The following is a 264,804-nucleotide window of genomic DNA, read 5'->3' on the forward strand; positions in this document are numbered from 1 at the left end:
CTTTGGGATGGCTATGGGATAGAGAAGCAGTTTACCTCTCCTCCATATCTCCATTCACCTGCTTGTGCAATGGTGGAGTGGTCAATATTATGGGACTTCCTCCAGTTTCCGAAAAAACATCAGATCCATGTGCCTCATGGTTTGGCCTTCCCCTGGTGCTGCAACCCCAATAGTCAGATTTGGCGGGGGAAAGAAAAAATTTATACTAGGACTGTGGAGATAGAGAGAAGCCAGGGAGTATGCTGGCAGTGCATTATTTGGTTGTGGTAACAGCATGGTAACAGGGAGTCCTGAGTGTGAAGCAGGACATTTGACAGATCAAATCCCAAGAAAATCCTCAGGCAAAGGCCATGGGTTGGATTCACATTTGCTGTGAGCTGCTGCAGTTTTTCTGATTTGCATGCCAGTAAAAGCCAAGTGAGCGAGCTTTTGCTGAAGTGCTGATCCACCCTGGTGAAGTCTTGATAGATGGGTTCTCTGTGCATGTGTGATATTTTAAATACATACTTGGACTTAGCTGCCTCTGCTTGCACAGAAGGTGGCTCACACATTCTCTCCATTGATTTTTTTCTACCAAATCCAAGTCCCTTCTGGAACTGTTTCTTTGGTGTAATGAAACCAAGCCATAACCCCAGGCCAGACAGCTCCTTCACCAGATGTTGAGGGGCTACTTCCAAGGAGTTGTAGGGGCTGCTGTCCCATCCCTTGCTTCATGGTAAGCTGCAGGAGCCTGTCTTCTATTGAACCATCTTTGCAGCTTCTATGACAAGGAATGTCTGTGCAGGTCCCACGTGGGGCAGATAATTGCATGTGGTTCCCCAATACAACACCAGTGGGCAATAAAGAAGAAGGTGACTTTTTTCCCAATCTGTCAAAAACCAAGTCTCCAAGGAATATACAATTACACCATTTCTTTTTCTAATTTCAAAAAATATTTATACACATAGGCACTCCACTGACTTCTGCTTAAAATTAAGGATATATGTATCTGAAGGCTATTTAGGTTGTAAACCATCCATCACAGGAGACTAGTGCCATATCCTTCACTTAAATTACCGTATGGCCATGCTTCTAACTAAGAATACACATTTTTGAGATTTTTCTAGCAAAATTCAAGGCATTTTACCGTGAAGAGGCACTAACAGACAGTTTGCTGGGTACACACCAAATACGAACAACCTGAATCCTAGTCCTGAGGGTACACTAATGTGGTTTGCTGTATGGTAAACAGGTCTTATAAATCACCTTCATGCACTGGCACTTAATTGTCAATGTGTTCCTTTTAAATCAGGACACTTAGGAAAAACAGAAAAGGAGACATTGCTTCCTGGCACTGGTATGTTTTGAAAGGACTGAGGTGTTTGTATTTTGACTGGTGTGTGAAATTGTTCCTGCTGTAGTCCAAGGCAATTCATGGGACAAGAAAGTCAAGTCTAGAAGCTGGGCTACTAGGGCTGCTCTCTGATTTCTCTTGCAGTTCAGCTGAGTATCAAGAAGTCTTGCTTAATACAACATCTCAAAAAAAATCATGTAACTCTGCAGCATAACTGAACAAAGCAATTCTCCAACCGAAGACCCATATACAAATAAGAAAGATGAAGCGGTGATGCAGGAAAAAAGGCATTGGCAAATATTGATGAGTTTCAGTTCTTCTGATACTGTTATTACACCAGATGACAAAAGGCTATTACCACCTCTCATGATAGAAAACAGAGGGAAAAATGCTATCCCCAGTGAAAAACTCCATATATTTGAAAAGAGTTACAATATATTGTGTTACTTAGAAAAACTCTAGAGGCATATCCCAATTCCCCTCATAGATCTGTCACTGTTATAGCCCTACAGATTTATGGGAACCAAAGAAAAAGTCACTGTGGTCCACAGAGCCCTCTCCAGATTAACAGCTCTGTTGCCAATGCTTGTTCAACAGGATAGGATCCTCCCTTTATACGCTACATGCATTGACTTATGAGTGAGGAACATTACTTGGTGAAGGATTGTTATTGTACCAGTTTATGAAGCTTAGTCTCCTTGTGATATTTAAGTTAATGATCTAAAACCATCTATTCAGGTGGGACCCTACATAGAGTTTTTTGCTCTGGAAAAAAGTCCCATTAATTTAAGTTCTTCAACTGCTTTACGATCTCAGGCAATATGTTTCTACCATTTAAGAACAGTTGACCATCACCAGAAAATTACAGTCTCTTTTTCCCATAGCAAGCATTCTGATTACCGGAACTTCACAACCTGTAAACATTTTTCAGTCTTAAAAAAATGCCAGCCCCAGCCGGGCATTTCTAATACAGCAATACTGCAAAATACAGTACTGCAATACAATTGTATAGAAACATGTAAAATCTTTCTGCTTTTACAGGAAACTGTGTAATTATGTCAGAGACGCTGTACGTTTCTAGGCATCCATTGAGTGTGCATTCAGGCATTTACTACACCTGTTAAACTGCCAAGAAATAAAGATCTTCTGTAATAAAGACCACTTGGGGTTCAGCTTGCACTTTTTAATCTCAGGTTTGCCATGGACTGAAAGCAAGGAGATGATCAGGTACTTCGCTTCTGCTGAAGCATGGTATTTCAGTGTGGTAAGTGGCTGCATGCTGTGCCATTAGACTATATGCTCGTACACAGGCTGGATCTTGCAAATAAGATGAGATAAGCATGTGGGCATAATAGAGCCAGAGTTAACCTGGCCAGAAAGCTGGCAGTAGTGGCAATAGCACAGCAGGAAGCACTTTGGCATGAGACAGATGCTGCATAGCAAACCCTCCAGTGGCCCCGCATCACTGTGCCTTCACTGCTCTTACATGCTCTCACCTTCAGCCCAGACATAAGCCTACCAGAACTGTGAATCACGGAGACATACTGTGTTTTGAACAAATTTAATTTCCCCAGTTATATTCAATGGGATCATGCTTAATACCCTTTGCGGTGTGTCTAACCTTACAGTGACTCCTGCCTCTAATAAAGCTGGGACTTTTTTCTTTCTTTCTTTTTTTCTCCTTATTTTTTTTTCTTTAAGGTTTTCAGATAAGGATTCCATTCAGGTTTAATATTACAGTTATTGTGGATTTAAATGAACACTATCTGTGTTACTTACACATCACATTGCCTTCCTCGATGATGCGAGATTCACAATTTAATTTCTTATTGCAAATGCATAGCTTTTGTTACTTAGAAGCTAATACATGCTTGTGCTTTAATAATACTTGGAAATAAGGAAAATGTAATTACAAAGGGTATGCTCCCCATTAACTTGTTTGTACACTGGAATACGTCCGGTCTTAGCTGTAACTCCATATTAGTTTTTCCAATGAACTGAAGAGCGAGAGAGAAGCGAGCACACGGCGACAATTCCAGCCTGAGCTTCAGGAAGGGATTAGCCTTTAATCCCCAAAGACAAAGATACAGTACCAGCCCCGCTGTTTGAGGTACTCAGTTTCTCGGTGTTCAGACACTCTCTGTCACTCAGTGGTAGCAGCAGGTGCCTCCCTCAGTTCAGCGTATCTGGGCTCACATGTTACAGGAACAGGGGAAAGGAGCAATGCTTAAATAGGGGTTAGCTGTGACTCCAGTTAGTACGACCTAGCATGCGTGCTACTTCAGAGACATTTATGTGGCAATGTAGATGGGTCACTCCTGGGAAACCACCACCTTTCTCATGAGCTGGGGCAATATAGCCTTACAAAACTGCAGAATCTGCTTGGCAAGAAATGTAAATTTTGCCACCTGAACCTTTGAAGCAGGATCTTTGGGGCATGCAAGACAATGATGGATGTCCCTCTCTTCTGCTAAAGACGCCTGTGACAAGAGAGCAGAGTTGCTTTCTCGCTGTTCTCTTGCCTTTCAAATGTTAAAACAAGTAGGGTCATAACAGCAGAAGGTAGCAAGGCTACTGGCAACCCCACGAACTTTCCTAAATATGGAAACAACCTCGGTGAGAGAAGCGGCAGAACAGCGTGCGCCTGCTAATGGCTTCCCTCTTTGAGAAGTGAACATTCACGCATCCGCTGTAAATCCCAGCAGGCCAGAGCTAGAAGAAGGGGTCATATAGATTTTTCTACACTTAATAAATTCCTTAGGGCCCTAAGCAGATGGACTGTGTCAGAAACAGGCAGTTTTAGGTACACTTATGACTCTGAAGCAATCAAGACATCATCCAAGTAAACAAGCACTTTCACTCCTAGAGACCTTAGGAAATGAATAACTCATCCCATAACCATGGCTATTCTTGGAGCAGTGCACAGGCCAAACACCCTTGCATATTGCTGATGTGTAGCATCTGTCTGCAAAGACTTTCAAAGCTCCTTTAAGTGGCTTGAATGCAGGAGGGTCAAGATGCTAAATGAGGTTTTACCTAAAATCTATCTATGGCAGAAAAGGTCCATTTCTGAGTTGTGACTTGCATGTTTGAACACTGCCATGTACAATCTATCTGTAGTCGCAAAGCAGCTCAACGAGTCAACACATATTGTGTACAGCAAACAGGAAGAGTTTAGTGTGATGAAGCTATGTTAATTCACTACCAAAGAGCAAATCCCTTTGACATGTAACACCGTGTTACATTTCTCTACATTTTCTATAACATGGATTAAGTTCAGATGTGAATTCCAGATTTTCAAACCGGTCAAGAACAGATTGCTCTAACTCCAAAACTGGTAATTATAGTGGAAAAATCATCAAAGAATAACCAAGGGGAACACTTCTACATACATAGATTAACAAGATTAACAGGATATATTCACATGGGCTTATCTATAAAAAACTCACACACTAGACTAATGACAATATAATTTCAACTTCTCTGTGAGACTTCTTTGTCACTTTGTACCAAACCTGAAAACAGGTCCTCACTTCATGTCTTTGTTTGCAACAAGTTTTACCATTGTGACTCCTGACTCCATATTTGACTTCTTTTTGTGACAGGGTAAGAAAAAGTTTGTTATTTTTATCAGTAGTAATATAGCATATGTGGCAGAACTGTACCATCAAGGTACACCCTTATCCTTCTTTCCTGGTGTGCTTGCTACTCATGTAGTCATGCAGAGACTAGTTTTGTATAAATGGAGTTTCATGTACACTTCTACAATGTGCAAACTAGCCAACTGTTCGTTTGAACTAGCGTGTATTTGCTGAAAGAGAAGTAGCACCTGACCCAAAGATGCGCTCTACTGAAAAAAATACCTAAAAAGCCTGAAAAATATAATACTACGTTTTTTAAGGTTAAGATATATTTTGATTGGCTGAATCTAATCTTAAATGTATATACAGTAACCTGAAATTTAGCATAGCCTCACTTACATTAATGAAGATATGCTAGTTACCGTAAATTGTGAATCCACCCCGAAAAAGTCTGAACTTGAAAAAGCAGTAAATGACCTTTTAAAGCTGGAATGTGAGTGTGAAAATGAAATTGATTTTGTATAGGAGAATAAATACACATTTAGCAGCTTAACTTTATGCATCTGGGTTTGTGAATTTTGGCCTTAGGCTACAACAGCACAAGATGAGCAGTTTCTCCTTGAAATGCTGAAAGTACATGATTATAAAATCCAATAGGTCTGTATTAGCTTTGCGTTTTTCTCTCTTTCCTCAGCTTCTCGAAAACTCTCACTGGTATGGTAAGAGATACACAAATTGGCATATGGCAGTCATTCGCTAGAATCAATTGCAAGAAATCTTATGCTAGAAAACAATTTAAGTAATCCTGAAGAATTATGAGCTACCTGAGTCACTCTTTTGAAAGGCATACTCCACTCTCACTAAGTGACTGAAATAGGCACTAGCCTAAATAGTTAGCAATTTTTTTTAAGGAAAGTCAGCTATTACTATATTGTTTACTTAATTCAGAGTTCTTAGGGATAGTCTCCTAAACATGATAGTTAACACTTTTTAGCTAGATTAAACTTGTCTTATGCTATCAATTGGATAACTTTCAGCTGTTCCATGATTCTTTTGTGTCTGTCACTTACAAAATATTTCAGCATACGAATCTGCAAAGCGTTTTCTGAGGAAATACTTTCTGTCACAAATTAAAATATTTCAGTATGCAGGCATGACTCCTGTCTCATCTCATCTCATGGTTGCTCTGCATGGGCTTTTTCTCTTGCCCCACATAGCCACTCTTTGGGATTTTTGCTGATTTCTTAAGTATCTAATTTTCTACCTGCACAGTAGGAAGCTGGAGTGAGTCTTAACACTGAAGACACTTAAGGATTGAAGCAACTATGAAGTTCTACTGTTCTGCAGTGTAGATGCTCTAAAGGATAAAAATCTGAAAACACCGGAGGCACAGTGGAGTCTTGTGAACAGTGCTGCTGGAAAATATTTCCCATTTCCAGAGCATAGTCCTTTCCATTGTGTTAAAACTATGTTCTCTCCCTAAATACGTAACAAGGAAATGCAGTTGACTGTTTATGGGATACACTGAGTTATTATTGACAATAATGACTAAACTTGTAGTTAGTGCTGGGTTGTGTACAGCTTCTTTTTCATCTACAACCACTGTACATCTATCTTTTTATTACAGACATAGACCTCATTGCATTACACAGAAAAGACATGATCAGTTCTGGTGATAGAGGAAATGTAGATTTTTCTTTAAAATTATTTTCAGGTCATTATTTCCTTTCTGAAGTTAATATGAAACTGCTGAAGAATTCCCAGATTCCTTATAGTTAGTCTTAATAAAAGATCTATTCTACTTCTGTAGGGCTTTTACATTAATAATTAAGACAAATGCAATTGTAAGTCCCCTAGAAGGAACACTTGTCAAATAGTTTATTATTATCTATTCTGAAGCTTTCAGTTGAATCCAATTAATATTGCTGTGTGAGAGTGGAGGACCTTCAGCTGATGCTTTTCAAATTCATCAAAAATCGTAATGAATACTTGTATCCATATTATGTCTAAGCCAAGTCCATCTTTCTGAAATGAAGGAGGATAGGAACTTTGCCAGTCATAAAAAGACACGTTTTACATTTAAGTTGTTAATCCTGTGCTATCATTCATTGCATGTAATTGGTTTCTTAATTGCATCTCCTCAGAAATCTGATCTGTTCAAAGTTCAGCAACCTCTGGCTGGTCAGACCAGCACAGTATAATTTCCAGTTAAATGTGTTTGCCTTTTCCAGGTGTTATCAGGATTTCAGTAATGAACTCATTGAGACGCACCCATTAAAGAGTAACTAAGAGAACAATGGGATGGTTCATTTTGTGGAGCATTTCTCATGCTTAAGGGAAACCAGTGCCACTTCATTTGCAATAATTAAATTTTATTAACTTAGAATAGTAGTTTTCAAAGTCTTTTTCAGCCTTCCAGTGGGGATGTACATCCCTGTATAGAGAACAGGCAGGCTGGCAGCCGGCTGGATTTCCTTAGCTAATTTTTGAGAATCATTGTGTCTGTTTCCTCTACACATCAGAGATATGCCTGTTGAAATCCATTGAGTTGTCAAGTAAATGAAGAAGGCAGGATGTCTGATTAGAAATTCTGGAAGGAAGGAGGATGATACAATGGCCAATGAATTTATTTCAGGTTAATTGTTCTGCTGCAGGACTGTACCCAAGTTAGCAAACCCCAAATTTTTGAGCATGTGTAGAGATATAGCTGCAAAGAAATGAAGGCATTTCAATGCCTTGAAAAACTGTCCATCTGTGCAGTTGCACATTCTGCATAGAAAAATAACTCATCCCGTTTCAAGAAGAGAAGGAAAGAGATAAACTTGGTATGAACATAAATGCATGAAACTTACAGAAGATACATTGATAAGCTTCAGTTCATGAATGTGGTATAGATTTAGAATCATAGAATTGCCTAGGTTGCAAGGGATCTTTCAGATCATTGAGTCCAACCATCAACATAACACTGACAAGAACCATCACTAAACCATGTCGCTAAACACCATAGCTACAAATTTACTTTGGTACCTTGCTTGACATGAAGTCAAATCTGCCAGTGGAAAGTACTGACTCTTGTATCCAGCTATTACTAGCTCACCCAGTCACTTGAGTGTCATCTTTGTAAGCTTTGACACTTCCTTGATAAGTTTAAACAATCATGAGATTGTTTAAAATGACACTAAACCATATTCCATTTAGAACAGTAGCTTAGACTTTGTATGACTTCAGATTTCTGTATACTTCTCAAGCAAACAACTTTTCCAGTTTTAGTAATTGTGAATGCTATTTGGGTGTTTTATGCTTATGTTACACAGTACTTACATTTTGCATGTATAGTTGTTGAGTTTAACTCAGAAAGCAGCACTGAGTGACCAGTGTTTCCGTACTGTTAAAGTGCAGATACATATACACGTGTAGATATGTCTAAATGTGTAGGTCTGTTATAGACACCTGTAATTTTTAAATTTTGTGAGGATGGGCCCTTGGTTCATCATCTGGCCACTAAGTTGCTGGATGCGATCAAAGGAGCTGAAATGTGACAGTAAAATTGATGTGACTTTGGAGGAACGATGGGGACAGAGGAAGAAGATTGCGTGAGGAAGATCAATGCAGGGTAAAATGATTTATACGTCACTTTGGTTTCAAAGTAAACACAACCACATGGCCTCCTTTAATAGGCACTGTTTTCCTCATCAAAATGTGTCTTTTCTATGTGTAATATTTGTGTGTTTCATTACTATGATTTATAGCAGAGTTTTCTTTCCTGCTGCACTTCTACATCAACAGGCAATTCCTCATCAGCAAAGTGCGGATCTATCATTTTAATGCAGAGGAAAAGCAGCATCTTGCAGAATCGGTGAATGAGGATTTTGAGGGGAGTACCTCAGCTGAGCTACAAAACAGGCACTTCAGGGAGCAGTTACTTGCAACTCAATTAAAGGTAAGTTGGTAGCTTTGAAAACATGCTCTTCGATCACAGAAGGAGCACTAGATGAAAGCAAAAAGTTGAGGAGCCACTTAAGCAACCTCTCTGACGTTTCCGTGAGTGACCTCAAACCTTGCTAAAACTGAAACCGGAGGCCTTTTCCCAGCTCAGGGCCAAGCTGGGACATGCCTCCCCCAGAGCAGAGGCACAGTCACCTCTTTGAAAGTCAGAAATGGGACTGGAAGAACATACAGTGTCTGTTCAACCACGATATGGAAAACGATAGCAGGTCTATAATTACAGTTTTCTGGACTGCTGCAAGTTTGGAGAAAGTCTCCATGGGACAGCATTTTGCAGAGCTAGCTAGAAGACCTTTTCTTCTATGGCGTGCAATGTATTTTGTAAGTTATTAATTAGTTTTCCTAATTCTGTCAATTTCATCTCTCAAAATATTGTAGTATTCTTACTTCCTATGTGTCAGTAACAAATTAACTTTTGACAGGACTACAAAAAACATTATAAGACTGTTCAAACAGGTCTGTTTTTCTTATTTCCATAATGAAATGTAATTCTAACAATTGCATCAAGGTACTTCTTTTATTGCTCTTTTTATACTTCTCTCGACTAATAGTAAGATAAAGTGTACATATTTGGACCAATTATGTTTTTGAAAGCATCATTCCACTCCTATTTCTGTCACTCCTTCCCCTAGAAAGCATTAAATATAACCTCTGGATATCTCAATGATTCAAAGGAAAATTGTGAAGTCTGAATGCAAAATTTCACAGGTAAGTTTTAGTGTTTGGTATTCTCCCACACTTTAGCAAGTCATGTTTCCTTATAAGAACAGCCCTACAAAAATATGTTGGCAAATTATCGTAAAATTAATACAAATATAGAAATTACATACTTTTTTGCATTTTATTCACAAAAAAAGAAAAGTAAAACCAAGCAGATCTGCAATATTACTAAAAAAAAATTAAAAAATTTTCTTACAGAAAATGTAACACGTGGCAGGGAGTAGAAGACTTTTGTGGAACAAATCAAACTTGTACTAGGACAGATTTTCTTTTAGAAGCTCTTGGGTGTGAAAAGATTGGTAGATATTCTGATTTGTGGTTTAGTGAACAGTGAGAGATCTCAATACTAAGCAAAGTAGTAAAACAAGAAGGGATTCTTAGTGAGATCTTGAGTTAAAGAAGTGTTAAAGCCCATGCTGTTGTACCAAGGTGTTCTTAGCCAAAGTTCCTAAGTAAACAGTTACTTACATATTCTCACTGTGTTTGCCTATCGCTAAGTATCCTCCCCTCCCTGGCCCAAAGGCTTTTAATCTACTGTCCAATTTCAGTCAAACTTGATGAGTACAGACAATAGAACAATTTGGAGTAACATGACAAGAATCATGCTTCATTATTTCCCTTGCTTACAGGATGATTTGTGAATCGTTGACAAGAAAATTAGGAATCTGCTTTTCACTCCAGCCAGGCTGGCCAGCACTTTATGTCACTCAATTTATCTGATATCAGCCTTTGCTCCTGATGCAACACAGTAAATCCCACTTTTGCTCAGTTTAGCATCCTATGTAGCCACCTAACCCAACCTAAATATCTTCCCATTGAGTTTGCTTTACGTCTGTGTTGTACAGGTGCAAATGACTACCCAGAATTCACAAGAGCACCAGGCGAAATGAATGGATATCAAAGATGCACAGCATCATAGTTTAAAGAACATCATTCATTCAACATCCATTTAAATCATGAATGTGCAAATGTATACAATACACTTCCATTTCACTGAAGTCCTGCAAAAATTCTGGCTTTGAATAAGAATTAAAAGTGGCAGTTTTTAAATCTTCTCCACATCATGTTAGTAGTGGTACTCTGAAACAATAGTTAAGATTTCTATCAAGTTCAGTGACACTGACAGGGGATATTAACGTGCTAAAAAACTACTGTCAGGGTAGGAAGGACTGCTGAGGTGGCTACAAAAGAGGTCTAGTTTTGTATAATCCAAGAGGCTTCGGTGGACAATGAACGACCTCCCATCAGTTCCCTGGAGCAGAGCTGAACTTCTTGGCTTTCCAACATTGTGCTGACACTTTCTGGATAGAATTTTAGCAACGAATTCCATAAAAATAATGCTACTTATCTTACTATTGGAAATGGTTATCTAGCTATATAGCCTGTGTAAAAATAGAACCTTGAAGTGTTCAAAATCAAGAATCAACATGTAAATTACTGAAAGATGGGTCTGGTATTCTTCTGAAACTTCATCTGGGACTCCTTGTCTTCGACCAGAGAGGTCAAAGCCTCTTTTAAGCCTGCAGGATAGAACTCTGTGCATTTTTTCAAATTTTATTTCTAGGCCAGCCCAACTGAAAAACTGGAAAATCATAAAAGCAGACCTTCTCCTGCAATGTTCAGCCCAGCACAGGGTTGTAAAAATAAGTAAACACAAGGAATTGTAGAAGTCTGAACGTCACGAGTCCTGTAGAAATCATTTTAGCTGGCAATACTGAAGAAGTACTTTTGTGACATTGCCAATGCTTACCAAGCAAGTGGGGTTTTTTCAGTGTTGTTTTTTTTTGAATATGAAATGCTTTTTAATAGGCCATTGCCGGTAAGCCTCTCAGACACATTCTGTCCTTGTGCGCCTGCAGCAAGACTATGAGCTTAACATCAAAGAGTGTAAGTGTGTTGTGGCTGCTTTTTGTCTATAATGGAGGGCTGGTTGTGAGACAGGGGATCTGTGAACCTTGGAAAGTTTAGTGAATGCAGCAATAGAAGTTCTGCCAAACCATTTGCAACTTGATTGGCCCTCTTCTTCTTTCCCCTCCTAAAGCTTAAATATCGAAGAATTTAGAAACTCCACAGGCAGATCTGTGCCAAAGGTAAGAATGTCAGATTTTGTCCAAATGCCAAGGTCTGGGGTTAATATGTTGGTTTCTATGCCACTGAACAAAGCTGCCATGGTGAGACTCTCTTCATCCAGAGTGGCCTTGACCCTGCCTACATCCTGTTCAGAGGAGTCAGACTTCTCCTACTGCCTGGTGTTTGTGGGGAGAGAAAGGGAAAGAAGAAGGAAATATGGAATACTGTTAAATATAAAGAAGGTCAAAGTAGTTCCATCTCACCTGGATGATTAAACACAGAATATGGATGTATCTAATAGAGGCCATCACTGCTACCACTACCACTTCTTTTTATTTCCAGGCTCAAGATCAGCATTTGGTGGCTAAACCATGTGAAATCATTTCTAGGTACAGCACAGCTGTGCAAGCCTGTTTGTTGCTCTGAAGAGCTTTCATTCCTCAACTCCTGGTTTCTGATATATACTCATCCACTCAAAGTACCAGCAATGTTATAGAGATTCTGGATTTAGGAAGGGCACCAAATAGCAGGAACAGTTGAGTTTCTGTGACAAAAATTAAATTGTTTTCATGGAAATGCATTCAGACAGAAGGCAAAAATAGGGGTATCACTGTGTCTTACTGTCCTGTGAATATTCTTGAGAGACAAATGGCAACATGGCTTAGAAAGAACTTTTCAGTAGTAACAGATAAATCAATCTCTATTTAGACAGGAAGTACTTTAAGAGTTTAGTTCAGGATTTAAACAGCAAAAGATTTCTGTTGTTCTTACTTTGGCTGCATCTCATTTCCCAAATGCTTGTTCATGTAGCTTTGATTCAATTGATCTCCATGACCACTTCTCATTGCCACTCTATTTTAATCTTTCAGCAATTGAAGGGTACCTAAATATGGAAGGATTTTCTCATGCATGCAAGGGAATAGTCATTCATTTGTACTAATTTTTCATGATCTGTCCTTTCAATATCAGAAGCTTAGTAAAAAAAAATAGCTCAGTGCAGCCTGATGCCAGCAAAACTGCACCTGGTTTTGCTTTGGATTCTTGTGCTTTGATGAAGAAGGAAAGAACAGAATTATTATGCACTCCATCTCTGGTTAGATAGATGACGAAGGCTTAAAATAGTCTGCCAGTCAAAGAAGTGGCTACTGGACCAAGGCTGCAGGAATAGGTTATGGATGTGGATCAGATGGAGTAATAAACATAACATCAAAGTTGTTTCTCCTAGGATGTTAAGATTAAGACATTTACAAGGGTTTAGTGATTCTACACAGTTTAGGCCATCAGTGGCTGAAACTTGGACTCCCACCAGGAATAAATTTCATCAAATATCTAGAAAATTCAGCAGTTTCAAGTGATGTTTCAAGTCGTGAAAAACCTTGCCTTTGTAATTCTGTGGTTAAAATAATGTTGTGGCTTGCTTTTAAAATAATTTAAGGTTCTCCTGTTCATACTTCAACACTTCAATATTCACTGAAGGGTTCATGTGAAAGTGATTGTCTAAGACCACCTTCCAGGTTTTTCTTCTGTAATGTGGCATGTAATCAGACCTTCATAAGTAAGAAGTCAATTGTTAAAACTGTGAGACAATACAAAGATACTCTCCAGAAAACCTATACAAATTACCTATATGGCTTTTGTGGTGATGCATGACACAATATTAATAAATATGGAGACTTTAAAATGCTGGGGGTTTAAGAGAAATCAAACCTACAAACCTCCAACTTTGCCCAAGTCTTCAAAATAACTAAATTTGGCTACAAAAATGTGCTCCTGGAAAAAAAATATAAACCAATCATAATTAATTCACAAGTGTAAACAAGTTGTGCTATATTGTTTTGATAGTATTTGCCTCGGATAATCCTCATATGGCTCCAGTGCCTCTTTGTTTTTCCAAGTTGAACTCTGGCAATCAAAATAGACTGTACAGTCTCACCTCAGAAAGGTAAATGGTAACAGGCTGAGAAAGAAGCAACAGACACAGTTCACCCTTCAGGACAAGTCAGTATCTAGGCACACTTTTTGTGGACATCAAGAAGATGTGATCACACACCTCAGGCCTAATTTAACAGCATGCCATAGAAATCTGTCTGAAGTACGACTGCGGCAAATTCACACTGCGTTAGGCAGACTGACTAGACAACTGTTGAAGACATCCTTCCAGGTCAAAGTTTGTCTATTTGGTTATTAGAGAAGATCAGAGGAATCTTCACAAAGCGTTTTTAATGTAATCATAGTTACAAGCTGTGCTTTTGGCTCAAGTAACTCATTAATGGCATGAAAAGGAACAGCGAGCCAGCTCGTCTTTGAGGAAATTATGTGGTAATGATAAGCTGCCTAATCCTTCAGGAGAACAGTCCATTTTGCAGAACAGATAATTTCCACGTAGTTGAAAGAACACCATGAAAGCCCCTTAAATACTGGCAGCTGACTACCGCACAGAGGGATGGGTTTTTGCTCTGTGTTTGCCAGCCAGACTAGGCTATCAGCCTAATAACTCTCTCAGTGCCTTATAACAGCTCTATGTAGACCCATTCAGAGCCCTTGATCACACCAGAAAGAGAATAAAGAGCCCTCCATACTCATGCAAGGAGGAAAGAAACCAAAGCATCTGCTTCTGTGAAAGCAAATCTATATAGCTGCTAAAAACACTTTACAGCAGCATCAGTGATGACATGAATACCAGAAGTTTGAATACCATTTCTCATCCCGATGCTCTTTTTCATTAGTCAGCGATGGAATAGCGTCATGTAAGCTGCAGCTGTTTTGGGTCTAGGGAGGGAGTAGATAGCTGTCAAAATGCTGAAGTTCAGGGTGGGCCAAAAATCTCAGAAAAAAGTGACACTCATTTGAAGCTGCTGAGAAACTTGGTTTGTTGTAATCCAGCCACACGTAACTAGTGTTCATAGTGTTCATAACTAGGTTTATAGTTCAGTTGTGGAAGGTGCATATATAAAAATATTGATAATGAGGAGTAAACCAGCTTCATCCAAAACTGGGGTTTCCCTTCCAGGCAAGGCAAGATGGAGCAGTAAAAGAGAAACACCTCTTTGAAGACTGCAGAGGAAAAAGGAAACTGTAACATAACCCTCCACAACTTCCCATGCATCCAGGTGGCTGCACTGCCAAAGTGCATGGAGAGCACAAGCTGGAGCTCTTTAAAGATCTGTGGTATGTCCGTATCCAATCCCTATGAAGTGATCTGGGAGCAAAAGGGTTGGGAAACGCTAGACTAACCCGCAAGTGAAGTTCAGTACTACAAGAAGGAAAAAGCATTGACCCTCATGTCATATTTTTTTTGTAGTCTTACATTGTTTGATGGACTTGGTAAAGGATAATAGGGTCTCATCTGGTTTACCAAGGAAGAAAATATGGTGTGTACTACTGTGACTGAACTCATGCCAGGCAGAGTTCCGACAGGGAGCGACTTTTACTGATCTTCTCCCAGATTTGTGCAGTTACACTCAGGCAATGCACACTATTCCCCCTGCCAAAGCTTTCACCCCTCCCAGCATGCCTCAGCCAGGCAAGGAGCCTGTCCTCCCTGTCCTGGCTACTCAGAGGTGTACAGTCAGTTGTGACTGAACAGATAAAAAAATCTTACCTCCTACCTCTTACAAAAATATGGTATCTTACAGAACTGTATGGACAGTTTTTTCCAGTTACTTTATATCTTCTTGGATTACCTGATTTACTTGTGCGTTGCTCCATTTCTCACCATGCCTCTGTGGCTGTAAGGAAAGGCTGATGTTCACAGGCACCACAGTGAGCACAAGTGAGCAGTGGTGACTGGGTACACTAATACTCCAATTTCAGACAACAGCCAATAACATTATTGGCTGCACCAATGCCCTAATGACAAAAAAAAAAAAGGCCAGGCAGAAGCCATGCAAAGATGATAAGTGCTCCAGTAGTTTATTCCATAATTGAGAGGTTTCTAGGCCATTCTACACCATGAAAACGCAAACAGTCCATGAGTTCAGATCTAAGTTCGCAAATGAGTGCTACGTACATTTGTGTAGCATTTGCACCAACAAATCCATCGTGCATGATGAGCAAACACGGACGTGTAAATGAGCTATTGTTTGTCACGACCAGACTGAAAAAATCTCCTTGCAGCAAAGGCAGTAATACAGACGTGGGCACTACTGTAGAGAGGACTTAGACTTGCTGATAAAACTCTAAAATTAAATGTTAATTAAGCTGTAGTACACAATAGTTGTATTTCAGGTGATGACAGCTGCCTATTCTTTACTGTTCAGGCTGGATTGATGAAAACAAGTGATTGGGATGAACAGTGAAGAGCAGAAACCTGGCCTTGTGCTACACTATGTAGTGCAACAGGTCACACAATTTCACACAGAGTGATACTGAGGACAGCTTAGCATCAGCTAAACTTATTTAAGCTTTCCTGCATCTAATCTAAGGATGAATGTCAAAAAACAGCAGGAAAACAGTTGGCATTATTTGCCACCAACCAACCAGTTTCCTGGTGGGTTGTGGTTTTGACATTCTATTCTATTCTATTCTATTCTATTCTATTCTATTCTATTCTATTCTATTCTATTCTATTCTATTCTATTCTTTTCTTTTCTTTTCTTTTCTTTTCTTTTCTTACAGTCAATATAACATTTTGTGAAAAAAAAAATAAAAATCTGAAAATCTCATATGAATGACCCCGTAGAAGTTTCTGTTACACCTTCACTGATCAGATGTCTTATGTCCTGGATGGTAGGAGAGATATAATTTTCTGTAGGTGGTGTGCAAGAGGTGTAAAAGTATACGTGCAGCATCCCAGGGGCCAGTGTGAGATTGCGTATCTCCCCTGTGGCGCAGGGACAGAAAACCCAGCGAGGCCGGGTTTGGGAAAAGGTTTTAAAAGTCTTTTTGGTGAAGGGAAGACCCTGTGTGCATTGACCTGGAAAAGGTGAGCCAGAGAAGTACCCTGGTGTCACTACTGTGTTGGGGAAGTTGTTGCTATTGGTGCTGTACCTCCAGCAAAACCAGTGTTGTCACAGGAATGAGGTCATGGGGTTAGGTTTGAAGAACTGGACCTTGCACCTCACATCTCTTTGCAGTGCATGACCGTGATGGCAACTGTCCAGAAAAGGACTGGTGAAGGATGGGAAAGAAGCTATGAGATCATCGATTCTCAGAGGAAAAGCCTCCTGACCATGACACTTAGCACTGTGGACTAGGACTGGGCAAGACACCTCTTTAGTTTAAGGCCCCAGTTTATGATTGCCAAATCTGTATTGCCTTTTTTTTTTTTTTTTGTATATTTAGCCTTTCCGTCTTTACTGTCTCTAAGCAGCAAAAATGATGTGGACCGCTGTTCAGATTAGGAGGATTATATACAAGTCCCATTGGCAGCCTTTTGAATTTGGAAAGCATCCATAATGGAATTAAACAGATGATGAATATTTAAGCAGCAACAGAAATGCAAGAAGGAGGGTTCTTAATGGATGTTTTCCAAATGACTCTCTGGGATTTTCTTGATTTTCTTACTGATGTTGCAAATTCTCTGTGAATGTACCGCTTGCTACAGAACTCAGTTTTTCCATGACACAGAAAAGTAAGTGGCATTGCTGACAAATAAAACTAAACCACTCTGACGTGTGCATGGGCTCCATCTGCATACATGTTGTATAAAGTACTAGAATTTAAATGTAACATAGTACATTTTAATCTGCTGTTTATAGATCCCAGTGGGGGTTTTGTATGTAGTTCACTCCCGGTAATTTAAATTAGACAGGAGACCAACTGTAGTTTTCTTTTGTATTGTGCCTGTTTTAACTCATAATTGAGAATAAAACAAACTAACATGACTATATTCAAAGAACTGAGTTGTGGGATCAAAGAGAGATCATGGAAACAATACTTACCTGGTAGGATTATCTGCAAGGTTCAATACAGTGCAAGAGTAAACTTCATTAGATCTAAAGCATGAGCCCAAAGCACTTTTCCCAGAATGATGATAGATTTTGTGGCAGCTCACCGTGGCAGTTATAAGCCAATATCATAGCTGGAACAACTTTGTATCTAAAAAAGCAAAAAAACCCCAACCCAGGTCTTATTTTTTTTTTTTTTGAACTGGCCATGTTCTCTCAATATCACTTGTGCTCCTAGACAATAAGAGTTTTCTGGAAGACCTATTACTAAACATTTTCTTAAAATGTGTTTCTGAGTAAGAAAGGTTTTCTCTGACTAGAATGACTTAGAGCAACCATCTAAAAATTATTTAAGAACAAATGCAGCAGAACTGGACAACCATTTCTGAGGCAAATTATCTCTCATTCTGGTCTTCCTGAGGTGTACTCAGTTGTTTGTCTTCCCAGGCTGTTAAAATATAGTAGTTATGATAAAAAAATATACCAGAGGAGTGATCAAATGACAAAATGGTGAAATGATCAAAGTTAATTGCAAAGAAAGAACAAAGAAGAGACTGGAAGTAAACATAATTAAGATTAGCTTTGTTGAAGTAATTTCATTATAGTTCATGTAGCTTTTTTTGTCAATAATTGAAGCCATTTAGAGATTTTTCTCTGTCACTTCTGGAAAGTCAAATGAAGGGAACAGAATCTCTTGACCAACCCAAGATTTTTGGGACCAATTCTGTAGGGTGGAAAAACGAAAAGCTGGCAGGAGGAATTTTATCACAAATGATAATTCTAAATTGAAAAAACCACCAAATGGCCTATGAATACATCAGATATCTTTCCACAAGAAGGAATGCAAATCAAAACCAAGAACTAATAGCTGTGCAAATCAATGGGAAAGGACTGAATTTGAGGAATGGCAATTCAGTAGGCACTGACTAGTGAACTTCCCCATGCTAACGAAGCGTGTAAGAGCTACCTGTTTGACTATTCCAGAATCAGAGAATCAGCTGGTTTTAGGGGGGAAAGTCTACAGGATAGTGTGGTGCTGATTGGCAGTAAAATGACATCCAGGAGGCCAAATCAAAGACCTATGTAATAAGTAGTATATTTTGAGTCCAAAGCACCTTGTAAATCTGGAATGACTGATTTGAGAATCAATAATTCTTTTCTATAATCACTTCAGTTACATAGAATAATTACGAACTATTACTTCTGAAGGAAGATAAAAAAAACATCAAAAACAATTAAAGGAGTGAAAGAAACAAGCAGTGCAGAAAATCTGCCATTCTTATGTATTTATTAGTTATGTAAGTGTTCAGGGAATACTTGCTATTAGTTATTACATGCTGATCTTTCTTCCCAGTTACATTTTGCAACATGTTTTGTTTTTAGGGGAAATCAGAGACTGAATTTCAAATGGGAACAAATCTGCAACAAGATGTTATTGAACCAGAAATGAAGCTTTTTTAACAGGAATTTCTTGAAGAGGCACTTCTATAAATTGTAAAGCCCTAGTTGGAGACATGAATACCAAATGAGATAAAAATTTCTGGCAGAATGACCAGGCAGCAGAATTATTATCCCATCCCTTCAATACCTGTAGTTTAAGACCACTGAACAAAGGATGAAGGCTTAAATGATTCAAGACATGAGAAACTATGTGAATTTTTAATACAGAATGTTTAATATGTTCTGTCTCATGCTTCACGCCCTTTTGATAAACTCAAGATTTCTCCATTTTGCAATGAAATCAGCAATGGGTTGTGTGTCAAGACTTCTGCACGGAGCACTGAGAAAAAAAAAATCACAGAGGGCATGAGGTAATAATGCACACACAGAGTGAAGAGTTCAGTAAAATTTGATTGGTGAGGGGTTCATTGTGGGCCTGGGAGATGGTTTCAGCTTGCAGACTGTTTTGTTTGTTCTTTCTATGTGTGTTTTTCCCCCTTGATTTTCAGAACCTGAAATTGAGTCCTCCTCTGCACCCTTGTAAGTCCCGATGCTTCCACAAAGCTCAGCAGAGTTAGGGGTGCAAGGAGGAAGCAGACATGTAAATGTCATCTCATTTCATTCCTCCTATAACTTACAATTGGGTATAACTTATATACATAGCTCCTTTCGTCTTTCCACATTTCAGAAAACATTTGCCTGACAATTTGAAGACACATGGAAAGAGAGTCTTTTTCTTTTGCTAGAGGTGTACTCAGGTGCAAATCTGAAACTCCAGCTGCAAGTCACAGCCAATTACTGTAATGGGGTAGATTCAGTGGGACTCCCACAAGGGCTTACTTCAGAGAATGATGCAGAAAGCCCTTGCACGCTCATATGTAGGAGAATTGAAGCTACATAACATAACAATACAATTACACTTTGTAACTTTGGTTTTATATGCCTTCTGGAAGTCATTCCCCATCTCTGTTATTATAGTATAAATATTTCCTGCTGCTTCCATAAATATTCAGCTCCCTTTTTACCTTTGCTAATATCTTAATGTTAACGTTCATGTCACAGACTCCTAAATTTGAAGTAAAAATTTAATCTGAATTATGTTTCAGAGAGGGGTATATATTTTTTTTTTCCCCAAGAAATCAGCAGATTTTTAGGAGCTTAAGTTCTAATTGCATAGTCATTTATTATTACCTTTATGCAAAACAGGTAGCATTTATGTTAGTAAAGGTAGTGATATTGATATCTGAGAAGACACAGTTTGACACGCATTTTATACTAAGTGAATTTTAGCAAAACAAATATACCAGACTAAATTATGCATTCACTTTCCTTCACAGAGAATTAGCACTAGAGGGGATGAATAAAAATTAACTATTAAGTAAAATTACCAAGGTTTTTGGGTGAAAAAATATCAGTCATAGAAGAAAAAAAACAATCTTAGCTCACGAGTTTGTTTTGAGAATTTATCAATGGGAGCAGCGTTGCCAACAGCAAGCATTAAAGAAACATGAACCAAGCCCCAAAAGCTGTATGTTTCTGAGTCAATCTCACATCAGTCCTGAAAGGTGGTTATCGCAGAGTGTATGAATATTTTAATGTATGCTGCATACTAGTTCTACATAGCCAGAGGACCAGGCCAGCAAAATCCATCAAGTTTACCACAGGGGCTGATGTGGACTTCTCTGTCTCACAAACAGTCTTTCTGTTTCTTCTCTCATTTTGGAAAAACTGAACAGCATCTTCTCTTCAGTGCTGTCTCATTACCTAAACAAAGCAGTGAGAAAAAGACTAGTGTTAGCCCATTCTGCAGAAACTATTTGCAGTTTTAACACCTTCCCTTACTTGCATTTGGATCTCATCAACAGTTGCCAGACCCTGCAACACCTCTGTTAGGAGGAGAAAGGAGTGTTTGCTCTTGGAAAAGAGTGGAATGAAGGCACTTGATGAAAACAAAGTACAGAAAATAATGAATAGGAAGAGGAAGATCATTTAATTTTGAGCTGCTGCTCCCCTCAACTTGTAATGCAAGAGAATATTTTAAGTTATTTAAAGGTAGCAAACTGCAAAATTATGTCAAAAGAGTTCTTTTTCATTTACTATGTCATCAGACTGTGAAACTCACTGTCCAAAAAGTTATTAAAGATCAGAGCATACCAAGATTAAAAAAATTCTAAAACATTATATTTGATCTATTGTGGCAAATCTTATGTACTATATACCCCATATGATATTTCTCTTTCCTCAGTCATTCACTTGCGTTGCCCTAAAAACACCAGAAAAAGGGTGTTCAAGTGGGCATCTGGTACCAGATTTTGTTGTATCTACTGACATCTTCATGAACTTTACTTCTGGAGACAGAATTTCTTTGTAACAGTCTGGAGTTAGCTTTTACTTGCCCAGAAAATCCCATATTGCAGAATTTGTAAAAACTTGTAGGTCTTCTGTGGATCTTCATATACTACATTACCTGCCATTTACGCAGCGTTTGTTGCAGAAGGATATACGTATTTAAATAATACTTCATTTTGAAGTCCCTGACAAAATGTTTCTTTCCTCTGTCACAGTCTGAAAATAAGGCTTCTTTGGAATATGGATTAAATAGCATTTTAATCTTCCTGTACAACCAGCTGTGTGCAGAGAGGCACTAATGCAGTAATAGAATCTTAAATTCAGTTAAGAATTTTACTACATTCCTAGAGAGACTTAAAATAAACGTGTCAGATACAGAATAAAAGATTTATGGGAGGATTCCCTGGCAGAATTGTGTAAAGCTGAGCACACAACAAAAGGAAGAAATCTTAAAGGCAAATCATAATTGAAGGGTAGTTTCTCCACCAAGTATTCAGACGCTAGGAATTTGAAAGATTGGTGGATATACAGTCTTCTTTCCCAACACCTTCAACAAAGAGAGATGATTTTTTTAGAGCACCAAAATGCATGACTCCTCTTTTCCAATGAGTTTGGGTCCACTGTCACTATGCACCTTCCATTCCTCTCAATCTCCATCCCATATTTCCTGACATCCAGGCGGATATCCCAGTGCCTGCAAGGCCTACTCCTGCTCTGCTGCTTTCCACTGCTAAGTAATATCCTGAACTAAGTCATATCCTTTAACAGCCAGCTGTGAAGCATGAAGAATGTGTCAATGCTGGTTTCAGGCTGTACACCTGCTGGAAGATCAGTGTGCTAACCTTACCCTGCAGCTTTTGCTGTAGATAACACACACAAATTTTTCTTCTCCACATAGCCACCCATTTTCTCGTGGTCTGTTGGGGCTCTTTCTCCGCTATTTTTTCATGCCTTGGCCAACTGAAATGTACATAACAACAGTTTGCAAGTTTTCAGGGAGCTGTCAGACCAATCTAATCATATCTGCTTTGTCTATATAGGAAAGTAGTCTGTAACATGAAAGTAAGAATTAAAGGATCAGAAGGCATTAGGATTGAATCAGAAGGAAATTTGACGGAAGCCGATTCTCAGTAGCCTCATGCTATTTATTGTGTAATTGTGTCTTTAACTTTATGCAATTTTCCTCAGACCTCTGGCTAGTCTAATCATAAGTTTCTGCAACTTTTCTGATTTTAATAGGTCTTTTTTGAATGCAAATAATCTGAATTGGATACCATATTCTAGGTGTTATTTGGTATAATGGCTTGAATATTGCACTCCATCTGCTGGAATTACCCTCTCTTCTTCCATTATTGCTTAAAAGCACATCCACCACTGGTTGTGAATGAGATTGCAGGAAAAGATTAAAAAGTATGTATGCTGTATGATGTAGTGATCTTTTGTCTCGACAAGAGAGCTATCACTAGTATAGGCCTGGGTACATTAAGGCCAACATTCTTTTATGTACATGGAGCAAAACAGCCTCTGCTCAAATTAGGCAAAGACAGTGACAACAGAATTCTTGCAAAATGCATCAAATACCACCAAAATCACAAATCTAAATGAATATCAAGAGCACTTTGTAGTGTACAATATACTTGTATGCAAGATGAGGAAAAGTTTCTGTCTCATTTTTAGGTAAGGGGAAGATGCAGAGAGACATAAATGCACTGACCCAGCCTCAGGCTTCAAGCCCACCTGCACAGGAGGGAGATGTTCTGTCCCAGTAGTTGCATAACCGCACTGGACTCCCTTTCCATTTCAACTTTTACACAAATCCAAAACAGAGACTACACTGCAAAAATCTTGACCACTGATGAAGCAGAACAGCACAGTATTTGTATAACGTTCTCCTCTTTGTTAAAAAAAGGTATTTGCAGCTAGCTATTTATTAAAAAAAAAAAAGGTACAGGTTAAGAATAAGTGCTGGGAGAAAACAGCATTTAGAGAGATCTGTTTATCAGTCCATATATCTTAATTAATATTTCTATATGAATGCTTTTGAAAAAACATCTTCGTCTTTTGCATATCATCCAATTTCATGTCAACATTCATTTTTTCCATCCAAGGTTGACCGATCCTGCTGTAATTTTCTTCAGAGCAAACAAACTGTGATTTACCAATATCCGTTGTATTCAAACAGCCAGATTCCTCCTCTGAAAAGGGAAGAAAAAGGTATGGTACCACACCAGTACAGATGATAGACATTTGTAGCATAAAATATTAATGATATAAAATCTAGTTTTTTTTCAGCTGTTTGCGCAGCCACTAGATCAGACTCACACTAAAATAAATGAGAGAGACTAGGGTTTTAAATGTACTTAGTTTGCCCTGCTTACTGCTACCCAGGACAGTCTGAATTTCCTTGAGAATCACTGATGACTTCTTTAGTAAATTTTGACTCCAGTGTTTATCAAAATACTCGAGACTGAAAAACGTAACAAGAAAGATCCATCAAGGCTAGAACTGCTGAATTCAAAGCAACATTAATTTACAAGTGTGGCTTTCGCTGTTCGGAAATACTGCCCATGTAGCAGTCATCAGTTTTATTGGGACACAGCGATGGCTAAAACAAAGATTACAGAGCAGGACTACCACAAACCAGCTGCTAACAAGACAGAAGCAGTCCACAATTAGTGTTATTTCTACATCTAGTGAAAAATCAAAGAATGATTTTTTATACTTTTGCCAGCCACCCTTTTTTCCCCTTAGATATATCATCTTCAGTCAGCCCTATATAGCATTCTGTGTGCAAATAATCCAGAGTAGAAAGAAGACAGTTTTCTTAAAGGATTTTCTTTTCTTCCTGTAATTGTTTTTAACAGGACTTGAATCAAAGGTCAGTCTCTGAAGTGTGAACAAGAAGTTCTCTTTACACATCTGTGCCTGAACTTGTGACCAAAAAGATTCAGGGATATCTAAAGCCTTGTAAAGGATGTCAGTTTGCCTTGATGAGAACATGCTTGAGTCCCCATGCTTAAATGCGAAGCTTCCTGCTTGTGCCCATGCAATACCCTGACTCACAGCCATGCTGGCTGACACAGATCCATAGCTACAAGGGCTAAACAGGAAGGTTTGCCCAACCATGCCAAAGGTCAAGTTGGGAAGGAGCTGTTAGCAACAAAGATCAGATGGGCTTGATCAGCAGACGGTCATCTCAAATGCGTCTGTGTCAATTGGACACTCCTCTGCCAGCTCAGCGATCACAATACTTTGATGACCTTGTGGTGGCAATGTGTGACCATGCAATCCTCCTTCCAAGCATGATAATGCAATCTCCTCCTGTGGACAACTCCCAGTACGGCATGAGCCTGCTCTGGGTGGGATTCCCAAGGTAATGGCTCTCTGGAACCTCTTTTCTGTTCAGTAGAAGAAGCCATCTGCTGCTCCATCTGCCGCTCCCCTGACTCAGCCCAGGACTAACACCAATCTTTTATTCTCCACCGGTGCTGCCCCAAACAGAGCTTCTGTGTTAAAAGCCCCTTTTTATTAACACAGGCAAATCTTAACAGGCTCCATAAGAACCAACGTAGGCTTTTCATGTCTGGGGTCTGCACGTAACAACCACAGAGAGAGAGAAAGAAGTAGAAGGAAAGAAGAAAGGAAGGGAAGCAAGCGAGTCCAAACCCAACACCAGGAACTGTGCCTCCACTCAGCAGCAAATTTAAGGACAGGCACACTTTCTGTGTGCACACTGTGAAGCACACTTTCTCACACACATGCACGCTCCCTCACACTCTTTCTCTTTTCCTAACGCCATCGGAGACATCTATCCTCAGTCAGCCATCCTTGCTTTAAATTTCTTTAAATTGGAATATGATAATCTTCCAGATTCTGGGGAACCCCCTTGTCAGAGTAATTCCTGGGGATACAGCCCCCATTTGATGAATGGAGGGTTGCTCAATTAGCAAAGGACTGACCAAAGTTAGGGTTCTGTGTTCGTAGTAGAAATCCTGTTTTACTAACAACTCGCTTCAAGGAACCTTAAAGCAAAACCTGTATGCTTATACATTCATGTTCCTACATCTTATTTTCTGTCAAAATAGACTGTGAATTTATGAACGTTATAATCTCTGTATGTGTGTCTATTTGGGAATTTGGACTCTAGCCTACGCGCTTGCTACCTTCAGCCTCAAGTATCTCACATGTATAGGCACCATTTGATCTAATTTCTCCAAATCACTTTTAGTTTTCCAATTTCTTTGAGTGTACATGTGGCTCTTTGTCACACACGTGTAATTTTGCCCTACGTGTAACTCATGGATTAATTTAGTTGTACTGGTGTGCTTACACTTGGAAGAGAAGAAGAAGAAAACCCCACCACTGTCACGGGTAGCAAAGAATATCTTTTCTTTGTTTAAGAAGATTGTGGGGGAAGGGAAGGAATTGTCATCGCCATAAGTATCACTGCTGAAGCAGTCAATGAAGTTTATGTAGACAAGACTTGGGTTAGTAAGACTCCTAGCTGACTGGTTAAGAATCAGGGTAAGTGTACATAAAATAGACTTCGGTACTCTGATGCTCTTTTCTAGATGATTTTAAAAGATACCTCAGGGCAGAAAAAAACCCCTGTCTCTATATTGTCGATTTTAATATACTCTTTATCCAGAGTTTTTATGGGGTTTTAATATACTCTTTATCCAGAATTGGGCAGCCCAGCTAAGTACTTTTACTACCACGGGGAATCTTTGCTGTTCTTCTTCTGTAGGGGCGCAAAAAGAAGTTCTTAATAGAAACCCCAGAAATAGTTACTTCCCCCCTATTTGAGAAAAGAAAATACTCCTATTTTAACCATCCTTCTCAAAAGATTTTTCTGACCCCTTAAAAGGAAAAGGGCTCCCTTTTCAATGTTCTTACTCATTGTAAGCTTTCTTCTCTCCTACCCATAGAAAATCCTTCAGAGTTATGGGGCAATTTCAGTCACTGTCTGGCCCAGAGACACAGTTTATGCTTCATGAATTTCACTTAAATTCAGCTGATGAACATCCCATTTTGTAGTGTGAACACAGACAAAGCCGCCTTTATGCCAAAAGTACTTCTGATTCCCTCCTGCAATCTCTGTCCTCTGTTTAGATGGAAAAGCTGTCTTTTTTCCGGTTAGCAGGGGCTGAACCAGACCAGCGCAGCCCAGTGAAGCACCCCAGCCCTGAACCTGTGCGAAGGTGCACACGATATCTTCTGCAATCCTCTGCATAATGCTTCTCGTCATTACATCCCCAGAGCCTAAGTAAATTTGCCCAAACACAGATTCACAGAGTGTAAATAATATTTGTTGCATTGTGCACACAGTTTGTTATCTTTGCTGCTACATTTCTAAAGAGCAAAAGAGTCAAGATTTCAGTCTCTGTTTGAACTGCCTGGTAAAGACATTCTGCAGTTCCTAAATGGCAAATCCAGACTCTGAATTTATTTTATGGGTTGCAGGTTTTCCTACTTCATCATATCAGAGAAGAAAGACAGTGTCTAGGTGAGAGATACAGATTCAGAACTACTGTTGGGTATTCGTTCTAAAGGATAATGTTAGACAAACCTCTCAGAAAAAGCAAAGTGACTAATCAAATTGTAAATGGTATATACAGGAGGGAGAATGTTATCAGCACTTGATCTGAGATAATCTCTGCCCACGCAGCCTCAGAATATTACTAATCAGACCAAATGCAAAAGGAAGGCCTTCATATCTGTCAGGCGGCTGTCCCTGGACAGCTTATAAGTGCCTTGCAGTTAACAGGCAATCACTCATTGTCTAGCCCTGATCATTATCTCAAATACTTCAGAAATTATAGAATGATTAAAACAGTGAAAAATCTCATCACTCATTGCATTGACTCCCACATGTCTAATTCTTACATCTACCTCTGAAAGCCTGCGTGTTACATTTCCCTTGCTCTGGTTAGTATTTCTCCTGTTGGATTTTCTCATGGCTTTGCTTTCATCATTTTTCATAGGCTAGTAACACTCTTTCTAAAGTGACAAAAAAGGGCGTCCTTTGCAGGCAGTCATCATGCCTGCTGCTGTTGCATGCGCTACCCAGAATTTTCAGTAGCCAATAGTTCATTCTGTTTTTCAGCAATTAAGTGGCTGATGCTATAGTCCCAATTGTAAGAGCTTTTTAATCTGGAAAATGAAGAACAAAATACATGGCACCAAGCAGCTGAATTTAATGTGGAATTAAGAACCAGTTTATATAAACTCCTACTCATGCAGTTATTGTGCTTTCAGAGGCAGAAAAATATTATTACATCACCTTTGTCTACTGTTGGACTGTCTGCTGCATTTTATACTTTTTCTATGACTTCTTCCAATTGCGTAAAAAGCAGAATTTCCTTAAACACAGACATACTGTTTTTTATGTGATGCATTTGTGCAGATAGTTCCCTTCCAGCCTAAAAGAAATGGGAATTGCTCCACAGGTTTCTTCCATTTCAGTCCTTCTTCAGGGCCTTCATTATTTCTTCTAATACATCTAGGTTAGAAGCCTAATACTAGAGTGAAAATGCTTGGCCATAGCATGTGAAATGGAATGGGAACAAATACATAATTTGAGTTCAGATATATTACAAAAAATGTGCTTTTTGGGGGAAAGACAAGATAACTTTGTCCTAGCAGACGTTATGATAGATCACGTATTCTCAGTCTACAATACCGTATAATTAAACCTATGATTAGTGCTGTATGCTAATTTGACAACAATGAGATCATTGGCTTGGCCTGATCTGTAAAAGTCTTCTACGACCAACCGCAGCACTAGCACTTGTAGCACCAGCAACATCCTTAGGACTATGTGATTCATATTCATCCTTGATCCAGGCTGCTGGTATGACTCTTCCGTATATACTTGTAGCAAAAAACCAAATCAACACAGGTAAGAAGGGGCCATCTAACAGAACAGTAATTATATTTTTCCAACAGAGCCGATCACCATCTGCAAGGTCTTACGGCCATTGCTGAGGACTGTAACTCAATGGGAACTACCGCAGGCAAGCAGTACCGGCCCAAATCCTCAAGTCTACAGGCCAGCAGAGTCCTCACTGGCAATGTCTCTTCCAAAGTGAGATAAGTACCTTGTGGTATCGAGGAAAAACTAAACAAACTAGTAATAATAATATGGGGGGTGGGGGGTGGGGAAGGGGATGGGAGAAACTTGGATTTCTACACTTGGATTTCTCCAGATGTTCTGACTAGGTGAGTCATCTGCTCTGCAGCATCTGCTAGCAGGCAAGCAAAATAAAATCCCACAAGCTGATAACAGCAGTGAAATTTAATACTTTTACTAATGTAATTCTTTAATAGATGTGATGTATTTCATGTTCTTAATGTTAAAAGTTTTAGACAATCACCTCGTTGAATGAATTATTTTATCTCTGTAACAGCAGTTATTCCAACAGATAAAGCTATGAACACCAGTGGTACACAAAATAAATGTTCCAGTGTGATATGCAAGATGGACATGTATTCAGCCATGATCTCTACCAGTGTTGTTTCTGTAGTCCAGCTGATGTAATTTAGATCAGCACTTACTGTTATTAAATCCATTGTAGATTGAAAGGTCAACATCAAAATCTTATGAATGTGCAAGCATTGAGATTGCCTAACTTAAGTACAATCATATGTCTTTGAAGGTCTAAACCAAGTTTTTGCACTAAAATGAACTGAGATTAGACACCCAAATATTTGTAGGTGAAAGATAAGGCTTTAAAGACCTGTCTTAAAAATACTGTGTGTACCATGAAACCTATGAGAAAAGTTGTAACAGAAAAAAAATAGTCATGACAACTAAACCTGCATTTTTGTATAGTGATTATATTAGAGCCTCAAAAGCCTCATAATTACGCTGTAACTCTTAGCACAGAAACATTTGACAAAGGCATCTTCTAAAGTGAAATACGGTAATCAGGAAAAAAACCGCCTAAGACTTGAAGATGGTAAAAAGTAGAATTTAAAGATAAAATTACTCTTTGGAATAAAAGGCGCTGGCAAAATCATTAACGTTTCATAATTAATTTTTTTCAAGTTACATTGTATATATTTTCATTTAGTCTCAACAGATGCGCAGCATGAAATTTCAGCTGCACGCATGTGTCCACTGAGTTTGGAGACACTATTCACAAAAAGAAGTTGCCTGAGATTGTGAAGCCTGTACTCTTCAAAATGAACAGTTTACACTAATCCTGGAATTGTGTTTGGGAACAGTGTCAGACAGACAGCGTTTGGCTGCCACTTACTACCAAACATTAGTTACTTGCAAATAGGCCTGCTGATTGCAGAACAGGAAAGGAAGGGACCATGTGATGAAACAGGTCCCAAACCTCCCGACTCAAAATACCAGAGTTGTTGATTTTTGCAGGATGAGGTTAAACAAGTGACTTACTATGGTCTATAGCCTTTTTCCGGGGTCTGAGACGTGTTAATTACACAGCCTCAGAAAATTAAAAGTTCATCGTTTGTAACCCTTTAGATAAGGTACATATCAGTATCAGCTGTGATCAGCATTCCAAACCCAAATGAATATTCTTTCAGAACAGAACTGGTAGAACTGAATCTTTATGGTTTTTACTAGACTAATATATACATGGAAACTTAAAGGACTTTCATGTCTGAAAGCTTGTCTTTTTTTCCCATTGATGCCAATTGCTCAAATAAAAGATTTTATCTTCCATGGGAAACCTCCTCATGGAGAACCACAAATTATTCCTGTATTTGGAGTAAACCAAAGCACAGCAAATAAAAAGAAGTGAAGAAATAGTTCAGCCCACAGCAAATTAATCTGCAGTTTTGGGAGGGATGTTCCAGAATATCTTCTGCCATTTTTACAGCAGACATGCATTCCCTTTACCAAGATTTGAATGGAGCTCATAAACAGAAAGAATGGAACACCAAATATTGTGTAATTTATACAATATTTTCAAACTTTGCTGCATGCATGTTTGTAGGGATTATTTGTTTCCCTGAAAAGAAGCAAATGATATTTTACTACTGAAGCTGAGGACGACATCTTCTGCACTGTAAAGCAGAGAAGCCTGGAGAAGACAAGAGGATTAGGCTGGATCCTTTCCCAAATCTCTATCATGTATTACTGTATTTTTAAAGACCTACTCTCTTTTCTTTCTTCTGTTAAAGTGTTACGTTTATATGACTCCTTTGTTTGCAAGCAGAGTCAGTAAAAAAGTGTGTTCCATATAGATGCATTAAAGACACTCTTTGGGTCAGTGCAATTCAAGTTTACCGTATGCCCTCTTTCCTACCTGCTTTGTACTTTGTAAACCACAGCCGTTCCTCCTGTCTCTAATGTAAAATAGATCATGAGATCCTGATTAGCCTCTTTCTATACGAGGAGGCAACATGCTGTATCATTATCTGAATGTTTAAACATTGACAATGCAGCTCTGATCAGGAGCAACAGGCAAGGTTTGTCAAAAAAATTGATGGTGCATTTTATTCTTGGTTTTCTGCCTGTAATGGCTTTAAGTTTGGAAGTCGTTAAATTTGGAAGAATGTATTAACCTGGGTGAACATTCAAAGCCAATAAATGAAAACTATGCATATATATCATGTTTCAGTTGATGTTCAATCAATGATATAGTCCTAGCAATGTTCTAGCAGTGATATACTTCAGGTTATAGGAACTGTCTCATGCATTAGAAAAAGCAATGTTTCTTGTATAAAATTCTCTTCTTACTGTCCTATGGTCCGTTTCCATTATATCATATTACCTGGACTCTGAATTTTAGGGGAAGTACAGGATAGAAACTTTGCCATGTGATGACATCTCCATAAATAGTCTATCTTATTTTCCTTTTAGATAAGATTGAATTAGTTCTTTTCTATCCTGCAAGAAGGAAGAAACATGCTTAAATTGCTTTACAGAACTGGGCTGTGAAATTTTAAAACAAACCCAGTGTTAGAAAGACACTACAGAATTGCCTACTATTTGCGTGTATATTGATAGATATATGTATTACTGCTTTGTATTGAATTGATCACTCAATTTCTCAAATAATCAAAGGATGCATTCAAAATTTTGGGATTGACATACATTTTGACTGCAAACTATCTGAGATTTAATTTATGAAGTATGTCCCCTTTACATACTTACGTACTTCCATGGCTAGATTAACTAGACTAGTAAATAGTTTTTAAGTGCTGATGAGGGAGAGGATTAGTTCATAAGCAGGGCTTATATATTTCTATAAATAACTAGGAGATAATGTTATATTATTTCTGAAAGCACTTCTTTCAAATTATGCCAATTGATTATACTTATTTTATGAACTTCTGGAAAAATGTACAATCCATTTTTTTTTCCCTCAGGGATGTGTGTAAGATATATGTCAAGGAAAAAATTGCTAATTTACAGATGAAACAATGCATTTAATATTTTGGCAGTTGTATCCTCCTTATGCCCTTATCTTCAAGCCTTACACTAGCTCAGTGGCAGATAGTTTATTTACTGATATTGACGTTGAGCTGACAGTAATTTTTCTATTATGTAGAACCCTGCACTTATTTGGAGAGTTCTCCATTACTGCCTTCATTATTGATCCATTACTGCAGAGACAAAAAGCAGAGCACATTGTACCAGGCCCTGTGCAAGGATATTACTGCAACATCAGCACTCATTGCTGTGCAAAGTGGCATCTTGAATATCATTCTGCAGCAAACATATTTGATTTCAAACTCACTTTATGACCTTGACTTCCTTGTCTCTTTCCTCTGTAACCTTCCCTCTCCTTTAACTGGTCCCAGTTCTTTCTTGAAACTTTTATTTTTCAGTCTTTTAAAACTCAATATTCTCGGTTTCCTGCAACAAGATAATTCAGTGTGTCTCTGGGGCCAAGGGAACTACAGTTGAAATATCCAGTGCCCAGACCCTAGGGGAGGAGAAAAAGGCAAGGAAGTTGAGGATTTGGCCGGGATATGTCATCATGTTACCATTCTTCTCAGCACATCCCTGGGAGAGATCATTGTAAGAAAAGCACACCTTTGCTTGAAAAATGAACATAACTGGATGTGCCTAAATAAAAAAAAACAGAATGTGGAAATGACATCTGTAGACCTGTCTTCCAGAAACTTCCTTTAAAAATGCTTAAATCTCCTCTCTATTATTATCTGAGACAGCTGCCAAGATTTTCTATCCAGACTGAATTTCTCTTTCTGGTGTAACTCACACTGGTGCTCTGAACTAAAGTAGGAGCCTGAATAAATTTCTGTGGCTTCCTCCCACACACAGATTTGACTAACTTACAGATACATGTTGAGTCTTACGTTCTCTTCACTGTGATTCTCATCTCCAGTAGCAGCATACAACTTTGATTCCTCAGGAATGAAATTTACCAAGATACTTAAACATTGCTTTCTATGCACAGCTTAAATAGCCAATAAAAAGTATCTTTCAAAAGATATAATTTTGCAAAGCATTAAACACTACTTCCCAGGATAATTTTTCAAGAGTCTGATTAATGTTTCCTATTATTTACTGTATCTTCAAAACTGAATATTTTCAGGAGTTTCTAAACCGTAATTTTGCCTCTGCGTATAGGAGATTATACGTGATGGGTCTAATGCTTATACACGTGTAAATCAGGAGTCACCCTGCAGCTGTGACTGTTACAGTAGCTCTACCTGTCATCCATTTTTTCTCTCAGCACACAGGCAAGCTTTTATTCTTGGGGCGACGTGCAGCTTGGACCTATAACAAACCCGCAGCATGCAGAAGCAGCGCTGGGAAGTATCGAAGGAGGCATGAAAAAGAAAATTGGTTTAGTTCCTTTGAGTTGTGTTTATAAAGCTGTACTTTGAGACAGAGGCTTTTGGATGTTGGCACTGCTTTGCCATCTGCATCATTTAGAGAGTGGTGCATAGCAGTTGGCACTCAATACACCCAGAATCCATCTTGTAGTTTCCTCAGCTGTATTCATGTCAGAAAAGGAAGCAGTATTTTAAAAAAGAGGAATAGGAGCATAAATCTGATGTTCTTGCTACACTGGCATCAGTTCATTGATCTCCCCGTAAATCATAATTCACTGGAGGAAAAGTATGTCACGGGGAGCTCTTTCCAAATTTTAATTTTTTGCCTCTTTAATAAACATATCCAAGTTGCACATACCTAAGGAGACTGTCTCTGGAAAGATAAATATTTAATTTATGTTCAATTTTATCTTCTCTTTGACATATTGCCATGTAACTGAAAGTGATTTGTTTCCAGTCAGAAATGGATTATCTGGAGAAGAAAGTGGAGTATGTTTTGTGGGAATACAGTGACACATTATTAAAGTGACATGTTTAGTTTGGACCATGACTAAAATAGTTTGGCATGCAGATGTTTCTGGGTATAAAAAAGTAAACTTATCATGGGCTTGGGCACATGTGACAGTTTAGAGAATTGTTATTTTTCTTAGAAGGGAATGCATTGCACTGTACAGTCTGTTAGGTTCTGTATTAATATCGCCATTTATTCGTTCTTTTGTTAATTAAAGTGGTTAGAAACTGAGCCAGCTACTTGGCATATTTCTTTCTCTTGGAATACAAAAGCCTGTGAAAATCTTATTGCCTGTGCTATTCAGAAGGTCAGAGAAATTGGTCAAAGAAACTTCCTTTGATCCATACATCAGCTCATCAGATTCCATGTAAAGAAACTATGGTGCTAACTTACACTAGATGACGATCTCACCCTATAAGTGTGTAGGTTAGCAGGATAAGGTTTTTAATATGTGAATAAGGCATTAGAGAAGAAGATCTGAGAAGAAGGGATTATTGTCTACCTTTCAGGGAGCACAACTGAATGGCGTGAATAGTGCATGTCATTCTACAAAATAAAATGCACAAGCTTTTCCAAGAAAAACACATTCATATAACTCAGAGGATTGAAATTACTATAATTAATGATCAGTAAAACATCTGTGGTGAATTTCAGCATCCCAGAAGTGCCTGCAAGATCAATGATCATTGCAATTACAGAGAAGACATCAGCCTAGAAAGTCTTCTTCCTGAAAGCTTTGTGGAAATGGTTTAGATTTTTGAAACCTGAGTGTTATTTTCCAACTCAGCGATTCTTCTAACTTTGAGAGTTTGAATCATGAACAAGCTCAGTCCTGCATGGGTGTGTGGAGTGCTGTTTGTGGCACAAGGAGGGCTTATAGGTTTATTTGGTAAACAGGTTTTCAGACTCCTTTCACAAAGAATTGTTAAGGGTTAAAATCTGATGCGTTCTGAGTTCCTCTTACAAGATCGTAACAGAAATGTTTTAAAAGAAAACTTTTAACTTTCCCATGAGGAGTTTCTCTCTTCAGTCTCCAGGTCTTGCTTTCTAAGGCACTTGGCTGCCACACTATATGGCAATGTCCATGTACATACCTGCATGTTAGTCTAGCTCAGCAGGGTGCACAGGGAGACCATGGCAAAGCAGGAGGCTGAATTATTTTTTGTAGATATCCTTTGACAAGATAAAGCTGCATCTACTGATTTAGAGTGGTTACAGAGAAAGAATATTTATCTCCTTTAACAAAGCAATCAGTTGAAGGGCTCTATGCACATACTTATGTTAATGTTAGTGACTACTGGGAAAGGCTACTGAGGAATTTTTGCTTCATACAGCCACAGTGTGCCTTGGATCTGCTCTAAGAACATTGGACTCCTACAGAAATCAACAGAGAATAAACAATAGCCTTAACTACCCAGTGGACCTAATTTGGGCAACTTGTTCCAAAAGTGACATGTTTTGTATCTTTAAACCATAGCATAGAGCTCAGTGAAATCATGAGAAGCTTCAGAAACCACTCCTTCTTTTTCATTAGTGTAAGTTTCTTGTTCAGCATAAGAAGAAAGTAGAAGTTATTTTCAGAAAAAAAAAAAAAAAAGAAAAAAAAAACCCGAAAGACCTGAAAACTACGGGTCAGTCTGCTGTACAGAATAATTGCTTGAAACAGTCCCACAAATTTATGGTGTGGTTTCACTGGATCATTTTTATGCCTTTCACTACACAAATATTTATGAATGACTTTTTTAATGGAAAAGAGGGATCGAAGAATGAATAAAACACAGTCTTGAAATTCTCATAACCTTAAATTCCTCAGATTAGGAAGAACAAATGTAGGCTCTGAGATTATGAACTAAGAAATCATTCCAGAGGTTCCTCATAATAGTAGTAAATATACAGGCATGTGCTTCACAGTAGTTGAAGGCCAACTCTAGGCAATTGAACCCTTTTGGCCATTGATGAATTTAATAATACATCATTTTGGTTTAGTGCATCCAGGACAGGGTCTTTAAGGATGTTCACATGTAGTGCCTTCACTACTGTCTTTCCTAATGACAGCAATAGGTCTAGGTTTATTACTTTAGCTAGTAAAATGCTTTCTCTGGTCTCTGTTAAGAAGCCAAAGCCTCCACAAATGAAGTTTAGTGAGAGCACCACAAAATCTTTATCTACACAGAATCGAAAGGCCCTGTCCTCAAAAGAATAAAAGTTCACAGATTCACATTTACACAGAAACTGTATAAGGATTTTCCAAGTATGGTTTAAAGCTTCTTCCATATTTTTGAACCAGATTTCTTCAGCAGAGTCATTTTGTGCTTTCTACTTGTGGCAGCTGGAAGCTAGCTTGCCTACTGGCTTTGCCAGGAGCCTAGGCAGACTTTCTCATAAGAATAGGAGTTATCCCAGTTCACGGACGCCCCTCCAGGAGAGAAACAATCAGATCAGTCATGATTTACATCTGTGTTTACTAGACAGGACCTGGTGCGGTCTTCAAACGAGGGAAAAGAAATAGTTCATTCAGCCTTGGGAGTGCTCTCCCAAAGTAATCCTTTGGTTTACACCCTGCTGCGGGTGGATAAGGTACAATTTACTTTATAATCCCAAATGTGTGAAACTATGAAGTTACTAGTGTTTCCTATTCCATTAGATTTATAGGTATACCACCAACCATACCAGAAAGGAACACAAAAACTAGACTGGATTGAACTTACCCATGGAGGATCCCACCAGCCATCCCCATGCTCCGTCAGACCTCACTGCTGCTCATAGACGTGGTTATGAAAACCTCTCGTGAGATCAGCTCAACTTCCCCAAGACAGGTAGTCACCATGGAATTGGACTGGACTCCGTCCTAGTGACTGCAGGTCAACACCTACTGGGATGTTCCAGCTCCTTCTCATGTAGCCATGGCCCCTTCTCTACATGAGAGATGCCCTTACATGGACCCTCCCATTTACATTCAATCCTGTCCATCCATCTGTCTTTTTATCATAGCTGGTCAAGTCTGCTGGGACCTTCAGTCAGCTATACCTAAACTGGCTCCTGTATGGAACAGTACTATGGAGACCAAAAGACTTTTAAGTGAAAATACTATCATGTGGAAGCGGTATTATTAGAATGTAAGCTAGGATTCACAACTTCTTAACTGGATAAAAGTCTAGCTGATGTGGTGTGACAGACTAGGACTAGCAGGGATTCACATGTATCTCTTTTTGAACTTGCTGTGTCCCTTCAGAAGAAATTACTTGCTTTTAGGCTTGGTGCCAGCCTGCTCAGAGGCTTTCTGGCTAGCAGAAAACTGCTCAGTCCTTTCCACAGCCTAGAAATTGCTTTTTCCTTCCCCTCTGAGACCTGCTTACTTCCTCCTGCTCTCAGCAGTTTCCCTGTGTGCACCACAACCCCCCACCAACATGCAATTTTTCCTGATTTTTCCTGCTTCACGGCCCTTTCCCACAAGCAAGTTTGTTTCCTCTCCAGGGTACTCCCACACTGTCTGAAAGAAACGTAGGAGAAGTGAGAACTTAACAAAAACACACCCAAACTCCACATTCTTTATGTTGTACTCTTAACCACAGTTGAAATCTAGATGTAAGTCTTTATTTGGTCATTTTCCTTTTAAAACCAGACTTTGTTCCTCTGTATCTCCAACACTCTCTTCACATGTGAAAAAGGAAACCAACTTTCCTCACTGCATTTAATCCCTTGTCCAAGAGCATTTCTGTAGGTGGCACATAAGTTTTAACAATGCACTTTCCTGGTTGGCAAGCGAAGAAGAATTTGATCTACCTTCATTTACAGTGTTAGATAAATACTTTTATGCAGGCTTTCAAAAACATTCTGTTCTCTTAACAGCTCCCTCTGTCAAACAATTCACAGGCGGTAAATAAAAATCTCCACATTGTCACGCAGCTGACATTTCAGCTGACTTTTACATCTGCCACATTATGTTCTCCTCTGTCTAACTATGATGTTCACATCACTGTTAAACTGAATGATTAGCTAGTGCAATGGATGCTACTTGTTTTAGAGATACGTGACTTCTCCAGAGAAGCAGGAGGTAGTCTCAGCTCTGGCACTACACCACAACTGCTGTATGAAACAGCCACAAAGCACCAGTTGTTTGCATCTAGGATACCTTTTCCTTGATGTAGGATTATGATTCTTTGCTAAACTAAATTACTTACAAATTTGGAATAAGTTGTTTTTATTTGCCTTTAAGCAGAATTTACTGTAGACCCCACTGATGTGCTTCATACAGTATTTAGCCATTCAAAGAAATAAATTCAGACTGAAAGTCAAGCATCATGCATTTTGACAAGGAATGATGCTGGTCATGTTCAAAACAAATGAGGATAATTAAGTTCAGTGACAAGACTGTGAAGAGCCAGGAGTTTTCCTATCACTGAGAAATGGAGACATCTGCCAGGTGCCACTGAGGAAAGTGATATGACAGCAGCTTCCACTGACCATACCAGATGACTGAGAAAAACTGCTTCAAGCAAGCATTGCAAGTCTTATGCCAGAAGCAATGTGTCTGCTGACAGAAAAACAAGAATATTAAAATCAGAATTAGTAGTTTAGGCACAGAAGAACCCAATACCTGTAAAACAAACCAAGCTCAAGAACATCTGGCTTACTTTCTAGCTCCCATGTTGCTGTCAGTTTCTCTTTAAACATCCTATATTTCTGAGTAACTTTTTAAAAAAGGGAGGGAGTAAGTAAAGGCTGAGTAAAAACACTCAGCTGACAGACTTGCATATGGAAAGCTTTCTTGATTCTGTCATGAGCAAGGAGAGCATTGATGGCTGCTGGGCTTGTAACCACCAGCAAATCCCATGTAATATGAGGTACAGTCTAATACTGAGAGGGTCCAACCAGTCCAGCACTGTCATGGCTTCATTGCATCAGTCGACAGGCTACCCAAACACGGCACCTGTGTTTTAAAGCTTTCCTTTTCCTGTGGTGCAAAAGACAATAGAATTGGAGAGAGATTATGGGACCACTCTTGCACTGAGAAGGCAGCTTTGATGCATGACATTCTAGGTATGTGATTTTAGTACCTGTGTTAGGTATTGAATCCTATGTGGTTTGAAAATAAATACATTTAAAAAATAATTAATTTTTAGCACTAGAAGTGGGTCAGGCAAGCACTAATTGAAGTTTCTGAAAAGCATGTTTTCTCTGCTCCTCACAGCAGGTCAATGCTGTTGATGGTAACTGTGAGAAAGAGAAAGCTCAGATTACACAGGTGTCACCATACACTTCCTTTCACAGTTGTGATTTTAATATGTTTAAATATTACCTTGAAATACCACCTTCTTTGCTTAATTGTGAAATTAATAGTTGCACCAAAACCAGCAGAACCACTGGTTGTTTTGTTTTGTGTTGTTGCCCCTACACAATCTGTAAACAGAGTCTTTGCAGATTATAACCAGATTTCTCATCATATCTGTTTACTTGTGCTGCATTTGTCGAGGTCCAAGGTTTATCTGCAGCAAGGGCTGTACAAACATACAAGAAAGCGTGGACTCAAAGGTAATACTCTAGCAAAAAGGAAGAGAGCACAGAAATGCCTTTTTTACCTCTTAAGCGTAAGGTGCATCCCAGTAGATATGCACCTTTGTTTTTTTGATCATGTTTCAAACTGAAGCCAAAGCAACACACTCTTGAAGGCACTGGTGAATAAGTATGGATTTTATTTGTGTTTGAAATTAGGCATGCTCTTAAGCCCTGTACTACACACTAAAGCCCATTATCTCTTATAGTTCCTCAATTATCTGTGTGTTACAAGTCTTTACAACTAAGGTCACGTCTGCTGGTGCTGGACACAGCAAGGACTTGACTGTCAGAGTGCAAATTGAGCAGAGCTGCATCTCCAACCCTGTCGTGGCTGTCCAGACCATTACAGGTCATCTCAGAAGCCGTTGCCTGTGCATTAGATATTGCAGTTTCCAGCAACATGTTTACTGCCTGGTACCACCCTTTGAAGGTAAAGAAATGATATTTCTGCTTGTGAAAATTTCTGAAATTATTTCAAATTCTGCGGCACCTTCATGTTCAGCAAGAGACACTCTACTCCCTTGCAAGGCATTCACCATGAAGACTTCAACTTCCTATCTCTCCTTCTTCACCTCACGTTATCCTCTGCAGCACCAAACTGAGTGTTTAGGAGTGCCTCTGATCAAATACTGAGAGCTTTTTCTCTTTTGCTTGCTCTCTCCCATCTGTGTTTACCTTAAACATAGTGTAATGTCAAAGCTCTCTCATATCCTGATAAACATTGAGATTTTATGCAAAAAGATGATGATTTCTTCCAATTCTCTGCAGAAAGCATACTTTTCCCCAAATTGTGTGGAAAAATGCATTTTAGATTTTTTAGATGTTTGCTCACTAAAGTCTCGTGCCTCAGCTGGGTGCCCCCAGTTTAACAGCCTTCTCCTTTTTTTAATGAAAACTTTCCATTAAATTTCTCTCAAGGATATTTTGTAAAGGCCTGTTTTCATATTGTGCTCCTCTTTTAGTGAGATTTTTGAACACCAGCACTTCCACTCAGATCTCTTCGTGGGTCACCTTAATATTATCTGATATATAATGCAGGTGGAAAGGCAATGGGGGAGATTTTTGAAATAAACTTTTCTGAATAAACATTTGGAAGAATTGCTTCTACTCCTCCTCATCCGTTCTGTGGTATTTTGTACTATTGGGTTGTACAATAAAAAGTTCTAAGCAGGGCTGAAATGGGCACCCTGAAATGTTGGCTCCTGGTTGTCTTGGACATGTCATGTTTCTGTTGGCAGGTGGGTAAAGGCTGCAGAAAAGGGCTGGTGCCTGTGCTCCTCCAGAGCTGAGCTGCCTCTGACCCTTGGACAGATGGAGCTAGGGAATCTATGGCATGAGTTAGACTCATTTGTAGACTCAGTTGTCCCCTTGGGTTTACAATTCCTGTGGATAAAGCCTATTGCATAGCAGGCTGTAAACCACTGCTCCATCTGGTTACACTCAACTGGCTGTTGGGGGCTTGTGTTTGCAACTTGCTTCTTCTAGGAGCCCAGAAGTCTGGAGGTGCTATCTAGACAGACATGGGCCAGGGTGTAACCACGTAGGAGGATACACTTAATTATTTTCCCAGATTATGGCTTTTTTTTTTCTAGCTGATGCCATTATTCCTATCTCTAGGAAAAATCACTTTTGCTGAATTGCTGCCAATTACAGTTAACTACCAGTTAATATTTTAATCACTGCAACACTATTCATTCTACCCAGAGCATCTCACTCAACATTTGCTTAGACTATTATGATGTCTTAGCACCCAACAGACACTTTAATTTATTGAAAGCTTTCCTCTGCCCTCAACCAAATTGCAGTTTTTCTTTCCTCTTATCTATGTTAGTTATTATAATGCATTTTGCACTGAAAGGTCTTTTTTCTTGTGTGGGGGTGTTTTTTTCTTAATTCAACTAAACACACAATCATGCTATCACTTATAAGTATCTTGAATCAAAACTTTTACCAAACTGCAGTGCAGCAATTATGCAAATAAGTGGACTGAACAATTTTAGCATTACAAAATTAGCATACTGTATTTAAGAATAAATAAAAAGTTATAATGGATTTTAAATATTTATGATAAGTTGTTTATCACAGAAAATCAGCACAGCATCAATTTTGTGTATTTCCTCTCCTAATTTTCTCTTGACTTCCAGCATGCTGTTATGACTAAGAGACTTGAGACGTGATCCTCAGTTGGTTTAAATTAGAGGAAGCCTACTGATTTTTATGAAGCTATGTGGATTTACATCAGTCACAAGTCTGCACCTCTTCTACAGTAGGCTATGAGAAAGCCTGACAGTAGCCTGGACTTCATGGAATAGATTGTGCTTATTCTTTTACTTAAATGCCTTTTTTTTGACTTACATCTTGTCAGGTTGCATGTGGGGATAAATTAGCGTTTCGCATTTTTTTGCACTGTGGAGCCATATAGAGAAATCTCTGCTCCACTAAGTCCTAGCCCTTCTCTGGTAGGCTTGCCTTAACATGCCCCCTGACTTTCTCAGGCCTCCTCTCTGTTACACTGGGAGAAGACCCACAAAGCAAACCTTCTGACTTGCAACCACACCAAGGCCTTCGGTTCCTGCTTAAATCACGTCTAAGGCTTAAAAAATATGTTAATTTGCAATCATTAGCCCACAAACTCTAGCTCTTGGATCAGGCCCTCTCAACACCACTCAAACAGCTGCTCAGCTGAAAAAGAAGCATAAATTCAGCATGTCATAGAATCACAGAATGTGTTGGGCTGGAAGGGACATTTAAAGTCCCACCCCTGCCCCTGCAGTCCAGCCCCCCTGCAGTAAGCAGCGACATCTTCAACTAGATCAGGTTGCTCAGAGCCTCATCAAGCCTGGCCTTGGATGTCCCCAGGGATGGGGCCTCCACCACCTCTCTGGGCAACCTGTGCCAGTGTCTCACCACCCTCAGTGTAAAGAACTTCTTCCTAATGTCTAATCTAAACCTACCCTGCTCAAGTTTAAAGCCATTGCCCCTCGTCCTATCACTACGTGCCCTTGCAAACAGCCCCTCCCCAGCTTTCCTGTAGGCCCCCTTCAGGTACTGGAAGGCTGCTATAAGGTCTCCCTGGAGCCTTCTCTTCTCCAGACCGAACAACTACAACTCTCTCAGCCTGTCTTCGTAGGAGAGGTGCTCCAGCCCTCTGATCATCTTCATGGCCCTCCTTTGGGCCTGCTCCAACAGGTCCATGTCCTTCTTGTGCTGAGGGCTCCAGAGCTGGACGCAGTACTCCAGGTGGGGTCTCACGAGAGCAAAGTAGAGGGGAAGAATCACCTCTCTTGACTTGCTGGCCACCCTGGAAGACACTTTCAGGTAATCTCATCCTGGAGGTCACTATATGTTCTTTGCTTGCCACTCCAGCAGATGAGGTTATGAGTTGCTGTGAGGCATGGCTGTGATGTGGGCTAGACAGGTGAACACAGCCTGCCCCATTCAGGATGAAGGCAACTAATGTGTACTCTGATCAACTTTAAAAGTAAATGGCTAGCTAGAAGAGAATAATTGTGCCATTGTGCATACACTGCATATTTCTGGATAATTTAGAATTTTCCACTTTTTAAGTGAAAGTGTCAGAGAGAAAATCAGTGCTATATTCTGAGCTAGAAATTATATAAAAGGCAGGTGTTCTCCATATTTTGCTACTCTTAAGAAAGTCTAAACCATTTATTCCAAAGAGAAGCAGCTATGATTTACAGCCCCCCGCAAGCATTCGGAGCTCTTGGGGGTGTTTTTCCAGAAGGTATTAAATTAGCTATTCTGCCCCCCTGTGACTGAGTTTTCCATTTTTCCCTGTGCTCCATTAGTGCCTAAACAGACTATGAAGGCAGGGCTCACTTGGAAAGCAATAATTTTTAGTTAAACTTAAAAAGTAGCCCCAAGATGCAATGCAGAAAGCAACAGGCTGGGACATGGGAGCCTTGCTTGATGGGAGCATGGAGACTTGTTTTTATGCCTTGTTCTCCCATACGCAGTAGGGAACACAATACTTGCTGTGGTAAGTGTGGTGAGTTGGCCCCAGCTGAAACCATGTGAAGCTTTAAACAGGGCTTTGCATCAGGCCTTTCTTAGGCAATTTTCTGGAAAACACTTGGCGATAACCACTGCTCTTCTCTCCCTTTCTCTGGCTCTTGCTTTGGATATTTCATCTCTTTGGCTCTGAATCTTGTTTCTAGTCAATTAGCTGATTTTATAGTTTTCAGTTCAGGCTAATATTTATGAACAACCCTGCTCGGTTCTTCTTTAGACTCCAGATAATTTAATTTTGAGCAGGAGTCAGGCAAGAGCTCAGCTTGGATCCCTAGGGAGGGTGGCGGTGTTCATGATGAGATGTTCATGAAATGATCAGAGAGGAGTGATTGAATTATACAGAGATTGGGAAGGTTGTTCCCAATGTAATTTCCCACCTCTGTGTTTCCTGATAATCATGGAGTGAACCAGTGGCAAACAGCTCTGCCTGAACTCTGGTCTAATATCCATACCTCTGTTGTAGCCAGTTTGTTTGTTATACATCTGTGGTCTGGACAGTAATGGAGGCTGATGACACGTTATAAAAAAAGGTTTTAGTGAGACTGTAGGAAAGATGAGCAACAATGTGCCCATACAGTGACTGACCCAACCACCAATAGCAGCACAGGATCATAAGTGATGCTGTAGCTCTGGCAGACTACCAGGGACACTTGGTGTCCAGGTCATCTGGGAGCAGCAGCCAAGTGTGCAAATGCCTTTTGAATGTGGGTAAGAGTTGTACCACCCCTTGACTCCACTGGTGGTAGTGTGATTTGAGAGAATTGTACCTTACATAGAAGGTGGGCAGCATCCTACCTATGCTGCCGATGTTGGTCATGGTGCAGGGTGTCAACACTTATTAATTTTAAGCGAGAATATTCAGCGTGGGACCGTAAATAATTACCATTTTCATTTTATTTTTATGTCTACAGTCTTAAGAAAATTACAGGTTTTAACATTTCAGAGAGGTGCAAGGCTGTATTTAATTTTTCACTCTTTCCTGGTGGTGTCATTCACCTGGGAGTCAGGCAGAAGCTTTGTTTACACAGAAATACACAGAACTGGATTTTGGTCCCAGAAAGATAGATTTCTGATTGAAATTGCTGTCTATTTTTTAAGTAAAAATGAAAGTCTCCTATCACCTCCTGGGAACTTAACATGAGCTACTTGACTAAGAATACTTTCTTTTTTTGTTTATATTCCTAAAAATACAATAAAAAGAGACATAAGATATCATCAAACTGCTGGAGAGGAACAACTGCTACACACCTTTTAAAACAAGGAAAATATCTTGTTAATGTTCAAATGATTTCATGCACATATATACTGACTGTGCTTTTGTCTATATACTTAGCAGCCTGGGCTTGCAGATGCCACAGTAGACCTAAAGTTTCAGGTACAAGTGCAACCCTCTTTTAACGCTACTTGTGATGATCTCAGACAAAACAATCTTTCAGCCTCATCATTCATCTCAACCATAAGGGATTATCTTTTCTTCTTCTTACCTTCTTTCATTGTTTCCTGTTTCTTTCTTCTTTTAAGCTTCAGCCCTTTTTGAGCTATGGAATTAGGAAAAAAATGCGCTTTTCCCACAGGTCCCATTTAAAAATATTAGCCTTGTATAATTAATAAGTGACAGACACTAGAAACTTGGCTATGGGAAAGCAAGTCAGAGTTGAAGTTTAAGAAGACTGATGTAGTTTTCCACAGAGTTAGGTTATCCGGAATGCAAGTAATCATACATGCACCCAAGGGCGTGTTTTATTTCAGTGGAAAAGTTGTTGGGCATACTGCAAAACATATTTCTGGCTGTTCTAGAGCAGCTTTGGACCATGAAATAGCTGCAAAGGCTTACAAACTGCTGTTTTTTTCAGAAACATGTTTGTCCTATTTTTCACTACCTGAAGGAGACATAGTCCAGGAATTATATGTAACATTAAGATTGCTCCCATCATAGCTACTAAATTTAGGAAGGATTAATAAAAATGCCAGTACTTTTACTCAATTATATAAATAAGCTTTTTTCTAAGATTTATTCCTCCCTCCATTATTAGGTATAATCTTCAGTATATCACTATGATGCTGTTATTAATGGCTACATTTACAAAATCTCTATACAATTTTCTACCTGCAGTGTTGCTGACAAAAGTATTGAATCTTGGATGAAGGGGGAAAATCAGTTGCTCAGCTGATGAAATCTTCACCCACAATATATCCACAGCAGACCGGCGAAACCAAATCTTATTCTTTGGAAAGGACATTAGACTAAACATAATGTCAAATGATGTGCTTGTGCATTAGAAAATTCTATGATAGCTACTTGGACCCTATTTGCAAGAACAGCAAGCCTGACAATACTGTTATACAGACTAACCAAAAAATTGAGTGAAGTTCTCTGCTCAGAGGAGAGTAGAAAATAGGACCGAGAGAAATGGAGCACAAGGTTATTTAGTTCTGATTTATGTCGCTATAACTTAAAACGTGTTGACTAGAAATGAGGGGGAATGTCTGGATCCTCTGATTTCTATGTATGTACGGTTCTTTCTAAGACATTCTCCAATACATAGGCTATGTATTAATGTAAAGTCCTGTGGAAAAAAATAGAATGCACACATATATTAAATGCTGTACTCATTCATATAAGAGGTCAGCACAAGAGTCAACAGCAAAATGTTTTTTGACAGAGGTTATACTGTTTTTCAGCCTGATCACTCAGATAGGGCTTGGATTTCCTACTGCTGCTCTTTTAAGGTGAAAATGGCACCTTCTGAAGAAACTATAACAAGTGGAAAGTGCTCCTTGTGGTTTATACTCTGTGTAAAATCTGTCTCAACCATCCTAACCCCACCATGCAGCCTGAGCCTGCTCAGAGCAAACTGTGGGCATCAGAGAGACTGTAGATAGGAGATAGCAAGTCACAATGTGCTAGAACAGCATTCTGTATGCAGAGGCATCCAACCACTCTTCCCTTTCCCTCTATCATTGCCTTGTATTCCAATAATATCTAGGATCTTCGCACGATGACCTACAGCAGCAATAACTTAGTTCCGTGAAGTTTCTGCAGCACATCCCTGTCTTTCTCATCTCTTTGGGTCTAGACAGCTGTGGTGAGGTAGAAGAACAACACATAGCAAGGAGAGGATTTTGATAAACTTGCTGTAATCCCCTAGGGTCAGCCCAGGACTCTGGTATCTTTCTGCCTGCCAGCATCACCAGTAGTCACAGCAGTTGCCACTGCCTCTCCTGGGTCCATCTCTTTACCTGCCATGTAGCTCACCTCTCCTCTCCTCTGGTGAGTGCTGACAGCTGTGCTGGGAACCCCAGGGCCATAGTCTACAGGTTCACAATATTGTGTGTCAGGTAGAGGGACAGATATCCAGAAACCTTATACTACATCTAGCACAAGATGGACTAAGGTAAAAATAAAAATGCAAGTCGTTGATTCATGACATCCAAACAGGCAACACAATTGCAGATATTTATAAAATTCACAACGGGAGTACTGTAAGTCTTTTAGCAAGAGCCCTCTGAGGGCTCACGTTTGGTCTAGACCTTGGCTTCTTGGTGACTCAACACCAGCCTTGAAACTTCACAGACTTGCAGAAACAGGGCAAGAGCAGCAGGGCACCAGGGAACTGCACGTCCGTGGCTCATGTCTCCATCTGTCACCTACCATAGGTCGAACCTGTGAATGAACAGGATGAACAGGCTGAGTGGGTGCTTCCAGTGCTAATACCAGCAAATTTTGAAAATGAGATTAATCACCTTAGCTGAAAGAGGACTCGGGAAATTGCCATATAGTCATACTAATGTAGCTATTATGAAAGTAAAGCCACCTATCCTAGAAGAAACTGCTTGGGTACATGTTTAGACTTTTGGAACTCTTTCCCATGGGTATTGCAATTAAAAATCTGCCTGAACAACTGAATTCTTGTGAGGCATTACACAGCTAAAGAGAGATAGATGATTAGATTTGATGTGAGAGATAAGAGTCTTCTCAAGTCTTTTTTTTTTCTCTCTTGTTGCACTGCTAATCTGGGTGCTGTAATAAACAGATAAGATGCTGCCCTACAGTGTGATCTGCTAGGGGTGTGGGAGTGCAGAAGAGGGCTTTGTGGCTATTGTTTTATTTCCTTTCTGGAACTCATTTGATTTCTTAACCCACTCTGGAAAAATCTGATTGTGCATTTCATAAATTACCATGCTTATGCAGGATCTATCTCTAACATTTTCTGCCTGTCTGTCTTCGGTTTGTTTGTTTATAGGAAAACAGAGGGTACAAAGGAAAGAAAACATCAAGAGGTCTCAAAGTTCTTGCACAGAGAAGACAGAAACAACAGCTCAGTTAGTTACTTCCTGACCCAAAATGTTGTGCTAAGACAACATGATGTAGCCTCCGAAACACATTTTTGAGAGCACCACACGTGCTACACATGACACTGAAAGGAAGATGGAATGACAGTCAAGCTGTCATTTTCATATTTTCAGTGGTATGACTTGATGTGTAAATTCCTTGGCAAGGAATATTACCTCACCTTCCTCTAACCTCCACTACAAATGTATTCTGAAGGAGATGCTGCCAAAAGCTGCCAAAAGGAGCATCTTCTTAATTTCTTTTGTGATCAAAGCAAACTCCAGAAGTAAAACGAAACAAACTAAAAAAATCCATCAATACTCTAAAAAGATCAGAAGTATGATTATATTACCAACAGTTTGATCCATTTGACACTTAGATACATTTATGGTCTTTGTGTCCATAAGGCCATGGCGACTTCTGGCAAAGCAGTGATGACATGAAGTGTTTGGAAGAATGCTGTGCCTTACCTACTCACAAGTGCAGAGCCCTGGAGGCAGGTTGGATGGTACAGATGTGCAGATTGACAAAGACCTGCTGTCCTTGATGCCTGTGACCTTGCTCTGGAGTTCCTGGTTGTTTCATGGTCCAGGGAAACTGAAAGAAGTCAGACTCCTCCGAGAAGCAAATGGACATACCAACTTGCCTGTGGCACAGTGACCATCATCTCATTGTTTTCAGGGAAAACAATCAAACTGCAGTAGATATTTCAGAAGCTGAAGCAGTGCAAATACTTTTTATTTGTTTGTTTAAAATTATCCTAATTTAAAAGCGGATTAAGTGATACATATCCAACCAGGCAGTGCTGTTTTTATGGATGAGAAAAAGGTAACTGCCTGTGGAGAAAGCTGAGCAAGTGGTGTGCTCTTCAGCCGCAAGACTATAAGCACTGAACCTTAAGGTATGCACATTCACAACGTTAAAGCCCAAGGTACTATCCTAAACTAATAAAGATGTAAAGTGCCACTTGTGACTACAGTTCATTGTACTGAAATAGGATGGTGCCCAGAAATGAGAGGAGAAACTTGTAATGAGTGAATCTTTAAGGGCTGTTCAGGTAAATAAAAATGATCTTATACTGATTCGATCATAACACCATGAAAAACAGCCCTGTTCTTGGATTATTTTTTTTTTCTTTTTTTTTGTTGTTATCTGGCTCAAGCATGGAAAAATGACAAGATGATTTGAGAGCTTTTTTCTCCATATCCTTTCTAAAATCTACCTGGAATCTATTCCAAATGACTACAGTGTACAGGAACCTAACCATCCTGGTACTAAGAATGGAAGGAAGACTTCTAGATTAGTTGCTACACACAGCTTTAGCAAGATTTTGAACTGAAATTTCTGTCCTGCCCTTTTTATGTGCGAGACCGATATATGCAAATGCTGTTCCCAGATTCAATTTATAGCATTCACAGTCTTCTTAAGTGCTTGAATTTAATTTCAAAATTTGGTATTGTCTGTTAACATTTAAATTGCTGTGTATGAACATTAGTTCTAGGCAGCAACTAAATCTCACTGTTACAATTATACTCAAGCCTTGTACGTTGTATGTACTTACATTTGACATTCACTCAATTGAATTTCTTGCTGACTGGAGACGAGTGAACTTTTTCTTATAGTCAATGGTATCACAAAGTCCCAAAGACAGGCTTGTGGAGCTCTGGTCTGTGTTCCCTGTGCTAATTATGCATTCATGGCACAACACGTACAAGCTTCAAAGGCGTATGTGGTGAATATGTAATAACAATTTTATTAGATTTACTAACGCTCGCCACAAACAGCTCTTACTAATGCAAGAGAGCGAGTGGGAGTTCTGCATGCCATGTGCTCATTATTTAATAAGCAGGTTGTACAGTGCACAAACTCTGAATATTAATGGATTTCTAAATATAAAGATCACATTCTTTTGAAATACAACATACAGATACAATAATGCCAAGGATAAAACTGCAAAAAGTCACAGAAAGGAATCAGCATGACAGGAAGTGAGACTGGTATTGGTGAAGGGTGATTTGCAGTGGGTGATGGGAGTGTACCAAAGTACCAGCAGGAAACAGAATGCAAGAGTTTGGCTGGGACAAATGAGTACCATAGGAAGGAGCGTTTGGGATGGGGGAAGGATAGTGGTGGGAGCAATGGCAATGACATAGATTAACACTGCAGACACAACTCACACAAAGCTGAGAAGTGGTGCACAGCTGCTTCTCTCCTAAATTGTATACAGAGGGTGAGTGAGGTACAGTCATTGTAAATTGCCTTGCCACATGTCATAGCATCCTGAGACAGGCTGAAGTATTCTTTTCTGTATGCAGCATCTTAGATGGTGCATTCAGGGTGCAATGTGGTGCTCTTCTCACCAAAAGTGAGTACTTTCTCATAAAAAAAAGAATAAATGACCAAAACAAACAAAAAACAACAAGAAAAAGACTAATGATCTTTCAAAAGAGAGACTGATTTCCTGATTTTGAGCTAGTGATTTACAAGCATTTCCCTGATGCCAAAGAAGTTTAAAAATTAAATTACGCCAAGTTAGTCCCATATAAAAGCAATATGGATGGGATTGGGAGGTTTTGGTAGGCTCCATCTAGAAGAAGAGTTGTGTCTGTTGTGAGGAAAACCAGCCACACATCTAGGCGGGAAGACAATTCTGTTAAGGACTCAAAAGGACTATAGAGATAAAACTGTTAGTGCCTTCTTTTGATGTAGAGTGTGTTTATACCTCAAAATGTACAAACAAGAAGAGTATTGCCTCATAATTTTTCTGTAAAGTTCATTCGGGGAGGACACAGCAGCATCAAAACTTATCAGACACAGGAAAAGATGAAAATTATAGAACAAAACACCAATAAAGAAGAACCTCCTGCATAAACTCTGTTTCTGTTCAGGATAAGAAAGGCCTGGCTGAGTTTAGAGATGTCCCCTCAAGGATGCAAGCTGTCACTAAAAGCGACAGTTAAGAAATCCAATAGACCACTTCCTTAACATGGATTTAAGCAGTAACAGAGAACTGTTGCAATATTGCTGTAGCACGCAGTACTGTTTCTGGTATTAAAAATGTATCCATAAGCCCCTGATCTTTTAAACAACAGATTCTCTTTTCTGGCAGAAAAAATGTGTATAATCTCAAGTGGAGCAGCAGGGTGAATATTTGCAGGCCATAATGGCTTTAACTGTGTTACCTATGTGCTGGATGCAGGGGCCTTTTTAGTTTCCGTTGTTTCTAGCTGAGGAGTCAAAAAATTATTTTCATTTAGCTAGAAGAAAAACCCCACCAGCTTCGAAGAGGTTTGTGATGCATATAGACCAAAGATGGATGCAGTTACTTGGCAACCTCCAGCACGCTCATAGCAGCAACAGGATGTATTTCTTACAACACCTGAAAAGTCAAACCCTTGTTCTGGGGCACAGAACACTTTGCTTTGGTTGTTCTCACTCCAGTTGGCCTTAGTGCTCCAACCTGCTCTGGGCCTTAGTGCTGTAAAAGCCTGTGTGGTCCATTTTTGAGAACATCTTTGTCCTTTACCTTCATAAAAACACAGAGCCACAATTCCTTTCTCTTGGCCCAAGGGTATCACTTCTCAGAAGTCCATCTCTACAGGTATTATTGAGCCAGTAATCCTGTCTTCAGTGCATAAAGAGATTTTACAAGAGCTATTAAAAGAGTGTTAGTCTTAACTGGCTAGCATAGGAAACACACTGATCCCAGACACAAAATGAGAACTTTTATTTGGCTTCATAAACATCCTGGAGCTCTCATTGCATCACAGGCTTGAGGATATCAGGGTGGACCTGGAAAAGGGCTGCAAAGACGTTGCACTGGAGGTCATCCACTGGAGCCCTGGGCACCGTCCCTGCCATCCCCTGTTCCACCAGGACTGGTGTGTGCTGTGGAGAGGGTGGCAGGGATGCCATGGGGTGATGAAGCCGTGGGTATCTAGGTGTCCAGGAGCTCTTCCTGACTGGCTGCCAGCAGCTGATGGCTCTGCGGCAGTCACGTTGATGTACTCTAAAGTCATTTTCTGCTCACACTGAGAACTTGATGGACTGGACAGGGCCCTCCCTGAGGGGTCAGTCTGGTTTCCTACTGGCCCACCTTATCATGCTGCAAGTGTGCCCTGTGGTGCCCAGCTGCCTGAACCAGGCAAGGCCGGGGAAACACAGGTGACAGCTCTGGAGACGGGCACGAAAAGCTGCCACCAGCAGCCCGCCAAGCAGGACCCAACACCAGCCAAAGCCTCGCTTGATTCTCCAGGCCTTACACACATGCTTGGCAGGAGTCCAGGCACAAACCAGGCTGGGCCAGACTCTGCCAGTGCCTAGGGATGAATATTGAGCCTGGCGTGGCCATGCCAGTGGTACTCACACTGGCAGAACTCTGGCCGCACCAGCACTCCTGCCTCTACACACTCCTCTGGGGCCTCCTGCCATGACCCTTTCCACTCCCTCCCCGAATTTTTTATCTTCTGCTCAGCATTGACATTCTACACTGGTCACCACGGACTTGGCTATGTTGTCCCAGATCCCCATCAGGTCACTCTGGGATCTTCTTCCTTTTGGTAAGAGATTTTGCTGTTAGAAATCACTCTGTAGCTGTCAAATGCAGCTGTCCCAAGGCTTGTCTCTGCCTCAGGTGCTCCTGCTTGTTGTCCATACCCCCTAGCAGCCCTCCTCATACGTTGGTTGCCATGGCCAAAGACAGACATTGGAGAGAAACCAGAGGAGACCAGAAGTGGAAAAAAAGAAAAAAAGGGAAAAAAGGAAGACCTGTGGAAACAATACAGTATCAAGCTGTGTGGTGTGGTTGACACACTGGAGGGAAGGGATGCCATCCAGAGGGATCTGGACAGGCTTGAGAGGTGGGCCCATGCAAACCTCATGAAGTTCAACAAGGCCAAGTGCGAGGTCCTACACCTTGGTCAGGGCAATCTCAAGCACAAATACAAGCTGGGCAGAGAATGGATTGAGAGCAGCCCTACAGAGAATGACTTGGGGGTGTTGGTTGATGAGAAGCTCAACATGAGCCAGTAATGTGCATTTGCAGCACAGAAAGCCAACCACATCCCGGGATGCATCAAAAGAAGAGTGGCCAGCAGGCTGAGGGAGGTGATTCTGCCCCTCTACTCTACTCTCATGAGACTCCACCTGGAGTACTGTGTCCAGCTCTGGAGCCCTCAGCACAAGAAGGACATGGACCTGTTGAAACAGGTCCAGAGGAGGACCACTAGGCTGGAGCACCTCTCTTATGAAGAAAGACTGAGAGCCCTGGGGTTAGTCAGCCTGGATAAGGCTTCAGGGAGAAGTTATAGGGGCCTTTCAGTACCTAAAGGGGGCCTACAGGAAAGATGGGGAGGGACTCTTTATCAGGGAGCGTAGGACAAGGGGTAATGGTTTTAAACTGAAAGAGGGTAGATTTACATTAGGTAATAGGAAGAAATTCTTTACTGTGGGGGTGGTGAGACACTGGAACAGGTTGCCCAGAGAAGTTGTGGATGCCCCATCCCTGGAGGTGTTCAAGGCCAGGGGGCTTTGAGCAACCTGATCTAGTGGGAAGTGTCCCTGCCCATGGCAGGGGGGTTGGAAGTAGGTGATCTTTAAGGTCCCTTCCAACTCTGTGTTATGATTCTAAGTGTCGGTATGTAGATAGAAAGGGACTGGCTGCCGGCAGAGGGCACATCTGTCCCCAAAGCAGAGAAAAGTTTCTCCCCTCTCTGGCGGTCGATGTGCCCCCTCTTTCCCAATGGTGACCAGCAAACAAAGGGGTGGACAGTGGGGAAAGGGCTGGCAGCATGGCGGAGACCAGTTAAAGGTGCCTGGATCAGCAGCTCCTCAGCACCCAGATCCCTTCTCCCTGCCCTTGCCTGGGGACAAGGCACTGGGACAAATCCTTACACTTGATTGTCCTGGGGCTGGATGGGGACAGTACATGCTGAACTTACCAGTCAAACACTGGTTAGAAAGTGTGGGGAAAGGGCAGAATGGGAGAAGACACTGACACCGCAAGTCTATCCTAGTTGGGGTACAATAGATTTATACCTACAGGAAATGCAACCTCATTGGAATGTTAAAGAAAACCTTTTAATCCTTATAATCGATACACTTACTGGAACACTATGCATACTTCCAAAACTATAGCAGAGGACCAGAATTACAGCCTCAAACTTTTGCCTTAAAAAACACAAGTGAAACTGTAATGGATTTTTATCTTTATTTTTTCTTCTTTTTTTTTTTAAAGGAAAGTAATTTATTTTTGTGCCTCAACAGATGAAATTTATAACTTTGTTTCTGATAGACAGTTGAAACATAGAAATCAATTACAACAATGTGCTTTCGAGCTTTTATTTCTTCTTTTAAGTAACTGACAATTCGGAAGGACACAGACAATAGGGCTGTAGCAGAACAGTGTTACAATTAAAATCGATTTCTATGAAAAACAATTACAATAGCTGTTGAAAATCCAGGAAGGGTTGATCTTTTGATCAGAACAGGCTCCATTTTAAGAAAGTATTTGTTACGAAATGAGGTGATTTGTAGCTTTCCTTTTTGAACAAGGAGAGAGGAGAATCCTTGTGTTAAGACAGGATCTGGAGGGAGCATTTTATCACACTGAGAAAATAATTTTCCCATCAACAAGGACATCACTTATCCATCTTTCTGAGTTTTCATTCTTACAGCATAAAAGCCCCTAGAGCAAAATGCCTGTGGTTTCTTTAATGCATACCCTCCTCGTGTTTTCAGTGGTTTGGGTTTCTGCTTCAGCATGTTAAGCCATAAAGGACAAACTGATCTCTCATATGCCTTTTTAAGCGCAGCTCTCTAAGATGGCATATACGTTCAGCAAGTACTCCCTTCAGTTCTTATTGACTTCAACACACGCCTTCCAGTGTCTTGAGCTGATGGTGGTCTTCAATGGAAAAATGGACGTACGCTGGTTAATCTTGTTCCCAGGGACCAGTTATTTTTAATCGTGCCAGATAGGCCCATACCTCAGAAATAGTTCCCAGTCACTGCTGGATATGAGGCAGTAACTGGCCATTAACTATCAAATGTGCTTCAGTGACATTCACAGCAAATTCTTCTGGCTTCAGTGCTAAAGCAGAAGCTGGGAATGGGGCAGATCCAAGTGTTTGGCTCATGTATAAGGAAAACAATTTTGATTAAAAAATGAAGAGAAGGTTGGCCATGATTCAGCATTGTGGCAAATGGAGTAAACAGAGTGTCAGGACAAATTCCCTATGATAAACATTGGCAGCAGAAATTTCAAAAGTGGATACTTGTTACTTTATCTATTAAAGAGTTGGAGAACCTGTGGGAATGTTAGCGTTCTTTCAATAAACTTCGATCAAAGAGTAGAAAACTATGGGACCTATTTTTGGTAGTCTTGTAGAAGGACCAAATGCAAGAGTTTTTGTAGTAGTAGTAGTAGTAGTAGTAGTAGTAGTAGTAGTAGTAGTAGTAGTAGTCTGAGTGCTTGGTGTGACACTTGACAACCTGACAATTGATGTGTGGTTTGCATTCATTTTGGCATCTCTCATCTATAATCAAAGGCAAAGCGACAAGTCTTCATAGATTCCTTGGGAGATGAATCATAGTTTTCAAGCATTGCAAACCCACTAATTAAATGAGGCATTAAAAGGTCCTTTCATGCAATATACCACTGAATTGCAAAAAAAGACAGTCTAGTTGGTGTGCATCTTTCATGACAATTTTCTTTCATGTACTTTCACTCCTCTGCCAGAGCATCTGTTCTACAGCTGTTGGGAATGCTGACTACAGGGCAGACTACGGCTGTCACCATGATGCCATCATCTTCTGGAGCACTTTGGGCAGTAGGGGTTGTTTCTTAAAAAAAGGTTTTGTTTGTCTGATAACAATGCCTATTACAGCATACAAACCTACATACAAAATTATCATTCTTCATGCAGGCATGGCCGAACCGTAACTCCTTGGCTTTATAATCCTCAGGAAAATGGCAGAATCTTCCTTTTGCAGGTTAAATATTGGTATTGTATTCTCCAGAGAGTTAGAGGCCCAGGGGTTTTGATTACAGCTCAGAAATCCTGAGTTCCAGCCTTTTATTTGCATTAACTGCCGACAGCTCTGCCTTCCCCAAGTCAGGCAATGCTGATCTGATATCCTTTAGCAAAATGTGACAGCCAACCAAACTCACGAAAGCCAACACAAGATTCCGTAAGGCCCATTAAAATGCAAGCTTTTGTATAAGTCAGAGGGCTGTATTGCCTCCAACCCCTTCGTGTGGCATGCCTGTTCTCTGTGTAAAAGCTAAGTATTATCTGCAATGCATTAGAACTGATGCACCACACAGATGCACCAAAGGTTGGTAGCTTAAGACGAGATGTTGTTTGGTTTTAGTGATAGCAATACTTTACATAATGGATGTAATCTATTAGTCTTTGTACATACAGTAAAGATCTCTCATAGCAAAAGTAATAGATTAAATTTATTATCATTGTCTTCCTATAATAAAATAAGTGTGCTCTCCATCACTTGTGCTTTTGAGTTATACAAATAGCAAAGTTACTGGAAAATAGCTCAGAAAAATATAACTTCCACTTAGGGACTGATGAGGTAAATAAGATTTTCCAGCTGGTGATTGCAGCTTTAACTAGCTGAATGTATCCCCTAGCCACTAACTAATAAACCAATTCCTGCAAACCCAAATAATTTAAAAGACAAGGTGCTAATTACCGGTGTCATATGTTTTTTTAATGCAAGTTTTAATTTCTTTTCTTCTCTACTATCCAACCAATTTTACTAACTTCTTACTATATTATGTTTCCCCTTGATTACTAAGGTTGAAACTTATCCTTCCAAGAACAGAGGCAAAATAAGAATATCTATGGAGAATCTGCTATATCTAGGAAAGAAGGAATTTATACCAAATCCCCCAGCCTGCTGCCAAGTCTATAGACGGCAAGGACAGGTCCTTTGCAATAACTCTGTGTTTCTTAATCCAGTAGTTTCATATTTATTTGTGATTTCCCAGCATGAATTACCAGCCTCTCCCCCTGTTGAACAAAAGAAGACGAAATTCAAAGATGAATAAAGCCCTTTTTTTATAGCATGTCATCTACGGCTGTGTGCGGGAAGGTTTTATGAGGCAGAAAATTCACTGTGAGCATTCCCCCATGTGAGAATAACTCAGTCTCTGTGAATTGAGTTAGTAATTGGTAAATAGTATGATTTCCCATTTCCCACTATCTTTTCTAAATACAAAAATGTTAAACCCAGGTATTTCTTAAAATATACTTTGGATATCAAGATTTGTTTATTTAAAGGTTACTGTGATATCCAACATAGGGTTACTAATTGTGAGGCAAATCTTCTATAGTGGATCTGTAAATGTATAAATATTCTCAAAAAATTATGAAAGCGACTGTGCTCTAGAAAATTTTCGATGCTTTTTATAAGCTGAAGTGGTGTTTGTCTGTGAAGAGTTATCTAAAGATATTACAAGTTTTTATGAGAAGAGTAGCTCTGGGGAGCAAAATTTTTTTCTGTTTAGTCCCTGGCCATGATGTGGCTTATTTTAATTAATATATTGGTGATTGCCTGAAGCGATAGTGTTTTTCTCTATCTGGTTATTGTGGAGAAAACTAGTACCTTCTTCTACTGTATGAAATGGAAATTGCACATTAGATCCTGTGATATAGGAACAGGTTCCACCTCTTGTGATAACGTCAGGTAGTCCAAAAAGGTAACTTGAATTGCATAACAGAAATTTAAAGCTTAGGTAGAGAAACCTTTTAAGGAAACTCAATGCTCATTTCAAACTCGATGTTCTCAATGCAGTGGTAGGAGCAATGGCTCTTTTTTTCATGTCATACTGAAGGCAGTACTGCAGTACACTGCAGACTGTCCATCACATTACCAAATTAAAGCAAAATAAAAGAACATGAAAATATAGCATATTCTTAACATAATCTATAGTTAAGTTTAGCCCGCAGATTCATTGCATTTGACGTTCTGTTGCAGAGGAAGGTACAGTGGTGCAAGTCAGCCAAAACCTTTTGGAGGTGTCAAATGCAAATGCAGAAGGATAAGACAGACTCCAGGAGGCACAGGAGAGCTCAGATTCAGTCCCTGTCTGTCTCTGCTCCCAGCAATCCAGCAGAATTTCAGCCTGCTGCTTCCTTTCCTGAGGTAGAAATAGCAACTTTGTTTTCCTCTTCTAGTGAATAGGGCCCTAGTTTAGAGGATAATGGGTTCATGGCTGATAAATCTTATTTCAGATGATCCCAGAAAGAAAAATTCTCTGTTGGCGAAAGTATTTAGCTGTGGGAGAATGGGAATAGCAATAGTTTAGGTTTTGGCCTGTGTCCTTCTTCAAAGCTGATCTCTGTCATAGATTTGGTGGGTCATGGCAAGCCTCAGGGGTTTGGAATAGCTTTCAAGCTCAATAGAATCTACTTTCCACCACTTAAGTTTTCTGGTGCAGTTACAGTGGAGTTTGAATACTGGTGATTTCCTTTAGAAACCACATTTCAGATGCAAATCGTCAGTATTGGTTGCCTTCCAAGTGACACATAGCTGGTGAAATCTCTCTTTCTGCTGTGCTCTCCATGTGATGGTAAGTGGAAAGCTTTTTCCTTCCAGCATTAGCCATATCAGTATCCCCACCAATTACCTGTACACACTGGGCAAGTGAAAGTGAGGGAACAGGCTGATGGACACTTTGCATGGAGAATAAATCCCAAAACATATCTGAATGTGACCTGGGTTTTTCTCTGTGTCTAAGGGCCCCATGCAATCAAGCAGGAGTGAAAGTGAGTGGATGAAAAACACCTCCTGGAGTCTTCTCTCTCTGACTGTAATATTCTCAGTTCAAGAGTGGTGGATCTGAGCAGATTACCTGTTGTGAAGACTTGGCACTGAGAACCTTGGGTCTGTATTTTTCTCATTTTAGGTTAGTCCACTACCCCTTGAAAAAAAAGCTACAATAGGGAAAGCAATGTAAATGTTCTTCACTTTTCCCAGTAAATTTTGCCACTCCATGGAATTATTTATTTGGGTTTCATTTTGGATAAGTATGATACACATCATGACATAAGCCCTAAATTAACTTTTAAAATGACATTCAGGACAACTGTCTTGACAAACAAAGCTTTTTTTTTTGCCTTTTTTTTTTTTTCCATTATATTAGCATATTTTGCTCAAACATGAAGCGAACTTATGGACAAACCCAACTTGTCATGTGCTTCATGGACCATAACAGCAAGGCCGTTTCATTTCCCATCCATACTTATGATCATATATAGTAAAATAAAGTACAACACATTTTTTCTGGTTAACCTTGTCACCTTTTAAAAACAATATACATTTAATACTTGAAGTAAGAAAAGAACAAAACAAATGTAACTCTTTTTTTTTTGCACACACAAACATATACATATGAACTACATGTGCTTGCAAATAGATTTCAGTAAGTGTGATGATAATTTAATATATACGCACTATGGCATTCCCTCCCCAAACAATAAGAGACTTGCTATCATATGTACTTGCCCAGAAGCCAACTTCCTACTATATGGCTGTAAGCTCACCAGATCAGGGTTGTCATTTACTTCCTACTTATACTGTGCCCAGTGTAATGAAGCCAAAGTGTCATTTTCTTTTAGGTATCAAAATGACATAAATGAATTCTTTAAGAAGTAATAATATTTTGTTTTCTGAAAGATTAAAATTAGTAACATGTGTACAAGTTGAAAACCATCTTCACACCTGCCTTGAAATTTCATGCCATTGTTCTTGGCTTATGTGTGAGGAGATAATGTTGACTTGGAAATACCACACACCGAAACAGGCAGACACCTTTAAGGTTTGTCTTTTTCTTTTTCTTTTGCCTTTTGTTCTTTTCTTCCTAGAATCTACATTTTCATATGCTCCAGCTCAGTTAGCAGTGGTAAATATTAAAGCAATCCAGAACAGAAGGTATGCCACAAGGTGAGAAATAATTAAAACATAAGCTCTGCTTATTTTCCACTATAGCCCACTTAGTAGAAAGCAAAAACCCTAGATTCCTTTATCAAATTTCTAGCGTAACCAAGGAGTAACAGAACAGTGTCAAGAGGATTTATCCTGATTTATATTGCCTGACTAGAGTAGAAAATCTGTTTTCAGTCTCTTGCTTCAACATGTCTGCTTTATGACAATTTTGGTACCAGTTTGAATAAATACAAATAATCAAATTATGAGGTGAGATTCTGCTCTTTTGTACTTTTCTATGAACTATTTGAATATGAAGGATAACGTATCCTTAAATTTAAGTTGAAATAACATGGAATATTCTCTTGACTGTGACAGCACTTTCCTTATTCTGCTGAGGTTATAAATACAGGTTTTTATTTCCAGCTGGCCTCATATCCAACCACCTGGTTCTAGTGAAAAAAAAAAAAAAGAAAAAAAAAGACTCAGACTTCTTTAACCTGCATATTGCTTTTGGCATGTAACTATCTCAGTAGCAAGAAGCTCACAGAATTTGTTTTATTTCATTTGCAGGAGGAGGTTTACTCAATCTTCTTCCTTTTTTATTTTACTTATTGGTTTGAAGAAGGTTTAAGATCCTGCTTTGAGATCTAGATTCCAAAAGCCACGTGAACATGCAGTGAAAGTAAACCAAAACCAGAGATTTGCATTTGGCATCACAATCATATGAAACTTAGAAGGGAAGAGTGCAGAGCTAGGAGGCAGGCAAAGGGAGCATGTATCACTGAACCAACTGGCTGTGATTCCTCTAAGCTGCCAAGGAAAACTGAGTTTGTAATTCTTATTACAGGTGATAGGAAGGGGGCATCCAAATTGCTTAGCTAACTTGAAAAATCTCATTCATTGTTTCAGTGATTCTCCAGCAATCAGGCCCTTTGCCTTTTCCAAAAATGTTCTTTTAACCTCTGCAGGCACAATTAACTTTTAAATTACTGGATGAAAGTTTTTTAGTTCTTCTTTCCTAGTTCTTTTTAGTACAAAAAGCAATCACCTAGGATACTGAAACGAGGTCAGAAAGCATGTATCTAGTGTTTTCCCACATGTTGTCTTACGGCTGTTACTGCAGAAGACTGCAGTTTCTAAGATACTGCTGCTGCTCTACTTTTTTTATTTGAAAAGACCAGAGTTACAGCTCAGGGAGGAGGGACAGCTTGGCCACGCGCTCCTTTCCCTGCCACTCCATGTCAGGCCACATTGTGAGCTGAGAGGATGAGAGTGGAGAGAGCAGTCACCACGCTAGCCCCAGGTAGACTAGGATCATCCAGGGGGAAAAGAAAATTAGCAAACTGGACAGAATAGTCTTCCCCTTCCTCACTTCTTTCTGGATGTTTCACTCCTGGGGATGGAGTGGAAGAGGCTGTAGCTTATTTACACAAATGTTGCCCTCTCTGAAGAAGAATGAGTAAGGATCGTCTGTTTTATTACTGGATAATGGACCCTTTTTTCACAGGATGCAGTAGCGGATGAGGCAAAATAACTATGTGACTACAGTTTCCCGGCTGACTTTGCTAGAAGCTGCTGTTGTCCTTGGGCAGCCAGAAGCTGCTTACTCTAATGGATTTTCAGCCAATGCTTTGTCTTTTTATGGGTTAAATGTGGAATTCTGGCATTCACACGTCTTGAAAGTTTTTCCGGAAAAGTCCAATATCTAAAACAGATATCTAGGCATGGTGTAGAAAAAGTCTATTTCTACCTGTCTTTGATGTGATTCAGTTGCAACATGACCTACATTCTCTGCACCTCTGCACCAATTTTATTCTATCACAAGGTTTAGATAAGACTTTCCATTAAATATTAACGCTGACTTCTTACTGTGTCTCATATGCCTCAAATAAAATTTGTGGTGTTGAAGGTGTAAGGTAGCTTGCTTTCTTGATTTTCTTTATTGTGGGATAATTGTTACCATCATGGGTGATACAATACCATGACGTAAGAAATAAGGAAAAAAAGACAGCTACCATTCACGTAAACAAAACCTTGAATGGCAGTATGACAATGACGTTAACTTAATTAAAAAAAGTTTAGTTGAAAAAAGTACCTAGTGGCATCAGCTTGTATTGACAGGGGCTGAGAGTCTCCTGGCTGATTTCATTTGTGTCTGGAGCTGTTGACCCTGTTGGCACTGAGAGCCTCTGTGAATGGTGAGGGAGGGGGGAACAGAGGCAGTGAATTAGCTTTTTTTGGGTAAATCTGAATTTACCCAAGCTGATGTTGTGGACGAAGCCTTTCTCAAAAGAATGGTGCCAAGTTAATAAGAAAGGAAGAAGGGGGGGTCAGGGGTGGGAAAGAAAATCACCTCAAAACCTAAAAATAAGGTTGAGATGGGGCACTGCTTAGTCTTATATCTGTCCTTATATCATTGCAAATGCTTTTCTTAATAAGTTGCTGCGGCGCTCTCTTTAACTCACTCGTGGGAAGTCTGAGCACTTGTACATCCATCCATTATGAAAGCGGAGTACTGTTCTGTGGATGTGGACTTCAAAATGTATTTGTAGGAGCTTAGCACTGGGAATTATGGGAATTATTAACAAGGATACTGTGGTACCTGCTTTCTCAAGTCGCTCTTCTGGTTTTGACATTTTCAGTTTTCTGCTTTTCTGCAGAACTATTGCCACTCCTCAGAGCTTTGTTGCACTGACCATCAGGTAAGCTCAGGCTGGGCCTTGTGTCAGTGTTGGGGGGCAGCCAGTACACAAGTCAGAGGTAGAGGAAAAACCTTATTTCCCTCTTTTAGCGCAGGTACGCACTGTCCACCTGTTTCTGAATATATGATAGGGGAGCCATGTGGGCCAGATGGCTCCTCACAGCCCAGTTCTTTTTTTCCCCGCAGTAAGATAAACTGTGGTGTCTCCTTGATCTGTAGCAGTGATGGAGAAGTGAATCGTTCAAGACCCAGGGTAGGCAGACACTCTGTTCTTAAAAGAATTGCCAAAAAGGTGCATATCTAGGTATGACCTTGACACTGTATTCATTATCCACCCAAAATGGCCACTGTGAGCATGTGTCCCACAAATACAGATAAAGAAGATTATGTGGAGCAAGATAAAAGCTTGTCTCTGAGTTTTGCTGTCCTCACTTACGTTAAGAAATGCCATATGCCTTGCCAAGTCTACGGTGAAATAAGTAGGCTGCAAAAAGTAGAACATTGCTAGAGGCAGGGAGCGAACACTGATTCTTAAAAACTGAATACTGACTGAACTCAAGGCCATACACACAACGCTGACAGCTCTGCAAGGTGGTGCTCAGCAAGAGCAAGCGGTGATTTTCATCACCAGCACACATTTCACATAGGTAACTAAGCACATTACGTCTCAGAAATCCTTGCAGTGCACTAACAATGCAATCACTTTTTAGAGTCATTCTAAGGGAAGAGGGGACTTCAGAAATTCATAATTAATGCTAAAAGCACATTTTTTCTAGGTTTTTTTTTTAGATTTTTTTTTATTGTGTCATTTAGTATGAAGCAATCACCTGCAACTGTCTAGAATTTAGGAGAATTTTTGCTTCTAACATTGATTTTAACACTTAACATGAAATGACTGCAGGGGTAATAGATTACTGGTTGAAAAAATGACAATTACAAGGGAAAGGCACATGCAAATGTCTTCAATGGGCAGTTCAGAAACACTTTGTTTTATCCCCATTTGTTTCTTTAACTGCCCACATTAAGGTACAGTAGAGTTTTGGACTTCAGTGCGGTGGTTATTATATCAGCAAAAATAATTTCCCTGGTGATAGAATTTAGTCAGGGGTTATTCCATTTCCTTAACGTTCTACAAACTGTCAGAGAACAAAGAGGATTAGTCTCAAGCATCTTCATAAATCTCCAACTATCTAGTTCAGAGCATAAAAAAAAGGAAGCAAAAAAAAGAAAACACAACTCTAAACTTAAAATCAACTAAAGTGAAGAAAATGTATCAACTCTTGCATCCTCCTCAGTTTGGTGACCTAAAATGGAGCAACGATGCAACCAAAGATCAACTACTAAGAAAAGAGATTCTCAAAACTGCCTAGCCTTGGGTCCTACAGCTATGTTAGGGGTACACCTGGGGAGCACAGCTGGATATTACAAATTTTTGGCACATTTCCCTCGATAAGAGTGGGAGATTTATATCCTGCTTAGAAAATCTCTGCCAAAGAATGTGAATATTAATTTTAGAAGCACCTGCATGCCATTATAGGTCAGCCTGACTTTGGTTTCAAAGTGCTGAAATCTAATTTTAAGATTGGACATAGAATGTTCTGTCTTATAATATTTTAATATTCATTTTGGCTAAACATGTACATAGTCATAATTATCCTTACTTCTGGTTATGCCAATCATTTATAAATTGTATTTGTTATCATTCACTTAGCAACAAACCTATGGCTCATAATTGCTGGAAAATTGAGAGGTGGCTGAACAACTCCGTATCTTCCCATTGCTGAGAATTTCAAAATAAGAAAAGTGGTTATCAACAATAAAGGATAAAGAATAAAGTTTCAGTTCTGAGCCTTCTGAGGATTTGTTTAGACCTATAAAACAAAAACCGTTACTTGTACTGAACTAACATTCCACTTCTGTCTTCTCTCCATTAAAAAACTTCCTAAAACCTGGAAAAACTTGCCCCTCTTGCTCTAAGATACTGCCCCTGAAAGAAACATAACCACATAGTTATTAAAATGGCATCAAGAATAGCTAAGTAATCTGTTCTTGGAAATTAGCTTTGTGTTTATGTGTTATCTACAAATATACAAGATGAGAATGACAGTGGCTAGAGGTTCATTATATCTGGCAGTATGTTAGCCTTTTTGAGGCTACCATGTTTTAAACATTTTCTTAGTATTAAAATCCCCATACTATGCATGGACAACCATAGTTTACTTGGCATTGGAGAAGAGTTCGTTCTTAGTAGCAGAGCTTTTGTATGTTTCAATTCACTCATATAAGTAGTAAGATGACCATATTTCCCAAGGAGTATGCAGAATGCATTACATTATTTCTTTTTTCCCAGCAGATATGAACATTTTAACAGGAGCTTTGAAATTAAAATCAGGGCTAACAAAACTAGCTTGCTCTCTTCAAGGTAGAACTCAACTCTATGCCAGCAATGTCTAGGGGTTGCCTTCCCTGGTGAGATCCAGGGCTATGTTACAGTAAACTGGTCCAGTGTGATATCACAGATATAAAAAATATTCCATTCTGTATCAAAACTAGGCACATGCCTTATATTTATATGAAGAGAAGATAACAGAGCTGAGCATTTTTGCTCTCAACTATTCATCTCTGGCCTTCTACATGAGGAGAAAAATATCTGATGTAATTTCTAATTGTTAACTACAAGAGTCTAATTTGGGTTAGATGGTAGTTAAAAGGAGGGTGACATCACACTTGGGTCAGTATTGGTGGATATCTAAAAGCACAACCTCTCATTTGTATTGCTTTAAAATGTACACAGTATAGATGTAGATTAAAAAAAACTACCAATTTTTTTGTGGTGTTGGACCAACTAGAAGGGATGATGCAAGGTTTTACCAAATGAGATCTATAGATACAAATTTCACTGTAGAGTATGTTTTAGACAAATGTGTCTTTTTCCTTAAGTATGTAAATCCTACACTGTAGGCTTTTTTTTTTTTTCTTTTTCTTTTTGTAGTGGTAGAAAATGTTGAACAATTGTCCATGAGCATGAGCCAGCGGTTCATTGCTGATATCCCCAGAATGCCAATATTTGCAATGCAAACAGTTGGTACTATTTACCAGTTCTATGAAAGGCCCTGACATATCTGCCTCAAGGTCTGGAGGCTCTGCTGTATAACCACAAATAGTCTTTCCATTTTCATGTAACCTTTTGATACAGTGACAGCTGCATTAAGCTGCTTCTGCCCAGCAATTCCACATGCCAGGCTGGTTTAATTGGTTTTAATGCCACAGAAAAAGCACTGCTAGCAGAATACCATCAAATCATTTTCATATTGAACCTTCGTGGTCCAGCAACCTCCCCTTCAACCACAGCACCATTGTTTTTGCGAGGGACATATTCAAGGTCAATGCTGGTTTTGTGTTTGCCTTTCCCTCGGCTCCACACAAAAAGAAGGAGGAAACAAAATAATACCACTCCAAGGAATGTGAAACAGCCCATAGCTGTGGACACCAATATTGTCTTAAGGTCCAGAGAGAAGGTGTTCGCATTAGTTCCATTGGAACTTGTGTCGTTGGAGTCTGTCATATACATAGGGGTCCTGTTGGCGTAAAGGAAACGGTCTGAAGTAAACCCCTTTACTGTAAGGGAGGCCGAATAAGTGTCATTCCCCGCTGCGTTACTTGCAATACAAACATAAATCCCAGTGTCCTGGTCTTGAGCAAATCGGATCTCCAGGGTGCCATCTCCCAGCACAGTGGCTCTTCCGTTTGATTTAGTTGTGATCAGCCTCCGACGCGGGGTAACCCAGGATATGGTAGGCTGCGGATCACCGTCAGCATTGCAGATCAACTGCACCGTCTGCCCTTCCTCCACTACCAGGTATTGCAACTTCTTGTCTTGTATCTTGGGCTTCTTACAGGTGAAGTAAAAGGAAAGAGCTGTGCTGTGAAAGTCTTTGAATGACCTCTCTTTGACACTGTCTGGACCAGCACACATCGGCGGCTGGCCTCCAAACTGCAAAGTGGGTTGCCTCTGTAAAATCCAAAGGAGACGGCAGTCACAGGCCAGAGGGTTGTTGTTAATGCAGAGGACGTCAAGGCTTTTGGGGGAGTGGAATACATTCTCTTCTAGGGTTTCTAGCAGGTTTTGGGACACATTAAGCACGCGTAAGAATCGGAGCCCTTGGAAAGCATGTGGTTCAATGGTACGTAGCTGGGCCCCCACCATGTGGAGTTCCTGTAGGCGCACTAAATCTGAAAGCATGCCTGCTTCAATGGTGCTGATAGGGTTGTAAGAGAGGTTTAGATGTGTCAGGTAAACCAGATGTTTAAAAGCAGAGTAAGGTACTGCAGACAGGTTGGTGTTGGTGATGGAGAGAGAAGTAAGGTTGAGACCATACAGACTGTTGGCAGGCAGCATGTCCAGGAGGGGCCAGGCATCTATCTCTAGGTCTTTCAGGCGAAACAGTCTTTTAAAGGCATACGCAGGCAAAGCATTAATGTTGAGCTGTTTCAGATGGAGACTGATGAGGTTGTGGAGGTGAGAAAGAGCTTCTGTTGGTACAGCTGTGAGGTTGCATCTCTCCAGGGTGAGCTGCTCCAGGCTAAGCAGTCCGCTAAAAGCCCTGTGTGATATATAAACCAAATCATTGTCCCCAACCTCCAGGGACTTTAGGTTATGCAGATCTTGGAACATGTAGTCCAGCAAAATGACAATCTTGTTTTCACTTATATCAAGTTTTGTTAAGTTTGACAACCCAGTGAACACCCCAAGGGGAACCAGCTTCAGACGGTTTCCTTTCAGCCTCAGGGAGCGCAAGTTGAAGAGATTGTTAAAGGCTCCAGGCTCCACATTGGCAACTATATTGTCACTGAGGTCAATCTCCTCCAGCAAAGGGTATGATGTGAATTCCTCAGGGTTGACGCTTTTCAACCGGTTCTTGCTGAGGTCCAAGATTTTGGTCTCAATGGGAATGCCCTCTGGGATGGACATCAGACGCCTTCGGTGACAGCTGACGGACTTGTTCTGTGCTGAGCATTCACAGCGGGCCGGACAGCCTATGGTGGGGCCCATGAAGACTAGCAGCACAGCCAGACCCAGGAATGGCTGCCAGCATGATACAGCTGTGTGACGCATGACTCCACTGATCCAGTCTAACCCTCCGTCACGGGCCTGTGGGGATAAGGATGGAAAAGAGGATAAGATAAGTCTTCAGAAAAAGATCTCTGCCAATTTTACAGTACCATTTCAAAGCAGGCACATGTGTTTGCATTTGAAACAATACAAAAAAACCTATTGCAAATGGCAAAACCAACAAAAAAACAGATTTTCCTTCATTATCATTGGGTTTGTTGAAGGATCTCTTTATCCAGCATTTTCCTTCCAGACTTCAGAGGAGACAAAACAACTTTTCCTACTGCAAACAGTAAAGGAGGTTAGGTTTTATTCTTTTCTTACTCTCAGCAGGTCTCCTCAAGACAGTGCTATAACTAATACAGAGATAAACACCATACATTCTGCAAATAGGACTAATCACATTTGTGATAAGTTTACAGGATTGCACCTCTGTGAGGTAATATGAAACTAGGCTTTTGTCTTATTCATGTCAGTGTTTTAAAGCAAACCTTAATGATGCATTATCTTCAAGAAAAGGAGCTCCTTGACAATGAAAAGATCCCTTTTAACATTTATTGCACACATTACAGCTATAAATAGATGGAGCTTGTTCGCTCATACACATACACAATGTCTCAGATGAGGAAGGAAGAACTGGTGCGTCTCTGATTAGAATTTGTATTAAGGACAAATTGATTCTTTGCTTTTACTGCACAGAGAGATTTTATGTGATTTTTGGGAACCAAAGACCTGAGAAGTGTCTACAGAACACATCTTTGTACTTCCAAGATACGTAAACTAGCTCTGAGGGAGAGAAAACCAAGATAAGATGAGCAGACTGTATTTAAGCAGCACAATGTCCAAAGAAGCACAACAAATTATGTGGAAATCACAGTTAGTAAGAGATTTATTAATTCCTGCCTTCAGGTTAAAACTAAGGAAAGTAGAAGACAAGATAACCTCTATTAAATCAAATACCTGTCTCCAAAGGCTGTACTTTATAGATTTAGTCACCAAAGGCAAGAGACTTTTTCAAGGGTTGCTACAAAACGAAGATACTCAATAACCCATTTCAAAAGAAGAAGAAAAAAAATAAATAATAATGTTGGTGCTCATCAAAGGTAGGTGTGTATGAGACACTTGCAAAGTAAGGTACGCTGCAAGCAAGGACTATGGAAGGGCTTTAATCCCTGTGGTACAGCCAACTTGATGCCAAGTGGTAGTATTGGGAGTCGGGCTTCGTAACAGTAATAAACCTGACAAGGTGCCTCAAGCTTTGTGAGACCTTGTTATGGGTTATTTTGGGCTTCATTTTAGTTGTACTTGTAAAATTATTTACATAGCTCCTGCTTGTAACTTCCTCTCAGGTCTGGATAGATGACTATTGTCCATCTGGTGCTACTCATAATGGCAAAATTACCCAATGGGCAGGCATTCATTGCCTGACCTGTGTCTTTGGGCTTTGAGAGTCATGTGGCTAGTGCTTAAGAAGTTTTCAACTTAAATTTGAGTCAAGTTTTGTTCATCTGTGCTCAGTCATGTGGATTGCATCATAAAAGAAATCCTCCCATACGCACAGAAGGATTCATAGATTTAAAAAAATATGGCATAACTAAATTTAAGATCCCATCAGATAGTTTTTTTTAGCAAATAAGCTGTTTGAAGCACATAAAACCAGTATTGAGTAAAGTCCAGACTGACGAAGAAGAAAATCCCACGAGTAACTGTGCTGCAACAACACTGTGCTCCCCTGGCAAACAGCTTGGGATGTGAAAACTCACCAAATGGTTCTGCCTGAGAGAGGAGGGTTGCCTTCTTAGGCTATGGATGATCAGAAGGGTGGGATTCAACGTGCAAGAAAAAGAGCAGATACTTGGATCTGCTGATCTTATTGTATCATTAACAATTCTCAACAGAAACTGTGCGGTTTGGATTGTAAGCTTTAGCTTTATTGTAACTGGACTAAGTAAATAAACAGTCGTTATGCTTTGACCGTTAAAAATTTAATTGGGTGAACAAAAAAATTCTCCTGGAGGTGCATATAAATTGTGCTCTTTGACCATAAATGCATGGCACACATATTACTCCTCTCATAACTCTGTGGAAGAATCTCACTCTTGACTGATGTGGCTGCTTCTTTCCACTCTGACACTTCTATGCAGAGACTAATAATAGGAGACAAATTACACGCTGGTTTTGCGATGCAGTCTGGGGACCTGGATGAAGACTATTCTTTATTATACTACCTATAAAAGCACATTTCGACTTTGTCCTAGAAGGACAACCTGCTGAGTTTCGTTTAGTTTCCCCCTTAAGTTGTAGTTTTGCAAGTTAAGTATTGCTAGTTATGTCCAGCTGTGACAAAGGTTTTCAGAGATAAACTTCACTTCATTAGGCACTAAGTTAAAACTGGAAGTGTATAGCGGTCTGTGAGTTAAGTATTTGCAATGAGTTCAGATCAAAGGGGCTTTTGGGTGCTCTGATCATTACTTTCAGAGCTCAGTCTGTGAGGTTAGCGCTTTCATACTGATACTTCTAGCACGCAGGGAATTAATTTCCTACCTTATTCACCTAATGTATGAAGCACAAAGTAAACAGGTTCAGTGGAAGAGAGGCACCCCTGGTGTGCTCATTTTAGATAGCAAAAATATGAAATGCTTTTTGCAGCTATCCAAGCCACCTGGTAACTAGAACTTCTGAGGAGTATAAAGTAGAAGATGGACAGTATAGAAGATGATAAAAGGATTTTTTGACCATGCCTGGAATAAAGAAAAGTAGTGTTAATAAAGCACTTCAAACAGTAACAGTTGCCTTCCACAAGAGCACGTGCACACAGATGAAGACGGATATGCATTTACCTATAAGAGTGTGTGCATGTGTGTGTATGCGCTTGAGGGCAAGCAAAGTTCAGAACTGCATTTTAAATTGGAGTAAATTACACATCAATAAGGAAAAATAATAAATTACATTAAATCATAAGTCAGAAAAACAAAGATTACATGGATCAACAAGTACAGATTAGAAGATAACATAAATTAAATTAATTATTTCAATTTACATTGACCCAGATGATACTATTATGGTTTCTGCTAATCACAACTGTGACTACACCCTTAGCTTTGAACTGCTTTGTGCAAAAGAGACTTTATCTTTATTATACAAAAATTATTACCTTACCTCATTGTACAAATAATGAACAAAAGGTAAAAAATGTCTGGGGAAAGAAATAATGGGCAACTTCAATATTCCTGACTCTTTGCAGGACAAAGTGAACTTTGGGAGAAACTTACAGTGAACTTTGACCAGCTACTGCTTATGGTCCAGTCCCAGACCAGAATTTAATGAACGCGAAGTGGTACTTTCAGGACAAGTCTGGTAAGATCACTAGCAGGGCCTCCCTTGGGCCTTCAGTGCAACAACATTTTGAAAGGATACATCTTCATCCCTAATTTATATTTTCTGTTACTTTGATCACTATTGCTTATTATTATATATCCACTAAACAACAACCCTAGTGTTTAAAAATCCTACTGAAATGATACCATTAGAAGATATTTTTCACCTCAAGATGATTTCTTGCAGTGAAAAATTATTTTCTACATTTCTTTAGACTTGTGGGGTGCTAATTAATTGGCAACTTTATTGGCACTGTGCTGAACTATCAGTGTCACTCTTCAATGTGACATCTTTCACTCCTGCTTAAACAACCAGGACCTACATACTTTATCCCTTGCCAGTACAGGACTTCTTTCTAAACTTCTGCAGGATTACCTCATTATCCTTCTTTGCATCCCGCTGTACAACTTTTCTTCACTATGACACACGCAGGAAAGTAAAGTGCATGCATACAAGTATTTGTGTATACATACATGTAAGCTAAAAGTATCATCTTTTTGCTCTGTGATTGTACTATGCCTTGCGCTGTGGAGTACTTCTCAAAATTCTAGCTTGTTAGCACAAAAATTCTAATAAAATAAATAATTATGAACCGGCAGGTTTTATATGCTTGAATGAGAATGAGAACACGTAAAACTGTTTTCCCAACCTTCCTGGAGTATTTATCACACTTCAATACACTCTGGGAAATGAAATTTATCATGGAATTCCTTATTAAAAAAAAATAAAATTAACTGACTACCTCCTTTTTGTCTTTCTCTGGCTCTGTTTCTTAAGTCAGAAGTCAAGAGTCAAGTTACTGTTGGCTGATACTCTTTTTCAACACAGGACCCCAATCAAAGTTCAGTTATGCAATTAAGAAAGCTCATTAAAGTTATTAGTTAATAGTTCTGTGTGATCTCACCCCAAACAGCCATCTCTACTGCTTTGAAATGCAAATCACTTTGCATAAAGTTCTGCAGCTTTGAATCTACCCGTAAATGCCTTACAAGAATGTGTATGTATCAGTACCCTGTAGCTTTTAAATTGAAGAAGTATACTAAAAAAAAAATATAAAGCAACCACATCCTCCCTCAGAATACTGTGCAATTCTGAATATCATAGATAGGACTGTATCAAGCCATGCAAATGTGCTATATATTGTATCACTTTTCCCTCTCTCTCAGACACATTTTGAAGCCTTTCTGGCTAAAAGAATGCATTTGACCAGGTTCTTTTCCTTTTCCAATTTGTTGCTCCAGTACTGCATAGGACCAGGCCTTAGACAAAAAAAGATAATCAGAAGATCTGTTTCTGTCATTAGCTGCATGTTTGATGCTCAAACTTGGCAGATTCAATCTCACCTTTCCCTCCCCTTCTCCCAGCCTTTAAAACAATTAAAAAAATCCAGTGGATCATGTGAGAGATGATAAGTTTGTCCAATGTTGAAGTCATTTAATATTTTCTCTTCTAAGATTCCCTTTTCAAATACATAACTGTATTAAATAAACTTTCTAGGATGAACTGTTGCATGACAGGTATCTGGCTAGTACTGATTATTCAACTAAACACCACCAGCTAATCTTGAGAACCAGGTGAAGTCCCTGTTTTAGAGGTGTTTTAAACTGTATCTGTTCTTCACATTGTTCAAGACATAAGGCATCCAGATGTTTATTTTATAACCCTGTGCTCAGGGAAAGTAAATTGTTCTTCCTCTGTAACTTTTTTTTCTTTCTCCTCTTGCTCGCTGACTGTTAGGATTCTTATGTTTTGGAGCAGGCAACAGATACTGAGGAGTGTGAAGAGTCCTGTCTTTGCCATTACTGTCAGCATCTGTCACATTTCAGCAAACAGTAAGCCACAATCTTTGCTCAAACCTTTGCCACATAACACCTTTGCTCATCTGCTCAGTAGACAGTTACTGAATATGAGTGGCTAAATCTACTGCAGATTTTACCTGTGTGATGCGAACTTATGGCCAGCTCAGTGTGGTTTGGGAAGGTTTTTACTCATAACCTTATCTCTCAACTACCTATTGCAATTATTTTGGAAGAGCAACTGATCTGGCTTTCCTGCACTCTCCTGTGATGCTGAACCAGACCAGGTAAGGGAGGGTGAGGAGTCCTTGCTGCTGGACTGCACCAAGTTGGCAATGATGGGAAGTTTTCCACAGGGGATGAATGTGAACAGGCTGGGAAGATGACAAACTGAGATGGTTTTAGGGACAGCCAAAGAGAAACATGAAAATATTAGACATTTGGGAATGTTCTTACAGCAAGACACAAGGCGACAAGGAGGATGAATGAAATCCCGACTGTGCTATTTTCTGACAATCCCACCATATGATCTTTCGATTTAACACCCCATGTGTGGCAAAGGCTTTGCCCCACCAGGTCTTGTGCCAGGAAATTTTCTAAGCTTAGTGTCTTGATCCCAAGCTCTATCACAGGGCAAGTCAACCCTGCCTATACACTCCTCAAAGGAGGATTTTTCTTTAAATGAGAGCGTCTCAGAAATTATTGAAGTGAACTATGGTGTACTAACTTACCTGTCTCTTTAGTCAAGCTTTTCTGGCTTATGCAGAGATTTTTTTTCTCCATCCCTTCATTGATCTCGTAAACATCTCAGTGTTTAAACAAACTGCAAAGCATTAAGTAGCTGTCTATCTGCATTTCAATAATTAATAGATTGGAAGAAAACTTGAATAGCAGCAGAAGCAGCACCAACAACAGTCTGCCAATTCACTGAATCAGAAACAAAGTTCTGATTCAATTATTCTACAGTCCTGGGATCATTCTCTACTACTAAGTCATCAGGAAAAGCTTCATGGGCTAACACCAACTCAGAAACCATAGTTGAGATGCATTTGTTTTCAGAAGAAACAGTACTTGTTTCCAGTGGTACCATGGTTATACTTCTAATTCTAAGACCCAGAATGGCATCCTGTTATAACGGACATGATACAGAAATGCAAAAAAAGAAAACTAACAAACAAACAAGCAAACAAAACCCCCTATCACCAGAGAAAACTTTGAACGGCTTATCCACTAGTATTAATATAAGACTGGTTAAAATCTTTGTACTAGGTGCTATAAAACTAGACAACAGGGTTTCGTTTTTACCCCTAATGCTTAGGTTATTCTTTGAATCAAAGTGAAAGAAGCAAGTGTGCCAAACAACAGAAGGTAAGAAAATCATAATGATAAATTCATATGATTATACAAATTACTTGTACAAGGCTTAGAAATCCAGATCATCTGAAATTAAGCAAAGAGATGAAGCCATCAGTACACCTTCTGTTTCTAACCCAATGTTTTTAAGATTGATTTCCAATTTCTTGCAGTTGTCACAGAGAAAATGAATCTCAGGAAGAAATTTGAAGGAAAAGTTAATACACCTTAAGGATTATCTCACAGGCGACATTCCATGCATAAATAGCAGGAAAAGAAAGTGGAGATATTTGCACGAATTGTAGACAAAATGACATTCCCACTGACATTGTTGGCAAGTGGAAGGGAAAGAGGTTTACAAAAAGCTTATATGAACTATTATGTGAAGGGTTGCAAAAGAGGCTTGGAGGTGAAGTAAAATTCAGATTTTTTTGCATGGTTTAATGATAAAATCAACCATTTAGGGAAGGTAACACTACCATCATACTCATACAATTCGCTACCTCATAAAAATTGCAAACATTTGCATAGAAACAGTTTTTGAAGAAGAATTCTTATTCGAATAAATTAGTGAAATACTGCGAATAGCACATCTTTTCTGATGTCTGTTTCCTCCAAATGTGGAAGCAAATTTTTGAAAGGTGAAATTCTTCAAAATATCTTCTGCCAAGTTGTTCACTCATGTCTAGTAAATGGTATCCCTATTTTACTGGTGAAAAGTGATGTCACTAAGAGGTAAATATTCAGTGTCAAAGACAGGAATAGCACAATTACCATGACTATAGATGTTTTGAGAGACCTAAAGGGGATAATGCAATAACAAAGAAAGATACAGACTAATGTCTCTGAAAACAGTGCAGCTTCCTGGTAGTTTGTACTACGTCTTGTCGGGGCTGCTTAGTATTGGGAAGGGATCCAGCTGTTGTAGCAGAACTCCATACCTGGACTTGGTGATAAGTATCTCTGCATGTGACATCCATTGAGTGATGTGTGACTTAAAAAATGATGCGTATTATAAAATGCATAAAAGAGTGCACATTTTTATTAAATCACTTTAACCCTAACTGATACTAAGCAAAAATCAATCAAGTTCTGTTTCACTGATGATTCTTGCAAGATTTTAATGTTCCAGATTCTGAGAATGACTTCTGACAGGGGAAGAAAGGCAAAGTTGTTGTAGTACAGAAGGGGAAAACACACAACAACAAGTAAAGAGCTAAAGCTGTTGCTCTTGGGGGAATGCAGCAGTCATAACAGTAAAAATCTCTTGCAAGTTAGGATTCATTATTTCAAAGAGGACTTTGTTGTGTTTCACAATGTATCTAGGCAGACGAACCTTAGAATGCTCTGCTGCTATGAACAGGACACTGAACAAGAGGATGTGGAAGTGTTAAATGCTATACTTGCTTTTCATATCTGCACTAATTAATGCAGTCTGAATAAATTAACTCAAAACTAAATCAGTAGGAAAGCTAACTGCATTGATTGCAAGAGGTAAGCTTTTGTCAACAGCAGTTCTACATTAAAAGATTATCTTTCTTCATCTTGAAAGAAACAGTCTTTCTTCTAAAACTGTCTGGGCACAGCAGTAAAGATGACACCCGTGTTGCCTGGACAGTATCTCCTGTGTTGAAAAACAGGGATGGAATTCCCTCTGAAGTTTTAATTCGAACATCCACATGCTTCTCAGCTTCAATGAGTGAAGGTCTCTGTGACGGAAAGCTAATGGAAAAAAAAAGGAAGCTGTTTTAAATCTGGGCCAGTAGCAGATTTTTAAGGGCTAGTACCTTCAAGCATAATTGAATTGCACTTCAATAATCCATTCAGAAAGCCACAATCAATCTGCATTGGATATAGGACATCATAAGAAAGGTTCTTGATACAACCCGTTATAAATGGATGTTTCCTTCAAATACCTGCGTGTTAAAGAGGTCTCTATGGCTGGCAGAAAAAAATGAACTGTTCTGGTAACATGCAGACTTCCACCTTTTGTTAACAGAGACACTCAGTGGTAACTTTAACAACATATTTTGCAAGCTTCTGTCCATTAGCATAATTTCATTTTTGTTTGATTTAACACCAAAAGATTGTCTTTGTTATCTTATCCACACACACAATAGGACAGCTAAGATACAGTGACCTTATCAGCTGTTAGGAGAGGCAGACAGATCAATGTGCCATCTGTATAACAAAGGCAGGTGAGAACTTTTTCCCTAGCAGATCTATGTAAATACTGAACCGGACAAAAGGGAGACCAAAACTGCATGGTACTCCACAGGGTATGGGTCTGGTAGAGTTATTTTTTAATGTCGACCCCAATCCTGTGATTGCAGCTGCCAAGGAGGGTTTCAAACAATTTCAGTCTACTGAATTTGGTCTCTGCAATTTTTTTACATTTCAGCACAGAGCCTGGTGACAAATCATGGTATAGAGGCTAAAGCGTGTGCACACAAAATGTGCCCACGAAAGCCAAGAGATTGATCAATTAGTACTCAAAGTGCTGTTGTTGCTTCATAACAAAACCCAAAGCCTGTTTAGCCAAGAGCCCCTGAATACTTATGACCCTGTACTTTTAAGACACTTTTTTAGCTAAGTACATCTGAAAAATCAAATGCATTTTACAATCGCAACTTTAATCCATGGTGGCTGGAGGTAGATATAGAGTTAAGTTTATACCTCCAACTATTTGAAAATAGCTAAAAAATTGAATTAAATGGGAAATCTGAAGAAACTGAAAACAAAATATTTTCCTTTGTGCTAAGACAAGAATATAAAAAGTATGTGGGTACAGCACATGTGTTGGTGGTGAGACAAGATGGTGAGATAAGATACACTTAGTGAAGCTGTAACACATGCCTAATTACAGTAGAATTTATCTCACTAACACAAGGAAAAATGAAACCCATCAAGTGTGTGGTCTTTTCCACCTTGATAACCGTGTTACAGCTGTTCTACTTGTATCTTGCACCAAAACCCTACCAGTCAAATAAAGGGGCATATTCACTGGGGACTGTCTTCATACCGTCGTATGCAAGGCCTTCAGAGCACAGCATGGAAGCAAGCTGCTGAGCTATACAACGCTGCTGTTTGCAGGAGTAGTCAGAGTCTGGAGAGACAGTATAGGAGCTACAGCATTACATTCAATACATTAAAAATAAGCACAAGAGAATAAACACATTTCTTAGTCCTTGTTAGAAGACCCTCTGTTGAATTTGTTGAAAATACAACACTGTTGAATTCAGAGTGGCTATCCTAGCAGAAAATTGTGTCCAGCAATCAGTGGTGGCACGTAGGAAAGAGGGGATATATTTCAGCTCATTGGTCAACATTAATAGGTTATGCAGGAAGAAACTGCATGATAGACCCAACTGTAGCCACTTAATGGCTCAGATAAGGAAGATACCCTGGGGACAGCTGTACAAAGCTACTGCACTTCGAATTAAAATAGAGTTGATCAAGAAAAAGAAAATAGTAAACCGCCCTGGGGTTTACCGTCCTTCCTGTTTGCTAAAGGCATTCTTAAAATATATTTAGATTCAAAATCAGCCTGCAGAAGGGTCAAGGTAGGACATTCAGAAATAAGACCTGACATGTTGACAGGTGAACAAGACACTACCCATACTTCACGAGTGTTACTGCAGATCTCTATTGGTGTCAGCATGAGCTGAACTAAGCCACCACATTGAGACAAAGATGAAGAAAAAGAGAAAGAATGTTGAAGACACAAAATAGTTGAAATTTTGTAGTCAGATTTTTGCAGCTGGGTCAGAGTCATAATCAACCCTTCATTTGAGCTGGGCCCATTGCAGAGCTCCTGGTGTCTGAGCAGTGCTGTAGGTAGCTCCCAAGTGAAGCAGTCAGAAAGATGCTAACTCTAGTATGCTTCACAGACAAACTACTCTTTTTACACTTGAAATCCATTCTTCTGAGTATTTACTGTCACCCATTTGCTTCAAATCTGTACCTACCTTTGCTAGGGTATCACTAGCAACTTTCCAAGAGCTTTCCAAACCATGGCAATGAAGACTCTTGCCCCATGACCTTTGTGTCTCAGTATTTATACACTTCTTTGGAAGTAAAAGGGATTTCTTGAAAATCTGCACTTCATTCAATTAGTGTCAAACCTGATGAAGGCACTTTCTGTACAAGGTAGGGCCTCTGCTGCTTAAATTAGTATACATTTGGTAAATATTTTCCTTAATTATTAGCAAAAGACAAATAATAGTTTCACAATATCCCAAGAACACTTATTTTCCTGGTTAATCACAAAAAAGAGATTAAAAAGCAAAGCTTTCCATATTGGTTTACTCATCTGCCCTACCATGCTAGCCCTAGATACAAGCATAATTTTTCCCTTTTCTTTCTTTCTTTCTTTCTTTCTTTCTTTCTTTCTTTCTTTCTTTCTTTCTTTCTTTCTTTCTTTCTTTCTTTCTTTCTTTCTTCTTTCTCTTTCTTTTCTTTCTTTCTTTCTTTCTTTCTTTCTTTCTTTCTTTCTTTCTTTCTTTCTTTCTTTCTTTCTTTCTTTCTTTCTTTCTTTCTTTCTTTCTTTCTTCCTTCCTTCCTTCCTTCCTTCCTTCCTTCCTTCCTTCCTTTCTTCCTTCCTTTCTTTCTTTTTTCTCTTTCTTTCTTTCTTTCTTTCTTTCTTTCTTTCTTTTCTTTCTTTCTTTCTTTCTTTCTTTCTTTTCCTTTCTTTCTTTCTTCCTTTCTTTCCTTTCTTCCTTTCTTCCTTTCTTCCTTTCTTTCTTTCTTTCTTCCTTTCTTTCTTTCTTCTTTCTTTCTTTCTTTCTTTCTTTCTTTCTTTTCTTTCTTTCTTTCTTTCTTTCTTTCTTTCTTTCTTTTCTTTCTTTCTTTCTTTCTTTCTTTCTTTCCTTTCTTTCTTCTTTCCTTTCTTTCTTTCTTTCCTTTCTTCTTTCTTTCTTCCTTTTCTTTCTTCCTTTCTTTCTTTCTTCCTTTCTTTCTTCCTTCCTTCCTTTCTTCCTTCCTTCCTTTCTTCCTTTCTTCCTTTCTTCCTTCTTTCTTCTTTCTTTCTTTCTTTCTTTCTTTCTTTCTTTCTTTCTTTCTTTCTTTCTTTCTTTCTTTCTTTCTTTCTTTTTCTTCCTTTCTTTCTTTCTTTCTTCCTTTCTTCCTTTCTTTCTTCCTTTCTTTCTTTCTTCCTTTCTTTCTTCCTTCCTTCCTTTCTTCCTTCCTTCCTTTCTTCCTTTCTTCCTTTCTTCCTTTCTTCCTTCCTTTCTTCCTTTCTTCCTTTCTTCCTTTCTTTTCTTCCTTTCTTTCTTCCTTTCTTCCTTTCTTTCTTCCTTTCTTTCTTCCTTCCTTCCTTTCTTTCTTCCTTTCTTTCTTTCTTTCTTTCTTTCTTTCTTTCTTTCTTTCTTTCTTTCTTTCTTTCTTTCTTTCTTTCTTCTTTCTTCCTTTCTTCTTACTTTTCTTTCTTTCTTTCTTTCTTTCTTTCTTTCTTTCTTTCTTTCTTTCTTTCTTTCTTCTTCTTTCTTTCTTTCTTTCTTTCTTTCTTTCTTTCTTCCTTTCTTCCTTTCTTCCTTTCTTCCTTTCTTCCTTTCTTTCTTTCTTTCTTTTCTTTCTTCCTTCCTTCCTTCCTTCCTTCCTTCCTTCCTTCCTTCCTTCCTTCCTTCCTTCCTCCCTCCCTCCCTCCCTCCCTCCCTCCCTCCCTCCCTTCCTCCCTTCCTTCCTTCCTTCCTTCCTTCCTTCCTTCCTTCCTTCCTTCCTTCCTTTGTCTCTGTTTCCATAGGAAGGCAGTCTGTGTCTGCATACTCCTGCTGCTTCCTAGACAAATTGACATATCACACTTGCAGTGGGTGGTGCTCTGTCCCGCAGTTGTTCCTGATCTATATGTGATTTCCAGAGACTGGTGCCTGGCAGGTGACACTTGGGTCCAGACGTCCGTGAGTGCGTGCAAAGCTACAAGCACCATAACTGATGCATCACCCAGTTTCTTTTGCACCCTTTATGAGCTCATTGTCATGGTTTAACCGCAGCTGGCAACTAGAAACCATGCAGCCACTTGCTCAACTGTTCCCCTCTTCTTCTCCCCCTTGAAGGGTGGGAAGAAGAGGGAAAAAAAAAGGAGGGGAAAGGGGAAAGGGAGAAAAAGCTCCTCCTGGTCTGAGATTAAGACAGTTTAATAGAAACAATAACAGAAAAGGAAAAATAACAATAATAATAATAACACGGGTCACTCTCACCACCCAGTGAATTGGCACCATCTGGAACAGTGATCATGGATTCCTGTCCCTGGCTAACCCTCATTTATATACTGAGCATCACACCTATAGTATGAAATATTTTCTTGGCCATTCTATTCTGTCCATGCTTCCATGGGAAGCTAAAAAAAGTCCTTGAATACTGTAAAGATCACTTAGCCATAATTACGACCAATAGGTATTATTGACACTTCTTTCACAGCAATCACCAGAAAGAAAATTAACTCTTTACCAGCTGAAACCAGAACATTCTTCCACTGACTTAGTCTATCTATTGGGAGACCCGCGATAGCTCTTCATAGCACTGCTTTACTGTCCCTCTACGAGTTGAGCAGTACTTAACTTAACCTACACTCAAATCACATTTACAGTAGTTTTCTTCCTGGTTTAGATCTACAGACTTCAGCTCGGAGATGGAGATTTACCTTACAGGGTAGTTTCTATCTCACTCTATAGCTGTACAGTACAACTCAGAAGTGTTTTTCTCTTGAAAAATATTTTAACTTTTGTTGAAAATCTTTTCCAATAAATTATTCTTTCCCCTTAAGACATTTTCTACAACAGTTGTTTTTCATTAAAAACATAATATTCTATGAAGAAACAGTTTCAATGGATAATTTTCAATCAGTTCTGTGTTTATGCACACTAGCATGCTCAAAAATGCACATATGCTTAGAAGTCTTTAAAGGAGAGAACTGTTTACACCATCACAATAATACTCTCTGAGAATAACATAATTGTCCTTGTCCTAAATAAAATTAATGCTAAAATATCTTTCTGTTGTCAGAGCACTTTTAGATGTCCTAATTAAAAAAATAAAATAAAAAATCAATGCTTGAGTCTGCATGGATATGTCTATCCATAATGATGTCTCAGTTTTATTCCTAATTAAAAGTGCATTAATATCAAAGACAATTGTAAGAAACTCAGATGAGACTATATCATTTGGGATCTTAAGACTGAAGGCACCCATATTATCAACTGAAGTTCACTTTTTCAAAAGCTACTGTAAGCACTGTGTAAAAGTTTTATCCTACAGAAAGAACTGAAATACTTCTTGAAATACTTGTATGTAATATTGTATGTAATATTCCACTCCTTCAGTTAGTTTGTGGCTCCAAAATGTCACTTAGGCCAAACAGTAGCTGGAAAAATTGAAGAAAAGAGGACAGCCAAAGGAGGGTAATTGGTTCACTCTCAAAAGCATTACATATTTTCAGTATTACTAGACATGGGATCCGTGAGGAGGATGCAAACAAGTAGGATGCATGAACAGGCAGGATACCATCGGAACTGTGTACAGGAGATCTTCCTGCATTTCCTCCAGCGGAAGATATCTTGTATATCTTTGTCATTTCAGAGCATATACTACAATAAATGCAAAATCTCTGTAATGAGTGAGAAAAAATAAAAGAGGCATTCATTTTACTTGTATCCTGAGGGGAAGATTATGCCCTTTGAATCGGAGGTGAAAGGATATCCACAAAACAAAGGATGCTGGCAATTTCCCTCTGTTTTGAAATATGTGACATGACTTTCTACAAACTCCTGCCAGTAAGCTATAATTCATTTGATTTGGAAAATTCACTGCAGTCTTAAGCTTTATTACTCATTCCAATGACAAATATTCCTAGAATAATCTAGAATTCAAGAATGGTATAAGAACAGTGTTTATTTGCATGTGTATATATAAGGATGACATCAGTTATTTGGCAACTGAAATTTTCTTTTCAGGCAGTTCCCCAACTAGGGTTAATTACTATGATCATGCTTTCGGTCATAGAATCATAGAATATCTCAAGTTGGAAGGGACTCATAGGATCATTGAGTCCAACTCCCTGGTCCCTGCAGGACTACCTAAAACTAAACCATATGACTAAAATTGTTGACCAGTCACTCCTTGAACTCTGACAGGCTTGGTGCTATGACCACTTCCCTGGGGAGCCCGTTCCAGTGACCAACCACCCCCCAAGTGAAGAACCTTTTCCTAATGTCCAATCTGAACTCTCCCTGATGCAGCTTCATTCCATTCCCTCATGTCCTATCCCCGGTCACCAGAGAGAGGAGATCAGCACCTCCCCGTCCTCTGCTGCTGACCTTGAGGAAGTTGTAGACTGTGATCGGGTCACCCCTCAGCTTTCTCTTCTCCAAGCTGAACAAACCAAGTGACCTCAGATGCTCCTCCTAAGTCTTGCCCTCGAGACCTTTCACCAAATTGATCACCCTCCTCTGGACACACTCTTAATAGCTTGTTGTCCTTCTTATATTGAGGGGACCAAAACTGTACAGGACTCAAGGTGGGGCAGCACCAGTGCAGTGCTGAGGGGGACAATCACCTCCTTTGCCCAGCTAGCTCTGCTGTGCTTGGTGCACCCCAGGACACAGTTGGACCTTTGGCTGGCAGGGCACACTGTTGACTCATATTCAACTTGCCATCAACCCAACCCCCCAGATCTCTTTCCACAGGGCTGTTCTTCAGCCTCTCATCCGCTAATTTGTATGTATAACCAGGATTTCCCCACACCAGGTGCAGAATCCAGTACTTGCTCTTGTTAAATTTCATATGGTTGGTGATTCCACGGCTCTATAGTCTATCCAGATCTCTATGTAAGGCTTCTCTACCCTCGAGGGAGTCCACAGATCCTCCTAGTTTAGTATCATCAGCAAACTCACTTGATGTACATTTGATTCCTGCATCCAGATCATTTATAAAAACACTAAAGAGCACTGGGCCTAAAATTGAGCACTGGGTAACCCCACTGGCCACTGGTCACCAGTCTGATGTAACCGCATTTACTGTAACTCTTTGAGCTCGACCCAGCAGACAATTGCTCACCTAATGTATTATGGGCTTGTCTAGCTGTGTGCTGGAAATTTTGTCCAGAAGGATACTGTGTGATACAGTGTCAAAAATTTTGCTGAATTCCAAAACCCCTACACCTACTTGTTTCTTCATTCAAGCACTCTAAGACCTAGCTCAGTAAATCTGGCATGGGGATTCTGGCATGGGGGCTGACCTGCTGGAGAGCAGCTCTGTGGAAAGAGACCTGGGAGTCCTGGTGGACAACAGGATGACCATGAGCCAGCAATGTGCCCTTGTGGCCAAGAAGGCCAATGGCATCCTGGGGTGCATCAAGTAGAGTGTGGCCATCAGGTGGAGGGAGGTCGTCCTCCCCCTCTACTCTGCCTTGGTGAGGCCACACCTGGAGTACTGTGACCAGTTCTGGGATCCCCAGTTCAAGAGGGACAGGGAACTGCTGGAGAGGGTACAGCAAAGGGCTACCAAGATGATTCGGGGACTGAAACACCTCTCTTAGGAAGAAAGGCTGAGGGATTTGGGTCTCTTCAGTCTGGAAAAAAAGACAACTAAGGGGGGATCTTACCAACACTTATAAATATTAAAGGGTGGGTGTCAGGAGGATGGGGCCAGGCCCTTTTCAGTGGTGCCCGGCAACAGGACAAGAAGTAACGGGCACAAACTTGAGCACAGGAAGTTCCACCTAAAGATAAGGAGGAACTTCTTTCCTTTGAGGGTGGCAGAGCACTGGCACAGGCTGCCCAGAGAGGTGGTGGAGTCTCCGTCTCTGGAGATATTCAAAACCCACCTGGACGCGTTCCTGTGTAACCTGCTCTGGGTGACCCTGCTCTGGCAGGGGGTTGGACTAGATGATCTCCAGAGGTCCCTTCCAACTCTACGATTCTGTGATTCTGTCATTCTGTGAAATAAAACACTTTTTTCCCATGGAATTTTATTTAATTTACTTTGTTCAGGGAAATGAGCTACAGGCCAGAGCTACACATGTCTGTTTCAACTGAGAGGTCTAGACAGCAAAAATACATTTAGGTATCTAAAAGTGTCATTGGGTAGCTTTAGCTATTTTGTGAGCTTTGTCTTAGCTGATCAAAATTAATCTCAGTAAAGCTGCAAAAGGTACTCAGATAAGACTTTATCCTTGAAATGCACACACTAAGATGGAGATTTCCACTGCTCAAACAGACTGAATTCCATTGATCAGCAGTGTAGAGAAACTTTGCTGCGCATTGCCATAAATGCCACTGGAATTATCACTAGTTAACTTTCCATGTGGTATGAAATTGCCAGATGTGCTATTCATGCTATTCATGGCTCAGGAGCTGGTCAGTGGGATGACTAACAAAGAAAGACAATAAAACCTGTAAAAACATCAGTTTCATTCATAGAGATCCACTGCAAGAGGGTTATCTGTGCCAGTATTTTTTTTTCCATAGACCATATTAGTATTCATGACTTATAACTGTTCAGATGTGCAATGTAAGGAGAAGCCATAAGCCTCAGAAGAATATTTTGACTGTGTTCAAACTCAGAGTCCTCAAAAAATTATCTAGATCCATGACTTGTTATTGGTGTTCAGGGCCTCACAGAACAATATCATTCAAGATAATATACTGTCTGTTTCTCACAGTTTCATCTCAGCCAAATTCCGCTTTTGTGTTTAAGAATGCAGAAGAATGACACTCAAAAAGGAACAACTGGGCTGTGCAGATTCCTCCACTACATCAATTTTTTTGTTGGGTGGCCAGATTTTATTTCAACATCTTTTACACAATTCACAGCCCAGCAAATCCTCTGTAAAGCAATAATCCTTGTTCTTGTGTATGACAGAAACACAAAACCAGCTCCCTTTCTTCGACATGATAATTTTTTTCAAAGATTTCTATTCTTTTCCATTTGATTTCCTGATTCTGCATCCAACTGTATCAAAAACATTGCAATAATGTGGCTCAGCAATTTCACTTACCTTCTTAAATGAAAGCAGGGGAGGAAAAAAATTTAGGAATGACCAGTCACCTGCTTGTTACCAAAGCAGCTGGTAAGGGAATAAGAAATGTTGGAAATAAACACCTGGTGGACTCTCAAGAAAGGCGCTCTCTCTCTCTCTGACTACTATTCTCTGAGAAAGGAAAAGACCAAGCGCTGTGCAAAATTCAGAGGATTCATCCATTTTTAGGGGTTTTTTTTGGAAATGGGAAGGAGCAATGACTATTTTTTGCCTTATTGCATATAATTATAGATGCACAGAACCGAGTTATAAATTTAAAGGAAATCAATACAACACCCCAGCAGATTATATGAAACTGTGAAAGATGTTCAATGTTTCCACAATATTGTATTTGCTGGATAAGAAATATAAAAATGATTTGCTGTTTTTCTCTTTTCCTAAGGTTATCATAACTTCTTGCTTATAAGCAGTTGTATAGCATAATTGAATGAGTACAACAGTAATATAGCAATCACCCAAAACTCCATTTTCAGTCTCTTTGAAATCAGAACACAACCAGAGCCACTGTTGAGTGGCTGTAGTTAGTAAAGCAACACTTCATTAGTGACAACCAATTCAGTCCTATCACAAAAAAGTCCAGGTATTCTTCCCATGTACAACTGCCTGAGCTCAGCTCAAGACTTTTCGGGAAGCAGAAATACGGAAATACAGAATACAGAAATGCTCATAGGTTATTCTTTTTCCCGTATCTTTAATCTATTCAGGATATAAAGAAGCACTGCATCAACCTAGCCACGTCTCTCACGAAGCAGTGATATTAGACGTTACATTCAGACCCTTCTTTTTTTGTGACTTTATGCCTTACAACCCATGATAGAAGAATGTATACTTCAGCTTAAGACTGAAGACATGGAGGATTTTCTGAAAGGACATACCCCACCTCCTAGGCACACCTGTGATCAAAACTGCTATTTCATGGACAAGATCTCTTTTTCCTCTTAAGGTTTTTGTATCTGACCTAACATTAATCATAACATTATAGTTTTACTATGATTGCTTTGAATGCTGAACCCAAATTTACAGCACTGTCAAACCAAGCTTCCATGCGTAACACCAGTAAATATCTATTTACCAAACCACCCTCTGTCAGGATGTGAGGACATATCTCTGGTACCTTGTGTTACTTGAAAAAGTGCCTGCCCAAAAAACTGGTGAAAGCCGATGCTTCAAAAGATGTTTCAAAAGAGCAGTGGGAACTGTCCTGTTCTCTGGTGGAAACGTGTGCCCTTTTGTTCTTCCTCCTCCTTGGAGAGGGCTCAGAGTGTGGGAGTTTGGGCGGAAATGCATGAAGTTGTGGAAGTGAACTTGTGGGTGGCACTGACAACCCTTGAGACCCCTGTGTGCCTCTTTGCAGGCAGACACTTGAAACCTGGGTGTGGTTTTCATGCAATAGAGGATATAAGACCCCCTTCTGATGTGCTCAAGTTTGCATGACATGTTGTCGGATGGCAATCCTGCCGATGAACACAGGCATGGCTTGCTAAAATGACATTGCAGGTTCTGAAGACAGTTGAGTGTTTGATCTAACAGTCTAGCTTCACTTCCAGCTAAATCTTCTACTAGTTAAGAGGATGAAAAGGATCTTGTTCCCACTGCAGTCAAAGCAGCTTGCCAGTGGTATCACTGGAAGCAGAAATGCTGTGAACCAAATGCCAATTAATTTCCTAAAGCAAGTAATTTTGCCAATGGCTCTGCACTTGTGTGCAGTCAGGCACATGCTAAATAATACTAAGATTTTACTCACTGTAAAGCTTTCCCTAAGCTTGTAAGCTTTTTTCCAGCTTTGATGCTTCTGGTACAGTCTTCTGCAGCTGGATGGGACTTCCTCAGGTAATTAAGGAAGATATAGAAATATCCTTTTTTTGAATATTACCAGCAGTGGGTATCTCAGATCAGAACACTGGATTTTCCTCCCTTCTTTATTATATAAACTGATTTCAAATAAAAAGCACTTTCACTTCCACACAGGTTCCTGTACCCTCAAAGGCAGTAATATCACATAATACTTAAAAGCAGACGAACTACTGAATCTGACAGGATGACTCATATACATGAAGTCAGTCAGGTTAAGGATAACTGTTTGCTCAATAGATGATGTTTCTTTTTCAATTTCTGTCTCTCTAACCTTCCTATAACTGTCTGAGGTTTTTATTTTTTCCTCTATGATAGAAAATCTTTATTTTTTAATAGGGTCATTTAAACCTAATCCTTTCTGATAGAAAAAAAAATCAGAAAATCTTGTGGCACCCAATCTTCAATCAGTCAGTATAATACAAAACATACGCTTAGGAGGTAGAAACAGAAAAAAATAGTGCACTTCTCTAAGGACGTAGATGCACTTAGTACAATGATAATGCCAGTTCTTATAAACTTTGGGTCTCTAGGTTTAAAACTAAGCTTCTGGATCCCAGTTACAGAAACCAAGCCCATTTTTTACAGATGTAATTTCAAAACATTGACTTTGAGGAACTGCGAGCTCCAAAATACAGAAGCAAAGACACACCTAAAAAGCTTAAAAAAGCTAAAAAAGAAAAACAGGGAGAAAATGCAATATTATTTTTATGAAGTGTTAGTATACTTCATGCTAAATCATGCTGATTTGCAGGAAGGACCTGATTACTGAGGTCTGTGTGTCTGCCATTGCTTATGAAGTGGCAGTGTGGGACAAGTTGGAAACCGGTAATGATGTATATGGTGGAGAGAAAGCAGCAGGGAATTACTGTGCTGTCTGTGCTTGTGTAAAATAAAAGCTGCTTCTGTAGAAAATTGGTATATGAGAATGGTGCAGGCTAAATCTCAGTGCTGTGATTCAGATTCCCACCCAAGCTTTATTTTCAGAGTTTGAGAGCTCTGACAATCACTTGGGTAAGGAAAACTGCACACTTCAGTTATTTTCCAATGCCTGACAGAGAACACAGAGTTAATAGTGGACATTATACTAATTTTTTGAATCAGTGATTCAGAATGCCTTATTCTGTATTCTGCTTGCAGGTCTTGATGAACTGAGGGCTTCCAGAAAGACTTAAGAAAACTATTGTATAAAACCAAGAATTGGTAGGCGGTTGGCCACTCTGTGGAATGTTTATTTAAAAGCAAAATGAAATAAAAAGAAATATAATACTCTTAGTGGAAGAAGGTAAATTAACTCCCAAGTTCAGGTTATACAGACTATATAGCATTGAAAATTATAAAAAAGTCTATATGTCAGCTATGAAGCCTTTGGCTAGCGTAGCTGAGCACGTAGCCGTCTGTTGCGCTTCAGCCATGCTTGCTTCTGGCTTTCTGGGAAACTCATATGTCAATTAGGACACGTTCTGCAATAACTCCTGGATCAAAGCCATGAACTTGGATTTTGACCAGTGACACTGAAGACCTTTTTTGTTTTGCTGTTGCTTGAATCTGGGGAACTAAAGCTCCACGTTGATTTTGTTAAAAACAGACACATATTTAAAGAAAAAGGGTTCTCAGCTATTACTGTGGGAACAGATTTTCAGCCAGCAATTTTCAGCAGGGGCCCAGGCTAAGATCCTTCACTGTGAAGATAAGTATCCAGTTTAAGGAACAGCTTCGCTGCCAGAAGTGAGAGAAAATTCTTAAGAGCTAGGCGTTTATTTTGGCATCTGAAAGGACCACAACCTTCTTGAAAAATCTTGACATATGAGGGTGTTCAGTTTGGCTGCTGCTGCTGTCCATGTTTCTCTCTGGTTCCCAGACTAAGGATTTGGATCCCTGACATCCCATTGATGTTATCCAGACAGGTCCCTGCATAGTGACACGGGACTTGCAGTAGGATGAACTACAGGACCCTGTCACCAGTCTCTAGACTGTCCCTTCATTTTGCCCTGCTCTATGGGTGAGGGAAAGGAGCATGATGTTAAATGGCTCATTGCACTAAATACCAGCTACCACAATTGGGTAGATTGTATTTTTGCTTTTTGGGGTCCATTAGATGAATAGTTCTTACTGAGCCTTAATTAAAGCCCAAGCCATTTGAAAGGAAGATGACTCATTTTCATATGGATTATTTTAATGCATTTATGTTTGTAACTTTTAAGTAACTTACACGTAATTTGGAAACTAATATAACTCATTTGTTAAACATACTTTCAGTTTACATCTAAGGAAGGAGAGATGGGCAGATTAAGTATTTATAGTTAGAGACCATCACGTTTAAAGGATGTTGAAGTCTAGTCTTCCACCCAAAAGCAACATAGAGATGGAATACACATATAGGTGCCTTATCAAATGAAGTTGAGTTTGGTGGTGGAAGAGGTGATGGCTTGACAGCTGAGCTTTTGCAACAGACCACTTGTAGGCTTTCACTATCCATCACTCCTGAAAGTGCAAGACATAAACTCATGAAGGCTACAAGATTCTGGCACCCTTGTTGTTTCAAAGTTGTCCTATGTAAAATCAGCCAGAGTCACTATAATCCTTAATGAAATGATGATTTTTAGATGAATACCGTGCCATCTGAGACAGAACCATGAGAACATCATGTGCAAATGAGTACTGGCAGCAGTATCGTCGTTTCTTCTGTGAAGTTTTGACTCAGATTCTTGTGGATTAAAACTTATCATTGGTGAAGAAAAGCTGTGAGCATATTGTGTTCTTCCATACCAGTATCTCCATTTTCTTCTTCACACAAACACATTTTAAATAAGAGTCACTTGGCTGCCAGTTCTGTTCACAGTTACGAAATTTAATGCCTGAAAAGCTGAACTGCAAGTCAATTAAGACAGTTGGTCAATATCTGCCTTGCTGTTTTAGTGAAAGGAAATTATGCTGGTAAATTTTCATTGGTTCTGTTGATTGGTATGTACTTACTGTCAATGAAGAGGGCGGTTCTTTCTTTTTAAACACTGCTTTGTCAAACTTTGCTTAAACTGATTTTTATTGATACTTGACACACACTGATATGTTTTCCTTTAAGAAATGCTCAGTCTAGCTAATTTATCTTATTTTCTGCATGGCAACCACATCCAAATACCGATGTGTAACTGCTGACTGTAGAGATCTTATGGACAAGAATTTGTAAGATGAAGTTAGCATCAGGCAGATGTTTAGAGAGTGCAATTTGGAGTTTGATCAACATTTTACTGAATTCTGCACTATCAACCACACAGAAGAGGATTTTAGGTAGTTACAAAGAGTGCTGCTATCTGCTTATCACTCAAATAACCGTACCATCGGGACCCAGTGACCAGACCTTGTCACTGAAAGGGAAAAGAAACAGCCCAAACCTTCTGTCTTATGCACAAATATAAAGAGGAGAAAATAAGCTGCAAATGCTGTTTATTCCCCTCTGCCTCCTCTGGGACTGAAGGAATATGTTCTAGTTGAGCATTTCTCCCTCTTTTCTAATACATCCTGCCATATGGAGGAAAGAAAAGAGAATGAATCACTGACTTCACATGGGGTAGGATGAAGGGGAAAAAGGCACAGAGGAGATAGGAATGGCAGTCTGAATGCAGACCTGAAATCCTCCCAAACAGTTCCAAACAGCAATTTGGCTAATGGCCGTAATTTGGAATGGCTGTGCATCCTTAAAAAAGCACAGGGGAGGTGGGTGGAGAGTAGTTTAAATGTATCCATCTCTGATCCACTTCCCACTGCCTGGCTAACACGCATGTCCCCTGCATCCCTTCACACAATCTGGTGATGCTGGTGGGAGGACCTTCTGGTCGAGAGCTTCTGCTGTATGGAGCAGCTTTCCCAAATCTGTCTGCTTCACTGAGTCACCATTTCAAGCATTTCCTCCCTTTTAATGACTCTCCCTGTATTACTAACTTTTTAACAATGCAAATGTTTTACTTCGCTATGGAAAGCAACCACAATACCCTGAACAAATGAGCCTGGCCAGCAAAGTTGTGTTTGGTTACATTTCAGGCATGCTCAAACTATATCTGAGTGAGTGGCGTTTAGTGCTCAGAATACTGTAAAAAGGCCTGATGATGACATTTAAGGAACAAGCCTGGCATGCCACAACAGCACATACACAACAACACCTGAATGGTAAATATTGCCTTTATCATCTCTCAAAAGGATAACTGAAAAGGAGCATTGAATCTTTCCTAAGGTCTTGAGGAAGAAAAGTTATCTTTATACTTGCCTTCCTAGAAAAGCCCTCTACAAATTAAAAACATAGGGACTAATATAAACATGAAATATGCTGTTTCTGAATAAACAACAAGCCTTATACAAATCATATAACATGCATAATTGAAGCTCATATAATTGCTCTAGAAACTGAATAAACCCCACCCCAACCTCTTGTCAGATTTACATTTTGAATTCATAGAGTCTCAAAACTGGGTAAGTGGGTTAATGACGAGGCTGATATTTCAATAATGTACAGAGCTAAGCAGCAAGGGGCAAAAGATGAGCAAGATGTAGTTTGAACAAGACTTCTGTTGGTTTGGAGCCAACAGCCAAGTTAGGCGTTTATCTGAATTTACTTGAGTAGTTTTAGGTATGTCCTTCCTTGCAGAAAAGTAAATCTTTGCAGTTTTACTTCATAAAAGTTTACTTCATAGAAGTTTTACACAGTGTCCTGCCGTGACAGCTGGTGCTAGCTGGTTGCTTAGGCAGAGCATTTGCCATGTGTTCAGGAACTGTTTTTAGAGGGGTATAAGTATATACTGCACTTTCTAGTTTGAGGTATGATCAATAAAATTGACTAAGCATCTGTAACAGAGATGCAAAAAGCCAATCTTGCATGCTACCACCTTAATTTGCCAAGGTGATATATTCCTTTTTGTACTTATGTGTGTTCGTAGCTTTTCCAGTGGAAGCAATAATTTTGCTCCCTTGTCTCAAATTTTAGATTACACTTGCACAATACGAAGTGAAGAAGCCGACTCTCTATGACAGTCAGCTCCTGGAAGTACAAGGACTTTAACAGAGACAATTTTAATTAAGATAACATTAGAGGTCAGCACTTCACACTTCCATTTCACTGGCATTTTAAGCACTCCACTCCCCTGATGGGTAATATTGGTATATCATTTAGGAACGTTTCCTTCTATGATATTCTACTTGAAACTTATTGTTAATATACCAACAGGAATACGTGTTTCCTGCCATAAATTCCAGAAGTGATGCAAAAAAAATCTCAAATATATTTGGGTGACTTTGTTACATGCCAAATTATCTGGAAATATATACCTATAGCTGCATGAAATTATATGTGCCATTTGAGGAAATGCTGAATACATCATTCACAGCTCTGATTTAGTCCCTGTTTCTCAAAACTGCAGCTACGCTACTTGAAATATCTTTATCATTAACTTACCAAGACACTGATGAATAAGTATTTCCATACATATATTCAGCCTGGTTCTCATGTGACTTCAAAGTCTCTTTACACCACTGGTGAGACTGAAAAGTTAAAGGCAAATGGAGAAAAAGGAGTGTAAAGCAAGCAAGTAAATGAGTTCTTCAGGCTGAAGAGAGTATAGAAATCTCAAAACAACTATGATATTAGACTTTGCTTTCACCAGTTTGAGTCTGTCAAATTCGTTTTTTAATGCAACGAAGCCATTCATTATTTGCCAATGTTATCTAGAATAACTTTTGATCCTCATACAGTGCAGTAAAACCAGAATCAAGCCACATTAGCAATGACAACTTCAGCAAAAGGTAGGTAATGCTTGTGTAAGAACTAAGAATATTGCCAAGAACTGATCACATTTTTTCTAAAACTTTTTATTATCTTGATAAATAAATAAAGCCCTAAAGCAAAATTCAGACATGAAAATCCAGAATTTTACAGACTATGTATTACTGTATCATAGTGGTGCAGCAGCATACTGAACCTTCTTCCTATTTAAAATAAAAATTGAGAGGCACAAACCATTGCTAACAGAATAAATACTGAAAGAAGCATATTCATCGCAATTTGAAAAATGCAGAATTCTAAAATGGTTCTGCATGTAGACTGAGCAAGAAACGAGAGTACAAAGCTTTTAACAATTTCTTTCCCAAGTGTTTACTCTCAGGTCTCCTTTCAGACCACTTTGTGGGAGAGACAAGGAACAAAGAGCCATTATTCAGGAGACAGGATAGAAGATAGTGTCTTTGTACAATATTACCATACTAGCACTTTGGATTAGTGTTTCTTAAATTCTAAGTATTGGTTAACTGATGATACCTGGAGCCCTTCAGGATCCTACACACAGTAAAACTGAGTGGAGAATACAACCGTGAAAGGCAGCGAAGGCTAAGGTTTAATTAGAAGATCGCTAATGTCAATGGCAAATATTCGAGTGACTCCAGGAAGTTTTGTGCTGGGAGAAAAACCTCTCTCTCTCATGTAGAACAGTTCACAGATCTTTAAGAATCTGTATAACAACATAGTGTGAGGCTGAGAAAGTGTAAAAGGAAATCAAGTGCTTATGAGGACCGGCAAAAGTCAACAATCCTGGAACCTGGCCAGGGCAGGTCTGTTCAGTGTTCAGCTTTTCGAAAGCAGAGGATAATGCTTATAATTTATTCAATCTAGCATTAATATACATACGCTGAAAGAAGAGGATACAGAGGGTCTGTGTTATGTCAACTGATGAAGCCAGAGAAGGGAAAATCACAGCTAACCAGTTTGCTGTCATCTGTGGAAACAGATTTTGTAACAAGGCTTGCCATCAACTATGGTCTGTATAATCTCTAGCTCTAAGATCAATGAAATGATGGGAGGATAACTTCTGTAGGCTATGTTTCAATAAAGGTAATTTGAGTGTGAAATGGGTGGCCTCAGATTTCTTAATAACATGTGTATCATTAATGAACGTTACCTGCAGCAAACCCCTAAAGCATCAGTACAGAGAACACTATCTGCTGAGAAAGACTTTGTTTGAAATTCATCCTCATAGGTTCTCAACAGTTCTTAACTAAGTCCAGTTCCAACCGCATGGGATCAGCCCCTGTCTCTGCTTTTTTCTCTGCTATGTAACATCATTCATTTTAAAGCTCTTGACTGAAGGGACTAACTCTCCTGCAGCTGGACTGTAAACTTTCCACCACCATGTTTGGGCCACGTATTCTGTTTTTTCTTGGCTATCTTGATGTCCTCCTGGCAGCTCTTGGGGATCCTTTGCCACAATGGCTGTGTAACGCCACTCTGTGTTGGTGGCTGCAGTGGCTGCTGGTGTCTGCATAGCTGGTAAGCGTGGGGGGGCAGCTCCAGCACAGAGCAGTACCTCGACACACGAGCCACGTTTTGTGCTTGGTGAAACGTGCTAACCTTCTGGCACCTTTGGTTTTCCCTGGTTTCTTCAGGAGGCAGCCAGGATCCTCTCAAACTCCAGCTCACTCACACTTACCACTGGTATTCTGCTGGTGGTGTTGCCACCAACAGATGAGACGTAATATTGCGCTAGATCAGTCCCTACCTAACCTGGTGTGGCTGCTTTTATCTGCTGCAGTACAAGGTGACCTTGTACAATGGGTATATACTGGTTTAAATTTCACCTAGAAGTTGACCTGTGGCTTTACAGGAAAAGCATTTTACATGTGAAGATTCCTCAAGTGTCATTTAAGTGTCTCACTTTCATAAGAATTATTGATTTAGTGGGAGTTATTCAGTCCCAGAAGACAGAAAATTTGGTCATGTATAATAGCTATATGACAAAAGAAAACAACTATTTGCATTACATTTAAAATGGTTTACTTTAAACAACCAGAACCACAGGCATAAACAGCATTTCCCTGTTTCAATATTGATAAAATAATAAAGCTGATATGTGGAATTCATGATTTTAAGTGACCTCCTGTTTGTTTGTTTCTGCAAACCCTGATTATAGCAGTCATGCAATAATCAACCCTCTTTCTTCTCATGAAAGTCTGTCACAATACTTAAAGCACACATGCGCTTTTCCCCTGCTTCATAGAAAAAAGTACAGAGAAGGGTTGTGCCGCAAAACGATTTGAGACATAACACGGGAGCAGAGAGACACTGAGAGCCTCTCCTCAAAACCCTTGCGAGTTCATCAGCAAGTGGCAGAAGCAATCCCAGCCTAATTTACCAAAGCCACTAGGTGTCCCTGCTAACCTACGGCAGCAGCGGCGCTCCCGACTCTTGCTGGAAGATACAAACACACTTCATAAACCTGTCCAAAGAAAATACAGCACTACCAAACCAGGCAACTGTTCTTTGCAGCATCATCTGCCCAGCTGTGCATCACTTCACCGTGCCGTCCATTACTTTTCCCTCGCAGTCTTTCAGGGATGCGGTACCTGCAGGCAAGGTCAGTACTAGTCAACTGCACTGTTTCCTGTTCATTAAATAAACCAGGTACGTCCTTGGCAAATGTTTTCTGAGACTGCAGGTGTTCTGAGACCACACAGTTCTCAATCAAACGCCAGGAAGTTTTCTGTGGTGTTCATTGCACCGGATGCATCAAACTGAATAATGCAGCAATTATTGAAAAGGGGCACAGATGCTATTCTTTTAGTACTGGCTGAGTAAGACAAATATATTAGGCGACCATTTTTTGCTTGTCCATTTTTTCCTGTTGTTTTCCTTGAAAACATTTGAGTCAAATATGATTCGATTTAAAAGCACATTTTTGGGAAAGGACAGATTTTTCAGTATTTCAGAAGCAGATTTAGGGACCCTTTAAGCAGCTGTAAAAGATTGTAGCATGTTATTTTTAAAGAGCTCATTTCCACATTCAGACGGATAAGATTTTTATTATTGGCATTACTGGAGCAGTGCTCTCACAATACTGCACTCATTCCCCATTCTCGGGGCCCCTCTGTGCAACCACAGCCATTGAGCTCTCTATCTTTCTTCTGCTACTGAAATAAAAATAATGATGTTTAATTCTTGAATGCAGTGTTGCCAGTTTCATACAATAGCAGATACCTCTCTCTAACTTGCTTTTCATAAACTAGAGCTTCGCAAACCCAAATGTTTTATTCACAGGCTATATTTTGTCTGGTTTTGCCCTAGGAAAGGACAGTTTTTTTCTCTAGTGAAAAATAAAAGAAAAATCAAAAGCCAAAAAAGCACCCCAAACAGCAAAACCCACTCCCCTCCTCGCCCTAAACTTTTAGCATTTTGACTGGTGCCACAAATGCTTAGGCACGATGGTGCCTCACTGGAATTACAATTGGTTATATCCTACTTCTGTGAGCTGTGATTTCTACAAGCTGGAGTGCTTCCCTCTGTGATGCATCACTACCTCTTCCTGAACAGAGAGGGTTTATTTTATAAGACTAATAAATTATGTTACACTGTCATAGAAATAGTTCTGCCAGAAAGATGAAGCTACAGAAAAGCGTTGCAATATAACATAACAGAACTGTAGATCTCACAAAAAGAAAAATGAAAGATAGCAACATTTGGAAGTTTTAGTGAAAGTTTTCTTCTTACAGAGCATTTGAAAACATTTGTATGTTATTTACAAAGCAAATTATGTTCTTAAGATTGTTTTTTTCAAAAATACCTCTTTTTTTTACCCCCACTTTTACATGGTCATTTGGTTTTAGAGTTTCAGGTCTTTGATACAAGCCTTGGGAAGATATTCTGTTAATTTTTCCTCATGAGTGATGATTCTTACTTATATACGACACTTCATCCACTGGAGAAATCTCCCCATTTTCACTAGCAAAGTCCCATTTTTCAAACTGAGTTTGCTGTGGAAATACTGAAGAAATTCAGCGTGAATTTTTCAAGATTTAATGACTAAGTCCTTCTGAAACATTAAAACCCTTGAAATATGCAAGGCAGTACAGTTTAATGCCATGGTTATAAAAGCAAAAAACACAATAGGTTTTTACTCAACATTCTTGGTTGCTCTCTATGTGCTCTTTAATGCATGCACAATAGTGAAACACAATGGAGACAAGCGCTTAATGAATGTTGTCAGGATTTCAGTACTAACTTTACACAACAGATGGTTCTCAGGCAAAATAGGAACACTGAAAATATTTAAGAAATCACTATTATTTAAGAAAATTTCCAACCACAGTCAGAGAAAAGAAAGGAACAATGGAGAACATATTCTTTCAGGCTCATCTTGACCTTGATTTCTTTAAGTTGTCAGAACAAGGAAGCAGTCAGGATGCATTACCCATGCAAAGGCATTATCTTCTTTCTATAATGTAGAGAGATGCTACCGATGAACCCTGACCAAAGCAAACTTATGGTTGTCTCCACAAGTTAAAAAATCTTAACTGTTACCCAAAGACTAGTACCATTCCTCCTTCAATAGACTTAAAAAGCCCACATGCTACAAATCTTCATTCTTTCAAAGCTTCTCTTACTCTTAATTCCCTTTTCCCTTTGGGATGGATCAGAAATGAACATTATGCAAAACTCTATTACCCACTTTAGTTGATGGTGGTTAACTTAGATCCATGGCCAGTTGGATTGTTCTGTTCCTGATAGATATTTATAACACAGCATGCTGTTGTGACACTATCCTCTGTTTTAATCACTGCGTCCAATGCATAATGATAAAAAAAAGCAACCTGGCACAACCGTCCCTGCCCTGTCTGACACTGTCCTCTCAGTTCATTGTCGACATTCATGCACCACTAATGCTGAGACATTTAGGAAGAATATTTTAACTGCAGTACTATCAAATGCAAGGAAAATTCAGGTCACAATGTTTAAAAATAATAATATAAGACAGTAAAGAAAAGGATGAAATCTCAGCAGCTGGGTGCGCAGAAGGGTTAGCACAAGGGCCTCAGATGCTATCAGTGTACCATGCAGCCTGAAATCCACACACTAAAAAGAAGTCGCTCTGGGAATCAACTTTAGTGATGCAAAGAAAACTGTTAGCCTTGATGCAGAGGGATTAGTTTACAAACATAAGCCCCAGAAGCATAGTTCCTAGAGCACCCCCCCCCCTTTTTTTTTTCCTTTCATTTTCTTTTCTTTTGCTTTGCTGCTCCAGTCAATGCACATACAGTATGACATGATTGACAGCCTCTCAGTGGTGCTGTGTTTCAAAGATCAGGCAGATTTCAATGGCTTTCACTGGAGCGGAGCTGTGGGGAGGGACTGCTCTACAGGGAAGGACAGGTCACTGCCTGCAAGAGGCAATCCTTCTGCAAGAATGAAGCTGTATGCAAAGAAGCAGCAGGATGCAACAGGAGAATGAAATAGCAAAGGGAAGAAAAAAAGGTGTGGAGGGGGAGTAAAATTAAACTAAAACCATAGTAACACAGGAGAGGCTACGACCAAAAAATAGAAGAGCTGGGGAAAAAAGAAAGCTAGAGAGAAAAGAATGTCTGTTCTTCTAAAATGTAAAAAGATCAGAAGAGAAGGAAAGAGATGAAAGATGAAAGATACAGTATTCTTCTGGGTTCAAGTCTTAACTTATTACTCTGTTGGACAAACTATTCCTGTTCTGTACCACCCAATAAAAACCCATGCATAAAATAGGACTTACCATCTTAGCTAAATTAAACACAAAAAGGAAGAAAAATATTGCTTAACAGCAGAGGGTTTATGGCAAAATCTATAATTCAAACAGAAGGAAAAATATGTTAATCCTTTTCATTAAACAGTAAATCTTTGCAGGCTGTGAAAAAAAACTGGTGTCTCATAGCAAGGCCACTGGCACGTGCAGAAAGGTTTTAAGGCTCAGACTGGGATTCAGGAAACACAGGCATGTACCTGGCCTCTGTCATTCTCAGTTCTTCAACACTGTCTTCCTCTCACTGCTTTCCTCAATTGTGTAATTGAACTGTAATCCCTTTGGGAGCTGACAGCCTCTTGCCATGAGAGCATGGACTGCTGAGAGCCTTTTAGGCCTCAACTAAGTGTTAGCTGCTGCCTCTTCATAAATACCATAACTCACATAAAAAAAACTATTCTTGACTTTCTCTCCGCTCAGAACGTTGTGCCGTGCACCTGGCAATGGACCGTAGACTGGTACCGCCGTTCAGTGTGCGTGCAGTACTGTCTGCACTGGTATCACCAACCGCACATATGCAAACGGTATTGTGTTGCCAGCCCTGTGTGCTGACAATCTCCATCCAGGGTCTCCTTCTCAGATGGCACTGGGGGTCCTGGCTCTCCCCTTCCCTCGCGTGGTGGGGGCAGAACAGAGCTGCTGCAGCCAGCAGAGAGTTAGGGAAGGAACGCTTGACTGCAGAGGGGTGCGGGACGAGGAGGAGACCTGTGCGAGGTGCCATGGCTACTGGTCAGGACTGGGACTTTAAGTAGGGGTTAACTAAGGAATGGGGATAGAAAGATCCCCTTCCCAGCTGTAGACACTTTAATTTCCAAGAAACCGTCTATGTCCTATGCTTACATGACAACAATTTCTTTGGTAATATTATGGGGAATTGCAAGTGTGGTTGCTATTTGCAAAACGTAACCTAAATCTCATGATTATTTCTGAACTGGAAGCTTGTTGTTTTGTTCCACCAAAGCCAGTGCTGCTCTTACTTTTGCTGCATGCAATGCTATAAGGGCATTTTTATTAATATGAACCACATGTACTCAGATGTTTCTTATCTTTGTGCCTTTGATCTTATGAGGGGGTGAAAGCTGCACTGCAGTTAGAAGCATTCTTACAGGGAGAAAGAGGAATGCAATATTTATTTTTGTTTCCATTGAAAATATTTCTCTTTGTTTCTCCCCATGTTGTCATCAGGATACCAGAGCCAGAGTGGGAAGGCGTTCAAAGGAGTGAGAAACAAGACCATGAGAGGGGCTTATCAACCTCAGACACCATAGTCAACCACATACAATATTTCCTCATCGTTCACTTTCTATTAAACCCACTACAATTGATACACTGGACACAGCTCCTAACATGTCTTTGCTGGGGACCACAAACTTTGTGGCTTCAGAGTCACACCAAGAGGCCTGTTTCTGTTGATAAGCAATTATCACTGGAATGAAAGGAGAGAAGATAAAGTCTTGGTCTATAGGACAGAAAGACAGTACCATTCACCTCCATTGTTATCAGTATTTTAGGGTAGTTACTTCTGAGGAGCAAACACATGGGAAGTTAGATTTCTTGAACGTATTTATCTAACATAATAAGGAGTCTGAATGCAAATTAAATACATCCACAAAGAAACGAATCCATTGTCAAATTTTCATGAGCGTTAATAACAAAATTCCTCTGGACTTTCTGAAAGCAGAGTCAAGCTCCTGATTTTAAAATGGAGCTGGAGCAGCAACACTCTGAGCACATGGAACACAAGGCTAATAAAAAGGATGGCAGAGAAAAAAGGATGTGAAAAATAATCCATGTGCATGAAGAAAAGTAGTCACACAAAATGAAATATTTTATACAGCTAATATTTAGAAAAGAACAGCAAGCTGGAAAGTTTATAGAACTGCATTCAAAGATTTGGATTATATCGAAGCCATGTCAAACAGTACAAATCCTCAACTTGGAAAACTCAGCAAGATTTTCAAGATGAAATTTAAATGTATAGTTAATGTAGGACATGGTTTTGCAGAGATACTACTGTATATTCACTTTCTTCCTGTCTAAAACACATTGTTTTCCTGTGTGTATCTCAGCAACTCCTCCACTGAGAGGTCACAATGTTATATGACCACATTGTATCTCAAACCTCTGGTCTCTTCAGAATGAAAATACCTAAGCCTAATTATAAACACCAGTCTCTGCCACCAAATAAATGGGGCAAAACCCCCAACCCAAACAAAACCCCAGACAGAAAATGTTTTCCTGGAGGTAACTTCAGAGACAGGGATGTTCTAGAAAGCTGTTCTGCTATACTATCACACTCCTCCTGAGTGAAAACATTAAATGTAATCACAATTTAGACAGCAACAGTCAGCTATCTATCTGGTGTGGAAGGTGGATCCTATGCCCTGCTAAAAGGCATGGTCAAGATATGCAAAATTCACATTTGCTGGTTTCCATTTACAGCTGTGGTACAGATGTGTAGGACCTCCCTCTAGCTGTCTTCTTCCCTGCAAAAGACCTTTCAGTAAGAATATTATGCTTAGTTCAGAAAACTGATTATACCTTTGATTGCAGTTAATGATTTGTTATAATCTAGCTAAACACTTCTCTCAAGATGTACTGCCAGAAAATCTGTAGCTCAGGCAGCAGTTTCTTATAAGCAAGGTCAGCAGAACCGAACAACCACAGGCATGTGTAAGCAAGGTAAGCCAGTATCCCAGCATCCAATCTCACCATGACTGTCACATATGATAGGCTTAGCTTTACTAGTGTGCCATTTAACAAAAATCTGTTTCTGTGTCACTTTCATTATTTAATTTTATTTAGTTTTGCACTGGTAAGAATTATAGAAATAAGTCCAGAGAAGGTGTTACATGTACTATGTAAAGGAACTCATCTGTTTAATAATTCTCCAAATGTTTTCCTTCAGCTTTGCAAAATTTGGCATTTTCAGTTCGGTTAGATGTCCTGAGTCTAATTTTAGATGACTACAAGACCAATGTTTTGTGCGAGCATAATCTTTCCTGTGCCATCATAGGATCATGCAGCTGTAATTACCTAGCACGTAACTGAGATACTATGAAGATGGGTTTTTCTGGGAATCTCTACTTTTGCAATGGACTCAAGACCCAAAAATGAAAAATGAGGAATGTACTTTGCTGCAATATTTGAAATCCCAGATGTAGAGCCTCAGTTAATCTGGGAACCAAGGTCACCTTGCTAGGCCTGCTATCATTAACACACAGGACTGAGACAAGAGTGACAAACTCAAAGAGAAGATCTTCCCAGAACATGGGAGAGGGACATTTCAGTCATAGTTCCCTGCTATGCAGATATGTCTTAGCAGATTCAATGCACGACGTTGCTTACTCAAAATTTCTGTTATAATCTCACTTACCCTCTATCAGTTTTTCCTAGGCCTGACAAGAGCTTTCTGCATTAATACTTTAATGCTTCCTTCCCATCCCTTCTTTTACACTCTGACATGCCCTTTTTGCTACTCTGGAAATATGAGATGCTGCTGGTATTCTGCTGAGAGCCCAGGCTGCAGATGCCAGGCTGCAAATATCTGCATACACTGATCATGGATACAAAGGAATGTATCCCCAGCTCATGTGAAATGATGGAAACACATTGCATGCTACAGATCTGTGCTGTTTATGCTAGCTGGGAAATCTGCTCCTCTGTCATTTACTATCACAACAAAACACATTAAACCAGTATGTTCTATTTTCTAAAAGAAATAATTTTACCTTGCAGGGATTCAAAGGTCCGAAGAAAATACCATCCTATTACCATGTTTTAACTTCACACAATAAAGTCTCATTCAATTTACGGCTGGTATCTTAGCATCTTTGTAACCAATATATTCATGTCAGCAATCAGATCCATGAATATTTTTGCGTTTAATAGGTATAATTTCCATGAATCACTAATGGAATCAGTAGGAGGACATAATATGTATGCAAAAAAATGAGGTGGTGCCCTTCAGAACCCTGGAGGGATTTCATCAGCACAAAACAGCCTGTTTCTTTACTCTACAAAGCCAGGGGTTTTCTCCCAATTAGGAATTTCACAGCAATCTGTAATGTAGCTCTGGGAGGCCACACTGGATTTTTGTTTCATGTTTTATGAGCAGTATTAAAAAAAAAAAAATCAACTGTTTTAGCAAAGCTGAAACACAGATGTCTGGAAATAAAGCTGTTTCTTAGCCTGAGAAACATTAAGCAGTTTGGCTAATACAACCATTTTTCCCAGTTTGATGCAAGATGATTGGGTGAAAATGCTCAGGTCCTACACTGGCTCTAGAGGACTGAATAAATTGAAACAGAATTAGTTCATTAATACTCTCAGAGCTTACCAGTTCTTCACCACAAAGAGAAAGGGATAGGAACAATTCAGTCATTGTAGAGCTTTGATTCAGTTGCAAACTGTAAGCAAGATTCAGTACTTCAATTTTACTTGAGATCCACATTGACTTTGACTTTGGATCCCGGACTACACTTAGCTTCTTCATGTCTAGGTTTGTAGACCACATTCTATCTTTGAGGCATAATCATATACACTTAAAAGGGGACTGATATGTTGTTGTGACTGAGAAACCTATGTAGTGATAATTGCAGGTAATGGGCAACTTTTTCTCTTCCCCTAATACTCACAAGGCAAGAACCAGCAGTAAACTCATGCCTTTAATTACCCATGCATTTCTATTCTGTTTCCTGCCACCCATAAAAACTCCCTTCTAACATCTGGCACTTCCAAAGAACTGTTATGTATGTCATTTGCAAATCTTCATGAATACATTTGAGGAAGAATAGTCTCTGTGGATATTTATTTTTCCTGGCTGGAAGCACCTCTGTCATAGGAAGGACATTTATCAGTCTGTAGGAGTTCCCTGTGACACTTGGTACATACAGAAAAAGACAAGATTTTATCATTGTCATTCTTGTTAAAAGGGCAATACTACAAATTTACAGATCAACTGCAACGTGGTGCATACACCGGATCAGTACATCCAACACAAATAGCTTTCATGTCAGCTGTGGCTATATCTTGCTGGCTTGTCTCCAGCAAGCGTCTGGCCTAGAGATGGCTCGCAAGAGAATCTCAACGTTGATCCCTCAGACTGTACATTTTGCAGCAACTTCAAGAAAATAATATATGAAAGTAAGCAAGAAAGTATTTTCCCCATATTATTAACTCAAGATTTGTATGTTGTTTTGAGGCATCTTTCTTGCCACATTAGGAAATGTTCCACATGATGTCCATCTCTACTACAGCACAGGTTGGCTTTCCTTCCCTGGCGCTTGATACACGCTCTTCACAAATCCTTCCCTTTTGAGTTTCCTTTTGCTAAGCATTCAGATGTTAGTCAAAATACCTTTCAATTTTACTCCCTTTTGAGTGTAGCCGTGAAGTCATAGTTACTATTTTTCAGCTAGGTAGGTAGGTTAAAGGCAGTATCTGTGCCCCTGTCCACTCTGTTTGCTTGAGTATACCAAGTGCCAGTGAACCATGGGCATTTTCTTTATAATGCAGTAGGTAAGGCAAATCTGAAACCACCTTTCGGTGCAACAGCAAAGAAAAGACACTACCTATGTGAAACTTAACATGGCATAGACTGGTGACCGTCCACTGAATGCACAGCCCACACAAAGAATAAAGAAGGAACTAGAAGAAGACAGAAACTGAAAAATGGGATTAACTGAGGGAATTGATTTATTTAAAAAAATGAGTACTCAGCACCAGTAAAATAAGTGCTCAGAATGCCCCTAACATGTTCTTGGAAAAGAAAGAAGCCCTTTGCCACCAACATATATACTTTAAATTACCTCAGACATAGGTATTGCACTTTGAATAAGGCCAACATGAAGCATGCTGGTTGTGATATCTCAGGCAGCTGCGCCGTGTAAGCAGAAAGCTGGTGTATCCTGTAATTGATTTACAAGGCAGAAGATCAGATGACTTAGCAGGTGGGATTCCACAGCAGGCTCAAACAGTAGCTATTTACAGGCAGGTCTGCATTGAAGCAAAGCAACAGCGATTAGAAGGACCTTTTCCACTGATATCCCTGTTACTCTTGCATAGTTGTTCTTTTTGTAATAGCAGCACAGAAGAAAAACTAGATGTCTGAAGTAATTGCATTGGACTATTATGTTAAAGCTCACTTCATAGAATCATTGAATCACAGAATTGTTTAGATTGGAAAAGACCTTTAAGATCACCAAGTCCAACTGTGAACCAAACACTGCCAAGTCCACCACTAAACTGCGTCCCTAAGCGCCACATCTACCTGTCTTTTAAATACATCCAGGGATGCTGACTCAAACACTTCCCCAGGCAGCCTGTTCCAATGCTTGACAACCCTTTCAGTGAAGAATTTTTTCCTAATATCACAGAATCATAGCATGATTTCGGTTGGAAGGGACGTTAAAGTTCAGCTAGTTCCAACCTCCCTGCCCTTCCACTTTGACCAGGTTGCTCAAAGCCCCATCCAGCCTGGTCTTGAACACTTCCAGGGGTGGTCCATCCACTACTTCTCTGCACAACCTGATCCAATGTCTCACCACCCTCATAGTGAAAAAGTTATTCCTGGTATCTGATCTAAATCTGCCCTCTTTGAGTTTAAAACTGTTACCCCTGATCTTATCACTACCATCCTTGATAAACAGTCCGTCGTCATCTTTCCTGTAGGTCCCCTTTAGGTACTGGAAGGCTCCTATAACATCTCCCTGGAGCCTTCTTTTCTCCAGGCTGAAGAACCCCAACACTCTCAGCCTGTCTTTGTAGGAGAGGTCCTCCAGCCCTCTGATCATCTCGCTCCACCAGGTCCATGTCCTTCTTGTGCTGAGGACTCCAGAGCTGGATGCAGTACTCCAGGCGCGGTCTCACGAGAGCAGAGCAGAGGGGCAAAATCACTCCCTTGACCTGCTGGACACACTTCTTTTGATGCAGCCCAGGATACAGTTGGCCTTCTGGGCTGTAAGTGCACATTGCCAGCTCATGCTGAGCTTGTCATGAAGGAACACCCCCAAGTCCTTCTTCGCAGGGCTGCTCTCAATCCATCCTCCACTCAGCCTATATTTGTGCTTGGGATTGCCATGATCCAGGTGCAGGACCTTGCACTTAGTCTGGTTGAACTTCATGGGATTTGCAGGGGCCCACCTCTCAAGCCTGTCCAGGTCCCTCTGGATGGCGTCCCTTCCCTACAATGTGTCAACTGTGACACACAGCTTGGTGTCCTCGGCAAACTTGCTGAGGGTGCACTCAATCCCTCTGTCCATGTTGCCAACGAAGATGTTAAACAGCACTGGGCCCAGTATTGACCCCTGAGGAACACCACTCATCACTAGTTTTGACTTGGACATCGAGCCATTGACCATTGATCTTTCATTGCGGCCATCCAGCCAGTTCCTGTTCCACCGAGCGGTCCATCCATCAACTCTGTGTCTCTCCAATTTGGAGACCAGGATGCCGTGTGGGACAGTGTCAAACACTTTGCCTAAGTCCAGACAGATGGTATCTGTTGCTCTCCCCTTATCCACCATTGCTATAACCCCATCATAGAAGGTCACCAAATTTGTCAGGCATGACTTGCCCTTGGTAACGCCATGTTCCGTGTCCCTTAGCAGAATTTTCAGGAGGATCTGCTCCATGATCCTGCCAGGGACAGAGGTGAGGCTGACTGGCCTGTAGTTCCCTCGGTCTTCTTTTTTTCCCTTTTTGAAAATGGGGGTTATGTTTCCCCTTTTACAGTCAGCAGGAACTAAAGCTATCCAATCTAAACCTCACCTGGTGCAACAAAAGGTTGTTTTCTCTCGTCCTATCACTTGTTACTTGGGACAGAGACTGAACCCCACCTCACTACAGCTAGTTGTAGAGGGTGATAAAGTCTCCCCTCAGCCTCCTTTTCTTCAAGCTAAATAATACCAGCTCCCTCTGCTGCTCCTCATAAGACTTGTGCTCTAGACTCTTCACCAGCTTCATTGCCCTTCTTTGGACATGCCCCAGCACCTCAATGTCTTTGCTGTAGTGAGGGGCACAACACTGAACACAGTGTTCAAAGTGAGGCCTCACCAGTGCCCAGTACAGGGGGATGATCACTTCCCTGTGAAGTATTTCCAGATTTCTGCTGGCCATGCTATTTCTGATACAAGCCAGAATGTTGTTGGCTGCCTTGGCCACCTGGGCACACTGCTGGCTCATATTCAGCTGGCTCTTGACCAACATCCGAGATCCTTTTCCACCAGGCAGCTCTCCAGCCACTCTTCCCCAAGCCTGTAGTACTGCTTGGGGTTGTTGTGACCCAAGTGCAGGACCCGGCACGTGGCCTTGTTGAACCGCATACCATTGGCTCGGCCCATCGATCTAGCCTGTCCAGATCCCTCTGCAAAGCCTTTCTACCCTCCAGCAAATCAGCACTCCCACTTAACTTGGTGTTATCTGCAAACTTACTGAGGGTGCACCAAGGATGCCCTCGTCCAGGTCCTTGATAAAGATATTTCACCATAGCTTTCTTAACTTAATCTTCCATTTTCTAAGACATATTAAAGCAATGAAGCTGAAGAGGATTCTTACAACCTCTCTAGGCCAATCCATCACTGCAACCTGGGGAGTTATGCCAACAATGAATCTGGTGTCTGAATTTAGTCATAAATGAAAGATTTATTCAAGTTACTAAATTATATATTGTAAACACACCACTTTCAAAAGCAAATCACTTACAAGAAATCTTCTATTAAGAGATTCAGATTGCAAGGTTACCTGACAACTTCAAAAAAATATGTGTTCCTGATTTGCAGGTATTTTAAAGAAGACACATTAAAATAGGAATTCAGTTCAAGCACAGGTATCAGACTGCATTTAATGAATGAGATGGGAATAAAAAGGGAGAAATTGGGGCACGCATAAGACAGCAATTCTGTACAAACAGAATTTTAAAACATGAGAGGTGTGTAGAGGAGGAGACAGGACACACCATGCAATTCACATTAGAGGACTTGTTTGTCCTTCTTATACAGAAAATATATCTACATTACATGAATGCAAATTATTATTTTATGCAAATAAAAAAGAAGGACAAGTATGAACTTCTGTTAACTACTGCACATAGCTAAAAAGATTATGAGTGTCTGGCCCCAGCGCCTGGAAGGCCATTGTCGTGGGTGGGCCCTGGCTGGACGCCAGGTGCCCACCAACCTGCTCTATCACTCCTTCTCCTAAAGTAGGCAGAGGGAGAAAAATATGGCAAACAGCTTGTGGGTCGAGATGAGACAGTCAGCAATTACCATCATAGGCAAAACAGACTCAGCATCCAATCAAATCAGAGTAGGATAATGATAAATAAAATCAAATCTTAAAACACCTTTCTCCAACCCTTTCCTTCTCCCCAGACTCAGTTTCACTCCTGATTTCTCTACCTCCTCCCCATGAGTGGTGCAGGGGGACGGGGAATGGGCGTTGTGGTCAGTTCATCACATGTTGTCTCTGCTGCTCCTTCCTCCTCAGGGGGAGGACTCCTCACACTCCTCCCCTGCTCCAGCGTGGGGTCCCACCCATGGGAGACAGTCCTCTATGAACTGCTCCAATGTGAGTCCTTCCCACAGGCTACAGTTCTTCACAAACCACTCCAGCGTGGGTGCTACCATGGGGTCACAAGCCCTGACAGGTCCTGAAACACTGTACACAGTACGTGTAAAAAGGGGTATGGGTAAAAGGGATTTCTTCCCTTCTAACAAGTATATCTTGAGAGGCATTCAGGAAAGACTTGTGAAAGCTTGCAGAAGAAAGTAGAAAATACTAGTAGGTAAAGCTGGAACTACCCTTGTGAAGGCCTTGTAATATTTTTAGTATTACTGCTTTAGTAAGTGAGGTGCCAGTGGGTGTGGTGTACGCGTTTGGAGGAAGAACTTAATTATGAGGAATGTAAAGCACAAAATCTACTCTTTTTTTTTTTTTTTTTTTTTTTTTTTTTTTTTTTTTTTTTGGTCAGAATGCATCCAGCAAAGTGTGGCTTTTCATATAGCTTTTCTGGAGAGGATACATTGTTAGAGGGTATGGGGGTGATCATCCTGACTCAAATTCTTTAATCTTTCCTTTTCCTTTCTGGTATTGTGACCTTTTGTGATACTTGCAGCAGAAGGAGGTGAGAAGTAATAAAAATCAAGTGAGGGGATAATTTTTTGAATCCTCAGTGCTCCTTTTAAGGTACTGTTCCATCAAGACTTATTGTCCCAGCTGTAGTTAAAATAATTACAGAGCAATTACAGTCTAATGAGGAAGAATGGTGTGATCTACTCAAAATGAGTAAGAGAGAGAAAGTAGTGTTTCTTGGGACTGATAAAGCCACCTTATACGCATGTTACCATCCTACGAAGAGAACAAGAAATCTAATATGTTTGGCAGCTAGAAGCACCAGCCAGCGTTAAACATTTTCCACACACAGGGAAACAGAAGAGATCCTGCCTCAAATATCTGTCCTTAAATTTGAAAGAGAATCTGTGATACAGCTAAGAAATGTCATTTTCTTTTCCATCTTCCCATTTCATACAATTTAAATCCCTAAAGTAGGCAGAGTAATAAGATTTTCAAAGGTATTTAAAAAACCTTGTGATTTCAGGACTTATATTTGGAAGGATGCGTTCAGCACTTAGGACGTGATCTCACATTAACCAGAAGGGGAAAAGTGAAACAAGGAGGGTTGTCTGACTTTCAGGAAGTCTTCAGTTCGTAAGTGCTGAATGTCCTTTTGAAAACAGGATTATGGTTCATAAGCTATTTGGTATACGTGCACACTGCCAGCTATAATGCAGTGCTGAGGTACTTGATCTGGCTCTCGCATGGGTAACAGCACAGCTAAAACTAAAGGCAGACAACGCCATATTGCAACTCCTAGTGCAAATTTACCTTAGTCAGATAATGATTTTCATTGGGTTTCAGCACTCATTTTTCAATGGAGCTGATGATCTGGATCACCATATTGATGTCTCGTTATTCAACTTGCAAATCATGGATGCCCACCCACTTTGCCTAAAGGAAAACTCTCACGCAATATACGGGAAATCTCATTTCTGCATGGATTCAATGATGTTTTACAGTGGTTTTGCACCCTGATTAGCATTTAGTTGAATTTCTACATATAGTAATCACACCACTAATCTATGAATTCCTGTATGAAATCCATCCTGTAGGAATGTAAAAGAAATAAACCTCGTGAAGTCATGGTGATGCTACTGTCATGTATTGTATTCATAAAACCTAGCCTTTCCTCCTAAGTCATCCCTCCTGCTCTCCTGAAAGTTATTAAATCAGTTGTACTTTGGATCGTGATTTCTAACCTCTTGAATGTAAATTGTCATTGAATTCCTTTGTGTTTGCATTTTAACACACCTCCTGGACATCTTGCAAAACATAACAAGGAGAAATAGCTAGGGCTGTAGATGTCCAAGTCACTTGGTGTCAAAGGTGACTGTGGTGCATTCTCAGCATTATTCTTTGTTTCTTTTAGAAATGGATCATGCAGACACCCCAATAATTAAATCATTTACTTACTGGGGGTTACAGCAATTGGTAACGATCAAGACATTGCACAATCAGCAGGCTGCACTCATTTGTTCTGCTGCTTAACATCACCACTGTGAGAACATCATTGTTTATTATGGCTCACAGGCAGTAATCATTTTACATAACATGAGGATTTTTTTCACTCAATTGCTTTCATGCTTTAGGCTGATGAGAATAATCATCATGCAACAATTACTTGCACCTCTACAGATGATGCTCAACAATTCAGGTCACTGAATATACCGTATATACATTTCTGTGGGGGTACATCTTTTCCTTTTGCACCATTTAAGGGATAAGAACGAAAATCTGAATCTCTGTCTTATTTTCCCCTGTACTGAGAACTCTTATCAAAATGAAAAGACTGTGTCCAGTGTCCAGTAGCAGACACTTTTCAGATATCATTGGAAAGAATTCAGAAGCTAAAAATGTAGATGAAGGATTAAGTAAACAATTAAAAAATAAAAAAATATCAGAGGGCTGGAGCACCTCTCCTACGAAGACCGGTTGAGACAGTTGGGATTGTTCAGCCTGGAGAAGAGAAAGCTCTGGGGAGACCTTATAGCGGCCTCCCAGTACCTGAAGGGGGCCTACAGGAAAGATGGGGGGGGACTCTATATTGGGGAATGCAGTGATACGATGACGGCAGATTTAGATTAGATATTAGGAAGAAATTTTTTGCAATGATGGTGATGAAACACTGGAACAGGTTGCCCAGAGAAGTTGTGGCTGCCCCGCCCCTGGAGGCGTTCAAGGCTACGTTGGATGGCGCTTTGAGCAACCTGGTCTAGTGAGAGGTGTCCCTGCCCATGGCAGGGGGTAGGACTAGGTGAACTTTAAAGGTCCCCTCCACCTCAAACTATTCTAGGAGTCTATGATTGTCCCCCTGTATTCAGCACTGGTGAGGCCACACCGTGAGTATTGTGTGCAGTTCTGGGCACCTCAATACGAGAGAGATATCGAGGTGCTGGAGCGAGTGCAGAGGAGGGCAACGAAGCTGGTGAAGGGCCTGGAGAATAAATCTGATGAGCAGCGATTGAAGGAGCTGGGACTGTTTAGTTTGAGGAAGAGGAGGCTGAGGGGAGACCTCACCACTCTCTACAACTACTTGAAAGGACATTGTAGAGAGGTTGGTGCTGGTCTCTTCTCACAGGTAATTAGCGATAGAACAAGAGGGAATGGGTTCAAGCTGCAACAGGGTAGGTTTAGGCTGGACATTAGGAAAAAATTCTTCCCAGAAAGAGTGGTCAGGCACTGGAATAGGCTGCCCAGGGAGGTGGTGGAGTCACCATCCCTGAATGTGTTTAAGACTCGTTTAGATGTGGTGTTAGGGGATATGGTGTAAGGGAGAACTTTGTAGAGTGGAGTTGATGGTTGGACTCGATGATCCCAAGGGTCTTTTCCAACCTGAATGATTCTATGATTCTATGATTCTGTGAACTGTGACCTGCCAATATGGACACAAATGAAACAGCTAAATCCACTGGGCACTGACTTGGTTTGAGGATTTCTAATGAATAATTCAAACTATACCCATTTTAACTATTCGCAGATGAAAATACATCAGCAATCTTTTTCAGGAAATAGGCATAATAAACACTATTCTTCAATGCACTCACCTTTTGATTTGCTAGTAGTAGCTGACCTTAAATACAGATCTCATCCCAAAGGTTTTGCACCTTTGTCCAATTCAGCATTAAAAATAATTCTAGATTAGCTTGCAATAGATGCCATGAGCAATCTTCTGCTCAAACAAATGAGGCAAAGCATACATGAGGTTGAAAAGTATTTAACTAAAACAACAATGATTTGAGAGCAAGATGGTCAAATGCAGGACTTCAGCATAAATTATCTTCATAAAGAGGCGATTTTACACAGAAAGATTTTTATCCTAGAGAAAAGGATTTGGGGTGATTTCTCTGCACAAATGCATTGAGTCAATTCACTCTAAGGTTTCAAAATTGTAAGGTAGGTGGGAATCATGAAGGCACATGTCTGGGAGAAGGCATGGGATTTCACAGAGTACTCAAAAATACTTCATAGTTTTATGTATATTTGTTGATTTTGCTCCTTTTCCTACTTTCCTTCTTGTAGATGCAGAGAAAGAAGAGTTGTAAGGCAAAGATTGCAAGGCAACGATTGCAAGGCAAAAAGATTCAGGAATAAAGATTTCTAGGCAATGGGACATCATGGAAGGAGATACAGGAACGACATTAAAAATTTATTTTGCCAAAACTGACTTTGCTGCTAAGCAGGAGTAGATGAAAGAATGTGAAATGAAACTGTAAACATAGGTGCAAATTAGACATTATATGGACTTGAAAGTATGCTCAAGAGCTTTCCAAAATGAAAAAGTGCACAAGTCTAACGTGGGAACTACTATCTATAGTGGCAATATTTTGAACATACTGGAGAATAAAATCTGAGAAACTCAGCAGAAGACTGGTGTACTAGTTACTTTGTGGTGAGACAAAAGCCCTTTAGACGGGGGAGAAGAGTATGGAAATGGTGTTTAAGAGGGAGAAAAGGAAGCATTGCCCAGGCTGGCTTGAATTTTTAGGAACAGCTGAGGACAGAAATGACAAAGACACAGGTATCAAATCAGGTCTTTTCCGTAGTGATAGTATTAAGACATTGATGATGAAGATAACTTGCTTATCACAAAGGAATACGTGGACATGAAATTACAATGAAGTGACAACAGTGCAATATACATTATTTGCTTAAACTGTGGCAAGGCACTGGCGTATTGAAAGCTTGTTTTTATGAGGCTGGATATATGAGGAATCTCTTTGGGCAGCTGTGAACAATCAGGTATTTGGAATATAAAATCCTTTTGCATATACTCAGATAGTTACCTGCTAGCCCATTGCTGCTCAGGCTGGTCTCTAATTCTGATACTTCCTGGCTTTCTGCTGCCATAGTTATCACAGTTGGGCCTGTGTGAGTTCCTGTACCCACTAATTATAAATGAAAAATACTATGAAAGGTTGAAAACCTGTTTTTTGCAACTCCTACTTCGTGTCTGGGTCCACTTTTTCCGAAGTCTCAAAGCTGAATAAATCAAATCAAATCTTTCCAGTTTTATCACCTTTTCAGAGAGGAGAAATGCTCTACTATTCAAAGAACAACATTTTGAACTTCAAACACTATGCTGAGTAGATGGTATTTGTTAGGGGCAAAATGTGGTCGAGAGAGAGAGAGAAATTTGTAATCACAGGACGGGCACAAAGAGGAAATCCAGCAATCCTATTCAGACTGAAGACAGCAGAGTTATGATCTATGCAAGCATAAAATTATACTTCTCTCAGTGAGTCTGACCCTAACATATACTGCATGAATGGCACCTGTTGACTGATGACATCATATTTATTCATATTTCAGGTAGCTCAGTCATTCTGTAGAGCCAGTCAGGTTTTTTATCCCCTTTTCTGCCACACTTGATTAGGCTTGTTGAGTTAGAGAAATAAATCCAGTCTTCTGCAATGCTAGGCTATTACCTTTGCATAGGAAAGATAATAATCCATCACAGAAAATCCATAAAAAGATGATATTAGGGGTTCTACTCTTAAATTATTTGGCAAAGCCATATCTTATTGTAATCCACCTGCCTCCAGCAGCCTCCTGCTCCTACGAAGGCAATCAATAACAGAGAGGGAGTAGGGAAGCTGGTAAAGCTCTGTTGGTGACCAAGGGCCAGAGAGCTGCAGGATACTGCTTCTGAGCAGAGCAAATGCTGAATCCAACAGGTAACTTTAAAAAGTAGAAAGCACAGAGGTGCTACAAAGATGGAAGAATATTTAAACTGGGCTTTCACTAAAACATGTAAGTGGCATAAATGTCCAGTTTCACAACATCTTATTCAGATACGTCAAAAAAAAACCAAAAAGCAAAGCGTTCTGAAAACACTGCAGTCTACGGTGAGCCTGGCTGAAGGCTTCTTTGACAGGACAGTGATCCCAGCCTGTGCTCCATTAAATGAGGCACAGTGGTTTCTCCCTCTTCTCTACATCTTCTTAGCTGAAGATAGTGAAAACTCAAGTACCTGCACTGAAGTGATGCTGAGAAGTAATGAAATACTCTAAGAACAATGAACTATATTAATAATTTACTTAGTAATAATGGAAAGTGATATGTAGAATATAAGTCCATCATGGAAATGACAGCACAGGTTTCTTTTTTAAACTAATTACAGGTACTCAAATCTCATTGTTCAATATTTTCATTGAAAATAAAAAAAAACCAAGCCTCCAAAAGAACAGCCTTTAATTCTTTGAACAGTGTAACTTGAAATAATACTGTAAGGAGCTGGTGTCTTTTGATAAGCGACAAAAAAACCCAAAATCCAAAATGAGAGCACTTCTGAAAATAGGCAATAGATACTATTAATCTCTGACATTTTCAAAATATGTCAGTGTAAATTTGTGATGAATTATGTATTATGAGGCAGATAACTTGTTAAAAAATCATCAAGCCTTGAAATAGGAAGCTTAATGTTACCATACTAAGCCATACATTGAAACAACAGCGAGGATCAACCTCTACCTTCATTAATCAGTGTACAGGAAATCCCTTCTTATTTGTAGCCTTTGAACTAGAATGTGGATCTTTTTTTAGCTAATTACTTGTCTGAAAAGTTAACTTAACTGCATGTTGACTTCTTTTGAATGTATCAAATGGAGTTTAAATTTTAAAGAAGGTAGGGACCGATATGCCCTTTTAATCAGACTTCTGTTCTATCCTCCAAATTCCAGCAGAACAAATTTCTTCACAGATTTCATATCCCAGGAGTGGAACTGAGGCTTTGCCTGTACCTCTCCTGCACTAGCTTAGCTGATATAGCTCAGAGCAGAGTTACTGTTGGAGCTGGGCAGGGAATTAGCAGCAGAGCATTTACTGAATTAGCTGAACCTCTTTTCAGGTTCAGTTTCTCTCAGACAACTGTCAAATCTGGGTTATCCTCAAACTTTAGTATAGGTCATTTTAAAATTCCATCAAGTTTTAGTTTCATTACCTGTTCCAGTAATCAAGTAGTTTTTCTTACAGTTTGATAATAAGCAGGTAATGCATAGATATTGGGAGATGGTGCCCAAAGTTTTGAGCATGGATCTTTCTATTAAAATTCTTGCTGCTCCACCATTAATTATGTTTTATACTCCTTGGTGTAAGCACTCTCCTTTCCAAAAACTAAAACAAATGGTGGGAGGAACATATTTCTTTTATCTTCGCTTTACAAGTGACACCAAGGTAAGATAAATGCTTCTTTCAAGGTCCTGAAGGAAGACTGCCTTTGAGCCAAGAAATCCATATTTTTGAAGTTTCAGCACAGTCTGCTAATCACTGAGAACTCTTTTATCATTAGTCAAGTGCAGTTCTGCTCTTACAATTATTACTTCTTTGGTTTTCTACAGAAAAGACATGTGAAACAGCCCAAGTCTTTAAAAAACTTTGGCATTTATATGCCTAGAACTCTTCTTTCACTTTGCCCTAATTAAAGAAAAAACAAAAGCACGTGATCAGTGAATTTGTCCTGAGTGACTTTGTATCTGACTTGCTCTTCACAGAGATTCATGTAACTGGACAGCTTTACGTGAGGTGGCAGGACTTCTTTGTAACATGGGCTTTGAACTGGTGAATTTTATTGGCAAAAATCAAAGTGTTTCTTAAAATTTGATCCAAGAAATCTAAAGGACATAAACTGAATTAGTTGTAAGGCAAGTGTTTTCTTAGCTCCTAAGTGAGCCAATTGGGAAAACACAAAGTGCTTTTCCGTTTATTTATTTATTTATTTATGTATTTGCCTGGGCAGTATTTACTAAGCTTTCAAGCCGCTTCAGACTCAGTTTAGAGTTCATTCATTAAAACAGATGGAAACAGGACTTCTGAGCACTGTCTGATGGAAACTATGAATAGTTTTTGTGTCGATTGTAGCGTATAGTCATTTCCTGTTGATCAAGGAAGACTACATCTATGTTTTATAGTCAGTTGTTCAGAGCATACATAACAGTGTGCTTATGGATTACAATAGCGTGTAGATAAAAAAATGTCAACACTTTTTTACTGACTATTGGTTACATCTATTCACCAATGCTTTTTATAATTATGGAGTATCATTCACATTGCCTACGTGGTGAAAACATATTCATATTTCTACTTTCACAGACCTTTGTATATTCTGAACTTTAAAACTGGAGTTTGCTGCAAACACCTTAGAATTTTATACATGTGAACTACAATTGCAAAAAAACATGTCTATTTTAAAACATACCATAATATTTGCTGTTTGTGTTATTTCCTGCAAATTCTTCTCCATCCCTCAGCAGACAAGCAAGCAGCACCAAATAGATATCTTATGTAGAGCAAGGGAGTCTACGCTATGTTTCCATCCAACAGTGCATCAGGACAGAGTCAATTCAGATTTGATCAGATTTTGAGCTTAATTTGACTGGTTAAAATAATTCAGTCACCCTTTTTGAGGTGTGACAGAGACACCCAAAAAAGCACCTAGCAGTTAACAAGGACAAACTACTCACAGGGGACCTGAGAACTAGTCTGACATCTGCTACTCTGCCACTGTTTATCAGGTCAAGGTTTTGCAGCTTCATTAGCTACCTCCTGTCAAATGTCAGAAACAAACCATTAATTCTAGTAACAAATTCATACTGTACTGATACTTTAAATACCTCCCAAACCTACTGCTTTTCCCACTGAAACGTTTAGGCTTTTACTGAGCTGCCATTTATGAAAAGACAAAGGGGAAAATCAGAGTTTGCTTTAAAAAGCTTCAAGGATTTTTTTTCTTAGTTATTTTTTTTGGGTGTGTGTGTTAGCAAGCACAAAATGGTATGTATTACGCATCATGAGAAGTTTTTAAGATTCGTTTTTTCCCTTCTATTGTAGCACTTCTCAAATACTCTAAGCTAACTGTTACCTCCTTGAAATGTCACTACACTTATTTCTCAATCATGGTTTTTTATTATCATGGCAGACTGATTCTTTAAAAGTTAGCTGAATTTCTCGAAAACCCTAGCTGGTTAGTTTGTAGCTTCATTAACTACATTTAGTTATCTTGTATTGAAAATGGAAGGTAGTGTTCTGTAGATGTAGACCAGAAACAGTAGAGATAGAAAAGCCTTGCTAAAGAAAAATTGCTTAAAGCATTTTTATTAATGAAGTTGTCTGACAAGATTTATAATGCAGTCATTAATAGCAAGGATTTATCTTTTTTTTTTTTTCATGCAGTAGTCAATATGTTAAATAAAACTACCTAATGTTTCTCCCCTTGAAAAAAAAACCACACCACGTTATCATGTGACAGACATTTTTAATTTTTACAGCAAGGTTTTGGGCAACTGCTTCAGTAAGATTCACATCCTACTCAGAGCAAATCTGAGCATCTTACAGTCCTATGGAAACATGCTTCCTTATGTTCTCCTTTTCCCATCAATTCCAGAGAAAAAAAAAAGCCAGCAGTCTTCTATAAGCAAATAAGCATCTACATATATATCAAATTATGTTTATTTTCAGAGGATAGTGCTTCATTAAGTTGTATAGCTTCATTTTCACAGAGGCTAATACCAACCAAAACCCTAGCCCATTTAGGACTTATTTCTACACTTTTACAAATTCATTCTTTTTGTGTTAGTCCAAAAAGTAGACAAAAACTTCAAATGAACTCTGATGTCTGCCTGATTATATATTTGGAAAAACCACTTTCCTTCTGAATTTTGAAAGTAAGGACATATACAATAATATACATGTATACATATACACTACTTGCAGAGCCTAAGGAGAATCACAACCACAACTGGCCTACAGCAACCTAAGCATGACAGTGCCGTTCCATGCATCTTTTCCCTAAAAGCTAGCAGCTTCCAGATTTTGGGTTGGAGCCAGAGGTCCCACAAGCAAGCTGCTAAAGTGGTCAAAAAGGCTGAAGGCAGAAAAAGCTAGCAGATAACAACCGAGAGTTTAAAAAAAATTCTCAATAAATTTTTCAAAGTATTTCTGAAGTAAATTGCCCAATTTCTGCTTTTTGATACCATCTGAAAGATTGAAGTGGTTATCTGGAAATTGCCTAGCAGCAACAAAAAGGCAAAGGACAGATTCAGGGAAGACATATGTGTGCTTTTATAAAAGTCCACAGGCAAGATTTTATAATGTCATAGGGGATAATAAATGGTTGTAATTTTTTAATCATATAAAGTTTTTTTTACAGTTTCTTTACTATCTTTAGTACTTTAGAAAAGTATCTTTCTGTACATTACGAGGCACTTCTTTCCCTTTCTATTATAATGTGTTCCAACTAACCTCTTGCTTTAACAAATACTAGTTTTAGAGGGCTTGTAAACACGTTGAACTTGCATGTGTAGGTTAGCTGTTTCTCATTCAGTCTTGCCCTAAAAGAAAAGCACTGTGTATGTGATGGCTTGCTATGAGGGGAAAGATCAACATTTCCTTAAAATCTGTGAATGTCGTACTTGAGGTATTAAAATTGTCACCTCTATATTCTTTATTTTTTACAGTTGTGTGTTTTAAAATTCAACCTTAAATTTCATGTACAGCAAAAACTTTTCCACCTGATAGCTACAGAACCAAGAAGAAAAAAGTTACTGACAGTGTGTGAAGATACATTTCACATTAAAGATGAATGGATAATGATAAGATGAACAATGACAAGTTAGATGTAGAAAAAGTGCTGGGTTTTCCAATTTCTGTGCATCATACATTAGACTTTATTAGTATTTTTTTTACTTTTTCCTTAATTTCTCAATTTCATTGGCCATTTTACAGCACTTCACTGAATTGCATAATGAAAAGTGTAGCTTGTTAGAAAGAACTGTGGAAAGTCAGAAGGCTAAGGCTATACACGTCTTCTGTAACCAAGCAGAGCTATGACTTCTTATTGCTGTGAAATGCATCAAAATTTGGACAATGTCTGGTATGAGTGTTTGACATTGCCATAATAATACTGGTTTGCCACAAGAATACCATATGAACACCGGTACCAGACTGAACAAAATATCAGCATTTAACTGCAGATAGTTAAATAAGGTTTACCCCAAGGCTACACTTTATGTCCTCCTATTGTGCCTCCTTCTCTCGTATGACATGCCCACTCTGCATTTTCATCTCCAGGAAAAACTAGTGAGTTACGCCCACAGTGTTTGGTAAACTGAAAAGATGAGCTAGTCATACATATAGAAAGGTTCACTCTGAGACATATACAAATACATCTGCTTGGAAATGAATGGATAGCTCTGTCCGTTGACCTGCCACTCTGCTAAGAAAGGCACACGTGAAAGTTGAGGCTGGGAGAAGAAACACATGTATCGCTGTAACTGCTACCATCTTGTAACTGCTTCTACTATTGTACTGAGTAGAATGTGTGTATTCCCCAGGAACGGTTATTATATTTGTACTATTCTTCTCCTGTGCTCTACCTACAACTCCTGTCACAGTCTTCACTGCCACGGTGGCGGTGTCCTGTGGCACCACAATATACTCTCTGTATTTACCCCATCTGCAGGGAAAAACATGTCTTGTCCTTTCCCTCTTTCCTTCTCCTAACAAGTATAATTGCATGCTCAACTACTTTGAATAACATTGTGAAGATGGCTCAAATTAAAGAAATATCATATCCCATTATTTCAGTAAGTACAGGTTAGATAATTACATGGCTCAGTAGCACAGAGTTAAAAAAGTTAGAAAAAAAAAAGGATGCATGCTTGTGTATCTTCAGGGGCATGTGTGGTTTTGGCCAGGAAAATGCTACAAAAACATGCGCTTTTTGTGTCTCCCTGACGAGGTTTCAGAGCTCTCACGGGCAGCTCTGAGACTACCACGCCACTAGGCAAGCTGCTTACTCACGGACTGGCAAGCCATTTGTCGAGTGAGCAGGTTGTCCCACGCTGCTCTGTCCTCTCCACTGAACTAGTATTTGATGTGTAGCACACATGCAAGGTACGGAAAACTTTTGGGATTTGGGTTTTTGGCATACAGAGAATGAATTGCTGACTTCCAGCCTCACCTAGTAATGTCCATGACTGAAATCAGGCACCAACTGGTGAAGACATATACTTCGGTAGTACACACATGTGTAAAGACTTCTATGTTTAATAGAAACATTTACTGAACTTAAAAAAATAACATGAAAGGAAAAGTCATGGCTTCCCAAAGTCTGGTAAGAATCAGCGTATTAGAAGTATAATCTAAGGGGAGCTTGTGAAACATACCAGAGAACATAATGGGAAGGGGGGGGGATAGGCTTAGCTTTTTACTCAACAGTGTCTGCTGGAAAAAAAAAGATGTGCTAGAAAAAGAAGATGTGCTAGAAAAAATGCACTGGGGAATCAGTGCTGGTTATTATTTCATTTCCTTTTGAAGTCATCTTATTCTGCTGAGCTTCAGAGACCTGCATGACCAGTAAAAACTGCCTCCAAAAATCTCATTTTTATATAAGAATATAGGCAAGTTTTAATTTCTAATGACACACAGCTTTGGGGGTTGCAGTTTTTAGAACTTGTTTTTCATGGACCTCTCTACTAATAGGGAAGGGGGGAGGCAATTTTTGTTTTCATGCTTTAACTCCTCCTAATAATTTTTAATTTACCTATAGAATGTGGAAAGATCAAAGATATAAACCTAGTTGAAATGATGCTGGAGGAGTCCAGGAGCAATTTGCTGCTTATTAGGAAAGATCTCCAAAAAGATCAAATAGTCACACTGGAAATCCAAAGGGCGGCATGGTACATCAGCGTTGAACTTTGAGCTAAAGAGTCAGTTTTGCCGAACTAACATAGCTCCAGCAGATGGGATTTAAGCTCATCAAAACCAATCCACCCTCCCACTTTGCAGTCTGCAAAATCCCTTTGAGGACCCATATGCTGCTGATGCTCTTCCAGGAGGTTATTTGCAGTGGCTGAAAGCCGCTCTGGGTCAGAGGCTTAACCTCAATGTACCAGACTCCATCCACATAGCTGCTCCTGCTACAGAATGGAGTTCATAACCTGGCCTCTCTTTATGACGAGGTAACTGTTATTCAACCCTCTATTGAAGGCAAAATTGCATGCCAAGCAAGATGTTATTATTACTACATGCTTATTGACCCTATTAGGCCACTTCCACTGCTGTTCTCCATCAATGTTTTGTTTTTCTGTGAATCAATGCCAAGGAAAGATTACTGCTACAACTGAGGGAAATTCAGTGCGAATCAACTATGATGGATAACTGTGTCCAGACAGGTCTGGAGTGACTACAAGCAGGGCTCAGTTTTGATTAATGCAGCTCTAGAATGAAGTGAAATGTGAAGAAATATCCTCACCGATGAACCTGGGTAGTGCAAAGCATAGCGATGCTAACGGATGCTACTGGTTATGTAGTAACCTGAGGACAATTCAGATCACATCCACCTCTTCTCAGCCATGCTCTGCAGCTGTTCACAAAACACTCTTACATTTCATATGCATGGGAACAAGTGAGTGCTGGCGACCAAATAAGAGGTGATTTCGCTCTCAGTTCCTTATCATGCCAGGACTAAATTCTGTGTAACTGAACAGAATACGGTTGAAAGGAGCAAGGGCCACTGAGAGTTGCACTTGGAGAAGAGCCCTGGGGAAGGGTCTGCATATCCCATAATTATACCACAGCTGCAGCTCTACTTACTGGATGCAGATGGTTAGCAGACAGCCAAAACTTTTCCTGCTTTACGTCTGGTATCTGTCTCTCTCCTTCACTGTTTCCTTCTCTTTTAGTCCTTACATAGGTACTCTGTCAGGGTCTCCCCGGGGAGACTTTATCACAGCTGCCATGGAAGTTTATGTGCATATATTTTCAGATAGGCCCCTCCTGAGTCATAGGATCAGGTGGGCACTGCATTTTTGCTTTTACAGGTTTAAAATTTTAAAGTCTTTGAAAGTGGGCAGAAGCTCAAAACATCTCAGCTGCAGTCCCAATCTGATTTTTGAATGTTTGTACTGGGCAGCCTGATATCTTTTGTAAGATGGAAGCAAAAGCAACATTAGCAATTCTCCGATGCTTGTATGTCCGAGTATTGGATACACAGACATACTTTTGTCCCAAGCAGAAAGTCTTCCACTTATATAAATATACCTATTGAATGAACTTTAAAGAATTATAGAGCAAGTCACTTGCCCGACCAAGACATGTCCCTTACATATAGTAACAGCATCCTAGAGTTTGAAACAAATTATTTCTGAAGCAACCCAGCATCACAAAAGCTCAAATGGGAAAAGTATTATTAGATGAAACATGACAGTAAGCTCAGAACAGGAGCCTAGGAAATTGATGTTCTGAATTCAAATAACACAGACTTTCAAGGATAACAGAGAATACACCCAGGAATGAAGCTTCATGTACAGATTTCAATAGTTCCTTATATTTGAACACAAACAGAGCAAGCCAAAACCTAGACTCTTCAACCTCACTCTGACTGAGCTGAGATGGTAGGAGGTCATCTCCAACTTAACACTGAAAGTGTTCTTTTGAATAACTGAAGAATCAAACTACCTCCAGAAACCTGTGTAGCTTTTCAAACTTGTAGGCAATTTAAACTCTCTGCTGCTCCTCTGTGTCTCTCATGAAAAATCAACCCTGTTCTTCAGCTGCAATTTCTTGTGTCATCATTCTCTCCAAGGCATTGTGGTTTACATACTAGAAATAGCGAAATGTGTTTTACTCACTTTAAAATTTCAAGAATATGGTCATTAAAATCAAGCATCTCTGAGTAATAATGTTTTGGTTAATTGAACCTCTCTGACATGTAGTCCCCTAGGTTTCATGTGCTAAAAGTTCAGAAAAATTCACTATGCTGTGAATACATTATTCCTTAAATATACCAGGACAAAACTAGACGCTCCTGTTCTGAGCTTGCTGTCATGTTTCATCTAATAATACTTTTCCCATTTGTGCTTTTGTGATGCTGGGTTGCTTCAGAAATAATTTCTTTCAAACTCTAAGATGATGTTACTATATGTAAGGAACATTTCTTGGTAGGGCAAGTGACTTGCTCTATAATTCTTTAAAATTCATTTGGTTCCTAAGTTACTATATACACGCACTCCTAACACACATACAGACATATACAAGTTTACCTAATATTCAGTTTTGCATAAAAATCAAACCCGACACAGAACATTTTGAAGGAGAAATAGTTACATGCATTTTAAAACCCAAACCCTCATTTCATTTAAAGAAGAAATCAAGATTGCAGAGAAAAACACTAAAAAGTTGGGAAATACCAGATTCAAGGTTGGCACAGTACCTCCTCCTTTTTAGGTCTATGTGTTATGACAGCCTTTAAATGCATAATACTTTTCCCCACAAAGAACGTTGACCACTCAGTAAACAAGCAGAAAACGATTTTTTAAAGAGCATCTATCCTATGCTTTGTCTTGACTTTAAACTCTTCAGAGAATGTGAATCCCTACAGACTCTGATTACCAACATACCCAAGGTCTCCTGACAGCACAAGCATTTTTTTTCACTAAATCTTTTTAATGGGTCTCACTAACACATGGACAACATTTTTAATGAATATTTAATTTATGAAGTATTGTTCCTGTTCAGACAGTCTGTGTCCATCTATCACAAATCCCTGATTAGATTTAGGACTTGGCTCCACTTCTACATCAGTTTTTGTTCCTGGTTTCTATTCCTTCCTTTATGCTTGTGCACCGCTGACCCCAGACTATGCCTGAGGCGCATGCTGCCTGTATCATCTTGTCCAGCCTGGATTCAGCATTCATTTTCTTTGTCTCAAAGGGATCTTCTCAAGGAGAGAGAGTAACTGCTGAAGTTACTGAGGGAGAACACTGGGATGGTGATGGCTGGCACTATATGACAGATGGCGCTCAACTTGGCAAAGTTTTGTCCATAGAGTTGTTGCCTGATGAGAATGGTCCCTGGTACATGTACACGGCAAAGCACAGCTGGGTGTTTTCTCAGTGTTGGCTGATGTAGGGAGAAAGCAATAATTAACAGTATTGGTGATCCAGTGCTCTAATTTGCTGGCTGGGCCTATTTTATTTAACCATATAGACAGAGTATGCCACACAAGCTTATAACTATGGCTGTTATGTTTTGGCTCTGCCCATAACCGAGTATTACTTCCATTATAATCGCTGCAAATGTTGGAACCTAATTCTTTTATGAATTTTACCTGTTGTTTATTTTCACAATTCTCTCACTAGAAACACAAGACATTTTTATTTTGCCTTTAGTGTACTCTTGTAGGCTTCTTCATGCTACAGAGAAGCTATGGAAGGACCTAACATAAATAATTAGAAGTCACTTGCCCCGGTCTGGTGCATGAATTAACTCAAAATTTATGTTTTAAACCTATATCAGCTGTTACAAGTGACTATTTCTAGCCGATATGAGAGGGGGCAAGAGATGAAGAAGAACTAAGAGGCTTCAGCCCAGAGTAAATGCAAGAATATTTGTTATATACCTGTAGACTTTAAAGCAGATGTTCTGCTTATGAGACTGAATCTGGGAGCTCTGAATGCCAAATGAATGCTCAAGCATCCTTGTAAAATTTATCTGAGTTTCTTAATTCATACTTCTCAAGATGGATTACTGTTACCAAATCGAAGCAGTTAACAAAATTCATTTATCATTTCCAAGAATTTTAAGATGACAGATCTTTTCATCATGGTAATTTTTTTAAACCAGCAAACGACTTCTGAGAAGTTCAGCCTCCGCACCTTCTCACATCAGGACTGTACCATTAGTTCTTCTGGCCATTTCTATGACTAATTTGAAGTGACCTGCTGTTAGCTCTTCTCTGAGAGTTCAGAAAAGAGGAAGTAAGTAAGTGCTTCCTTCTCTCAGGGACATCTGGCTTTTATTGTGAATTGTAATCTTTCTACAGTGCTTTGTTCTCTTGAATTGCAATATTTGATTCTGAAAAGACTAGATAGTCATTCATGTTGTGTTTGTTTTTTTTAACCTCCAAATCTGCTATAAGAGTAATAGCATAAAGGTTTGGAATTAAAATTTTGTTTACACTTTGGCAATCATTCAAGGGAGAAAGGGGGTTCCATCAGTACAACCAACGACAGTACTAGGTCCAGACTCCCTGTTCTCAAAAACCAGTCTTTTTGCAATTATGTTTTTTGAGAAACACGGACACCTGCCACAGCTTTCAATGGGATGCACATTTCCCAAGAGCTGAAATTCAGATGTTTTCAGAGAGTCACAGCTGACATCTTTATTGACATAGGCAGGTACCAAAAACAGTAAATGGTGGGAAAATTTGTGAGGAGGCAGGTGGGCCTGCTGAGGGCACTGAGCAATGATAGTACAAAATCATAGAATCACAGAATGGTTTGGGTTTGAAGGGACCTTAAAGATCATTTAGTTCCAACCCCCCTGCCATGGGCAGGGACACCTCCCAGTAGGCCAGGTTGCTCAAAGCCCCATCCAGCCTGGCCTTGAACACCTCCAGGGATGAGGCATCCACAGCTTCTCTGGGCAACCTGTTCCAGGAGGATTATGTCTAGTCCTTTCACAGTATTACAATTTCCCCAGAGGAGGTCAACTAAAATCACACAAGAAGATCAAAATACAAAAGAAGCCATGAAAATGGGAAAATGGGAGAGTCCCTTATCTCCAAGCCTGCTTCTCCATCTACCTGGCAGGTGGCAAGGAGTGCAGTGACACCAGAGGTAAAATGTGACACCACCAACATACTTCAGACTTCTCAAGCTCAGCTGGTGTACTGCTCCTCTAGTTTTCTATAGCTTGGAGAATGTATTTCCTAAACTGCAGCAATATCCCAATAAATCAAGAGAGACTCTGGGACACACTCTGAAATCTTTGCAGGTCCATGCACATTTCAACTGTGTCCATGGACATTTCAATTGTAAAAGGCAAATAAACTTTTTCTTTAGAGAAAAGGGTGTGGGGGAAGAAAATAAATTTAATCATTCATTTTTAAAAGCTGCAAAAGAACAGAGCACTTTGAAGGATAACAAGTGCGCTTTGCAACTGCAGGGGAGAATTACATGAGCAGTGCTTTGCCTTTTGAGACTATGCGCAGGGCTAATAAAGGGCAGGTTCATTTGTCAGGAAAGAGCAGCAAATCGATTGTATAAGATCACTCAAACCACTGCTCCCCTGCTATGTGTGGGACCAGGCCGCTGGCAGTTCACGAGCTAAGCCCCACTTCCTGGTACAATTCCTAAGGCTCATTTCCCCAAGCCTGGGATGTGCCTTCCCCAAACGCACACCCAGGACGCAACTTCTGCTTCCCTCCTCTCACACAAAAGACCCGCTTTGAATCACTTTGTGGGAGAGGGCACATCTCATGCAAACTTTTGGTTTTCATAAAAAGCTTCAAGGGTGACCTTGGCTGTCATTCCTCCCATACCTTCTCTCCAAGGATGCAAACCATCGTTGAAATGCAGATGAAACTCTTGCAGGAAGAAAGTCAGTACAACCTGGCTGGGAAATGGAAGACTACATCAAGATGACTGTAAACATGAGTAGTTGTCACACTCAGATGCATCTACATCTTGAGCTAACAAAATGGGGTATTGCTGACAGTGAGAACCTGCACTAATTTAGCCTTGAAATAAGATAAGTGCATTCACTGGCACCTCTAGGCCTGTCCTACTGAGCCTGACAATACTGCCTACACAATAATGTCATGTTTGACTTACAGATGAAAATAGCATCCATTCACAAATTTGAAAAAAAACCCACAGCAAAATCCTGCAGCACCCAAGCTATTCATGTAGGAGGACAGTTTCAAAAAAAATCACTGGTGTGCTTGCTTGTGTGCACTTCCCATTCCCATTCCCACTGATGTGGCTGGCCAGCTTTGTGGTGAGAAACTGAGCAAAGCAAAATCTACTAGTTCTGCAGTACAGAAACAGTATAAATGGAAATGACTCGTATGGTATTGCAAACATTGAGGTCAGATAGGCTTGTGGTTCAAGAGATTGAACAGAGATTAAAGTAAGGGTACATGTTTTCATTCAGCACTTTCTGCTAGACTTTGGAGGAGGTCACTGTCCTATCTGTATTCTTCAATACTCCATCAGTTTTTACCTATAACCCTTGATGTGTATACTACATGTTTCGACTGCAAGTTCTTTGAAGGGGTTGCCTGTAGTTATGTTTATGACACTGTGTGGTACTGGAGACAAATTGGATTGGGAACTATGCCTGGTGACAGACTGCAAACAATAACACTGTATTACGATGTGGAGAAATATACCGTGGAATATCCAGTCTTTCTCACTGATTAGTTTATTATTGTAGAAGGAAGGTTTCATGGTTTTTGAGGTTTCACAAATATTAGCATAAATCCAAGCACATTTTTTCCCATAACTCAGTTGTGGGGCACTATTGAAAAAGTGTGGTCTTTTTTGAATCTGCTATTTTCTTTTCCAGGTAAAAGAGAAAAACTCATTAGACACAAAATCAATGATTAAAAGGTCAGTCTCACACAAAGTGATTGTGCCATTTATAAAATATTTATAAAATATTTTGTATTTGTCTATTGAAATGGCTTCCTATATCTTTCTTCTTCTTCCTTTAACATTTTAAAGAATGACCAGGCTTTCATACTTATTTCATAGTATTCTGTAGACAGAAGAAAGAATATCTATACTAATTTTAATTTCAGATGTTGAAAAGCTTGAATAAACCAAATCAAACTGCAGATTCTGAATTCAGATTACACTTTTTTGTTTTCTTGCTCTAACTCTTTGCTGCAGATCATTACAGCTTTGTTAGGTAGAGTGACACTGAAATTGCAAACTTCTTGATCTTCCTAAGGAAATTTAGTCTTTCATAGAAGATTCATCCTCCACAAAATTTAACATTGTAAAAAGAAGACCTCATCCATGGATATTACTCTTAAGCATTCTTTTACAAATAGATAATTATTTTTATGAGTGCTATAATTAAACACCAAACAAAAACTGTGTTTTGGAAGAATAAAATCAGAGGTTGTAAAATTTGTGGTTTTTTTGTGTATCATCACTGGTAGCTTTCCCCTATGGCCTCTTTTTTAAACTTTCCTCCGTGGACTGTTCTTCACCTAGATGTATTTACAATAGGGAGCATTTTCAGACAGGATCTTCAGATGTACCACTGATATTCCTTGCAAATTTTATCTCTGGTATCAGAGTCCTGAATAAAAGATATCCACTTCTGTGAAAACCTTTTTAAATAACAAAACCTTCTGGTAAAGTTTTCAAAGCAATTTAAAATGCTTCCATCATTGTTTGGATGATAGCAAGAACCCTAATTATTTATAGGGTTTTTTCCCACCTATAGTTTCTATGACTCCATTGTGCAGTACAAGCAAGAGAGAAAACATTTCCCACGGGGTTGTTTTTGCTCTTTTTTAATTTCACAAGTGCTCTCTGAAACATGAGTATATCAACACCATGATGTCCCATATCTGAGTGAAGCTGGGTGATAATGAATCTGTACGTAGTTTCAATCCTGTAAGCACTGCAGTGACATAAGCACAGAGCTCTGTATGGACTATGTAACTGGGTTTGCCTGTAACGCACTGCAGGACACAGCGTGCGTGTAATCTTGGATTCTGCATAGCGTTTTGGGGTTTGGTACACAAATCACATAGAAAGATGAGGGGTTGGGGCAAGAACACCAGTTCCACAAGAATTTTGTAACTCACAAATCATAACATCACCTGCATTGACTCAGCAAATCAAGCTGCGCTTAGCATTGATGAGTTGTCAAAAAAGACTTTTGTCTTCATCAATTTCCTTGTGAGTGAAGACTTCATTTAATGATTTGCTGATCAGAGGTGGCTGTGTTTACAAACATTAATGTGCCTAAAGAACATCAGACCTCACACAAAGTTCTTAACGCATCTACAATAAAAATTGATCCCATACCCCTCAAAAGTAAATACATTTGTAACTGAGGCTATTTCAAGGATGGACGGAGGTCTCTTAGAAAGACAGTTCTATACACAGTAAAAATGTAAATGCATCAATTCAGCTCAAATATTGTAACAATTTCAATTAAAGACTGCAGGTACATTAGCTTCTCACTCAGAACCCACATAGTGCATTTCTCTTCTCAGAAATGTATTAAAGGCCAGAAAGCAGCCTTTAAATTGTTAATTTTTTCTTCTTTATTTTCCTGAGCCATGTGTGAGCCCCCATACAAAGTTTCAAGAAGCTCTCTTTCCCCATCCCTCCCTTCTTCCCCTACATTTGCTGCACTTACACAACCAAATTTGCTGGGGTGATCTTGTTGCAGAAACACTCAGCATTAAAAGAAGGGAAAAAAGAGATCAAATAATGAAGGGTCAGATCACTGAGAGGCCAGCAGCAGTAGCAGCAATGAAAAGAAATTGTAAAAGATGCAATCACCTTACCATTCATTTTGGCTTCCTGCTGCCCTTAGTGCTTTCTGAAGTGGACAGAAGTTAAGCGACAGCTTTCCTGTCCTTTAAGTGCCTTTGGCTGCAGGCACAGGCATTTTCACAAGTGCTGCACATTTAACCTTGTTCAGAAAACTACCTTTGCAGGAAATAAGCCTAACCGAAAAGCAGTTGAGGTTTCCAGAGCCTTATGAGATCCCCTGTGGGCAACTGCAGGGCTGAGTCATGATGGGGAACGAAGGTGCACACCAGTCTGGATTGTCTTGGTATTGTAAACCTAGTAAGTGAGGGGTAGAAGACCCCACTAGCTTTGAATAATATACACACAACACCTCTGACAGAAATGGTGAAAAATTCAAGCGGTCTTGCTTGCTAGCAAGATTTGGGCACTATCTCATCGGTTTAATTAATCACTGGGGAAAACTGTACAACACTGCTCCGATTATGAAGTAATGGGTCCATCAGGCACAATTAGAACCCAGCTGAAACACAGTAGTTTGCTTGAAAACTATTCAAGTAAACAATTGTGGGTCTTGGATGGGGCTCCTTTTCTAATTGATCCATAGAGAACCAAACTATTAGCTTTTCCTCAATGAGGCATTTCCTAATAAGTGATAGTGTTTTGCTCATGCTTCAAGTCTTCCTGGTAATTAAAGACAGATTTTCAAATAGGTATCCATTCCATCGCCATAGCACCCTCTCAGACATGTTTCTCCCTGTGGCATGACAAACTGCTGTGCTATTACATCATTCCCAATGGTACCACGTGTGACATGATGTAATAGCAATAGGGAGAATGAAATGCTCACAGTGACATAATGTTCCAGAAAGCATGTCTTTGGTGACAAGAAAATTTACAGGAAAGGTTACCCGGTTACACCATTGAAGAGAGGAGGCTTGGTGGCAGCAAATTACATTCAACTTCTGTGAATTTTAGGTACTAGCAAGTACCTAAGAAGAGAAGAATATCTCTTTATTTGGAAATTCAGCACTGATAATAGATGCATAACTATCTTTAATATAGTATCAATGTTTAGATGTCTGATCTCAACTTTTGAATGTAGAAGAGGGCTAACTAGTTCTGTTAATGGAGTTTAACTCAGTGGTGGGGTGGAAAGCATGCTTGAATATATCCCCATACAATATGCAATGGAGCAACCATATGCAAAACATGACCAGATCAGCCTCCCTGGAAGGAGAAGTTTTTGATGCGTTTACTAGAGTATGAAAACTCTGTTCTCACTTCCTCTTTTCAGTTTTCACATGTCAATCTGAACATTTACTCAAAGGTGTCCAAATTTTAACTCCCATTTTCCACATATGCAAGCTTATGCACCAGAGGCACGACCATGCAAACTCCCTGAGCAGGTCAGTTCTGGAAAACACAAAATAACTCAGTTCAAGGAAGTCATGACTCCTTACAGCAAGAGCTAGCCATAAATGGTGCTAGTCTCCTCATTCACTAATCAACATAATGCATGTTTCTCTAATGGTGTGTTCTTGCACTGAATTTAAACTTCTGGTACAATTCAGAAGAGCTTGAGATATACCACGAGCTGGTGGGAAGAAGTTCATCCATGCCACATTACTTAACTGCTTGTCCAGCTAGCATTAAATCTACTCACCCTACAGATCAGTTGCCTTCTAAAAGCACCATTATACATCTGAGTATACCGAGTATATACCTCAGTTACTGAGAGTTACAAGGAATTCATATGGATAGGTTGACACTGTAAGGGAAAAATAACGGAAGGTTTTACCTCAGGTTAGGGTCCATTTCAAAGAATTACATTCTTGATCTGAAGAGCCACTTGACTCAGCTGTCATAGCTAAGAGGATACCTCAAAAACTTATTGAGGTCTCCATTCAAAGAGGGCACCCTATGTAGGAAGCATCTCATCTGAGACCCAGACCACAGCTATAATAGATATGTGATTTATCCTTGTTGTTAGCCCGACTTCATACTCTGCCAGGTGAGTATGACAAGGGAATGTGTTGTTGCACGTTCAGGATAGAGTGTTTATTAAAAAGGAAAGAAAGCCCCATCCTAATGTATTAAGATCCTGACATGCAATAATACTCACATGGAAATGTAATCTGTTGAGCAAGATGACCATTTTCTGTCTGGTGACGACAGGCATCTCCATGGCAAGTATCCTCACATAGATATTGTCAGCTGGATGAGGAGGTGCTCCCCTAAATTCTGTTCTGTACAGCTCTTATAACCCAGGTTGTGGTCCTACAAAACCACCCCAGAAGAAGCATTTTCCATTTCCAGTGATCTCTGCTGTCGTAGATTATAACTGCTACATATGAAAGACTACCCTACATGGACACTTCTGAAGGAAGAATTTCTATTGACTACTTAACAAATATATGATTTGATCACTTCTGCAGCAGAAATGGTCTAAGGAAATCTTTTGTTCACTCCACCCACGAAGTAAACTCAATATATTTAAGCACACAAGAGCAGACACAGCAGCAGCTTCCTTGGGGAAAATCTTGAGACCTGCCTGAAATTCCCACCTGCAGGGCCCTAGTACCCATCAGTCAAAGACTTCATTGTGAAGGTTCAGTCTGTCACCCAGTTCCAAGTGCATCCATTGTCTCCAGCCAGACCATTGTCTCATGTCTGCTGACATCCGGCTGGGTCCCCCCTGAATTAATGACTCTAGTGCAATATGTGTGTGCACCTGCACCACCCTGAAACCTCACGGTTATGACTAATGAACAAACTAGATTTTTGTACTTTTAACTTACTTATAACTTAAGCTCCATCATGCTTGCCCCAATCTTAAGCTAAACCAAACCAAATCAAGTAATTGTTTCATTGTCATGTTTCAAAACACTGTTACTAGGGTTATATTTTGGCTTTTTTGGGGGGGTTGCTTTGGTTTTGTTGTGGCTTGATATTTTACACCCCTATTAATCCTTTCCCAGTTTCACCAGCATTAAGAGTGATCTAAGGCTCACCTGGAAAGTAGTGGCTGTCTCATCTGCCAAGGAATGAAGAAATTCCAGATGGTTCTTGATTTCTCTCAAGGTGGTGGACACCCCAACAGGCCAAGATTTCCTCAAGCCACTGCAGAGCCCGTTTCCCACTTACAAAAGCATAATTCTGGGTTGTTAAAGGTGAAAACATTGAGAAACTTCTCTCTCTCCTTTGGCCGGCACAGTCTTTGTTCAAAGCATCAAAACACTGAAATGAGGTCATGAAACTTATGTTGCACTTACTGACTGTTACCTCAATGGCAAAAGCAATAAAACCTACATTTTTGGCTCGTCAAGGCAGGACCCTGTTCACAGGATGTCCCAATGTCTCGCATACTCCTGCTTGTACAGACACCATGCTTCTAGTTTCTGAAGCTACACAACTACTATTCCTCTTTGTGCCTCAGAAATAATAATTTAGGATATAGAGGCAAATATTTTCTAACTAAATAGAGATGCAAACTATAGTAGCACCTTTTTCACTAAGATAGGGCACTAACATTCAGTTGAATAGGCTTTTTATAATCCCAGAAATTCTCAGACTGCATCCAGGTTGATAATGATATCAGAGCTATGAATTTATTGACTGGATTCCTTAAATCATTTGTCTGTGTCAGTGAAGTACAGTATAATTTCTGGCTGCTCTTCTTCAGTAGCACCTTCGATTGCCGCGTACATTGTAGCTTTCAACAGTGATCAAGTGTGGAAACTGAATTTTCTCTGATTGATTATAATCAATGGTAAATTATAGCATATAGCATTTTAAATTCTCGTTGACATACGTATTCAGTTCTTTAATTTTGCAAGTTCCTCCTTAATCAGAGAGAGCTACGGATGTTGGGCTGAAAGTGACAAAACTGGCATTACTGTAGCTATTTTGAAGCTACATGATTTAAGCTTGAGTGCTCAGTCCAGCGACTGCTGAATCCTGCTGGGCAATTTCAGAAGAAAGGACTGTAACTTGACAGATAGAGCTAAGCCCTGATGGCTCAAGGGCCTATCATTCAAGAAAAGGAGCAGGCTGCTTGTTCTCTGGTAAGAGGACTTTAGGTGTAAGGGCTGTTAATCCAGCAGACTGCACCAAATGTAGAAAAAAAGAATCCCTTGAAAGAAAAAAAAAAATCTTCTTTGCACACTCTTACATGTCCCAGTAAAGATTGTATTTATTCTTTTTTTGTGCATGGAATTCTATGCAACAGCACTGGCTATATTGTGCTGTGATATCTTGTAACAAGGCCAACTGGGGAATGCTTTTCAACAATATTTCACCCTCCCTCCCCTGAAGCTCTCTCATGCATCATACTCTCCTGAGTTTTAAGCCGGAAATTAAGTTGGAAGAGCAGTAAGCCTGAGAAATAATCATCTGAGTATCATAAACATCCCCATACTGTGTTCTCCGTGTGTGAAAATAAAAATCACTCCTCCTGCTTAGCCTCCCCCCAGTTTTTACGTGGAGTCTAATGATATCTGAGAGACAATACCCCTTTGGTTTTTATTGCAAGATTTCTTACCCCCTGCAGGTGAATCTGTCTTCCCTAGAGCCATCAGAAGTGGTCTTGAAAATCTCCCGTCTGTAGACCTGCTTTTGGCGACCCATTCTTGCAATCCCTCGCATCCTTAAGATGCTTGTCCCCAGTGTCAGGCAGTATGCTATTGATACATCCTGAGTGTTAATGTGTTATTCATATTTCTCTGAGTTCATCAGTGTCTCAGCTTGTTATTCTCACTGTTCCCCAGAATAATAGAGCTTAGTGAGGCAATTTGTGCTCAGCTTCTGCAGCGTGTGCAAGTAACATATTCTATTCAAAAATATTACAGAAAAAATAGCAACTATGTCTAATCACCTTTCCTCCAGAGATTTAAAGCACAATAACATTCTCTCTAACTGTACTCACTTAACTGTTTTTTAAATAATACTTTCTACTGTAGAATTGCTCAGAAGGGTTGCTCTTTTTCCTCCTCACTTTGGCTTATCTCCTGATGGAGACTCACTTGTGATTATGTCTCACCAGTGTAAATAGGGAATAATGCCTCTAATGTCGGCACAGCCACAATGGAGTAAGGAAGAAGAGCCAAGCCCTTAGCATCATGTAATACACAAAGTTGCTTTTATCTACATCTTGCTGATATCACAGCAATGCCTGCTTATACATTGACATAGCTTTGCACTAGATTGACTTTTCACAGACAAGAGAGGCAATTTCTGTGCCAATATAATCTACATTACAAATTTAACCTTATGTTGAGAGTTGTTTTAAAGTATTAAAGGATTATAATAAAGTATTTTCTAAGGCAGGCTGCCCCGGCACAACCCAAATCAAATGCTCCAATTTTGTAAGATTTCACTGCACAGGAAGAATGGAATATTTTCCTGCTATATTGTCTGTTCAGCGCAGTGTGCAGACCTGCATTCATCCTCTCATGCATGCATGAGATCAAGTATCATGAAGCATGAACAGAATAACAAATCAGATACTGTAAGTTCTTCAGCCTCCATCTTTTGCTAGGTAGCATCTCAGGTACCAAAAAATGTGCATCCAAATATATCATTTAGAGATACTTTCATCTTAGACTTTATGTAACAGGGAAAGAACATATTTAAAATTATATAATCGAGAGACATCTGTCCACATTATCCATGATACATAGATTTTCCAGACTCTTCTAGCTATGAAAATATAATATAAATTCTTCTTATTTTAATTTCAGAACTTAGAAAGCAAAATGCATTGAATTCAGGGGGAAAAAAATTGTTTAAATTAACATTTCCTTTCAAAGAATTTAAGAACATACCTGGTTAATTACTGAAACCACATGATGCTTGTTTTGTCTCATAGTTAATGCAACCTATTCCCTGTTTATATTGCTTTAGTGTAAAGAGTACAATGGCTTTATGTGTTAATTTCCCTCAAATTCTCATAAGTTGCACCCATGACAGCAGCAGAGAGGGACTGCATACAGTACACGGGCCCTGCACTGACTTTGCAGGTACTGTTCCTCGACGCCATTCACAGTCCAGGTAAGCACTGTGGTTTTGACATCTCTGTGCCACCCTCCAAATCATTAAGCCATCTGATGAACATAGGCAGGTTTGATTTTCATGGTCTCGCTTAACAGTGGCGCATCTTTCCAGGTTTGCTGTGCTACAACTCCATTGTTTAGACTGTCTAATAGGAAGCATGTTTGTTTCAAAATTAAGTGGCTGATACTTTTCCTTGTACCCCTGTATTTTATAGTGTTAGAAGTTGCGGTTTCTGTGAGAACATCTTCACTGAGGAACCATTTAGGACACTCCAGACATGGAATAATCACAGAAGAGTCATCTGCTTTACCATCAATAGGTGGTTTTGCACTTTAAACGTCTTTTCAGTTCAAATCAACCAATTTCTCTGTACAGGAGGCTTGATCAAAATTTTCATAAAATGAGCCTCGCTTAAATGTTATATTCAGATGCGCTTCATGAGGCCAGAGAAAATTTTTCCGGTTTGCAGGTGCAAGCCATCTGCACTGTGTCAAAAGCAATAGTGCATGTGCTAACCTTAACCTGCATTTAAAATATGTGCGAGAGATGGATTTAATGCCACAGAGGTGAACTGTTAACATTTGAAAGTAAACCAGGGAAGTAAAATCAGGATTGAGTTCTTCCAGTCTAGCCATCAGAAATGGTTACCTTGGGATTTTTGAGGACATGATAATCCTTGCCCTGCCAGCTAGTTTCACACCGGTGTGTCAGAAAGAGTATGCTCAGGGTCAAAACTGCAAAAGTCCTTTCTGACCTCTTATTTGAGGATGAAATCCTACAGAAAAGAGCAATACACAGGCAAGATCTGTTACATTTAGAGCTTCTTTGTTCCCTCTGCTCCCTCTTGTTTTCAGGGGCTGAGAACTCAGCTCCATGTGTAATTCCATTATGAACCTCTGTACGCAAGATGTCATGCTAGGTTTACACCACAAGCAGCAGAGAATTTCTGAAGGGCATTCTCCAGGTCCACCAGAATATTTCTAGAGCACAAACTCAGGAATGTTTTTCATTCTGAAACCTGTCATCTAGAAAGATGTCTGTGACTCTTCAAATGTTGTTGGAATGATTATACAAATCACACGGTAAAGTTGTTGTGATGGCCCTATGGACTATACCTCCAAAAGTTATTTTGAGAAAAAACACCAACAATATTTCAATGCTAAGCACAAAAACAAGGCAAACTTGTAAGATCTAATAAATAGGCAGAGATGTAAATACAGATTTTCACAAAAACCATAGACTGTGGATGTAAAAAAACCATCTACATATAAAATTCAGCAGTTTACTGCTTCTACAGTTTACTCAACATCTTGAAGAATTTAGATCAGGACTCGCCACAGAATATATTTTCCTACCTCCTTGTATTAGTTATTGTGTCAACATACACAGGATTTCACAGCAATGAAACAAATCTGCTCCTGTGGACAGAGTGAAATCCAGCAGCTATCTCTTCTTGGAGAATGATATCTCTAGACTTTGAAGAGTCATTAAAAAAAAGAGGAATATTCCTTATTGAAGTGATTTTTCCATTTTACGATGAAGCGCAGAAAGAACCACACAATAAGGAAATAAATAAATATGAGTTTCAACAAAAATATAAAATCATATTTGTTATGCCATGAGGAGAGCAACAAAGCTGGTGAAAAGGTCGGAAGGCACGTCCTGTGAGGAGCGGCTGAGGACTCTGGGTTTGTCTAGTTTGGAGAAAAGGAGGCTGAGGGGCGACCTCATTGCTCTCTACAGCTCTCTGAGGAGGGCAAGTGGAGAGGAAGGTGCTGAGCTCTTCTCCCTGGGATCCCATGACCGGACAAATGGGAATGGTTCAAAGCTGCATCAGGGGAGGTTCAGATTTGACATTAGGAAGCATTTTTTTCCAGGCAGTGTGGTCAAACACTGGAACAGGCTTCCTAGAGAGGTGATCAATGCCCCCTGCTTGTCAGGGTTTACAAGGCATTTGGACAATGCCCTTAATAATGTCCTTTAACTTTTGGTCAGCCCTGAAGTGGTCAGGCAGCTGGACTATATGTTCCTTCCAACCTTCCAACTGAACTATTCTGTTCTGTTCTGTTCTGTTCTGTTCTATTCTATTCTATTCTAGTCAACTCTAGTCAACTCTAGTCTGGTGACTAACTGGTCTGCAAAAGGAAACAAAGATTTAAAAGCAAAGCAAAAGATAAACAGTTATGGCTAGTATTGTATTTTACTTACAATATGCACTGATATAAAACTGGATGTTCCAGGCGGTGTATAATTAGGTACAGCTCCTGTACTGATCCTGGTACCATGACTTTGTTAGAGTTGGAGTTTGTAAGTAGGTTGAACTCTTGTGTTGTGGACATACTGGTCAACCAGATGACCATGAAATGCAGGTGCATGAAGATGCAGATGCACCAGACTGTATTCTGTCCATAAATGTTGCAACTGTCTTGGGGTCACTGTTTTCTCTTCCCTTGTACCCACTGCCAGAGGCCCCACTGCTTGCTTCTCTGCTGCATGTGTCCCATGAGTTTCCATCTGAAAGATTTTGGTAAATAACTTGCTCTGCTGGGAAGTACAGTTACCCAAAACTAGACCATGGTGAATTTTTATCTGGAAAGGGACACCATTAACTGATTATACCCCAAAACATGAATCATAACCTATAAGACTTTTGACATTGGCTTGGAAGAGAGGGTGGGAAAAAAGAATGCAAGGTACAGTGATATTTGCGTTATGAAATCAATTTTCCCAAATGGGCTGCAGTTTTCAAAGGACAATGCAAGATTTCAAGATTCTGTACTATGCTTTGCTGTTTTCTGATTAACAAAAATGTTTTCTCTTTGTTTTTATTCTGGCAAAAATCCTACATTTTTTGTTTATTGCTGTTTTATGCTAGCCATTGTGTTTGTCTTTATGAAATGTATGATTTAAAAGAAAATAAAAGCTGCATTGCTATAATCATAGATGTCTAAAAAATTCAATCAGAAGATAATTATAATAATAAAAGCTCTTTCAGATTCAATGAGTTACAACTGGTAGGGTAATCATTGTTTCTGGAAAAATAAGGGTGTCTTTTCTCCCTTTCATATCAGTAATATGGTTTGGAAAGGTTGTACTATCTATCTTTATTCAAGTCCCAGGATGAGAATGAATTCCATTTAACATAATTGACAGGCTTCCTAATGAAAGAGAGAAGAGAAAAGAGATTTGTTCTTGGTCAACCTGAATTGCTCAGGTTTAAGGGGATTGTGAACACATTTAAACTGTGCTCTCTTTTTCTCTAAGACTTATCCTTACTTACAGCCTAGTCTTGCTGTGTTAAAGAACAGAATTTTATTTTGACTGAAGTGTGATGAAAAATTAGAATTTTCATTTTGGCAAAATATGAGTGAAATGAGGGTACGGTGAAATTTTGATGATATCCAGACTTGGTGGGGATACTCCATAATGCCTTTCAATGAGATGGATTCCTGTGCCTAAGGGGCTTATAGGTGCTAAAATTTTGAAAGTGAAGATATCTGGCACAGAAGCTTATAGGACAGGGCCATGAACAGGCACAGCTGTTCCACAGTGTAATGATCTTAGAACTTTCCGTACCGACATGTAAAGAAAATGTCCTCTATTATCTGACTCAACGTCGTCTGCCGCAGAATATTGGAGTGGATCAATGTGCTTCTTTATGTTTTAGCATGCTATCATGGTTTTCTTGCATATTATGTAGGGAAAATCAAAGGAGGTTTTTTACCTCCTGCTGTCTTCACCTTCAGTGAACTATACTTTCCTTAAATATGTTTCATCAGATATTAGGATATTCTCCTACACGTTATTATTTCTTGGTAGCATAATACTACCTACATATTACATAGATGAACCAGGATCTTACTGTGTTACGAACTACTGAAACACAGAACAAGAAATTCCTTGACCTTCAGAATTAATGAAGTCTTGTGTCTAACAGTGTCTTCTTTCATGTTTGAGTTCCCATGTGCATTCTTCGATGACGAGAAAAAGTTGTACTTAGTCTGTAGACTCTTTTTTACTGAGGGCTCTTTTTTACTGAGGGCTTTATTAGGATCCTCCTTGTAGGCTTGTTTGTACAAAATTAATAGGAAATTACTTTTGAGATACAACCCTATGTCAAATTTGGCTGAAACTGAGAAGCTCATTCAAACTTTGTTGGTAGGAGATAACTCCATAGCCGGAGAGCATAGCCACTATAGCCTCCTTCATTTAGGAAATGAGGCTATCATTGCTACCTCTTCCAAGAAGTGTACAACTTGAAAAAACAACAGAAGACAGCAAATGTCTTTGGCAGGTGAGTGTGCTCAGAAAGACAACCCTGAAGAACGGGTCAGAGAATAAGAAGATTGTTACAAGCATGTGAGCATTGACCCCTCTAGAAAGTTGTCATAAGACTTATGGAGGAATTTGAAGGAAGATAATGATGTTCTGCAGGTGTTCGTAGGATGATTCTACTTTGAATAGAGGGGCAAACAAAATCAAGCATATAATAGTAATGACTTAAAATGACTTATGATCAAAAGTAAGCCAACCTTAGATATCAGCAAGTAGACCCTAAATTTGGGCTTTTGGTGAGTTTTTCGATTCTCACTGCATATAATCTGAGAAACAAGTACTGTTATTACAAATTTATTTGCTGCTGTCTTTAAATTAATGATGGCTATGGTTTTTGTGTGAATCAATTAATCTTTCAAAAAGTCTAATTAAAAAGAAAACATTTGGATAATTCCAATGTGAACTGTAGCAATACTTAGGCTTTTCTGAACAAATCCTTTGCTTTCAGACATCACATACCTGCAGCAGATACTTAAAGCTCCTTTTACATTTTCTTTTGCAAAATACTGCAAAACAAGCACAACTTAAAGCACTGACAGCATTTTCTGCATTTTTCAACCTATAACCTTAATATACAAGATGTCTTGGTGACATGATTCTGAAAAAAATTTCAGCATTTATGGCTCCTAGCAGCCCCCAAATATTGCAGTGGATGTTCAAAGTCTCAGAGACAGGGAGAAACAGAATTCAGAAAGAATAAGAATACGATTTAAGAATAAGAATGAGAAAAAAATAAGAATAGTCATAAGAAAAAAATTAAGAGAAAGAATAAGCTTATGAACAAGAAAGAAGGTAACTTTTTTTTCACCATTTTTCACCTTCTGTAGCTGAGAATTAATCTGAAGTCAGTATTTCTGTTTTAGATATTGGAAAATCTTTGATCAGTGCAATGAAATTAAGGGACTGAACACCTGCTGATAAATTATAAACATTATTTTATCTAGCTACTATGTAAATAGTAGAAAACTATTTCCAGGGAAAGGCTAAACTGTGCTATTTTATGTAATGAGTGTCTAAATATTTTTCTCTGTAAGGAAGGCATATGGCAATAGATGATTTTGTTCTAATCACAATACTTTCTCTTCATTCCTTCTTGCAATTTTTCCTTGCTGCTTTAATGTTTTCAGATCTTCCAGTTCCCAGTAGTAGAATGGATGGATTCCAGTCACGTTACACAGCTGAAGATAAAGACTGTTATGCTGCCCTTTCACAGTCCACAATGGTTTTATCATTCACTGTACTAGAAAAAAGACCTCTACGTAAGAACCACTTTATTTTAAAGTAGAGCTTTAAAAAATAAATTAAGAAAAACCTTCACAACATCAAGCATATGAATCCTTACTGATAGCTAGTGGGGAGTAGGGAGAAGTAATTTCAGAAGTTGTTTGCTAAAAGGCATGAACTCAGAAACAGTCAGCCTTGATAAGTCACTTATGTTTTCCACTGAATAAAATATTTTGACATTTTTGTGGTTTAAATGAGAGCTGACGAGAGCTGTTCACAGGCAATTCAAACTCTAGTGAGCAAGTCACTGTAGGCTGGCATGAATTCATACCAGCACCTTCCTCTGTCAATTACCCTGTCAGACCATCCTCCAGTTCACTCTGTGGGTGTGGAGATAGAAAGAGCAGCACAGCCAGAAAGTGTGTGGATCTTCCCACCCCCAAAAGGGCTCTCCAGAAGGTCCTGATCCTGTCAAACAGTGGCTAGAGTCAATCACACTGTCTTTCTTCCCCCTGCTCCTTACAGCCAGTAAGCAATACTTGAGTCTTGAGTCGGGACACAGCCATGCCTTCAACTCACCTCCCAGTGCTGAATTATTATTATTATCTGGCCATTTCTGCCTGTTGGAGAAGGTTATGTACAAAGGTGCAAGGTAGAATTGCAACTTGGGCTGATGCAAGACACTTGTAATCTATATGCCATCCCCTACCAGTGTCTGCCGAGGTGCCCACATTTCTCCTCTTGTCCTGGGAGCCCCAGCATCAACCTTTTCCAGTGCTCCCACATTTATGTTACGCAGGAATAGAAGAGCTGGGGAAAAGAGGCAGGAGAAAGCAGAGATAATGTTGTATAAGTAAGAAAGATCGAGAGGGGTTTTGCAAAAAAAAAACAGGAGTGAAAAGAAATGGGGTAGCTTGCAGAAAAGTGGAAGTAAAGGTAACAATAGAAGGAAGCCTGTAATCAGAAAAGGAGAAAGGAAAAGGGAAATACTGTAGGTTTTTAAACTGGGTGGCGTGGAAGAGAAGTTCTAAGAGAGCAAAAGGAAAATAGGATGATGCTGAGCTATGACAGATTGGAAAGAAAAGGGAAGTATGTAGGAAAGAATATGTAGGAGAGGCGAGAAATAGGTAAATGAAGAAATGGGGCAGGTAGATGTAGCAGAATAAGAAATGAAGAAATTAAACTGAAGGAAAATGCTAGAGAAACAGATAAGGAGAAAAACAGAATGAAGGAGAGTGGGGCAAAAATGTCAAGATGAAAAGAAGAGAATGAAATAGGAGACAGACAAAGGGTGAAAGGAAATGGGGCAGCTAAAGCAAATAACCTTGGGATGGACTAAATTTCATTTCATTTACTTGGACTCCAGATTTTAATTATTCTTTGGTACTGTTTATAAACATTTATTAGGTAAGTGGCACCTTACAGGGTACATCTGTCTTGTTAAGGGATATAAGATACACAGCAAAGGAAAAAGGTTGTTGAAGGAAACATAATCTGTTTTGAGAGGTCAGAGATTTTTCCAAAATGGTAAAATATTATTATTACCTAGTGGAAAGTAGATTAAAGGATTGCAGTGTATATTAACAGACACAATAGGTTGTTGCTGTTTAAAAAAAAGTCTTTTCACAAGGATTTTAGAGAGTAGAAGAATGGCTTTTTGACAGAATGGCTAAGGAGACTGTGGTAGATGAAGAAAAGTATGAGGGTAAAAACTTCACATGAAGATGGACGAGCACAGTACATGAGAGATGTGAATGTGTGCCTTGCAGTGAAAGAAAATTTTAAAAAAAGAATTTGTGTAGAGACTTGAAAGGTGAGGCAACGAAATCAAAGAGTGGAATGGGTAATTTGCTGAATGGACTGGAATGAGGGGTGGTGGGATGGCTAATGTGCAATGCTTCTGGACACAAACATAAATTGGGAGAGGAGACCGGCCCTGCAGGAAGGGATCAGGGGCTGCTGGTTGGCAGTGGGGTCAGTATGAGCCAGCGGTGTGCCCTGGCAGCCAAGAGGGCAAACCCCATCCTGGGGTGCATCAAACACAACACAGCCAGCCGGTCAAGAGAGGTGATTGTCCTGCTGTATTCAGCGTTGGTGCGGCCTCATCCTGAGTGCTGTGTGCAGTTCTGGGCACCACAACTTAAGAAGGACATGAAAGTGCTCAAATGCGTCCACAGAAAGGCAACAAAGCTGGTGAAAGACCTGGAAGGCACATCCTGTGAGGAGCGGCTGAGGACTCTGGGTTTGTCTATTTTGGAGAAAAGGAGGCTGAGGGGCAACCTCATTGCTCTCTACAGCTCCCCGAGGAGGGCAAGTGGAGGGGGAAGTGCTGAGCTCTTCTCCCTGGGGTCCCGTGACCGGACAAATGGGAATGGTTCAAAGCTGCATCAGGGGAGGTTCAGATTTGACATTAGGAAGCATTTTTTTCCAGACAGTGTGGTCAAACACTGGAACAGGCTTCCTAGAGACGTGATCAATGCCCCCTGCCTGCCAGTGTTTACAAGGCGGGTAAGATAAAAGGAAAAGCCCTATTATTTTAATTAAAATATATGCATGCATTTGCGTGCCAACTGAAATCAGAAATTAAATCCTGCAGCTTAAAAGTCAAGTGTATAGGAGGATTTCTTTTGATTGTGCTTTTCCCAGACAAGCTGTCTTCAATCCAATGTCAGAATAGAAGCCTCTCAAAAGAACATCAAAGCAGACACAAAGATTTTTGAAAGCAACTAGACACTTCAGCCTGAAAAGGCTAGTGAGCTCTAACACACCAAAAGTTAACACAAAACTGTGACTTCTTAATAACTATGGTGTCCTTAAGAGACGAAAGGAAGCATTTTTAGTGGTCCTACCATTCCTCAGGACATAGCCGAGTAGGACTATGAAGAACATTAAAGAACAAAGACATTTAAGAACATTAAAGAACAAAGACATTAAAGAACAAAGTAAAAACTCTCTATTGCCTACTGTCTTAAGAACTGAAGGGACAACAACACAGTCTCAAGAGAGTTAATTTCTTAAACCTTCACAGGTGTTGCAAGTGTCTCCAAGGGCTAACCTGGTTTAGGAACTGAAGTCTCAATGTCCAGTATGATAAATATGTACTGACCTCAGACAGCTAGATTTTCTTAGAGGCTTGTTGGAAAGCCTACGTTACAGACTGCAATGCAGAAGAAAAATACTGAAACTAGTCATGTGGAAGAAGCAGGGTAAATTGTTAAAGGCAGTAGGATTCTTTCACTTTTGCAGACATCCTTACTGTAGCTACATTAGTCTGCTGTGTAGACAAGTGAACTTCCTGAAAGAGATCATTTCAGTGCTTTTGAAAAAAATCTGTTCTCCATTGTCAGTGATGTACGTTTAAAGAGTCAGGAGAGAAAGGAAGAACAAAAGTGCAGAACTCAAGTTAAAACTCTCTTGCCACCATGTTGATACATGCTGAAGATGGATTGGTTGTGATTAAAGGTGAAACAGTCCTTATCCCTACCAATTAATTATGTATTTAATATAAATTAATCCTTATATTTAATGAGGTCTGAGTCATTAGAATCAAGTTTGCATAGATACAGATAGATAGACAGATAGGTATAATTGGTGCTACAAAAGTGTAACTTTTATGTGTGAAATGAAGGTCAGAGCTAGAGACAGACACAGTTTTATTATTAAAGAGATGCCAGGCTCATTATTGATATGCTGCCCAGGGTATGCTGTGATAATTCCATGGTTAAGGCTCCTGGGGGGTTTGATTAAAAATGTAAATGATTGAATGATTGCTTTTCTTGCTTGAGAGAATGACACACTGTATGCACTGTAATCTTTTAGCAGAATAGAAAGTATTGCCTACTGAGTCACTCGGTACTCTGCCTCCCAGAGGCAGTAACTGCTCCCTGGGACAAGCCCAGCAGTCTGTCCCATGGTCAAAGACAGTCAAAAGGAAAAAGTAAATAAATAAAAAGGTAGACGGGAAGAGATTTTTTCCTTTCAGTCTTCAGAACAGCTTCATTACAGAACATAGTTTGCCTAGAATAGGAGAGAGGAACACATATGCCCCAGATTCAGAAAACTACCTTTGTGTTCTTCTGTGTACACAGGCCGCCTGAATTTAGTTAAAACTATACATTTGTTTTCAGGTACTGCTAAGAGCAGGAGTTTTAATGTAAACTGCCATGAGCAAAAGAGGTAGTTAGTCATACATTTCTCTGGCTAACTTACTGAGCTTAGCCATGAAGCTGCTTTGGTTGTGTTCACCCAGAGGTGTTTCAATAGCTCGACATCGCCACTGATGTGATGGAGAGAAGACTAACAATGCTTCCTCCTCATGTTTCCTCTGAAGCAGATGACTAGGATCTTGGTTTTGTGCCACAAGCCACATTTTAAGAAGACCGGGGATTGTGGGAAGGTCTAGTCTTGGTTTGACTGTTCACTAAATGCCAGAGAAAAAGAGAAAGAAATAGAGATGATTATCTCTTACCTTCAGAAAGTAACTACCTTGTAGATGAGGTTCCCTGTCTGTTCAGAAAGGGCATCTGAATGAGCTATGAAAGAACATTTGTTTTGAGAGGTGAGCAGAAATAAGACTGAGGTCTTTCAGAGAAGATCTGACCATGGTTCAATTATTATTTTTTTTCCAGGGAAAATACACATCTCTCATGACTTACGGAGATCAGCTAGAAAAAGTTCCAAAACTGTGTTCCTGACTTGAACTGCCTATGGATCTTGAAAAAAGAGAATGTGTCTTTTCTTCTTGTAAAAACCTTCCTGAATCTGCCTGTAATAACGAAAAATAAAGCTGAAAAGCTGAAGCAATCCACTTCAGTCACAGGTGGAAACCTGAACCAGTGGAACTGCTGATGGATGCATTTCCTTTGTTACTTTTATAGATAGGAAAAAGCCTTTCTTGCTCTTGCCGTCACTCTTACACTTCCAAAAGGAGTTGGGAAAAAAAAGAAGCAAATTAGCTTTAACTCACTACAAAAAAGAATTCATTTCCTTCAGCTAGTCTGCACTTGGGACAGATGTAATTGGTGACTTAGAGAAACCAGAATAGTAGATGCACATTTGATCAACTTATCCATGGCTATCTAACTGAGCAACTAAGGAAATACCGTGAGGAAGGACTGCAATAAGTAATATGCAAGTGTGAGTTTGATGCTGTTTTTTTTCCTCCTAATTGCTTTTTTCTGTACCTAAATCTCCAAGCACAGAACTCAAAACAGAAAGGATCAGGAATATACCATTTCACTATGAATTAAAAGCTACTTGCGCAGCACTTCAGTTGTTAGATTAGTTTGAGACTAAGAAAATGCATGAAGTAGTGAGGAAAAAGGCACTAATTAATTTCCCTCAATCCAAAGGAACAGAATTAAAAATGGATTTTTTTTTTAAATTTCTTTCTTTTATTCCTTCCATTGTGGTGAAGTGGGAAGGAAAACAAGGGAGCACATAACTGTGTATACATTCTACATCTCATTTAAATTCAACTGTCAAAATATCACAAAGGTTTTAAAGATACAAGCTGAAACTTTCATTCAAATGTCTTACAATTCCCACATAGACTGCACCATTCTCAATGATGCTCAGAGACCCAAAGTGATTTTTATGAACAGCCCTTCTACTTCAGCTATTATCATTGTTAAGGAGAGATGAAACAATCTTGAATAAATGAAGCAAAATGTTATAAAGATCCAAAAGGCAGTTTATTGAGAATAATGGCAAAAATTCACCTGAGAATGGTACTGAAATCACCCACCCTCTGGTATAATTAGCAAAAATTAAACTTTTAAATGAAAAATGAATATATTTTATGGTGGGTTTTTTTTAAATATAGACTTGAAAAAAGCTTGGTGTAGCCATGAAAAACATTTACAATCCACATTAGGTATTAAGAATACCTTTATCTAAGTAAGGCTTAATATTTTTACATTTTATTTAAAAAAAAAAAATAAATCCATGAACAACAGCAGCCTCTGCCTTGGCTTTCTTCTATCTGGAAGAGCTTCACAAGTTGCCAAAGCATGTCATGGCCACCCTGCAAACTCTCTGGCCTAAACAAAGCTGCAAGTATTTAAGACTTTCTGCACTTGCAGACGGGAGCGGTGCGTCACTGCTGAAACAATCTGTGAGAGTTTGTCTATACTGCCTACTCAGGCACAGCATCAAGAACAGAAAAAGCAGTAAAATCCTTCCAAAACAAAGGAGTACAACATGATTACTTTCTAGTAGAATAAATCAACTCACCACTCATCTGTCTTGGTAAATTTTTGACCTCATCTCCTCTCATCTCATCTCATCTCATCTCCTCACTTCAATTTCCTTCATGACATTTTAGCCTTTTGTTCCTCTGGCTTTCCCCTTTTTTCATATGTTTCATTTTGAGACAGACAGTCTCTTTTTGACCCCTCTATAAAAAAAATAAGCCAAAGGTACTCCAGACCATACACTTGATGAGAAGGGTGCCAGAATTAAAATGTTTGCCATCACCAAAATTGAGGCTGATTTACAAATTCAACTTGGCGACTCAGAGATATTATGCAATTCTGGCATAGTATTAGTCAGTTTTCATAACAACTTCCTTTCCCAAGGAATCATAATGATGAAAGATCAAAGTAATTTTGATTTCATATATTTCATGTATTTCTATGGTGAATTTATATGGGATACACGTACATACATATGTGGTATAGATCCCACTCATACCTCAGGATACAAGTATAACCTTTTTTATAAGAAGAATTATTTTTTCCCAGTCCCCGCTTCTTTACATGTTTTCCCAGCAAATGACATTTGTTTTGTATTCTTCTTATGTAAGAGGAAACAAACAATTACGGATACCCAATTCCTATTTCAGGCACCAAAGTCTTAACTAGGAATCTGATTCTGATGGACTTTCCCTTAAGTCTAACTGCAGGGCATGCTGAAATGAGATTAATGGAGACAAGATTTCACTGTCATTGGTAACAGAGAGACAACTGAAGAGCCAGGGGCACATTCAGAGTTTATTAGAAATGGACTTAGATAATTCAGATCGGAGTCTTACTGTAATTTGCTCTATATGCACTGAATCATAAGATGTACCTACTTACATAATACAAAGAAACATAAAGCTGTCCAGGAGGGCAAAACCAACTTCAATAATGTCACAAAAATGAGAAGTGGCTAATGATCTGATAGGTGCGGGGGCAGAAAATGTAAGGTAGTCAAAATGACTCTCGGGTTACTTAAGGACATCTAACATCCTGGAGAGCGCTTAGAAAGCATGCAATACACATTTGCTTCAGCGGTGTGTAATTCATACAATGGTGCAAGGTAATCCAGTATAGTATTCTTTAAGAAAGCACAGTGGAAAAAAGTTTGTGTTCAAAGTGGCAGCTGATTTGGCAGGTTTAATTCCAATGCCCCCTCTTTCCAGATGAAAGGAGTACATCCAGTGTGGGGCTGCAGTGCCTGACAGAGCATCTCTAGCCCTGCTGTCTTGCAGCCTCGTTCAAAATCATTGTCAGTACTGCCTTTTGATAATCTGCACTTCTCCATGCTGTGAAAAATGTTAAGAACTTTCTGCACTCCTGATTCAGTCTTCTCAAAGCTTTACTTTAATGAGTGCAAAACCAAAATGATCCTCACTGTGCTATGGACTCTCTTCACCGTCCTTGGGGTAAGGAAATATAATGCAATTCCTTGGCTTCAGGTTGCTTACTGAGCCCCCCACGAAGCCTCTGAATGTTTCATTACCAGGGGAGTCAAGTCCTCTCCTTCCCCCTATTTATTTTTGGTATGACAGGCACTACCCAACTGCATGAAATAGGTTCTTGTAACACTGTATTCAGGAAAATATTGACTTCTATTATTTGCTTAGGAGCTTCCTTACAGTGAAAGTGCAGAAACATTTTATTTCCAAGAGTTACGAAGAGAAGGAAGTAACAAATAAGCATCCAAAACTGAACAAAACTGAAGTTCCAGTCCTAATGGGGTGTCAGAATAAACATTTTTATTGTCTATAAAAATTGACCAGAATATCCTCTCATTCCCATACATTCTTGCGAAAAGAGGGGATGTGGCAGAGTTGCCACTCTGTTAACTGAAACGAAAGCACTGGCAGGCTGATGAAGGGACCAGAAGTCCAGCTAGCTGGAAGTGGTTAATACAACCATGTCAGTGTCCACTACACCAGCATGTATGTCCTCAAGTTGTACTGATACCCACCACTGTAATTCCATCCTCGGCTTCCATTTAGCAGTTTAGAAAGGATCTCCCACAACCTCCACCTCCTGAAATTATTAAAGAGTTCATATGGTTACTGTTGCCAGGGAAACTGATACTTCGTTTCCATGTCATGACCCAGTACCATAGAAATCAGCGATTAGAAAAACAGAAAGAAACCCATTAACACAAGACTCAGATTGCTGTGAGGAAAACCCTCAACAAATTCACTTGCAACAGAAGCTTTTCAGCAGAAGCAGCAGGCAGCACAGAAGATGGAAGTATGCAGAGCATCCCTTCATCACAGGGATGAAGGACTTGATTCTAATATGTGCTGAACATCCATACTGATGAACATCTGTGTACCATCAGCAAGTTTGCAGATGACACCAAGTTCAGCGGGAGTGTTGATCTGCATGAGGATAGGGAGGCCCTACAGAGAGACTTGGATAGATTGGACCGATGGGCCGATGCTAATGGTATGAGCTTCAACAAGGCCAAGTGCCGGGTCCTGCACTTGGTCCACAACAACCCCATGCATGGCTACAGGCTTGGGGAAGTGTGGCTGGAGAGCTGCCTGGCAGAAAAGGAGCTGGGGGTTCTAATTGACAAGCGGCTGAACATGCGCCAGCAGTGTGCCCAGGTGGCCAAGAGGGCCAATGGCATCCTGGCTTGTATTAGAAATAGTGTGGCCAGCAGAAGGAGGGAGGTGATTGTCCCCCTGTACTCAGCACTGGTGAGGCCACACCTTGAGTATTGTGTCCAGTTTTGGGCACCTCAATATGAGAGAGATATCGAGGTGCTGGAGCGAGTGCAGAGGAGGGCAACGAAGCTGGTGAAGGGCCTGGAGAATAAATCTGATGAGCAGCGATTGAAGGAGCTGGGACTGTTTCGTTTGAGGAAGAGGAGGCTGAGGGGAGACCTCATCGCTCCCTACAACTACTTGAAAGGACATTGTAGAGAGGTTGGTGCTGGTCTCTTCTCACAGGTAATTAGCGATAGAGCAAGCGGGAATGGCTTCAAGCTGCAGCAGGGTAGGTTTAGGCTGGACATTAGGAAAAAATTCTTCCCAGAAAGAGTGGTCAGGCACTGGAATAGGCTGCCCAGGGAGGTGGTGGAGTCACCATCCCTGAATGTGTTTAAGACTCGTTTAGATGTGGTGTGAGGGGATATGGTGTAAGGGAGAACTTTGTAGAGTGGAGTTGATGGTTGGACTTGATGATCCCAAGGGTCTTTTCCAACCTGAATGATTCTATGATTCTATAATTCCCATTGATATCAGTGTAAACAAAATGCTGGAAAACAAGTAAGATTTGAAAGGAGTTCAACGCTTCTCAGAATTAAACTGACAACGAAAAAAAAAGGAAATCTTGTATAAAAAATCAGGCCCTTTTAAAGAGTAAGGAGTGGGAATTCTCCCAGAGCTGTAGGGAGAAACTCTGGGGATCACCCCTCCCTGGTTTTATACCTCCGTCTTTACCCAGAAATCGAGCAGGTTTATCACAGAGAAGAATATTTCAAAAGAGTGTTGGAGGTAACAAAATACACTTTAAAGGGGATAAGTAGTCTTCATATATGCTGATTTCCTTCTTCACTCTATGAAAGATGACACAAATAAATTTGTCAATAACCAGTTAATTTATCACTAGGCAAGCAGCGGCCCTATTAACTTCTCCAGTCAAGGAAGTCCTGCCACTCAGAAATGCTCTTATCAGCTAAAATTGGAGAACACTGCCAAAAGTCATCTGTCTTGATCCAGGGGAGCTGAAATACTACTTATAAAAGCAGTATTTGACTTCAGCATTGATCATGTTTTCTCTTGGTGCCAAGACAGCCTTCAAGTATCAGTGCTCAGACTACCATGACTTCTTTCCTGAGCTTGCTAGTTTTACCTCAGTATTTTGTCCCCTCTGTACTAAGCAAAAAAGTCTGACAAATCTTGAGATGCTCTTTGTAGACAAATAACACTATCTATCAGTTGTCTAAAGGCAGACACCTTCACCTATCTCTTTTTTTTTTTTTTTTTAAATTCCTTACAGATTTGGAAGCAGAAGATCTCAAGAATTGAGGACATTTCCAGAAAAACAAGCAAACCTGTGTGCAGGTAAATATCCCACAGCTTCTTAGAGTTTGGATAGTGCACATTTTAATCTCTGTTATAACTTGTTGAATTAGTTTAAAAATATTTATGTCTGCAAAACTAAATGTCTCCTTCTCTCTCCTGAGAATTTCCTGAATTTGGAGAGGCTATAAACATCTTTGGACCTCTCTCTCAAACAGCTATATTGTAGCCTGCTGAGCCAGTTGTATTAGGAGGGAATGGCTGGCACTACAGTGATAATAAAGGGAGTTGAAGCATTGGCTGTCAGGGGCCCTTAAAGTCTATGGACACTTCATTCCTTCAGAAAAGTTTGACAGAATTTAAGAGAGGTGTAACATTTGGTCCTTAAAAGTGACTCTCAAATGAAAAATCACATCTTTTGATTGCCTTTAAAATATATTAAAATGGTATTGACTATACAGCAATGATAAAACTGCTTAATTATAAACTGAAGTAGCCAAAGTACATGGGCTGAGGGGGACTCATTACCAGAACTAATATAATTAAGTTCAGTTATAATTCTATAATATACATTACAGATGACACATAGCTACAATACATAATATATTTGTATTATGTAATTATACAGTACACAATTAATTAGGCATGATATAATTCATTATAGTTATAAATATTTATTACTTGTTGTTAATTGTTATAGCCACATATCCATCCTATTCAACTAGCAGCACTAATTTCTCCTCTGCCAGAATTGAAAAAAAAGTCAGTTTCTATCCAGAAGAATAAAAAACTACCTTGTCCCTCCCTTTGCACATCCACCAGCATACAAGTAGAAGGAATGCTGCCCAAATGGGAAACAAATGTACCCTTAGGATACTAGACCTTTAATCAACATTCTTGGAGAGGTTTAGCCAATATGCTGCAAGGCAGCATGGCCAAGTCCACAGATCATGCACGCTGCCTTTCATTATCAGCTCTGCTGATTAATCATGCCCAAGTTTTTTTTTACAGCTCCTGGCCTCTGTTTCCTCTCTGGATGACAAGAATAATGATATCGAATCATAGAATCATAGAATCACCTAGGTTGGAAGGGACCTTTCAGATCATCTAGTCCAAGAACATTCTTACAAAGAAATTTTAGGTCTGTGGTAAAAGAAATCCCAATTGTTGTGTTCCCTTAAAACAGCAAGGATGGAAACAGGTTGTAAAGGAAGAGCCCTGCAGAAGTCAAACAAGCCTGCACTTTGAGACATAAGTGCCTTGGCTGCAGCCACACGGACCTTTCTGGCACTTTCTCTTACTCCATATTCTGGATGATATGTGCTAATGCTTCCCAGGTTTCACTGCTTAAAGAGAGCAGCTCAGCACACCTTGTGGAAACAATAGTTCCAGTTTATATCTGTGTGTTATTTTTTTAAATGCAGAGTGTGTTAATCATCACTGAAAGAATTATAAATCACTTCTTAAAAGACTTATAGAGACATGTCACTGATCCGTTGAGATGAAACACAAACTACTTTGGAGAAATTGGGCCTTTTTCAGAGTAGACTATTTCACATGATCCGTTCTCAAAGTTGGTATCAGGTACTGAAAATATAGAGACGTATCTCTGATATGACATATTCCTTACCACTCCAATTTGCATAACCGTTGATGCTCTAAAGCGTTTGACAAAAATTTTATGTACACTTAAGTAATTTCACTTGCTCTGGGTGCTGTGAGGCAGTAATTCCTCTGTCCTGAGCTCCTTAGTATTCACAATAGCTGACATTATATCTGTGTAAGTGAATTATCTTACACAGTAAACTCAACTTTGTGGTCATTTTACTTTGCTTAGATAGCACTTGTCACCTTAAAATATTGACAGTGCCATGACTTCTTCATAGAAGAGTGAAGCCAGATATCTTTGAATCATTTCCTTTTAATTTGTAAATTTTTTTGATATATAAGGATGACAGATTAAATACACGTTGTGAAGTTTTCTTCCTCAATACTTATTACTTAAATGGAGCATCCTGCAATACTTTGGTTATGAATTCGATTTCATGGAATGCAATTTGTGCTAGATTGCAACTAATCTTTAGACAGCCACCTGGGGCAGAAGTGAAAGCAAAACCAATCCTCTCCTTCCACCTCCTGATGATCTCAATACCGAGTTTCTATACAAAATCTTGGACAAAGGATGGCAAGAGAATGGCTGTCACTAACACGATATTTATAGCCATGGATATAAATACTCATACCCTAAACATATTTGTGTATATATACATACATACATTCATGCCCATAGCTACTAATATACCTTTTTGAAGAAAGTGACACATCTAGAATAACCATTCATTGATCTCACCCCTAGCTATGACTTTTCATACACACCCACTCCTACAGTATGTTTCCTCTGAACTGAGAAAGGCCAGAGAGATGGCGATTTTAAGAAATCCGGGAAGCATCTGAAGTACCACCTTCCTTGGGTTCTACAGAGGTATCTAGCATAACTAAAATACCTTTATTTAGCATTATTATAACATTTAAAATATAAAATACCTTTATTTAACATTAACCTTTATATAACACCTAATGGTGTTGCACAGCAAAGCAGAAATGTACAGTGGAAATGCACCTAGGTGTGAATGAATGGCTGTGCTGAGCATCATTCCTGTATTGTTAGACTGCATCTACAGTCTGATCAATATAGTTTTTGAGACAACTCAGAAGCCTGGCATTCTTTAGAATATTTATAAACTCTGATACAGCAATGACACATCCTTACACAGAGAAAACACTTCTCTTCTGCTTCATTAAAAAAAAAAAATTGAAATGACCGCAGTGAAACTAATGTGAGTTAGGAAAATGATATAGTGTGTGGTCTAGGAAATCCAATTTCCAATTTAATTTTTTTCTGAGACAAATTCCATATGAGTAAATAAATAATGCAAATCCTGACTGGAGAACCATATGAAAGTTCCACTCTGCAAAATATATTCTGTTTCTGAACAGTTCTTCATTTGATCATAACCTTTTCTCAATTCATTTTTAGAGGAAAAATAAGGTATTTTATTCTGCTTTTTCCCCCACAAACTGATGAAGACATAGCTTTGTTTCAGTAGTTTTGCCTCTTCACTCTTTAGAAAGAAGGTAAATTCTGTCATATCCAAACTGAGATGTTAAGTAATTTTCAATATCTGAAAAAGAGGCAAGCCCTGAAGTCCGAAATAAAAAGAAATGAAAAAGCAACAGAAGCAACTGCAGTAGTGTATGATATATTCTACCGATCAACAAAAGGAGAGAAGAGGTAAACCTCCTTGGGGGTTTAAAACACTCTAACAGACTGGGATAATGCTATGAAAAAAGGCTAATCGTGTTTCCTCTGTTTGCATTTTTGTAGGTAGCATACACTGCCAAAAAAGAAGTAAAGGAACCATTTGTTGCTATATTGCTGAAAATACAATTAATTTCTGTTTTGGCGCACTGTAACATCACTATATGGTGTAACTGGCAGCACCGGCGTGCATGCACGCGCTGTGATGACCCAAGGAGTGCTTTTGCCTGCGCTCCTCCGCCTCTGCCGGTGGCTGCCTGATGGACTTCTGCTGGCAGGAGGCTCTTCCCAACTGCTCGGCACTGACCCTCACGGTTCAGCGGAAGTCAAGCCTCAGATGCTGTATCCCTTAAATTCACACTGGGTTGTAGATCCCTTCGGGGAGAGCACTCAGCTTTCATCATCTAAAGGGATGCTGTTTCTGCCTTTGGTCCTTGAAGGTGAATCATCCCAGCTACTGTCCTTTACTGCTGAACTCGGAATAGCCAACTCATTCTCCGTTTCTCATCCTCTGTCATTTTTAATTTATCAGCTAGATAGCAGGTATTGTGAGTGCTCAAGTGAAAGTTTGTGAGTTAAGCCTGAGGATTTCCAAGGCCAAGAGAAAACATAATGCTGCTCTGCCAAATCACCCAGGGAAGCCAACTGCAACTGCAGACCTCGTTACCTGACCTACGTTAAAGTTTTGTCTTGCTTCCTTGAGCTAATTCACTAAGGTTCTTTGGAGATCATCTAAATAAAATGCCAACCACAGAAGGAAGAGCAAAAAGAAACTACTTCACGCACAGGCCATTGTAGGTGTTCTCCCTTTTAATGCATCTTTAACCCACCCTTCTACAAATTGCAACTTTGATACAAGTGCATACTGTACCATCTGCTCATGAAGGAGTAAAAAAGAAGGTCTGTCAAGCTTGTGTGCCTCTGTGTGTATGTGTATAAAGAAAATAAAACATTCATCTGGTAATTTGAATTGGGGATGGGTTTTTCAAGATTGCTGGTGGGCAGAGCCCGAGCACACCATGAAGGTGAAAACGTACGCCTCTGCGTTCGAATCTGCTGCTTCCATCGGCAGTGTCCAACTGGCTAACCAAAGAATAAGGCAGCTAGCAGGACAGCTGTCAGCTTTCATTAGCAGCCAGAGAAATAGCACAAAGCAAGAGGCAGCTGCTGGAGATAGGTGGTCTAGAGAAAAACAGGAGAAAGAATAAGTGGATGTATCAGTTCTTTGCCTGCCCTTTCTGGCTCTCCTAACGTGCCATTTCCTTTTGTTCAGTTTCACTCAACCAAGCATCATGTGGTGCCTAAATAAGCTGTGCTTTTATTAACAGCAATACTGTAAGAAAAAATTCCTTAGAAGATGACTTCATGTTGTGTCAGAAAAGATAGCAGGGTATTATTTACACACTCATAGATAAGATAATTATTTGCCTATATATACCCATACTAACAGTAGGCAAAAAAAACATGGGGTAGATTAAAAAACTGCCATTTCTTTTTAGCTCCATTTTACTTCAGTTTTAGCCATCTGTCTCCCTAAAACTTTATGAAGAAAATAAGTCAAGTACCACTTTTCTGTTGGTGTTTTTATTAGTGTTCTTTTTTTGGTTTGTTTGTTTCGTTTTCTTTTTAAGATGCTGTCATGATTAAAGTTTTCATAAGACCCACGGGGAAACTCTGGCAATAAATACTGAAAGGCCTTCAATGGTCCAGTAAGCATGATAATCCTTTGGCTTAGGAGGAAATAAATGACTCATAGTCCTTTCCATAACCAAAGATCACCCTTGACCTAAGCCAGCTCTTTCAGTCTATCTAAAGAGCATTTATATGTATTTGAAAGAGACACATGCACCAAGAAAATCATGAAGGGTTATAGGATAAACATATGATAGGGATACCTGTCTGCACAGGCATGAGAAGTACTATCTTACAGGATGCCAGGACTAATGCGGGTGATGTTTTTTTTCTTCTTTTTATAAGATAAATAGCAATAGCAAATAGCAATACAAATGATCCATATAAGCAGGGCTTTTTCAGAGTCCACTCATTGAGACAGAAAAGTTTCCTTTCCAGCTGGCTGATGTGCACTTCGATTGCTGAGCTTTGAACTCCAGGGAAATAAGGAAAGGAGAATGGAAGAAGAATTTGAGTGGCCTTCCCTCTGCTGAAGTAGCAGAGCCCATGAATCTAGCCAGTGACATTAATGAAAAGCTGAGGCATTGCACAACCCTGATCAATCACAGAAAACAGGACAGTCACATCTAAATCAAATTCTAGGGGCTGAGCTTTTACATTCCCCCAAAGTCTCTAATTGCCAACACAGTTATTCCTCCATTGCAGTAAATGTTCCCTTGTGAAAATCCCTCTACCCATCAGCTGGACCCTGGATGTGATCCCTCAGTCCAGTAAAATAGTGCTGAATTGGCGTCTTCATAAATCTTAACTGCTCAGGCTAATATCACTGCTCTTGCTTAATACATTTTGCCCACCCCATCTTACAAATGTTATTTAACTTCATTTACAAATGCTGTTTAAGTTTTGGACGTGTCAGGGAACAGAAGGAATACCCGCCTAATGTCCTTTGGCAGATGAAGATGGCTGGAGACAGCACAAACTGGAAAGTGGGAAAAGGTGGAGCCTTGTTTCTTAAGAGTGTCTGCCTTTGAGCAAAAGCAGGGAATAAGCTATGCCATAGTAAGTTAAAGGAGGACAAGGGAGATAACTTACTCCATCCCCTTTGACACCAGACTAAACTTGAGGTGAAGGGTAGAAAAAAAATATTGTCACCAATTCACACAGTGCCGTTATGTGATCCTGAGCCAGAACAACTATCCGCTCTCGAAGAACTTACCATATGCATACCAATACATTGGTTATTCTTAAGATATCTTGACACTAGCAGAACTTCAAGTAGAGATGTGAGAGTTACAACTGGCAGGACAGCTGCAAGCTCTGAAGTGAGATGCCCATCAGGAAAGTTGGGTTGGCTCTGCTGGAATATGAAGTCCAGATTTGGCATTGCAGAGAAATGTGGTGTAACTACCACAGGATGCAGAGCAAAGTGAATGGTAGCGGAACATTTTTCATTAATGCTTGTTCAAAAGCAAAACTAATTTTCACTTTGGCATGTTTATAGTGCCTTTTGTTTGCTTTCTGCAGACTTCTGAGCTCTCAAACCATTTTAGCATAAACAAACACAAGTGAGCTGTAAGCTTCATTGATCATGTATTTGAAATACGTATTTGATTTTAAGAGTTACTGTTCATTTCTTGTTGGATATTGCCAGAATAATCTAATCAGAGGAAAAAAAAATAAAAATCAGTGACTTGACTTCGGTAGCTAAAACCTAACTATGCCAAAATAGCACTAAAACAATCTCTACATAAAGAAAAACATGCACTGGAAATACATATAAAGATTTGAAGTGTAGATATGAGAATACCATAACTTATTTGTGGGCAATTAAGAAAAAATAGAGAGACAAAAGTGTTAAAGACTTCACTTAGTTACTTTCAAATTATTTCAGGGGAAAATAAGTGCCATTTCAATTTAGTAAAGGAGAAGGGAGCGAATATATTAGTAAATTCTATGTTTTCTGACATGTCACTTTCTTGACTCTTTTCTGACTTTGAGTTAGCAGCATATTTAAAGATACGCAGGGCCAAAATTTCAAATACTGACATCTCAGCTGTTACTGCATTATTTTTCATTATCGACCTTCTATGTCTGCATTCAAAGACACCCTTCTCTGTGCGTAAAATGGCCAGGAGTAAGCAATCCCAAACTACTGGAATTGGAAATAAGTAATCCCAAACTGCTTCTGGGCCTTAAGAAAACATTACAAATCTTGGACCTCATACGACAAACTTGTTTATTCACTCAAACACAGAAAAGTCTGCAATGCTGCTCTGAAGCTTGTACACACTGTCACAAATTGAGATATAAACATCAGCAAAGCATTTCACTCTCAAACTTTAGAAGCATGAGAAAAATAAGAAATAAGGAACTGATATAATTAACGCAATCTAAATATTGGTTTTGCCATCCTGAACTATGCATTCTGCATGCATTTGCAGTCTCACAAAGCACAAGCGTTGTCTCAGCTCAATCCTTTAGATAAATGCAATTGGAAGTGTATAAACCAGCTCAGCTTTATTATCAGGAGCATATATATGTGTTCAGAACAAGATTAGCTGCTCCTGCTGTTATGTGAAAAAAACCCAGCCCCCTCCATTCTGCAAACCCCAAACCTAACACACAGACACACACTCGCGCACACACAGAAGCGTATCAGAGTCTGTGAGAAGAATATTTTCTGAGAAGAATCAGGATATATTACATGAAAGCTGAAAGAACCGTTTACAAACTGAGATTTCTGGAATCAGACGCCACTAGCAGGAGAAACATTAGAAAGAGACGACTGAAAAAAGGGTGCTGATCAGGGCTAACTAGTCCCACGGCTGTATATCATGTTGTTATTACTGTGCAAAGTGTACAGTGCAATTTTCGTATTTGATCTTTTTTATAATCATAGAGCAATTCTTCTTAGCTTTCGCCTCTGTCATACCACAGCATGACGAATGTGTAACAGGGGAATGTTATGTAAAGAGATCTGATCGCTAAGACCTTTTTTACTCTGTTGAATGATAGATGGAAGACCTACAGTAGCAAGCACCTCTGCTTCACTGTGGCTTTGAAAAAAACCCAACAAAATAGAAGCCTTTCCTGCCCTCTCCAGTCTTTGTCAAAGAGCCAAGCCAAGTGACAACCCCAGAAAGCCAATCTAATCCAAAAAGGCTAGACTTTGCCATCCCTGATTAACGATGCGTCCATTTGGAGGAGACTTGACAGCTAGATGACCGCAGAGATCCTTTCAGAGAAACAAACAGTTCATTTACAAATTACACTTCATTAGTTTGGAGAAGATTAATCCAATTGCAGATGGCAAAATGTAACTAAAGCTGCATAATTTTGGTGGAAGTACCAGTAAAAATTTTCCCTAAAATTACAAGTTTAGAGATGAATGCCTCCCTCCACCCCTCAAACTGCAAGAAAGCAGTGAATTATTATAGTCTAGAGTTTGAAGGCAAGTTTAATGGGACTGGAAGTCAAAGCAAACACGTTCCAGTAACAAATGTGTTTAGCTGTATTATTCATATTTTTAAATGCACTCATCATGTTTCTAGGCCTATGTATGTGAGTGAACATTACTGCTAATGTTGATGTCTCCTGACATCAGAGTAAATCTACCAAGATTCATCACAGAGAATTTAGGGATGCAGAGATGCTCCTGCATAGAGAAGACCAGACATTTTTTTATCCCAACAGTTTCTGGTCAAAACCAAATGCACTCCTGAAATGAGAAACTATTGAAGAGACTACGGAATTTCAGATAAAAAGTTTTAAGAAATGACTGCTCAAGTACAGGATTAATTTAGCAGGGAAGAAGCCCAACAGATACGGAGAAATTTGTTAGTATGTTTTGGGAGCCTTACCTTATAAATTTCTGTCTAGCAATTGTTTAGTTATTAATAGAGATGGACAGTTTCAGTAAGAGACAAACGACTTTCCTACAAAACCATGGTACTCAGCTGGTTTGTGGAAGTATCACAAGAAGGGCCTTGAAATATGGCCTTTCCATAAAAGACTAAATTCTAAAGACAGGCTATTATAGATTGATTCCTTTACATTTTTTATGAGAAGCTTGAAAGACTAGTTTTACCCCAATTTCAAGAAGGATCTTTTTTTCATCCTGCAGTTTGCTCTCCTGTTCTCCTAAATGGGAAGGAAACCCTCACAAAAATTTTTCTCTGTATCTGTGTGATTGTCTTTTAGATTCAGAATTACAAATGATTAAACTTCTCTTAAAGATTTCCATAGCCAATCGTCATTTCTCTATTTCCTGCACAAGAAAATTGACATCTAAGTCTTCATATTGACCCTGCTGAGTTTGTTCACATTAGGATAAGCAAAAGCATACAGAAACTGGGGTCTGAGAACACTGATGACATATGATACCTTAATAACTCATGACACAATAAATTATTAATAAAGCATCTCCATCTCTGAAGACATAATAATGTAAAGGAGTAATGATATATCAGCAACATAAGAATTATTTTCTTCTCTTTTTCTGTCTTCTCTGGCCAAATCTTTTCTCATTTTTTTGACAGATCTTTTACATCAAATTATTTGAAACTTCTCTTCTGATGAGTTCTTACAAATCTTGCATATCAAGAAGGGAAAACCCAAAGCAATAGGCAATGTGCAGTAAGTGCAGAGCAGCTAACTGTAATCGCTGTGTGACATTATGTGGATTCATGCTGACATTTCCATTGGTCAAGTGGTAACTTCAGAGTTCCTGAAGTGAATGAATGGTGCCATGTGTGCTTGATGCACATTTCCCATTCGTTTGTAACAACATCGCAACAGAAAAAGAGGAAAGCAGAAGAACAGACAGATGCTTAGCATTTAGACAAAAAAAAAAAACAAACCAAAACCACCCCAAAACACAGCAAAGCTCACCAGGGAGGGCTGATTCATTACATCAACTCCGCAGGGGGTTTCTACAACAGATTTGGCAGGGCAGTGACTTTCTGACATGAATCAGGTTGTCGAGTCAGTAATCAGGGGAATTGCGTTGTGTCAGTTTTCCACAGGTCAGTTCTAGAAAACTAAATTATTTCTGTTCAGCAAGAAAAGACAAGACAATGGCAGGGTCAGAGAATGCAGCAGACCTGAAGACCTTGAGGGGAACTGGTGATCAAGTGACAAATTTGGTAGCCATGTTTCCTATCAGACAGTTCTAATTCATGGTCCAAATACGTTTCCCTTACACAGGCTGCACAATGCTTTTTCAAAGAGACACATTAAACTACTCTTATGTTTAGTTACTACTCACACGGAATAAATGTGGTGGAATTTTTTTCTAAATGAAGAATAAACAAGATTTTGATCGGATATCTTTGTTTTGCCTAGATACCAGCATAGTCGATTTTAGGAGCCTGAAGTGCAGCTTTCAATTAGAATTAGTCTAGCAATCAACAAACTGAAGAAAACAGATACAATGAAAATTACTATATTGAAATACTTTCAGTGTAGAAGGAAAAATCCAACCTATGTGAAGAAGTAACTGAGAACAATGTGATTCAGAGGGCAATCTTTAGTGCATCTACAGTCTACTCAGCACCTGTAAAACTATACGCACAAAAGTCATTAACAATGTAAAGTGATAGTTAAGTTCTAAGTCAGCTCTACAAATTCTTTGCTAGACAGAAAATATTTCTTACTGTATACCCCAACCACAGTATGCTAAAAGTGGGAATGAATATGCGACTGTCATTCTGAGCTGTTATAAATTAAGCGGTCCAAGGTTTATTGTAAATGGGCACAAAGGGCTGTGCCAGTAAAAATTTAGAAAAAAAACCAAACCAAACCAAACCAAAGAAAACAAAACAAAACAAAACCAAAAAGCAACAAGAGAAAAACATCAAAATGAAACAAAACTGAAAAAACCCACAACTCAGCACAATGGAATAGCAGAACCTGGACTTGTCTGTGTATTTTGCTCAAAAACTGAATGGAAGCATGTGAAAAAGTGAAATGTGATCTCCTCAGGCATCTAGTGTGTGAAAAATGAGAACAATTTGTATGCCAAGGGAAGGAAAGACAGGCAGAGCTATTCAGCAGGAAAGGTACATGTAGGAACTAATGGGATGATGTAAACAAAGTAACAGGTCTCATATACCCTTAACTATTCAGCCTACTATATTCTGTTCCTTCTCAAAAATCATCTTAGTGCTTTGCTCTGCTCTTCCTGTTGCATCCCACATTCTGAGCAATTTACACTCAGCATAAAAATCTTTTAGCTATTTATGCTATTAATAAATTTCTCTCATAGCTAGAAAAACTATTATCCAAAGCTCATTTAGGCATCATGTAGTATTTGGGTTCAAATATCCGTACTTCGGATTCATTTGCTCTTGGCAGCTGAGAAATGAAGAGATATATGGGTTCAGAAATGAAAGAATTTTAAGGAGATAAATTTTAACAATATCCTTAGGCATTTTCAGTGTATGCTACTGAGATTATAGGTATAGTTAAAATCTGAACTAAAACCTAATTTTGAAAAAAATAAAATTCTGTACAGTTCTGACAACAGGTAAAGAAGACCTCAGTGCAGATGTAGTGTGACTTACAATAATGGTAAAACACAGAAAGTTTAGTTTGGAGGTCCCAGTGCTTTCCGCTTCAGGGCTTTTAATGCCATAGCCTAAATGCACAACATACCGTAAGAAATTTTTATTCATTCCAGGTCAACTACAGGAGCATAGCTTGACTGGCTTGTCCAAAACCGCATCATGCAGCTGAAGAAGAAGAACCTCTGCATGAAATTCTGGAAACACTGAAGTAAAACAACCTCAAAAAGGGCTCAACAGTATCTGCCTACTAATTCAGGGCAAGATCTTAAGTGCAACAACTACAGTACTGTTCACCTACTTACACGGTTATTGACTATTACAGATAATATACGAAATTCCATACTCCTTCTCTCTCCCACACACTGTTCACCTTGTATAATAACTGTGTGTTCAGCATGTGGACTTGACTGGGAATGGTGGACCTGCAATGTGGCATAATTCTATGTTGTATATTTCACCGCATATGATTTACTTATTCAAACAATATTTTCATTATTTTCAAATGTGCAGGAGTAGATGGTGCAAATCTTAAAAACAGAGTCACTTCTAAGGTTACAACCGTTGGAAAATTCTGATTACCCATGCAGAACCATTAGAACTGGCAAAACGTCAAAGGTAAAAGGGAGGACACATTAACTCTGGTTCACCCACTTAATCTACTGTGGCAAAAGATTATCTGTCAGTAGCTGATGTGGACACATACCCTTCACTCAGGAAGGTAACCTTTTTCTACTCCACGTGGGAGGGAATGTTCATTTCCTAACAGCAGTAAGTGATCGCAGTAATTTTATTCCTAGAGCTATTGCCATGCCGAAGGTGATAAATCACTCAGCTTCTTATATTACAATAGATTCAAGGATTGCATTTGCTTGCAAGTATTGTATTTCATATATGAAATACAGTAGAACTGATGTTTTCCCTGCAGAGTAGTCCTTAATACTTTGTAGCAGGCTTGACTTTCAGAGTTTTTGTTGATGTTACTGAAAATATTGTGATGAAAGAGGCATCCCATGATACTGGAAGAATTGTTCACAAAAGCTGAAAATTGGAGCTAAATGGAGGTTAAAGAATGTAAAGCACAAAGTTTGCATCCCTTACACTTACTTAGAGTTTTGTAGACTATAATAATGAAAAAACCCACATTATTTTGCATCTGCATAGGATTTCTCTGTCTGAGGCATTTCAATTTTAACTAAAATGAAAGTCCATGGAAAGCAGGGGAAATCTACTGCTAAGATTAGTATCTTGGTATCTGTTGCTTTCTTTTACTGAAGGCAGATCTTCAATCGTATGTGATTTATAGTGCTCTAGGCTGATCCTTGGGTAATAAGCAAAAAGCCACAGGAACACAGCATAAAGAAACTCTGCGGGAGATTAAAAAGTTACATTTCTTGACTTGAACAAAGCATGTGGTTTGTAGAGCAATTCAAATGATGGCATATCAGGGCATCATTTTGCTCTCACTCCAAAAATCATCCATTCCATGCCTGTGTAATGCACAGGTGGCAGTGGACTGGAGTTAGCTAAGAACGAGATGAGCTGCAGCAATAAAAGCTGCTTCACATTCATGTCTGATCTTACCATCCCCAGCTCTGGTCCCACAAGGTGACCTGAGTTCAGCAGCACTTTTCTGTGCATATTTAACATAGGAAAAAGTGCAGTGGTTCTTAGGATTTTGCAGTCAAAACCAGACAATGCATACTCTATAACAAAAAATTAGACAATGGTCCAGTTTGATTCCACTGGAAAAGGCTGCCATTTTCTTTTTCTACCTTTTTTTTTTTTTTTATTTTAACTACCATTCCATGAAAATTCCTGACGACATGTAAATGGTGAAAAGGACGGGCAGCTGTTTTCTAGTCCTTCAGTAGAAAGTAAAGGATTTTCATTTCAACACTCCAAAGTTTTTATTTGTTATATACTCAGGGGCTTGCAACTGAAGAAAAATCATCCCATGCCTAAGTCATAAGATGAGGAGCAAATAGAAATGGATCCATTTCCTAGCTATGATAGAGATTGTATGATCTTGGATGAATTATGTGAGCTATTTGTGCTTCCATTTTTTCTCTTGTGTTAGAACATTCCATGTATGCCCTGTGGATATCGGGTAGGTTTTTTTCTTCACAATTGACAAGTTTAGAGAAGGTGCTTAAATTGAAGGTTTAACACAGTGCTTCATTATGAGTTTTTTCTCAACAGTGTACTGTAACCCCAGTAGAAAATACACTGGCTACATACACCACAGAGCATTTCTTTTTGGTGGCACAGCTCACTGTCCTAGATGGAAAATGGATTGATTAAAGGAATTTAGGCTACTTCTCCACAGGAAAAAAAACAGTAAAACAGATGGTCTTCTCTGGAAGGGTGATCTATCCACACAGGGATTTTCAGCACAATGGCAGCAGCTAACATGTATTTCTCCAGACCCACAGCTGGCAGAGGTGGCTCAACTTTGCCATGTAGGCACTCTCCACTTCCACTCAGAGTCATGAAATGCCATGGAATGGACCAAAGCACTGCACAATACCTCAGCCCAGCAGAAACCTTGGGAGGTCCCTAGGCCAAACACTTGCCCAGAGCAGGCTCAGCCAAGGGGTCAGACCAGGTTTCTCAGGGCTTTATCCCATGGAGTCTGAAAATCCTCCAAGGAGGGAGACAGCACCATCTCCCTGTGTCCCAGACCTGCTCCCTGGTTGTCCTTGTGGGGAAAAAAACATTTTCTGAAACCCAGCCTGGACATCTCCTGCTACAGCCAGCTTCTGTCACTCTCCCACCAGGCACCACTGTGAAGAGCCCAACCCCACCCCTGTGATCCAATTCTGTATGTACCAGGCTGCAGTTAGGTGCTGTGAAGCCATCTCTGCTCCCACCAAACAAGCCCTGGCCCCACAGCCTCTCCTTGCAGGCTAAGCGCTCAAGACCTGCTATCCCAGTGGCCTCCCCTGAACCCCTCCATTTTGTTGATCTTTCTCCTGCTCTCTGGCCCTCTGGATGGTTCAACCTCTTGGCCAAGTCACACTGACAGTTCCCCATCACATCCTTCTCATTCATGTGCCTGGAGATGTACTCTGATAGGATTTGCTCCATTATTTTTCTAGGGGCTGCAGTGAGGCTGTGTTGTTCCCTGAGTCTTTGGCACCCCTACCAGCTCTCATAAGGCTAAAACGTTTAAATGAAGCAACTAATACTTTTGGAAAAAATAGGTAAGTCTCTTCGTTAGAACTGACAAAGCAGCAGCAAGCTTCAAGCTAAGAACAGGTGAAAAACAATGGGCCTAAGTTGAACCTAATTAAGTTCATTAGTTGAACAAATAGAGAAAAGAAGGTAATTAGCACCACTCCACTAGTAATGTGCTTGACACAGGATAATTAGCCTTTTTGAGAAGTAGCACGGAGCACTGCAGTGATACAACTATGTAGGTTTTCAGACTAACTTGAAAAGCTCTGCACAACAGAGTCATCAGTGCAGACATGTAATGATTTCCTGGAGAACATGAGAGGATCACAGTGACAGACTCTATTGGAAGTGGAAAGATGCATTTGTTCTTAAAAGATGCTGCTAACACATATACAGTACAACAGGAACAAAGGTCCAGAAAACTGCTTTGATATGTATTTGTAATCTGACTGTATAATCTGTTTTATAACACTGGCGTTTTGCTGTGACCAAGAAGAACCTCCCTCCCTCTCCTCCCTCTTTTTTTTTTTTAACGGAACAATATTTTGATCACATTATTAATGCCTTACTATAAAATCAGTATAGCCATAATACTATCAAATTCTCCTCAGACCACCTTTCAATAGAAAAACAGCCTTAAATAAAAATTGACTACAGGCCAAGCAACAGAGAGGAGAAATGCCAATCTGTAAACACTGTGTTTCTGTTTCTCAGTTGTTTGGAGCATTGTCTAGCATTGGGACCTATTTATTAGGGTAAAGCTTGAAACAGGATATATATTAGTTCACTGTTATGAAGAAATGCTGCATTGCTTAGAGTTTATTATGCCCTTGAGTGTCATAATGACTTTTTACCTGTACTAAATCCTTGTGTTTTTGTAATGAAATGCATGCTCTTGTGCTTTAATGAGCACTCGAACATAATTTATAATCAAACATTATGAATCTGCAATTGCTACATTCCCCATTCACACGTAACAGCTTCCAATATACAACCCAACTTCATTTCTCGTGGATCAGTCACTCTGGCCTATTGGGTAAATCTTCCTCTACAGATGTTTAGCAGAGCCATTTTCATTTGGAAGCTGAGGTGGGTCAAAATCATATCCCTTAGCTGTGGAAGCCCTAGGGCCTCACTCTTGTTCTGATATTCCCTTATGCAGCTGTTACAAATCATGGATACCTATTGTATTTGACTAGTAACAGGACAGATATTTTGCCACCTTCTTTGGGTGATGTGCCACCACTTCTACACAAATTACCGTGGTTATTCTTTGAGCAGCCCCACCAAAAAAAGTGATTGAGTTAGGTCAGAGTAAAGACACCAGAAGCTAGGTCTTTATTTGGAGCAAAACATAGCCTTGGTATTATGAAAAAAAAAAAATCAGAGGAGATTGCCTAGAGCTGCAGTACATGTGGTTGGCTGTCTCATCTTCCCTAGAGACCAAGTGAAGTGTGGATGTTTGTTTTAAAAGAAGATTCTTATATTACAATGAAGATCAAACCCCAGCTAACTAAATAAGGTTGAATGTTGCCATCACACAAAGGAGAAAAGGAAAGAAATAGTGATTGCATCAAGATCCAAGTGTCCTTTGCAATAATTAGCAAAAAACAATGTAAAAAGTGGAACTAAAAATGACACAGATGTTTAATTAGACAGACTTGTGTCATGAAGCTTGGATAGCTGAGAATAACTAAATGTTTCTTTACTGAAGATCACTGTATCTAGTGATCCCAATTCACGCTACATATTTTGCCTATTTTACACAAAACTTGGTTTAAGACCTCTAAGTTTGGTTTGTGTTTTTTTTAATATAAAAGCTTTAAACTTTTTAGAGCTTTTCTGGCGTTGATGGATCTCACTATATCTTTTTGGAATATTAGACGTTCCCTTGAACATGTTTTATCCCCACCTATGTTACTTTATGCCATATATTAAAAATATCCTCTACTTACACTGACAGAAATTAAAATCTCACATAACTTACAACATCCATATGTGTGAATTACTATATCTAGAAATATTTCCTGTCACTTTGTTATAAATAAGGAAAATCCAGTTAGCTAAGTTATACCACAGTGAATAAATTAGGAGTATTAGAGATGATTGATCTGATTCTTATCTTATTATTTTAGATATGTGAAAAGTATTCAGGGGTGAGGAATATAAGACGACTTATTTTATACCTTTGTGAATAACTACCTTCTTGTCTCTTTTTCTTCCTGTGTACGTAGCAATATATGGTTAATATATACAAAACGGGTATTTTCATACAGAATCAGTGAATCTAAATGCTTCAAACAGCCACAGGGACATATTTATTCCAAAGAGTGAATCCAAAATGACACAGCTAATGAGTATGTCCTTGAAGGACTTAGGCTGCATTTATGCATATGTAATTTGGTTATGACGGATTCATTAAGGAAAGGCTGAAATGTCCATATTACCTGCAGCCTATTTAAAGAGAACATCTGTTTTGCTAAATGGAGAGCATATCTGAACTAAGAATGAGCAAGAGAGCCTGTCTTTTTGCATGGAAAGAAAAAAATGAGGAAGGACTTAAGACAAAATGGTTAAGTATCAACATCTGCTAACACAATCTCATGCAAGAAAATAGAAAACTGCATGTTTTCTGAGTTGTCTAGATCAACCCATATAGTCATAAGTATGTATATTCACTAGGCCATTAAAATCAACAGAAATAAAAACTAATAGTTTTTCCCCTATGCTGTGTTCACTTCCAATACTTTCTAATATCTCTCAGATAATACATACCTGCTGATTTGTTCGATTGTACAAGTATTTTAGCATTCTTTCAATGTGCAGTATATACCGGAGAGAGGCAAAGGAAAGACAAAGCTTTCAGCCAGACAGTCCGCATCTTTGTATAGTCTGCCTGTGACGGATCCCCCAAAGACTCAATCTGGCACTTAATTTGGAGTGAGAAGCATTTGCATACAATATAGCTGTGACAACTTCCCCTCCACTTAGCTCCCCTTCTAAAGGCCAATAGCTTGAGTCTATAACAGTTACAGCAAAACCATGCAAATCAAGTATATTACTCCATATGTAATGGCTTGATTTTAACCACTAAAATCACATTCTGCAGAAAGAACCAACAACAAGGAGGTATAAATAAAGGAATATATATAAATAGCTACAGGTTTAAATAAAGGAAGAATGCCCAACCAAGTTGTGTCTCAACTGATACAGAACCACACTTACCTAATGGTTAGTGGTGTGTCAAGATTGTGCTGAGACTCTGCTTCACCATGTGGCTTAGCAGGATCTGCAGATACCAGAGTGTGGGTGTAGTGAGATCTGATCATCAGAAAAGTCCAAGCTGTGGAGAGCTTCTCCTTGATTCTTCAGATAAAGTTCATTACTCTTGCACTATAAACTTGACTTTTTTATATGAAACCTGCTTACAACAGAATGCAAAAAAGCATGACCTTCTTAACTACTCTCTGCCACTGGAATAGAAGACTCCAGTATTAAGTAGACCACAATTTATAGAGGAATTGGTTATACTCTTATTTTTAATTTTGTGTTATTTTACCACATTCTTTCAAGTAAACAATTCTGTATCTTTTAGTTATGAATGATTATTAAATGAAAAGCCACGTCTGGGTTAAGTTATCCACTGGTAAAGTTCACCACTTCTGTCTTACCGTTTCCTCCATGTACAGACAGCAAATTACGAAGTGAGGGCTAACCTTGTGAAGAGCTCATGTTATACTGTATATCCATTACAATTCATTTCATGAAGTTAAGGAAGGTGTAAGGTATCCCACTGCTTTCCCCTTCTGCTCTGTTGAGACTGTTGATGAGTCTTTCATGTTTTCATGGCTATTAGTGCTGACATAATGATATTTGCATATGTGCCAGAGCTCAGATTTTTAATTAAAAATCGGTCCTGAGCAGCAGGACAAGCACTCTCAGAATGTGAAAAATTATTTCTTGATTATAAGGTTTTACTCATGTGTCTACCTGAAACATGACAGGAAATGCATAAATACTTTGTATCTCTTCCTCATTAAAATTAAAAACACTACACAAATTAAGCATGTGCAGTATGTATAAGAGTGTGAGGGATAAAAATACTTCCAGACTCACTGCAGGCTGGTCATGAACAGCTGAGTACCTGCTGTTACAATCTCATGCTTTCCCACAACAGTAGCTCCCATTCATTTAGTCACTTAGATCAACAGGTCTAAGTAGAAAGTAGACAGTGGCCAAAGGCGGTGCTGTACATTTTACAGGTAGAATCAAATAAATAAATGAACTGTTTAGTCAGTATACTAGAACTAAAGAAAAAAACAACAAACCACCAAATTGAAGAACGAAGTTTATGAATTCAGCACAAAATGAAGGTCATTCAATATGATGCTTTGCTTGTTCTTTTTAATGATTCACCATTCCCTTAATATAAGTATACTGTCCTAGGAATAAATTGTATATAGGTAAAATGAAGTGAAAAAGTGAAATTTTTATTTATTGGCTGCAGACCACTGTAGTGTTTCTGGCAAATAAGATGAAACAGTAAGTAAAGAACCCAAGTGAATGTAGACTTCCTCTTATCAGATTAATTTCTTGTCCCTTTCCAACAACCCTGAGTGTGTATCATAAACAGGCAACTGTATTTTGATGACGGCAAGTCCACATCATTACTCACTGCCAGACTCAATTAGAGAACACAAACTTAATTCGCCCTGAACATTACCTAGAAATTAGTTTAAAATGAAAAGCACATTATGTACAGAAATGCAATGATGGTGAATGAAGACAGTAGCTGTGATTTACCCCAATTTCTTAAGTATTTTGCTTCCTGTCTTTGTGCCAAACCCCCTATCGTTCATTCTTAAAATTTTGCTATGGAAAGCAATAACGTAGAGTTTGTCTTCCTCTTAACTGAGGGTTGGGAACAAAATTGAGATTTCTAATTATTTCAGCTTTCAGAAATCATACTTTTTTTCTCTTTTCTAGAGGCTGTCTTTCTACTTGAAAATATTTAATTCTTTTTTTTTTTTCTTTTCCCTCTGAAGAACTGAGAGACAACTTCTGCATTTTGTTAAAGTAGAGGAAACGCCCCCTTCAACTAGCTGACTGCACTGATTTAAATTAGTTTCCTCCTCTAACTCCCTACTTCTTTAACTGTGCAGCTTCCTATTATATGATAATATTGATCAGTGATTGACTGAATAGTGAATTTCAGACCAACTTTTTTTTCTTACAATCACGATATATACTTCCTCCTGTTGCATACACTATTGTCAGGATAAAAAGCAAAGGAACATCATCAATAAATGAAAAACTTTTGTTTCATGGATTGAAAGGCACAGCAGACTTCTGTCAAAGACACTGTGAAAGGCGTTAACTGTACATAGAAAAAATGTTTCCATTCAGCTCCGGGGGCTGGCTGCCTCAGGCCTTTGCTAAGCAGTCAAAAAAGCATCCCTCATTTGGGAAACTCTCCTTGTATTCTCAGCTGAGATTCTGATCATTCTGCAGTCACCCTCTTGAAAGGCCATTTTTGCCTGTTATCTGTTTCGTATTCTTCTGAAGTTCACTCACTTTGTGATTGGCATCTCACGCCTCCGACATCACTCCTACATCAAAAAGCTCTTAGCACTAGCCTAGCCAATTGCCATGGTCTCACCCTTCTGCAAAAAGCAGCTTTCCCCCCCTACTCAGTAATTCCTTTTCTCTCTTTAGCCTGCACTACTGATTCTCAAAGGAGTTTTGAATCTAACAACTTCAAAATGCCAGGAGAGGAGAAAGAAAAACCTCTATAGAGGAAGAGTCTTCTGAAGTACTGTTGGATAAAGTACTTGATCTTTGTTTCAAACCAAGCATTTATAACCATATAGAAGCTGTTTTTCTAAGGTTGCAATAGTATAAAAAAATCGCAGAAAATGAAAACCCAGCACTGGTTAATATTATGTTAGCAGCGTTACTGAAAATGAGTGAACCCACATCAAGCCTAACAAACAAGCTGAAGTGCAAAGCAAGCTAGCAGGCATTTACCTACGCAGACTCGGAGTTTTACTTAGAATCACAGGAAAATTATAAAAGCTTTTTGGAAGCACTCTAATAGCGTATGCACTTAAGAATCTGCAGGACCAGATTTTTACCTTTTTGCATCCTAAATAAGACATGAACCATTGGTTTACCAAACTGATTTCAGTGAATATGCTCCAAAACGAACAATGGCAGACTGAGATCCAAAGTTAGAAAAAGAGATGATAAATACTCAGCTAGACAAGTATGTCAGGGGTGGAGGAGACTAAAAATGCTGTATTGGTGGAAAATAAAACACAAGTTTCTGACAATCCAGCAAATAATTTTGTTTAAAAATAGTAACTTGAGTAAAAATGCTTGTTAAGTGGATTTAATTCTTAATGTCAGGAATAGCGAAGCCTCAGCTCTGTCCCTTTATCATGCAAAAGACAACACAGAAACAGCACTTGAGGGGAAGTTAGGCTATACAGTCTGCACAATCAGAGGTTAAGGCTGCAATACTTGCCTTCTCAAGCCTGCTGTATCCGTGCGATATGTTCCTCGGCCATCAGAGACAGCAATGTAGATGACAGACCATACATCACAGCTGTGCCCTGTAGCTTTGGCGGATTCAGCTTTACTCAGACCTATTTAAGCATGGATTTTAGTGTGCTTGGCTATGTTTTTTAGCATTAATTGTAATCTTTGTCTATGGTATTTTGTTAGAAAAGAAAAAGGCAGTCAAAATGACTTTATGTCAAATGTCTTTTTTTTTTTTTTTTTCCTAAGGGTGACTGTACTTAAATTGTAAGTGGATCAAACCAATTGCACATACATACCTGGCAAGAGAGGAAAAAAACTAAATTATTTCCTTCAGTGAACATCAGGACAAATATTACTATATTAATCCTGCAATGTCTAAAGTGCTTTCCATTTTCAGAAAGTGAGGCATGGAAGTGGGTGAAACACAAGTTATGTGGGATAGTGTTCTTCCTTCAGAGGCTTAACATCTGTATAAGAATAGCAGAAGAGCAAATGTGGCTGCAAAGAGAAGAGTCTTTTCCCCATTTTGGAAAAACTGCTGTAAAGATCTTAATTTTGTATACAAAATTCACTCTGAATTTGTAAAATAAAGAGAAGAAAAGGAAGGTTTGTCCCCAGTTCTTTTATGAATCAACAGGCAGAATGTAACGCTTTATCACACCTTATTTAGTGATTGAGAAAGCTGTAAGAACTTCTTTGTAAAATTTCATACAATATTTCTAAAACAGCAGGAAGTCTTCCAAAATTCTTCATGATGTGAACCATATCTTCATATCATCAATATGTGAACAAAAATGTATTTGCTTTGGAAATTTAGAGGGAGCTTTAGATATGTGTGCAATGCATTCTGCCTCATCTATTTTGCAGTTAAACTATTTTTAGCATCATTTCTATTACATACGTTTCTCACATACATTGTCAGCACTGGTTAAGCTTGTCGTTGTAGACAAATCTCAGCAGTGCTAACTAAACTAAGACTTCTCTTATAAACGAGCTTACTACTGGCTATTTTATATGTAGCCCATTATTCTCTGCTAGGAACCAGTAAATCAACAAAAGTAGTTATTTTCTCTGGGAGCTTGCTTATAGTCGTGAAAAGGAAATCTTCAGTAAATCTTAATTACTTGTGGATTTTTATTTTTTTAATGCTGCTGCAATAAGAGAAATTAATTCCAACATTTTGAGAACTTCACAGGAGGTTATCTCCATATAGCCATCATTAAAAGCACTAAACTAAATAGCCCTTACTTAGCAGAAAATGATACAGACTTGTGAGATTGGAATTTTGACAAACAATCAAAACCAGTTCACTGACAAATAGCGTTAGACAGTGTATTTCATGAAGAGCTTTTAATTAAGTAGACTCTAAGGTTTATAGAACATGGATGATATTGCTGAAGTTCATTTTGATTGAATGGAGACTTGACTATATTTCCAAGGGGAGCATATCATGGCATTTCAGATACTTATGATTTCAACATAGATTTCATCTCTCTTTTTCGTTTGAATGACCACTCAAATGCCAGAGAACCCAGGCTGTTCTTGGAATGAATTGGCATTTTGTCAGGGGCTCTTTCTACAAGCTATCTGACTGGGTCTCTACTGTATCTTAAAAAAATCCGAACATGACTTCAGCTTTGACTTTTACATATAACCATGTGGAACGTTCCCACAGATTTAAAATGCTTCCTTATTTTCTAATGTCCTTGTGCTAGAACTTTTAAAATACTGTATTATTTATTATCACACGTGTATATTTTATTAACATACTAAATGTGCTAAATAAATCATATGATGATACAATTACTCCATATAAATTTGACAAAGTGTGATTGGAAACAAAAAAGCTGCATAGTTCTAAATTGAGAAAAACCTACCTAAAGGTTTTAAAGCAAGATTGAAGAAATTTATTGAAAAAAAAAATTGCTAAGGGTTTCTAAACACACAAGAAATATCTCCAACTCATGATATCCCTAAATGCAGCTGGTTGGACGCTGGGCAAATACTCAGGGGATTTATTGTGTATACTTCCTCTGGATTTATATTCTTGAGAAATTATTTTTTGGCCATCACTGGGTATGGGATATTGGGATAGAGTAATGTTCAGTGTGACCTTATTTATCTGTTCTTATGTCCTCATGTCTGTTTTTTTTTCTTCTACATTGCAATTCTATTCTTCCTTTATTTGATTCTTCATGAGATTAACTTGGTGATCAGTCTCATCATATGTCACTGTCCTTTATCTAATATGAAATCTGCAGCACTCATAAAAGTTTATTCATAGGACTTAGAGATATTCCCTGTGCTGGATGACATGTTATGCATAAGAATCTGACTCTTGCTCTATTGCATGTAAGTGACCTCATTGTTGTCATGAAGTTGACAGGGTATTCATTCCTTGACACTAGAATAGAATAGCTGCTATTACAACCCATGTGCCTCACTCGAAATTAGGGTCGTGTCAGGAATTATTTTCGTAAATTGTGGAAATGCATTGTGCACACTGTTTTATTTCTTGAGATATCAGATTATACAGAGCGAATTTTCTTTCTACCCAATAGCTCATTACAAATCCTTACACAAGTTTGAAATAATGCACTCCGTCTGTAGATGCAGACCTACATGCATAATTCTACGCTCTCTTCAGGTATGTATGTTTGTAAATTAGTGATTTTATCTACTAATCCAAATATCTACATGTACAATGACCCATTTACGCATTTTGATTTGAAGAATAATTCTTCAAATCTAGATAAATTCTGTTGAATGAGAAATAATAATAATTTCAGTTGTATTATGAAGTTAGCATAAAACCAGAAAATGACAGGAGATTTTCCCACTACTGTTGAGAATAGTAGTTTACAGGAGAAGGAAAAGGATGCTTCACTTGCTGCACTAGCAGCATTTTGACAAAATATGGCTACAGATATGACCAGTAAAATGCTGTATTTATAGATCATAATGGCAGGTAACAAATGTTTTAGGGATTTTTTCTTCCGTCTCCCTCTGTTAAATGGATAGAATCTAAATTTTGTTTTTGCTCTGGTGCTTTTCTTTTTTCTTTCCTCCATATTTAATACAGGAAAACAAAATCAAACTGATCTTGACTAGGTAGGGAAGGCGAAGTGGCCATGCATGCAAGCTAGTCATAAGAGAGACAATAAGAAATAACTGTCCCCTGCAATTTTTCAAAAAGTGAAACTATACATGGAGAGATAAAAGAAATAATTACTTGAAGAACAGCTACTCAGAAAGCATTTTTAACAATGTATGGATGTGTCATTAATCCTAACTGCTGTCAGAATAAATATTCTCTTGGAAAATGGCTATATTTAAAGGGAATTCATGTTTTTTAGTTTTTCCTGCAGTAGGAATCTAGTGAGAGGAAAATGAAGGGCAGACATTGAAGATTGAGGAGCTTGGAGGAAGAAAAAAAATTATTTCAAGATCTAAGTGGCTTAGGTTATTGTAGGTTCTACTGAGATAAATCATTGACTAATACACCATTCCTTGCATATAGATCTTCCGCCTACCCTCCAATCAAGAAAGAAATTTCTCAGTATTGACGTCATTTGCTGCAAAGCAGAAAGAGGCACAAAGTTTCCCCTTCTCTAAGAGAATTTTCCATAAAGAATTCTTCATACCTGCATATGTGTACGTAGAAGACTACAGGAGGTTGAGCCCATATTGTTTTGGTTCTTTACAAATGTTCTTTGTACAAGACATTTAGCTTTCTCGGAAAGAGGTAACTCTGGTTTGATTTTATTAATTATGCTAAGAATAGGACAATTGGAAGTGGACAATTGTTCAGCAGAGATATTTCAGCTGTGAAGGATCTGCCCTGGCTTAGGAACATTCTGTGGATCCCATTGTCGGCACTGGGTTCACCACAATGGAATGCTAATGTTCGCAGAGACAGGGAAAATATCCAGGTAGCCTAAAAGATAAGGTAGTTTTAGGGTTTTTTGTTTGTTTGTTTGTTTGTTTGTGGGTTTGGATTTTTTTTTATGCCGAGGGAACTAAACATTAAGGGTTACCTTACAGAGGAGAGGACCTTAGTCACTGATGTCTAGAGCAAACCTGTGCCTGTTAATTTATGTGGCAAGAGGCACTAATTCTCCTTTCATTAGCCTACAAAATCATTCAGTAAACAATTACTACAGAAATATTTAAGTACTTTAAAGTTCTACCTAAGAGAATGCCACCTGAACATTTGTGTAAAATGCACAAGACTGCATACTTTTAGGAGCTTGTAGAAGACCATTTCTGGGTGTGCAAGTCAAACCAAGATGATGAGCAATCTCAGAAGAACAGCTGTACGTAAATCTATCTTATATTTCTGAGAATGCTCAAAGGCATGGGGTAAATGTACAGGTTATAAAAAATATCTACATGAAAGATTGTTTCTGCTTATCCTACATTCTGCGTAGGTCCAGAGATAGCTTGCAATCATGTGGGTTTTTCTCATGAGGTAATTCAAAAAACAGTTAGTGCTGTCTTGCCATCAGTGAGATCTTACTGTGGCAGAAAGGAAACTAAATGGTTTTCTCTTCCCGTAAGAGTCAGGACTTTACCCCACAACATAAGCAATATACTCAGTATGATGCCATGCCAATCCCAGAAGTGAACTACTATTTGCTATGCTGTGTCTTCTAACTAGTTTCAGTTTTCAGATAAAATGTTGTTTTTCAAGAGCCTGGCAATCATTTTAAAGCCAGACGGTACTCACAAGACAGACTACAGGTGAAGATGTATGGCTAAAACCAAAATATCAAAAAGTATTTTCTGAACTTTGGGGGTTGGATGAATGAAGGGAAACTCGAATACATACAGATAAAACTAAACCATTATAAAAGCAGCTAAAGCAATTCTTTTGTCTTCTGTGCAAATAATTTTTCCAAATCCTTTTAAAAAATTCAGGGTTGTCAATTTTTATTTTTACTGCATTCACGCACTTAGGAATTTAAAGTACACAATAAAAGAGAAAATTCAGTGGACAGAGATAAAACAGAGGAAAAGCTATTTAGCTAGTGAAACACGGTTTCCACTTGGTGCCTTATGCCCTTATCTTACTGCAGAAACTCCAGCTCTCACCTACAACCTGCTGCCACTACAGTCCTTCCAGTGTTTTTCCTCCTTTCCCTGTCCCTTCCCTGCCCCACATGCCCAATATTCCTCCCATAGGACTGAAGATTACAACCAAAAAATGCTCATGCCATGTAGCTCACCATACCTACACATGCACTATAACAAGAAAAGAAAAGATGTCCACTAGGCTCATACTTCATCTTTTTCCTCCATGGAGCATCGGTCTGGGACTCTTCCCTCTACCCATCACTGACTTCAACAAAACCTACAGAAATATGAATCTTTGAGGCATCTACCCTGTTGCATTTGATTCAAACTGATCAGCTGCAGGTTACTGGAGGAATAAGGTAGAGGAAAAGCAACAAATTCTGTGCAATTGTTTCCTTAGACACATACAACATTAGTGACACTGATGCAACGCATATACAGGACAGTCTGTCCTTAGGCAGCACCTCATGAACCATTTGTATGTGTTCAGAGACTTCTTAAAAATATATTACTGTGTAACATAGAGATCCAGCAATGTAGGCACTGAACATGATGACTGTATTTTTCCTTAAAAATGCCTATAAAGGGATATTATATGACATTTTTATGACAAAAACTAGGTCATTGTATAGAAAAATCTCTGGGCACCTGCTGCTCCATTCCTCCAATGCTGGTCATCAGAATTGCCTCACGTTTCCTCTTTTGAGGGCCACATATATTTATGAATGTACTAAAATTTGACTTTTCAATTCCCCAGATTGAGATTTATATCCATATGTGTTGATTGGAGGTTAAGTGTAAGCACGGGAAGGTCCCTGTTTTGTAGATCCAGCATAGACTTGTTCTCTTCTGACAACAGCAGATTTTGTGATATACGATGATTCAAGTCATCTATTAAACATATTCTAGGAAGACAGGCATTGCTGATGCAGCAAGAGGTTCCTCAATAATGGGAATAGATTGGTCTATTACAATCAAACCTCATTTCCTCTCTCTCTTACCAGCATAAGACAAGAATAATTGTGACAAATGCTATTTTTTTTTCTTCTAAATTTGGCAGTGAGTTACACAGCCATGTTTAGTTTTGGTGCCACATTTTATAAAATGTTGCTGTTATGGGGGATATGTATAGCCTATGTGCTTTAGAGAGTAGAAGAGTATTTTCTCCTTGAAAGGTCAGTAAAATATTGTAATTAAAAACCTCTGAAGATCACAGAAGACAGCATTACATAAAAACTACCTAAAAAGTGGTAAAAGAAAAGCTTTATATTCCATTGCAATGCAATCAGTGCCTATTTGCCCCTTTTCTAACAATACCACAGCTTACCAAAAGGTCAGGATACCTCTGCTTATGCCATGACTCTGTTTCCTCAGTATCTGTCTTTGACTTATATTTTGAAGAAATATTCTTTACTCATGATCTGTATCTGCTTGGCTATATACCAAACTTCCCAATACCTAAAATATCTACATCTACCTACGTCTACATAATACGTTCCGTCTCCCCTGGGGGCAGCGAACCGCTAAATTGGACCAACGTTTTACTTTTGAGATAGCTATCAACCCAGCATGACACTAGGAGTTTTCGACAGCTTAAACAGAGAACTCTCATTCCCCTGGCAAATCATGTCAGAGATGTGCAACCGTTCATGGTGCTCAGGGTGCACAGCACTCTCCTTTGACTCAACAGTGAGGAGTTTTAGCAGTGCAAGGAAGACGGCAGTGATCTTCCAAGAGCAGCTAATCCAGCTCCATTTGACTTCAAGCAAATATGTTCAAGAAGAGCAATAACCTACGCTGCTTCCCCAAACTGATTTGAAATGGTATGAGATGGACCCAGAAAATTTCAGTCCCACTAAACAAAATTCAGAACCTGGCCCAGTTTGTTCTCTGACTGCTACAACATGGAAACAACTGTGTAATAGCAAGGCGACTTGAAGTTTATACACTTTTTAAAGCATCTTGTTGTCATGCTTACAATATCAGGACAGTGCTGTCATGCTCACAGTTCATCCCAATCTAATCATGCTCAGACAATCTGCCGCATAATACCTCTGGGGCTACATCTGTATCAGCCTTCCTCATTGTTTAAAATACCCTGTAGAGTTGATCCCTCCAGGGAAAGTACAATGTGGGCAAGAGAAGGAAGAAAATAATTTAGAACCTATATATATTTTTCTAGATGAAATTAATAAGATGTGAGACATCATGTTCCGCTGCATATCCACAGGAGCTGCTTCTACTATGAAATTGAATTGAACATAACAGTCAAAAAATTGCTAGGAAATAAACGGACATGTTAATAATAGATTTAAGCATCTTTCAGACTTCCTGGTTTCTTAAATATACCTTAAGGTACCAAACAGGATTGATTCTTCAGTTGAGAGCTGAAAAACCTTCACAAGGACATCAATTTCATTACTTATTTTTCAAGTTCCCTTTTGAAGGAATTGTGTTTTTCTTTTTGTCTCCCAAACTAGAACTCAGTAAATCCAAATTGTTTTTCAAATTGTGCAAAAAAGAAGTGGCTACTCCATAAGACTTCATATCATCCTTGGCATTACTTATACAGCTTCTCAAGCTTTAAAGACAAAAGTGAGTTTTTATCTACTTTGCTTAAAATATTAGTTTGATTGTTTAATTTGAAATAACAGATGTACCATTGTGCATTACAGTAAGTTTCATGTGCTCTCTGCTATGATCCTTTCAGAAGAGCAATATAAACTTAACCTTTGGAAAGAGGAGAGATTTGCTGAAAGTACTTTGAGGGAAAGTTTTTGAAACTTCAGAGTACAGCAACCATAAGAATCCCAGACTGAAGCTGGGAAACTGCAGCTTGTTCAGAGAAAGACAAACTAAAGTAGAGGATCTGGGAGTAAAAGAATAAGCCTCCAACAGATTGAAAATAATTGTTTCTAGGGGTAAAATACACACCCATTCAGAAAGATATGAGTTAGCCAAAAGCAAGAATCCACCTTTGCAAATACACAGCAGGTAGGGGAAGAATAAATGTATTTCTTATATCTAGTCTGTTTGACCTACAGCTTTTAAGATTTATTCGTGTTGAAACTTATCTAACACTATACTTGTTAATAGAATAATGAAAGACACTTTTCTTTAATGTAAAGGCCTTTCCTTCTTTAATGAGTTTGGTACCAGGAAGTCTCAGCAGTTCCTCCTCAAATTCTACACAACTTGCAGTGCCCTTTACAATAATTTCCTTTATTTTTCTGAGGAAATTAATTTCATAGAATCGTAGAATCATAGAATGGTTAGAGTTGGAAGGGACCTTAAAGATCATCTAGTTCCAACCCCATTGCCATAGCCAGGGACACCACCAGGTTGCTCAGAGCCCCATCCAGCCTGGCGTTGAACACCTCCAGGGATGGGGCATCCACAAATTCTCTGTGCAACCTGTTCCAGTGCCTCACCGCCCGCACAGTAAAGAATTTCTTCTTAATATCTAATTTAAATCTCCCCTCTTTCAGTTTAAAACCATTACCCCTCGTCCTATCACTACACTCCCCCAAAAAAATTCCCTCCCTATCTTTCCTGTAGGTCCCCTTAAAGTACTGGAAGGCCATTATAATGTCTCCCTGGAACCTCTTCTTTCAGCCTGTCTTCATAGGAGAGGTGCTTCAGCCCTCTAATCCTCTTCATGGCCCTCCTCTGGACTCACTCCAAGTTCATGTCCTTCTTAACTTGGGGGCCCCAGAGCTGGACGCATTATTCCAGGTGGAGTCTCTGGAGAGCAGAGTAGAGGGAGAGAATTGCTTCCCTCAGCACTTTTCTTTTGATGCTGCCCAGGATATGGTTGGCTTTCTGTGCTGCAAGGGCACACATTGCTGGCTCATGTTGAGGTTGTCATCAACCAACACCCCCAAGTCCTTCTCCTGAGGGCTGCTCTCAATCCATCCTCCGTCTCTCTGTAGTCTTCTCTTCTCCAGGCTGAATAACCCAACTCTCTCAGCCTGTCCTCATAGGATAGGTTCTCCAGCCCTCTGATCATCTTTGTGGCCCTCCTCTGGACTCACTCCAACAGGTCCATGTCCTTCTTAACTTGGGGGGCCCAGAGCTGGACGTAGTACTCCAGGTGGTGTCTCACCAGAGTGCACTAGAAAGGGAGAATCACGTTCCTCAACCTGCTGGCCATGGTTCTTTTGATGCAGCCCAGGATATAGTTGGCTTTCTGTGCTGCAAGCAGTCATTGCCAGCTCATGTTGAGCTTCTCATCAACCAGCCCCTCAAGTCCTTCTCCGGAGGGCTGCTCTGAATCCATCCTCTGCCCAGCCTGTATTTCTGCTGTGATTTCCCTGACCCACCTGCAGGACCTTGCACTTGGCCCAGTTGAATTTCAGGAAGTTCACATGGGCCCACCTTTCAAACCTGTCCAGGTCCCTCTGGATGGCATCCCTTCCCTCCGGCATGTTGACTGCACCCCACAGTTTGGTGTCACCAGCAAACTTGCTGAGGGTGCCCTCAATCCCATGTCGCCAACAAAGATGTTAAAGAGTACCAGTCCCACTACTGACTCCTGAGGAACACCTTGTCACTGGTTGCCACTTTGACATGGAGCAATTGACTGCAACTCTTTGAGTGCAGCCATCCAGCCAGTTCCTTACCCACTGAGTAGTCCATCCATCAAATCCATGTATCTCCAATTTAGAGACAAGGATGTGGTGTGGAACTGTGTCAAATGTCTTGCACAAGTCCTGGTAGATGATATCAGTTGCTCTTCCATTATTCATCAACACTATAATGCTAATATAGAAGACCAGCAAATTTGTCAGGCATGATTTGCCCCTTGTGAAGCCATGTTGGCTGTCACTAATCACGTCCTTATATTCCATACGCCTTAGCAGAGTTTCCCAGGAGAATCTGCTCTATTATCTTGCTAGGCACAGAGGTGAGAGTGACTGGACTGTAGTTCCCCAGGTCTTCCTTTTTTCCCTTCTTAAAAATGGGGGTTATGTTTCCAATTTTCCAGTCAGTGGGATCTTCAACGGACTGCCACAGCTTCTCAAATATGATGGATGGTTGCTTAGCGACTTCATCCACCAGTTCCCTCAGGACCTGTGAATGCATCTCATCAGGTCGTATGGACTTGTGCACCTTCAGGTTCCTAAGATGGTCTCGAACCTGGTCTTCTCCTACAGTGGGTGGTTCCTCATTCTCCTAGACCCTGCCTTTGCCTTCTGCAACTTGGGTGGTGTAGCTAGAGCCCTTGCTGGTGAAGACCGAGGCAAAAAATCATTGAGTACCTCAGCCTTCTCCATATCCCAGATGACCAGGTCTCCCATTCCCAAACTACACTGATTTTTGAATAGAAAAAAATTTTAAGTGAGCCTGAACCCCATCCCTGCCCCTTCTTAAGGTATAGGTCACTTGTGTGGGTAGACAAAAATAGGGGGGGGCATAAAAAAGTGTAAGCATACAGATACATGCCTTTTTTATTTCATAACAAAAATTGAAATTATCTTAATTCTGAAAAGGTTTTGCTGTATTTTATACTGCAGACTTGAGTTTTTATATAATATAATGTTATCTTCTCTCATGTTTCTTCGATTTCTTATAACTGTGTTCAAATAATTGAAAAATATCCCTTCCTTTTTTCCCTCTCCTCCTGCCCCAAAGGTAAGAGTATTTAAATTGATGAGGTATTCTTGCATAGTTATAAGACATTTCTATTATACCTCACAATATCTGATCTATGAACAGAGCAAGAAAATTAAAATGTGATTATCTTAGATTCTAAGGATTAAACCATTGAATTTTGAGAGAATCTGTCTTCTCTCTTGGCTAGATCGGGCTATCGCATACTATTTACAGAGAGACAAAATATGAAGCAGGTGCTTCATAGGCAGTGCATGCTGCAAGGATACAACCTTGCAGTAGGAATTATATGAAAAATATTTGCAGCTTACTTTCAGGTTTTCTTGTGAATCTGAAGCACCAGAAGAGTCTGGCACATTTTAAAAAGAAGCAGTATTATACCCCTCTTAGGGGCCTGTCCTCCCTTATTTTTAACAGAGATTATCTCCTACTTAGTCTCCAAGAAGCTAGGTCCCTCACAATTTATGTATATTCAATCTATATATTCTATATAGGTTCAGAAAATTTAGATTTGTTTAATCTACTGATGAAAATTTTCCTTTTCTTCACCCTTAGAAGAAGAGGAATAAATATGGCCTTACTGCCCCTAACAGACTGTCAGAAGTTGGAATTGAAACAAATGGGATCTCCAGGAGTCTAAAGAGCTGAGTCAGGAGTTAAGACTCCACTGGAATAGCAGTAGGAGACATCAACATCTTTCGCAGAAAAGCTGGAATACTATTCTATTCCTTTTGATGGAAAATAGCACTAAACACAGAGTAGATATATGTTGTATCTTTTTATCTTCAGAAAATGCAGGATCAATTCCTTTCTCTCCCTCAGGAGAGAATTCTTTTCTCTCCCCAGATCCTTAGGGAAAGCCTACTATTGACTGCTTGTCAGAGGTGGAGTAAAACATTCAATGAAACCATATCAGAATGTTGTAGCAGAAGGCTAAATACAAAAAAAAAAAAAGGACATTATCAGTTTACTTATTGACTAGAATAATGCAGTTGTATTTCTATTGCCTTTTTTTTTTTTTTCGCTGAACCCAATCTGGACAAATATCCTTACAATTCTGCAATCCTTGTTTTTGTAGGAAACAAAAAAGTAGATTGTACCTGTGAATCTAGACTTGGTATGGCCTCTGTTTCTGCTGTGACTTACTTTCCTCTTTTTTCAGATGTTTGAAATGCAAGTGTGCCTCTGATCTGACTCTAATTTTACACGGTTAAAGTGTCACTAGAAATAGTGTTTTCTGTTGATGAAATTGATGAAGAAGGGTAATCAAGTCCCCAGCGTTACTTTCAGGTACCAAATTGAGTTTCCCGCACGGTGGCTAGAAAGCTTTTGATTTTGGATGTGCACTGTGCAGATTCAGTATAGAAATCACTGAAGGAGAATAAATACGGAATATCAAGGCATTAATTTTTTTACCATAATCATACCGCAAGGATAGATTATTCTTAAGTTTTAAAGTGAAAATCCAATTTGAATGCTAGAAGGGAGCTGTACAGACAGGAACAGTGCAAAGCAGATGTACCAACATTTTTCTACAGCAGATAAAGTGCAGAACTGATGCACAGAGTCTTTATATACATCTAGGTGACTAAGCAATGGAATGCGAATTGGAGAAGTAAGGAAAAGCTGATGGACTGTGACATTTCTTCTGTTTATGTGTCTACTTCACTGACACTTGACAGTTATTAAAGTTGCCCTTGTGTTTGAGGGAGTCTTTTCCAATTGCCTGTACATGTAAAAGCTTTCAAGAGAAATAGAGTGTATCACTCCAAGAGTTCCACAATTTAAAGTTTTTCCCTATTTAAACCTCTACTTTATATAAATATGCCAGGCAGAGTGAGACAACAAACATTGAGTTGTTCTGACACTTTCTATTACAGCATCTCTCCTGACTTTTTCTTATGCCCCAGATGCTTCATCTTTACATAATGACAGTGAAAAACTGGCATAACATGGCTTTCACATTTCAAATTAGGTGATGTAGTTACTTTCCCTTTGAAAGCACATGCCTCATTTCAGGACATTTGTTGTCAATGCGAAGACAAAGATGCCTGTTCCAAAGTCAGTTGGGAGACAACATAGAAATAAAGGATGAGAACTGACCTAATTGAGCAAATTATAGATGTAATTCTGGGAAACCTGGAAAAGCAACACACACAAGGCAGATGACGCTTCAGGAAATTGCCTCATGTTGAAGAAAACTCATTCAAGAAAGATGCCTGCCCTCTTTCCCCCAACCAATCCTCTCACAAGGATATAAGGTGTTAAGGTTTGGCTCCAAGTGGAAGTGATGACATTTAGATGCCATAATGTACTTTTTGGAATAGGGGGGAAATTCAGATGATGCTTCTCCCAGGCTGGATTTGGCCCACAGGCTCACAGATAGATCTTGTTGGCTTAAAAGACTTAATAAATGCAGATGCAATTTCCATAATTCTGAATTGCATCCACTTAGTATAAAAATTGAAGTGTTTGTGGCTGCTTGTGCCTCATTCTAGCCTGGAAAATGAATATCACAGGCTCTCCACACACATTTAGTTTTCTGTCAAATAGCAAAACAGTGTGAATTTAGCAACAACAAAAAGCAAATGGAAATGAAATGTCCTGAAAACTAAAATCCTCTAATATCTCTCTTTCCTGGGAGCAGCAAGTTGGCCTTCTCCCTTTAGGGAACCACGCTGTACTCATTTATTTCGAAACAACCCTATCTGAGAGTCAAGAATCAAGTAACCTTTTGGGCTGCTAAACTGTTAAAATCTGCTGCCTGGGCCCCATTCCTGTCAGTTCGATCAAGTGTTCTTGTGGGTCTGTTAATTTGCTTGCCACCTTTAAATACAGCAAGCTCTCTGTGTAGGGAACAGAATGTAGAAATGTACTTTGAAGGCCATATTGACAGATCTGTTAATTAAATGTCAATCATAAGACCTGTTCAGCTAGACCCTACCACCAAGCCTAGCAGAGTTTCCAAAGTTGGAAAATAGAATAAAAGCCCATCAAGGAACAATAAAAAACCACGCAATATCACTTTTATAACATTTTCATAAAGAATCTAATTTTCATAAGAATTTAACTTTCTACTTTCCAGCAACTGAAATCAGTGGGAGCTTTTCCTGAACAAGCCTAAGGAAGAACAGCAGCACTATTCTCGGTGAACTCATTCATCTTCCTTTCTCTCAGTATTTAGGTAGGCAATACCTGGCAGCAAAAAGTCAAGAAGTATACGTACAAGATATAGGGTTTCATATGAACCAGAGAGCTGTAATTTGTGAATGATTAACCAACAAAATGCAAGGGTAGTAAGTGACAACATTGCCCATGCTAACATATCCATGGGAAAAATATCTATCACAGTGCATTTTTAAAGGTTAGCAGGAGCTGTAGGACAACAAAACTACAATGTAATGCTAAGGAGATGGCATTAGGAAATGTATCAGAATGACCTCTTACTCTGCTGATGTCATCCTGCGAGATATCTTGGAGTCTTGGAAGAAAGGAAACAGATGAAATCTAAACGAAGTTTTCAGACCATGGAACTGAAGTTCCCATATAAAAATTAGTGTGACTAAGCTTAGCAGTAAAAAGAAAAAGACAAACTACATGCTTGTACATAAAGGCAAAATACCACATATAAGTGTGAGTAAGAGCTCTTTTCATTCCAAAGATAATTGGTTTGAGACATAAACTTCAGGATTAATTTCATATGGGAATCTGAAAGACATTCACATCCCCAAATTTTGACCTTAATGTAAACTCCGTCCCAGGCTTATCCAACACCTTGAGGGTAACAAAGGTCCTCTCTCCTTTCACAAGCAGCACCAATGCAATTAACACAGGCTGTTAAAACATTCATGGAAGGATCAAGCCTTGGGGGAAGACATCAGTTTGATCAGTAGTTCAACTTCATATATGGCAAATGTGAAACAGCATTGGATCACACCTAACTGCGGAGAGAGGCAGAGTGCTTTGCAGGGAGTTCAAAAGGAAGAGAGATGCACATTTTTCTGAAAATAGCCTTCTAACTTCGCATACCTCTGTCATGTATGATCTTATTCCTTACCCCGCTTCTACTTCGATGTCAAACACTGTACTTACAGGGAACTATTAGGAAAAAGGTAAAATGTAGTTCAGGGGGGCATAGAACAAATATAGATAAGGTACGTTGTAACTAAGGATTAACATCTGGCTCTAAAACAAAGGCATTAGAAGACATTAGAAATCATCCAGTCAAGCATGCCTCATGAGAAATCACAAGCTTTCATTATAACTATTTACATAGAACAATGCACAATAGCAGCATAAGGTACTCAGGGAAACCAGTTCCTTGAAGGAAACTATCCTTAATTATAAACAACTCAAGTGAAAGTGTGAAAAAACGGCCAAAGTTCTGCGTGGGTCTCCACTGCTATGTCCAGGAAAATGGTTTGTTTCCAGGAAAATCTAACCAACATAATTGTTATACCATCTTTTGGTTCTTTTCACAACGACTACTTTTAAAGACTATGCTTAATAACTTAAAATCCTATATACCTCTGCAACGCAGATCCAAAAAGATCTCAAACAAAACTAGAATCACATGCATGTACACCAACACATCTGCCAACTTAGCAAAGAGGAAAGAAAATCTGGGTTTTCTATTGTGATCATCACCATGAGCAACATGGTACCTGACAGCAGACACCTACAATTCATACTTCTACTTGGAAAGTAGACATAGACTGTGCCATTTGCTTGATTCTGTTCCCCTTCAGATTGGGAAGTTGAACCAATCTTGAGTCGCTTTTTAAATGACAAAAACTTCTGGGTATTTCTCAATGGTTTCAGTGACCAAACTTCACTTTGCCAGACTTTCCACCCAAATGCCACAACCTTCTGACAAACTTCCATTTAACAGTTATACGAGTCTGCTTAGTGATGTGTACATCTCACTCAAGAACTAAGCTCATCCTGTGGCTTTCTGAAAGAGAAAAAAATCTCTTAGATACCAGTATGAATTTCGTCTCAAGTTTTAGGAGAGAAATATACATGCTACTGCTATCCTATATATCTGTACAATATAACTTTGACCCTAGCTGAAAGCTGCTATACCTGCCGCATTATGACCTATTTGCATGCAACAAAACTTTAATCAAGGACACAGCTTTCTGAGTAGAGGCAGCCGCTTCTGTGTTCAATTATCGCCTGCTAGAGTGTTTTATAAGATGGCTTGCTTACTTTGGCTCCCTTGCGCTGCATTTTCTAAATGCCAGCTAAAGAATTATTTTGGAAGAATGTAATTATTTTTCTTGTGGACAAATAAGCGCAATGAATGACCAACACTGTACCATAGCTCATATCTTAACAAAGCCTGCAAAGTTTTGTAACCTGAAAATAATGAAATTCAAGCATATAATAGTATTACATGGTAATAATTGTGGTAATGAGTACTTAGAACAACAGTGGGCATGGAGGTGTATGTGTACATCTTTTTTCACCTTTGGTATGTAATTAGGATTTTCAGAGACACTGAAAAATCTAGGAATCCTGAAGTATGCCTGACAAGAACTACATTGAACCACACTTGGAAAAACTTATCAAGATGCCATCCATGTCTTAAAAGAATGTTCATCCGCATCTGAGGGAAATGGATTTATATTACATTAATAAAAAGATACACCTGAATAACTTTAGTTATCTTGATGGGTGATCAATGGATAAAGGTAAAGAATACAAAATTAGTGGGAAAACAAATTGATTATGCTAATAGGTTGGCACCTCTTCTAGGCTGTGTATGTAAATCAGTAGCAAAAACTGAGCTCTGTAGGTCTTCCTTCTTAGTATTATATCCTCTACTGCCACAAATGCTATTTTATAACATTAAAGGGAAATCTTTTTCTTGTATTTGGTTTAATGTTTAATTTTATGTGTTTGGTTGGTCTGGTTTCTGCTCTTCAGAAATCCTTGTAATGCTAAAGTGCAGGAGAAAGGCAAGAAATACCGCATAGCAGAGTTTCTGGCTTTTCCCTTGTATGCTGTTCAGCACGAACTGCCATAGGAAGTTCTGTACATACAACAACAAATCCCCAGTTCAGAAGGCATTGCATACAGCAGGATAATAAGTTGTCATATAGGTTAAATACCTAAATGTCAACATTTCAAAATGATTTATTATCTCCCTGGTAGTTAAAATGGCTGACAATTAATGGGTTACATTTTTAATTCATAGGCTGTGTTTGTGAACTGGTTTAAATCCTGAGTCCTACTATACATATTTTCTTTTTTAGTCTAGGCACTTAAAAAAGTTATTAAGGAGCTTAGAAATAAAGTCATATTCTTCAACTTAAGTGTGTCTACATTTGAAGGGGAAAAACACGTTATTCCTTGCTAAACATCTTAGACTAAACACCCAATATTTACCAGTTCACATAAGCCTATCCCAGAATTAAGTGAATACTTTTCTTTTTTTTTTTTTTTTTTTTGCAGTTTGTGCTTTAATTTAGAACTAGGCAAGTTGCCATTTTCTAAGAGGGTGTCAGAGGTGGACACTGGAAAAATAAGTCCAGTGCGCTTATGAAGAGACACATTTTGTAATTTACGTTTCCAAGATTAGATGTTTTCCTGTGTGCATGTATTGGGTCTGGCTGAGGTGGAGTTAATTTTCCCTGTTGCAGCCCTCACAGAGCTGTGCTTTGTATTGGCAGCTGGAGAGGTGTTGGTAACACCCCAGCGCTTTGGCTACTGCTGAGCAGTGCTCGCACAGCATCAGGGCTGTCTCTCCAACGTTCCCCTCACCAGGAGGCTGGGGGTGGGCAAGGTCTTGGGAGGGGACACAGGACAGCTGGTCCAAGCTGACCAAAGGGATATTCCGTACCACATGATGTCTGCTCAGCAGCAAAAGCTAAGAGAAAGGAGGAAGAAACGGGGGCATTCGTTATTTATGACATTTGTCTTCTGGAGCAACCACTACCCGTACTGCAGCCCTGCTTCCTGGGGAGTGGCTGGACATCACCTGCTGATGGGAAGTAGAGAACAAATCTTTTGTTTGCCTTTGCTTCTCCACGTGGCCTTTGCTTTTGCTTTATTAAACTGCCTTTATCTTGACCCACAAGTTTTTTTCCATCTTATTTTATCTCTCCCTGTCCTGCTGAAGAGGGGAGTGATAGAGCAGCTTGGTGGGCACCTGGTGGCCAGTCAAGGTCAGCCCACACCAGTATTGTTTATACTTCCTTCTCTATGTATCAGCTTGGTATTATTCACTGTCTAAGCTCAAAATCTAGCCTGTACAACTCATAGCTTAGAATGGCCAAAAAACAGGGCTAAGCAAAAGAAGCTTCTCCCAGAGGGACTGGAAGGTATGTATTCAATTATAGTATACAATTTGCTACATGAACTCTGGTTTCCTATAGCAGCAAAGTGAGAGAACAGACTGCTATGGACTTGCAATTCACTTACTAGGACAGATCCTTATCTCTCTGAAATAAGTGCAAGCCCAGAGTGACCCTACACCCTTCAATGAATGTAGTTAAATCAATATAAATCACTTTCGAATCAATTGGGGAATGATGTGAATGAAGTCTAAATCAAACTCAGGAATTTGCCTCAGACATTTTCTCCAGCCATATGGAAAAAATTTCAAAAACTTAGTTTAAAAGCACTTCTTGAAATTTGCTGAAAACACTTTCAAAATCAGTTAAAAACACCTAACAATGTAGCTAACACCTCAAATTAGTTTAGAAATTTTTTAGCAGGTAAGATAATGTAACATTTGCATAAGTTCAGACAATTGCTCCTGTAATTGTGAAAACTAATTTTAAATTATAAATGCAATCCTAAATATATGAAACATTAGCAGTTATTAAATTTAAAGCCCTACACAGTCAGCTCCTATCAACTGTTATCTTATTTAAAAATAATTTTCTCAGACTTTTCTCTGATTCTTTTTTTATTACAGGATTTTCATATACATTAATTTACAAGTATAAACTCTTAAATCTGTTTTTTGTACACATTTTTCACGTTACCTAATGCACTAAAAATTCTTTTACTTTTCCTTCTCCTTTTTGAGTTACTTCATTGATTGTGAAAAAACGCTGGTTCAGTCACCCTGGAGACTGAATGCTGCTAAGCCCTTTTTCTTATGAGTGATAACAGAGGGAGGGATCAATATGTTTCAGCTTTGATTAGAATTTAAAAGAATTCCTGTTTTGATGGAGACTGTCAAGGCCTCTGATCTGCTGAAGAGTCTTGAGTTGAGTGTCAAGTGAGGTGGATCAAGTGATTATAAATGCAGATCAGTAGAAGAGCTCTAGAAACCAAGTGAGCTTTTGTGGAAGGCACTAAATTGAGGGAAGATGCAAAGGTCTGTGGACTCTAATCTCTTCTGTCAGTCATCAGTGCATTATCCATGGACACAAGGGAGGAAAAGTGGGTGTTCTACACACTCTTAAGTCCTAGAAGATACATGAGAAAGTCAAGACTTCATCGTCCTGAGTCAAGAAGACAACCCACAGGACTTCCTGCTCTGTAAAGTCTAGCCATCCAGAAAGGTCTCATGCACAAAGGACCAAACAGGCATTATCAGATTGCATGCCTTGCCATTCATGCATTGTTCAGCCCAGGTGCAAAGTCATCCATCCCTTTCCTACCTCCCTCATCCAGTAAAGCAGTACCACGTTGCAGGGATCCTTCTCCAGCCCCATGGGAAAGAAACGCTACCAGCAGCCTGGCACAGTTCATATGCTTGGTGCAAAGAAGTCAGCTTCCTGTGTCCTGTGGAAACCCTGTCCCTGGCTTTTCCCTACTCTCTCAGTTTCTAGGCTTTCTGTGAAAAATTCATCTTCCTATTAATACCTACCACAAGAGCTCAGCTGAGCTGGTAGCCCAGCTGCTGGTAGCCCTGGTGACAACAGTAACTGGCTAGAAGAGCCTCTCAACTATGCATGAAGGAACCAGGCCCAGCCTGCCACCGTGGCAAGGTGTTATCTGCTCCAAAGACCTGGTCAGCCTCATTTGAGGGCATCCGCAATATCACCCCAATGTGCTCTGACCCAACAGCTGCCAGCACCAAGTCTCCCTTGGCTCGTTGGCTAAGAGGCCAGCTCAGCCCAGTTCAGCCCATGTCAGTCCCAGCTCTGCCATTATCTTCTAGATCTGCGACAGAGCTGCTGTCGATACAATGCTCATTGTTAATTAATATATTTCCCACAGACCCATCCTTCTTTCCCTGTGGGACAGGGAAATTTCTCAGAGCACTGCATGCTGTGCATTACTGTTGCAACAAGTATGAGTGGCAAAATTACCTGAATTTGATAATGGGACAACCCACTAGCTATCCTTAGATTTGAGGATTAAGTTTATGCTTAAGTAAGAAACTCAGTATACGCAGGTGGGGATCAGCACCAGTGCAGCAAAACAACCTGCAGATTTTAAATTCCATGTCTTGCAACCAGAATTTTCATTAGTTTGAGCCCAGTCAGAGCTACTTTGGTAGAGACATTATATCTGAAAAATGATACTTTGCTTCTGAACTAGCTGCAGTTCTCCTAGTAGAGTACACAGACAGATGTTGAAAGGGACACAATTATGCTTCAGGGAGAAATCAGCAAAATCAATTCTTCTTTCAATGTTAGTTAAATTGAGAGGATTGATTTCAGATACAAAGCTTGGTAAGAGTCTGTTTATTTTTCCTTCACAAAAAATATACAGCTACCTAATTTGAGCTGCAGTCATTTGAATTACAGCAGAGACACAAAAAGCATACTTGCTATCCAGCACACAAAATCAACCTAATTTGAAGAAATATACTTCAGCACGAATGTTAAATTCTGCAGCAACTTCCTAATTTCTGAAATGCTTCCTACTGACATTCACTTATTGAACTGCTGTTCTAAAACCTTTATATCTCTAATTTACAAAGCTATTTACTTTCCATAATTATGAAGCAACATATTTCTCATTTAGAGAGAGTTGCAAGCTAGAAATCTTCCTAGAAAGGTTTCTAGTTGGTTTTCAGTTTTCAATTATTCACAGAATCATAGAATCACAGAATGGTTTGGGTTGGAAGGGACCTTGAAGATCATCTAGTTCCAAATCCCCTTCCATGGGCAGGGACACCTCCCACGAGACCAGGCTGCTCAAAGCCCCATCCAGCCTGGCCTTGAACACCTCCAGGGATGGGGCATCCACAAATTCTCTGGGTCCCACCAGAGTGCAATAGAGAGGGAGAATCACATTCCTCGACCTGCTGACCACACTTCTTTTGATGCAGCCCAGGATGTGGTTGGCTTTCTGTGTTGCAAGCGTATATTGCCTGCTCATGTTGAGCTTCTCATCAACCAGCACCTCCAAGTCCTTCTCCTCAGAGCTGCTCTCAATCCATTCTCACCCAGCCTGTATTTGTGCTTGGGACCCCTGACCCACATGCAGGACTCACATGCAGGATACGGATGGCATTTCAATATCTTCATTTTTTTTCTCCTTCATTTTACCATATCACCATAATAATTCTTTTAATTCAGGCCACACAGAGCAAGAGGAAGTAAAGATAGAAAAGAAAACTCAGAAGCACTAGAAAATTAGATGGAGAGAAAAAAAAAAAAAAAAAAAAGAGAAACATTTACCCTGCCCAGTCACTAAATATCATTCTATGTTTTCACATGATAAACTCCTGAGTGTTATCAGCTGGAATACTGTTCAACTCATGGATATATTATAGGGTATGTAGCCTGTTTTCTAATTAATACACAGAAGATTCAGCATTCTCACAATAGGCATTCATGGCTGATTTCAGGTTTATATAAACATTACTTATTTAGAACAATGAGTCAAGTGTGTTTCTCCATTGCTTCTTGTAAATTTCACCCCCAGTTTCTCCCTTTCATCTTAAAATCATTCTTCTCAACCTCAAGACACTCCTCTAGTCATGAAGAATGGAGAGAAATGTTAATCAAGAGTGGTCAGATCTAGATATAATAAGCATAAAATAGTTTTTATAAGTCAAACAGCAGCTGTGTTGGGCAGAAAGATCAGAAATATATGTAAAGCACATTGGGGACAGCTATTCTGCCTATTTGAAAAGTCTTGGTGAACAGAGAAAAGAGGGTAAGCTGGTGAAAACTTAAACAACTGAAAGCATAAATACCATGAGATTGAATGTATGAAGCTAACCTTAATGGTTTTTGTTACATGCCAGGTGAATATGGTGCATCAGAAGCCTAGAGGTTCAGTGAAACAGATAGAAATAAGCTATTTAACTATCTGGCCCTTCTTTTTCTTATTTCAGTTGTGTGTTGCAGAGCACCAAGTGACACTGAAATTTTTGCAAGCATGTGACATTCAACACTTCAATGAGCTTTACTGCAGCTAATCCTTTACATTTAACTTATTTAGTGCAACATTCATGTCTTATGTGATGCTGAGTGAAAAGCAGAACTCAGAAAAGTACAAAATATTAATTCTAGTATTATGTCACCCTGTATGGGGGTGATGCTGCATGACAGCAGAAATGCCCAGTGAACATCCCACAGCAAATATGAAAGTTCATTTTGGAAAATTACAGTTCAGTTGCCTAATTGAATAACTTCTGAAAACGAAGAAGATGGTAAAAGGAAGTTTTCTTCTTCAGTTCCTGCCTATGACCAGTGTGTCCTTCCAGTGATACATCTACAGTGAATCTGAATATGCAGGCACAGCTGAACTTGTCTGGCTGATAGGAGAGAATTGGAATATGATAATCTTCCAGATTCTGGGGGACCCCCTTGTCAGAGTAATTCCTGGGGATACAGCCCCCATTTGATGAAATGGAGAGTTGCTCAATTAGCAAAGGACTGACCAAAGTTAGGGTTCTGTGTTCATAGTAGAAATCCTGTTTTACTAACAACTCGCTTTAAGAAACCCTAAACCAAAATATGTATGCTTGTACATTCATGTTCCTGTATCTTTCTTGCTGTCACTTTAGACTGTGAATTTATAAATATTATGATCTCTCTGTGTGCCTCACTGGGAATTTGGACTTTAGCCTATGCGCTTACTACCTTCAGCCTCAGAGATCTCACATGTATAGGTAACATTTGATCTAACTTCCCCAAACCACTTTTAGTTTTGCACTTTCTCTGAGTGTACATGTGGCTCCTAGTCACACACAAAAGCCCTACATGTAACTCTTTAAATACTACAATTAGAGAGTACCATTACAAAATCCAGTAAGACTGAATCTAAAATGAGATGCCATGCCTAGCTTTGCTATTTTAGGTCCTTTGAAAGTTAATAGTCCAGTTTATATCTGAGGTACTGGATCATTACCCTATGTGGGTGGTAATGCTACAGGCCTCTGAACGAAAAAGTAAACTACCATTATAAGTGGCAACAGAGCACTTCATTTCCTTCTAGTGGATACCTAACAACTATTTGCACGGACTTCATAACATTACCAGGGAGCAGGAAGAAAAGTTTTTATGATTAGAGCAGAAAACGGGTGGAACTGACAGAGAACTACTAATATATGAAGACTTCATGCACAATACGCTTCAGTTCAGACTCTTGTAACACTTTGTGTTTTAATCATTTAGATGAGTAAGATATTTGAGCACCTGATATTCTTGAAAATGTTAAGCATACATCTGCAATAGAAGCTACTATAATTTTGTTTTGCAGTAGGGGAATAGACTATGTAACCTGCTTCAGATCAGAAATTTATGGAATTTGGATATTAGAAGCCCCTACACAATCACTGTGTAGGCACTTCCTAGTCGTACAAATGTTGGGTTTGGGGTTTTTTTTGTTGTGGTTTTTTTTTGGTTTTTTTTTTTTTTTAAATTGCTGACATGTAATGATTTAAGTAAAAGAATCAATCTTCATTCTATATGTATGTTTTTACATGATCAACCTACGTGTTTCAACTTATGCAGAGGAATTTACTCTGCAATAATTCCATTTGGTAAACATTTAATGTTTTGAGCTTGATATTAGAAAAAATATCTTGAGAAAATGAAATTTCATGCTGTCTGGTGATGTTCATGTACCTGATGATACTTTTTTCTCCCAGGCTTTAAGACAGAAAATACAATCATAGAGACTGATCTACTCATGTTTTTCAGGCTGCTCTAAGAATAAATGGAAACAAAATATTAAATCCAGTTTTGGAGATGTTGGATCCTCATCTTCATGACTGTTAAGGTGTACATGTTGTTGTATTTTCTATTTAGGGTGCACTGGTGCAAGTGAAAAAAAGATGTTCTATAAATTAGAGCAATAATGAAGTAAGTTTTGTATAAACTATGAGTTACATGGTTGTAGGCTGAAAGGAAGAGAAAATTGTGGAAATGCTTTACAAAGTTATAGTGAAGTATCACTAGTTATTAATATCTGTGTACCTCTGAAAATGTAAATAGAAAAAAATCAATATTAACTTATTGTTGCACTGTAAGTACTCTTACTTCAGTGATCTCACTGTGTGAAATATCTGCTCCACTGGGACTGAAAAATCATGTTACATTCAAAACAAAGTCTACATGGCTATGATGCAAATGGAAGATTGAAGGTCTATGTTGTATCTCAAAAATTCATCCAATCAAGCACCTAAGTCAATTGATGAATTTCTAATGAATATGTTAATTTTTTATGCACAAGCAATGTTGGACATATTTATCCATGATTTTTTCCTTTTAGCCTATTGCTAATTCCAATGCGAAGGCTAGAAAACAGCCCATGTTTTTATTCTGAGTCAAGAGTTCATTTCCTCAGGACTTACCCTTCCACTTTTACCTGTCAAAAGACTGCTAATTTGTCCAATCTACCTTCTCAGAAATATAAAACCGCAGGAAAAAGCCAGAAATTTCATACAGACGTACTTTTTAAAGTGTTTTGTTGTTTTGTTTTGTTGTGGGCTTTTTTGTTTGGTTTTTGTTTTTTTTTTTGGTCTTCATAACCTCCATAAGTTTTTCTTTTAAAAGTTCTAAAAAAAAAAAAAAAGAAACAGGCAAGTTTAATTCGGCCAAAAAAATTCCTCACAAAGAATTCTGTGAGGAACAAGACTGTTTTTCCCGTGAATGATCACAGCTCAGCCAAACCTGAAAAGTGCTGAGTGATTTTCAGCTGTAGCAGTGAGGGAGCAAGTATTTTCACTCTAAGTGGGAGGTAATGTCCATACTCAATGTAATTCTCATTTGGAATTATATAATACATTTTTGAAAGTGAAGTCTCCAAAGCAGACCAAAAAGCTTTTAGTCTGAAGGAAGGAGACAGGCAGCTTTCACCAGAGAATAAACTGGGAAAATTAACTTTTCAGGAGGAGAAACACAAAGCCACTTGAGTGGAAGAGAATACAAACAAAATGAATTAATAACTTTTTAAATAAATACAGCCACTGTTGGAAACAGCAGAGCTGAATGAGGCTGTGGTTGTTTTCAGAAATTCTTTGTGAGATCAACACAGCTTTTCTCCTCTCACTTTTCTTTGAGGTGGACTACACATAAATGCGCACTAGAGGCTGAGTTGACATCAGAAGAAATTCAGTGTGGGGAGTCCTCCTCTGGAAGGAGCTATGCCGAGACCTTGTGTGGGGGTCCCACGGGCACAAAAGGCATTGGTTTTTCCATATGTATGCAGGGATTTCACCCAGTAGGCTCTTGACATATAACAAAAAACCCCATGCTTTTAAAATTTTCGTACTACCTAGACTGGTCCTCAAACAAAACTCAAGCAAAATAAATAAATAAGATCATAGTAGATTTTATGTAGAGTGCATTGTTTGAATGTGACTCCAACAAATAACATTTCACATTTAATAAGAAAAGGCTAATGCAAGGCCTTCATGATTCTGCTGAGCTTTGCAGACTATTTGGAATAATGTTTCACTGAGCATCAAATTTATCTAGTTCATCTGCCGTCTTATTGATTATTTTTTCTTTTCCTCTTGCATTAGATGTTCTTTCTGCTGCTGTTGTGAGCTGCCTTGTAAGTATAAATGCACGAAGAAATATCTTGCTCCTGGGGAAAAAAAAGAGATTTGGCTTCTGCTGAGGAGGTTAAACACTTACATGTTACTCTTTCAGGGTGTAAAATTTTCTGGAAAAATAAAGGCAGTTTTCTCAGTCCTATAAGAACATACAGAATATTATTACACTATCTAATAAAAAGTGATAGGCCTATTAGAAAGTCAAGGGGCTTCTCCAAGCTCATTGGGGAAGGCTGTATGAGAGATGTGATCATTTTAAGAGAAGGGTATACACTCCTGCTAGAAGCTCAGACTTATTACTCATTTTCCTGTGATTTGTTAGACGAGTATCATGTAATCCAGATAATTTACTGTTCTTATCTAAATTGTTTTATTAGAGAATCCGCTCTTTTTACATGAGTAATGTCACCATAGCCAAGGTATTTAGTTTCTCTACTACGCCTTACGCCTATAGCTGACGCTCCCTAGAGGCTCAGCAGAACTCACTGATATCATACATGCAATATGAGACAATAATTTCTTGTTATTAGTCTTTCAGTGCTCAGTGATCCAGAACATGTATAGTTCAAATAAAGTGTAGGAAATGCTGGACTTTTTAGTATTTTTATATTCACTTACTTTTTGCTATATTTCAATATGTTTATATGCAGAAATGAATATGTAATACCACTTTATTCTCTTATAGATATCCCTGAAAGTAATTCCCCAAAAGGATTACAATATTTTAATAAGCATAGCTATAACCATAATAATACCATATAAATATAATCCAACAATGTACCAAACACAACTATTTTAAAACAACAAGCACCGTCCACAATTTTATGCCCTCTTCTTTTCTTATGATTTAGGCTGCTATTTTCTGTTCTTCTTTTCATAGAAGGAAAGGTGCTATACTTCTTTCTACAAGATTTTAAAAAAAATTTGTGCTCATATGACATTTAGACAGAGACTGTACTATCTAAAGCTGTGACATGGTTATTAATTTGCTTTTTTATGTACAACTCCAAAAATATATATATAACTAACTTCAACTATAAATGATAAACAATAGATGCCATTCTAATGTTACATGTGAATTCGATTTCTGGATTGTGTTTAGGTTTTTTGTTTTGTTTTATTGTTTGGGTTTTTTTCTAAAAGTAGGATGTGTTAAATTTCCATGTATTAAAAACAGCCAATGTTCTTTCTCTCTGTCAAAAAAAAGTCTGTATGTTATTTAAGTTGACATAATACCTCCTTTTCTTCCAAATGCAACCAAGAATATTCAAATGTTACCAAGCAATCTGCTGGTGACTGCCTTTATTTTCAAAAACTAGTTTGATGGGCAAATGACGTAGTTCTTCATAAATATTTTTCTATGAAGATTTTTTTGATTGTTTTACACCATTTTGAAATTGAAGCTGTTTCCCTCTGCATATGGGAATATTAAAATAATTTTGGAATATCAGTGGTAGTTTTAAATGTATGAATTTTATCAAAATAATTATTTCATGATTTGATATTATTTGTAACACCACATACAACAGGTATAGAGAATTTGGAAGATGGAAGAACTAACTTTCAAATAGTTCAAACCATAATTTTTTTGTGAGAAATCATTTGCAAAATACTGTATTTTCAAAGTAGCAAGTGTTACCCAAATCAAAAAATTCTATACATGTCAGTTAGTAGTTAATTTAATAGACTGCACCTTCCTCCCTTTCAGAATACCAAAAAGCCTTCTAGTAATTTCCACATTAGACTCCTTATTTGTTTTAAACTACTGACTGCTTTTTATTAAAGCACTGTCTTCCAAGGAAGATTTCACATAATTGAATGACCAGCATCATTCCCAATTGTCATTATGTTATTGATATTAATTATTATTAAGTATCACTAGCATTAAAAGTACTTTCTATTCTAAATGTACTGGACACTCTTTCCTACCTTTTTGTCTACTAAGAGTTATCTATTACAAATCATTTTACTAGGTGCATTCATGTAGGCATATGTCATTCTATTTCTTATACTACACCTGGGGGTGAAAAATAGGGTAGTCTTTTAACTCTGTCACTTATTCCTGTAACATTTCTCTGAATCTTTTCTATTATTTTTAGCAACTTTTTTGAACCATGAACATAAATAATAGCCTAATTTACACTATATGCAGAGACAATAATGATTTCTGCCCATATTTGATGTTTTTTGGATTATACATTTGATTTATCAATGTCACGCTTCACTGTAATTTCAGCAACATTATCACTTTGATCACATGCGTTTCTGTTAGGTAGATTAACATTATTACTGTATTTATGGTGAAAATCCAGGCCCTGTTTTCAGTACCTGTATACATACTGGGATGTATGCACCCTAGCAAAAGTCAAAGTAAAATCTCATTAATCAGATTTGACAGTTGTGCTTTTCGGTAAAGCAAGTGACGCGCTTCCTCACTGAAGCCAGTGGCAAAATTACAGTGGATTTCAGGGAAGCAAGGATTCCCCATTCCCTTCTAAACTGCACCTGGGAGCATACTGAGGGAACATGCAACAAAGAAACAATAATTAACTGCACGCACAATCACAAATGAGTGTCTTTTCTTTTCCAAGGCATGTAATTGAACAAGCAGCTTCAGCCTCTCATTAGGAATCTTGCTGAGTTAGGAGAGTTTCCAGTGAGACTGAAATACAATTGATATCTTTAATATTTTTACTTTTTATTAAAGTTTTGGTTTAGAACAACAGTTCCTTTGTTATTTTCCCCTGTGTGTCCCCCAGTCCAATTAAAAACTACTAGCTCACAGCATATAAAAAAAATGATTACAACACTGTAATATGTCAAATGTATAGGGCAGAATGGGTTCTGTCATTATACCATATAATAATTGCCTGTATTTTATATTAATAGACCTCTATGAAAAACATTTTAATGAGTATTGCAACAGGATAGAGAATACAAGATACTAATACAAGATATTTTTTTTTTAAATGAATTATCTATTGATTATGCTGCACAGGATAAGACAAAGGCAATTGTACGAAATACTTTACACCGGCGTAACACTTGAGTTCTGATTCTCTTTTATAGTACTGCCTTTGTAGAATGACATTTTCAAAAATGCTAAGCATTTAGCAGCTCACAATGACAACTGTAACAGTAATCCCAAAGAAATTTTTTTTTTAAATCAAAATTCCACATAAAGAAACAAAAATACCAGAGGCAGGTCAATTTATCGTACCAAGCCACAAATGGATGCTTCCATGGAATGATGTGCTATTAGAAAGGTCAGTTTTACAAGTATAGAGATGTGCTACCAATTTATTTTCATGCATCCTTAATAGGTTCTATTTTGTCTCTCATCTGGTGCTGAAGAAAGGTATTGATCGCCAAAAGGTGTTCTAGCTGTTTACTCGTAACAAAGAAGCAATTTGGGACAACTTTTTTGGGTTATCAGACATAAATGAAGTCTCAAGCCTTGACACTGCATGTGGGAATGGTTATATAAAGCATCATTATTTCCCAAGTATGTCTACCCTAGTTGCTGCCCACTGACACCAGTAATGAATAAAGACAGCTACCAACTTCTCCCGTGATTCTCTCAATGCAAAGTCAATTCTCTGACTCTCCCCAACAGTGGGCATCAAAAGGTTGTTAGTTTTTTCAAGTTACTCATATTTATTGATCTTCTGTCTAAAAAGCAACAACAGGTACAACATTGCTAGCCTATGGATGAATTGCTCATGCTGTTCTGGGGAGTGAATGGTTTTTAAATAAGCACTGTTCCCATGAAGCATGCACTACATATGGTTTAATTTTAAAAGCTTCAGGAGATTTACACTGTCCTCATGCACTGCTTCACAGACAGATCTGTCCACAATCATTGCTATTACAACAGCCTGTCACCAGTCATCCTCCTCAGCAGTAGCTGTGTGCTCATAGGTACAAGGCCACACAGAAGCAAGAAAAACCTTATTGTCCGTCCACTTAAGACAATCAACTGGTTCATGCAAGAGAAATATAATTACTGCACAGCAGACAAGCTGTTGACCTGCATTTTAAAATCCTCAGAGCATTAGCTAAATAGAACATCTAACCAAAGAGTGAAAATAAAAATCACTTCTATTTTCCCTCCTAACACAGCTGATCACAGCAGGAATGATCACTTGAAGTCCTATCACATTGTTTTGTTAAACTCTCACCTCTCAGTACCACAATCAGGTTCCCCACAGCACCTTTGAAATCAAGTCTGCAGCCACTCACCTCTGTGGTTTCACAAATTCTACTCTGGTTTTTGGAGAGTTTTGCAAAGAAGCTGAAATGAAAGCAGTTTTAATCTGCTTCTGCTGTCTAATAACCCAATAGCAGCACCAAATTGTGCTTGGAGGAGTAACTTTAAACAACAATTTCCTCATCTGGCCTACCAGGAGACTGATAAAGTAACAGGCAGTACTGAAACATCAAGATAGTTTAGTGGCAAAACGGGAAGTGGTTGAGGTACCATATTTTTCTATTAAAACATATGATGGGTAGAAGAACAAATGAATGCCAAATTATGCCTACTTACAGTCAGACAGACAAGTTCACTAGGATGCCCCGTAAGAAGCAGTATACCAGTTTTTGCTCTGATATGAAGCCCAAACATTGCATAAAACCTGCACATCTAAGCACAGCATCAAGCCACTTACAGCTGCCTCCTGAAGAGGAACAGAGGAGACAGGGCGTCCAGGAGCTTGGTGAAGTCTGCAAAATACACTTTAATGGGATCTGGACAGGAGCCTACCATTTTCATAGCTCTGGCAAGAATTTTTCTATTGTGTGCTCATACTAGGCCAGGTCATGAGCCACCCAACTGCCTGTGCACTGGTCATGAATCAAATGCATGAAGAATGACTAACGCTGTCATGAGTGTTGAGGAATTACAATGCTTTTTATAATATATACTAGACATTAAGAAAGTTCAGCTTCTCTAGACCAACATTATTCCTCAAAGCAGGGAATGAAGACAAACTCCCAGCTGCTGCTTTAAATTCAATCATGAGAAACCCCCACCATTCCTCATAGTGGTTTGTTGAGACCACGTCTGAGACACATTGAATAAGCAAAAGGAAGACTGTTGCAATCTTGCTGCTTACGTTGATTTCAATTCATTGACACAGAAAGCACTTCAGTTGTAACTGCAGGAAGATGCTAACGTTAAGCAAGCACAAGCAAATTTATTTTTTTATTATTTTAAGCCCATTAACTCAACAAAATGTAGGCCTCTGTGACCAAAAACACGAAGATCAAAAATGTATTCATAGCGAGTCTGTGACACGTTTCATTATGTTCATAGAGTTTTCTCAAGGTTGATGACAATTAAAATTTTGGCATGCTGTTGTTAGATTATTATGTATCTGATATGACATATTTCTTTGTATTAATCACGTGAACCATTGTTTTCTGGAATTGCCCAGCTCTCAGTCTCCTCGTTTGCTTTGTGCTCCTGACCACCAGCCCTGACTACCATGATGACCCTCTGCTGGATTCACTCTCCTGCACATCAGGGTCTGTCTTGCACTAGGAGACCAAATCTAGACCTGGTGTGGTCTCACTCCTGCTGAGCGGTGGCACAGGACCCACACCTGGCCCCGCTGGCTGCTCCCTTGCCAGTGCATTCCCTGGTGCAGGGGCTGCTTTGCTGCCTGGGTGCAGTGCTGCCTCCTGGCAGCTTGCTGCCTCCCGGGGCTCCTCAGGACTTTGCTGCAGAGTTCTTCCTGGCTGGTTGGCCCCAGCCTGTTCTGCTGCAGGGAGGCTCCAGACTGTTTCCCATCCCTGAGGGCAGACTTTGCCTTGGCCTAAGGTGAACTACATGGGAGCCCGTTTTCCATTTCACTCTCAACAACAGCCCTGCCCTCCAGCTCACTGACCGCTCTCCCCAACCTGGTGTTATCCACAAACTGTCTGGGAGTGCCTTCTTGTCCCACTATCTAGGCTGTTAATAAAGGTAGTAAACTACATGGACACAGCATCAATTTAGCCACTAGACACCACTAATTACTGTCTGTCATCTAGACTTTGCACTACCTGTCACAGCCCTTTCAACCTGTACATCCAGCCAACTTCTTACCTACCTTCTCATTCAGCTGTCCAAATGAGATCTCACTGATTTAGTGATAAGGAAACTCTGGGATGCTGTAGCAAAGGCCTTGCTAAAGTCAGGGTACATCCAAATCCTTTCCAGAGAGTAAGGGGAGACTGACCTGCCGGTATAATGTGGATTCTCCTTTTTTACTCCTTTTGAAGATGGGTACAAAGTTTTCCTTTTTTCGGGCATCAGAAACAAAGCCACAATCTTCTGAAGATGACAGGTAGCAGCTTTGCAAAGACACCAGCCATCTCCCTTCAGTGTGTTCTGTCTGATCCCACACAGTAGGAGGCTCAGGGCTTCGGGTGGCTTGAGGGCAGATCTCACCAGTGAAAACTGAGGCAATCTCCATGTCTTTAGTCACTAGTTCCCTTGCCCCACGTAGCAATGGGCCCACATTTCCATTATCTTACTTTTACAGACAAGTCCACCTCCACACACGGTCTGTCTTTTACGTGTTTGAGCTCAGAAGTTCCATGTTCATCCATGCTAGCTTTTTCCTGCTCGGCTTTTCACACATTGAGATGAACCATTCTTGTTCTCTGGAGAGGCTACCCTTGAAGACTAACTAGCTTTGTCCTTCAGGACCAAGCATGTCCCCCAGTAAGGAAAAATACATGAGCCTAAATGTTCATAATCAGAAAATCAGGAACAAAACACAAATTTGGCTAAAGCTGTTTACTTCAAAGTGTCAATTATTAACACTTAGGCTTTGTTCAACTAGTTAGTTTACTTAGCAATCCAGCATGGCAAAATACCATAGCTGAACTTTCCAACCTCAGCATCTTTTAAGGTGCTTATGATTCACATGAGAGCTTACATACTATTCAGCACTTTGATTTTACACCATGGTATTTATTCAGCTCTTTCTTCCAGTGCAAGCAGCATTAGACAGCATTGGAGGATCCCCAGAGGTGTGCAACAGGCAACTGGAGAGTGACCACAAGATTTCATTTACCCCCCTTCATGCCGTCCCCATCCCAGGCTTCAGAGAAGAAACAAAAGCTACTGTCCACTTTCAGAACGTTTACTTCCCATGATAGAAGGAGTTAGCTGTATTTCAAGACACAAAAACAGGTTAGGGTTCCCTCTCAGATCTCCTGTTGTAACCATTTGGATTCCCAAAATTTCTGTTGCCCTCAGCACTGTCCTGTCAATTTCCCTTGGAATAAATCTATGCTAAGTAACAAAAATGCTACCTATAAATGGACATTTCAAGTGCTGCTATTAATAAACAACAACAGCCTACTGAGGTCAGACTATATAATCCATGATTCTGCATTTTGTAGCTTCGTAGGAAGAGTTCTACAAGATTATTCAGGCACTGAACTTTTCATTTGTTTTAGCAGGAATTAGCCACTTAAAGGACCTTTGAAAAACCAAGTTGTAAGCATGCAGGGGAGTGGCCAAACCCTGTATCACAACTATGTAAGGTAAAGATTATATGCATTCCCTTATGAAGATTTTAGGCCCATATTAACCAACCACAGAGTTTTGGAAATGGCAGGTAAGAACTGTCCTGATATTCCTACAGAACCATTCTAAATTCTTCTTTAGAAAATGCGCACAGAAATAAGTCAGCTTCCAGGATAACTCTTCAAGACTGCAGAAATGATTAAAAAGGTGCTATTAAATGTAAAGAAAAAAAATTACGAATTTACCCTTGACCAGGCTGATATTTTTCCTCATGGAAAACTAACAGCATGCCCTGGCTCTCTGGGTCTTCCATCTTGCTTATATTCTTTAGGATCTCCCCCTCCTCTGTATGTGAGATTTGCTGCAAGAGTGGTACAAGCCAGAGAAAAAAAGTGAAGCTGGAAGAGACTAAAAATCTTTTTTTTTTTTTTAATTAGAACATTTTTTTTTCTTTAAACAATCATGGCACAAACCAAGGAGCATCACTAAATTAATGGACCATAAGTGACTTCCTGGATTAAAGTATGTTGATTGAATAATCAAATTCTAAGGTCTAATAGAAATAATAAACCTTATTCAGTCTAACCTTGCAAAAAGAAAAAAAAACTACTTAGAGTTTTTATTGGAGAGTTTTTTACATCAAATGCCTAATGAGATGGCAGGCATGCATGAATAATTATTTTTACTTACTGTTCCTATTAAAGAAAAGATGAGCTATAATTCTTTCAGTCAGAAATGAAAATTCTTCCCTGATCATTAACATTAAATTGGCTTTTTATTTTTTATTCAAAGAAAGCAGAACATTTAAATTGAGCTTCAAATAGGAAGAATAAATATCAGTCTTTAATAAAATGAATGTTTTTCCCTCTCTTCTTTTTATAATATTTTTAGTTATTTTCAAAGCGTTTAATGGTTATGGTAGAAAAAATTTCACCTTAGTGCACAGCAAAAAAACCCACAAAACCACCACCACTCTTGGAATTGTAACTGAATTGTTTTCAAGCATCAATTGGAAAACAGTTTCAATTTTTCTGTGATCACAGTAGTACTGCCAGCAACTCCATAATTTAGTATTGAAGTTCAGAAATCTGTGTACACTTTTAAATATTTTTCCAGGTGAAAAAGTTGCACTGGTATTGAATAAGCTGGTTACTAAATCTCAGTATGGAGTAAATATTAGTGGAGAAGTATGTGAATTTTGACAGTAAGTGACAAAGGTGTCTTATTTTGTTGATCTTGGTGCCTTTAAAATTGCACTTCTACCACCATAGGAATGGGAGCCTCTCTTTTCTACTCTGTCTATCCTGTAAGTTGTATACAAAGGGCTCAAGAAATCTTACCATCTGTGGGGATATATTTTTTTTTTTGGTATAAGAAAAGAAGCTTCCCAAAGGCTGTCAATCAGACACAGCTGTAAACCAGATAAGCACTAAGGAAAAAATCAGCATACACATTTTCCATAAAATTGTAGTATGTAGTGTTTTGCTGAGAAAAAAAGGGACATAATCTTGCAGTCATTCAGTATTTAAAGGGGGCTCATGAGAAAGATGGAGAAATACTTTTTACCAAGTCCTGTAGTGACAGGACAACGGGCAATGGTTTTAAACCGAAAGACGGTAGATTTAGACTGGATATAAGGAAGACATTTTTTACGATGAGGATGGTGAGACTGGAACAGGTTGCCCATAGAAGTAGTGGATGCCCTGTTCCTGGAGGTGTTTGAGGTCAGATTACACGGGTTTTCGAGCAACCTGATCCACTGAAAGATGTCCCTGCCTATGATGGGGGGTTGGATAAGATGATCTCTGAAGGTCTCTTCCAAGCCAAACTTCCATGATTCTATGATCTATTTTTTTCATCTGCATAAAATTAACATATGATTCTTGACGACTTCTTGATTCTTCTTTAGGGACACAATATAGAGTCATGGCGGTATTTTCAGCTACTTTGGCCCAAGAAGCTTGTGCTTTCTTTCTCCTTCCTTCCTTCCTTCCTTCCTTCCTTCCTTCCTTCCTTCCTTCCTTCCTTCCTTCCTTCCTTCTTTCTTTACCCTAAACAAAAAGTACACCATGTTCTTTCTGCTGTATTTTCCTTTCATATAAATGTTTTAGGGTTGGTTTTTTTTTTTTATCAGTCACTGTCACTAAAACTGTTATTCTGAAACTAGAGATCTATCCCTTTGACTGAAAACAGAACCACATTTCTCTCATTTTGTGGTTTTACATAAGAAAATTGACTCATAGGCATACCACTTCAGTGAAATTCTAGAATAAAGAACATAATGTCAGCCTGTCTTCCGGTAGACCTTGCAGAGCCTTTCAGGTATTCTGCAGCTGACAGGGCTTTCTACGAAAAAGGACAGCTGAGATGAACCTGCTCTGTAACCTTTGATGTCCTATAAAACTTTGAAAGCTTAAAAAATTATTATGCCAAGGCCTTCTATGGTTAGTGCTATCTGGAGAATATTTCAGTTCAGATTGCCTGTTGCATTGCCCTAGCACTACAGAAAATTGCTTTAATGCAACATAATTATCATCTCCCCACTTATGGATTCAACTCTATATAATAGATGTACATCTGTTTCTATGCTGTCTCTCACAACTTTAGAACTGCCTATAAACACTTTCAAAGTCTCCTTAAAAATCTCTTTTGTTGTGCTGCTTGCACAAAACACTAGCATCAATTAGGTACTGCTGAGATCACTGCCTAGCGTATTGATCAGTACTGCCTCAGTGTCTTGTATTCCCCCAGCATGTCTGTTTCCAACTGTTGTCTCATCTTAAACATACATTGTAAACACCATGGGAAAGAGAGTTCTTATTCTTTTCTTATATACTACCTAGTATAAGAGAATTCTGGACCATGGCCAAGGTATGATGATGGTACAAATACCAGCATATTACATGAAAAATTTATACAAAGTAACACAAAGCAGAAACATTTCCGAAGCAAGCAATTATTTTCGTCTTACTTTTAAAGCCCACAAACTGTATAAGCTCTGATTCTTTCATACCATCCAAGCAACATGTCTTCTCCCCTCTCCCCAACACCACATTTTCACTTAGGAGTTATTAGCTCCTAACTGAGTATTTACACCTGCACAGAATTAGTTTTCCCAAGGCAAGCTTCTCTGTAATTGCAGTTACAATGAAAGAATAAAACTAGAATTGCAGCTGTCTGACAGTGAAAATGATCACAAAAGAATTTTATGCTTCCTCTGTTCCAGGACGACCATAGCTTGAGACCATCTCACCACGCTGAAAATCTCCCTGAATGGTACTGAGCCAGGCATGGAGACTGGGAGGAACTGCTAGAAAAAACAGACACCACCAGAAATCAAATTCCCAAACCATGTCACTGTTACTAACCATGCCACAGGTCAATATATGTCATGTATCGTTAGAGTGAGTGGTACTGACGCAAGAACCACGTGATTTTATGTCACCAAATATAAAGCTGTGATGCAATGGTGATCTTTAGGACACCCACAGCATCTTTGTCATTTGAAAATACTTTTTAACTAGGAAAGAAGACCTAGGTTTAGCCATAAAAAAAGGGTTAGCCTCTGGAGTAAATCAGTTTTTGGGTGGAGAAGTGAAGGATTGTAGATGTTAAATGATGCAAAAAAAAATAGGTTAAATATTCTAGGACTGGGGACAGCATGAGGCACTACTTGGAAGAGAAGATTAAGGGCATGATCATATATATACAGTCACCTGTATTTTCTTCACTAACTTCAATGAGCTTTTCCTAAAGAAAGATGACTGAGCATAGTATAGTAGATGATCAACAATGGCAAAATTTACAAAATATTAGACCTTATCAGTGAAAGTGACTGGTTTTAAAAATTCAACACTGTCTTTATTTTCACATGAAGGAAATTTAACAGGTAAGGACAGAAAAACAAACAAACAAGACGACATTACTAAAGAAATTATGAAAGATCTGGAGCTGCTGCAAGACTAGAACTCAATTTGTATGTGTGTAGTGTGTGCGATGAGAACTGAGCAACAGGCAAGGAAATGGTGGGAAGGTGCCACTGCTTCAGTCACCACTGTTTCTTGTTATTCCTCCTTCCCCTACTAGGAGGGAACAGAAGGGGAGCCAGGAGGAGAATTTTGTAATTAAAAGGTATATATACTTCTACAAGCACTCCTTGGGTTTGAGTACATGTTTCTCTTTAACATGTGCAGTAAAATAGGCTTAAGAAGTTGGCTGTCTTCATTTTAATATGAGGCATAGATAAGGATATGCTGCTCCTATAACTCATTAAAAAATATCTTCTAGGAATATTTTTTTTTTCTAGGGGAAGAGCAGTCTGTGGAGATTAACATCCATCTCACCAGAGAGTCTTGTCAGTGAAGTATGAAAATAAATCAGATTTCTGCAGCACGATGAGAGCTGTGAGCTACAACACAGAACATCTTTCTCAAACCATTTTTCCACTCCATCTTTATTTTCACTGACTTACCAACCACACGAAAGCTTACACAATGAATACAAATCATATCCAGGAGGAATTTCTCTCTTTCCTAAAGGCTGGGAGCACAGACATACACGTTGTTTTATTCTTCAAACACTGTAATGAATATTTTATGAGCTATGAAGCTCAACAACTTCCATGAAAGAAAAACCAAAGGAAGGCTGAGACTCTGCCCTCCCCTTTCCTCTCTCGTGGTTCACCTCCCACTCTTTTTTTAATTAACCTTTGCTCATGTGAGAAGTAGAACAGACTGTGGTCATACATATCCCCAGGAAATCAGTGACTTGTATGGCAATAATTTGTACTGTGTCACCTATGTTTGTCTTGTGCTACTTGAAACCGCAGCACATTCATGTGCTCCTAATCTGTTTTTCCCCAAGGAGGCCAAGGAAGCTGGTGACTAATGTTGTCCCACAACAGAGAGGATTAATGCCGGAGGACTGAGAACTTGGGCAATTGAAGTTTCATACCACTGTTGATAAAGGTCATGATATACATTACACAACAGATTGCAACAATTACCTGCTTGGACTTCCTTGAAGTACTGTTTTTCCCCGGTGTTCAGACTAATAGTTTTTTTTCCTCCCAGCCTAGCTTTGACTCACAGGAAACTACCAAAGTTCATAAAACATAGATATTTGAGACCTGATTCTTCACTACTAAGCAACTCATGCATGATTTATGCCTGTACAAAGCAGATGTAAGAGAACAAGACTGAACTGATTGCATTTTATACCTGCTTTTATCTAAGTATAAAGGACTGCATAAATAGCAAAATGTGAAGCATCAGGCCCATTTTCTTAAATGAGTAGCAGAAAGATCTCTTTTTCTGAAGCTCAGTCCATGCTGCCAGAGTGAAGTCTAATCATCACTGCACTGCAAGGAAAAGAGTCTCTTTTTCACCCACGGCTGATGGAATTTTTGTTTGTAAAAGGTGAAATAAAGATAAGGGAAGCAACAAATACATTTCCTTTCAGTCCTGACAAGGAAACTGATGACCTTCCTGGTGTAAAACATGGTTCCTGGTTCAGACATCTTTTTGCCTACAGATGCCGTGTTGCTACTGAGCTCAGCTAAATTAATGCTGAAGTCATGGAGGGAGTCTTTCAACCTGGGAGTGACAGGTCTGGCTATATGGGTAGAAATCAGGGATCTTAATTAAGATTCTGAGGCTTGAAGTCTTAGGCCCTTGCAGCCCCAGAGCATCTTTAATAATAAATGATGCAACAGTCAGGCTAACAGGCCAGAAAAGAGATGGGATGGTAAGCTTAAGTGAGCATGACTTAGGTCAGCATTACAAAGCACACTGCCAATTTTGCTCAGCTTACTGACAAGCATACACATGCATTCCTGAGATCCAAGTCGCATAGTCAAGATAGTCCCATTAGACATCCCAATCACTTCTCCTAGTCTCTCTTATTTATGATTATTAATAAAGACATTCTTTAGCGGTTCCTTAACCTAAACCAGTATGAGTTTTCTAGCCAGAGTTCAGTTCCATTACAGAGTTTTGTTCTCAAAAGTACTGTTCAAGTTGTAAGCAAGAAGAACTTTCAAAAGATAAGGCTTGAGGGAAGAAAATGAGCATTTCTTGTTCCCATCTGTGGATGTATTGTGCTATTATCAGAGACTTCTGAACATCTTGCTGATGAAATCAATAGGAATCCTTTTTATTCTGTTAAAAAGGACTGAAAATCTGAATTCACACTTTTTCCTTTTCTCACTCTTCAGCCACTCAAAATACAGTGACACTTAAAACTGCTTATACTTCTTAAAAGTTTTGGTTCAAGAAAAGCCATCCAGGCTTCAATTTCAATACATCTGACAGAGAACAAAACAGAGAAGAAGTAAGAGAAAGAAAAGGACTAGACAAAGAGTGATTGGAGTAACTAAAAATACTGTTTAATCTGATTTCTGACTCCTCATCCACCCCTGTGAACCAGTAATCATTTGGGACTTTATAAGATTAAGGCAAAATTAGTTGGAGTTTCTATTTTTCCATCAAAAGATAACAAAAATCCATTTTGGGATAAGGCTGTAAATATTTTTAAAACAAATATTTAACTAAGTTTTCTAATCATAAGTGCTTTTAATGTTTCTATTGTGGCATATCTTCTTGGCTGAGAAAGTTCAGTTTCAGTGGGTAGAGCTCTTAGACAAGGAGCTTATGCCAATTTATATTCTAATAAGGTCTAAGGTCGGTTTCTTGATTTCATCCTGCTGCTTTTTTTTAAACAGCAACTCATGCCTAAAGGCAAAGAAATCTGAAATTCAAGACTATAAATAACAAAAGGAGATAGCATATCTGTGCAGTGGAGAAAAGGCAAAGTAATATATACAAGCAGAATATTTTGACCTAATAAAATGCATTAAAATAAATCAAGTAAATCTGTACTTTAATTCTAGAAGCTAGTGGTGAGAAGTCTTCAAAAGATTCTGCTTCCTATACCCTGAAAGTATCCTACTACGTCAGCCCAGTGGTACGTCCAAGTCCACTATTCTCTCTGGAAGTGGTTATAGGAAGAACAAACAAAGAAGGATACTATCTGCAGTTATATTCTCCTAGCATCGATAACCAGTGGACTAGTACATCCCTGCCTACTCCCTTCCAGCTATTTAAACATTTACTTTAAACAAATTGTTGAAGTTTAACCCCAACCAGCAACTAGGACAGCACAGCCGCTTACTCACCTCCTCCTCCCTCACCCTCCCTACCCCTTCGGTAAGGAGAAGAGGGAGAAAAGGAGGGGAAAGGGAAAAAAAAACACTCGTGCATGTGTTGAGATAAAGACAGTTTAACAGAACAATAACAAAAAAGGAACATAACAATAATAAGAAAAATAATGGCAAAGGAATATACAAGACACAAGTCACTCTCACCACTTGGTAAATTGGTTGCGAAGCCTGACCCAAGCAGTGCTTGTGGATTCATTCCCCCTGGCCAACCCCCATTGATATACCAAACATGATGTCAATGGTATAGAATATTCCATTGGCCATTCTATTGTTTGGTCTATGCTCCTTCTCAGCTTCTATGGGAAGCTGAAAAAGTACTTGACTAGTATAAATATCACTTGGTAACAACTAAAGCAATATGCATTATTGACGTTCCTTTCATACCAAATCTGAAAGCACAGCAACCACTAGAAAGAAAATTAAGCCTATCTCTGCTGAAACTAGGACAGAAATGTAGCTTAATTCTTTCAAAGAATATTTTAGTAATTTTTGGGGTTGCAAGCCAGAGACTTTGGCTTAAAACCATTTTCTTGTGATGACTGTCTTGTTCTTACTTTCATGTTTATTATTTTTTACTGTCATCTGTTTGGTACATTACGTAAAACAAAAAAAATAGAACAACATGGTACTATGTCTGATATTATGTTTATGTCAAATTAACAAACTAGAGAAAATTATTATGACATTCTAGTTTCTCACAAGAGCTCCTACATGCTGTTCTACTCTTATTTTTTTACTCATAAGAGAAACAATATATCAACCTAAAATAATGATAGGCTGGAATACATATACACATATAAAATCACTCTCAGATGTCCTGAGGGTTTATTAAGTTGGATTCCTTTTTCCCTGTTACACAAAAAAAGAAAATATATTGTTGACCGTAGTCTGTCTTTTTATCCAAAACAATTTGAAGTTCAAATCTTGCTATATTTACTTTCACAGAGAAGTATCTTCCTTCTCAAGCCGTTCTTTTTCATTTGATTGGATCTCTTTTTGCAATCACAGAATCACAAAATGATAGGGGTTGGAAGGGACCTCTGGAGATCATCTAGTCCAACCCCCCTGCCAGAGCTGGGTCACCTAGAGCAGGTTGCACAGGAACGCGTCCAGGTGGATTTTGAATGTCTCCAGAGACGGAGACTCCACCACCTCTCTGGGCAGCCTGTTCCAGTGTTCTGCCACCCTCAAAGTAAAGAAGTTCCTCCTCATGTTTAGGTGGAACTTCCTATGCTCAAGTTTGTGTCCGTTACCTCTTGTCCTGTTGCCGGGCACCACTGAAAAGGGCCTGGCCCCATCCTCCTGACACCCACCTTTTAAGTATTTACAATCATTGGTAAGATCCCCCCTCAGCCGTCTTTTTTCCAGACTGAAGAGACCGAAGTCCCTCAGCCTTTCCTCATAAGAGAGGTGTTCCAGTCCCCTCATCATCTTGGTAGCCCTTTGCTGTACCCTTTCCAGCAGTTCCCTGTCCCTCTTGAACCGGGGAGCCCAGAACTGGACACAGTACTCCAGATGCGGCCTCACCAGGGCAGAGTAGAGGGGGAGGATGACCTCCCTCCACCTGCTGGCCACACTCTTCTTGATGCACCCCAGGATGCCATTGGCCTTCTTGGCCACAAGGGCACATTGCTGGCTCATGGTCATCCTGTTGTCCACCAGGACTCCCAGGTCTCTTTCCACAGAGCTGCTCTCCAGCAGGTCAGCCCCCAACCTGTCCTGGTGCATGGGGTTATTCCTCCCCAGGTGCAGCACCCCACACTTGCCCTTATTGAATTTCATAAGGTTCCTCTTTGCCCAGATCTCCAACCTGTCCAGGTCTCTCTGTATGGTGGCACAGCCTTCTGCTGTGTCAGCAACCCCCCTCCAGCTTTGTGTCATCAGCAAACTTGCTGAGGGTGCACTCTGTCCCCTCATCCAGGTCATTGATGAATACATTGAAGAGGACTGGACCCAGTACTGACCCCTGGGGAGCACCACTTGTCACTGCCCTCCAGCTAGACTCTGTGCCCCTAATCACGACCCTCTGAGCTCTCTCTTTCAGCCAGTTTTCTATCCACCCCACTGTCCATTCATCTAACCCACACTTCCTAAACTTCCCTAAGAAGATACTGTGGGAGATGGTGTCAAAAGCCTTGCTCAAGTCAAGGTAGACAACATCCAATAAAATACTAGAAAATGTAACCAGATACACCAGCATCTCTGCCTTTGAAAACAATGAAATTACGTTTAGGAAATCTTGACAGCTGCATCATATAAATGCAATAGAGCAATTGGAACGAAGGCGGCAACATCATGGGTTATATTCAAGAGTGTCTCTCAGACTGAAATTTTCTATGAGTTTTTCAAACACTTTGCTAAGTAAAATGGAAAACTAAATGCAAACACAACCATTCACCATACATTTCTCTGCAAAAAAATAGAAAAAAAAAAAGCATACAAAAACAATGGCCTTACCCTCACACACAAGAGAGTAAATGCTCTGAAATACCATATCAAGCCAATATCGAGTTACTAGCAAGCTAATATCTAGTTAATGGAAAGAGGCCTTATAATGCTCTCCACGCTTCTGGAACACCAGTACCTAAAACAGTGATAAAAACCCCTCTAGTTACTTGTTGAACTGTTTTCATAAATATTAACTCCCTCTTTAAGATTCAGAGATTCAGATGGCTTAAAGCCGTTATGGTTTCTCAGGCCACACACCAGAAAAAAAGCTGTGCAAAGGGGCAGCTGGCAGCTGGAGTGACTAAACCTGGGTCTCACTGATCACACTTCTCTGTTGTTGTATTAAACAGCTGCCGTAAGCACATGAGAAAGCATAGGCAGGCCAAATATCTTTTCAGAAGTGAGAATTCAAAGGCGTAGATGGCTTTATTGCCAGGTAATGACATATGGAGCTTTTTACCTCTGGATAACAGCATGAAATTGCCTGAGGTCAGCAATGACTGAAAATTGTGACAATTAAATGGCTGCTTTGTGGCCTATAGGAAATGAATTGGTGGCCTCATTCCAGTTCTCTATCATAAAACAATTACAGCTAATGCTGATTGACATCTTTTATTGCAACCATGGCTGAGAGGCCAAGGCTGAATGAGCCTTGAAAATAAACTGCCCTTCAACCCAGAAAAGTCAATCCTCCAAGCCAGAGGTGAGACACGTTAGACTGAGAAATATGCACCTCTTTTTGCTCACTTTGCAGATAGAAAGTTTGTCTCTCCTACTAAATGACAGTGCGCTCACAGCCTCTGCTTAAAATGAAATAGAAAATGCGAGTCTTCTGGGAGGGTTTAGGCAAGATTTATTACGTATCACTCTTCTCTGATTGCATTCCAGAACCATGCAAGATTTCAGACAGCGAGGTCCTGTTGTGCTAAGTACTGTGCAGACACTGTGCCCGACAGTCCCCTCAGCGAATCACTTGCCATCAAAACAAACAGGACAGATGTGGGAGGCAAGAAGCACCGTTAGTATTTGACAGACAAGGCATGAGGCTCAGTGAGACAATGTAATAAATACAAGATCACACAGGTAATGTGTGGCAGCGAAAGGAGATGAAACAGAAGATTGGGTCATGGCTTTAAAAGTGAGTTAAAGCCAAATAATTCTGGGTAACACAGATATTTCTTTACACATTTTGCTTGTGGCACCACAGAACAGAAACTGTGCATGAGTGCCCGTGTGTTTGATGCCGTCCTAGCATTAGTGATGCACAATGGAAATGAGGATGACTTTGAGACTAAATGTGGGTGCAAAAAAAATTAAATTCCTGCTCATCGCTTAAAGTATCTGTGACTCGCTACTTCCTATCCCAGACACACCCAAATCAGAAGATTTTTGCTTAAGCAGCTGTTCTTGAAGTAGATAAAATGTTTCACATGCAGGAAGAAACCCTCAAACTCCCATTCTCCACTATTTATTTCACAGCAGAAAGGTCATTTTGCTCTGGCTATGTAAAATACGAGTAGTGCTAAACACATACATTGATTAGCACTTGAAAATGTCAAGCAATTAAAACAACAAGAAAAAAAAAGAGGAGTTAGGAGTTAGACTGATCTTTCACAATGCACGGTTAAAATATGCTTCTTCTGAAGCAGTGGGGATTGAGAAAGAACAGAGTTGATGTCTGTATAGGTTTATGACTCCATGTTGGCAGCTGTCCTTGACTCAAATTACAAGGATTCAGCTTTCTCCCCCCTTCTGACTCCAGTTGCAGTGCATGGGCTGTGATACTGTTTGTCTTAGAGGCTGCAGTACATTTCAACTCCTAAGAAAAGGTATGCAGTAGCAAAAATTCACAACACTGCTTTTCCAATGGACTATACTGAAGCATTTCAAGCATAAGTCTTCAAATAACCTGAGGTAAACAAAGAAAGATCAAAGAAACCTAGAGGAATGCATGCTAATGCTCAGATGAAGCATAAACATTATCAAGCTGGAATTTACTTAATCCATCTGCCTTTTTCTCTTAAGACAAGAAGTGTCTTTCACTGGTCTTACATTTTGGGAGGCTAAAAACAGTGTATTCCTTTATCAGTTGATAAAGATGTGACCACTAATCAACTGAAATGTAAAAACTGGGTATGTGTATGTTCTTAGCCCATTTCAGTTGCAAAATAATAGGTTAGCTTAAATCACCTTCACAATTTATACAATATATGATCTCAGAAAAGTTATTATTATATAATTAAATATAAAATGAAAGGAGGGGGCCCTAGAAATCCTGGCAGGCTATCAGAATGACATGTAACTAGCGATATCTCTTTTTTGTATTGTTACAATGAAAGAATTCAAACACTCCCACCCCTTTCTTACTATGATTCCTGCTGCCACTCCCCATAGTATTTTAACAGAAGATCAGGCCCAGGATCCTTTTTCTGTGATTTTTCCTACAATTGATGTGCTAACTGGAGGGACCTTCAATAGTTTTTATTATTGATCGCTGACGATAAAAGGGAGAAATAGGAAATCCAGCTGGTTATTACACAAATCCAAATAGATTAACAGTATTAGTGCATCATATGAACATCAAAAACCAGAGAACAAACATTTCAGTTACCATTTTAAAGTGTCATTCTAATGAAATAACAAGGCAAACCCCTCAATACTTAGCCATAATGATATCTGAGAGTCTGGTTAAAAGATGGCATGGAAGCAGGAATATCTCAGGCTTGACATGAAAAAATATGACTACTTTCAGATGATAATGCACATATCTCAATATGTAAAAAATATATTCTCATAGACTTAGGGCCAAACACTTAACCAGTAACAAAATCTATATGAGTCCAATGGACTTTGAACCTAGGGTGTTCCTCATTCTTTTGAAGATTTATAACTAAGGAATCCTAACTCCAGCATTTCTCTCTTTTTTTTTTTTTTTTTTTTTTTTTCTCCTTCTGAGTGGATCTTCTTAGAGTGGATATGTCTTCAATCTATTTTAATTTAAGGAATTAGTGGCTTCATTACACTGTGTTACTAAGACACCTGAAAGCTTCTAAATGTATTATCTACACTTTGAAACAAGTTATCTTACTCTTTCAAAATGTAGGTCAAGTGTCATTCTGCATAAAATTATATGAATTGCAAGGAATGAAATTCCTTTAATTTTCCTGTTAAGATCTCATTTGGCCTTAGATTATGTGAATCTTTTAAATTGGCAAACTCTAAGGGTTATTAAAAAAACAAGAGAGCTGTATAAAGAAATCCAAATGTAAAACAAATCTAGTAAATCTGGCTTTTTTCCTGCTATATGCACAAAGTGGAAAGAAGTAATGTGACATTTTATAGACAAAAAATGTATTACAACACAGAGAAATCCTTTGCTTCAGCCAAATCTTCATTAAAGAAGGGCACAAAAAGAAATATTTCTTTTACAATTGTACCTTATGTAAGTTAAAAGGGAAAAAAAGTACCGGTGCAGGACTCACTGTATAAGATACCCACTGACTATTAGAATATACCATGCTATAGACTAGAAGTATCATTTTCCTTTTTCATGAAGAAAAGGAAATGTGGAATCATTCCAATGCTAACATATGGCAGTTTATATCTTTATGTGAGTGAAGTGCAAAAGTTGCATATCAATTAATATCAAATTAAATCAAATCAAAACATTGCTGAAAGGAATACTATGGCCATTTCCCACATGGCTTTGGAGAAGCTGAACAACTGATGATGCTTAATATAAATAAGTACTGTGATTAGCTTCTTACTAGTCAGAGTAATGTGTATACCTGGCTGCTGATTAATTACTAAACTTGGCTCAAAATAACAAATGTAGTTCTGAGATACAAATCTATCACAGAATGCATCATATCAATTGGAAAAATTTATGAATTTATCTTATAAATCTAAAAAGTTCATAATTCATAAGATCTTATCAGTAGTCTACCTGGAGTTCACAGCACAAGCCATAATTCATTCCTAGCCTTGGCATCTTTTTTATGATGTGATGATAAAGCTTTGTATTTGACTAAATAGTCCTTCTAATTGAAAGAAATTACTACATACGATCTGTCTTTGTGTTCCATACACTTCTGGTAAGCTGGAAAAATAAAATACCATTCTGATAAGATTTCAGAAGTCATGACAGACTAGACTTCCTCTCCTTAGACTTTGTCATGCAAGTTTGGAAATCTTGACCCAGCCTTACACAGAATGTATCATGAGATAATATTTCCTTGGTAAGGCACACCTAACAAACAAAACATAGGTACACACAGCACAATTCACAGAATGCTACTTCCACGGACTGGGCTTTGGAAAATGTTCGTTATCTGCAAATGTTTGAATGGTTCTCTTACTAATATGCCATGTTCTGACAGCTTTCTAGACCAAAGAAGACTTGCTTATGATCTTCTGTTTTGTATGAACAACATATGAACTTTGAAGTTCAGTCTAAACTGAACTTAATGGATGAGAACCCACAAGAAAAAGTGTAAGTTAATTTTCAGGAAAATTCTTATAAAACAATATCTCTGATGTTCACACATTCTAATTTGAGGCCCTGTGGGGAAATGATCTTCTCTTCTGATTTTTCAGAGTCATAAGCTTAGTTAGGTGTATACAATTAACTTAAACAGTAACACATGGCCATTTTTTGTGCAAATTCCCAGTTGAGGGATGTATAAACAACATATTTGCATAAGCAAATAGCCAGCTAGTTTTCTACTAGGTCACATGCATGAATAAATACTGATTTGTGTATGCACAATGACTGTTTGAAGGCATATTAGATGCATACTAATGTATGAGTGCAATTGTTCACTTGCAACTTTGAAAATATTGTTTAACTGGCAACAATTTTAATCACAATTTTTACCAAATCCAGAGGTGTTTCTCCCCAGTGTATGAAGCAGCAGTGGAACCAACAGAATCATAGAGAAGAAAAAATTCCAAAATGCAAAGAGAAATCCAACATGCTCATCTGCTTTGCTAGAGAAAAACTACAACAGGAAAATAATAGTAGGACTGACATTCTAATTTCACAGAATCAGTTACAACGAATCATTACTTTGTCTTCCAACTGCAAACGTCGTTATTACTGTGACAGACTTGCAACACAAAAAAGATGACAGTGAAATTCCAAAGTTCACGTCATAGCCTAACTAAATGTATCTCTACAAAGTCTGTAGCCAGAATTTTTAACTCTGTGAGGCATGCATTTGAATACATTTTTATGCATACCGGAATAATGTATGAAGATGCCCATATAAACTATACATTTACCATATGAAATATACATCTAGTTCCACTTAAGCCTTAATGTAAAGTTAGTTCCACAGCAATAGAGTAGGTCATTCTCAAAAATACTTCTCTGATCTTTCATTCCTTGAACATACCTCATGAAGGAGAGGAACCTAAAATACTGTATTGATACTAAAAATGTGTTACTGTTCATGATGAATGGCTATTTGATATGAGGGCTAGCATTATCTTACTGTAGTCTGCTGCTAAGAAGCCTTTCCAATTTAATTGCAGCGGCCCATGAAGTAAAGTAGCTGTCAAGGTCACCCATAGTGCCAGATCCTAGCCTGAAGTTTCTGAAAACATCACTGGAATCTTATCTGAATGACTGAAAAATAAATAGTTGAATAAAATGTTATTCAATGTTCATCATGCATAATGTCTTATGTATTAATGTCTTACAACATCTTATAGCCCTGACCTCAACGTTCACAGTTAAGAAGCATGTTTAATAATGTTCATAACATATATATTTTCCTGAATTCATAGATTTCAACCAAAGAATTTGCATTGCACTATTAATAATTGCATTATTAGTATTTTCTTTGCTTTTTGCAGAAAGTTATTTTCACTCACAAAACCTCCTGAATACAGAATTTGCTACAAGACATATGAAATTTCGCTTGTCAAACTACAGATGTTACAAAGGACATTTTAAAGGACATTTTATTGTATGACTATATATTAGAAGTTTTCCCCTCTACCTCTTGCCTTTTTTGGAGGAAGAAAGGACAGATATTATTTGACTGAGTTGGACAGCTCATCCAAAGCTGTTAAAATGTGTCATTTCCAATTCTTATTTAGAGAATGGAATCTTCTTAAAATACGCACTATTTATTTGACAGACCATGAGATACTGTGCACATCTAATTCAGGAGCTTTACGTCTCAGTGTACGCTGGCTAGTAAATATGTTTTCTTTTCCAATCTGTACAGAACTGTTCCTAACTAGAGTAGCACCATCAAGCTGCATCACACTGAAATAGTCTCTTGTTCGTTCCCATCTCATCACAGGCTGAAGTTCTTGCGATCTCAGATGTGTGCAAATACGTGTTTCTTTACAATGTCGCAACAGATCAGCTAATAAGAGGAGAAAAGCAAACTCTCTTCAAACCCAAACTGTAAAACCATGGACTTGTAAAGACAAAAAGTTCAAAGTGCCATTTGATTTTGACAAAGTCCCCAGACAGCCAGATTACAACCTGAACCTTTGTTATGTACAGAAATGTCCTTGAAAAAGAGTGGGCTTTTTTTAAAAGGTGCCTATGGTAGGGTAGATATCTAACGCAAGTAGGATACTCTAAAAAAAGAAGAAATAAGAAGAGATCTTTATATAAATTTATATGTATCTACACACATTGCATAGCAAAAGGTTGGGAACTAGGAGGAATTACTCAAATAGCTTGGCACTTCTCTTGATACAGGAATCTGCTTCAGTTTTGGCGTTGTTTTCTTTTCTTTTCCATTTATCTATTTCTGTGAAGTGATGAATTTTCAGAAGGGTTTACAGATTTCAAGAATACTTGGAAAATATTAAAAGGAGGCTTAGATTCAGGGCACTTATTGTTAAACTGATCAAGACTGGACATTTTCTTCTTTTCAGCTGCACTTTGTTTCATGACAGGGAAGATTTTACTAAACAAGTAACAGTGTTATGGGACTTCAGCTCCTCTTATCAGCAACAGGATACTTGTGTTGGCATGCTCAGAACCTCCCTAAGCCTTTCTACATATCTGTCATAGCTTTGTCATATCTTTCTGTAAGATCCTTTATAATGAAACAATTTCGGTAACTTTCCCTAGGAGCTCATATATTTTTATTAGTGAGCATGTTGGTGTTAGGTACATTCAGCTTCCTTTGCTGGCCTGCTGAACTTGCTAGAGAATTGAAATTTAATGATTGATAAGGTGATAAAATGACGAATAGAAGGATAAAACCTGAGGGATAAAAGCTGACTAAGAAAAATAAAGTTTGGAAGAAGTGAATTAGTTTTTAATTGAAACATAAATTTGAGGAACAGGGTTATGAGACTTCGTTTCAACAAATATGTATGAAGGTGAGTTTTAAAAGGCACAAGCATTGGATATTGACCCATTCTGGGCTGATATGGCCCATTGTGCAAAGCTGTATTTAAGTAACCTATAGGCAGTAAAGGCCCAATCAGGTTGACAGTCTATAGTGAAAAGCTGAGGTATGGCAAGTTCCATTATGCATCATTCTGGTTAAAAAAAGCACCACCTCATCCATTCCTTTTCATATTAACAGATGATGCTTATCAAGATGTTTGAAATTTATTACGTTTTTCTGCACAGCAGTTGGGTGGGTCCCCCAACAGAGCACTTAAGAGCAGGTCTGAGCTGTCTTTCAAGCTGTCGGGAAGGCTGGGCTAGAGTAGCACCACCTAACCTGCCTACTTTACACCCTCAATGTCCACACTGCACAGGGGGCAACTGGTGCGAGGAGATAATCTCTGTGGGCCCTGTTCAGAGACAACTCCTGACTTTCTTGTCCACACTCAACAGTGGCGAGATGGAGACAGTTCTTCTTACCTGGTCAACATGCTCTTTCCTCAGATTGTGGAGTCCTTCCTTACCCTCCCACTTCTCCATTTTCATTTAACGACTTAATGGAAGGTATTAAGCTAGCTTTCTCTTTCTGTTACTCCTCCTCCTTCTGGCCCTTTTCACACTCTCCTGTGTTAGCATACCCACCTATTCCCAGTTGGCAGGGATGCCACAGAGAGCACTTTCCACAATCCATTTGCTCACATCATGTACCATCAGAGGCAGAAAATTCTGTTAAAGGACTGAAATGGGGAAGAGGACGAGAAGACAAAAAAGAGGAAGAAATCCTCCTCCATTTTCCACTGAGCCAGTAAAGTGTGTGTCTCACAGTGCTTACACAGGAAAAGCAACACTTTCTTTTTCTGAGAGGTCTATTGAAGATTCTCGCCCAGATTTAAAAAATTACCAGATTTTCCCTATCAGACTTTTAAAAAAAAAAACTAGTAAAATTAGTAGTAAAATTAATTATGTGACCTCAAATGGAAAGGGAAAAAGATTTATAGAAATATGTTCGCTTTCAGAAAGCATTGAGCATTATATGACTACGGACTCGGAAATCCAATGTCTCTAGTTCATGAGACTACCAATATAAGGAGAAATAAAAAAAAAACGGATTTTAGGTTCATTTTATTTGCTTTCTTATTCTTAAGGCTCAATCCTTTAAGTACCTTTTTCTACCACTGCAGATCATAGAATACCTTGAAGAAAAATGAACCTTTTATTTTCAAGTATTTGCATGGTTTAGGAATCTGGTATTCCAAGATACCAGTCTCTAAATGAAATGAAGAAATCACAAGTTACTTAATAGAATCATTAAAAATATTTTAATTTCAAAGGAAGAAAGATGTGTGGAAAGGAATAGATCAAAGAGAATTAAAGTTGTAGTAATAGCACCGAGTCTCCTGTCTCAGTTCAAAATATTCTCAGAAAATCACGAGCAGTCAAAAATCTGATCAACTCATCCCTGAATTCCCAGACATGCTCACTTCTAGCTTCATATTGTAAGTATGCTACTATAAACAGCATCAGATTGACTTGGAATTATCAGTCTATTGTACATCCATAATAACTCTGAAGAAAGGACGTGGTATTATTATCAGTCATTTAAAGCCTCCAGATGTAAAACGTGTATTTTTCTTCAGGCTTTTCCAAAAAGCACGGTGTAGTTAGCTAGTTTGCATATCACATTTATCTTCATTGTGAATGGTAAATACGAAGCTTTCCGGATATGAACTCATCACCTTTTGGAATATTTTTCATTTTTCTTTAGTACTCATGGAAATATTCTGAGTTTTCCGTGCATATTAGTATTATATTTAAATTCCTGTTATGCAGAAACTTTAAAAGGTATATAATATTTGTTGAAAACAGAATAAGATATTTTGATATTGTAGATCATAGAAAAAAGGGGTTTGGAAGTCATGACAGCCCTTCAATTAGCAAACATTTTTCATTGGCTAGTAATTCAAGTTAAGACTTTTGAGAAAGGATTCCTCCCACAAGCTCTTTGCAAAAGTCCCTATTGTCTGCCCATTTATTCAGCCAAAAGAGTAGCATGGGAAGCTACACAGCTGGAAACACGGTTTATCCTTTGATGCAAACAGTGAAAAATTTGAACCCTTACTGAGATGAAAAATGCAATGATTTTTAAATATACTTAGTTTTTACAGTACACACCACAAAAGACTTCTACAAATGAGAGACAGCAGAAAGGAAAAGCAATACTTTCTGAAAGGCAAAATAAGAATTTTATATTTCTTTTGTCTCTTGTGTTCCACATACCACACGCTCCCGAAGTTTAGAAGTATAATTGACAGTGTTATCACTGTTGACTTCTTTTTAATAGCTGACCCTTCAACTAAATGCTACAATTTCTTTTAAAAATGGATAAAAATCTGGGTTTTAAGAAGATGAAGATTAGCAAAGCATAAACAATCCTAATTCAACAGTGATCCCAACTCTACATGAGTATCGTCAGAATAAAGCTACCATGAGAAATATAGGCATATGAGAAGAATATTTTATCAGGCTGTAGGTTTATATAGGAAAGTAATGTGAAGCTAGAAACGCAATCCAGTATAGGATGCCGTTTTAAACACTTTTTTTTTTATCACCATACATCAGCATTAAAATTCCCCAATTCTGTATCTCAAAGTTGAGCTTTGGGGGTACATTATGGTTTTGAAAACGTTAGTGATCTTATTTCTGACACTGGTCTGCTCTTTTTCCCTTTCTTTTCTGAGTTTTTCAAGGTTAAAAAGCAGAGTCTTTTATGCTAGTAAAATATCTGAAACAAACCTAGTCCTTAAATAACTAGGTTTGAATTCATAGGACAATTCAGTTGCAGCACTAAACAGAAAGTAAAATGTACTTTTCCCACCTGTTATAAAAATTATTTTGTTGCAAATATCTTTTGGAAACAGGCAGAGCAAAACAGTAGTGGAGCTATGATATAGATAGAGACACACCTGACCTACACCTATTTGAGCGTACTCTAAAATCAGAACCCTGAGAACATGAATGTAAAGATAGCTTTTCTGCACTTATGTCTAAGCTGACTTTTACCGACAAGATCGTATCTGGAAGCTGCACAGTCAAAATTGCAAGGTACAGTGTCACCTGAACATTGCAGTACTGTTTCCTGACCCAAACTGTGTATCTGTACGGTTCAGCTGGCATAAGCTTGGAATTTGCACACCAGTATCTACCACTGCCCTAGACATAGTCCAAGACAGTTTTTAATACAGTTTTGGTAAATAAAATATCACTCCTTGTTCTTTACCAAGCCAGAAAGGAATACATGAATAGTATCACCCTTAACCAGCCATAAGCATGAGGCTTACACACCAGCAAATTGCGTCAATTCAGCTTTGCCAGAGTCCCATATTGCTGCATAGTTTCTAAGATTTTGGCTTGAAAAGAGAAAAGCTACAGCAACATACAGAAAAAAAAAGAAAGAAACATACCAAAACTGTTTACCCTCTCCTCCCTCTCTTGTGAAACATCTGTCAAAATCAGGAGAGATAGATCCATTTTTGGTAATGTTTGAAATCGTCCATACCACATTGCTCTATGTTAGACTGATTGGTTTCTACAGATTGCTCTAAGGAATGAGATAGCTTGTTTAGACACCAAAACAGGAGTGTCAGTGAAGGTGAAAGGGGACTCTCAGGATCTAATAATAAAACAAAATATTATGCTAAAATAGCCACAAAATAAACATGCACTAAGGCCCAAACTTCACACAGGTAACAGTCTTTTAATATAACAACTTACATAGTGGCCACTAAATTTCTCTGCTAGCCTAATTATTTACATTTTTTCCATTGCTTTCATACTGGTACAATGCTACTGGGTGTAGCAGAGATTCTTCTTATTAACACTATGCAATGGAAATAAGTCAGTCTCCTTTTCTCTTTCTTTCTTTCTGTAAAGAAAACAATTTACTGCACAAAAAACCAGAGCTGCTTAGAACCGAAATTGCAATGGTTGTTTGCATTTATGCTTGAATACAGATTTTTTTTTGGCTGTTAGGTACGACTGTGCAACTGCTCTAGATTAGTAAGCTGAAACAAGCATCTGCTTTAACACAATTCAGTGCAATGTTCTTTGTGATTCCTTTCTCTTTGGAGATGCATGACTGAAGTTTTGTTTTAATTTTAATTTTTTGTTTTTATTTTAACCTGATTTTTGTTATATTCCACTTATGCAGTAGAAAATTTTTCTTTCAAGCCACAGCTTGAAACAGCTCTGAGATGGTAATTAAGAGGAAACCCTGTTAGAAAGAATCAGTGATAAATGATTCTATAAACACCTGCAAGTGAAATAAGCCTGGAAATTGTAAATAAACAAACTGATTTCAAAAGACTTACCTGTTTAATGCTTTTAAAAGTCCAATACTTCCTCTTTACCATACAAATCTTTTTGCCACTCAGTGAAGTCAAAATAGAGTACTTGATCATGATAATCCCAACCTGTCATGGACAACAGCATCTCTCATGGCACCACACTCAGAATGCTTGAAACAAACCTGGAAGACACAGACATTCTTACGTTTTTATTGAAATATACTCAACCTAGGACAAGGAAATACCAGCACTTAATAAATGAATACATTATAAGGTGTGAGTACAAAGCCATAAGCAACACCTGGTAAACTTCAAGACCATTGACTATGAAGCTTACGTTCCAGAGAACCTGTTTTTGCTGAGTATATGCAACTCTGTTGTACTTACTGACCCATTAAAGCAGTCAGGATTAAAAACCAGTATTTATCTTTTTAAAAAATTGCAGCTTTTCATACATAGACCTGTTAAGTCTTCTTCTATATGAATTTCAAAAGGAAGATCATATTCTGAACCAAAGAGAATCTTATCTGAGAAAAGTCATGGAAAGGATTCAATAAAATTATAGTTAGTTTTTCCATGAGAACTTTGCTGAGTACCATTTCTTACAGCATCTTTAAAAGAAAATGTAACCTGTAAATGGATGTAGTGCAAACCCACACCAATCACATGCTCTTCTTTTTACTAAGAAAAGGTATGCATACAAGTAAAGTATTCCTGAGTGATGGCAGATGGAGTCGCCAAGCCATCATTTATCCATCATATCCATCATATTTGAGAAGTCGTAGCAGTCCAGTGAAGTCCACACTGACTGGAATAGGGAAAACATAACCCCCATTTTTAAAAAGGGAAAAAAGGAAGACCCGGGGAACTACAGGCCGGTGAGCCTCACTTCTGTGCCTAGCAAAATCATGGAGCAGATACCCGTGGAAACTCTACTAAAGCACATGGAAAATAAGGAGGTGATTGGTGACAGCCAACATGGCTTCACTAAGGACAAATCATGCCTAGCAAATTTAGTGGCCTTCTATAACAGCATTACGGTGTTAGTGGATACGGCAAGAGCAACTGACATCATCTTTGGCATTCATCATTGAATAACAAGAAGGGCTTCTACAGGTATGTCAACCGGAAAAGGAAGGTTAAAGAAAGCGTACCCTCCTGAGGACCACGAATGGCAAACTAGTAACAACAGATGAGGAGAAGGCTGAGGTTCTCGACAACTTTTTTGCCTCTGTCTTCACTGCCAGCCTCTCTCCTCACGCCTCGCAAGTTGAAGGACTGCAAGACGGAGACCTGCGGGACAAAGTCCCTCCCACTGTAAGTGACAACAAGGTTTGTGACCACCTGAGGAACCTGAACATATACAAGGCTATGGGACCTGATGAGATGCACCCCAGAGGCCTGAGGGAATTGGCTGATGTAGTTGCCAAGCCACTCTCCACGATATTTGAAAAGTCATGGCAGTCAGGTGCAGCCCCTGGTGACTGGAAAAAGGGAAACATCGCACCCATTTTTAAAAAGGGTGAAAAGGAGGACCCCGGGAACTACCAACCTGTCAGCCTCACCTCTGTGCCTGGGAAGAACATGGAACACATCATCCTAGAAGGTATGCTAAGGCACATGGACGACAGGGAGGTGATTCGAGACAGCCAGCATGGCTTCACCAGCAGCAAGTTCTGCCTGACCAGGCTGGTGGTTTCTACAATAAAACACTGACTGTGTCAGTGAACAAGGGAAAAGCAATGGATATCATCTATCCGGACTTCTGCAAGGCCTTTGACATGGTCCCCCACAACATCCTTCTCTCTAAGTTGGAGAGATACGGATTTGATGGGCAGACTGTTTGGTGGATAAGGAACTGGCTGGTCGCATCCAGAGGGTAGTGGTCAATGACTCAACATCCAGATGGAGAGGGGTGACAAGTGGTGTCCCTCAGGGATCCGTACTGGGATTGGTGCTGTTCAACATCATCAGTGATATAGACAGTGGGATCAAGTGCACCCTCAGCAAGTTTGCCGATGACACCAAGCTGAGTGGTGCAGTTGACACGCCAGAGGGAGGGGATGTCATCCAGAGGGACCTGGATGAGCTAGAGAGGTGGGCCCGAGCAAACCTTATGAAGTTCAACAAGGCCAAGTTCAAGGTCCTGTACTTGGGTCAGGACAATTCTTATTATCAATACAGGCTGGGGGATGATGTGATAGAGAGCAGCCCTGTGCAAAAGGACTTGGGGGTACTGGTGGATGAAAAGCTGGACATGAGCCAACAATGTGCACTTGCAGCCCAGAAGGCCAATTGCATCCTCGGCAGCATCAAAAGAACTGTGTCCAGCAGATCCAGAGAGGTGATTCTCCCCCTCTACTCTGCTCTCGTGAGACCCCACGTCGAGTACTGTATCCAGCTCTGGAACCCTCAGCACAAGAAGGACATGGACCTGTTGGAATGGGTCCAGATGAGGGCCACGAAGATGATCAAAGGGCTGGAGCACCTCTCCTCTGAAGACAGGCTGAGAGAGTTGGGGTTGTTCAGCCTGGAGAAGAGAAGGCTCCAGGGAGACCTTATAGCCACCTTCCAGTACCTGAAGGGGGCCTACAAGGGGCCCTATAGGGGGAGGGGCTGTTTGCAAGGGCATGTAGCAATAGGATGAAGGGCAATGGCTTTAAACTAGAACAGGGTAGGTTTAGGTTAGACATTAGGAAGACGTTCTTTACACTGAGGGTGGTGAGACACTTGGAACAGGTTGCCCAGAAAGGTGGTGGAGGCCCCATCCCTGGAGACATTCAAGGCCAGGCCTGATGAGGCTCTGAGCAACCTGATCTAGTTGAAGATGTCCCTGCTTACTGCAGGGGTGTTGGACTAGATGACCTTTAAATGTCCCTTCCAACCCAACACATTCTATGATTCTGATTCACCTACCTGGACTTGTGCAGCGCATTTGACAATGTCCCACAAGACATACTTGTCTCTAAATTGTCGATACATAGATTTGATAGGTGGACTACTTGGTGAATGAGGAATTGGCTGGATAGCAGCACTCAGAGTTGCAGTCATCGGCTTGATGTCCAAGGGGCAAAAAGTGACAAGTGGCTTTCCTCAGCGGTTGATACTGGGACCAGTGTTGTTTGACATCTTTCTTGGCAACATGGACAGTGGGATTGAGGGCACCCTCAGCAAGTTTGATGATGACACCAAACTATGGGGTGCAGTCAACATGCTGGAGGGAAGGGATGCCATCCAGAGGGACCTGGACAGGCTTGTGGTGGGTTTGTGTGAACTTCCTGAAATTCAACTGGGCCAAGTGCAAGGTCCTGCAGGTGGGTCAGGGAAATCACAGCAGAAATACAGGCTGGGCGGAGGATGGAATCAGAGCAGCCAGACCAAGCAGAGCAGGACTTGAGGGGCTGGTTGATGAGAAGCTCAACATGAGCTGGCAATGACTGCTTGCAGCACAGAAAGCCAACCATATCCTGGGCTGCATCAAAAGAACCATGGCCAGCAGGTTGAGGAACATGATTCTCCCTTTCTAGTGCACTCTGGTGAGACTCCACCTGGAGCACTGCATCCAGCTCTGGGCCCCCCAAGTTAAGAAGGACATGGACCTGTTGGAGTGAGTCCAGAGGAGGGCCACAAAGATGATCAGAGGGCTGGAGAACCTCTCCTACGAGGACAGGCTGAGAGAGTTGGGTTGTTCAGCCTGGAGAAGAAAAGGCAACAGAGACCTTATAGCAGCCTCCCAGTACCTAAAAGGGTCTTATAGGAAAGAAAGTGAGGGACTCTTTATCAGGGAGTGTAGTGATAGGACAAGGGGTAACAGTTCTTAAGTGAAAGAGGGGAGATTTAGATTAACTATTACGAAGAAATTCTTTACTTTGAGGGTGGCAAGACTTCGGAACAGGTTGCCCAGAGAAGCTGTGGATGCCCCGTCCCTGGAAGTGTTCAAGGCCAGGCTGGATGGGGCTTTGAGCAACCTGGTCTAGTGGGAGGTGTCCCTGCCGGTGGCAGGGGGCTTGGAAGTAGGTGATCTTTAACGTCCCTTCCAACTCTAACCATTCTATGATTCTATGATTCAGGTGGCATTTTTCAACATGATTTTAATGAAGCCAGGGAAATTTACCATTTTATCTAGCACTCTCTTTCTGTATAGTTTTAAGGTTCCTTGAGAAAATTTCCTACCATTTATAAATACCTATTAGCAACTCAAGTGAATACTTTTATTACAATCTCTAAATTTGTTTTTTTCAGGCTTTCAACTACAGTGCATAACGTCTTTCACAAAAAATATGATTAATTTAGGTGACCTGAATTTACTTAATAAAGATATTTTTCTCATCTTTGTTCTCTGTCACTGAAATCTTCAGGGCAGTGCACAGATATCATGGGGAATACCAGATGGCATCCAGGTCATGGACAGGTCTTCCAGAAGATATGCTGATCTGAGCTTTCTTCAGGAGTCTGAATGTGTTATTTCAGTCCCTGTTGAAGTATAAAGAGTGACTGAGCACTACTCCTAAGCATCTCCAAAATATGGATGTTTCGTACCTTTCCCACTGACAGGAATGTCTCCTTCTCAAGTGTTGCATATGTTTTTTTAATGGGCAGCAGTAAAATGTGTGCACAGAGGTGAGTGCTCGTGCATATATATGTATGCAAGATAAAAACAAAATATTCTAACCAAATTCAGAAATATCCTAAGTAAAATGTCAGTAGATTTCTTGTCTAACTTTGCAAAGTATTTCGCTACTGGGTTAACACACACTATGACTTCTCAGCAAATCAAATTTGTTAGACTGCAACAACTGAGCTAAAACCAGTGGGTCAAACAAGAAATTGCTATTCAATCTCCATCAGTCATTAGAATTTTTTCTAAAAGTTACACAAAAAGAAGCTATTTCTAAAAAATGGACAAGATTGCTCTTAGTCCAGTTTTAAAGTGGGAGTTCAGTGCGTGTGATGGTGGCCTGATGCACCACCATAAAAAACAAAGTTTCCAAGTGTACAAAATTTAGTGTATCTTCCATGACTTCAAATGTGAGAGCAACCATGTACAGAATTTTAGGAATGTACCTGACTAAATGATCAGGAATCACGGTTCTGATCTCTTATCATACGCCAGGTCAGATGAATACAGGAAATGTGAAAGGTTAGTGGAATGTACTTTGAAAATCCACTGAATATCTTTCATTGAGATATTAATGGATCTTCTTCATCCAGTCCAGTGAATGCGAATCAGTCAGTGTTTGACATTTTGTTCTCCATGATCTGATGCAGAACTGAATTTTAGTTAGACAGAGGAAGGAACACACTAATACGTTTCAGAGTAAATCTATTACCAAACTCAAAATACATGCAGAAGGGTGCTTTTTCTTTGGTCGTGACTTCCATAGTGACATCTCTGATGGGGCAGCAGGGAAGTTTTCCCTAGAAATGCAATATCATAGACACATAAAGGAGTCTAAACAATAAGTAAAGCTTTTATTAATATCTTCCAGAAAGATAATGGAAAAGTTTTATTCAGTTGTTGTAAAATTCTCAGAATAAGTCAGGGTGTGTATGGCCAAATTTAAATACTCCAGATATTTCTCTAAATTTGCATAATAATTTTGCATTTTACAATGCAAAGAGAGCAATCAGCTAAGATTTCAGATTTGGATGCATCAGAATTTGTTTGACCAAATTGAACAACTTTGATCTTTAATGCAACTGAGAAAGACAGAAGGTAATAGGATCAAGAGGTAAACCGGCTGGATAAAGGTCAAGATCTCTAGAATTTACTAATAACATAGGCAGGGGGCATTCCTGAATCAGAATAGGGGAAACTGGGCTGAAAGGAAGGCAGAATATATGGATTTGGTTATTAAGATGAGAATTTATACCTTATCTTGAGTAACCACTTCTCTGAAGAAAAAGAAGATTCCTTAAAACTAGGACAATTTGTAGTAGAAAAAGCAGCAAGGAACAGTACCTAAGCCATTGAGGTCTACTTGTCTCTAAATACCAATGATGGAAGAACAGGCAAAAGTCCTGAAAAGTGCTAACCCAAATCCACACAACTGCACTGACAAAGGGAGATCACCTGTTAGTTCACAATACCACAGAACAGGATGCCTCCTTCAGAATGTGCCAAAGCCTCCTTTCACCCTACCTGAGTCTGAAAGTGGAGAGGAGGATGAAACATAGGCCAGTGCTTTAAAAACAGTGTATGCTCACCTCCAGAAAGAGACAAAGAATCTGGAGAAAACTATGTACAAGGCAATCACTGGGCGAAAGGTGCCAACAGCATTTAAGGAGGAGAAGACAAACATCTGGCAATTGGTAGCTTTGCATGTTCTCCTATAAATAACTTATCTCTGAAGACAGAGTAGAAAAAAAAAAAAGTGAAAAAAAAGTCTTTTTTGATAAGCTCCCCTGTTGTGCTGGTATTGACTGGGATAGAGTTAATTTTCTTTAGGGTAGCTACTATGGGGCTATGTTTTGGATTTGTACTGCAAACAGTGTTGATAATACAGGGATGTATTAGTTATTGCTGAGCAGTGCTTACACAGAGACAAGGCCTTCCCTGCCACTCACACCGCCCCATCAGCAAACAGGCTAGGGGTGCACAGGAAGTTGGGAGGAGACATAGCCAGGACAGCTGACCCCAGCTGACCAAAGGGACATTCCATACCATATGACTTCATGCTCAGCAATATAAAGTTGGGGGAAGAAGAAGAAAGGTTGGACCATCAGAGTTACAGTGTTCATCTTCCCAAGTAACTATTATGGGTTGATGGACCCCTGCTCTCCTGGAGATGGCCTGCCCATAGGAAGTAGTGAATGAATGCCTTGCTTTGCTTTGCTTTGCTTGCTTTGAAAATGCATGGCTTTTGCTTTATGTATTGAACTGTCTTTATCTCAACCTACAAGTTTTCTCACTTTTACCCTTCCAATTCTCCCCCCAACTCACCGTGAGGGAGTGAGAGAGCGTCTGTGTGGTGCTTAGTTGCCAGCTGGGGTTAAACCATGACACCTGTCAATCCTGTTTCATAGGCCAGATCCACCATGAAAATCATCAGATAGCAAGTACATAGCAACACAAAATTTAGCAGGAAAAAAAGAGAAGGTGAGGTCTGCAGAGAAATCTCAAGTGGTGGGGAAGGAATATTGAGCAACAAAGACAAACAATGTGACAAGAATTCAACAAGCTTGTGGCCAGCAGGTTGAGGTAGGTGGTTCTGCCCCTCTGCTCTGCTCTCGTGAGACCCCACCTGGAGTACTGCGTCCAGCTCTGGAGTCCTCAACACAAGAAGGACATGGACCTGTTGGAATGGGTCCAGCAGAGGCCCCTGAAGATGATCAGAGGGCTGGAGCACCTCTCCTATGAGGACAGGCTGATGAGTTGAGGTTGTCCAGCCTGGATAAAAGAAGGCTCTGAGGAGACCTTATAGACGCGTTCCAGTACCTGAAGGGGGCCTATAGGAAGGGTGGGGAGGGACCCTTTATCAGGGAGTGTAATGATAGGACATAGGGTAACAGTTTCAAACTGAAAGAAGGTAGATTTAAATTGGATATCAGGAAGAAATTCTTTACTGTAAGGGTAGTGAGGCACTGGCACAGGTTGCCCAGGGAAGTTGTGGATGCCACATCCCTGGAAGTGTTCAAGGCCAGGCTGGATGGGGCTTTGAGCAGCCTGGTCTAGTGGGAGGTGTCCCTGCCCATGGCAGGGGGCTTGGAACTAGATGATCTTTAAGGTCCCTTCCAACCCAAAGCATTCTATGATTCTATGATTAAGATATATATAAAATAAATTTAATTAAGATTCAACACAAAGTGGAGGAGTGAGAACAAAAAATCAGCAAAGTATCTATGATGTCATTTATGCGCATAGTGTCTGGGGTTTCTAAGAAAACAACTGGCCAATCACGGGACATGAATTTTGTGCTGAAATCCCAGATGCTGAAAATAAGTTGATACAATGACTACTCAACATGGTATAATTTTCCAGAAAAGGAAAACCTCAACACTGATAATGTTCACTGCTTGCCAGTAATTTTTGTCTCAGTATCCATGCCAGAGCTTTTTATCAGTGAACGCTCATAAACGAAATTTAGATTACTGTGAACAGTAAAATCAAATCAGTGAGTTGATTATTTAGAAATTATTTTGCTTGTCATCTTCTGAAGAGTTCTTGTAGCAGACCCATTTCTGTTCACTGTGTGTTTTTTCCTTACTTTTTGGGGAAAAAGATGATTGATTTTCAAGGATCATCTCCTCTTAGCTCAGGGATGGTCTGTTGCCACATGCAGAAGTCAAATAAATGTAGCAGGAGGCCTTGATAGATGAACTCCTGACTAAAAGCAAACATATAAAGGAAGCATACAGGAGGTGGAAGCAGGGACATTGTCAGAGGGTTAGGATTAGGACAGCCAAAGCCCACCTGGAGTTGAATCTGTCAAGGTATGTAAAGGGCAACAAGAAGGCCTTCTATAAGTAGATCAGCAATAAATGGAAGACAAGGGAAAGTGTGAGCCTACCTCCAAATGGGGGAGGGGTGCACATGACAAAGGACACAGAAAAGCCTGACTTGGTGCCTTCTTTGCCTCATTCTTCATTGACAAGAAGAGCCTTCAGGAATTCCAAACTTCTGGGACCAGAGGGAATGTCTGGAGCAATGAAGAGTTCCCCTTGTTGTAGGGTGATCATGTTTGGGAACACCTAAAAAGCCTAGCCATATACATGTCCAAGGGGCCTGATAGGATGCTCCTGGGAGAGGTTCCTGAGCAGTAGGAGAATGTGTCATCCCTAGCTACAAGACGAGTCAGAAGGAGTATGTAGGGAACTACAGGCAGACGAAACAAATAATCCTGGAAATCCTTTCCAAAACGAAAAAGATAAGAAGTTGATTGGGAGCAGTCACCATAGATTTAGAATGATAGAATCATAGCATGTTTTGGGTTGGAAAGGACCTTAAAGATCACCTAGTTCCAAAACCACTGCGATGGGGCCCAGGATGTGGTTGGCCTGTGCTGCAAGAGCACATTGCTGGCTCATGTTGAGCTTCTCATCAACCAACACCCCCAAGTCCTTCTTCTCAGGGCTGCTCTCAATTCGTCCTCCGCCCAGCCTGAATTTGTGCTTGGGATTGCCCTGACCCATGTGCAAGACCTTGCACTTGGCCTTGTTGAACTTCATGAGGACTCACACCATGCAAGTGTACCACTTTCACAGCCCCGATGCTCGCAGAAAGCATTTTATTTTTACTAACACTTCTTTTGTTCACTTCAGTAACTCAAGCACTTCACAGTCAGTGACCCACTGCAGTACTGTGCAAAAATACACAGTCAAACTGAGATGCTTCTGGCTCAGTAAGTCATTTACTGTACCAAGAAATCTGAGTGCAGCACTTGGAGTTGCAGAGGTGGTGGCCAGGTACAATCAGCACAGAACGACATCCTGCCCCTGCAGGAAATCCCACAAAAGTATGTGGGCTCATCCTCTGCTGCTGGCAACTAACTTTCAAAGCCACCTTCAGATTTCCAAAGAAAGCTTCAAGTTTTCTATCACCTTACATTAGAGCACAGAGAGTGCACCAGGTTCTCAAGTTTTTAATCATATAAGCTTTGTGAATTTATTAGCAAGACACCAGACAGCATGAGAAAAGGAATTAGAGCATTCGCAATCCTTTTGCTATTTCTGTCACAAATGATCGTTACCTGCCAAGAGACTCAAAAGGGCTCAGCATTATCAGGTTACAGTAGCTCCTGTACTCTTAAATCAAAGGTTGAAGGCTTAAATCAAAATCATAGTGATAGGTGCTGTAAAAATGTTGGGGGGAAAAAAGTTGTGAAGGGGAATCTGTGCTTAGCAACACGATAGCATTCTACAATGAGACGATGAGCTTGGTGGATGAAGTGAGAGCAGTGGATGCTGTTTACCCCAACTTTAGTAAGGTTTTAATCACTGTTTTCTATAATATCCTCACGTACACACTGATGAAGAATGGGTTAGATAAGTGCATACTGAGTGGACTGAAAATTGTCTCAACTGCTGACCTCGAAGGGTTGTGATCAATGGCCCAAAGTGCAGGAGGAGACCATTCACTAGTGGTTCACCTCAGGGATGGATACTTGGGTCAACACTGTTTCAACCATTTGTGAAAACCTGGACAATGGAAAGAGTGCACCATCAGTAATTTGAAGATGATACAAAAGGGGAAGGAACAGTTAATACATCAGATGGATGGCCTGCCATTTAGAGGGGCCTCAGTAGGCTGGAGTAATGGGTCAACAGGAACTTCATGAAGTTCAACAAAGGGAAATGCAAACCCCTGAACCTGGAGAGGAATGACAGACACTTCCAGAGCCAATATATCGTGGAGGCTGACTGTCTGGAAAGCATCTCTGCGGAGAAGAACCTGGAGTTCCTGGGACACAAGCTGATCATAAGCCAGCACAGTGCCCTTGCAGCAAAGAAGAAAATGCAAGGAGGTTGCATTAGGAGGGGTATTGCCTGCAGATTGAGGGAGCTGATCCTTCCCCTCTGCTCAGACCTGGTGAGACATACCTGGAGTGCTGGGCCCAGGCATGACCTCTCTGGTACAGGAGACACGTGTACTTACTAGAGGAACTCCAGCACAGGGCCACAGATGATGGACTGGAGCATCACAGCATGGACTGTGCCAAGAAGGCACAGTGTGGTGAGTAGGACTAGAGAAGTAATCAATCCCCCGTACTCAGCACTGGTGAGGCCCCACCTCAAGTACTGGGTCCAGTTTTGGGCCCCTCACAAGAAAGACACTGAAGTGCTGGAGTGGGTCCAAAGAAGGGCAATGAAGCTGGTGAGGGGTCTGGAGAACAAGTCTTAGGAGAAGCAGCTGAGGGAGCTGGGGTTGTACAATCTGGAGAAAAGAAGGCTGAGGAGAGACCTTATCACTCTCTACACCTACCTGAAAGGGGGCTGTAGAGAGGTCGGGGTCTGTCTCTTCTCCCAAGTAACATGTGATAGGACAAGAGGAAACAGCCTCAAGTTGCACCAGGGGAGGTTTACATTAGATATTAGGAAAAAGTTTTACACTGAAAGGGTTATTAAACATTGGAACAGGCTGCCCAGGGAAGTGGTGGAATCGTCATCCCTGGAGGTACTAAAAAGATGGGTAGACATAGTGCTTAGTGATATGATTTAGGGATGGTTTTTGTCAGAGTTAGGTCGATGGTTGGACTAGATGATCTGAAAGATCCCTTCCAACCTAGACAATTCTATGATTCCGTGATATTCAGAACCTGACTGTACATGGTCCTAAGCAATCTACTTTAGCTCATCCTGCTTTTAGCAGGGGCATTGAGCTAGACTATCTCCAGAGATGCCTGCCATCCTCAAACATTCTGTGATTTTGTGAAATCCTATAAAATGTTGAAAGAATGAAAAAAATTCATCAACAGCTTTTGCTTACTTCATAGTACCTTAAGACATACCAGTGTAATCTGGTTTACAACAGCATATTGTTTTACAGCATTAGAAGAAAGCTTATTTTGTCTCTACTCTGCTAAGCCAGTGTTTTTGGTGCAATAATATTAGCTGTGACTTTTGAAGTCACAGGCATTCAGCAAAACTGGCATTTAAATAAAGAATCTTCACAAGAACTTGCCACTACACCTAACCCCTCCCGAACTCTATTTAAGTAGACAGGTTTAATATTTAACATCAATTTCATTCTCTACTTATTCTTTTTTACCATTACTGCAGTCCAATTTTTGAAAGTGAACTGAGGTAATAACACTGGAGAAGTAGTAAGGCTAAAATCTGGAGAATACTTTTAAGAGCACAGTCCCACAAAACAAATACCTAACAGTGTGCTACTTAACAGAAACTAGTAAAGCCAAACAAACAAAGCACTCACAACAAGCCTACACCTTCTGTTGGGTTTCCACCATTGTGAAAACAGAATCCATAAATGAAGGGGTTATGTTTTGCAATGTTTTTGTTCAGGTGTGTGCGACTGAAGCAGAACCCAATTTCCACATATCGAGAGACTCTATGATATTACTGGTGACAGCAGCCTGCCCTGTCTCTGCTCCTTGCGAGTTTAGGCTCTGTGATGGCCTGAAATCCTGCTCAGGTTTGAGAATTACACTGCTAATTGCAGCATTAGCATTTTGACAGTCTTGTTTTGCAACATTATCACTATGCCTAGGTCTCAAAGAAGAAAGAAATGAGGCATGTGGGGAACTGCTCTTTGACTGGTTCTGTATAATCTGTGGGGTGATACTCATTGCCCCCTCTGTTATTTATCATATTTTTTTCAGTAGTCTTAACGGAAAAAGAGGACAGCAGAAGAGGAGCTTCTTGCTGTACCACACCATATAAACTGACCCAACGGTTTAACATTTAAATCACGAGCACAGGCAAAGGATGGGAAAAAGCTATCGGAGAGAAAACTATACTGATGCAATGAATGCAATATCAGTTCTGATGACTTGTTTTAAATGTTGGTACTGGATTTTCAGTCCTTTCAGTGGGTTTTTGACAGAGGTGATTCCAGAGGTAGCAACAAAACAAAGAAGAAAGCAAGAGAGAAGGTGCTGGAACAGAGAGTGGGAACTTTCAGAAAATAAAGTAGTGTGATGGTGCCATCTGAATCTCTCCTTATAGGTTTAGGAGACTTTTTGAAGTTGTGATGAAGGGTGAAAAAAAATTCGATGTTGAACTGATACATATTTAGGAATGGTTATACTATATATGTGCTCACAGATCAGTTTCTAACACCAAATGCAAAGGCTACAGACTACAAATATCAACTGCTTTAGGACCATCATTTGCATTTACAGTGCTGGTTATTGGTTTGGAAGACTGATACCAGCTAACTGTTGCATGGCAGAATATGCATCCCTGACAGTAACATGGTTATTCCTTTCCCACGACCTGTTTGACTTCTGTCCTCTCTGACCTGCCAATAAAACATGTTAATCAAATCCAAAACCAAAAGGATCGAATCCATGTAGGATTGTCACCTACTAAGAACTGGCTCGAAACCATTGAAATCACATATCTAGCAGTTATCAGAAGTTAATCTGAAGGTAAGAGTAGCATGCCAACTAGTTGGAATTAATTGGAATCATACAATCATCGAATGTGTTGGGTTGGAAGGGACCTTTAAAGGTCATCTAGTCCAACGCCCCTGCAGTGAGCAGGGACATCTTCAACTAGATCAGATTGCTCAGATTGTTAGGTAACAACACTGGGGACAGGAACTTTTCTTTTCCAGCTAGCACTGCTGCAAGAAAAGTGTTACGACTGTGTGACTTAGCTGTTTTTACTGCTGATTTGTTCACTGCCTGTTGGTGGAATGGAATCTGATGTTTTTACAGTGTCTGATGTGGGGTTTATCAGAGCAGCTGTCAATTGCTCTGAGCAGCAGCAGCAACTCCAGTGGGTCATGAATGAAACGTATTACACATATGTGTGCAAATATTTTGCTTCGTGTAACAGCTGTGACACATCCCAGTCCCGCTGGAGCTACTGCATGAACAGAAATTCTGAACATGGACATTTGTTATTTCTGATGATGATGGGTCTACCAGAAGACGCTTGGAAACATACATATAAAAAACATGGGAGACCTTTGCCAAAAGATCAAGCATGGGCTGGGGAGGGCAGGGATTCTTCAAAAGTCTTTCCAGGCTTTGATAAATGTAAATATGCGAGCAAGCATACCTGCAGGACAGCAGGGCAATATAACAAACACCAAAGAATTCACTGATTAGTTCTCCAGATGCATGCATGTGTGCTCTCTAACCTCTGTAGCCTCTCACTCACAGTGCACAAGAAACCACAAACATGAATGAAGAGCACCAGCAACCATAAAATCAAACACTAAAAATGGAGGGGATATTTTTGGATTAAAAAAATCCTGCATTTTTGTTTGCTATCTATCTAATTCATGATTCTCTAAAATTCCTTTTCTTCTTTTTTTTTTTCCCCTTTTTCTTTTCCTCTCCATAGTCTTGGATCTAGAGCCTCATTTTATATAAAATGAAAAGCTGAAGTTCTATAATAATGAGTTGCAGGAACTCGAGCTTTGATACACATTCTGTCAAAACTAAGGTTCAATAAAGGAAGACTTAATAAAATCACGCAGAGATTGCACTACATTTTTCTTCTTCAGATTTCATGATTTAAGAGTGGAAGGCACAAAACAGAACAAAACTTATCACTCAATGAATCAGTTAAGCCTGTTCTATCCATTTTCATTTAAGAACGGTGAGATATATGACCTGTGATCAACTTGCCACGGTCAATCAAAAGAACACAATACACATCCCAGCTCTTCCATGTAGAAAAAAAGCCCTAATATTTGTAAACATAAGAATAACACCATTTCATTTTTAACTTTCTTGCAACATAGCTGCAAACAGTAATATAAGACATACTCAGATCAAGTTGTTTTACTAGGGAAAGTATAAATAACATACCTTAAGACTTAGTGGTCCAAGTCCTGGAGACAATCACTGCACCTTTGGAAATAAAATTCACCTGTTAAAACTTTTGCAACTAATTTAGTTTAGGATAAAAATTCTTATTATCTGAAATCTTTTATTCATCACAGTTTGCAAGCTTCCTTAGTACCAAGCAGCATGCTCCTTTCTGACTTCCTTCAAGCTATCTTCAAGAGGTGAGTGTCCTTAGTACCAAGCAGCATGCTCCTTTCTGACTTCCTTCAAGCTATCTTCAAGAGGTGAGTGTAATTTCTTCAGTCCCTCAGTCCTCTTTTGAGGTTTCCGAGGAGAAGGTCCACTGTAATATACAGTCCTGCATACTCCAACCTCCAAACCCGGATTTCAGCTCATTTTGTATTACAAAGCCTAGCAAGAAATCTTTCTAAAGCAACTATTTTATGAAGCGAGCTTCAACAATATTTTGTACTCCCTCTGCAGCACTGGTTACTGCAGCAGCAGTTAACCAACAAACTGTTAAAAAATAAATACCAATCTTACAGATGACAGAAAATAACATACCTAGCACCAACCTCTTACTCAGCTTTTTTGGAATGAAGGGGAATATAACGACCGGACTTCTCCTTGTTTACCAATGGTGGTGTCAGCACATTGGACAAAGCATTATAGGCAGAGCACTGGGCACAGTTTATTTTGCACAGGAACACCATGATAACTCTTTTCTCATTCTAATTTCTGTTATTTGCACGTACTATGTGAATGACATCAGACTTTCTCATACTCTTTTTTGGAAGAATCTCTAGAGCAGATCCTTTGCTCCTCTACATTTGGAATTATTTCAGAAAAGTGATAGCAATTTATAGTGTTTGAGGATCTTGCACCTTGAGTTCAAGACATCAGAGTCCTCTTGACAAACAGACAATTCTGGTATTCTGAGAGACTAAGAAGATGCTTACTCCTTTGGTAACCTGTCCTTGCTATCCCTTGTTCACATTTACATATACATTTATAAATACATACATATATTTATACATATATACACAGACCTATATATGTATGTCATGGACATATATTTTTTTAAATACTGCCTGAAAATTTTTGTTTATTCCCCACCCCTTTGAAAATATCTTAATTCATGATACTTTGGACTCTCTACATCCAATTTTCTGGATGTATGAAATTACCTGCCACCCTTGAAATATGAGAGCACTATAGTCCAAACACTGTACTGCTATTCTACTACAGAGCTTGCCTTATTAAAATATAAATAGTACAACCATCTTATTCACCTTAATTTTACAGGTTTAACTGCTTTATAGCAAAATACACAGCTTACAGGGATCATCCAAGATATTTCTTTTACGTTCATGTCATTAAATGATCTTTGTAGGAACCATCACAGTGGTGTACAAATCAAAGCAATCTTGTCTCAATAGCTGTTGCTTTATTGGCTAGCACAAAAAATGTGTATTTCCCCACCTTCAACAACATGACTTGCAACTCCCTTGTGAGGGCACAAAAGGCAATCTGAAAAGCATGCACACTGTATCTCGCCAGATATAGGAGGTTTGCAGATTTGCACCGTGTGTGACTCAAGATTAATCTTCTGTAAAATTCCAGATCCTACAATATGTCATTCACAAATCTGAAATCTTCAATTTATTAGATAACCCGGATACTCACAAAGCTAATCTCAAAGAGAACATGTTCCCTAGGTAGCTAACTCAAAAATAAATCATATATTTTTGTCTTAATAAAATGCTTACTAGAGATAAGTTCTGTTTTCGTGTAGCAAAATTACATTTTCTCCTTAAGTGTATACTTGTGTGTGCGGATCAACGCAACAACATTTATTTCATTTTAAAGACACTGCAACTTCTGACAAACATTTTCAGGGTCATTATCCTGCACATAAGAAGGTAAGTTTAGACAAATATTTTTGCAGAAAAATCTTTCAAAATTCTAGAAGTGATACTTAGAAAAAAAAAAAACCAAACAAAAAACCAAACCAAAAAACCCCCCATAACTAAAATCTGCTGATTTGCATTAATCAGCTTGAAAGTATACCTGAAACAAATGCATTAATGTCAGGGAAGTATACGTTCCTTCTAAGTGGAATGATTTGGGAAAACATGCTGAGAGTTGTGACAAAAGTAAGAAAAATGCCCTCCTGGAAGTAAGGACAGCTATGAAAGTTAGAAAGTATTTGTAGAATATAATTTTTTAGCTGTAATTCATACTTAATAGTATACATATGTTTCTAACTGTTACCTCCTAAACAGAGAACTCAGTGAGTTGTCAAACTCCTTCCAGTACTGCTGTACATGTTTCAGATTTCTTATTTTCAGTCTGTATTCCCAAACAAATCTTTTATCAACTCTTTTGCTGATGTTTTTTCAAAACACACCACAACTCTTAATTCATGATATTATCTACAAAATGCTTTCCAAGCATTCTGAACTAACACTGTAATAGGTGGTTTAGATGATGTAGCACCTAATGCTAAATAAATGCTAGTTTTGTTTGTATCCAGCTGAAGTCAACGGAGATAAAGATTATGAGGGACCTCAGAACTCCTCATCCTTAAACTCCTGCCACCTTGTTTTTGATAATAACGGATTTCTGTTTGACACAACCACATTGAATTCAGGGCTATCATCTCCAATAATCACTGATGTGAAAGTAGCTGACACCCTTCAGTGATGACTACGTTACATTTCACTGCCACATCGCTTATTAAAATTTGCATATATTCTGAAATATTTATTTGAATTTAAAAAAACCAACAAACTTTCATGCACTTGAAAGAACAATCTCATAATAGACCAACATACTTCATGAACCTAGTCAATTTATTTCATCCCAAGAATTAATTAATTCACGCTTTGGCACAGGTTATTCAAATGCAAAAATATAAATCCTGATTTGCAAAACCAATAGACAGACACAAGTATCCAGAAATCAGGTGGTGCGATTAATTTACCCCAAGGTGCAATGTTCATAGATTGTCACTGGATTTTCCTCTGCCTGCTAATAATGACCAAACACCTCCTTGAAACAAAATTATGCCAATGATGGCATAACGAGACAGATTAGTGTCAGTGTCAGAACAAAAGGCACAAAATCAGCTTTGCTGACTAATAATGCATCCAAACTATGGCTGTTCAGTCAGTTAAAGGATTTCCACACCTCATCTGTCTGAAAAGAAGACAGTAGATGAAAGCTTGGCTTGAAGTCCTGGGTTTTGAAAGTTTCTACCCAAATGATTCAATGTCTTCAAATAAATAAGATATGAGGGGGAATTAATAAAGCTTGTTATTTGGCCCCTGGTAGAAAGTTCTGTCAAGTTCTCCCAGGTTACAGTTCTAGTGTCCCCATGCTTCGAAGAAGACTTCATATCTGCTGAAAGAGCAGCCTTTTTGCCACAAAACAACTATTTTGCTGACGCTCTGAAAATCCAGCAAATGTGGTCAAGTTACAAGAGTTGTGTGTACACCCAGAAGAGTGAAGGGGAAATTCAGATTGTAGCTGCTCAGCGTTGGTAATTTGGGACCAAGGAATGGTCTGGCATGGAAAGCAAGAAGGTCCAACAGCAGAAGGGTTTGCACTGGCTGGATGCAGGAATGCCGGAGCCAGAAGGACTCTTGGTAAGGGAGGGAAGTTTCCCTCGGTGATGAGACAAGAAACGCTGCAGTGTTCCATGTGGCAATCCATCGGTTGTGGGAGGCGAGTGCTCCGGGGGATGAGGAGGCAGAGCCAAGCCAGGGGATGGACCCCAATCCAGCCGAGGTGCCCCGTGCTGACGCTCATGGGGTTGGTGCCGGTGCAAATGCACGTGAGGAATCGGCTCAAGTGGCACCTTTGCAGACTCCCTGTGGAACTGCTTATGGGGGTGCGACTCTGTCCAATGCATTGTGCGTTAGAGCTTTTATATTTAAATGCAAATATGTTTAATTCACCTCAAGGGATACAACAGAAATTCCCCAACAAGAGACTTGGAAGTTATCGGTTAATGAAAAACATAGATTCTGTCTGCAGAATTGACTGGGTGATAAACGTGAGATTTCCACACAGAGGATGGGTTTATCTCACCCACAGTTAGAACACAGAACTATTTTTTCTTTGATGATGCATGTCTTGGCAGTTTCAGGCAAACTCTAGGTCTCTGCTGGGATGTTCTGTGAATATTTATAACACATTTTGGATTGGAATGCCTCATAGAAGAAGAAAATACAATGTGTACTGAGGTATGTACATAGAATGTATCCTATTTTATGTACCAGCAGAATAATAAGAATTTATTTTAACATAATCTATAGCCCCTGCTTTCTACACTGAAAACAATGGACAATCACCCTGTCTAAGAGAGTCAGCTGAGTGATCTATAAAAATAAATTTCCTTAACTGAAAACAATTAGGAATGTAATAATGAAGGCGCAGTTCTCACAATAACTAAGGGATAATTACCAAGCTTGTTTTGTGACTGATGAACAAAGACTTTGAAAGGAAATTTAATCACCGATTTTTATCATATAGTTAGATGCCAAATGAGATCACATAATTACAGATGAATTAATTTCTATCCTCATTTTATATATAATCATGTTTTGCATGCTGATTACAAAAGCAAGAAAAAACAGAATCTTGGTGTTTATTTCATGGAATAACAGTGAGGATTCACTTTTAGCACACGAAGGCAGAATACACGAATACAGTCTTGCGGCTATAGGAAGATGAAAATTATTCAGCCACAATCAATCCATCTACATCCACAGGAAAATTTTGCAGGAAGTTAAAGGATGCATTGCCAGGACCTTTTATCAGGAATCAGCTTCATCAGAGCCACAGAAGGAATGCATTGCTGGCAGGATGTTCTATAGGAAGGTATGTAAACAACAGATCCCCATCCTGGTCACATCACATCCCTTTTCATACTGCCCCACTTTAAATAGCATTAGTTCCTTATTTTTCTCTACTCACACAACAGCCTCCATCATGTCTTCATTCTTAGTGGCTTAGTCTCATTCTTCACTGACAGCTACTTCTCATATTTTACATCTCTTTGAAGTGATACTGCCGTTCGTTATCTGCACATTTCCTGACATGAGGTTGAGAACAATGCCACTAACACACCACTACTAAATAGAAGAAGAAAAATGCTATGTACATCTGCCTCCACACCCTCTAAAAACTGTATCTTTCACCAAGAAAAATGACTATGCTTAGTCCATGGTATGCTATAGATGAATTTCTGCTGAGTTAATTATAGCATTAACACAGAAAAGCCAAGACTCGCCTTAAAGCAGGCAACTACGTATTTATATGAAGGTAATGGAAAATGAGAGCAGTGAACCTTATGTAACATCGAAAAAGCATCAATAACATTAGCAGACAATGAAGCAAAGTAGAGTCCGTGAGAATGACAGTACACATTTTGAAATTCACTCCTTTATCAACATGGTATGCCATTGTGATCAATTATGGGAAGGGAATTCTTTGAGAAGACAGAGACTGAAATTTTACTTAATTTCTCTGGAAGTAAAATTTTGTCCTGGTCAGAGCCACAGAAGGATAGAGTACCAAAAGGAGAACACGTTGATTTCTCTTGTGCTGCCCAGATTCTGCACAGTGCTAATGTGACTATTTTAGCAAAGTCAGCCACCTCCCATGCTCACCAGTGTACACGTAGCGGTGTCTCTCAGCAACTTGATAGCAATGCATTCAGGGAGGATAAAGGCCACGTGTGCAGCGTGAAGCTGCCCCTTATAGACTACAAGCTTCTCTTCTTTAGCTCTTCATAAAACGTCCCCAGGAGCTTGCAGCAAAGTATGAGAAGGAAGGGCTATGTGTGAAGGAGCAACCCTAGGTAGAAAATGCTTTTCTACCATTCTGCTCTCAGTGTCACAGCCAAGATCTCATTGCTAGAATCAGACGTGCATGATGGTCTGCAGTGGAAACCGTTTCTGACAGTATCTGTTTTCTTCTTATATTTTGGCTTTTAAATACAATAAAATCAAATCCAAGCCAATTTCTAGAACCTTTTCCTCACACAATACTGCAGACAACACAAGACCATTACGAATAGCATCTACTATAAAGCCTTTTTCATACTGCTCCTTGGCTAACCTAGTTTTGAGAATGTTTTTATCAGAGTAATTTAACTGTAACTGAAACTACCTCACTGAACCAGGAATTTTGAGCAGGGGAACAAATACATTTCTGTAAACTTCCTACAGATCCTAAGCTGGGGCAACTAAAGATGAGGAACCAGAAAATAAGTGTGTGGCCAAAAATTCAATTAACAAAGGGTTATTTGAAGTGGCAAATTATAACAATTCTCTACCGACCTTTAATTTAACCTTCTGCTAACACCTCACAGTAGGCCAGTTTCAACTGTTCAAAAGGGATGCACTGTACCTTTCTTGTCTCCTTTAATATCACCCCACAATTCACTCTATTTGGATTACTTGCTGGCCAGTGTGACTGGGAAGAAAAGTAAAATCTGCTATTTAAGTTGCAAGCAAAAAGACTGCCATGGGCATCCCAATGCTCTCAAATGGAGATATTCCTTTTACTAAAGGATTAACTTCATTCGAGAGTTAAGTTTTTTACAGTAAAGCTCCCAAGAGCAGTTGTTTCTAGGATATCTTTGCAGTTCTGTCTGTGTAAGTGTTGTCAGAAACACATACTGTTCAGTTACACCTGAGCTTAACAGGCACCAACGCATATTTTGTGGTTGTAACAACTACTAAATCTACCTGTTATAAGACTTTATAGTAAGTACATATCTCCTTATGTTATTTAAAAACCCCACAACAAACAACTCGATGGATTAACATGCACCTGGCTCGAGAGTTATTAAACCAGGATAAAGGCTGGTTTACCCTCCAGCAGTCAGTTACGAGAACTGTTTCAGCAGTGTGCAGCGGGGCTAATGTTCCAATCCTCCTTCCCAAAGTACACACGCAGCAATTATACCAACAATAACTCTGCCACTCTCAGGTTTTCTGGAAACTTTAGTCACTAAAAACAGTTTAAAAAGAGCTAAATTTCAAATTCTTTTCACAGCAAAGAGTTCAACTAATGGATGAAAGGATTATTGGCATCCTACCTGGGTTCCTTTAGACTGGATTCAAGGAAGTATTATTAGCAAAGTCATTAGCAAAGGCTACCCATTGAGCAATAAGTTTTGAGGTTCCATAGTTTGTTTTTCATTCTATTTTGGAATGAAAACTAAAGCTGTCTGAATTTTCTTTTTTGAAAGTAGAGCTGGTCTATATTGAGTACAAACTGGAATTTTACTTAGCTGGAATTGCATATTTGTGTCAATCAACAGACTGATGGCTGGCTGACAGCCTCAGTGTAAGTCATTTAAAGCAGTCTGACTCTAAATAGTTTTGCTGACTCTTTTAAATCAGTCTCTCCTCTTATCTCTCCAAATCAACAGAAGAGGGATAAGAATATGGGTTACTCTCATCTCAACAATTTAACTTCTGCTCCTTTTTGGACCAGCTCAGTACAGTTGGGTTCATCCCTATATAGCTGATGAAGAATCAGGAATAACAGCCCTAATAGCATTGTACCTCAGAGGATATAAACCAGATTACCTCTACTGAAGGCAGTTTAGACTAGCTGAAAACATAGCTAAGACTTTTAAGGCGGACTATACTGTGAGCAGTGAAGAAAAAGGAATAAATATTTCCTGTCCTGACACCTTCCCAGTTTCACACACAATTATAAATGCATACCTATTATCTGGGGTTTTTTTAATATTTCTTATATCTGAAAATACGCCGCTAATCTACCAGAAATACACGCATAAGAATTTTCCTGGGAGGAGAAAGTTAATATGAAGTGATATGATGTTAGGAAAGACTGCAGTAGGCAAACTGATCTAAAATCAGGCACCAAGTTATGAAATAGAGTTACCTTTATTTTTACTTTCTGTCCTCATTCAGTGTTTAATGTTACAGTATCCTTGCAGAAAACAAGCTATTTTACAATCAATGTGTTTTATTAAGTGCAGAACGAAGAACTGAGAATTGCTGCATATGAATCTCAGCTCAGTTTCTTCTCACATAACTTTGACTAAACCACATTTTTTCTTCCTGTAACCTCATATTAACAACACAAGTTGACTTACTGAGCTCCTGAGGGCCTCTTCTGTGATAGAGCATTAGGTGCTGGTGCCCATGGGGAGAAGAAATCCCTCTTAATTTCTGGATTTTCTTGAAATAAGGAAGACTTGGGGCAGGGCCATTCAAAAATGAATGAGGTAGGCAGAGGAGGGGTCTTTGTAAATAGATGTGTTTAGTCTGGTGTAGAAAAAGGAGCTGGTCAGATACTCCCTTTACGTGCTGATTCTTAGAACAGATCATATGGGGCTCTTAAAATGCATCCACACCACTAATTTGGATCCCAGGCAACTTAAAACTAGGTTGATGTACCTTCCTCACCCAACTCCAAACCAAGTGTACTATGTGCAGATATCACAATCAGACCTCGCATTTTGATAGTGCATTGAATTTGTATGATGTTATCTAACTGAAGAGTGCCATTTGAAAGCAAATTTTGAATAATAGGCAGTATCTACTTTGAGAAGAATTTATAGAACTAAACAGCCTTTCATCCCCGTACTCCCAAAGGAACCATTCCAAAAAGAAAATATATATAATAACATAAACCCCCTATGCCTGTGGAACCAACGTATTGCCAATAAGCCTAACTAATCAGATTGAAGTTGTCTGGATTCTGTCAGCATATAGCTTAAGATGAATAACAGTTTAGCATGTACCGTTCATTTAGGACAACTACAAAACACAGAATACCATGTCCAAACTTGCCTGCACAGATATATACTGACTTTATAAGATTTGAAATGAAAAGCTGCACATGCAAAAGCATTCAGTCCTTCTGAATGTACTTGTATTTGGACATGCAAAATGAACTGCTGACTTATTAGAAATGAGATCTCAACACATATCAAAACAAAGGTGAGACTGACTGTAAACGACATCAAAACTACACCTACCCCTGGAAGCAACCCAGCTAAGTACCTTTTGTTTTAATGAAGAGAGCAAATAATGAACAAGACTATAAGAACATAAAGAAGGAAGACAGCCAAAAAAAGGTGAATAAAATAAAATCAGTCTCAAAACAGAAACAACCACATTGTAAACAATTCAAGGTTTCAATTTTAAAGAAATGAGCTGTCAGAGAATAATGTGGATGGTAATGCACCAAAAGCAATAATCAATCAAAGTTCATTGCTATCTGCACCTAAAAAAGCATGGTGAATAATTTCTCAAGCATTCACAAGAGAAGCTGAGGAAGACCATATCAGTGAATGACAGTTTCTATTATTAACTGACATTATTAGAAAACTATAATAATTAATTAAAAGACATCCTCCTAATTAAAATTGCTGAACAGGGTTACACTTGCTATTGTTGACCGTTCTCTCCCTGGAATGCTCATCTCCCTTTTTAAGGGTCATGTTCCTGTATACATAATTAGATTATTTAGAAAGTAACAGCATATACTGGGGTTTCCAGGGAAGGCATACATATTTTTCAGGAGGCAAAGATCAGAAGTTCCCAAGTATAATTAAGTTGTATTGCCTTTTTAGAGGAAGAAATCCTTGGCTTCCAACTATAAAGCCAAACAAAGGAATGTTATTAAATCAATATTTATGCCCCAAACTCAAGATCACATGGCTGTCCAAATATTGGTATTTTATGTAAGACATTCTCTTATGCATATATTGACTTTCAGCAGAAATTTTATAAGCTTCTAACATCATTACAATTTTGTCAGAATGTTATGAAAAAAGGTCAGATGCCTTCTTATTGCACATTCTTATTCCTGTTGTGTGCAGCCGTTGTTGCTTTAAACCTACCTTAAAAATATCTGCTGAGACAAAGGAAATACAATTTATTTTTTAAATCTGTAAGGACCGCATTCCGTTTTCTGTGAGGTCTGTGGTTACCTCAGGCCCCTCGTTAGAGTAAAGAAGACAAACGCAGAAACACTCGGTGTAGACGACTAACCCCGAGCGCTGCTGGATGGACAGAGCAGCCTTGCTGTGGGGCACTGAAGGACACCTGCACTCCACTGTGGGCCACCGTGGTGGAGGACACAGAGGTGGGACACCACGCCGAGCTGTGCTTGTGGGACCTTGAAGGGGGCTTCCTCATGGCGTGTGGGTCAGTGGGCTGGCAGGGCTGGAGGCACAGCTGCAGCCCCCATTCTGCCACAGCATGGGTGAGCACGTGGCTGGGGTCCACATGGCCAGGAAGGAGGTCTGCAACACCCAGAGCCTGTGAGGGGAGGCGGTGTGCGTGCAACTGCATGTGCATGCAGCCACACACACTTGCATGTGTGTTTGTGCAGGGGGGAATTGTATCGTCTTGGGATTTGCTACAGAAGGATGCCTGGAAATTTGTAGGTGTTTACTGTTTCGTAAGTGTTTAGTGTTGTGGAGTATATGTTTTTTTGTTGCTATTGGTCCCAAATGTATAATTCACTGATTACCACTTAATTATGTGCTGTTAACAATAAAGAGCTTTGATACTGATTTGATTTAAACCACTTCAGCAAAACATTTTTTTTCTCTCATATGCTATGAGTTTTTTTAACAGATTAGAATGCTTCGACTTGGAACAAAAAGTCCACAGTATACATCATCTTCATCATAGCAAATGAACACACAGTTTGCTCCCCAACCAGACGCACTTTCTGTGTGATTTCAGAGACAGACACTTTGCCCTTTGGAAACTGAATGTAATGGTACTTCCCTGTTTCAAATGGTTGAAGGTCAGGTGTGCAATCCATCGGCAACTGAGTGGTGCTCAGCTGTTCCACCAATAAAAGCCCTTAAAAGAACAATACAACTAAACGGACTTTTCTCCATTCTTTTTAGATCCTATATACCATGTTTATAGGTGGTGTCTGTACGTACCCACCAAAATACAGACTTTCACATACTAATAAATAAAATTAAGTAAGCCTGTAGATGAATAATTATAATTACTAATAGAACAATAAATCATTTCATCACATAAACCAAAATACTCTAGGTTATTACAGAGACAGTGTTCTGTTTCTTTTCTATTCTTTAAAAAAAAACCATACACGGCATTCATTTAAAAGACACCCCTTCTAAAGCGACAGCTTAAACCAGCAATTCTGCTTAGCAAAAAAGAATCTTAGAGCTGTTATATACTATGTCTATTATGCTTTTTAAAGGGCTGATACTGACTACCATTTGCCTATGTTATTACTAATTATTTAGAAGCGCTAAAGTAAAAATAAGGAATGACTGCAATCTGATAACCAACAGCAACAACAGGAATCTGAAAGAAAACTGTTTGGGAGCTCACTCTAAGGGGAAAGAATATAACATGAAGGTGGCATCAGTAAAAGTGGAAGCAGTCCAGTTACAAGTCATTTTTTTAAAGGTAGTACAGGAGAAGAGTTGATATCCTTTATACAACAGAACACAGTTCTCTGGAAAATTGATGAAAGTAAGGGGATTTTAGAAACTCATTTAAGAAGAAAACAAAAAAGAAATGTTGGGGAATAATGCTAAGTACAATGATGCTGCACACAAATGAACATAAAATGGAAAAAAAAAAGTGCACAATATGTCAGTTTCCTTTCCTCAGATGTTACAAAAGAGGTTAACATTGCTTAATAAAGCTTTGAGGTGGCTGCTTTGTTTTGTTTTGTTTTGTTTTTTAAATGTAGAAAAATTTTGTCCTATATTGGAGTTGAATCTCTCAGGGTATTTTTTTGGCAAACCAGTGATAGATCTTCGTGAAGAAGAAATAATTCTTGTTTTTTAAAACCAAAATAAACTTACAAATGTTTCTAAAAGGTAAATGGGGAAGATGTGTGAGGGGTCCGGAGAACGAGTCTTATGAGGAGTGGCTCAGGGAGCTGGGATTGTTTAGCCTGGAGGAGTCTGAGGGAAGACCTTATCACTCTCTACAACTACCTGGAAGGAGGCTGTAGAGAGGTCGGGGTCTGTCTCTTCTCCCAAGTAACAGGCGATAGGACAAGAATAAATGGCCTCAAGCTGTGCCAGGGAAGGTTTAGATTAGATATTAGGGAAAATTCTTACTCTGAAAGGGTTATTAAGTATTGGACCAGGCTGCCCAGGGAAGTGGTGGAATTGTGATCCCTGGAGGTGTTTAAAAGTTGGGTAGACGTAGTGCTTAGGGACATGGTTTAGTGATGGTTTTTGTCAGCGTTAGGTTGATGGTTGGACTCAATGACCTGAACGATCCCTTCCAACCCAGACAATTCTGTGATTCTATGAAAATGGCAATGTATTATTTTATTTTTTTAATTACTGATACTGCTTTGGCTTTTATTTTAAACACAAATGTACGGAGATGTCACTCTGAAGTCTACAAGCGTTCAGAGTTTACCTTCACTAGAAATATCGAAGAGCCACTTAATAGTTTTTCGTATATTGTGATTACATAGGATAGACACACATTAAAAAACAAAACACACTTAAATCAGTGCTACCTGTGGTACAGTTTATTTTCATAGAATTAGCTCATATAAATTATTGCAGCATCAGGACTAGTATAGACTAGTAAGTGAGTCTACGCTAGACTAGTAAATGAGGCTACACTAGGTGGTTCATGGGCTTAACTAGATTGATGTCTACTCCAACAGCGCTGAAGGCAAAATTTACTCTACAGGAAGCAAATTGTATGATCATATTACAAAATGACATTTGGTTTATTGGCTATCATGGATCATGCTGAAGAAAATTAAATTAAAGTTACAGTAATTAACTCCTATTTAAAGGAAAAAAAATATTCATAATTGGGGGACACTGTTTAATATGTATATTTGCTTCAAACGTTCAAATTGTTCAAATGTTCACACAAATGATGTAGGGAGATTACTTTACAGATCATCATTATTTCTCTCATTAACAATTTATCCAGCACATGAAAAAAACTGGAGGTGATTGTGTATCCTAAGGTGACTTCCGTACACTGGAAATATCTCAAGGACAATAATTCTGGATGTGTTAAAGAAGTAGAGGGCTACTAACAGCTACCCTTCTAAATGACAGCTATTACATCGATACTTATATATGATCTTTATGGAAACTGAGAAGAATGTCTAACTATTTATTAGAGAAAAGAGAGAGGGAAGGAAACAGAACTTGATTTTTTTTCTTTTCACCCTACTTAAACTAACTCCTCTGGTAATCACTGTTGCTCTTTCACTCCTACAGTCCTCAGCTTTTTCCCACAGCTCCTGCAATTTGCCACCCTTATATCTCTTTCTTACATCATCATGTTTTTTGAGAAATGGTTCAACACTGGCTTCTATCTAATCCATGGCAGGCTTAGATATACCACAAGGTGAAATGAAACAGAAGCAAAGAATATTGCATGTTAATAATGCTCCTAAGACTCTAGGTGAGAATTAAAATATCTTTAAAATGAACTGTGATGGTACAAAGAGAACATTTTCTTTCTCTTCAAATACTGTATTTTAATTGTCCTCTGGAATTTGCCACCAAATACTATCTGTGAAATACCTTGGCTATTGAATCTTCTCAAAGCTGAGGCTCTACACTGGATCTGGAAACACTGATAATCACAGAGGCTGAAACTGAGCCACTGTAATCCTTTTCTTCAACTCCCAGGGAAGAGGACATCAATTGTAAGGATAATTGAAAGTCTTATTTTTGAATAAGCAGCTAAGTACTTGCTTGGCTCCCATTGACTTTGATAGATATTAAGTAATTTCATAAATGTTCTTAAACAAGAGTGATTCATTGAACTGAAGCCCAGAAGAAGCAGTGTTGACATTGTCAGTGAATGCAAAACCAAAGAAATGTTCTTTGCTAGCTTATGACAAACTATTTGTAGGTCACCAAAGATGGCAAACCAAAGCCAAACTTTCTTGGATCTCCAGTTTACACTTCAGACACAATTTTTTTCACTCTGCAAGATAATTAGGGATGATTTGCTACTGAAAAACTAAAATGAACATTTTCCTTACACTGTCTTTCTTTTGTAGGAAGCATGTTATGAAATACCAAAATATTCAATTCCCAAGGAGAGTCCAGGGGTGTGGAAGAAACATCTCTCATTCAGACTGAATTGTTAACAGGGGATTTTCTTCCCCAGGAAGAGCCAGGCCAGTAACTTCCCCTGATACTCCCAAAATGTGACAGTTAAGCAGTGGTCAAATAGCTAATAATGCATAGTGAAGAACGTGGGAACAGCAGCTTCAGTCCCTGTTCCAACATAATCCTCTGCAACCATACAGAGGTAAGTTAGTGTCTTATTTTGTCTTTGTTGAAATAGTACAGGTAATAGCATGACATGACTTCAGTTAGGAGGACAAATACATTAAAGATCAGGAGGAACTTGCAGACTATGGTAATGGAACTGACAGCTAAGATAAGGAAACAGTACAGAAACACTGGCTGGAAGAAATAAAAACAGCAATAAGATACAATATAGTATGATCAAAAAAAAAATAAAAGCCCAAGATAGTCTAGTGCCAAACACATTTCAAGGACACTACCTAGGTAATCACCTCACTACTACCCTTTGCATCTACATACATTTCCAAAAGTTGCTCTTGCCTACCTTCTTCCTAATTATTTATGCTAGAGGGACACAAACCCCAAGACGATATTGTGGCAAGCATGGGGTAACCAAAGAATGACATTTGGAACAGACACAGGTGACTGCAAAGGAACCAAGGAAAAGGAGATCAGCGGAATTCAGCCTGTGGCCAGCAGCACAGCTGGGGAACATGTATCAGGTGTGTGGTCCCTCCATGAGAAACACTACAGCCTCATTTTGCCTGTTTAGCGTGCTTATGCAAGAAATATCAGCTCTTTAGGGAAGATGTTATTTCATGCAGATTTGCAACCAATGTGTTAGTCTTATTCCAGAAGTTCCAGAATAATATTCAGTACTATTGACTGCTTTACCCCAACTTGTTTTTCCAATGTGCTTCCATTCAAAATACAGTATTTTTGTTTTCCTCCAGAAAAAAGAATGAATCTCCATGGACTGACAAAAATACAGAATGCCCACAGAAATTATGCAGATCAATATAGATGAAGAAACTTGTTGAGTATTAGCATGGCACACACATGGTAATGAAGTTATATTTGACTTAAAAACACCTTCTCATAGAATTCTTCTTTAAAAAAGAAAAGAAAGAAGAAAAAGAAAGAGCCAAGAAAGTCCCTTCTTGGACTATGTTGTTCATATTTGCTTTTGAAGTCCTATTAAGCTGTAAAGTGATATTTATAGTTAAAAGCAGGTTTTGAGAAGAACATCAAAACACATCAGGTAAGTAGTTTCTGGTGGCATAAAGTGCCAGGAGAATTCACTTGTGCTTATTTTCCCTTTTGTTTTAAATCCTCTAATATTATGGGAAAAGAGTCTACTAGCCTCATTACTACCAATGAGAAGTTCTATTAATTTGGATTAAAGTTGTTATGATATCTGAACACGGGAATGGAGTGGTGACTGCATTAACAATTCTCAGTTGGTTAGAATCAGTGGATTATGGCTATAAATCTTGTCTTTGATTATATCTGCATAATAAAGTGCAAGGGAGCCTACAGCATTCTCAATGTTTGAAATGGGGATACTTTCATGAGGAAAGAAAAAATAATAAAAAGTCCAAGCTCATAAACTAGTGGCATTTACAAGCCTATGGCATTTATACACTAGTGGCATGTACAAGCCAGATATATTAAAGCCTTTGGAAACCTAGAGGTTCAGAGAGACACTTACACAGATGCCAAAAAAAAACCCCTAAGTATCTGCCTTTATTTCAACAGAGGATAGTTGGTTTTGAAAACAAATATCCACTTTCTCCTCCCTGTCTCCTTCTGAGACTTTTCTCTTTCTCTCACAAAGACAGCCTTTAAAAATGTGGTCCCTGGAGCTTCCATCGCCATTGGAGGAAGAGGCTGGCAGAAGACTTGCAGATCAGTTTACCTTTGCTTTATGTTCATGGGGGGCTGCGCTTTGACTCTGCAATAAATTCTCATTTTCTTCATTTAATAAACTTGCTTTCATGGAGTTAATTGTTAGCATTTGTAGCAAGCACAAAAGGGGAACGGTGATAAATAAACCTATTTTAAAAAGTTCTCTGAGTACCTAAACCCAATAAATCTTATTGCTTCCGCACATAACAGGAACTGGCTTGATGTATTGCAAGCATGGACGCCAGGTACCGAGCACTAAACTTGGCTTACAGGATTGTGTTGTGCCTTGTGATCAGTACAGTAAACAAGATAAATCAGTGCATTTCTTATACCTCCCATGCTAAACAGCAGAGGATTTAAGTTGCTATGCTCTTTGAAAGGGAATGTAACACTTTTTGTTAAGTCTGGCTGGTGAGGAAGAAGGATCTTTGCCTACATTTTGACCTGTCTGGGGAACTGTGTCCTACATAGGAAGAAAGTAAGAGGAATCATGCCTAAGACTATTTCGAGGAAGAGACTCTAATTCTGTTTGCGAAGCACTAAGGCAGAGGGCTATTTTGCATAGCTGCATGAGGAAGGTAGAAAGAGAGAGAACTGGCTTATGATACTGCTGCAGTTACGGATGATTTGTCTGTCTTCATGCTCTGCACATATATGCATTAACTGCCATCAGGCCTGAAGCTGGAGGGACAACATTAAGCATCTTCCCAGTATTGCAGACATGGATTACAAAATGCCAAGGCTTTTAAGTACAAAGAAGTTAAGAGTTCTCAATGATATAAAGGCAGACTGTTACTTCAGTTCATGGAAAGCCATCTCTGTTTCCATCAACATTAACACAGTTGAGAGATGCTTCACTGGAAGATGAAAGGAATTGACAACTATTCACCAGAAGCAACTACACAAAAGAGATGCACCAAAGTCTAACTTAGTCTAAGTCTAAGTCTAATCTTCATTTTGATGATTTTCAGTTCAAGAGTAAAGGAGGTATTTCCTAGGTTAATCAATGTCCTAATTAAGGGGTCCTCTAGCAATTGTGGGAGATTTTTGTTTGTTTGTTTGGTCGGTTGGTTGTGGGTTTTTTGTTGTTGTTGTTGTCTTGGAGAGAATACCTTTTAAAAAATACAGCTGATTTGATAAGAAAACAATTTGGTTACTTTTCAGAACCTGCTAGGTGAGGTAACTACAGACAAACTTTTCAGTCTACAATACATAAAATGCCTTCTTGCAAAGCACTCTTTTTATAAATCATAAAATGGTTTGGGTTAGAAGGGACATTTGAAGATCATCTATTCCAACCCCTCTGCCATGGGCAAGGATATCTCTCACTAGACCAGGTTGCTCAGTGCTGCATCCAACCTGACCTTGAACATTTCCAATGATGGGGCATCCACAATTTCTCTGGTAAAAAAATTCTTCTTCATGTGCAATCTAAATCTACACTTTTTCCATTTAAAACCATTGCCTCTTGTCCTGTGTTACAGGCCTTGGTAAAAAATCTTTTTCAGTCTGTTTTATAAGCTCCTTTTATATATTGAAAGGCTGCAGTAAGGTCTCGCTGGAGCCTTCTCTTCACCAGGCTGCACAACCCCAACTTTCTTAGTCTTTCTTCACTGGAGAAGTGTCTACAGCCCTCTGAGAATTGTTGTGGCCCTCCTCTGGATAAACTCTAACAGGTCCATGTCTTTCTTGTACTGGAACCCCAAAACTGGATGCAGGTGGGGTCTCATGAGAGCAGAGTAGAGGGGGAGAATCAACTCCCCTGACCTGCTGGCCACACTTCTTTTTGTGCAGGATGTGATTGGCTTTCTGAGCTGCAAGAACATATTGCTTGCTATCTAGTAGCTTCAGGAGGGCCAAATAATTTCATTATGTCAATAACACACTTAAAAAACCTGGATTTTCCCATTTAAGTTATCTCACTGGCACTCTTTAACAGTAATCGATGTCAATAGTAAGTGATACATGCCAGCTTCAGCTAGACACATGATCTGGAGCTACTGTCTAAGGATATGGAAAATAAGACATTTTTACACTTATTTTCAGAGAATTAATGAAGAAAAGAGTAATAGAATGTTAACCAAAATCATAGGAAGATGTTACTAAGCATGGGTTAATGCCAAAGCATAAGAGAGGGTTTAAACTGTTTGCTGATTATCATCCAAAGAGAGAAAGGGAATTGGCAAAACTATGAGGAAAGCTGCATGATTTGTTAGTTTGTTTTAAAGTAGGAAGCTAGTCATAACTGGAGACACTTCTCCTCCACTACATCAAATATTTTCTGATTACTTACTCTGATTAATGACTGTCCATGAGTCATTACTGTATTTTGTTAACAAAGTAGTAGTCAGCAATCTCCTTCACCCTTGGCTCAGAGGTTAATTTAGTTGTAAAATACATAAAAACTGAGAGGGCTGCCAGTGGTAGAGAAATTTTCTTCCCATTAGTTACACTTTGAAAACAAAGTAGGGAATGTTTTAAAATACTGATGAAAGAAAGACTATCAAATATTGAAACTATCAGTAGTTTATTAAAGTATTACTATTAAAGGATGAAATACTTAATTTGAATCAGTATTGAAGGCTTGGATTTTGATCTTAAGTTTACTTATCCTCATCAAAACTTTCTGCATCCGCAAATTTCCTGACATTTCAAGGAATGAAACTTCATAAGGCATCTATTTTGATTTTTAACTGTTTAAGTCACATTACGAGGAGCATGCATTTGGTGGCTCCTGAACCAACACCAGTAAAGAATTTCTGGTCCCACCAGAAAACTGGGACCTTCACTGAACATGAGAGAAATATCGAGGTGCTGGAGCAAGTGCAGAGGAGGGCAACGAAGCTGGTGAAGGGCCTGGAGAATAAATCTCATGAGGAGCGATTGAAGGAGCTGGGACTCTTTCGTTTGAGGAAGAGGAGGCTGAGGAGAGACCTCATCACTCTCTACAGCTACTTGAAAGGACATTGTAGAGAGGTTGGTGCTGGTCTCTTCTCACAGGTAATTAGCGATAGAACAAGAGGGAATGGGTTCAAGCTGCAGCAGGGTAGGTTTAGGCTGGACATTAGGAAAAAATTCTTCCCAGAAAGAGTGGTCAGGCACTGGAATAGGCTGCCCAGGGAGGTGGTGGAGTCACCATCCCTGAATGTGTTTAAGACTCGTTTAGATGTGGTGTTAGGGGGTATGGTGTAAGGGAGAACTTTGTAGAGTGGAGTTGATGGTTGGACTCGATGATCCCAAGGGTCTTTTCCAACCTAAATGATTCTATGATTATCCACACTGTAAGGCTGGAAGTTAGCTTGATTCAAACTTGATTCAAATGAATGAAAAGACAATGTATGTTAACTGTTTATTCATACCAACACTTCTTTGTTTAAATTTTATTTTCCTTATTTCTATTTCATTTTCAATGCTTTCCCGCCTGAAGGAAACACCCCATTTATGTTCAGGAATGATGCTTAAATCCCAAAGTTATCTCTGACAGAAATTTAAATAGAGTACAGTACACATAAATAAAGTAAAGATTTGCAGGCCTAGGCTTATTAAATAGGCAAAAAAAAAAAAAGAAAGCCCAAGTTTTCGATCAAGGTTGATTCCAAATGTTAGATATGATCCTTGATTCTATGCTACACAATATAGAAGAAAAGAAAAAATCTTATTTTGAACTAACTGGAAAAATGTTTCCTAGATTAGTAAATTGGAAGGGCTCTCTAGACAGAATCAAAAAACGAAATAGGAGGTAACAGTGTATATGTTACAATAATGAACCTAAACCACGAAATGTAAATGGGAACAGAACTAACATAAACAGAATTTCTACTAGTTTTTCCTCCAGAAGATTGTCAGTTTCCAACTGACACCACTTTGCTGATCAATTGAGTTTGAGTATACCGGCATCCTTGAAACATCCTTTTTGGACATAAATCTCATTCCAAACACTTTGAGCTACTGTACAGCAATTCATGTGCTCCTATGCAGCTGGGCTGCAAAGAGGATGCAGAACTTTATCTGTATGCAAAGTACTGAAGACTTTTCAATTTCTTGACAAGAAGTGGAGAGGGAAGACAAGAAATCAAGTATGCAGCTTGCTAGGACAGACTGAGAGGACTCCAGTGCTCTAGATATTTTTGCTTAAGCCAGTTCATCAGTCCTGTAGTCAGCCTGCTGAACAGTTAATCACAGATACATACTGACTTCCAAATGGAAACTTCCACCACTAACTTCTCAATAATCTGAGAAAGGCTTCTGCAGATCAATTCTTGAAACAAGCTCATTAACCATAGATTCCACTACTTGCTCCAAGTTCTGTAACAGCAAAGTCCCAAAGAAGACAATCACGAAGTTACAATTCATGCTGGAGAAGCAGAAAAAAGAATGTGTCCCCTGTTTCATTGCGCATAGCTACAGACTGAAGAATGGCAGAAACATCAGTTTGGGAAAGAGGTTACTTGAAGATGGTACTATGCAAAGGATATGTGCGCTCATAGAGATTTCATTCACATTAACTGAGCATGGCATTGATTGAGAAAATCCATCATTCGCTTTTTCATTAAAGTGCATACAAGGACGCCTACGTAGTACGAACCAGTAACAATGAATCCATGCAGCCTTGGAAATTAGGGTTGGCAGAAAGTGATGAAAGTGACGATTACTATGTGAATAGTGAGCAAGGTCCAAGGAAATTCCAATGCCGTTTATAGCCTTTAGTTAGGCACTCAGTCACTTTCAGTACTTGGGAAAAGATATTGATTCTTCAATAAGCTAGGGAATTACTGATAACAGTAGCAGGATCTGACAGGCCAACCACTCTAAAATTCTTATCAGCAAAAGTCCTCCTTTCTAAATCCAGTTGGGACACATGATCTCCTAGATAGTTTGACTCATGGTGGGATATTTTATACTTGGCATCAGAACAGATTGTGAGATTCAAGAAATGATCTCAGCAAAATGACACTGTTAGAGCTACAGGTACACATTTCCAAGCACATTTGCTTTTAAGCCATCTTGTAGGGGCCAGAATCCTACCTAGCGCAGGTCAGCATTAATCCATTAATTTATAGTTACTAAACATTGTAATGTACTGGAACTGCATCTATTTACAGTTAAAGCCATGGAGCTCTCTCTCTTTCCTGTTTAAAACTGAATTCAAGTCTCCAGGTAGACAGTGATAATGAAATGTTGCAGGAACTTAGAATAAATTCTTAAATAGTGAAGAGTGCACAGAAAGATGGTGACTTTCTAGCAAAATGCTTTTATAAATGCCTAGGAAAAGTTGAGCACATATGAAAACAGTGAAGGGAGCCACTGGCCTACCTTCTCCAGGACAATTAATTAGTAATGAATGAATTAGGGAGGCAGAAACAAGTGATTATAGAAAGCAAAGCATAGTCATTGCTGTCAGTCAACCACATGTGACACGAGATAGCAGCTTGTCACGAACTACCATGAATATGTTTATTTCCTGTTGGAACAAAGATTAGGAAGAAGAGAGATACAAGTGAAGGAGAAACTCTCACACATGAAGTGAAGAAATCAGTGAGAGAAGATGATGCATAAACAATGTCTTTGGAGAAAAGCATCAAGCAAAGCTAAGGTGAGTGGAAGATACAAGCATCTGGGGGCTGTTGAAGGTTGAGATTAGAAAGGACACTGATAACAGACAAACAGAACTAGCGGGAGCAAAAAAAAATTAGAATCGTGCTTCCTGATTATTATTTTCTTCCCTAAAAAGTGAAAATCATTTGCAGAAGCTTAACTCAAAGTATATAACATGGTAATATCTAACATAATAATTTTTTTCCATGACCAATTATGATTATTCCAACCACAAAATGAATGGGGTCATAATTAGGAAGCTTGGAGTGTGGGTAATCTCCTTTAAGGTACACCCTGCAGAGGAGTGAGACAAGCGCTGCTAAAGAGGTCTTTAAAATCTGCAAAATTACTCAACATAATTGCCCAGCTAGAAATACAGACTCTACAAGAACAGGAATGCAAGTATTAAATAGTAGTCTGTCGACCCTTTGCAAATCATGACAAGAAGTATATTAGCCCACAAAGATTCACCCTACAGCATTCTCTCCTAAAACAGACTCAGGCCATCACCAAACTGCTTTTGTTTTGAAAATTGGGGAAAAAAAAAAAAAGGAAAAAAAAAGCTAGCATACATCACCGTTGTGGGCTTTTAACCTGTGGGGAGAATTTATAGTGTATTACTTTCCAGAACTTTATTAAAATAAGTACCAATAAACTACAAGGACAGTCTGAAAAATGAATAACCTCATCTACCTACTTCAAGCACTTGAAACAGATTAAATAAAATAGAGCACTGCATCCATATATATCAGTATCTTAGAGTGTGGGCAGATAATCTATTACCAGGCAAAACCTTCCTAGAACTCTCTTGAGGCTGCTGTCCCTGCCACTGCTTTCACATCTCATAATGCAAAATAAATATTGACATTATCTGTATCATTTCTGTTCTGTGCTTTCATGACCTTCTGTATCGAGACTGAATACTTAGATAATTCTATTTGTGCTAAACTTTCTTCAGAAAAGCACTGCCTTTCAGGTATAGCAAATAACATGCCTTCCCCACCTAAATGCTAACGAAGCAAAGAATTCAGAGAAATAGTACCAATTAAATAAATTAAAAACAAACAAACAAACAAACAAAAACCCAAAAAAGAATGAAGCCAGTAAGAGAAGATTAACATGCAGAAAATGTCACTGGTCACAAGTGAAATCAAGTCACAAACTCTGTATTTATTGGAAGTTCTTAAAGATACAGGATGCTAAAACCAGAGAATGTGCAGAAGAAATGTGATACAATGTACATAGAGACCTCTCAGAATTTCTTAAAAAGCAATATGGCTTCAATGTAAAATTATGAATCCCAGAATTATCATCCTTCACTTTCAGTACAATGAACAGACAACAAACAGATAAAAAAGGGAAAAACGAAAAGCTGACAAGAATTGGACCTAAGACAAGAAAGATGGTAGTTGCAAGATGCACTAATGTATTCACAGACTATTTTTACTTCCAGTTCTCAGTGAAATTTTTAATTACCAGCAAACTGAAGTTTTACCCAGTTCTAGCAATTTTAATTGCAATTGTTACACCACAAGATGAAACAACAAATACTGAATTAATGCAAATCAATCCCTGATCATTACGAGAATGCAGCACCTTGGAAAATAACCACATTTCTGTGAGCTAGTTATGACACGGCAGTCACCCCTCCATTCTAGCCTTACCCATTTCCAAACCATATATCCATGAAAAACCTAAGTGTAATAAACACAGTTGTCCCATGAAGGAAATATACATACCAACACACATACATATATGGAATATATATTAGATACATATATATATATACACACATACATCTGTATGTCTACAACTGTATGTCACAGGGTAGAACTGAAGTATGAATCATTTGAGACAACCAAGCATCTTTTCTACTTTTTCCGTAAGTACCATATAAGTTCATTACACCATT

At 39.2% G+C, this 264,804-nt stretch overlaps 1 protein-coding gene across 1 annotated transcript; it reads right to left on the bottom strand.

The window, feature by feature from the left end:
* Window positions 1-65,547: 65,547 nt before the first annotated feature.
* On the bottom strand, window positions 65,548-241,341 carry LINGO2 (leucine rich repeat and Ig domain containing 2). The gene is made up of 3 exons (XM_054186196.1): window positions 241,316-241,341; window positions 226,896-227,053; window positions 65,548-67,404 (listed from the first exon to the last, which is right to left on the bottom strand). Exons 2-3 carry the CDS (start codon window positions 226,983-226,985, stop codon window positions 65,548-65,550), a joined length of 1,947 nt encoding a protein of 648 aa, XP_054042171.1. The 5' UTR covers window positions 226,986-227,053; window positions 241,316-241,341.
* Window positions 241,342-264,804: the final 23,463 nt, after the last annotated feature.

The sequence above is a fragment of the Rissa tridactyla genome, chromosome Z, assembly GCF_028500815.1.
Source record: "Rissa tridactyla isolate bRisTri1 chromosome Z, bRisTri1.patW.cur.20221130, whole genome shotgun sequence".
NCBI lineage: Eukaryota > Metazoa > Chordata > Aves > Charadriiformes > Laridae > Rissa > Rissa tridactyla.

Bases quoted from the DNA above. Each gene is read 5' to 3' on its own strand.
- LINGO2 (XM_054186196.1), bottom strand. From the start codon at position 226,985: ATGATCAAGTACTCTATTTTGACTTCACTGAGTGGCAAAAAGATTTGT. The intron at 67,405-226,895 runs GTAAGTCTTTTG...TTATCCCCACAG, and splicing joins CTTTTAAAAGCATTAAACAG to GCCCGTGACGGAGGGTTAGA.